General features: G+C 40.6%; 1 protein-coding gene across 4 annotated transcripts; it reads right to left on the reverse strand.

The window, feature by feature from the left end:
* Positions 1-65,953: 65,953 nt before the first annotated feature.
* On the reverse strand, positions 65,954-233,908 carry PIAS2 (protein inhibitor of activated STAT 2). 4 transcript variants are annotated; one of them, XM_053701083.1, is made up of 14 exons: positions 233,820-233,908; positions 217,725-218,196; positions 200,611-200,695; positions 199,581-199,631; positions 199,398-199,488; positions 188,912-189,046; positions 176,710-176,815; positions 147,730-147,803; positions 145,563-145,723; positions 125,078-125,211; positions 108,548-108,719; positions 100,201-100,340; positions 99,996-100,033; positions 65,954-66,412 (listed from the first exon to the last, which is right to left on the reverse strand). In XM_053701083.1, exons 1-14 carry the CDS (start codon positions 233,841-233,843, stop codon positions 66,203-66,205), a joined length of 1,893 nt encoding a protein of 630 aa, XP_053557058.1. In that variant the 5' UTR covers positions 233,844-233,908; the 3' UTR covers positions 65,954-66,202. The 4 variants fall into 4 exon arrangements, with proteins under 4 accessions (XP_053557058.1, XP_053557057.1, XP_053557056.1 ...); XM_053701082.1 differs by having other exon boundaries at positions 65,954-66,415; XM_053701084.1 differs by having other exon boundaries at positions 66,193-66,386.
* Positions 233,909-268,316: the final 34,408 nt, after the last annotated feature.

Below are 268,316 nucleotides of genomic sequence, written 5' to 3' on the forward strand. Positions count from 1 at the left end.
ATAACAGGTTTGATATGAGGCAAAGCCTGTACGAAACCGTGAACATCAGGAAGATTAACAATCTTTCTGTGAAATAAAACAGAAAGAGCAGAGATTTATCATTTCAAAGTATTGGCAGACAAACCTTTATCCAAACCATCCTGAATAAACTGTAGAATCCTAGGAATTCTAAAAGAATGCAAAGAATAATCATGAGTGGAACACCTTTAACTGTAGGTTTTCCCAACCTTGTGATATATTTTCCTTGAAACAGGCCTACAAGCCTGTATCATAGTGTGAATCACAGAGAAACCTCTATGACTAAGGACTAAGCTTTCAATTTCCATGCCTTCAAATTTATAGATTTGAGATCTGGATGGAAAAATAGGCCTTTGAGACAGAAGGTCTGGTCTTAGAGGAAGTGACCAAAATTGGCAACTGTGAGGCCATGCTGGTGCTATCAGAAACACATAAGATTGTTCCATTATGATCTTTGAGATCACTTTTTGAAGAAGAACCAGGTGTGAAAAAATGTAAGCAGGTTGGTAAAACAATGGAACTGCTAAAGCATCCATCAATTCTGCCTGAGGAACCCTGGACCTGGAGAGGTATCTGGGAAATTTCTTGTTTAGACGAGAGGACATCAGATCTATGTCTGGAAGATCCCACATCTGCACAATCTGCTAAAACACATCTGGATGAAGAGACCACTTCCCCCGGATGTAGAGATTGCCGGCTGAGATAATCCGCTTCCCAATTGTCTACACCTGGTATATGAATCGCAGTGGGGTAGACAAGAGTTGGATTCCGCCCATGAAAGTATTAGAGACACTTCTTTCAGTGTTAGGGGACTGCATATCCCCCCTTGATGATTGACATATGCCACTGTTGTGACATTTTCCGTTTCTCTTGAATAGAGGCCAAGCCTGAAGAGCTCTGAAAATAGCACTAAGCTCACCTCTCGAGGATTCCAAACTCCTTGTGCTGTCAGAGACCCCCAGACAGCTCCCCAACCTGTGACCCTTGCATCTATTAAGATCACAGCCCAGGTAGGACGAAAAAAGGAGGCCCCTTGAACAATAAGGTGATTGTTTAGATTTAAGTATGATCACATTAATAATGGGGACCTTAATAAGGGTGTTCTCAAATAATTATATATATTTGGACTCTTTTCCTTTTTGGTAAAAAATTATTGAAGGATAAATCACTCTTTTTTTTATCTTTTATTGAAAAATACACCTTTATGTATTTATTCGTGTTTATTATAAATTTGCATAATGGTTGTTATGTTCTTTATTAGTTTTGAATATATGAAACATTAAAGAGCATCTTGAGAAAGCCCGCAATTAGGGTGAAACCGGCTGAAGCTGTGTTTGGAGAAAACTGTGTTTGGAGCAATACAAGGTGGTTTGACGCTGTGAAAAAAAATCATAGCAGCTAAAGGTTTTTTCCTGAAAGAAAAGGATTGCCGTGAAAAACAAACACCTGAAATCAAAAAGCAAAGACACTTGTTCCCCTGCGTACAATCTGTACTAAAGAGCAGGAAGAATAATTTGGTCTAAGGGATAAGAGATTTGCGCAAGTCTGAAAACATCCACCTGGAATAATTCTGACTGTTACCAACAAACATCAACTCCTGAGGGAAGATTACTCGAAGGAAGGGTAAGACTACCTGCATGGCAGAATTACTACAAAGTCTACCAAAGGTACTAATCATATAAAGATCTTTTAAAAAAAACCCTCCCTAAGGCAAGTCCTAAAAGGCAACTTAAGCATTCAGTAGTTGGCCACTACTAAAGTTTATTGTCAAGGAGAAATATGCATTAGGAGAGACTTTTGTGTAATCGTTACATTTGGAGAGACTTTCCATTTCTAAAATAACACGCAAAGTTACATATGTCAAAATAAGGGGCATTGCAACAAAATTACCATTTGCTAAAAGAGACTATACAGCTTTCTCTTTAAAAATAATACTTTTTTTTTGGTTAATTAAAGGTGGTAACGTTAGACCATCCTTTACCTATCAGTCCAGTAAAAAAACACAGAAGCCATTTTCTTAAAGCAGAAGTATATTGAAAACACTTGCATAACGTTATAAGCTTAGTAATTTATTTTAAATATCTACGCATATCAAAGGTTTTCTTAGAAGAAAGTTTAATTGTTTGTTTTTAAAGGAACAAATTTGTCACAATAGATTTCAGTGTTAAGTAAAAGTTTTTTTTATAAAATTGGCACATATTTTCAAGTTCTCTTCACTATATATTAGTAAAAAAAAAAAACGTACCTGGTTTAACCATATCACAAATATAGAGGCTTTAAACTGAGAGTCCGAAAGTGTTTCAATGTGACATATTTATTTGGGTACAGATAAAATTTATAAACATTAGAATTCACATTTAATGTTTCCTATATTCAAAACTAATAAAGAACATAACAACCATTATGCAAATTTATAATAAACACGAATAAATACATAAAGGTGTATTTTTCAATAAAAGATAAAAAAAGAGTGATTTATCCTTCAATAATTTTTTACCAAAAAGGAAAAGAGTTCAAATATATATAATTATTTGAGAACACCCTTATTAAGGTCCCCATTATTAATGTGATCATACCCATATCTCTAACGTTTTGAGCTTACTGAGCGCCCCCGAAAACCATTCTCTGTTTTATTTACATTTTCTCTGTCCAGGAGGAGGACAGTATTTCGGGAGGCAAAAAAACGTTTTAAGTCCAGCGCTTTATACACTATAAACCCTTTATTTTAGATTTAAGTATATCAGTTGTGATATCCGAGTATAATCCCTGCACAGTTGGTGCAACATGCAAAGCTGTAGAGATCTCATATAAAAACAAGCAAAAGGGATCGCATCTGATGCTGCAAACATGAGACCAAAAACTTCCATGCACATAGCCACTAAAGGAAATGATTCGAGACTGAAGGTTTATACAAGCTGAAAGCAATCTCCAACGTATCTTTTCTGTTAGGGATAGAGTCATAGACACTGAATCTATCTGGAACCCTAAAAGGTGACTTTTGTCTCAGGAATCAAGAAACTCTTTGGCAAATTGATCTTCCAAATCTGTCTTTGTAGAAACAACAGAAATTGTTTTGTGTGAGATTCTGCTAAATGAATAGATTGAGCTAGTATGATACCCGGTGAGGTGAAGATAAGGTAGGAAGATCTTCAGGGGCTTAGTGTTAGGTTTATTTAAGGGGGGTTTGGGTTAGATTAGGGGTATGTGGCTGGTAAGGTAAAAGAGCTTTGAACTTTTTTAATTTAGAATAGGGTAGGGCATTTTTTTTATTTTGGGGGTCTTTGTTATTTTATTAGGGGGCTTAGAGTAGGTGTAATTAGTTTAAAATTGTTGTAATATTTTTCTAATGTTTGTAAATATTTTTTTATTTTTTGTAACTTAGTTCTTTTTTATTATTTGTACTTTAGTTAGTTTATTTAATTGTAGTTATTTGTAGGTATTGTATTTAATTCATTTATTGATAGTGTAGTGTTAGGTTTAATTGTAGGTAATTGTAGGTATTTAATTTAATTTATTTATTGATAGTCTAGTGTTAGGTTTAATTGTAACTTAGGTTAGGATTTATTTTACAGGTAAATTTGTAATTATTTTAACTATTTTAGCTATTAAATAGTTCTTAACTATTTAATAGCTATTGTACCTGGTTAAAATAAATACAAAGTTACCTGTAAAATAAATATAAATCCTAAAATAGCTATACTATAATTATAATTTATATTGTAGCTATATTAGGATTTATTTTACAGGTAAGTATTTAGCTTTAAATAGGAATAATTTATTTAATAAGAGTTAATTTATTTAGTTAGATTTAAATTATATTTAACTTAGGGGGGTGTTAGTGTTAGACTTAGCTTTAGGGGTTAATACATTTATTAGAATAGCGGTGAGCTCCAGTCGGCAGATTAGGGGTTAATGTTTGAAGTTAGGTGTCGGCGATGTTAGGGAGGGCAGATTAGGGGTTAATACTATTTATTATAGGGTTATTGAGGCGGGAGTGAGGCGGATTAGGGGTTAATAACTTTATTATAATAGCGGTGCGGTCCGCTCGGCAGATTAGGGGTTAATAAGTGTAGGCAGGTGGAGGCGACGTTGTGGGGGGCAGATTAGGGGTTAATAAATATAATATAGGGGTCGGCGGTGTTAGGGGCAGCAGATTAGGGGTACATAGGGATAATGTAAGTAGCGGCGGTTTACGGAGCAGCAGATTAGGGGTTAAAAAAATATGCAGGGGTCAGCGATAGCAGGGGCGGCAGAATAGGGGTTAATAAGTGTAAGGTTAGGGGTGTTTAGACTCGGGGTACATGTTAGAGTGTTAGGTGCAGACGTAGGAAGTGTTTCCCCATAGCAAACAATGGGGCTGCGTTAGGAGCTGAACGCGGCTTTTTTGCAGGTGTTAGGTTCTTTTTCAGCTCAAACAGCCCCATGTTTTCTATGGGGGAATCGTGCACGAGCACGTTTTTGAAGCTGGCCGCGTCCGTAAGCACCGCTGGTATTGAGAGTTGAAGTTGCGATAAATATGCTATACGCTCCTTTTTTGGAGCCTAACGCAGCCATTCTGTGAACTCTAAATACCAGCGGTATTTAAAAGGTGCGGCCAGAAAAAAGCACGCGTAGCTAACGCACCCCTTTGGCCGCAGAACTCTAAATCTAGGCGTTAGTCTGAAAGAATTTTCCATTCTTGGTACAATTAATAGATTTGAATAAAAACCCTAATCCTTGCTGTGGAACTCGGATAATTACCCCTGAAAGTTCTAGATCTGAAACATATTTCAGAAAGGCTTGAGCTTTTACTGTTTTTTTTTGTACATGGGTATGAAAGAATCTTCCCAAGGGAGGTCTTATTCTGAATCCTATTTGATACCCCTGAGAAATTATATTCTGAATCCACTGATTTTTGACAGAGTCCGTCCAAACTCTTTGAAATAGCTTTAGTCTGCCCCTTACCAGAAGAACTGACTAGAGGGCCGCTCCTTCATGCAGGTTTAGGGGCAGGATTTGATTTTTTATAAGGCTTAGATTTATTCCGATTTGGAGATGGTCTCCAATTAGAGATAGAGGCCTTAGGGGAAAGAGTGGTTTTCTGTTCTCTATTCTGACGAAAGGAACAAAAATGATTGGGAGCTTTAAATTTACCCTTAGGTTAATTGTCTTGGGGCAGAAAAACTCCCTTACCCCCAGTAACAGTGGAGATAATAGAATCAAATTGTGAACCAAAAAAGGTTTTTACCTTGAAAAGAGAGGGATAATAATCTAGTTTTAGATAGTGATGTTGCAAACTTAAAATTTTCCGTTCGCGAACGGCGGGCTCGAACTTCCACAACTGTTCGCGAACGGGCGAACCGCCATTGACTTCAATAGGCAGGCGAATTTTAAAACCCACAGGGACTCTTTCTGGCCACAATAGTGATGCAAAAGTTGTTTCAAGGGGACTAACACCTGTCGGAGGGGGATGCATGGCAAAACTCCCACGGATTTAAGCCATAAAGGGCATAAATCACCTAACATTCCTAAATTGTTTGGAATAACGTGCTTTAAAACATCAGGTATGATGTTGTATCGATCAGGTAGTGTAAGGGTTACACACGCTCCACAGTGACAGACCAAACTCCCCGTTTAACGCACCGCAAACAACCGCAAACAGTCCATTTGCACAACCAAGAGATAGATAGATTTGATAGATACATAGATACATAGATTAGCCAGATAGATCAATAGATGCAAAATACATTTGATAGATACGATAGATAGAAAGATTTGATAGCTAAATAGATAGATTTGATAGATATATAATTTCCCAGACAGAGAATTACAAGACGTGCGGTCTGGGACCCATGGTAAGGTTCCCAGAGGCAGTTGCAGCACCAGGGGACGTGTATATGGCATGGATTTTAGGAACCGGGAGATGAAAAAAGATGCTTGGTCGGTCCTCCTACTTCAAATTTGGGGCACTGTGCGTGCAATCGTGGCCGGACTTTTAGCCGACGGCCATTTGGCCGACGTACATTTGGCCGAAACACAAGTGGCTGTCGCAAAACAGTCCGGCCACGAGATAGATAGATTTGATAAATAGATACATAGATCAATAGATGCAATATACATTTGATAGATACTATAGATAGTTAGATAGATTTGATAGATAAATAGATAGATTTAATAGATATATAATTTCCCAGACACAGAATTACAAGACGTGCGGTCTGGGACCCATGGTAAGGTTCCCAGAGGCAGTTGCGGCGCCAGGGGACGTGTATATGGCAAGGATTTTAGGAACCGGGAGATGGGAAAAGATGCTTGGTCGGTCCTCCTACTTCAAATTTGGGGCACTGCGCGTGCAATCTACTGTGGCACCAGATATGAGTGGTGTGTTAAGTAGTACTATTCTTTTTTTAAAAAAAAAATTTACACTACTGTTACAACAGATATGAGTGGTGGCACTTAGCAAGTGGGCCTGGCACACACGCTGGCAGGCAGGCAACTGCAGTTAGATTACACTAGCAGACTGATGTTTCACAGTATATAAAGTTTTTTTTTTACAAAATTTACACTACTGTTGCAACAGATATGAGTGGTGGCACTAGTTGGCAAGTGGGCCTGGCACACACGCTGGCAGGCAGGCAACTGCTATTAGATTACACTAGCAGACTGATGTTTCACAGTCAAAAAAGTTTTTTTTTTTTTAAATTACACTACTGTTACAACAGATATGAGTGTTGGCACTAGTTGGCAAGTGGGCCTGGCACACACGCTGGCAGGCAACTGCAATTAGATTACACTAGCATACTGATGTTTCACAGTCAAAAAAGTTTTTTTTTTTTTTTTTTAAATTTACACTATTGTTACAACAGATATGAGTGGTGGCACTAGTTTGCAAGTGGGCCTGGCACACACGCTGGCAGGCAGGCAACTGCAATTAGATTACACTAGCAGACTGATGTTTCACAGTCAAAAAAGTTTTTTTTTTTTAATTTACACTACTGTTACAACAGATATGAGTGGTGGCACTGCAGGCAGGCAACTGCAATTAGATTACACTAGCAGACTGATGTTTCACAGTCAAAATTACACAGGCAAAAAAATAATAAGAAAAGATGTTCTAGCCCTAAAAAGGGCTTTTTTGGGGTGCTGTCCTTACAGTAGAGATCAGATGAGTCCTTCAGGACTGTAGTGGACACTGAATACACTAGCCTAGCTATGAATTTCCCTATAAAATCAGCAGCAGCTACACTATCCCTCCTCTCACTAAGAATGCAGGATCAGAATGAATCTAAAATGGCTGCTGTCCAGGAACTGGGAGGGTCTGGGAGGGAGTGTCTGCTGCTGATTGGCTGAAATGTGTCTGCAGACTGTGAGATACAGGGTCAAAGTTTACTCAATAATGACGAATAGGGGGCGGATCGAACATCGCATATGTTCGCCCGCCGCGGCGAACGCGAACAAGCTATGTTCACCGGGAACTATTCGCCGGTGAACTATTCGCAACATCACTAGTTTTAGACACCATGTCAGCATTCCAAGATTTAGGCCATAAAGCTCTTCTAGTTATAATAGCTAAAGACATGTATTTGATATTGATCTTCATAGCATCAAATATAGCATCACAAATAAAATGATTTGTATGTTGAAGTAAAATAAAAATGTTAGATAATTCAGAATCTGAAGACAACTGATGTGCTAAACTGTCCAACCAAAAAGTAGAAGCAGCAGCAACATCAGCCATAGAAATAACAGCTGTAAGAATATAGCCAGTATGTAATATGCCCTTTTAGATAAGTTTCAAGCTTCCTATCTAAAGGATCCTTAAAAGTAGTGCTGTCTTTCATAGGTATAGTAGTACATTTGGCAAAAGTGGAAATTGCCCCATCAACTTTAGGAACTGTTTCCCAGTTTGAAATTGGCTACAGGCAAAGAATACTATTTCTTAAACCTAGAAGAAGGGTTAAAAGAGGTACCCAGGCTTAGACCATTCTTTAGCAATCACATTAGAGATAGCGTTAGGAATGGGAAATACTTCAGGAGTAATAACAGTAGTCAAATACAGAAATTAGACGATTACTAGCTTTATACTAAGTAAACAAAACTTCCTTTAGGAAAGAACAAATATATTCTATCTTAAATAAAAAATGATTTGTATATATTTGTCTGACGTGGCATCCTCTGAATTCGAGGAAACCCCATCAGTAGAGGATACATCAGTATGATGAAAGTCTGAGCTTAATTCACAAGGTTTAGGAAGATGTTTAACGTTTATTTGAAGTCGGAATAGCAGTCCTTCTCTATAGCTGCAGCAATGCATCTTTAAATTTCTGCAGTAATGCTATGTACATTAAACTGAGATGGAATGACAGTGGATGTATTTGTACTTATAGATATATTATCAGCATTTAACAATTTGTCAAAACCATAGCCACATAATTGTTGTAATTAAGCCGATCTAAATTCTTCAGCTCAAACACAGTTAGCTTTGGTAGATAGGTGTTCAGGCAGCTCAAATCCTATGGTAACATCAGAGGCAGGTTCAGTTTGAGACATAATTGCAAAACAAAAATATATATAAAAAAATTATTCTGCAAATGTAGATCCATGCTCCTATATATGATACATATAACAGGCTTGAGAGAATGGGAAACGGAGCGAAAATTTATAAAAAAAAAGAAAACTGGATCATAAAATGCTGCATGAAAGTGTTTTCTGAGAACATTGAATGAGCTGGGGGCGGAGCTTATAGCAGCAATTTTGGCTGGAAAAATGGCGTACTAGCTCCAAAAAAACTCTGTATGTTTCACAGACTCTACCAACCTTGAGAAATATTTAGCCACAAATAAAGTCGCTAAAAAAGAGCACTGAATTACTGACTCAAGGCATGTATACAAACAATATATAACAACTTTTCTTAACCCTTTGAGTGCTAATGATGGCTCTGAGCCGTCACAGAGTTTCTCACTCTGGTGCTAATGACGGCTCAGAGCCGTCATGAGCACTCTCCCTCCTTGACGGAGATCTGGGGGCTCCTTACTGCTCCTACCCCGGAGATCGTGCCTGTAGAGTGACAGGCATCGCCGGGGCTTCACGTGATGCGCGGTGACGTCACGCTCAATTACGTGATGACGTCACCGTGCAACTTTATTTATACTTAACAATGTTAAGTATAGGAGGAGGGGGCATGCTGCTTAGAAGCCTGTATCTCAGGCATCTAAGCAGCTACAGACCCCCAAGATCCATTGTTGGAAAGGTAACCTTGGGGGTCTGTAAAAAAAAATAAAAAAGTTAAAAACAAAGTTTTCAAAAATTTCAAAAATAATAATAAAAAAAAATATTAGCACCCAGGTGGGAAATAGCTTAGCAGCCAAAGGGTTAAAAAGTGTCCAATCCATAGCGGAGTCTTATATAATAAAAGTATATACTTACAGTGTAAGATACCCATCCACATATAGCAGCCAAATCAGTACTGAAACATATCAGCAGAGGTAATGATACAAGAGTATATTGTCGATCTATAAGGAAGGCAGCAGATGAATCCCTACAACCGATTTACAGAGAGCCTTATGAAAAGCTTTCCCATAGGCAAAAATAAAATTTATGCTTACCTGATAAATTTCTTTCTTTCCGGAAATGGAGAGTCCACAACGCCATTCCAATTACCAGTGGGATATACTCTCCTGGCCAGCAGGAGGAGGCAAAGAGCACCCTAGCAGAGCTGTTAAAAGGGACACTGAACCCAATTTTTTTTCTTTTGTGATTCAGATAGAGCATGCAATTTTAAGCAACTTTCTAATTTACTCCTATTATCAATTTTTCTTCGTTCTCTTGTTATCTTTATTTGAAAAAGAAGGCATCTAAACTAAGGAGCCAGCCAATTGTTGGTTCAGTACACTGGACAGCATTTGTTTATTTGTGGGTGAATTTATCTACCAATCAGCAAGAACAACCCAGGAATCTAAACTTACATTCTTGCTTTTCAAATAAAGATACCAAGAGAATGAAGAAATTTTGATAATAGGAGTAAATTAGAAAGTTGCTTAAAATTGCATGCTTTATCTGAATCACAAAATAAAAAAATTGGGTTCAGTTTCCCTTTAATCGTCACTTCCCTTACCCATAACCCCCAGTCATTTGGCCGAAGGGAAATGGAAAAAGAAGATAACACAAAGGTGTAGAGGTGCCTGAGGTTTAACAAAAAATACTGTCTTATTTAAGGGTGGGGTCGTGGACGCTTCATGTCCGGAAATAAATTTATCAGGCAACCATAAATTTTATTTTCTTTCCTAAGACATGGAGAGTTCACGACATCATTCCAATTACTAGTGGGTGCCAATACCCAAGCTAGAGGACACGGAATGAACAGGTGGGGGGGGCAAGACAGGAAGACCTAAACAGAAGGCACCACTGCTTAAAGAACCTTTCTCCCAAAAGAAGCCTCAGCAAAAATATAACATTTGGAAAATTTGGAAAACGTATGCAGAGAGGACCATGTTGCCGCCTTGCAAATCTGTTCCACAGAAGTTTCATTTTTGAAAGCCCAAGAAGAGGAGACAGCCCTAGTAGAATGAGCTGTAATTCTCTCAAGAGGCTGCTGTCCAGCAGTCTCATAAGCAAAACAAATCATACTTCTTAACCAGAGGGAAAGAGAAGTAGAAGTGGCCTTCTGACCCTTACGCTTTCCTGAGAAAGGCAGAAGACTGACGAAAATTCTTAGTAGGCTGTAGGTAGAATTTTAGAGCGTGCACACCATCTAAGTTATGCAACAGACGTTCCTTATGAAAAGAAGGATTAGGACAGAGAGAAGGAACAACAATTTCTATCCGAGACCACCTTAGGGAAAAAACCCAATTTTGTACGAAGAACCGCCTTATCCGCATGAAAAATAAGGTAAGGTGAATCACACTGCAGAGCCGAGAGTTCCGAAACTCTCTGAGCAGAAGAAATAGCAATAAGAAACTCTAAGAACTAGGTTAAGGCTCCTAGGAGGAGCAACAGGTTTAAACACAGGCCTAACTCTGACCAGGGCCTGACAAAAGTATTAAGCATCTGGCACATCCGCCAGACGCTTATGTAAAAAATTAGATAATGCAGAAATTTGACCTTTCAGAGAACTGTCTGACAACCCTTTCTCCAGACCTGCTTGGAGAAAAGACAAAATTCTAGAAATTCTGACCTTACTCCAGGAGAAGCCCTTCGATTCACACCAATAAAGGCATTTACACCATACCTTATGGTAAATGTTACAAGTAACAGGCTTGTGAGCCTGAAGCATGGTATCAATGACTGATTCAGAAAACCCACGCTTAGCCAGAACTAAGGAGTTCAATCTCCAAGCAGTCAGCTTCAGAGAAACGAGATTTGGATGGAGGAAGGACCCTGAGTTAGAAGGTCCTTCCTCAGAGGTAACCTCCAAGGAGAAAGAGATGCCATCCTCACTAGGTCTACAAACCAGATCCTGAGAGGCCATGCAGGAGCTATTACAATTACAGAAGCTCTCTCCTGTGTGATATGAGCAATGACTCGTGGAAGGAGCGCAAATGGAGGAAACAGGTATGCTAGACTGAAATCCCAAGGAACCACCAGAGCATCTATCAGGGTGGCCTGAGGATCTCTTGACCTTGAATCGTACCTTGAAAGCTTGGCGTTCTGACGAGATGCCATCAGATCCAACGCGAGACTTGAATTCTATTATGTAAGCCTGAGATACTATGTCCACAGCCCACGCTTGTCTAAACAAAAAAAGTCTGGCCCCCACTTGATCACTTAGTCTCAGATGAAGACTTTTTTGATTGCTTCCCCTTATTCCAAGTCTGATTGGATCTCCAAAAGGAGGAGGAAGACTTTTGATCTTTGAAGTTACAAAAGGAACGGAAATTAGAACTTTGACTTCCCTTAGGTCTATTCTTCTTTTCTTGTTGTAGAAAGGACCCCTTTCCACCCGTAATTTCAGAAATTATCTCTGCCAGACCAGGACCAAACAGGGTCTTGCCCATGTAAGGTAGCGACAGGAGCTTGGACTTGGAGGTAACATAAGCAGACCAAGATTTTAACAACAGAGGAGGCCAGGAGAGCATATCCCACTAGTAATTGGAATGACGTCATGGGCTCTCCATGTCTTAGGAAAGAAAACATGGTATTGTCAGACAATACTCCCTTCGCATCCCTCAAACACTGCACTTCCAGAGAGGAACTGGGCTTCAATATGCTTAGAAGCGCCTTTCACATACTTAAAGCTTTGCTGGGGTGTCCTTTGTCTCCTCCTGGTGGCCAGGAGTAATTAGTAACTAGTAACTAGTAATTAGAATGGATTTGTGGACTCTCCATGCCATTGGAAAGAAAAAAGGCTTAAAGGGATACTGAACCCAAATTTTTTCTTTTGTGATTCAGATAAGAGCATGGCATTTTAAGCAACTTTCTAATTTACTCCAATTATCAAATTTTCTTCATTCTCTTGGTATCTTTATTTGAAATGCAAGAATGTAAGTTTAGATGTCGGCCCATTTTTGGTGAACAACCTGGGTTGTTCTTGCCGATTGGTGGATAAATTCATCCATCAATAAAAAAGTGCTGTCCAGAGTTTCTGAACCAAACAAAAAGCTTAGATGCCTTATTTTTCAAATAAAGATAGCAAGAGAATGAAGAAAAACTGATAATAGGAGTAAATTAGAAAGTTGCTTAAAATTGCATGCTCTATCTGAATCGCAAACAAAAAAATTTGGGTTCAGTGTCCCTTTAATACGCACCAAAGCCTGAACAAAACCATGAATACATGAAAATCTGGGTTTCAATCAGATCCTCAGAGAAACCCCTATGCCTAAGAACTAACCATTAAATCTTCATGCCATCAAGTTTAGAGACTTCAGATCCTGATGGAAAAACAGACTTTGACAAAGAAGATCTAATTGAACTCTTCCAGATGAAGAAACGGACGACTGAGAAAATCCACTTCCCAAATAAACACTCCTGTGATGTGAACAGCTGAAATTAGACAGCAATCGGCCTCTGCACAAGAGAACATTCTGAAAACTTCCTTCATGGCTAAATGATGGTTGACAAAAACCAAACTAGAGAAAAGATTCTTTCAGAAGGGGCCAAGTTTGAAGCGCACTGAAAATTGCCAGATTCTAAGATTTTTATAGGAAACCTTACCTACCAAGCCCAAACTCCCTGTGCTGTTAGAGACCCTCAAGCAGACCCCCGTCCTAAAAAATTGCATCTGTAGTGATCACAGACCAAATAGTATAAGCAAAAGAAGCCCTCTGCAAAATAGGCTGGAGATCAAAACAACAAGTCATAGGCTGTATTGTTTTGAAATCTAGAAAAATCCTCAGACAATGTAGGCCATGGTTGTGATGTTGTCCGATTGGAATCGGATATCCGGATGGAACCCTGTTGAAGCCATGCTAGTAGCGCATTGTGTATATAGTTCTCAACTCGAGTATGTTGATCAAAGACACTTCCTCTGGACACCAATTTCCTTGAGCACTCAGGAAACTGTGGTAATAATCACCCAAGAGGGGCAATCGAAACACATCCCTAGAACTGGAGTTCGGGACTGCCATCAAGTGAGACTCTCTTGTCTGGGCATCCAAGCAGATCTGAATAATCTCCATTCCATTGTCTGAGCATACACAACTGTAGTAGTCTCAGATAAAAGCGAGCAAACAGTACAGCATCCTATGCCACAACCATGAGACCTACCACTTGCATGCATTGTGCAACCAAAGGATGAACATTAGACTGTAGCAGGCGGCACGCCATTCTGAAGCTACTCTCTGCGCTCATCTGTGAGTTAAATGCACATACTGACAGAGCCTATGATCGTACCCAGAAAGCTAAGCCTCGTAGCCGGGGCGAGGGAACTCTTTTCTAGACTGACCTTCCAACCGTGAGCCCGAAGACACAAGGGCAACCTCTACGTGTGGTCCTGAGCTAATGATATGGATGGAGCCTTTACCAGAATGTTGTTCAGGTAAGGACCTACTGCGATCCCCTGCAGACGAACCACAGCCAGCAGAGCTCCCAGCACTTTGGTGAACATTGGGGGTGCTGTAGCCAGTCCAAATGGAAGCGCAACAAACTGGCAATGCCTGTCTAGGAAGGTGAACCGCAGTAATCGGTAGTGATCTCTGTATCAGAATGTGAACGTACACATCCTAAAATTTATCAACTGACCTTCCTGAACCAGGGTCAGGATGGATCTTATAGTTTCCATCTTGAAGGTGGGAATTCTTACAAACCTGTTGAGCCCCTTCAGGTCCAATATAGGGTGGAACATGCCCTCTTTATTGGGGTCCGCAAAAAGATTTGAGTAGAATCCCAGTCCCCTCTCTGATAAGGGAACTGGAACCACCACACCCATGGCAACGAGGTTGTTCACGCAGCAGAGTAGTGCGGCTCCCTTTACAAGGTTTCCTGATTCTCTTGACAACAACAAGCGGTCCCTTGGGGGATGGGACTGAAAGCTTATTTTGTAAACCTGGCAAACAATGTCCAGCACCTAAGAGTCCTGGATGGACTGAGACCATTCCTTCTGAAACAGACAGTCTGTCCCCCACATGACCTGGTCCCAGGTCGGGGGAGACCCCATTATGCTCACTTGTTATCTTGGGAAGCCTTTTTTGGGCTGTTCCTTTTCCATCCCTGGGTGGGTTTCCAGGTAAACCGGGGTTGACTCAATCTGAGATGCTTCTGCGCTTCTCTGTCTCTTGTTCGGACGAAATGAACGAAAAAAGACCCGCCCAATGACTCTTAGGTTTAATTTCTTGTCCTTTGGTAGTAAAGCTCCCTTTCCACCTGTGAATGTGGCTATGATAGAGTCCAGACCACGACTGAGCAGGGACTAGTCTAGATTTAGACATGTTATCCACTGACCACAATTTGAGCCACAGCACCCTCCTAGCCAGAACTGCAAAGCTAGAGTTTTTTGCATTAATGCAGATAATTTGCAGAATGACATCCCTGAAAAAGGCAGTTGCCTTAGGGACTGTATACGATCCTGGATCTCCTCATAAGGAGATTCCAAAGTAACCAGATCCACACCAGAACTTGCTGGCCCCCGTGATTGCAGCTATTCCCACTGCTTGTTGAAACAGGGCACCCGACTGGAAAAATACCTTCCTGAGGTAACCCTCAAGTTTCCTGTTGAGAGGGTTCTTAAAGGAAGTACTGTCCTCAAGCGGTATAGTAGAGCGCTTGGCCAACGTGGAGATGGCCTCCCTGACCACACCTGGGCTTTGCACTGGAGAGCAATGTTTAATCTCTTTATCTTTCCTGTGCTTGTGCTCAGGGCAGCAGACACAGCAGCCTATATACGGGCCATGAGATCATAAGGTAAAAGGCCGGGGTCAGCCCAACCTATGCACCACGCTCTGGGGCAACTGAATTCCCATTCATAGGCTGTTGAACTGGGATGTCAGCGTCAGCCAAAGCTTGAGAAGCCGCGGTAGGACCTACCAGAGGGGCACGCGGTAGCTCCTTTGCAGTCTGTCCGCTTGGGCCTCCTGAGGACATAAGTTTGGCAGCAATTACATAGTTGTACCAGAGGGTTTACAGCGATTATTTTGCAAAGCATACATTTACTGTTGTAAGTGGAATTTACCAAGGAAGATTCCTCCAGACTCTAAGAATATAGTTGTCCATTATATGTGTGTAAAAGATTGAAGTAACAATCGTGAACCTCACAGTAGGGTATCTGTGTCCCAATGCACCAAACAACTGTCACCCCTTAAGCCCTGTTTAGGGCGACTTACCACCTCTGGTCTGCCGAGCCGCATGGCAACCACTCTCTCACAGGACTGTTGCACAGTGGATCTGGAGCGGAAATGACGAAAAAACATAATTTATGTAAGAACTTACCTGATAAATTCATTTCTTTCATATTAGCAAGAGTCCATGAGCTAGTGACGTATGGGATATACATTCCTACCAGGAGGGGCAAAGTTTCCCAAACCTCAAAATGCCTATAAATACACCCCTCACCACACCCACAAATCAGTTTAACGCATAGCCAAGAAGTGGGGTGATAAGACAAAAGTGCGAAAGCATAAAAAATAAGGAATTGGAATAATTGTGCTTTATACAAAAAAAAATCATAACCACCACAAAAAAGGGTGGGCCTCATGGACTCTTGCTAATATGAAAAAAATTAATTTATCAGGTAAGTTCTTACATAAATTATGTTTTCTTTCATGTAATTAGCAAGAGTCCATGAGCTAGTGACGTATGGGATAATGAATACACAAGATGTGGATCTTCCACGCAAGAGTCACTAGAGAGGGAGGGATAAAATAAAGACAGCCAATTCCGCTGAAAAATAATCCACACCCAAAACAAAGTTTAAATCTTATAATGAAAAAAAAAACAACTGAAATTATAAGCAGAAGAATCAAACTGAAACAGCTGCCTGAAGTACTTTTCTACCAAAAACTGCTTCAGAAGAAGAAAACACATCAAAATGGTAGAATTTAGTAAAAGTATGCAAAGAAGACCAAGTTGCTGCTTTGCAAATCTGATCAACCGAAGCTTCATTCCTAAACGCCCAGGAAGTAGAAACTGACCTAGTAGAATGAGCTGTAATCCTTTGAGGCGGAGCTTTACCCGACTCGACATAAGCATGATGAATCAAAGACTTAACCAAGACGCCAAAGAAATGGCAGAGGCCTTCTGACCTTTCCTAGAACCGGAAAAGATAACAAATAGACTAGAAGTATTTCGGAAATTTTTAGTAGCTTCAACATAATATTTCAAAGCTCTAACTACATCCAAAGAATGCAACAATCTTTCCTTAGAATTCTTAGGATTAGGACACAATGAAGGAACCACAATTTCTCCACTAATGTTGTTAGAATTCACAACCTTAGGTAAAGATTTAAAAGAAGTTCGCAACACCGCCTTATCCTGATGAAAAATCAGAAAAGGAGACTCACAAGAAAGAGCAGATAATTCAGAAACTCTTCTAGCAGAAGAGATGGCCAAAAGAAACAAAACTTTCCAAGAAAGTAATTTAATGTCCAGCGAATGCATAGGTTCAAACGGAGGAGCTTGAAGAGCCCCCAGAACCAAATTCAAACTCCAAGGAGGAGAAATTGACTGAATAACAGGTTTTATACGAACCAAAGCTTGTACAAAACAATGAATATCAGGAAGACTAGCAATCTTTCTGTGAAAAAGAACAGAAAGAGCAGAGATTTGTCCTTTCAAGGAATTTGCAGACCAACCTTTATCCGAACCATCCTGAAGAAACTGTAAAATTCTAGGAATTCTAAAAGAATACCAAGAAAAATGATGAGAAAGACACCAAGAAATGTAAATCTTCCAGACTCGATAATATATCTTCCTAGATACAGATTTACGAGCCTGTAACATAGTAATAATCACAGAGTCAGAGAAACCTCTTTGACTGAGAATCAAGCGTTCAATCTCCATACCTTCAAAATTAAGTATTTGAGATCCTGATGGAAAAAAGGACCTTGCGATAGAAGGTCTAGTCTTAACGGAAGAGCCCACGGTTGGCAAGTGGCCATCCAGACAAGATCCGCATACCAAAACCTGTGAGGCCATGCTGGAGCCACCAGCAGAACAAACGAGCACTCCTTCAGAATCTTGGAAATTACTCTTGGAAGAAGAACTAGAGGCGGAAAGATATAGGCAGGATGATACTTCCAAGGAAGTGACAATGCATCCACTGCCACCGCCTGAGGATCCCTGGATCTGGACAGATACCTGGGAAGCTTCTTGTTTAGATGAGAAGCCATCAGATCTATTTCTGGAAGTCCCCACATTTGAACAATCTGAAGAAATACCTCTGGGTGAAGAGACCATTCGCCCGGATGTAACGTTTGGCGACTGAGATAATCCGCTTCCCAATTGTCTATACCTGGGATATGAACCGCAGAAATTAGACAGGAGCTGGATTCCGCCCATACCAGTATTCGAGATACTTCTTTCATAGCCAGAGGACTGTGAGTCCCTCCTTGATGATTGACATATGCCACAGTTGTGACATTGTCCGTCTGAAACCAAATGAACGACTCTCTCTTTAGAAGAGGCCATGACTGAAGAGCTCTGAAAATTGCACGGAGTTCCAAAATATTGATTGGTAATCTCACCTCCTGAGATTCCCAAACCCCTTGTGCTGTCAGAGACCCCCAAACAGCTCCCCAACCTGTCAGACTTGCATCTGTTGAAATCACAGTCCAGGTTGGAAGAACAAAAGAAGCCCCCTGAACTAAACGATGGTGATCTGTCCACCACGTCAGAGAGTGTCGTACGATCGGTTTTAAAGATATTAATTGAGATATCTTTGTATAATCCCTGCACCACTGGTTCAGCATACAAAGCTGAAGAGGTCGCATGTAAAAACGAGCAAAGGGGATCGCGTCCGATGCAGTAGTCATAAGACCTAGAATTTCCATGCATAAGGCTACCGAAGGGAATGATTGAGACTGAAGGTTTCGACAAGCTGAAACCAATTTTAGACGTCTCTTGTCAGAGACAGAGTCATGGACACTGAATCTATCTGGAAACCTAAAAAGGTTACCCTTGTCTGAGGAATCAACAAACTTTTTGGTAAATTGATCCTCCAACCATGTTCTTGAAGAAACAACACTCATAAAAGACTGGAAAGGTTCTTTCTATTGAAAATGAGCAAAGGGAATTGAATCCAATGCTGTGGCCATAAGACCTAAAACTTATATGCATATATAGCAACTGAAGGAGACTAAAGGTACCGACAGACAGAACCCAATAAAATTATCCCTTGTCTGATAGAGACAAAGACAGTGACACAAACTATCTGGAAACCTAAAAAAGGTGACCCTTGTGTGAGGAATCAAGAACTTTTGAAAAAAAGATCCTCTAACTATGTCCTGAAGAGCAAGTGAATCATATGAGATTCCGCATCCTCAGAAAATAATCTGAATGAAAACAGAAAAATGAAAATATGCATTTATTGTATCTAATGAAAACAAATAATGCTATCAATGACCATAAAAAGGCAAAATAGTTTGAATAAAACTCCAAAACCCGGTTCCTAAAAAAGGAACTGGAAGAAATACCCCAGAAGATTCCAGGTCTGAGCAGTGCTTGAACCCCATGGGTGCCTAGCCATGCTTCAACAGTACCCAAAATATATAGGACAGAAACACACTTAAAGAAAGTGTTTAGCCTTACTGGAATAAAATCAAAGAAATTTGGACAAAATAGAACCAAATAAATTTCAAAGAAGTCTTAACCTGCCCCTTACCAGCCAAGCTGGAATACGGCACGTACATCGCAATATTAGGGAGCTGATTTCGAACTCCAATTATAAACATGTTACTTGGGAAAGAACTCAGGAATTCGTTCCTTAATAAGAACAACCAAACTAGTATAAGCTTAAAGTTTTAGTCTTAGAACTCAATCTTGAAGCCCAGAGTAACAGTTAAGAATTGAATCCAATTATAAAACAAATAATTGATTATCTTAGAACAAGAAAAATATGGATTTTTTTTTAAAAAAAAAAATCACAAAATTCTTCTAGCTAAAATAGCTAAATACATAGATTAACCCTCATTTGCGAAAATATTCGCAAATGAAGACACAAATGAAATTATTAGCATGATAGTCCAGTTAAAAGGACCAGTCAAAACAGTGGACTTGCATAATCAATAAATGCAAAACAACAAGACAAATGCAACAGCACCAAGTCTAGTAAATGTTGTCCCTTTAACAATGCTAAAATAAATCATAATCTGATACTTGATCTTAAAGTAAACAGAAAAAATGAAGCAATTGCAATATCCAAATAAATCACAGGACCAAGAAAAGTACCTGAAACTAAATAATTTCCATAAGTAAGATACAACTATCTAAAGGAAAATAAATACTATTTTGCTATAGAAACAATAGCATAATTAGTAGAGATAACCTCAATAAATTGGAGAACCCTCCAAATTGAATTTAACTGCTGGCAAAGAATATAGTTTAAAACCTTTGAAGAAGGAATAAAAGAAAATTCTCAGCCTATTCCATTCCCTAGTATGGGGAATTGGAAAGAAAACCTCTGAAAACACAGAAGAATAAAATAGGCAGAAATAGTGTCAGCTAGTCTTAAAGAACTAGTTACCTTAATATCCAAAATAATCAATACCTTTTCAACAAAGAACAAATGTACTTTAATAATAGAAAAATAATAAAAAAGTAGATTTGTTAGTGTCAATATCTGATGAAGAAAATTTCTGAAAGAGAAAAAAACATCATCAGAGAAGGATAAATAAGTATGTTGTTGGTCATTTGAAACTTCAATAATTAAAAAAGAAGTGAAAAAGACCTAAAAATTTTATTAGAAGGCACGAAGTCAGACAAAGCCTTTAAAATAGAATCAGAAAAATGTTTCTTATAAATCTTCTAAATATTTCTTGTACATAAGATGTAAGAATGGAAATATATAAAGCATAAATACTAATGGATTCTGCATGTAAAAGTATATCATAATAACTTATTACAAACCATAGCTAAAGATAAACATTTATAACATTTAAAATAAATGAAATTAGCTTTGGAAGAACTGAAACTCAGTTAAGCGTTTTTCCAGAAGTGGCTTCTGATTCAGGGTCAATCTGAGACATCTTGCAATATGTAATAGAAAAAACAACATATAAAGCAAAATTGATCAAATTCCTTAAATGACAGTTTCAGGAATGGGAAAAAAATGCCAATGAACAAGCTTCTAGCAACCAGAAGCAATAAATAATGAGACTTAAATATTGTGGAGACAACAATGACGCTCAAATTTTTTAGCGCCAAAAAAGCCGCCCACATTATTTGGCGCCTAAATGCTTTTGGCGCCACATCCGGTAACGCCGACATTTTTTGGCGCAAAAACGTCAAAAAAATTATGCAACTTCCGGCGACACGTATGACGCCGGAAATGACAAGAAAATGTTTGCGCCAAGAAAGTCCGCGCCAAGAATGAAGCAATAAAATTAAGCATTTTCAGCCCCCGCGAGCCTAACAGCCCACAGGAAAAATCGAATTTTAAGGTAAGAAAAAATTGATTTATTTATATGCATTATCCCAAATATGAAACTGACTGTCTGAAATAAGGAACGTTGAACATCCTGAATCAAGGTAAATAAATGTTTAAACACATATATTTAGAACTTTATATAAAAGTGCCCAACCATAGCTTAGAGTGTCACAGAAAATAAGACTTACTTAACCCAGGACACTCATCTACATGTAGTAGAAAGCCAAACCAGTACTGAAACGAGAATCAGTAGAGGTAATGGTATATATAAGAGTATATCGTTGATCTGAAAAGGGAGGTAAGAGATGAATCTCTACAACCGATAACAGAGAACCTATGAAATAGACCCCGTAGAAGGAGATAATTGAATTCAAATAGGCAATACTCTCTTCACATCCCTCTGACATTCACTGCACACTGAGAGGAAAACCGGGCTCCAACCTGCTGTGAAGCGCATATCAACGTAGAATCTAGCACAAACTTACTTCACCACCTCCATGGGAGGCAAAGTTTGTAAAACTGATTTGTGGGTGTGGTGAGGGGTGTATTTATAGGCATTTTGAGGTTTGGGAAACTTTGCCCCTCCTGGTAGGAATGTATATCCCATACGTCACTAGCTCATGGACTCTTGCTAATTACATGAAAGAAAGTGATGCTTACAGCTAGAATCTGCGTCTCTGTCCCCACTGCGGCCTGTACCCAGGAAAGGCCTGCGGACTGTAGTAATTACATTAACCCACCATACAGCGGGCAGCCTGCACGATATAAAGCAAGTAACTGCAGGACCAGTAATGAAGCCTGGTGCGGTCGTACCACAAACACCGCAGAGTAACATATCGGTTGGTGTTATAAAGTCCAAACTAGGATAAAATGCTTGTCAGTGTCCTGCATATCAGCGCGCATGAAGAGCACCCCTCTCAGACTTATGTCTGAAGAATGGCTGGAAACCCGTACACCAGTTGCTGATACTGCCTGTCATCAAGGAGTCAAAGTGTGCACAATACACAATTATAGGCACAGGGACAAGACTTAATACCACCTCTTTATTTGCAATTCTGCAATTTAGTGTGAAACACACTGCGTTATTAGACAAGGGATTTATGTTAGACATGGGAATCCCAGCATCGACCAGTATTATATATACCAATACTCTATTGAGATTTATATGGATATATTATCCCCAGCTCTCTTCTGTACAGAGCACCTCTCTCTGCCTACTCCATGACACAAGTCAATGAACTACTGAGAGGGTAGGGGAAGTGGGAGAGAAATTTATAGTCATATTTGGTGTGCCTTTGCCTCCTCCTGGAGGCAAGGTAGAGTAATTCCCATAGGTTAAAGAGACAGTCTACACCAAAATGTTTAATGTTTAAAATCTAAATGCATTCAGATAAGAGGCGGCCTTCAAGGGATGAGAAATTTGCATATGAGCTTCCAAATTTTAGCTTTTAACTAAGAATACCAAGAGAACAAAGCAAAATGGATGATGAAAGTAAATTAGAAAGTTGTTACATGCCCTGTCTTAAAGGCACACTGAACTCAATTTTTTTCTTTCATTATTCAGCTAGAGCATGACATTTTAAGCGACTTTCTAATTTACTCCTATTATAAATTTTTCTTCGTTCTCTTGCTATCTTTATTTTAAAAGCAGGAATGTAAATCTTAGCAGCCAGCCCATTTTAAGTTCAGCACCATGGATAGTGCTTGCTTATTGGAGGCTTACATTTACCCACTAATAAGCAAGCATAACCCCGATTTTCAACTAAAAATGGGCCGGCTCCTATACATCACATTCCTGCTTTTAAAAACATAATTTATGCTTACCTGATAAATTCATTTCTCCTGTAGTGTAGTCAGTCCATGGGTCATCATTACTTCTGGGATATTAACTCCTCCCCAACAGGAAGTGCAAGAGGATCACCCAAGCAGAGCTGCTATATTGCTCCTCCCCTCTACGTCACACCCAGTCATTCGACCGAGAACCAAACGAGAAAGGAGAAACTATAGGGTGCAGTGGTGACTGGAGTATAATTGAAAAATTTAGACCTGCCATAAAAAACAGGGCGGGCCGTGGACTGACTACACTACAGGAGAAAGGAATTTATCAGGTAAGCATAAATTATGTTTTCTCCTGTTAAGTGTAGTCAGTCCACGGGTCATCATTACTTCTGGGATACCAATACCAAAGCTAAAGTACACGGATGACGGGAGGGACAGGCAGGATCTTTATACACAAGGGACCACTGCCTGAAGAACCTTTCTCCCAAAAACAGCCTCTGAAGAAGCAAAAGTGTCAAATTTGTAAAATTTGGAAAAAGTATGAAGAGAAGACCAAGTTGCAGCCTTGCAAATCTGTTCAACAGATGCCTCATTCTTAAAGGCCCAAGTGGAAGCCACAGCTCTAGTAGAATGAGCTGTAATTCTTTCAGGAGGCTGCTGTCCAGCAGTCTCATAGGCTAAACGTATTATGCTACGAAGCCAAAAAGAGAGAGAGGTAGCAGAAGCTTTTTGACCTCTCCTCTGTCCAGAATAAACGACAAACAGGGAAGAAGTTTGGCGAAAATCCTTAGTTGCCTGTAAATAAAATTTCAGGGCACGAACTACATCCAGATTGTGTAGAAGTCGTTCCTTCTTTGAAGAAGGGTTGGGACACAATGATGGGACAACAATCTCCTGATTGATATTCCTATTAGTGACTACCTTAGGTAAGAACCCAGGTTTAGTACGCAGAACTACCTTGTCTGAATGAAAAATCAGATAAGGAGAATCACAATGTAAGGCCGATAACTCAGAGACTCTTCGAGCCGAGGAAATAGCCATTAAAAACAGAACTTTCCAAGATAACAATTTAATATCAATGGAATGAAGGGGTTCAAACGGAACACCCTGTAAAACGTTAAGAACTAAATTTAAGCTCCATGGTGGAGCAACAGTTTTAAACACAGGCTTAATCCTGGCCAAAGCCTGGCAAAAAGCCTGAATGTCTGGAACTTCTGACAGACGTTTGTGTAAAAGAATGGACAGAGCTGAGATCTGTCCCTTTAAGGAACTAGCAGATAAACCCTTTTCTAAACCCTCTTGTAGAAAAGACAATATCCTAGGAATCCTAACCTTACTCCATGAGTAACTCTTGGATTCGCACCAATGTAAGTATTTACGCCATATTTTATGGTAAATCTTTCTGGTAACAGGTTTCCTAGCCTGTATTAAGGTATCAATTACTGACTCCGAAAATCAACGCTTTAATAAAATCAAGCGTTCAATTTTCAAGCAGTCAGCTTCAGAGAAATTAGATTTTGATGTTTGAAAGGACCCTGAATTAGAAGGTCCTGTCTCAGAGGCAGAGACCAAGGTGGACAGGATGACATGTCCACTAGATCTGCATACCAGGTCCTGCATGGCCACGCAGGCGCTATTAGAATCACCGATGCTCTCTCCTGTTTGATCCTGGCAATCAATCGAGGAAGCATCGGGAAGGGTGGAAACACATAGGCCATCCCGAAGGTCCAAGGTGCTGTCAAAGCATCTACCAGGACCGCTCCCGGGTCCCTGGACCTGGACCCGTAACAAGGAAGCTTGGCGTTCTGGCGAGACACCATGAGATCTATCTCTGGTTTGCCCCAAAGTCGAAGTATTTGGGCAAAGACCTCCGGATGAAGTTCCCACTCCCCCGGATGAAAAGTCTGACGACTTAGGAAATCCGCCTCCCAGTTCTCCACTCCAGGAATGTGGATCGCTGACAGGTGGCAAGAGTGAGACTCTGCCCAGCGAATTATCTTTGATATTTCCATCATCGCTAGGGAGCTTCTTGTCCCTCCTTGATGGTTGATGTAAGCTACAGTCGTGATGTTGTCCGACTGAAACCTGATGAACCCCCGAGTTGTTAACTGAGGCCAAGCCAGAAGGGCATTGAGAACTGCTCTCAATTCCAGAATGTTTATTGGAAGGAGACTCTCCTCCTGAGTCCATGATCCCTGAGCCTTCAGGGAATTCCAGACAGCGCCCCAACCTAGAAGGCTGGCGTCTGTTGTTACAATTGTCCAATCTGGTCTGCTGAATGGCATCCCCCTGGACAGATGTGGCCGAGAAAGCCACCATAGAAGAGAATTTCTGGTCTCTTGATCCAGATTCAGAGTAGGGGACAAATCTGAGTAATCCCCATTCCACTGACTTAGCATGCACAATTGCAGCGGTCTGAGATGTAGGCGTGCAAAGGGTACTATGTCCATTGCCGCTACCATTAAGCCGATTACCTCCATGCATTGAGCCACTGACGGGTGTTGAATGGAATGAAGGACACGGCAAGCATTTTGAAGCTTTGTTAACCTGCCTTCTGTCAGGTAGATCTTCATTTCTACAGAATCTATAAGAGTCCCCAAGAAGGGAACTCTTGTGAGTGGAAAGAGAGAACTTTTCTCTTCGTTCACCTTCCACCCATTCGACCTTAGAAATGCCAGTACTAACTCTGTATGAGACTTGGCAGTTTGAAAGCTTGACGCTTGTATCAGAATGTCGTCTAGGTACGGAGCCACCGAAATTCCTCGCGGTCTTAGTACCGCCAGAAGAGCGCCCAGAACCTTTGTGAAGATTCTTGGAGCCGTAGCCAATCCGAATGGAAGAGCTACAAACTGGTAATGCCTGTCTAGGAAGGCAAACCTTAGATACCGGTAATGATCTTTGTGAATCGGTATGTGAAGGTAAGCGTCCTTTAAATCCACTGTGGTCATGTACTGACCCTTTTGGATCATGGGTAAGATTGTCCGAATAGTTTCCATTTTGAACGATGGAACTCTTAGGAATTTGTTTAAGATCTTTAAATCCAAGATTGGTCTGAAGGTTCCTTCTTTCTTGGGAACCACAAACAGATTTGAGTAAAACCCCTGTCCGTGCTCCGACCGCGGAACCGGGTGGATCACTCCCATTAGCAAAAGATCTTGTACACAGCGTAGAAATGCCTCTTTCTTTATTTGGTTTGTTGACAACCTTGAAAGATGAAATCTCCCTTTTGGGGGAGAGATTTTGAAGTCCAGAAGATATCCCTGAGATATGATCTCTAACGCCCAGGGATCCTGGACATCTCTTGCCCAAGCCTGGGCGAAGAGAGAAAGTCTGCCCCCCACTAGATCCGTTCCCGGATCGGGGGCCCTCAATTCATGCTGTCTTAGGGGCAGCAGCAGGTTTTCTGGCCTGCTTGCCCTTGTTCCAGGACTGGCTAGGTTTCCAGCCTTGTCTGTAGCGAGCAACAGCTCCTTCCTGTTTTGGTGCAGAGGAAGTTGATGCTGCTCCTGCCTTGAAGTTACGAAAGGCACGAAAATTAGACTGTCTAGCCCTAGGTTTGGCTCTGTCTTGAGGCAGGGCATGGCCTTTACCTCCTGTAATGTCAGCGATAATTTCTTTCAAACCGGGCCTGAATAAGGTCTGCCCTTTGAAAGGTATGTTAAGTAATTTAGATTTAGAAGTAACATCAGCTGACCAGGATTTTAGCCACAGTGCTCTACGTGCCTGAATGGCGAATCCGGAATTCTTAGCCGTAAGTTTAGTTAAATGTACTACGGCATCTGAAATAAATGAATTAGCTAGCTTAAGGGTTTTAAGCTTATTTGAAATCTCATCTATAGTTATTGAGTCAAGAGTCTCTTCCAGAGACTCGGACCAAAATGCGGCCGCAGCTGTGACAGACGCAATACATGCAAGGGGTTGCAATATAAAACCTTGTTGAACAAACATTTTCTTAAGGTAACCCTCTAATTTTTTATCCATTGGATCTGAAAAGGCACAGCTATCCTCCACCGGGATAGTGGTACGCTTAGCCAGAGTAGAAACCGCTCCCTCCACCTTAGGGACCATCTGCCATAAGTCCCGTGTGGTGGCGTCTATTGGAAACATTTTTCTAAATACAGGAGGGGGGGAAAAGGGTACACCGGGCCTATCCCACTCCTTAGTAATTATCTCTGTAAGCCTCTTAGGTATAGGAAATACGTCAGTACTCGCTGGTACTGCATAGTATCTATCCAGCCTACATAATTTCTCTGGGATTGCAACGGTGTTACAATCATTCAGAGCCGCTAATACCTCCCCTAGCAGTACACGGAGGTTTTCTAGTTTAAACTTAAAATTTGAAATGTCTGAATCCACTCTATTTGGATCAGATCCGTCACCTGCAGATTGAAGCTCTCCGTCCTCATGTTCTGCAAATTGTGACGCAGTATCTGACATGGCCCTAATATTATCAGCGCACTCTGTTCTCACCCCAGAGTGATCTCGCTTACCTCTAAGTTCTGGTAATTTAGACAAAACTTCAGTCATAACATTAGCCATGTCCTGTAGTGTGATTTGTAATGGCCGCCCTGAAGTACTCGGCGTTACAATATCACGCACCTCCCGAGCGGGAGATGCAGGTACTGACACGTGAGGCAAGTTAGTCGGATAATTTAAAGTAGCATCAATGCAATTAGTACATAAATTTCTATTGGGCTCCACCTTGGCTTTTGCACATATAGCACAGAGATATTCCTCTGAGTCAGACATGTTTAACAAACTAGCAATTAAACTAGCAAGCTTGGAAATACTTTTCAACTCAATTTACAAGTAATATGAACCGGAGAAATTATAAAAACCAAATTTTTCCCGGTAAAGGCATAAATTTAGCAAAGGATTGCCCCCATCAGCAATGGATAACTAACCCTTAATAGCAGAAAAAAATGTACAAAATATAAACGTTTTTTATCACAGTCAAAGCACAATCTCACAGGTCTGCTGTGAGTGATTACCTCCCTCAAAATAATTTTTGAAGACCCTTGAGCTCTGTAGAGACGATCCGGATCATGCAGGGAGAGAAACAGACTTGTGACTGAATTTCTGATGCGTAGCAAAAGCGCCAAAATAGGCCCCTCCCCCTCACACACAGCAGTGAGGGAAGTTCAGTAAACTGTCTTAAATTAAAATAAACGACAGCCAAGTGGAAAAACAGTGCCCAAAACAATTTTTCACCCAGTACCTCAGATAATTAAACGATTTAACATGCCAGCAAAAACGTTTAAAATCAAATAACATGAAATGTCATTAAACAGCCTGTTGCTAGACGTCCCCACTGCAAGTTAGGCTAAAAGTTATATGCATATAGTATTATCCCAGTGAAGTGCCATTCCCCAGAATACTGAAGTGTAAACATATATACATAACAGCCTGATACCAGTTGCTACTACTGCATTTAAGGCTGAACTTACATTATATCGGTATTGGCAGTATTTTCTCAGTCAATTCCATTCCTCAGAAAATAATATACTGCAACATACCTCTTTGCAGGTGAACCTGCCCGCTGTCCCCTGATCTGAAGTTTACCTCACTCCTCAGAATGGCCGAGAACAGCAAAATGAATCTTAGCTACGCCGGCTAAAATCATCCAAAAACTCAGGTAGATTCTTCTTCAAATTCTACCTGAGAAGGAACAACACACTCCGGTGCTGTTTTAAAATAACAAACTTTTGATTGAAGATATAAAAACTAAGTATAATCACCACAGTCCTCTCACACATCCTATCTATTAGTTGGGTGCAAGAGAATGACTGGGTGTGACGTAGAGGGGAGGAGCTATATAGCAGCTCTGCTTGGGTGATCCTCTTGCACTTCCTGTTGGGGAGGAGTTAATATCCCAGAAGTAATGATGACCCGTGGACTGACTACACTTAACAGGAGAAATAAAGATATCAAGAGAACGAAGAAAAATTGCTAATAGGAGTAAATTAGAAAGTTGCTTAAGAAAATAATTTGGGTTTAGTGTCCCTTTAATCATGAAAGTTTATTTTTGACTAGACTGTTCCTTTAAGAATGTTCTCGTGGACTCTCACTGCCAGGGCCGGTGCTAGCATTTGTGGCCACACAAGCGAGGATACATTTTGCCCCCCATCCCCAATTACATACTATCCTAGTTAAAGGGATATAAAACCCTCATTTTTAGAGCATGATATTTTAGGCAACTTTCTAATTAACTCCTATTAATTTTTCTTCGTTCTCTTGGTATCTGTATTTAAAAAGCAGAAATATAAGCTTAGGAGCTGGCCCATTTTTGGTTCTGCACCTGGGTAACTCATGCTTATTGGTGGTTTAAATTCAAATCAGACAGTGGTTGTGCTGCATAGCACATTAGAGAAATTTTACATTGAGAAAGTTAATGTCCCAACTAAAGAAGGAAAGTTATGGATTACTGTTGTGGGTGAAAATTCACACAAACATTTACACACACACTGTTACTCCACGCAGGGCAGGTTGCACAGTGCACTGCAGACCATCCGACTGCATTATACTGGGTAACTACAATACTGTACATTACTTACTACAAACAAAGCTAATGTCTTGCCATGAGTTTCTCATACATCAGAAAATTTATGGTAAACTGTTCACATGGCAGAGCACAAAGCAAAAGCCTTTAACAGAATTGCTACTCTGAATCACGCTGCTGGCAGTCAACAACATATCACACATAAACCACAGATAAATAAATATTATATAGAAGCCCCATAGTCCATTTTTTTTTTTTTTTTTTTTTATTGAAGTCATAAACATATACAGAATACAGCGTAGCTGGGAGAGTATTGCATTCTAATATCACAAACATTACCAGAACATGTGGGCTATCATATAGAAAGACTTCAGTTTTGTTTAGAGTGTCAGAAACGTGAAATTAATCAGAAAAGGTCCTTCCCTAGCTATGTGCAGAAAATAGTAAGGTATCTATTCAGCTAAGGATAAGGCTAGGGAGGAGGTAACTCTATATATTTATGGGGGGGATGCAGCGGGCAAGAGCCGCTCAAAATGTAATAGGGGGGAGGGGGGATGGAGGGCGGAGCCAGCTAGAATGTCTGCACCAGAAGCAAGCTTAGTTGGAGTTAAAGGGTTATTGCATAATATAAACATTACCTTACCCATCCAATCCTCTATACTCCTATTGAGGGAGCCTGAAAACATATATACACAGGCTAAAACCATGGGTGTAATTGGAGAGTGGTCAAGTCAAACTCTACAAAGTTATATGCTGTGGGGGGGGGGAATATTAGATTATTTGGGGCCTAGGGGACCGCAGGGTGAGCCCCTCTCCAGGGGAGTGCCACCTATAGGCAGTACGGGAAAAAGGAGGAGGGATATGACCCGCAGGCAACAAGTACCAGCGGGAAAGGGAGGGAAGAGGCTCAACCAGGGCCAATGATGCGCATTAATAATGTGGGAATGACCATAGAGAAACTGGGGATGATATACATGCAGCCCTAAACAATGATTAAAGACATTACACGTGAAGTAAACCTAGGCCCCATAAGTAGCAGCTAGATTAAATAAATGAGTTGACTGAGATCCCATGGAAATTTCTAAATACTCATTAACATAGACTAGGGTGGAAGAGGTAATTAGTGTTATAATCCTTCTATACAACTAATCCAACTTCTGTGAATGAACTAACTGAATGTATTATATAAAATCTTACATTGACAGTGTATGTAGTATTAAGCTATAAAAATTTAACTAATGTTCAATAAGTCGCATCCATGTCAACTCACTTATGATTCTGGAAGTGTTGCAGTAGAAAGATAAAGGTTATGCACATATAGGGCTAAACAAAAAGTGTCAATATTTAATATAACAGCATCGTAGCTTAGGGAGTAAGATATGGAGGTAGTTTTAGATAATGCAATGAATAAATTTTGCTAGAGTAGGGAAATTATCAATTACCATATTCCATATTATGTCGACTGTAGATATCTTGCTTGCACTAGGGGACAAATCTAGTACTCTAGGGCAACAAATCTGCAATATGGCTTTCTAAAATATATGTTTATGGTAGGCTAGGTTAATGTTATGGAATTAGCAAAATCTAAGGGGTAAAACAAGAGATAGCTGTCTATAGAGTGTTGCTAGCAGTTTAAGTAGTCATAATGCTATGTTGAGCCTCAAGTAAGAAGTGTACATATTTCTATCATATAGCTGATAAAGAACAATAGGAGCTGCATCCAACATAACTTAGTACCTCAGATCAAGGATCAGGAATGTGCGTACTCACTAAATGCAAGATATTAAAGTTAAATTTATAAATTAGCAATGACTAGATATTAATATAAGGATTTCAAGTATTGCCAGTGAGAAGTGGCATAAGAGCAAAGTTAAAGTGAAACCACATGTACAAAGCACACATATATAGTGAGCTCAATAGTAAATTGATCCCAAACTCGGCCATGAAACTAGTAAATAGCCACTTTAAATATGTAGCATGGTTAGCTGGTAAGGAAAAGTGGGTTAGCTGTTTGTAGTCTAGAAGAATTTTAGCTAGCTATACAGTTCCACAAGGGATAAATACACAAGTGACCCCTAATGCCACGTAAATGTAAGCTTACACAACACAAGTGAAAACATAAAATATCTAATAATAATTAGGGTGGATTGTAGTAAGTTCAAGCATTAACACACAATAGAACTAGGAGCTAATATAACAGCAATCATAGTGACAAACATAACTTATGCATTGTAAGTCTCATAAGAAATATATAGGAATGCTGAAAACATATTTGCGCATAACATGAGATAAGTTGCAATGATGAGTGGCAGAGCTAGCATGCTCAAACTACATATAATTGTGCTAAAAGCCATGCATCTCATTCCCATATTGTAAACTTTTATATACAATACTATCATGAGAGGTTTCATAGTGTTAACTCCAACTATATAAAGAAGGTATAGGGAATCATGACTTCAAGCTAAGATACATCAGATCTGAACTTAAAATTCTGCCATCAGAGATAACTTTCCACTAACAGCTTAATGACTCAATATGAAAGGGTGTTCAGTCTAAACAGGGACAGACAGATTATGTAGCATCCGAGTCTCAGTTAGTTCCAATAGCTAGACATAGTGGAGAGGCCAACAAAGGGTATATAAATAAATATAAATGCCAATGTGGGAGGATAACAGAATTTCAGCAAATATAAAAGGAACTAGAGGAAGCGTATAAGAGAGATAACATGAGCACTCAGCGATATTAAAGAATAGAATAGACATCATTTTCTGTTAGGCATTAGAACTCAAAAGGGCTATCAGTCTGTACCCGCTTCATCAGCAGTCCTGAATAAAACTTGAGGGGTGAGTGCAGTTAGAGTCTGCGTGTACCCTGCTATAGATAGACGGTCAGTGAAGGAGTCTGAGGGTTGTGAATAGTGGATCTTTAACCTATATCCCAAACGGAACAGTCATTTGTCCACAGACCCCTTCTCCTGATCTGTCCGGGACCTTACATTCCAGCTCGGGCATCAGGACATCCCTCTCTGAAGCGGTATACAAGCCTTTTAGGGAACACAGGCAGGGCATGTCGTTTGGAAGGAGGCTCCAACCGGGTCACGGTCACTGGTATCTCCAACCGGGTCTGAGGTTCTGGCCAAGACAAACTCCATGTTAGCAAAGGGAGCGATAGTAGCAACTTTCAGCTTACGGATCTGATTTGTTTCTTTCCATAGTCTCCGTGTCTCCTCCATAAATTTTAGTTTATTCTTAGCATATGATTGTAATTTAATAAAAACTTTTGATTATACTAAAATGTATTTGAAATTTATATGAATAGAACATTTGTGTTTTTTCTAAATTCATAATCTATCAGAGGTATACGTATTTCTTTAAGGAAATTTGATTTTTTATTAATTTGGGTAAAATATATACAAAAAATCAGTAGGTAACATATTTATTTCATATCCTAGTTTTTAATACTTTTTAGCTTTCAGTAGCGCCACTCTCAACTACAATTCATTTTAATTTCGTGACCAGGAAGGGGGATCATAGAGAGAGGCAAAAGTATTTTAAGTCCAAGCGCTGTTTTATATATATCCTCATCCATCCCATATTATGTGTCCTCTTGCTTTATGCCATGTTACTGGTTAACTATTGAGGTAGAGATAATCCCAATATACTAGGAATATAAGGTTTTTGTAATCAAACATCAGGAGCTCTGATATGGCACGTCTTTCAGTATCGGCTGCTGGCTCCGCCCCCCATAGACCTTCATTTTGAGTTGTGAGTGTCCCTATTATTACCTTAAAGCAATATATTATTCCCCAGTGCGCACAGAAAGTCTGGTATTGCATTATCATTATGCGTAGCTGTGCATGAGCTAATTGTGATTATATTTAGATTTCAGATAAACAAAGCTGCAACAAAAAGTTGAGTTAGAAAAATAAAAGTTGCTCTATTTATGCGGTGAAGCCATGTCTACTGTCACTTTTATGACCATACTATATTTTAAGTCAGACTCATGTGTCTGCAGTATTTGTCAGTTATATACCCATATAAGACAACAGATTAGACTATTTATTCATATGAAGCAGAGACTGCACTTTCTGATATTCAATCAGAACACATTTATTAAATCAAATATAATTAGTGAAAAACAGTGTGCATACCCTGCTTTATGTACAAACACAATTATACTAAAAAAAAATTAAAAAAAATACTTGTTTCAACTCCAAATCCTTAAATTGAATATAAATTTTGATGCTTAAAGTGAAAGTAAAGTTTCCAAGGTTGCTGACCGTAATTACATTTTAGATTGTAAATCAATAGGACTTTCATTAATTCTTTTTTTTTTTTACTTGTGTGCAAGTCAAGTTGTACCTGATATAAACTAATAATATTGCGGTCGATAAAAACACCCCGTTTTTGGCTCTGCTTCTTACTTCCTGATCACGTTTTTGTGTTGCCCAATTGAAATTCTGACAATTAGGCGGCCGTGAAACGTCATCGCCCTATTGTTGGATCTGTGCATGCGTTACATCTACTATGTTTACTTTCTGGTTGAATGCGTATGGCCGATTCGCGCATGCGCAGATAATTTTGGACTGAATGGGCATATGTTGCGAAGTCAGATAGAAGCATATGCTTTGGAGATCGGCTGGAGTGAGAATCACATGCGCATTGGGGTTAGAATAGTTGAATTACGTATGCGCAACAGTAAGGGTCCTTGTGAATGCGCATCTCTGATACGTATAGAGCGGAAGGGACCGCTTTATACGTAAACACACAAAAATAACGGAAGTAGAAGATGGGAGGAATCAGAAGGAAAACGGTACAAGTATGTTATAAAACAAATGCTGAAATCAATAGTTTTATTTGAAAAAAATATAGCGATTTTGTTATTGTACATGGAGATAATGTGGTAGTGTGTTCAAACGGTACCAAATCTACATTCACTTTAAGTGCCCGGTTTTTAAAAGTTCGATTAAAAATAGGGGCACTTTAATTCTTCAAAATTTACATCCCCCCCCCCCCCCTGGGGAATCGGGGGCTGATTCAATACCGTGATTGGAGGAAGCCGGATTCCTCATTTTAGACCCAGGAAGATGGGTGGAGGAAGCTGGTTCGGCTGTTAATATTAAAAGGTAAGTTTTTTTTCACAACAGGAGGGAAATGTAAATTTTGAGGAATTAAAGTGCCCCTGTTTTTAATTGAATTTTTAAAAACCGGGCACTGCAGCATCAAAATTTACATTCACTTTAAGACGAACACAAAAAACAAAATTTATGCTTACCTGATAAATTTCTTTCTTTTGCGATGTACAGAGTCCACAGTTTCATCCTTACTTGTGGGATATTATCCTTCCTAACAGAAAGTGGCAAAGAAAGCACCCACAGCAGAGCTGTCTATATAGCTCCCCCTTAACTCCACCCCCCAGTCATTCGACCGAAGGCCAAGGAAGAAAAAGGAGAAACTATAAGGTGCAGAGGTGACTGAAGTTTTTTTTTTTTTTTTTTAAAAAGCTTTATTTTCATCAAACTGTTACAGTCAAAATAGGAAATATAGACATATATAAACCAATTGCATAGGTAAGACTTTGTATATGTGTCTGTCTATAACAACTATTAAATAGATGACATCATCATAAGTGTCTAAAGGAAAAAAAGAAGAAAACAAACTGTGACTATAATGCTAGTCAAAGCTAAACAAAAATAAAAAGAGAAACATAGTCTATTGCAGATCACCGAACCCTGTGGCAGAAACCGTAGCTATAGTATCAACTCGCCATCGTCTATGAAGATCGGAGCGGTGAGGGTAACAGCAGCAGTCAGATCATAGGGGAGGGAGAGGGGGGATTGGGAGAGGTATGAAGGTAGAAAGCAAGGATGGGATAGTCTCTACATAGTGCTCGGGAGTAAGGTCGCCTGTCGTGTAATTAAGTCATCCCATAAGAATTTAATGTCTGCAAATAGGTTCAATTTTTTCCTCTTAAAGTATCCATATTCTTCAAGAACCAAGATATCTGAGACTCTGCTAACCCATTCCTCCAATGTTGGTGCATATTGTGTTTTCCAATGTCTAGCTATGAGTATTTTAGCGCCATTAATTCCCATTTTTAACAATTTAAGTCTCAATTGGCAGGGGAATGATGGGAGGTCATTAAGTAATGCCATATAAGGGGTCAATGTGAATTCACCTGTCATTAACTGTCGATAAAAAGCTTCTATCTTGCGCCAGAGGCCTAATTTTCCCACAATCCCACCACATGTGAAGATAGTGCCCTTTTGCAGCGCAACCCCTCCAACAGTTATCACCTGCCTCGGGGTAAATTGAGTGGATATGAGAGGGGGTCAGGTACCACCTCATCACGACAAAGTTAAGTTTAAGAAGCTGAGGGGATCCCGAGGATTTCTTAGTGTTACGGAAAATCTTGGACCATTCTTCCCTGCTCAGTACAATGCCCAGTCCCTCATGCCATCTAGCTGCATTTGGGGGGAGTGTATGAGCGTGATCTGACTGGAGAAGTCTTTGTGATAGGGATAGCGTGTCGTAAAGTGTCTTTACTTGTGCACAGGATTTCAAATGGAGTCAGCTCCCTAAGGTAGTCTGTCTGGTATGGGGATGTGCGTATAAAGTGGACTAGCTGGGAATATTTCAGCCAGTTAGAATATCTTCCATTTGCCACCGATATCAGTTCTTCTCTGTCTACCAGTCTCCCTGCTCGTGTGAATTCATTTAGTGGTAATATGTAACCCCACTCCACTGATCTCTGAAGGCCACTATCTAGTCCCCGTCATCTCGGCGTTCATGGGGATGGGGAAAAGAAGTGATCGGGTTCCAGTGTTGCGTGTTCGCTTCAGCTTGATAGTTTCCCATGTGTCAAAAACATGTTTATGGGGGGGAACTTCCGGGTGGCAGCCATGATAGGCTGCTTATTTCCACACTGCTCCTGCATCTCACCTATTTTTACTTGAAATAACCCTTTAAACAGCTCGAATGTTTGCCATCCACATAGAACTACACACCGTTTAAGAACCTGCATCTGACGAGCCTAACGCTGACAAGATATTTGCAGTTTTGAGCGCCCGGAGCACCATAGAAGGTTGAGGCCTTTTTATACTACCCCCCGGCGAGGCACACCACGGCCTTGTCGTTAAGTGGCACGTTGTGCCGAATGTAAGAAGTATCGCATATCACCTGCCTGCCAAAAATCCATCCCTACACATCTAATATGGAGATGACTAGCTATTTTTTTGAGGAGCTACGTATCTTACTTGATGGCCACCACGCTGCTCTGGCGGACGCGCACATAACTCTTTAGGCAATAGCAGCAGTGGCTCGATCCTGCAGTCACCTCAGCCAGAGCCTGTCACTATAGAAGAGGGGGGCGGTGGCGCTTTGGGGCCCCGGTGCTCACCGCCTGTCCCCAGCTCCGTTATTGGAGAAGAGGCTGAGAGGACTGCACAGTCTGCGGGGCACTTGGAGAGAGGAGTGGAGACCCTTGCTGCTCTAGTCGCAGAGGTTGGAACCACAGGGCTTACCCTTACTTCAGCACTGCCGAATGTCTTGAGTTGGAACCCACACGTATCTTCGCTGGGAGGTGAGAGCCGAAATACTTTGCCTATGCTGACGCAGGGCATATGCCCCACGGCTACAACAGAGGCAAGTGACATTTGGTTAGCTCTTGTATCGCCGCCGATCTTTACTATGCATATTCCTAAGGGGTCCCCAGCAGGTGATTATACCCAGACCAAAGAGTCTTTGCATCTAAAAGTAGTACAGACTTTGCAAATATCTTCCTTGCCGGATTCTCATCCTAATACAGTTCTGCTGACCCTGAGTTGGGACCCTGGCGGTCCGCACTGGACTGCTTCTGGAGATTAAGGCTTAGTGAACGGGGGGGACTTAACATTGGTCTCTCCGCAAGCTTGTTAACGCTGAGCTGGAACATTGTTGTTTTTACCACCATGATTAAAGATCTGAGCATTCTTTGCCTATGGAACAGTATTTCTTTTATGCATATAATACCCTTTGCTCTTAGTGGGGTCCTAATTGATCATTCCTGTGCCCATTCAGTCGTAGCCTCTAAGACACCTTCTATATATATATTTGATAATGCCTCAACTCCATTATGTCCTAATTATGCTCCTTTGTGATCAGTTTTCATGGAGGTTTCCTGGGGCTATCCTGTGGTCCTTCACAGTGAACTTGACAAGAGGCTAGAAAGACTTGTAGTGGCCCCTATTATCTCTCACAATCGCCAAGAGTAACTTTAATAACAATCCATAGGACACTACCAAACTATCAGTTGCTTGTTTGTGCTCTTTTATTCTGTGTTATCTATATCTAGTTATTGCATGTTTTTCTTGCTAAGAATGTTATGTGTTATCTTAGCTAGAGTTTACTAGCAGGATTGTTACTTTTTAATGTTTGCCCTTGCCAGGTCTATGAAGCAATTTTTACAGTATTGCAGTATTACAGTAGTGTTATTTTGCTTATATTTAGGGACTCCCTGCAGCCTGATTAATGCTCACCACTTTGCAAATTGAAATGCACCTACAATTCCATATCTAGTCTATATGCAGTTTATATTTATAAATATAGCTCGTAAGACTGCTCCCTTAGTTAGTCCTTGCTTATGCACCTAGAAAGTCAGTCTACAGGGGTGGCTCTTTTCTCTCGCTATCTGTGGCCAGGGTGGCGTGAGGATTTACCCCCCATATTTGTACCTACCTAGGTTATAAATGTCCCCCATATTTTAGAGCCTATAACCTACAGATATTGCTCTTACTCTTAGATAGCGTGGCATTTGGGAACACAGCACTGTATATGTTTCTTACTCTGAATAGAAGAAATATACTTAATACCACCAGCTAAGCCTATTGCTATTAGTCAGACGTAGTATAACTACAAGTATTGTACCAAACGATTGTCACTACCTTTCTTTAGTTATTGTGGTTGGACCTTTCTCCCTCCTATTTGTGTTGTTGGGGTTCAGTTTGACTATAGGAAATTCCCCACATTTCGGCAATTTTATATTTACAATGCGAGTTACGTTCTTTGTATGTATTTGACCCTTGGTCCCATATAGACATAGCTCTAAGACGCTAGTATGGCTCCTTCATACAACAGATCATATCATTAACATCTCCTTTCTTAGTAGCTGGGCAGGCAAAACTCTAGCAATATTTTTTCGCCATTATATTGTACTACCCTGATAAATACACCTTTCTGAAACGTTATTAATATATAAAATTAGGTTCTCATTGGGGATCCAAAAGTGGTCTCTTCCATTAGAAACAACCCCCAGATTATGGTTCCTAGCTTCCAATTGAGGTCCAAAAGTGGCCTCTCCTGTCATATGGGGGGCTCCTAAAGCACTAGGCACCATATTTCCAGATTATGCTTTTGCATCTTTCTTTTTTGTCACTATACTCTGTTTGCATACCTCATTGTATTTTATCATATCTGTACACCATTACCACTGTGTTTTGTTTTTTTTCTGTATGCCTTTCACAGAACCTTAATAAAAATATTAAAAAAACAAACAAACATGTTTATGCATCGCTATCTCATTGCATTGGGGTGGTTGGAGGGTCCTCGGTACCCAGCATAATGCGCCTACTGATGGGACTTTAAGGATGTGTGAATCCAGCGACACCCACGCCTTTGTGTCACCTGCCCTGTGCCAGTCTAGCAGTCTCTGTAGAGTTACTGCATTGTAGTATGTTGTTATTTCTGATAGACCTAGCCCCCCATAAATTGTTGCCCTGTACATATTGATCCTAGGTCTACTCTTCCCCCATATGAATGAATTAATTTGTCTTTGGAGTTGTGATAAATACCATTTTGGGATAGGTATAGGGACAGCCTGGAGTATATACAGTATCCTGGGCAGTGTAGTCATTTTAATGCATTGGGTACGCCCCCATCAGGATATGGGTTTTAAGGCCCATGTATGGAGATCATGTCTAGTTTTTGTTAAACGTTTGGAGTAGTTCTCAGTGAATAGAAGTGGGAGAGTAGGGGATAGGTGGATACCCAAATATTTAATTGACTTATTTCTAGGGATCATTGGGCATATATTTGAAATAGCCTGGAAATCTAATTGGGTCATCGAGACGTTTAAGATCTCCGACTTCTGGGCATTTACCAAGAAATCTGAGAACTGGCCAAAGGTATTTATTTCGTTTAGGATTATGGGTATAGTGTGGAGAGGGTCTGAGACTGTAAAGAGTACGTCATCAGCGTATAATGCAATTTTGAAATCATGTGGGCCTATCCCAATACCTCTTATTTCCTGATTTTGTCTAATGTGTGCCGCGAAAACCTCCATAGTGAGAATAAAGAGTGTAGGGGACAACGGGCATCCCTGACGTGTACCGTTCTGTATTTTAAAATTATTGGACAACATCCCATTAGCCCTAACCTTTGCCGATGGATTTGCATACAAACTAAAAATGCGTGTGATCATAAGTTGGCCAAACCCCATTGCTTTTAAAGTTTCACCTAAGAATACCCAACTGATCCGGTCGAATGCCTTCTCCGCGTCGGTGGTCAGGAGGGCAGCTGGAATCTTATTGTGTTTGGCGTAGGAAATGAGTGTTAATGCTCTAATGGTGTTGTCCCGTGCCTCCCTCCCAGGGACAAAACCCACCTGATCAGTATGTATTAAGGCCTGCAGTACAGCATTGATTCTTTTTGCCAAGATTTTTCCCAAGATCTTAATATCCGTATTCAGTAGGGATATTGGTCTGTAACTACTAGGGTGTGATAGTTTTTTTTGGGGTTTGGGTATGACCGAGATGTGTGCTGTCAGCATATCTTGGGAAAGTGTACCTCCGTCTTCCAATGTGTGGAATTACTTAAGTAAATGCGGGGCCAGTATATTTTTGTAGGATTTATAATATGCATTTGTAAAACCATCCGGTTCTTGGCTTTTGCCAGATGGCAGGTCCTTTATTGCTGTCATGATTTCTAATAAACTTATAGGGTTTTCCAGTGTTGCCCGTTGTTCCGGCTGTAGCATGGGTAGATTAGCCCTATTAATATATTCTCGCATTTGTATTAGATGGTCAGGGGCGTCATTTAACTCTAAATTATATAATTTGGAATAATAGTCTCTAAAATGGTTAGCAATTCCTTCACTATCAACAATTTCTAGGTTGTCTGGGGTCGTTAATTTATGTATCTGTGATTTTATCGTTTGAGCCTTCAACGCCCTAGCCAACAATGGGCCTGCTCTATTACCTTCGAAAAAATAAATTTTCCTAAGGTTGAGTGCCCATCTTTGTGCTTCCTTCGTTAAAATCTTATTAAGTTCTTGTCTGGTCTCAGTTACTCATTGAAGGAGTGTGTTGTCTTTCGGGGAGTTTTTGTGTGTCAGTTCTAGGTGATTCAGTTGTGTAGTAAGTGTGTCTACGGTCTGGTTATATGTTTTCTTTCTGTGAGCTGTATATTTAATGCATTCTCCTCTAATTACTGCCTTGTGGGCCTCCCAAACCGTAAGTGCCGAAGTATTTGGAGTCGCATTTATAAGAAAATATTCTTTTATGGATTTCGCTAACTCTTCAGTTATGTGTGGCTGGTGTAACAAGGAATCAGTCATCTTCCAAATAAATGGTGTAATTGGGTGGTTTGGCCATTGCAATTGAGTGCATGTCAGTGAGTGATCCGACCAAGAAGTCGGTTGGATGTCTGAGTCCTTTATTAGGGAGAGGTGGTTTCTGTCTAATAGAATATAGTCTATCCTAGTGTAGACTAACCAAGGGTGGGAAAAGAAAGTGTAATTTCGCTGAGTCGGGTGTCTTATCCTCCAAGTGTCCAGTAGGCCTAAGTGTGTTAAACACTTGAACACAGTATTGGGAGGTCTTGTTTGAGCAGTAGGTCTGCTAGAGAAAGCATCTAAGGTGGGGTCAAGGGTGACATTGAGATCACCTCCCAATATAAGTGTACCAATTTTGTGTTCAGATACCAGATTTTGTAAGGATTGGAAGAATTGCGCCTTCCTGCTATTGGGGGCATACACATTAACTAAGGTCACCGGTCTATGGAACAGAAGTCCTGTTAAAATTAATATTCTGCCCTCAGTGTCTGTCACTCTTTTTAAGAGTTGGAATTTAATGTTTTTATGTAGTAACGTGCAAACCCCATTTTTTTAACCTTATCTGAGCTGTAGTACCCTGTTGTGTTTTCTTTGGAATATAATTTAGGTTCTGCTTCCCTCACAAAGTGGGTTTCTTGCAAGAATATGATTGAATTATTGTGTTTAGCTAAGCTGCGCAGAGCAATCGCTCTCTTCGTGGGCGAGTTAAGGCCTTTTGTGTTCTGTGATATAATATTCACTAAGGGGGTAGCCATTTGTGTGTGCGGTTAATTAGAATGTTGTGTAGTCTTACCCTCCGTTGTCCCGTCAGTGGTCGGAGTTGGAGTCTCCTACAAGAGGGGAGAGAACAAGTGCAGTAGAGAGCAATAAAGAGATAATCTGGTTTCGGCCATCCAGGGTTGGTGGTTATAGGTATAGCATAAAAGACTGTGGTTTCTGTGCTGCAATAGACAAGTAGCAAAAATAAACATAACATCGGGTTAATAAGCAATAAACAATAACTTTTCAAACAACTTGTTGTGTGATGCATTTGCATCATACTGGTAAGTAATAGGAGCTTGGGAAAGGGGGGGGGGGAGTGGATATTTATTCCCAGTGGATTACAGAAAGAAAAGGGAACAAAATCTATAACACGGGTGGGGGTGTAAGGCAACTAACATGCCTGTTCACTCGTAATGCTACATTGAGTGGTTAGTGTAACTATGTAACTAAATGGTGGAGAGAAATTAGTATATTGTGAGGGGAGGGGTGGAGAGGAGGGGGGGGGGCCCTAAAATGTCTCAGTATTGACTGACATAAATATGAAGCTTGACTCAATAGTTACATCGGGTCAATTGCCCACGGCAGTCTCTGATAGCGTACTGTCCCAAGGTTGTCTCAGGGAAGCATCTTCATGATGGATCTGAGTCTGCTCCGCTGGCAGATTGTGGAGTAGCTGTTGTGTTTCTTTTCTTTTTTGGCATTGTTGTCCATTCAGATTGCTGGTTGTTGTTCGGGAGCTTCCTCTGTGCTGGCTTATCATTTATAAGGTCTTTTATTGAAGGCAGGGAAGGCTGTGGGATGCCTAATTGTTGGCAAAATGGTTCCAGGTCCTCTGGGTCTTTGTATGTAAAAGTCTTGTTGTTCTTGATAACTTTGATTGCGAATGGGAAGCCCCATCTGTAGGGGATGCCCAAATCTGCCAGGTGTAGGGTCAGGTATCTCGCCTCTTTCCGCTTTGCAAAGGTTAGAGGACTAAGATCTGCAAAAATCTGGAGGGAATCTTCGCCAAATCTGATTGGAGATTTCTTCCTTGCTGCGAGCAGTATTTTCTCCTTGTCCGTAAATTTGTGTCAGCACAGGATTATATCCCTGGGCGGGGCTGTTGGTGATGGTTTAGCTCTGAGGGCACGGTGTGCTCTGTCTAAAAGTATATTGTCGGGGCGGAGCCTACAGCAGAGACAACTAGACACATATCTCTCGAGCTCCTAGAGCATGGCTTAATAAAGTATTCTTCTTGGCAAATAAATTAGTTAAATTCATATCTGGAATGTCAACAACTGATCCATAACTAACATTCGACTTGAACATACTGGCTGGCTCAAAGATTGGCGACTTAATCTGGAGAGAGCCTCTCTACTGCGAGTTGCGAGTTATGTGACCATACTCACATTAAGACTGGTTTACTTATCATTGAACGGAACCTGGGACTGCAAAGTTACCTATCTATATTGGTCTGCTTTAGTTGACCATGGAGGTGATACAAGCACTTCTTTATAAGCTCGATCTGCAGATGTGCAATCATTTTCAGGAGCTTACATCTGTAATCAGAAATACGTACATCAACGAAGAAAACGAAGTACCCAAGATGGCAGAGAAAGGCGGTGTTCTGGTGGAGGGCAGGAAACTGCCTCCCTCTGTAAGCATCAACAGTTACACAGCTACTAAGCATGAGCGCTACCCAATGCAGCCCAGAATACTTGAGACTGATCTTACTGCTCCATTGCCTAGGAGGGAACCGAGTATGCTCTCTAATGCGGCTAGCGACATTTCCATACAAGGACGCTACCCTTGCAGTGCCCTAGCCCCTACTGAACCTCTGGATGGTGTGATCAAATGTATTGCACAAAGCGCTATTCACGCTACCAGAAGGAAGACGGGCAGTCAGCTATCAGTAACGCACGGACTACAAGGTCTCCGGCAAGGCTATATTTACCCTGAGTCACCATGGGCTAAAGGGCACAATACTTTAGGGGGGCTGGATCTTCTACAAGGAAGCAGTGCCAGACGATGGTTCAATCACCGGTCATGTCAGACTCTGTACTTGTGTCCATATCCACATCATCGGACTGAACTTGTGGTGGCTGGAGTAGGATAAACATATCTGTCCTCAGACTTCACTCAAATACTTGAGATAGTTCACAGCTCGTTAATAGGGCTGAGTTATAAATGACTCTAGTTACTGCCTATATTATTTTGTGTTTGTGCATAATTGTGGTTACTAATCCATATAGTTCCCTACAATATTGGTTATTATATGAGGGAGTTATGTCTTGGTAGGATCGAGTCTTATGTTGCTGTTTTTTAAGCACACAACAGTTAGGGTTTTTAGTTATGCCGATCACTAATATGACATTATTTAATTTTTTACATTTTCTCTTTACACTAGCACTAGCCCAAATGAGTCTGTAACGTAAACTTTTATATTACATTAACTGTTTAATGCTAACCTATGCTTTTTCACCTAATACACTAATGTTCATGCAGGATATTACTACTCTTTGTACCTAAATAGGGGCAATGCCTAGTGGATACATTTCACCCACGACTGTCATAATTTAGAGCTCTATTTTTCATTACTATGGGGTGCACGTTCTTATTGTGCTCTGTATAGGGTCCTAAGGGGAGTACAGTCAATTTATTAACTGGTTGTCCTACACTTTACCCAGAACATGTGATTAGAAGATTATGTTGTAATGTACCACGCTAGCTCTTATTCCCCCCCCCCTTCATACACATAACACTCTCTCAGGTGGTTATAAGAAAAGTCGAGCAACAGAATCATAGTATGACGAACATATTTGGTGTAGGTTAAGAGATACAACATGAGACTACTCTACAGATCTGGAATATATTTGCTTATCTGATATACTTTATTCATGTTTATTTCTTTTCATATCTACCTTTTGGTAACTGAATAGGGTACCACTATCTACGCAGACTTATACCAGATATGCAGCCTAGTGGTGTTTTTCGCCTCTCTTTCCCATCCCTTAATAAGTTAAATATTTAGATATATCGCATATTTCTATGAAACCACTACTGTACAGATCCCTCATGTTTTTCTTATGATCCAGGCTTATTATTAGACATATGCCTTTTTCCTAACAGTATCTGGTAAATTCCTACTTATTTGCTCTGTACTTTGTGGGCATCCATATTTTTCATTTAAAAAGTAACTACAACCCAAGCTCCCCTGTCAGCGACCGTGACAGGAAGTATACCTTGGTTAATTTAGCTTCTCAAGCATAGGCGTGTGTACAGTCAAGTATAAATTAAACTTTCATTATTCAGATAGGACTTTTAATTTTAATTGACTTTCCAATTTACTTTTATCATCAAATTTGCTTTTTTCTCTTGGTATTCTTAGTTTAAACTAAACATAGGTAGGCTCATATGCTAATTTTTAAGCCTTTGAGAGCTGCCTCTTATCACATGCTTTTTAAATCTCTTTTCAACACAAAGAGACAGAAAGTACACATGGGCTATATAGATAACACTGTGTTCAGGCACAGAAAGTTATTTAAGATCTAGCACAATACAATGCTAAATTTAAGACAATAGATAATAAACAGTCACAGTCATGTGACTAGATACCAGGTAATCACAAAGGTAAAAAGTACATTAATATAACTGTGTTGGTTATGCAAAACTGGGGAATGAGTAATAAAGGGATTATCTATCTTTTAAAACAATAACAATTCTATGGTTGACTGTCCCTTTAATATACCATTGGTCAGTATCATTAACGTGACTCGGCAGAACTTACTGTATTTTATAACATCATACTTAGCACATCTCTCTCCTCATACCCTTACATGAGCTACTAGTAATCTACACATACATTAATGTACAACTGCTGAATCTTGGTATGAATAGTTACCTTGGCCACAAGTTGTATTACTTGCTATTATTTAAAGCTTTTATACATATATGCCGCTGCCTAAGAGAAGGGATGTTCATAATGTTTAGCCTACATCTACTGTGCTTAATGGGAGGTAGTTTTCTTCCAATATCTTATTATTACTGCCATGACTGTGTATTATGTCTTAAGATCGGTATTTAGTGACTCAGTGATATATTTTCCCTTACAGCCATAAACTGACTTTCGCCCTGTTTGAGTACCTAGATTAGGTGAAGTAATCTGCAACACTAAGTTGCACTATAATCAGTATTTACACCTTGTCATAGATGCATGCCATTAAGTATTACTACCCCTTTACTCGCACCTCCAGCTAATTCTTTGTCGAATCATAGAAAGCTCCGTCCACCACCCTTCCATCATTCCCTATATTTTGAGCGGCTCTTGCCCGCTGACTTCTTCCCCTCCCCCCCTTAAACTATGACCTAAGAGAGGCTATTACAAGAGCTAACTCCCCACATCTTGTTAACATTGAAGTGGAAGAATATTGCATACCCCCTGGCAGATGTGGGGACTATTTCCTATTAAATATAATTATACAGCCCAAAAGTGGCTGCTCACCTGGCTACCATTAATCTCCCAGTTTTCGCAATCCTCTGGCCCAAAAGTGGCCTCTTAATTAGTCAGCCAATCACGTTATAATATTAAAAAATGGAGGTATGAGAAGCCTACTTATTGTTATACACTGTTGTAATGTTCTATTTGCCTACTAACATTAATGTATTCTACATATTACTATATATGTCTTTATGCTCATAAGGCGTTCATTGTATGTTGATTGTATCGCAAATACCTCAATAAAAAACTTTAAAAAAAAATAAAAATAAAAGTATATTGTCCTCCTTTTCTAGTCCCAACAGGAACTTGAATAAATAGGATGGTATCTGTGGTGGTAAAATCTGTTCAGGCACTCCCCTAATTCTCAAGTTCTGGCGCCGTCTCCTGTTATCAAGTCTTCGACCTGGGACTGGAGCTGTAATATTGTGGTGTTCTGCTGTTATAAAGCTATGGTCATGTCATCAGATGTCTTTGCGTTCTCATCCGCTTGCTCCTCTAGGTGGAGTACTCTGTGGCCCAATGCATTAATGTCCCTCTTGACATCTGCCAAGCCATCCTTTATTAATCTGCTGACTTGGGTCATAAATGAATTAAGGTCATCTTTAGTGGGTAAGGAGCGCAAATCCGCCCTAGTGATTGGAGCAGGGTCAGTGGGATAATCTGTTGAGTCAAAGCCATCAGCCTGCGTGACTTCAGCCATGGCCGAGCTTCCACTCTCAAACGCTTTAAAGAATGAGTTTAGTTTCCCTCCTCCAGGAGCTGTGTGTTTTTGCACCTTGTTAGCTTTCTGTTTTTTTTGTCCGCCATTTCTGATCAGTGTATTGTGACCGCAGTCTGCTTATCAACAGTATGAGCTCTTTGTGGGAAAGTGCCTTTGTGGGCTATGCTGCAAATCCCTCAGTTATATCTGTGTGACTAGTGCAAGTGTGTTTTATGGAGCCACAGGAAGGAAAGTTTTCTGCTTAAAAGTTCCTCTGCGGTGTATCTGGGAGATTTCTCGTTAATCAAACAAAGTTCCAACACTATATTACTCCCGCTCAATGTAACTCTCTTGATCACTCTGGGCCCCCAATAAAGATGGTATGCACTAACCTTTTGGGTGGTTATCGGAGCTTCCCCAATCAACAGCAGACATGTAACTTGTCTGTCGATCCGTCCTCCACACTGCATATGGCGTGTTTGCTAGGCCTCCGCAATGCTCTGACACTCAGAGCCACTGCTCACCCTTAAATATGACTGTTCTTGCTCCCAACTGTTTTGTGCAGCGTCCGGAACTGCCACGCTTCTGATAATGGCTTGCTCCGACGTCCGACGGGTTACTGCGTTAACTCCCGGTTGGGAACTTTATGTGCAGCCCTGTTCGCCCCCAAACTAGGCCTCCGGTGCAGTCTTGCTTGTGCCAGGTTCTCCTGCCGTCTGGATCGGCTCCCCCAACACTCCAATCACACCCCAGGTGTTAACTTAAAAAATGCAGCTTGGATTAGGGCTACATACGGTGTTATTTCTCCCTTGCTTTAGTAGCATACGGTGAACAATATCGGAGCTTCAGTTCTGTGAGGCCACGCTCTCGTGACTGAAGTTTTGAATAAAAAAAAATACCATCTGTCTTGAATAGACAGGGCGGGCCATGGACTCGGTACATCGCAAAAGAAAGAAATTTATCAGGTAAGCATAAATTTTGTTTTCTTTTGCATGATGTACCGAGTCCACGGTTTCATCCTTACTTGTGGGATACCAATACCAAAGCTTTAGGACACGGATGAAGGGAGGGACAAGACAGGAACCTAAACGGAAGGCACCACTGCTTGCAAAACCTTTCTCCCAAAAATAGCCTCCGAAGAAGCAAAAGTATCAAATTTGTAAAATTTTGAAAAGGTATGGAGCGAAGACCAAGTCGCAGCCTTACAAATCTGTTCAACAGAAGCATAATTTTTAAAAGCCCATGTGGAAGCTAACGCTCTAGTAGAATGAGCTGTAATCCTTTCAGGAGGCTGCTGTCCAGCAGTCTCATAAGCCAAACAGATGATGCTTTTCAGCCAAAAGGAAAGAGAAGTAGCCGTAGCCTTTTGACCCCTACGCTTTCCAGAATAGAAAACAAAGAAGATGTTTGACGAAAATCTTTGGTTGCCTGCAAATAAAATTTCAAAGCACGAACCACGTCCAAGTTGTACAACAGACGTTCCTTCTTAGAAGAAGAATTAGGACACAGAGAAGGAACAACAATTTCCTGATTGATATTCCTGTTAGTAACAACCTTAGGTAGGAACCCAGGCTTGGTACGCAAAACCACCTTATCAGTATGGAAAACAAGATAAGGCGAGTCACATTGTAATGCAGATAGTTCAGAAACTCTTCGAGCTGAAGAGATAGCAACTAGGAACAAAACTTTCCAAGATAAAAGCTTAATATCTATGGAATGCATGGGTTCAAACGGAACCCCCTGAAGAACTTTAAGAACTAAATTTAGACTCCATGGCGGAGCAACAGGTTTAAACACAGGCTTAATTCTAGCTAAAGCCTGACAAAAAGCCCGAATGTCTGGGACATCTGCCAGACACTTGTGCAACAGAATGGACAGAGCAGATATCTGTCCTTTTAGGGAACTAGCTGACAATGCTTTCTCCAATCCCTCTTGGAGAAAAGACAAACTCCTAGGAATCCTGATTTTACTCCAGGAGTAGCCTTTGGATTCGCACCAAAAAAGATATTTACGCCATATCTTATGATAGATTTTCCTGGTAACAGGCTTTCAAGCCTGAATCAAGGTATCTATGACCGACTCAGAGAAACCCCGCTTTGATAGAATCAAGCGTTCAATCTCCAAGCAGTCAGTTGTAGAGAAATTAGATTTGGATGTTTGAATGGACCTTGAACCAAAAGGTCCTGTCTCAGTGGCAGAGTCCATGGTAGCAGAGATGACATGTCCACCAGGTCTGCATACCAAGTACTGCGTGGCAATGCAGGCACTATCAAAATCACCAAAGCTCTCTCCTGTCTGGCAATCAGACGCGGAAGGAGAGGGAAAGGTGGAAACACATAAGCCAGGTTGAACGACCAGGGTACTGCTAGAGCATCTATCAGTACTGCCTGAGGATCCCTTGACCTGGATCCGTAACGAGGAAGTTTGGCGTTCTGACGAGACGCCATCAGATCCAATTCTGGTGTGCTCCATAGCTGAACCAGTTGAGCAAACACCTCCGGATGGAGTTCCCACTCCCCCGGATGAAAAGTCTGACGACTTAGAAAATCTGCCTCCCAGTTCTCTACTCCTGGGATATAGATCGCTGATAGATGGCAAGAGTGAGTCTCTGCCCATCGGATTATTCTTGAATATCATCGCTAAGGAACTCCTTGTTCCCCCCTGATGATTGATATAAGCCACAGTCGTGATGTTGTCCGACTGAAATCTGATGAATCTGGCTGAAGCCAGCTGAGGCCACGCCTGAAGAGCACTGAATATCGCTCTTAATTCCAGAATATTTATCGGTAGGAGGGCCTCCTCTTGAGTCCACAAACCCTGTGCTTTCAGGGAATTCCAGACTGCACCCCAGCCCAGTAGGCTGGCGTCTGTCTTCACTATAACCCATTCTGGTCTGCGGAAACACATTCCCTGGGACAGATGATCCTGTGACAACCACTAAAGAAGAGAGTCTCTGGTCACTTGATCCAGATTTATCCAAGGAGATAAATCCGCATAATCCCCATTCCACTGATTGAGCATGCATAGTTGCAGTGGTCTGAGATGCAAGTGAGCAAACAGAACTATGTCCATTGCCGCTACCATTAGACCGATTACCTCCATACACTGAGCCACTGACGGCCGAGGAATGGAATGAAGAGCTCGGCAGGTGGACAAAATCTTTGATTTCCTGACCTCCGTCAGAAATATTTTCATGTCCATCAGAGTCTCTAGAAATGGTCCTTCCACCCGTGAGATCTTAGAAAGGCCAACACTAAGTGAGACTTGGCTAGTTGGAAAGACGACGCTTGAATTAGAATGTCGTCTAGATAAGGCGCCACTGCTATGCCCCGTGGCTTTAGGACCGCCAGAAGGGACCCTAGCACCTTTGTGAAGATTTGTGGCGCCGTGGCCAACCAGAAGGGAAGAGCCACAAACTGGTAATGTTTGTCCAGAAAGGCAAACCTGAGGAATTGGTGATGATCTTTGTGGATAGGAATGTGTAGATACGCATCCTTTAAGTCCACGGTGGTCATATATTGAGCTGGATAATTGGTAAAATAGTCAGAATGGTCTCCATCTTGAAAGATGGGACTCTTAGGAATTGGTTTAGGATCTTGAGATCTAGAATTGGTCTGAAAGTTCCCTCTTTTTTGGGAACCACAGATTGGAGTAGAACCCCTGCCGCCGTTCTGCTTTCGGAACTGGGCAGATCACTCCCATGGTAAAAATGTCTTCTACACAGCGTAAGAACGCCTCTCTTTTTGTCGGGTTTACAGACAATTGAGAAAGATGGAACCTCCCCTTGGAGGAGAATCCTTGAAATCTAGAAGATATCCCTGGGTTATGATTTCTACTGCCCATGAGTCCTGAACGTCTCTTGCCCGAACACACAAACTTTTGCCTAATATATCATACAAACTGAGTGCCCATAAGATTAGCCCCTTATGCAAGCTAGTAATGCCCTTCTAAGACTAGGATTACTGCTTACCCTTCCCCTAATGGGGATACTGACAGCCTTTCTGAGTTATCACAGTCTGCAGAAAAAAATGACTGAACATACCTCATTGCTGTATAGCAAGAAACCGTTCCTCACACTGAAGTTTTCCTGTACTCCTCAGCTTCTGTGGGAACAGCAGTGGACCTTAGTTACAAATGCTAAGATCATCACCCTCCAGGCAGAAATCTTCATCTATCTCCTGCATGAGAGCAAATAGTACACACCGGTACCATTTAAAAAATAAACTCTTGCTTGAAGACAAATAAAAACTAATACTTAATCACCTCTTTCACTTTACCCTTCCTGCTTAGAGCCGGCAAAGAGAATGACTGGGGGGTGGAGTTAAGGGGGGAGCTATATAGACAGCTCTGCTGTGGGTGCTCTCTTTGCCACTTCCTGTTAGGAAGGATAATATCCCACAAGTAAGGATGAAACCGTGGACTCGGTACATCATGCAAAAGAAATATTTTTTTATATTAAACCAGATAGTGTAAAATATTTGAAAAATATACTTAGGAATTAAACCGCAGACATTAATATTACTACAATTAATAATTTATCAAATTAATCATCTATAAAATATTAGTAATTCAAAAAGACATATTTAACGATCATACAAACACTATACATAGGCAGGCACGCACACACATATATACATACACAACATATTAACAGACACACACACACTACCAGATACAAACACACAGCCATACAACACATACACACAACACATATATACACACACACACAGACACACATTGATAAACACACACTTAAATAAATAATACATTACAATTCAGCAGAATTCATTAATTGAAGATCAACAGAATAATAAAACACAGTCTGTCATGTAAACTTGCATTAAAGTTTATGTTCACAGCTTTCTAATCCTTGACCCCCTTTTGTGTTCTCCCCCACAACTAACTACACAGAGGTTATCAATAACAGTAACAGAGTTAATTCATACACTTACTGGGACTGACAAGAAGGTTCATGACCTGAAAAGCAATCAAAGAGGACAAACTATTTTACATTCCACTGTCCACACGAAGGCGACCTCTGAAAATGAATCTCTGTTGCACACTCGCACTGGAAAGTCATTAAGCTACTCCAGCCTCACGGTGACGTTTCCCGCCCCCCCCCCACACAAAGTAACCTTATCTTAGCAGTGTGCTGCCATTCATACACCGCTCTGCTTTAGCTACTGCAGTGCTCACCAGACACCATCACCTGAGTTCCCGGGCTTTTGAAAAACCGGCATATAAAAAAAAAATATATATGTTAAAAATGAAGGGCAATTTAAAATAATTTTTTTTATAAGTGATCAGTTGTTACCAGCGCGGGGCCCGAGGAAGTGCATAAAAAAAAAGTTTGTTTTTTTCATGTTGCAAATTTGCGCCCCCCTACAGAAGAGAACTAAGGCGGCTGCATATGCTGCCTATATGAAAGCTCCGGCCCTGCTCACTGCCAATAGAAGGAAAAGATCATCAGAACTACAGGATTCACCTCACTCCTTCAAGGAAGCTAAATAATGACTGAGGATTCAGGGTAAGTGGGAGGGATTTATAGCTCTGGTATGTTAGGGTGTCTTGTCTCCTCCTAGTGGTCAACATGGTAATCTCTATGTGATGTCTTGTGGACTATCAGCATCTGATAAAATTTAGCAAAGTGTGTCTGCAGCTCATACGTTTGCAGACTTGGCTACAGAAAACCTTTCCTCTTCTAAGGACAGCATTGTAATACTGTTTTGCAAAATAGCTTTACAGGAACTGCCAATCTGGTAAGGAATAAACTTTCACAGGGGAACATGTGAACATTTGCAGGCACAGTTGATACACATCACACTTGCCTACACAAATAACATGAAGTTTAATCAAATGTATCTGTAATTGTTCAAATGATCCCCTTTGAAGTTGTAGGTCAAGGCTTTTTACTTACTTGCTCGGAAGTTGCTGTAAAGCTATTTTGCAATTAAAGTATTACAATGTTGCCCTCAGAAGAAAAATAGTTATCTGTAGGAAAGCCTGCAAAAAGATAAGATGCATACATGGACCACCTCTTGTAAATATACAGGGGAGGCACGCTATTTGTACTGTGAATGCAGAAAAATGACAGCTCAAGCAAATGTAAGCACAGCAGTCTTCCCTATGCCACTGTTCATTGGGCTGCAGACAATCAGTTTCAGTGGGCAGTGGAAAGCACATAGATTAAACAGGTACATATAATAACTACTTAAAACACAATACTGATACCAACTGAATATTTTTAAATGGAAGCATAATCTTTTGTAGGATTATGTTTTCCAAAAACCATTAGAATGTCCCTTTACAGTTATTTTCAATTCCCTTTTAAAGAGCACTCAAATAAATTACTCCTGTGGTGGTTCTGTTTTAGCTATGGAAATACAGACATTAAACTTGTGGAATTTTATAAGCAGTTGTTATAGAAACTTTTATATCCATTTACTACACTATTTCACTAGTGTTTTTGTCATTGTTTCTTGTTTACATTATGTTGAGGTAAATTATAAGTCATAAAAACCTAGGAATTAACCAGTGTTGATGCCTCAAAATCAGTTTCAAAGTGTGTCTCTGATATTAGTTGCCCAACACTTTACAAATACAAGGAATTCAGTTCAAAGGTTGGTTCTAATACTGTTCAGAGCATTTAAAAGGGACAGTCTACATCTTAGTCATCTTAAAGTCTTACTTTAGATTAAGCTGCAAATATCCTTCTGCACCCCTTTCTATATCATGCAGGAGAAAGGTAAAAAGTTATTTTAAAATGAATATGGTTTCTGGCCACTTTGAAATGGCTACCAAGCCCTACCCATTGAGTGCCTTGATGCAGCCCATATCATGATGTCATCAGTAAGTGGAGCTTGGCAGCCATTTAAAAGTGGTCAGAAGCAATATTAATTTTAAAAACAAAATTTATGCTTATCTGATAAATTCAATTCTTTCCTGGCATGGAGAGTCCACAAATCCATTCTAATTACTAGTGGTAATTCAACTCCTGGCCACCAGGAGGAGGCAAAGAACACCCCAGCAAAGCTTTACGTATCCTCCTACTTCCCACAATCCCCCAGTCATTCAGCCAAAGGAATGTGGAAAGAGAAGAGGACACAAAGGTGCCTGAAGTTTAGAAAATGACAAAAGCTGTTTCAAAATTTAAATAAGGGCAGGTGGTGGACTCTCCATGCCAGGAAAGAAAATAATTTATCAGGTTAGCATAAATTTTGTTTTCTTTAAAATGGCATGGAGAATCCACAAATCCATTATTATTACCAGTGGGAACCAAAACCCAAGCTAGAGGACACAGAATGGAAGGGGGAACAAAACAGGTAGACCTAAACAAAAGGCACCACCGCTTGAAAAACTTTCCTCCCAAAAGAAGCCTCTGCAGAGGCAAAAACATCTAATTTGTAGAATTGCCTTGCAGATCTGTTACACAGAAGCCTAATTTTTAAAGGCCCAGGAAGAAGAGACAGTCCTAGTGGAATGAGCCGTAATCCTCTCAGGAGGCTGTTGTCCAGCTGTCTCATAGGCCAACCGAATGACACTTCTCAACCAAAAAGAAAGAGTAGTAGAAGTGGCCTTCTGGCCCTTACGTTTACCAGAAAACACAACAAAAAGGCACTAGACTGTCGAAAATCCCTAGTAGCCTGCAAATAGAACTTCAAAGCACGCACTACATACGTTCCTTATGAGAAGGATTGGGACAGGACAAAGGAACAACAATTTCATGATTGATATTGCGGTCCAAAACCATTTAGGAAGAAATGTGAATTTGGTACGAAGGACATCCTTACCCACATGGAAAATAAGATAAGGGGGGGGGGGGCACACTGTAGAGCCGAAAGCTCTGAGACTCTACAAGCAGAATGTCAACAGAGTGCATAGGCTCAAACGGAGCCTGCTGCAGAAACCTAAGAAGTAGATTAAGGCTCCACGGAGGAGCAACAGACTTAATTCTGAATTCCTAACTCTGACCAAGGCCTGAACAAAAGATTGAAAATCTGGTAATTCGGCTAAACGTTTAATAGAATCGAAAGGGCAGAAATCTGACCATACAGAGTACTGACAAACCCTTCTCCAGACCCTCCTAAAGAAAGGACAGAATGTGGGGAACCCCTAGATTCGCACCAGAAAAAGGTAAGTGCACCACACCTTATGGTAAATCTTGCTTATTACCAGCCTGAATCAAAGTATCAATAACCTTCTCTGAAAAACCAAGTCTAGACAAGACTAGGCGTTCAATCTCCAAGCAGTTAGCTTCAGAGAATCTAGGTTTGGATGTAGAAAAGGACCCTGAAGTAGACGGCCCTTCCTCAGAGGCAATTTCCACGGGGGAAAGGACGACATCTTCACCAGATCCACAAACCATATTCTGCGAGGCCAAGCTGGAGCAATTAGAATCACTGAAGCCTGCTCCTGTTTGATACGGGCTATCACCCAAGGAAGGAGGGCAAACTGAGGATACAGGTAAATTAGAGAGTCTCATGGAACCACCAGAGTGTCGACCAGAGCCGATTGCGAATCCCTTAATCTTTATTCGTATTTTGGAAGTTTAGCATTTAGACGAGACGCCATCAAATCCAACTCCGGAACGCCCCACCTGAGTGTTATAGAGAATACTTCTGGATGAAGGGCCCACTCCCCTGGATAAAAAAAAAATCTGCCTGTTTCAGATAATCCGCTTCCCAGTTGTCCACCCCTGGAATGTGGATGGCAGAAAAGTGACAATTGTGAGACTCTGCCCACTGAAGAATGCAAGTCACCTCCCTCAAAGCTAAGGAACTCAGTGTTCTTGCCTGGTGGTTGATATACGCCACCGAAGTAATGTTGTACAATCGAAATCTGATAAACCGGACCAAACTCAGCTAAGGCCAAGCTATCAGTGCATTGAAGATTGCTTTCAACTCTAGGATATTTATAGGGAGGGCCGACTCCTCATGAGTCCAAATTCCCTGAGCTCTTAAGGAACCCCAAACTGCTCCCCAGCCCAAAAGGCTGGCATCTGTAGTCGCAATCTCCCAAGATTGTCTCAGGAAGCATGTGCTCTGGGACAAATGGTCCTGAGAGAGCCACCAGGACAGGGAATCTCTTGTCTGGATGTCTAAGACTATACTCTGAGAGAGGTCAGAGTGGTCTCCGTTCCATTTTATGAGCATGCATAACTGTAGAGATCTCAGATGGAAACGAGCAAAAGGAATAATGTCCATGGAAGCCACAGTTAGGCCAATTACTTCCATACACATTGCCACTGACGGATGGGCAGAGGACTGAAAAGAAAGACAGGCAGCAAGAAGTTTGGATTTTCTGACCTCTGTCAAGAAAATCTTTATGGAGATAGAGTCTATGATCGTCCACAAAACACATACTCTGGTATTTGGCACCAAGGAACTCTTTTCTAGATTCACCTTCCACCCGTGAGAGCGGAGAATTAACAACAGAGAATCCGTATGGGATCTTGCTAAAAGAAAAGATGGTGCCTGAACCAAGATATCGTCCAGGTATGGTGCCATCGCAATTCCTTGAGATCTGTTCACTGCCAGAAGAGCCCCTAGAACCTTCGTAAAGTGGCTAGACCCGAAAGGTAGAGCTACAAATTTGAAGTGTTTGTCGAAAAAGGCAAACAGCATGAATTGGAAATGTTCCTTTTGAATAGGAACATGAAGATACGCGTCTTTCCCCTCCTGAATCAAAGGAAGAATAGACCGGATAGTCTCTATTTTATAGGACAAATTTGTTGACACACGAGGTCTAAAATGGGTCGAAAAGTTCCCTCTTCCTTAGGAACCATGAATAGGTTGGAATAAAATCCTTGACCCTGTTCCGCCAGAGGAACTGAGACAATCACTACTAGAGAAGCGAGATTCTTGACGCAATTTAAGAAAGCCTCTATCTGGTCTGCAGATAATCTTGACAGGAGAAATCTTCCTGGGGGGGGGGGGCAAGATTTAAACTCTATCCTATATCCTTGGGAGACTACAGTCACTGCCCAAGGATCGGGGACATCGCAAATCCAAGTCTGCTGAAAGGAGGAAAGCCTGCCCCCTACTTGATCCGAAACTGGATCGAGGGCAGACCCTTCATGCTGATTTATTCTCAGAGGAAGTTTTCTTGGATTGCTTGCCCTTAATCCAAGTCTGGTTAGACCTCCATGAGGTTTTGGCTTGATCAGGTTTGGAAGAAGAGGATGATTTCTGTCCCTTGAAATTGTGAAAGGAACGAAAATTTGAAGTCTGGCGACCCTTAGGTCTACCCTTCTTATCCTGTGGCAGAAACAATCCCTTGCCACCTGCAACCGTGGAAATAAATTCAGCTAGAACAGGACCAAACAAAGTCTTACCCTTAAAGGGAAGAGACAGAAGTTTAGACTTAGACACCACGTCCGCAGACCAAGACTTTAGCCACAGAGTTCTGCGAGATAGAACGGCAAAGCTCGAAATTTTAGCACCCAAACGGACTACTTGCATGCTGGCATCACAGATAAAGCTATTAGCCAGCTTTAAAACCTTCATCCTCTCTTGAAATTCCTCTAATGTAGTTTCCTCCAAAATCAGATCCGATAAGGAGTCACACCAGTAGGAGGCCACACCCGCGACCGTAGCAATACTAGCAACTGGTTGCCATTTTAGACATCGATGAAGAAACATCTTACTTAAGTAACCTTCCAGCTTCCTATCCATAGGATCTTTAAAGGAGGGAAAATCCTCTAGAGGAGTAGTGGTTCTCTTGGCTAATGTGGATATAGCGCCCTCCACTTTAGGAACAGTGCGCCAAAGGTCTCGCACAGTCAGCAACAGGAAACATCTTTTTAAAAAGACAGGAGATGGGGGGAAAAGGGACACCCGGCTTCTCCCATTCCTGAAATATAGTGTTAGACATGCAATCTAGAACAGGAAATACTTCCGCAGATTTGGATTTGACATCAAAGACTCTATTGAGTCTATTAGCCTTTTTAGGAGCTTCTGCAACTGTATCTTCAGAATCTTCTAAAGTAGCTAGAACCTCTTTCAAAAGCAAACAGAGGTGTTCAAGTTTAAATCAGCTCCCCTGAATCAGCTGCACTCACTACAGCAGATTCAGAATCAGAAATCTTGCCCTCAGAAGCAACAGAGGAGTGATCCTCCTCAAATAACTGAGATAAACTGGCTAAAGCAGTCTTGGTGGAGTCAGAAATACCTGACTTAGAAGAAATGTTTTTAGATTTCCTCTTCCTTTTACCTGAAATAGGTAAGGCACTCAGGGCTGCAGAAACTGCAGAAGTCAGTTGTGCAGCAAAATCACCTGGTAAATATATACCTCCAGGAACTGATTGAGAAGAACCGCAGGGTTCTGCTTGTGAAACTGCCAAAGACAGGGACGTCTGAGAAGAAAGATGAGGCATGTCATGGACAACAATATCCTGAATGACAGATGGCTCTGAGAGGGTATCTTTATTTTTAGAGTAACATCTCACAACAAAACTGCACAGGAGGAATAATCTGAGCCTCCAAACAATACAAACATTTCTCAGAAGACATACATTTTTATCAGAATCCATGCTGCTTGTTATTTGTTCCCAGGAGCAATAAAATTATAAGGGCTATGATGCGATAAAAGAAAAGATCCCTTTAAACCACTCTTTTACTTCTTTAAAACAAATATGGGAAGAATAGAGCTTTAAGAGCAGGCACCGTTATAGCCCCAGCCTTGCTGGGGAGACTCACCCCTCCAGTGACATAGAAAAGGGACTAGTGGTTAATTTTGATGTGACACAGCTAGAAAGCGTGCAAGTTACGCTGCGCTTATGTCTATAATTAACAACTATTGCCATAGGGTTTCTAGCCCAAAACATATAAGCATTACAGATAAGGGCATAATAAATGTCAACATAAGCCCAAGTAGTGACATTCACTCTTCTCAAAAGCCAGCCTCAAAATAAAAGGAAGAATTGTAACCCCTTTATCACCTCAATGCAGTATAGTGCCCTGTCAGTGCTGCCCAAAATTGTGTATCTCCAAAACAGAATTTATGTTTACCTGATAAATTACTTTCTCCAACGGTGTGTCCGGTCCACGGCGTCATCCTTACTTGTGGGATATTCTCTTCCCCAACAGGAAATGGCAAAGAGCCCAGCAAAGCTGGTCACATGATCCCTCCTAGGCTCCGCCTACCCCAGTCATTCGACCGACGTTAAGGAGGAATATTTGCATAGGAGAAACCATATGATACCGTGGTGACTGTAGTTAAAGAAAATAAATTATCAGACCTGATTAAAAAACCAGGGCGGGCCGTGGACCGGACACACCGTTGGAGAAAGTAATTTATCAGGTAAACATAAATTCTGTTTTCTCCAACATAGGTGTGTCCGGTCCACGGCGTCATCCTTACTTGTGGGAACCAATACCAAAGCTTTAGGACACGGATGAAGGGAGGGAGCAAATCAGGTCACCTAAATGGAAGGCACCACGGCTTGCAAAACCTTTCTCCCAAAAATAGCCTCAGAAGAAGCAAAAGTATCAAACTTGTAAAATTTGGCAAAAGTGTGCAGTGAAGACCAAGTCGCTGCCCTACATATCTGATCAACAGAAGCCTCGTTCTTGAAGGCCCATGTGGAAGCCACAGCCCTAGTGGAATGAGCTGTGATTCTTTCAGGAGGCTGCCGTCCGGCAGTCTCGTAAGCCAATCTGATGATGCTTTTAATCCAAAAAGAGAGAGAGGTAGAAGTTGCTTTTTGACCTCTCCTTTTACCAGAATAAACAACAAACAAGGAAGATGTTTGTCTAAAATCCTTTGTAGCATCTAAATAGAATTTTAGAGCGCGAACAACATCCAAATTGTGCAACAACCGTTCCTTCTTTGAAACTGGTTTCGGACACAAAGAAGGCACGACTATCTCCTGGTTAATGTTTTTGTTAGAAACAACTTTTGGAAGAAAACCAGGTTTAGTACGTAAAACCACCTTATCTGCATGGAACACCAGATAAGGAGGAGAACACTGCAAAGCAGATAATTCTGAAACTCTTCTAGCAGAAGAAATTGCAACCAAAAACAAAACTTTCCAAGATAATAACTTAATATCAACGGAATGTAAGGGTTCAAACGGAACCCCCTGAAGAACTGAAAGAACTAAGTTGAGACTCCAAGGAGGAGTCAAAGGTTTGTAAACAGGCTTGATTCTAACCAGAGCCTGAACAAAGGCTTGAACATCTGGCACAGCTGCCAGTTTTTTGTGAAGTAACACAGACAAGGCAGAAATCTGTCCCTTCAAGGAACTTGCAGATAATCCTTTCTCCAATCCTTCTTGAAGAAAGGATAGAATCTTAGAAATCTTTACCTTGTCCCAAGGGAATCCTTTAGATTCACACCAACAGATATATTTTTTCCATATTTTGTGGTAAATTTTTCTAGTTACAGGCTTTCTGGCCTGAACAAGAGTATCAATAACAGAATCTGAGAACCCTCGTTTTGATAAGATCAAGCGTTCAATCTCCAAGCAGTCAGCTGGAGTGAGACCAGATTCGGATGTTCGAACGGACCTTGAACAAGAAGGTCTCGTCTCAAAGGTAGCTTCCATTGTGGAGCCGATGACATATTCACCAGATCTGCATACCAAGTCCTGCGTGGCCACGCAGGAGCTATCAAGATCACCGACGCCCTCTCCTGATTGATCCTGGCTACCAGCCTGGGGATGAGAGGAAACGGCGGGAATACATAAGCTAGTTTGAAGGTCCAAGGTGCTACTAGTGCATCTACTAGAGTCGCCTTGGGATCCCTGGATCTGGACCCGTAGCAAGGAACCTTGAAGTTCTGCCGAGAGGCCATCAGATCCATGTCTGGAATGCCCCACAGTTGAGTAATTTGGGCAAAGATTTCCGGATGGAGTTCCCACTCCCCCGGATGTAATGTCTGACGACTCAGAAAATCCGCTTCCCAATTTTCCACTCCTGGGATGTGGATTGCAGACAGGTGGCAGGAGTGAGTCTCCGCCCATTGAATGATTTTGGTCACTTCTTCCATCGCCAGGGAACTCCTTGTTCCCCCCTGATGGTTGATGTACGCAACAGTCGTCATGTTGTCTGATTGAAACCGTATGAACTTGGCCTTTGCTAGCTGAGGCCAAGCCTTGAGAGCATTGAATATCGCTCTCAGTTCCAGAATATTTATCGGTAGAAGAGATTCTTCCCGAGACCAAAGACCCTGAGCTTTCAGGGATCCCCAGACCGCGCCCCAGCCCATCAGACTGGCGTCGGTCGTGACAATGACCCACTCTGGTCTGCGGAAGGTCATCCCTTGTGACAGGTTGTCCAGGGACAGCCACCAACGGAGTGAGTCTCTGGTCCTCTGATTTACTTGTATCTTCGGAGACAAGTCTGTATAGTCCCCATTCCACTGACTGAGCATGCACAGTTGTAATGGTCTTAGATGAATGCGCGCAAAAGGAACTATGTCCATTGCCGCTACCATCAAACCTATTACTTCCATGCACTGCGCTATGGAAGGAAGAGGAACGGAATGAAGTGTTTGACAAGAGTTTAGAAGTTTTGTTTTTCTGGCCTCTGTCAGAAAAATCCTCATTTCTAAGGAGTCTATTATTGTTCCCAAGAAGGGAACCCTTGTCGACGGAGATAGAGAACTCTTTTCCACGTTCACTTTCCATCCGTGAGATCTGAGAAAGGCCAGGACTATGTCCGTGTGAGCCTTTGCTTGAGGAAGGGACGACGCTTGAATCAGAATGTCGTCCAAGTAAGGTACTACTGCAATGCCCCTTGGTCTTAGCACCGCTAGAAGGGACCCCAGTACCTTTGTGAAAATCCTTGGAGCAGTGGCTAATCCGAAAGGAAGCGCCACGAACTGGTAATGCTTGTCCAGGAATGCGAACCTTAGGAACCGATGATGTTCCTTGTGGATAGGAATATGTAGATACGCATCCTTTAAATCCACCGTGATCATGAATTGACCTTCCTGGATGGAAGGAAGAATTGTTCGAATGGTTTCCATTTTGAACGATGGAACCTTGAGAAACTTGTTTAAGATCTTGAGATCTAAGATTGGTCTGAACGTTCCCTCTTTTTTGGGAACTATGAACAGATTGGAGTAGAACCCCATCCCTTGTTCTCCTAATGGAACAGGATGAATCACTCCCATTTTTAACAGGTCTTCTACACAATGTAAGAATGCCTGTCTCTTTATGTGGTCTGAAGACAATTGAGACCTGTGGAACCTCCCCCTTGGGGGAAGCCCCTTGAATTCCAGAAGATAACCTTGGGAGACTATTTCTAGTGCCCAAGGATCCAGAACATCTCTTGCCCAAGCCTGAGCGAAGAGAGAGAGTCTGCCCCCCACCAGATCCGGTCCCGGGGCCAACATTTCATGCTGTCTTGGTAGCAGTGGCAGGTTTCTTGGCCTGCTTTCCCTTGTTCCAGCCTTGCATTGGTCTCCAGGCTGGCTTGGCTTGAGAAGTATTACCCTCTTGCTTAGAGGACGTAGCACTTGGGGCTGGTCCGTTTCTACGAAAGGGACGAAAATTAGGTTTATTTTTGGCCTTGAAAGACCTATCCTGAGGAAGGGCGTGGCCCTTACCCCCAGTGATATCAGAGATAATCTCTTTCAAGTCAGGGCCAAACAGCGTTTTCCCCTTGAAAGGAATGTTAAGGAGTTTGTTCTTGGAAGACGCATCCGCTGACCAAGATTTCAACCAAAGCGCTCAACGTGCCACAATAGCAAACCCAGAATTCTTCGCCGCTAACCTAGCCAATTGCAAAGTGGCGTCTAGGGTGAAAGAATTAGCCAATTTGAGAGCACGGATTCTGTCCATAATCTCCTCATAAGGAGGAGAATCACTATCGATCGCCTTTACTAGCTCATCGAACCAGAAACACGCGGCTGTAGTGACAGGGACAATGCATGAAATTGGTTGTAGAAGGTAACCTTGCTGAACAAACATCTTTTTAAGCAAACCTTCTAATTTTTTATCCATAGGATCTTTGAAAGCACAACTATCTTCTATGGGTATAGTGGTGCGTTTGTTTAAAGTAGAAACCGCTCCCTCGACCTTGGGGACAGTCTGCCATAAGTCCTTTCTAGGGTCGACCATAGGAAACAATTTTTTAAATATGGGGGGAGGGACGAAAGGTATACCGGGCCTTTCCCATTCTTTATTTACAATGTCCGCCACCCGCTTGGGTATAGGAAAAGCTTCTGGGAGCCCCGGGACCTCTAGGAACTTGTCCATTTTACATAGTTTCTCTGGGATGATCAAATTCTCACAATCATCCAGAGTGGATAATACCTCCTTAAGCAGAGCGCGGAGATGTTCCAACTTAAATTTAAATGTAATCACATCGGGTTCAGCTTGTTGAGAAATTTTCCCTGAATCTGAAATTTCTCCCTCAGACAAAACCTCCCTGGCCCCCTCAGACTGGTGTAGGGGCATTTCAGAACCATTATCATCAGCGTCCTCATGCTCTACAGTATCTAAAACAGAGCAGTCGCGCTTACGCTGATAAGTGGGCATTTTGGCTAAAATGTTTTTGATAGAATTATCCATTACAGCCGTTAATTGTTGCATAGTAAGGAGTATTGGCGCGCTAGATGTACTAGGGGCCTCCTGAGTGGGCAAGACTCGTGTAGACGAAGGAGGGAATGATGCAGTACCATGCTTACTCCCCTCACTTGAGGAATCATCTTGGGCATCATTTTCAGTGTCACATAAATCACATTTATTTAAATGAGAAGGAACCTTGGCTTCCCCACATTCAGAACACAGTCTATCTGGTAGTTCAGACATGTTAAACAGGCATAAACTTGATAACAAAGTACAAAAAACGTTTTAAAATAAAACCGTTACTGTCACTTTAAATTTTAAACTGAACACACTTTATTACTGCAATTGCGAAAAAGTATGAAGGAATTGTTCAAAATTCACCAAAATTTCACCACAGTGTCTTAAAGCCTTAAAAGTATTGCACACCAAATTTGGAAGCTTTAACCCTTAAAATAACGGAACCGGAGCCGTTTTTAACTTTAACCCCTTTACAGTCCCTGGTATCTGCTTTGCTGAGACCCAACCAAGCCCAAAGGGGAATACGATACCAAATGACGCCTTCAGAAAGTCTTTTCTATGTATCAGAGCTCCTCACACATGCGACTGCATGTCATGCTGCTCAAAAACAAGTGCGCAATACCGGCGCGAAAATGAGGCTCTGCCTATGATTAGGGAAAGCCCCTAGAGAATAAGGTGTCTAAAACAGTGCCTGCCGATATTATTTAACAAAAATACCCAGATTAAATGATTCCTCAAGGCTAAATATAGGTAATATATGAATCGATTTAGCCCAGAAAATGTCCACAGTCTTAATAAGCCCTTGTGAAGCCCTTATTTACTGTCTGAATAAAAATGGCTTACCGGATCCCATAGGGAAAATGACAGCTTCCAGCATTACATCGTCTTGTTAGAATGTGTCATACCTCAAGCAGCAAAAGACTGCTCACTGTTCCCCCAACTGAAGTTAATTCCTCTCAACAGTCCTGTGTGGAACAGCCATGGATTTTAGTAACGGTTGCTAAAATCATTTTCCTCATACAAACAGAAATCTTCATCTCTTTTCTGTTTCAGAGTAAATAGTACATACCAGCACTATTTTAAAATAACAAACTCTTGATTGAATAATAAAAACTACAGTTAAACACTAAAAAACTCTAAGCCATCTCCGTGGAGATGTTGCCTGTACAACGGCAAAGAGAATGACTGGGGTAGGCGGAGCCTAGGAGGGATCATGTGACCAGCTTTGCTGGGCTCTTTGCCATTTCCTGTTGGGGAAGAGAATATCCCACAAGTAAGGATGACGCCGTGGACCGGACACACCTATGTTGGAGAAATTAAAGAGATATCAAGTCCCCAATATATCCACTGAGGGAATAAACCAGCAAAAGTGCTGAATCTTTCTAACCTAGAAGGCAAAATCACTTACCTGTGGATCCAGCTGCAGGGCAGGAACAGCTTCTCAGGAATGACAGACTCAGCCGACCTGACAGGGGCCTGAAGAAAAAGAAATGCAGAGTAACCAACCCTGACTTTCTATATAGGGGTTAGCCTAAATGTTGGAAGAGAAGCAAGGCCTACCTCGCCGACTTCCAACTGCTAAAAGCCACCACAACTCTTACTAAAGAGGACTACGTTGTTACAGCATATCCCCAATCCTTGCTTGCAGGGAAAATACCCATTAAAGGATTAAATATCTTCAGACACCAACTTCGCACATCCTGATGTACAAGGCAAAAAATTACTTGGGGATTGTGGGAAGTAGGATACTTTAAGCTTTGCTGGGGTGTTCTTTGCCTCCTCCTGGTGGCCAGGAGGTGAATTCCCACTAGTAATTAGAATGGATTTGTGGACTCTGTGCCATTGGAAATAATTTTTACCATTTTTGTTGCATGATATGCAGGAGGCTATTTGCAGCTTAATCTAAGGTAAAACTTTAAAATGACTAAGGTGTAGACTGCCTCTAAGTTCTGAAGAGGAACATTATTTGATATCAAAATGGATGCTAATTTCTTTTCACAGAACTTTAAGTGTCTTCTATTATCTTGTAATGTTAATGTAAAACTGTCAGGTGACTTTTGCAATATAATATGGTAATAATGTGAACAACTGATGCCTGAAACCTGATCATGTTGGAGCACACTCTGTTCAGGATGCAATTGACTATATCTGTCAGCCAGCCTTATAATAATACCGCCCATACTTAGCATAAGGCACAGGCAAAAATCCAAATTTTCAGGCCCTCTACCTCTAAGCTACCATCATACCTGTTTGGTTTCATTAGCTGCAATTGTAACTCTTAAATTATTTTTCTTATTAATTTATTACTATGTTAGCAATTAACGTTATAAATTTTTTAAATGTAAAAAAATAGATAATATCACTTAGAATTTTAAAGAAGTATGATGGGTGCCTGAAAGAAATTTCAGGTGTTATCAACATTTTGGGTACACACTGTTTACAAAGCTCACCGCCGTGTCTAGGACATCCCACCACCAATCAGCACCTACCTTTTATGTTCTCAACAAAACGATGGACGCCAATGTAGACATACAGTGTGATACTTCCTTCTAATAAACTGTTACACAGTATAAATGACTCATGCCGTCCAATGAAATCAGATTCACTAATTCATGTGTATGGTATTTTACCAGTTTATTTAAAAAAATACATATTTACAGTTATTTGCTGTATAGTGCAACATATTTACATAAACTGTGCATGTGCAACTCCCAGAACATTAAACCATGTTGGGAATCTAGTGCTATCTCACTTTTGCGTGCTTGCATCAAAACGTTAAAGAGAATATATAATTGATTAATTTAAAGGCTCTGTTTTTCCTGTACATTTGAAAAAGGAATCCATAAATAGCAACACTGTCACGAGTCTGGAGGCAACTGGATGTGCTGGAACTTTCTGGCCTGTGCAGGGTGTACACTGGTGCTTTTGCCTGTCTGTATAACATTCCTGCTGTTTGTAGCATCTTGTATGCAGTTTTCATGGTGGATGTTGAAGGTTCTGTGTTCGCCAGGTATGTGGTTTGCTGGAAGTACTGAGTTGAGACTATCCAAAAACATAGGGTGATAGTACTGCTTGAAATAAATAGTACTCATAAGAACATAAAAAGAAAAACAAAAACATAAGGCATGACCTGAAATACTAAATAACATTTATAACATATCCAATCACACCTAGAAGGTTCTTCTAAAAGAGTCATGTTAATTTGCAGCTGTCAAATGCTCCCTGGCTTTTATACATCTGCAGTCAGATTCCTGGGCATAGGCAGTAAAATAAAACAACAGAGGGCATTTTTAGCCTCAGTTAAAAGATGAGAATCTCCTTGTTCACCTTAGGGGTCATATCACCCTTTGTCTATCAACCAGTTTAGTCTATAGGAGAGACCTGAAATTCCTCTTTCACCAAACAGGAAATTACACGTAGCACCTAACTAAAATCTGGGGTTACTTGAAAAACTTGAAAATATCAATTACTTAAACCATTTTCAAGTTTAGAGCAATTAAATGCATTAAAGTGGTATGAACACCAGACTTTCTTTCTTGATTCAGATGCAATTTTTAACAAAATTCTAATTAACTTCTAATTTTCTTTTCATTCTCTCTGTATCTTTTGTTGAAAAGCAGAGCCATAACCTCAGGAGCATGCACATGTCTGGAGCAGTTTTGCAAGAATGTTATCCATTTGCAAGAGCACTAGATGGCAGCACTATTTCCTGCCATGTAGTGTTCCAGATCCAGCAAATTTTGACATTTTGAAATTTAATTTTTTTTTTATTGTATGCTCTGAATCACAAAATAAAATATATGTAATTCCCTTTAAGAGCAATGCACGTTATTTCACGGAAGAATAAAGAAAAAATCTACAGGACACCTAAAAAAGAAAGCAGACTCAAACCAAACATGGTTCTTTAGATTTTATAATGAATGGTGAATATTTAATCATATAGACAAGTTTACAGAACATGTAGCAAACCGATTCTAATTATATAAAAAACTAAATTTATGCTTACCTGATAAATTTCTTTCTTTCCGGATATGGTGAGTCCACAACGTCATCAATTACTGTTGGGATCCAATTCCCAAGCTAGAGGACACAGATGATAAGGGAGGGACAAGACAGGAACCTAAACAGAAGGCACAAGACAGGAACCTAAACAGAAGGCACCACCACTTGAAGAACCTTTCTCCCAATAGAAGCCTCAGCCGAGGCAAAAGTATCACATTTGGAAAAAGTATGCAGAGAAGACCAAGTTGCGGCCTTGCAAATCTGTTTCACAAAAGCTTCCATTTTTGAAACCCCAAGACGACGAGACAGCCCTAGTGGAATGAGCTGTTCTTCTCTCAGGAGGCTGCTATTCAGCAGTCTCATAAGCAAAACGGATCATACTTCTCAACCAGAGAGAGAAGTAGCCGTAAATTTCTGACCTTAACGCTTTCCAGAGAAACAAGCACACAGAGCAGAGGATTGACGAAAATCCTTAGTCGCCTGTAGATAGAATTAGAGCACGCACAACATCCAAGTTATGCAACAAACGTTCCTTATGAGAAGGAGGATTAGGACATAGAGAAGGAACAACAATTTACGGGTTAATATTTCTACCAGAAACCACCTTAAGAAGAAAACCCAGCTTAGTACAAAGAACCGCCTTATCAGCATGAAATATAAGGTAAGGTGAATCACACTGCAGGGCTGAGAGCTCTGAGACCCTCCGAGCAGAAGAAATAGCAACAAGAAACAAAACTTTCCAAGATAACAACTTAATATCTATGGAATGTAAAGGTTCAAACGGAGCCTGTTGCAAAACCTTAAGAACTAAGTTAAAGCTCCAAGAAGGAGCAACAGATTTAAAGACAGGCCTAATTCTGACCAGGGCCTGACAAAAGGATTGGACATCTGGCACATCCGCCAGGTGCTTATGTAACAAAACAGATAAAGTCAAAATCTGACCCTTCAGAGAACTGGCTTACAAACCTTTCTCCAGACCTTCCTGGAGAAAAGACAAAATCCTAGGAATCCTGACCCTACTCCAAGAGTAGCACTTAGATTCGCACCAATTAAGATATTTAAGCCATATTTTATGGTAATCCTTCTAGTAACAGGCTTGCAAGCCTAAATCATGGTCTCAGTGACCGACTCGGAAAAACCACGCTTAGACAACACTAAGCGTTCAATCTCCAAGCAGTCAGCTTCAGAGAAACGAGATTCGGATGAAGGAATGGACCCTGAGTTAGAAGGTCCTTCCTCAGGGATAGCCTCCATGGTTGAAAAAATTACATCTTCACTAGTTCTGCATACCAGGTCCACGCAGGAGCTATTAGAATTACCAATGCTTTCTCCTGTTTGATACGAGCAATGACTTGTGGAAGGAGAGCAAACAGAGGAAACCGGTATGCTAGACTGAAAACCCAAGGTACTGCCAGAGCATCTATCAGGACGGCCTGAGGATCTCTTGACCTCAAACCGTACCTCGGAAGATTGGCGTTCTATGGAGACGCCATCAGATCCAGAAGAAGCCTTCTGCCCCTTGCGCTTGCCCGAATAGACAACAAACAAAGCAGAAGTTTGTCTGAAATCCTTCGTAGCCTGAAGATAGAATTTCAAAGCTCGAGCCACATCCAAGTTATGAAGTAACTGTTCTTTCAAAGAAGAGGGTTTAGGACACAAGGAAGAAACCACAATTTCCTGATTAATGTTGCGATTTTGTCTCGGCGGGTTTCTTGCTCTGCTTGATTCCAATAGTGGTCAGTCCTAGAAAACAAAGGAGAAGCACTTCATGGTATAGTAACGTCTAGCAACAGATGTATATAGATAGACAAATGGCAACTCACAATTAGATGGAGCACACCTAGTGCTATACATGACAAACCGAGAACAAAGAGTCGCTCGGGAGACTCATCAGCGGTACAGTTGGGCTAGTGTCCGGGAAAGCAGACCAAACGAACCAACAGGCTCTTCACGAGCTCTAGTGCAAACCCTTGGTGTTGGTGCTCCCGCAACAAGATGGGTAGCAAGCCACGCTTTCAGCATAACCAGATGGCCAAAAAGTCCAGATGTCAAAATGTCCAAGTATAGACAAGAGTAGCAGCGTGTCCGTATAAAACAAATTGTATTAAAATTATAAAAGCAGATAACAGCAACGCGTTTCTCGGCTCAAACGGCCGTTTCATCAGACAGCCTGATGAAACTGCTGTTTGAGCTGAGAAATGCATTGCTGTTATCTTATCTGCTTTTATAATTTTAATAAAATTTGTTTTTTATACGGACATGCTGCTACTCTTGTCTATACTTGGACATCTGAACTTTTTGGCCATCTGGTTATCCTACCCATCCTGTTGTTGGAGGTGTGCTCCATCTAATTTTGAGTTGCCATTTGTATATCCATGTACATCTGTTGCTAGACGTTACTATACCATGAAGCGCCTCTCCTTTGTCTTCTAGGACTATCCACTATCTTCATTATCGGTCAGAGAGTACTGCTATATCACTATACAACGTTGTTTCATATATTGAAGATCACCAAGAAAATCATCGATCACTTTTAAAAACAGTGACCTACCTGTGTATACTACATCAAAGACTTGCTTTAATAAATTTTTGATTAATATTGAATATTATTTACTTTTTTGTTTCATAACAATAGATTTTTCTCTCAACAATAGAGTTTATGTGATAGGGAATATCTAATTTATATCACAATTTCCAATTATTGTCATTTATTGCACTATATTGTGTTCTCTTATATTTAATATTTTTGCGCTCCTCACTGTGGTCTTTTGGCCATATTTGATCACTTTTTTTGGTTTTATTCTAAGACTGAGGATTCCAAGATCCCTTGGATTGCTCGGGTCTCGCGGCAGGCTGCTGTCGTTGGGACTTGTCCTAACGAAAGGAATGACAATTAGGACCCTTAGGTTTATTCTTCTTATCCTGCGGTAGAAAGGCACCCTTGCCCCATGTGTCCGTGGATATGATAGAGTCCAGGCCTGTACCGAAAATAATCTTTCCCTTAAATGGAAGAGAAAGCAATATAGATTTGTACGTCATGTCAGCAGGCCAAGACTTCAACCACAGAGGCCTCCGGGCCAGAACAAAAAAGCCTGATGTCTTGGCATTCAATGGAATAATCTGCATATTAGCATCACAAATAAACGAATTAGCTACCCTCAGGTCCTTAATTCTTTCATGAATCGACCGCGGCTGCAGGTTGAAATACGAACCCTGTGTGCTGAAACATCTTTCTTAACAGGGTCTCTAATTTCTTATCCATGGGTTCCTTAAACGACGAACTATCCTCTAGCAGGATAGTGGTGCGCTTAGCAAGCGTGGAGATAGCTCCATCCACCTTAGGGACAGATCCCTCAAACTTGATCAAGCTTAGGAATAGAAGGTTCCTCTGAAAACTTTGGTTTCCTGTGACGAAAGGCAAAGAATGACTGGGGAATGAGGGGAACAGGGAGGTATTTAAGCCTTTGGCTGGGGTGTCTTTGCCTCCTCCTGGTGGCCAGGTTCTGTATTTCCCACAAGTAATGAATGAAGCTGTGTACTCATCATTTTAGATGGAAAGTTCCCTCTTTCTTGGGAACCACAGATTGGAATAGAATCCCAGACCCTGTTCCCCTTCGGGAACTGGAACTATCATTCCCAGGGAAGAAAGGTCCCGAACACAATTCAAGAATGCCTCTTTATCTGGTCTGCAGATAATCCTGCGAGATGAAACCTGCTCCTGGGAGGAAAAGTCTTGAATTATATTTCATGTCCACAGCGCAAGGATCTGGGACATCTCATGCCCAAGCTGGATAAAACAGAAAAAGCCTGCCCTCCACATGATCCGGTCCCGGACCGGCGCAACCCCTACATGCAGACTTAGACTCAGCTGCAGGTTTCTTAGATTGCTTCCCCTTGTTCCAAGACTGATTGGGTTTCCAAGAAGACTTGGATTGTTCCTGCTTGGAAGAGGGAGAGGAAGACTTTCCTTTGGAGTAACAAAAGGAATGAAAATTACTTTGACGTCCTTTGATCTATTCTTCTTGTCTTGTGGTAGAAAAGAGCCTTTTTCCACCAGTAATGTCAGAGATTATTTCTGCCAAACAATGTTTTACCCTTGTAAGGAAGCGCTAAAAGCTTGGACTTAGAGGTAACATCCGCAGACCATGATTTCAGCCACAAAGCACTGCGAGCTAGCACAACGAAGCCAGATATCTTGGCTCCTAGTTTAATAACTTGCATGGTGGCATCAGAAATAAATGAATTGGCTAGCTTGAGAGCCTTAATCCCATCTTGGATTTCCTCCAAGGGAGTCTCAATTTGAAAAGACTCAGACAGAGCGTCGAACCAATAAGATGCCGCACTGGACACCGTGGCCATACAAACTGCCGGTTGAAGACCTTGATGAACATACATCTTCTTCAAATAAGCCTCCAGCTTTTGTCCATAGGATCTTTAAAGGAGCAGCTATCCTCTATAGCAATAGTAATTCTCTTAGCCAGAGTAGAAATAGCCCCTTCTACTTTAGGCAATGTGCACCATGAATCTTTAATAAAGTCAGCGACAGGAAACATCTTTTTAAAAACAGGAGTCGGAGAAAACGGTATCCTCTGTCTCTCCCATTCCTGCGTAATAGTCTCCGTAGCACGGTCGGGAACAGGAAATACTTCCACAGAGGAAGGAACATCAAAGTACTTATTAAGTTTACTTGATTTTTTGGGGTTGACAACGACAAGCGGGTCAGAGTCGTCAAATGTAGCCAAAACCTACTTAAGCTTTAACACCTCCGTGTATTGTTAAAGGGGACAGTCAAGTCCAAAAAAAAACCTTTCATGATTTAAATAGGGAATGTAATTTTAAACAACTTTTCTAATTTACTTTTTTTTGTTTTGTTAGTTTTTATTGAGAAAAATGGAAAAGATGAACAATAGGCGGACATTGACATTCATCTCAATCTGGTACATAAAGCAGTACTTTCTATTTAAATACATTATCAGAACATTGCTCATTTCCAATTTACTTTTATCACCAATTTTGCTTTGTTCTCTTAGTATTCTTAATTGAAAGCTAATTCTAGGAGGTTCATATGATAATTTCATAGACCTTGAAGACTGCCTATAATCTGAATGCATTTTGACCACTAGAGGGCATTAGTTCATGTGTTTCATATAGATAACATTGAACTCATGCAGGTGAAGTTACCCGGAGTGAGCACTGATTGGCTAAAATGCAAGTCTGTCAAAAGAAATGAATTAAGGGGGCTGTTTGCAGTGGCTTAGCTACAAGGTAATCACAGAAGTAAAAAGTGTATTTCTATAACAGTGTTGGTTATGCAAAACGGGGGAATGGATAATAAAGGGATTATCTTTCTTTTTAAACAACAACATTTCTGGTGTTGACTGTCCCTTTAAATCTGAAGGATACTACTTCAGCATCAGATGAAGGAATTACACTGTCTGAATCTGAGATTTTACCCTCAGAGGCTACTGATGTATCCTCCTCATCAGACTTATGAGAGGGAGCAATCTGAGTAGTAGAGTTTGGGACAGAAACCTTAGCATCTAAATCTTTAACATTCCTCTTGCATTTTCCCTTTAGCATAGGAATGGCAGACAAGGCCGCAGATGATACCTGAGCCACAATTTCTGCAGACATATACAATCCTCCAGGAGCCTGAGAGGAACCGCAGGACACTGTATGTGACACCACTAAGGCTTGGGACGATTGAGGAGAAAGCTGTGGCATTGCCTGAACAGCGTCATCCTGAGAGACAGTTGGCTCAGAAACAAAAAGTTTATCTTTATTTTTCAAAGTCCTTTCTATACATGAGTGTAGCAGAACTCCGCTAGGGGTCTTCCTTCCTCTGTCCAAACCCAGGGATGGCACCCGGATAGTGAGACCAGAGCTATCGTTGCCGAGACCGGGGTCAAGCCAGCGGCTGTATCTGCCCCAGCTGGGTTCGTCTCAGTGGGCTCGCAGGCAGGTAGCGTCCCCTCTGCCCTGCAGCTCTCTCCCGGCAGGTATCATCCCCTTTGCCTGGCTGCTTCTAAGCAGGAATAGATCCTTCTGCCTCACTGCTCCCTTCAGGCAGGTATCATCCCCTCTGCCTGGCTGCTTCTAGGCAGGAATAGATCTCTCTGCCTCGCTGGTCCTTTCAGGCAGGTAACGACCCCTCTACCACACTCCTTGCTTCAGGTAGGTATTTATTCTTTTCCCTGCATTGTCTTTAAAAAGACAATTGGGGCTAACAAGCCCAGCTCTTTGCTTACAGGTCCACAGGACTCTGTAGCAGGTCTCTCTTGCAGGAAAAGGTGCAGCCAGAATGCAGGACCAGAACCTCTGCCATTGGTATTCCGGAAAGAATCAGACAGGACCAATAGTTTCAGAAGGAACGACTCCCAATGCTTTATTTCACCCAGGACTAGCTTCTACAAACACACTAGTAATGCTTATGGTGACACACATTCCTTAAAACAAACATCAAAAAACATAGGAAACAATATAATAAAGGAATATAACTTTGCCAACAGGATGGCGGATTTAGGTAGTTCTAAACAGTAAAAATAATAACCATCTGTTTGTATTTTTGCTCTATGCAAATATATGCAAATGAGTCATTTCTTCTCTTGTACTCATTTAGGTGGTGCAATTGCAACCAATAGAGGGTGCTGTGTTGTTTTTGGTATAATCCTGCTCATTGTCAGAAGGAAAAATTATTTAACCGCTACTTTAAATAATGCCTCTTTGATTGAAGCAAATCACCCAATAATGCAATCTAAAGTTGAGCAGCAAGAAATATACGAATATTAGATCAAAAAATGTTACCACCTCTACACCTCAGCTGTTAGCTGGGGTGCCTACCTGCCAATCCGGGAAGAAAAAAACAGTAAACTGCAAGACGGATTCTTCGACTGCTTCTAAGCAGAGTCGGAGCAAATGGTCACATGACTGGCAAAAGAGACTGCGCCACACATGTAAAGCGCACGTTTCTAGCTGGAAGATAAACACAGCCGCTTACTGACAGAAATCTTGGCAAAGATCTTAATGATATGCGATCTTGCAGTTAAAATTAAAAAACATAATTTATGCTTACCTGATAAATTCCTTTCTCCTGTAGTGTAGTCAGTCCACGGGTCATCATTACTTATGGGATATTAACTCCTCCCCAACAGGAAGTGCAAGAGGATCACCCAAGCAGAGCTGCTATATAGCTCCTCCCCTCTACGTCACACCCAGTCATTCGACCAGGAACCAAACGAGAAAGGAGAAACTATAGGGTGCAGTGGTGACTGGAGTATAATTAAAAAATTTAGACCTGCCTTAAAAAACAGGGCGGGCCGTGGACTGACTACACTACAGGAGAAAGGAATTTATCAGGTAAGCATAAATTATGTTTTCTCCTGTTAAGTGTAGTCAGTCCACGGGTCATCATTACTTATGGGATACCAATACCAAAGCTAAGTACACGGATGACGGGAGGGACAGGCAGGATCTCTATACGGAAGGAACCACTGCCTGAAGAACCTTTCTCCCAAAAACAGCCTCCGAAGAAGCAAAAGTGTCAAATTTGTAAAATTTGGAAAAAGTATGAAGAGAAGACCAAGTTGCAGCCTTGCAAATCTGTTCAACAGAGGCCTCGTTCTTAAAGGCCCAAGTGGAAGCCACAGCTCTAGTAGAATGAGCTGTAATCCTTTCAGGAGGTTGCTGTCCAGCAGTCTCATAGGCTAAACGTATTATGCTACGAAGCCAAAAGGATAGAGAGGTAGCAGATGCTTTTTGACCTCTCCTCTGTCCAGAATAAACGACAAACAGGGAAGAAGTTTGTCGAAAATCTTTAGTTGCCTGTAAATAAAATTTCAGGGCACGGACTACATCTAGATTGTGCAGAAGTCGTTCCTTCTTTGAGGAAGGGTTAGGACACAATGATGGAACAACAATCTCTTGATTGATATTCTTGTTAGTGACTACCTTAGGTAAGAACCCAGGTTTAGTACGCAGAACTACCTTATCTGAATGAAAAATCAGATACGGAGAATCACAATGTAAGGCTGATAATTCAGAGACTCTACGAGCCGAGGAAATAGCCATTAAAAACAGAACTTTCCAAGATAACAGCTTGATATCAATGGAGTGAAGGGGTTCAAACGGAACACCCTGTAAAACGTTAAGAACTAAGTTTAAGCTCCACGGCGGAGCAACAGATTTAAACACAGGCTTAATCCTGGCCAAAGCCTGACAAAAAGCCTGAACGTCTGGAACTTCTGACAGACGCTTGTGTAAAAGGATGGACAGAGCTGAGATCTGTCCCTTTAATGAACTAGCAGATAAACCCTTTTCTAAACCTTCTTGTAGAAAAGACAATATCCTAGGAATCCTAACCTTACTCCATGAGTAACCCTTGGATTCGCACCAGTGTAAATATTTACGCCATATCTTATGGTAAATTTTCCTGGTAACAGGTTTCCTAGCCTGTATTAAGGTATCAATTACTGGCTCTGAAAATCCACGCTTTGATAAAATTAAGCGTTCAATTTCCATGCAGTCAGCTTCAGAGAAATTAGGTTTTGATGTTTGAAAGGACCCTGAATTAGAAGGTCCTGTCTCAGAGGCAGAGACCAAGGTGGACAGGATGACATGTCCACTAGATCTGCATACCAGGTCCTGCGTGGCCACGCAGGCGCTATTAGAATCACTGATGCTTTCTCCTGTTTGATCCTTGCAATCAAACGAGGAAGCATCGGGAATGGTGGAAACACATAAGCCATCCTGAAGGTCCAAGGTGCTGTCAAGGCATCTATCAGGACCGCTCCCGGGTCCCTGGACCTGGACCCGTAACGAGGAAGCTTGGCGTTCTGGCGAGACGCCATGAGATCCATATCTGGTTTGCCCCAACGTCGAAGTATTTGGGCAAAGACCTCCGGATGAAGTTCCCACTCCCCCGGATGAAAAGTCTGGCGACTTAGGAAATCCGCCTCCCAGTTGTCCACTCCTGGGATGTGGATCGCTGACAGGTGGCAAGAGTGAGACTCTGCCCAGCAAATTATCTTTGATACTTCCATCATCGCTAGGGAACTTCTTGTCCCTCCCTGATGGTTGATGTAAGCCACAGTCGTGATGTTGTCCGACTGAAACCTGATAAACCTCAGAGTTGCTAGCTGAGGCCAAGCCAGTAGGGCATTGAGAACTGCTCTCAATTCCAGAATGTTTATTGGAAGGAGACTCTCCTCTTGAGTCCATGATCCCTGAGCCTTCAGGGAATTCCAGACAGCGCCCCAACCTAGAAGGCTGGCGTCTGTAGTTACAATTGTCCAGTCTGGTCTGCTGAAGGGCATCCCCCTGGACAGATGCGGCCGAGAAAGCCACCCTAGAAGAGAATCTCTGGTCTCCTGATCCAGATTCAGCGTAGGGGACAAATCTGAGTAATCCCCATTCCACTGGCTTAGCATGCACAATTGCAGCGGTCTGAGGTGCAGGCGTGCAAAAGGAACTATGTCCATTGCCGCTACCATTAAGCCGATTACCTCCATGCATTGAGCCACTGACGGGTGTTGAATGGAATGAAGGACACGGCAAGCATTTAGAAGCTTTGTTAACCTGTCCTCTGTCAGGTAAATTTTCATTTCTACAGAATCTATAAGAGTCCCCAAGAAGGGAACTCTTGTGAGTGGTAAGAGAGAACTCTTCTCCTCGTTCACTTTCCACCCATGCGACCTTAGAAAAGCCAGTACTAACTCTGTATGAGACTTGGCAGTTTGAAAGCTTGACGCTTGTATCAGAATGTCGTCTAGGTACGGAGCTACCGAAATTCCTCGCGGTCTTAGCACCCCCAGAAGAGAGCCCAGAACCTTTGTAAAGATTCTTGGAGCCGTAGCCAACCCGAAGGGAAGAGCTACAAACTGGTAATGCCTGTCTAGGAAGGCAAACCTTAGATACCGGTAATGTTCTTTGTGAATCGGTATGTGAAGGTAAGCATCCTTTAAATCCACTGTGGTCATGTACTGACCTCTTTGGATCATGGGTAAGATCGTCCGAATAGTTTCCATCTTGAACGATGGAACTCTTAGGAATTTGTTTAGAATCTTTAAATCCAATATTGGTCTGAAGGTTCCCTCTTTTTTGGGAACCACAAACAGATTTGAGTAAAACCCTTGTCCGTGTTCCGACCGCGGAACTGGGTGGATCACTCCCATTAGTAAAAGGTCTTGTACACAGCGTAGAAACGCCTCTTTCTTTATCTGGTTTGTTGACAACCTTGAAAGGTGAAATCTCCCTTGTGGAGGAGAAGCTTTGAAGTCCAGAAGATATCCCTGAGATATGATCTCCAACGCCCAGGGATCCTGGACATCTCTTGCCCAAGCCTGGGCGAAGAGAGAGAGTCTGCCCCCCACTAGATCCGCTTCCGGATCGGGGGCCCTCACTTCATGCTGTCTTAGGGGCAGCAGCAGGTTTTCTGGCCTGCTTGCCCTTGTTCCAGGTCTGGTTAGGTTTCCAGCCTTGTCTGTAGCGAGCAACAGCTCCTTCCTGTTTTGGAGCAGAGGAAGTTGATGCTGCTCCTGCCTTGAAGTTACGAAAGGCACGAAAATTAGACTGTCTAGCCCTAGGTTTGGCTCTGTCTTGAGGCAGGGCATGGCCTTTACCTCCCGTAATATCAGCGATAATTTCTTTCAAACCGGGCCCGAATAAAGTCTGCCCCTTGAAAGGTATGTTAAGTAATTTCGATTTAGAAGTTACATCAGCTGACCAGGATTTTAGCCACAGCGCTCTGCGTGCCTGAATGGCGAATCCGGAATTCTTAGCCGTAAGTTTAGTTAAATGTACTACAGCATCAGAAATAAATGAATTAGCTAGCTTAAGGGTTTTAAGCTTAAGTGAAATCTCATCTAATGTCGCTGAGTCAAGGGTGTCTTCCAGAGACTCAAACCAAAATGCAGCCGCAGCCGTGACAGGCGCAATGCATGCAAGGGGTTGTAATATAAAACCTTGTTGAACAAACATTTTCTTAAGGTAACCCTCTAACTTTTTATCCATTGGATCTGAAAAAGCACAGCTATCCTCCACCGGGATAGTGGTACGCTTAGCTAAAGTAGAAACTGCTCCCTCCACCTTAGGGACCGTTTGCCATAAGTCCCGTGTGGTGGCGTCTATTGGAAACATTTTTCTGAATATAGGAGGGGGTGAGAAAGGCACACCGGGTCTGTCCCACTCCTTAGTAATAATTTCAGTAAGTCTCTTAGGTATAGGAAAAACGTCAGTACTCGTCGGTACCGCAAAATATTTATCCAACCTACACATTTTCTCTGGGATTGCAACTGTGTTACAATCATTCAGAGCCGCTAACACCTCCCCTAGCAACACACGGAGGTTTTCCAGCTTAAACTTAAAATTTGAAATGTCTGAATCCAATTTATTCGGATCAGATCCGTCACCCGCAGAATGAAGCTCTCCGTCCTCATGCTCCGCATATTGTGACGCAGTATCAGACATGGCCCTAGCATTATCAGTATACTCTGTTCTCATCCCAGAGTGATCTCGTTTACCTCTAAGTTCTGGCAATTTAGACAAAACTTCAGTCATAACATTAGCCATGTCTTGTAAAGTGATTTGTAATGGCCGCCCTGATGTACTTGGCGTTACAATATCACGCACCTCCTGAGCGGGAGATGCAGGTACTGACACGTGAGGCAAGTTAGTCGGCATAACTTCCCTCTCGTTGTCTGGTGAATGTTGCTTAACATGTACAGATTGACTTTTATTTAAGGTAGCATCAATGCAATTAGTACATAAATTTCTATTGGGCTCCACCTCGGCTTTTGAACATATTGCACAAAGAGTTTCTTCTGAGTCAGACATGTTTAAACAAACTAGCAATTAGACTAGCAAGCTTGGAAATACTTTTCAACTAAATTTACAAGCAATATGTAAAAAACGTTACTGTGCCTTTAAGAAGCACACAAAAACTGTCACAGTTGAATAACAATGAACCGGATTAGTTATATAAACCAAAATTAGCAAAGGATTGCACACATTAGCAATGGATGATTAACCCTTAATATCAGAAAAAAACGTATAACAATTGACAATATAAACGTTTTTATCACAGTCAAGCACAGTCTCACAGGTCTGCTGTGAGTGATTACCTCCCTCAAAACTAGTTTTGAAGACCCCTGAGCTCTGTGGAGACGTCCTGGATCATGCAGGGAGAAAAAGACAGACTGTGACTGAATTTCTGATGCGTAGTAAAAGCGCCAAAATAGGCCCCTCCCACTCACACTACAACAGTGAGGGAAGCTCAGTAAACTGCTTTAATTTAAAACAACGACAGCCATGTGGAAAATATAGCCCAAAACAATTTTCACCAAGTACCTCAGATAATTAAACGATTTAACATGCCAGCAAACGTTTAAAATCAAATATATGAAATGTCTTTAAAAAGCCTGCTGCTAGTCGCTCCCACTGCAAGTTAGGCTAAAAGATATATGCATACAGTATTTTCCCAGTGAAGTGCCATTCCCCAGAAATACTTAAGTGTTAACAAATATACATGTCAGCCTGATACCAGTTGCTACTACTGCATTTAAGGCTGTACTTACATTATATCGGTATTAGCAGTATTTTCAAAGTCAATTCCATTCCTTAGAAAATAATATACTGCAACATACCTCTTTGCAGGTGAACCTGCCCGCTGTCCCCTGATCTGAAGTTACCTTACTCCTCAGAATGGCCGAGAACAGCAAACGGATCTTAGTTACGTCCGCTAAGATCATATACAAAAACTCAGGTAGATTCTTCTTCAAATTCTGCCTGAGAAGGAAAACAGAATTTATGTTTACCTGATAAATTACTTTCTCCAACGGTGTGTCCGGTCCACGGCGTCATCCTTACTTGTGGGATATTCTCTTCCCCAACAGGAAATGGCAAAGAGCCCAGCAAAGCTGGTCACATGATCCCTCCTAGGCTCTGCCTACCCCAGTCATTCGACCGACGTACAGGAGGAAATATGCATAGGAGAAACCATATGATACCGTGGTGACTGTAGTTAGAAAAAATAATTCAACAGACCTGATTAAAAAAACCAAGGCGGGCCGTGGACCGGACACACCGTTGGAGAAAGTAATTTATCAGGTAAACATAAATTCTGTTTTCTCCAACATAGGTGTGTCCGGTCCACGGCGTCATCCTTACTTGTGGGAACCAATACCAAAGCTTTAGGACATGGATGAAGGGAGGGAGCAAATCAGGTCACCTAAATGGAAGGCACCACGGCTTGCAAAACCTTTCTCCCAAAAATAGCCTCCGAAGAAGCAAAAGTATCAAATTTGTAAAATTTGGCAAAAGTGTGCAGTGAAGACCAAGTCGCTGCCTTACATATCTGATCAACAGAAGCCTCGTTCTTGAAGGCCCATGTGGAAGCCACAGCCCTAGTGGAATGAGCTGTGATTCTTTCAGGAGGCTGCCGTCCGGCAGTCTCATAAGCCAATCGGATAATGCTTTTAAGCCAAAAAGAAAGAGAGGTAGAAGTTGCTTTTTGACCTCTCCTTTTACCAGAATAAACAACAAACAAAGAAGATGTTTGTCTGAAATCTTTAGTGGCCTCTAAATAGAATTTTAGAGCACGGACTATGTCCAAATTGTGTAACAAACGTTCCTTCTTTGAAACTGGATTCGGACACAAAGAAGGTACAACTATCTCCTGGTTAATATTTTTGTTGGAAACAACTTTCGGAAGAAAACCAGGCTTAGTACGCAAAACCACCTTATCTGCATGGAACACCAGATAGGGCGGAGAACACTGCAGAGCAGATAACTCAGAAACTCTTCTAGCAGAAGAAATTGCAACCAAAAACAAAACTTTCCAAGATAATAACTTAATATCTACGGAATGTAAGGGTTCAAACGGAACCCCTTGAAGAACTGAAAGAACTAGATTAAGACTCCAGGGAGGAGTCAAAGGTCTGTAAACAGGCTTGATTCTAACCAGAGCCTGAACAAACGCTTGAACGTCTGGCACAGCTGCCAGCCTTTTGTGAAGTAAAACAGATAACGCAGAGATCTGTCCCTTCAGAGAACTTGCAGATAATCCTTTCTCCAAACCTTCTTGTAGAAAGGATAGAATCTTAGGAATTTTTATCTTGTTCCATGGGAATCCTTTAGATTCACACCAACAGATATATTTTTTCCATATCTTATGGTAAATTTTTCTAGTTACAGGCTTTCTAGCCTGAATCAGAGTATCTATTACAGAATCTGAAAACCCACGCTTTGATAAAATCAAGCGTTCAATCTCCAAGCAGTCAGTTGGAGGGAAACCAGATTTGGATGTTCGAATGGACCTTGAACAAGAAGGTCCTGTCTCAAAGGTAGCTTCCATGGTGGAACCGATGACATATTCACCAGGTCTGCATACCAAGTCCTGCGTGGCCACGCAGGAGCTATCAAGATCACCGAAGCCCTCTCCTGATTGATCCTGGCTACCAGCCTGGGAATGAGAGGAAACGGTGGGAATACATAAGCTAGGTTGAAGGTCCAAGGTGCTACTAGTGCATCTACTAGAGTCGCCTTGGGATCCCTGGATCTGGACCCGTAACAAGGAACCTTGAAGTTCTGACGAGAGGCCATCAGATCCATGTCTGGAATGCCCCATAATCGAGTTATTTGGGCAAAGATTTCCGGATGGAGTTCCCACTCCCCCGGATGGAATGTCTGACGACTCAGAAAATCCGCTTCCCAATTTTCCACTCCTGGGATGTGGATTGCAGACAAGTGGCAGGAGTGATCCTCCGCCCATTGAATTATCTTGGTCACTTCCTCCATCGCCAGGGAACTCCTTGTTCCCCCCTGATGGTTGATATATGCAACTGTCGTCATGTTGTCTGATTGAAACCTTATGAATTTGGCCTTTGCTAGATGAGGCCAAGCTTTGAGAGCATTGAATATTGCTCTCAGTTCCAGAATGTTTATCGGGAGAAGAGATTCTTCCCGAGACCATAGACCCTGAGCTTTCAGGGGTTCCCAGACCGCGCCCCAGCCCACCAGACTGGCGTCGGTCGTGACAATGACCCACTCTGGTCTGCGGAAGCTCATTCCCTGTGACAGGTTGTCCAGGATCAGCCACCAACGGAGTGAATCTCTGGTCCTTTGATCTACTTGAATCGTCGGAGACAAGTCTGTATAATCCCCATTCCACTGTCTGAGCATGCACAGTTGTAATGGTCTTAGATGAATTCGTGCAAAAGGAACTATGTCCATTGCTGCAACCATCAATCCTATTACTTCCATGCACTGCGCTATGGAAGGACGAAGAACAGAATGAAGTACTTGACAAGAGCTTAGAAGTTTTGATTTTCTGACCTCTGTCAGAAAAATCCTCATTTCTAAGGAGTCTATTATTGTTCCCAAGAAGGGAACTCTTGTTGACAGGGAAAGAGAACTTTTTTCTATGTTCACTTTCCATCCGTGAGATCTGAGAAAGGCTAGGACGATGTCCGTATGAGCCTTTGCTTTTGACAGAGACGACGCTTGAATCATGATGTCGTCCAAGTACGGTACTACTGCAATGCCCCTTGGTCTTAGAACCGCTAGAAGGGACCCTAGTACCTTTGTGAAAATTCCCGGAGCAGTGGCTAATCCGAATGGAAGTGCCACAAACTGGTAATGCTTGTCCAGAAAAGCGAACCTTAGGAACTGATGATGTTCCTTGTGGATAGGAATATGTAGGTACGCATCCTTTAAATCCACCGTGGTCATAAATTGACCTTCCTGGATGGTAGGAAGGATCGTTCGAATGGTTTCCATTTTGAACGATGGAACCCTGAGAAATTTGTTTAGGATCTTGAGATCTAAAATTGGTCTGAATGTTCCCTCTTTTTTGGGAACTATGAACAGGTTGGAGTAAAACCCCATCCCTTGTTCTCCTATTGGAACTGGATGAATTACTCCCATCTTTAACAGGTCTTCTACACAATGTAAGAATGCCTGTCTTTTTATTTGGTTTGAAGATAATTGAGACCTGTGGAACCTTCCCCTTGGGGGTAGTTCCTTGAATTCCAGGAGATAACCCTGAGAAACTATTTCTAGTGCCCAAGGATCCTGAACATCTCTTGCCCAGGCCTGAGCAAAGAGAGAAAGTCTGCCCCCCACCAGATCCGGTCCCGGATCGGGGGCCATCCCTTCATGCTGTTTTGGTAGCAGTGGCAGGCTTCTTGGCCTGCTTACCCTTGTTCCAGCCTTGCATCGGTCTCCAGGCTGGTTTGGGTTGAGAAGTATTACCCTCTTGCTTAGAGGATGTAGAAGTAGAGGCTGGTCCGTTTCTGCGAAAGGGACGAAAATTAGGCTTATTTTTAGCCCTAAAAGACCTATCCTGAGGAAGGGCGTGGCCCTTTCCCCCGGTGATGTCTGAAATAATCTCTTTCAAATCAGGACCAAACAGTGTTTTACCCTTGAAAGGGATGTTAAGCAATTTTGTCTTGGAAGACACATCCGCTGACCAAGACTTTAGCCAAAGCGCTCTGCGCGCCACGATAGCAAACCCTGAATTTTTCGCCGCTAATCTAGCTAATTGCAAAGCGGCATCTAGAATAAAAGAGTTAGCCAATTTAAGTGCTTGAACTCTGTCCATAACCTCCTCATACGAAGATTCTTTATTGAGCGACTTTTCTAGTTCTTCGAACCAGAAACACGCTGCCGTAGTGACAGGAACAATGCATGAAATTGGTTGTAGAAGGTAACCTTGCTGAACAAACATCTTTTTAAGCAAACCCTCTAATTTTTTATCCATCGGATCTTTGAAAGCACAACTATCTTCTATGGGAATAGTAGTGCGTTTGTTTAGAGTAGAGACCGCCCCCTCGACCTTAGGGACTGTCTGCCATAAGTCCTTTCTGGGGTCGACTATAGGAAATAATTTCTTAAATATAGGGGGAGGAACAAAAAGGTATGCCGGGCCTTTCCCATTCCTTATTTACTATGTCCGCCACCCGCTTGGGTATAGGAAAAGCATCGGGGGGCACCGGAACCTCTAGGAACTTGTCCATCTTACATAATTTCTCTGGAATGACCAAATTGTCACAATCATCCAGAGTAGATAATACCTCCTTAAGCAGTGCGCGGAGATGTTCTAATTTAAATTTAAATGTTACAACATCAGGTTCAGCTTGTTGAGAAATTTTTCCTGAATCTGAAATTTCTCCCTCAGACAAAACCTCCCTCCTGGCCCCTTCAGATTGGTGTGAGGGTATGTCAGAAACGTTATCATCAGCGTCCTCTTGCTCTTTAGTGCTTAAAACAGAGCAATCGCGCTTTCTCTGATAAGTAGGCATTTTAGATAAAATATTTGCAATAGAATTATCCATAACAGCCGTTAATTGTTGCATGGTAATAAGTATTGGCGCACTAGATGTACTAGGGGCCTCTTGTGTGGGCAAAACTGGTGTAGACACAGAAGGGGATGATGCAGTACCATGCTTACTCCCCTCATTTGAAGAATCATCTTGGGCAATATTATTATCTGTGGCATCATTGTCCCTACTTTGTTTGGACACTATGTCACAATTATCACATATATTTAAATGGGGAGACACATTGGCTTTCATACATATAGAACATCGCTTATCTGATGGTTCAGACATGTTAAACAGGCTTAAACTTGTCAACAAAGCACAAAAAACGTTTTAAAATAAAACCGTTACTGTCACTTTAAATTTTAAACAGAACACACTTTATTACTGAATATGCGAAAAAGCATGAAGGAATTGTTCAAAATTCACCAAAATTTCACCACAGTGTCTTAAAGCCTTAAAAGTATTGCACACCAAATTTGAAAGCTTTAACCCTTAAAATAACGGAACCGGAGCCGTTTTTACATTTAACCCCTATACAGTCCCAGGTATCTGCTTTGCTGAGACCCAACCAAGCCCAGAGGGGAATACGATACCAAATGATGCCTTCTATAAGCTTTTTCAGTGGTTCTTAGCTCCTCACACATGCATCTGCATGCCTTGCTTTCCAAAAACAACTGCGCATTAGTGGCGCGAAAATGAGGCTCTGCCTATGACTAGAGAAGGCCCCCATCTGAAAAAGGTGTCCATACAGTGCCTGCCGTTTTTTAACAACAATCCCCAAGATTATAATAACTATAAAGAGTTATAATCTGCCAAATATGCTTAGCAAAGTAATCGTTTTAGCCCAGAAAAATGTCTACCAGTTTTTTAAGCCCTTATAAAGCCCTTTATTCTTTTACTTAATCTAAGAAAATGGCTTACCGGTCCCCATAGGGAAAATGACAGCCTTCCAGCATTACAAAGTCTTGTTAGAAATGTGGCCAGTCATACCTCAGGCAGAAAAGTCTGCCAACTGCTTCCCCCAACTGAAGTTACTTCATCTCAACAGTCCTGTGTGGAAACAGCAATCGATTTTAGTAACGTTTGCTAAAATCATCTTCCTCTTACAAACAGAAATCTTCATCTCTTTTCTGTTTCAGAGTAAATAGTACATACCAGCACTATTTTAAAATAACAAACACTTGATTGAAGAATAAAAACTACATTTAAACACCAAAAAACTCTTAACCATCTCCGTGGAGATGTTGCCGGTGCAACGGCAAAGAGAATGACTGGGGTAGGCGGAGCCTAGGAGGGATCATGTGACCAGCTTTGCTGGGCTCTTTGCCATTTCCTGTTGGGGAAGAGAATATCCCACAAGTAAGGATGACGCCGTGGACCGGACACACCTATGTTGGAGAAACAACACACTCCGGTGTCGTTTAAAATAAACTTTTGATTGAAGATATAAAAAACTAAGTTTAATCACCACAGTCCTCTCACACATCCTATCTATTAGTTGGGTGCAAGAGAATGACTGGGTGTGACGTAGAGGGGAGGAGCTATATAGCAGCTCTGCTTGGGTGATCCTCTTGCACTTCCTGTTGGGGAGGAGTTAATATCCCATAAGTAATGATGACCCGTGGACTGACTACACTTAACAGGAGAAATACATTTCTTGAGCCACCGGATTGGGGTTAACTCCTTGCTATGGCTATGATTACGGCTTAAAGCCGAAACGTGTAAGCCGGATAGTGCTGCGCCTGTATGTTTTGAACCTTGCTGTATGCATCTCCGTTTTAAAGCTTCTACAATAAAAGTTAATTTTTACAAGACCAGATTCCCTTTTCTTCATTGTTAACTCCTTACTACCCATAAAGGAGATTAACCACTGTCTCTAAGTACATAATAAACGTGCCTGCCCCTGCCATAATCTATCCTGAACTCAGGATTTAAGTCCCACAATAAATGCAGAGTTGGAGTCAAATTAACCCTCACAGTGCCAGCCTCCTATCCCCAGAAGACAAAAGGCACTTACATGTGTCTAGCCGTCCGGCAGGACAGCTCACCCGGCGTGAAAAGAAGCCGCTCCTTACAGAGACCTGTGTAAAAAAGAAATAACAGAGTAAACCTACTCTGGCTGTCTGTACTAGGGCAGCAACATGTTAGGAAAACGCAGCAAGGCCCACCTTACAAGTTCCTAACTGCTTTAAAGCCACCACTACTCTACTGAAGAGATTGACGTGGAGTACAGCTATACCCAAAAACTTGCTTGTAGCAAAAGAAATCCATTTTTCTTCAGACACCAAAACTTCACCACCTCCCTTTAACAGAGTCAAAGGGAATGACTGGGGATTGTGGATAGGGGACGGACGCTTAACAGCTTTGCTGTTGTGCTCTTTGCCTCCTCTTGCTGGCCAGGAGTGATATCCCAACAGTAATTGATGACGTTGTGGACTCACTATATCTTAGGAAAGAAAATAAACCAACACACACTGAGAGCTCGCAAAATAATACAAATTACAGAGTTACAAATCAATCCCTATACACTGTATTTATTTGTATAATATTATTATTGGTGGGGGCACTTTTATGTTTTGCCTGCACAGGAAAAATTCCTGCAGATGTCCATGTTCAGTGAGCATATTGTGTGTGAATGCAATATAAAAGTGTTCGTGATTCTGTACCAGGATATATATATATATATAATAATCATTTGACATTTAAGTGATATTGCACATGTGTGTACTCACTCATGTTGTATACAAGTGTGTGTATATAATATATATATATGTGTAAATACACACACACATGCGCGCACACATACACACATATACAGTATGTATATATATATATATACACACACACATATATATATATATATATATATATATGTGTGTGTGTGTGTGTGTGTGTGTGTGTGTGTGTGTGTGTGTGTGTGTGTGTGTGTGTATATATATATATATATATATATATATATATATACATACACACACACACACTATAACGTACAAGCAACAATAAATATAAGTTGTTTTGATAATATATCTAATTTTTTATGAGGGTCAGATAACAAGAGGTTTCTTTCCTAACTTCCACTTCTTAATTTGAGTTAACATACCATACATACATTTGACTGTTACTCAAGCACGTGCACAATAAGTACAAACAAGTAACAGAATATGCTACACTATCAGCACAGAGGGGACATGTAAAAAGTCCCTTTCTTGGATATGGGGATAAACAAAATTTATGCTTACCTGATAAATGTATTTATTTCTTGACACGGTGAGTCCATGGGATCATCAATTACTGTTGAGAACATCACTCTTGGCCAGCAGAAGGCAAGGAGCACCACAGCAAAGCTGTTAAGTATCACTTCCCTTCCCACAAACCCCAGTAATTCAAACGAAGGAAAAGGAGAGAAAGAAAATAACACAAGGTGCAGAGGTGCCTGAGGTTTACATAAAAAAACCTATCTGAGAAAACAGGGAGGGCCGTTTAACCCCTTAATGACCGAGGACGTGCAGGGTACGTCCTCAAAAAAAAGGCAGTTAACGCCTGAGGACGTACCCTGCACGTCCTCGGTGTGGAAAGCAGCTGGAAGCGATCCTGCTCGCTTCCAGCTGCTTTCCGGTTATTGCAGTGATGCCTCGATATGGAGGCATCCTGCAATAACCTCACATGGCCATCCGATGCAGAGAGAGCCACTCTGTGGCCCTCTCTGCACCGGACATCGATGGCCGGTATCGTTGGTGGGTGGGAGCCGAATTGGGAGGCGGGTGGGCGGCCATCGGTGTTGCGAGTGACGTCACAGGGGGCGGGATCGGGGGCGGGACCGTCGGGGGGCGCGCACGGGCGGGCGCGTGCACGGAGGGTGGCGGGCGGGCGCGTGCACGGGGCGGGAGCGGGTGGGAACCGCTACAATACGGAAAATCTTTTCATAAAATCTGCCTAATCTTGTTTGTGCAAAAGCACAAAAAGCGATCGTGGAGGGGTGGGGGGGTTGGTTTGTGTGTGGGGAAGCTAAACTTTCAACAAATTAAAAAAACAAACAATTTTTTCTTCTAAACTGGGTACTGGCAGACAGCTGCCAGTACCCAAGATGGCGCCCATTAAGTTAGAGTGGGAGGGGATAGAGCTGTTTGGGGGGGGGGGATCAGTGAGGTTGGGGGCTAAGGGGGGATAGTACACAGCAGCATATGTAAATATGCTTAAAAAATCATTAAAAAAAAATATATATAGCTTTTATTTTAGTACTGGCAGACTTTCTGCCAGTACTTAAGATGGCGGGGACAATTGTGGGGTGGGGGAGGGAAGAGAGCTGTTTGGGAGGGATCAGGGGGTCTGATGTTTCAGGTGGGAGGCTGAGCTCTACACTAAATCTAATATTAACCCTGCAAGCTCCCTACAAGCTACCTAATTAACCCCTTCACTGCTAGCCATAATACACGTGTGATGCGCAGCGGCATTTAGCGGCCTTCTAAATACCAAAAAGCAACGCCAAAGCCATATATGTCTGCTATTTCTGAACAAAGGGGATCCCAGAGAAGCATTTACAACCATTTGTGCCATAACTGCACAAGCTGTTTGTAAATGATTTCAGTGAGAAACCTAAAATTGTGAAAAATTTTACGTTTTTTTTTAATTTGATCGCATTTGGCGGTGAAATGGTGGCATGAAATATACCAAAATGGGCCTAGATCAATACTTGGGGTTGTCTACTACACTACACTAAAGCTAAAATTAACCCTACAAGCTCCCTACATGCTGCCTAATTAACCCCTTCACTGCTGGGCATAATACACGTGTGGTGCGCAGTGGCATTTAGTGGCATTCTAATTACCAAAAAGCAACGCCAAAGCCATATAAGTCTGCTATTTCTGAACAAAGGGGATCACAGAGAAGAATTTACAACCATTTGTGCCATAATTGCACAAACTATTTGTAAATAATTTCAGTGAGAAACCTAAAGTTTGTGAAAAAAATTGTGAAAAAGTGAACGATTTTTTTTATTTGATCGCATTTGGCGGTGAAATGGTGGCATGAAATATACCAAAATTGGCCTAGATCAATACTACTAAAAACAAATATATACATGTCAATGGATATTCAGGGATTCCTGAAAGATATTAGTGTTCTAATGTAACAAGCGCTAATTTTGAAAAAAAAAGTGGTTTGCAAATAGCAAAGTGCTACTTGTATTTATGGCCCTATAACTTACAAAAAAAGCAAAGAAGATGTAAACATTGGGTATTTCTAAACTCAGGACAAAATTTAGAAACTATTTAGCATAGGTGTTTTTTGGTGGTTGTAGATGTGTAACAGATTTTGGGGGTCAAAGTTAGAAAAAGTGTTTTTTTTTTTTCAATTTTTCCTCATATTTTATAATTTTTTTATAGTAAATTATAAGATATGATGAAAATAATGGTATCTTTTGAAAGTCCATTTAATGGCGAGAAAAACGGTATATAATATGTGTGGGTACAGTAAATGAGTAAGAGGAAAATTACAGCTAAACACAAACACCGCAAAAATGTAAAAATAGCCTTGGTCCCAAACGGACAGAAAATGGAAAAGTGCTGCGGTCATTAAGGGGTTAAAGAAAGAAAGAAATTTATCAGGTAAGCATACATTTTGTTTTCTCTCTAATGACACAGTGAGTCCATGGGATCATCAATTACTGTTGGGAATCAATACCCAAGCTAGAGGACACAAATGATAAGGGAGGGACAAGACAGGTAACCTAAACAGAAGGAACCACTGCTTGTAGAACCTTTCTCCCAAAAGAAACCACAGCCGAGGCAAAAGTAACAAATATATAGAACTCAGAAAACAAAAAGTGCAAAGCAGAGCAAATCGTAGCTTTGCAATACTGGTCCACAGAGGCCTCCCTCTTGACAGCCCAAAAAGAAGGAACAACCATAGTGGAATGAGCTGTAATTCTCTCAGAAGACAGCTGTCCAGCAGACTCATACGTCAAACTAGTAGCACTTCTCAACCAGAGAGAAAGACAAAAGCTTTCTGTGCCTACGTTTCTCAGAAAGCAAACAAAGTTGGAGACTGACGAAGATCCTTAGTCACCAGCAAAATAGAATTTAAGAGCCCGCACAAGATCTAAATTATGCAACAAAAACATAATTTATGCTTACCTGATAAATTCCTTTCTTCTGTTGTGTGATCAGTCCACGGGTCATCATTACTTCTGGGATATATCTCCTCCCCAACAGGAAATGCAAGAGGATTCACCCAGCAGAGCTGCATATAGCTCCTCCCCTCTACGTCAGTCCCAGTCATTCGACCAAGAAACAACGAGAAAGGAGTAACCAAGGGTGAAGTGGTGACTGGAGTATAATTTAAAAGATATTTACCTGCCTTAAAACAGGGCGGGCCGTGGACTGATCACACAACAGAAGAAAGGAATTTATCAGGTAAGCATAAATTATGTTTTCTTCTGTTATGTGTGATCAGTCCACGGGTCATCATTACTTCTGGGATACCAATACCAAAGCAAAAGTACACGGATGACGGGAGGGATAGGCAGGCTCATTATACAGAAGGAACCACTGCCTGAAGAACCTTTCTCCCAAAAATAGCCTCCGAAGAAGCAAAAGTGTCAAATTTGTAAAATTTGGAAAAAATATGAAGCGAAGACCAAGTTGCAGCCTTGCAAATCTGTTCAACAGAGGCCTCATTCTTAAAGGCCCAAGTGGAAGCCACAGCTCTAGTGGAGTGAGCTGTAATTCTTTCAGGAGGCTGCTGTCCAGCAGTCTCATAGGCTAAACGTATTATGCTACGAAGCCAAAAAGAGAGAGAGGTAGCAGAAGCTTTTTGACCTCTCCTCTGTCCAGAGTAAACGACAAACAAGGAAGAAGTTTGGCGAAAATCTTTAGTTGCCTGCAAGTAGAACTTGAGGGCACGAACTACATCCAGATTGTGTAAAAGACGTTCCTTCTTTGAAGAAGGATTTGGACACAAGGATGGGACAACAATCTCTTGATTGATGTTCCTGTTAGTGACTACCTTAGGTAAGAACCCAGGTTTAGTACGCAGAACTACCTTGTCTGAGTGAAAAATCAGATAAGGGGAATCACAATGTAAGGCTGATAACTCAGAGACTCTTCGAGCCGAGGAAATAGCCATTAAAAACAGAACTTTCCAAGATAACATTTTTATATCAATGGAATGAAGGGGTTCAAACGGAACACCCTGTAAAACGTTAAGAACTAAGTTTAAACTCCATGGTGGAGCAACAGCTTTAAACACAGGCTTGATCCTAGCTAAAGCCTGACAAAAGGACTGGACGTCTGGATTTTCTGACAGACGTCTGTGTAACAAGATGGACAGAGCTGAAATCTGTCCCTTTAATGAACTAGCTGATAAACCCTTTTCTAAACCTTCTTGTAGAAAAGACAATATCCTAGCGATCCTAACCTTACTCCAGGAGTAACCTTTGGATTCGCACCAGTATAGGTATTTCCGCCATATTTTATGGTAAATCCTTCTGGTAACAGGCTTCCTAGCCTGAATCAGGGTATCAATAACCGACTCAGAAAAACCACGTTTTGATAAAATCAAGCGTTCAATTTCCAAGCAGTCAGCTTCAGAGAAGTTAGATTTTGATGTTTGAATGGACCCTGTATCAGAAGGTCCTGTCTCAGAGGTAGAGACCAAGGCGGACAGGATGACATGTCCACTAGATCTGCATACCAAGTCCTGCGTGGCCAAGCAGGTGCTATTAGAATTACTGATGCTCTCTCCTGTTTGATTTTGGCAATCAATCGAGGAAGCAGCGGGAAGGGTGGAAACACATAAGCCATCCTGAAGTTCCAAGGTGCTGTCAAAGCATCTATCAGAACTGCTCCCGGATCCCTGGATCTGGACCCGTAGCGAGGAAGTTTGGCGTTCTGGCGAGACGCCATGAGATCTATCTCTGGTTTGCCCCAACGTCGAAGTATTTGGGCAAAGACCTCCGGATGAAGTTCCCACTCCCCCGGATGAAGAGTCTGGCGACTCAAGAAATCCGCCTCCCAGTTCTCCACTCCCGGGATGTGGATTGCTGACAGGTGGCAAGAGTGAGACTCTGCCCAGCGAATTATCTTTGATACTTCCATCATTGCTAGGGAGCTTCTTGTCCCTCCCTGATGGTTGATGTAAGCTACAGTCGTGATGTTGTCCGACTGAAACCTGATGAACCCCCGAGTTATTAACTGGGGCCAAGCCAGAAGGGCATTGAGAACTGCTCTCAATTCCAGAATGTTTATTGGAAGGAGACTCTCCTCCTGATTCCATAGTCCCTGAGCCTTCAGAGAATTCCAGACAGCGCCCCAACCTAGTAGGCTGGCGTCTGTTGTTACAATTGTCCAGTCTGGCCTGCTGAATGGCATTCCCCTGGACAGGTGTGGCCGATGAAGCCACCATAGAAGAGAATTTCTGGTCTCTTGATTCAGATTCAGAGTAGGGGACAAATCTGAGTAATCCCCATTCCACTGACTTAGCATGCATAGTTGCAGCGGTCTGAGGTGTAGGCGTGCAAAAGGTACTATGTCCATTGCCGCTACCATTAAGCCGATCACCTCCATGCATTGAGCTACTGACGGGCGTTGAATGGAATGAAGGACGCGGCATGCATTTTGAAGTTTTGTTAACCTGTCTTCTGTCAGGTAAATCTTCATTTCTACAGAATCTATAAGAGTCCCCAAGAATGGAACTCTTGTGAGAGGAAAGAGAGAACTCTTCTTTTCGTTCACTTTCCATCCATGCGACCTTAGAAATGCCAGAACTAACTCTGTATGAGACTTGGCAGTTTGAAAGCTTGAAGCTTGTATTAGAATGTCGTCTAGGTACGGAGCTACCGAAATCCCTCGCGGTCTTAGTACCGCTAGAAGGGCACCCAGAACCTTTGTGAAGATTCTTGGAGCCGTAGCCAATCCGAATGGAAGAGCTACAAACTGGTAGTGCCTGTCTAAGAAGGCAAACCTTAGATACCGGTGATGATCTTTGTGGATCGGTATGTGAAGGTAAGCATCCTTTAAATCCACTGTGGTCATGAACTGACCCTCTTGGATCATGGGTAAAATAGTCCGAATAGTTTCCATTTTGAACGATGGAACTCTTAGGAATTTGTTTAGAGTCTTTAAATCTAAGATTGGCCTGAAAGTTCCCTCTTTTTTGGGAACCACAAACAGGTTTGAGTAGAACCCTTGTCCTTGTTCCGACCACGGAACCGGATGGATCACTCCCATTGTTAACAGATCTTGTACGCAGCGTAGAAACGCTTCTTTCTTTATCTGGTTTGTTGACAACCTTGACAGATGAAATCTCCCTCTTGGTGGAGATAATTTGAAGTCTAGAAGGTATCCCTGAGATATGATCTCTAGTGCCCAGGGATCCTGAACATCTCTTGCCCAGGCCTGGGCGAAGAGAGAGAGTCTGCCCCCTACTAGATCCGGTCCCGGATCGGGGGCTCTCGGTTCATGCTGTCTTTGGGGCAGCAGCAGGTTTCCTGGCCTGCTTGCTTTTGTTCCAGGACTGGTTAGGCTTCCAGCCTTGCCTGTAACGAGCAACAGCTCCTTCCTGTTTTGGTGCAGTGGAGGTTGATGCTGCTCCTGTTTTGAAATTCCGAAAGGGACGAAAATTAGACTGTCTAGCCTTAGCTTTGGCCTTGTCTTGAGGTAGGGCGTGGCCCTTACCTCCCGTAATGTCAGCGATAATTTCTTTCAAACCGGGCCCGAATAAGGACTGCCCCTTGAAAGGTATATTAAGTAATTTGGACTTAGAAGTAACATCAGCTGACCAGGATTTTAGCCACAGTGCCCTGCGTGCCTGTATGGCGAATCCTGAGTTCTTAGCCGTAAGTTTGGTTAAATGTACTACGGCCTCCGAAATGAAAGAATTAGCTAGTTTAAGGACTCTAAGCCTGTCCGTAATGTCGTCTAGCGTAGAGGAACTAAGGTTCTCTTCCAGCGACTCAATCCAAAATGCTGCCGCAGCCGTAATCGGCGCGATACATGCAAGGGGTTGTAATATAAAACCTTGTTGAACAAACATTTTCTTAAGGTAACCCTCTAATTTTTTATCCATTGGATCTGAGAAAGCACAGCTATCCTCCACCGGGATAGTGGTACGCTTAGCTAAAGTAGAAACTGCTCCCTCCACCTTGGGGACCGTTTGCCATAAGTCCCGAGTGGTGGCGTCTATTGGAAACATCTTTCTAAATATTGGAGGGGGTGAGAACGGCACACCGGGTCTATCCCACTCCTTAGTAACAATTTCAGTTAGTCTCTTAGGTATAGGAAAAACGTCAGTACTCGCCGGTACCGCAAAGTATTTATCCAACCTACACAGTTTCTCTGGTATTGCAACAGTGTTACAATCGTTGAGAGCTGCTAAGACCTCCCCTAGTAGTACACGGAGGTTCTCCAATTTAAATTTAAAATTTGAAATATCTGAGTCCAATCTGTTTGGATCAGAACCGTCACCCACAGAATGAAGCTCTCCGTCCTCATGCTCTGCGAGCTGTGACGCAGTATCAGACATGGCCCTAGCATTGTCAGCGCACTCTGTTCTCACCCCAGAGTGATCACGCTTGCCTCTTAGTTCAGGTAATTTAGACAAAACTTCAGTCATAACAGTAGCCATATCTTGTAATGTTATCTGTAATGGCCGCCCAGATGTACTAGGCGCCAAAATATCACGCACCTCCCGGGCGGGAGATGCAGGTACTGTCGCGTGAGGCGAGTTAGTCGGCATAACTCTCCCCTCGCTGTTTGGTGAAATTTGTTCACATTGTACAGATTGACTTTTATTTAAAGTAGCATCAATACAGTTAGTACATAAATTTCTATTGGGCTCCACCTTGGCATTGGAACAAATGACACAGATATCTTCCTCTGAGTCAGACATGTTTAACACACTAGCAAAAAACTTACAACTTGGTTATAATCTTTTTTAGCAAAAAACGTACTGTGCCTCAAAGAGGTACTAACGATTAAATGACAGTTGAAATAATGAACTGAAAAACAGTTATTGCATCAAATTTTAAAACAACACAACTTTTAGCAAAGGTTTGTTCCCATTAGTAAAAAACAACACTAATTAAATTTGTACATAAGAAAACAAAACAACGTTTTTTATACACAGTCACTATAAGAATTCTCACAGCTCTGCTGAGAGAATTTACCTCCCTTCAAAGAAGTTTGAAGACCCCTGAGATCTGTCAGAAATGAACCGGATCATGCAGGACATATAAAAGTAGCTGACTGGAATTTTTTGATGCGTAGCAAAGAGCGCCAAAAACGGCCCCTCCCTCTCCCACACAGCAGTGAAGAGAAACGAAACTGTCACAATTAAAGCAAAAAACTGCCAAGTGGAAAATAATGCCCAAACATTTATTCACACAGTACCTCAGCAATGTAAACGATTCTACATTCCAGCAAAAACGTTTAACATGAGAATAGTTATTAAAAGGATTAGTGACCTTAACACAGTAGTTCCGGTGAAATACCATCCCCAGAATACTGAAGTGTATACATACATGTCATTTTAACGGTATGGCAGGCTTTTCTCATCAATTCCATTCAGAAAATAAAAACTGCCACATACCTCAATGCAGATTCATCTGCCCGCTGTCCCCTGATCTGAAGCCTTTACCTCCCTCAGATGGTCGAGAACAGCAATATGATCTTAACGACTCCGGTTAAAATCATAGTAAAAAATCTCTGTCAGATTCTTCCTCAAACTCTGCCAGAGAAGTAATAACACGCTCCGGTGCTATTTTAAAATAACAAACTTTTGATTGAAGTCATAAAAACTAAGTATAATCACCATAGTCCTCTCACACATCCTATCTAGTCGTTGGGTGCAAGAGAATGACTGGGACTGACGTAGAGGGGAGGAGCTATATGCAGCTCTGCTGGGTGAATCCTCTTGCATTTCCTGTTGGGGAGGAGATATATCCCAGAAGTAATGATGACCCGTGGACTGATCACACATAACAGAAGAAAGTTCTTTATGAAAAGGAGGACAGGAAGAAGGAACAACAATTTCCTGATTAATATTTCTGTCCGAAACAAACTTAGAAAAACAAAAACAAACATGGAACGAGGAACTGCCTTATCTGCATGAAATATGAGAGAAGCAGAGTCATACTACAGAATTCAGAAAACCTCAGAGTAGAAGAAATAGCCGTAAGAACAACATCCAGATAACAACTTAATATCTATGGAATGCATAGGCTTAACCAGAGCCTGATGCAAAACTATAAGAAAAAGTTAAGAGGAGCAACAGATATAAACACAGGCCTGGTACTAACTAAAGGCCTGACGAAAAGATTGCACATCTGGCACATCCGCCAGATGCAAGTGACGTAAAATGGATAGGGCAGAGATCTGACCTTTCAGTACAGACAGACAAATTCTTCTCCAGAACCTCCTGGAAAAAAGACAAAATTCTTGGAATCCTAACTCTACTCCAAGAGTATCCCTTGGATTCACATCATAATTATATATTTACACCATAACTTTTGGTAAATCATTCAAGAGACAGACTTACGAGCCTGAAACATGGTCTCAAAACCCGGCTCAGAAACCACGCATGAGAAAAATGAGCGCTCAAAACTCCAAGCAGTCAGCTTCAGAGAAAAAGAGATTTAGATGAAGAAAAGGACCCTGAAGCAACAGGTCCTTCCTCAGAAGAAATCTTTACAGTGGTAGAGACGACATTTCCACGAGGTCTGCATAACAAATCCTGTGAGGCCACCTAGGGTCTCCTATTTCTGGTAAAATATCCAGGGTACGTTATAGAAAATTTCTTATAGAAAAGAACAATCTAGAAGAAAAAGTTCACAAAAAACTTTCAAAGGTTGACAACGACAGAGACATTTATGTTGTCCAAGTAGCCCAAACCTCCTTTAACAGTACACAGGTGAGCAAGCATACATCTGAAAGAGACCAATTCAGCATCAGATGAAGAAATTATACTGTCCAAATCTGAGACTTTACCCATAGAAGCTACCGGTGAATTCACCTCACCAGACTTAGAAGATAGAGTAATCTGTGTAGCAGAATAGGAAGCAGAAACCTTACTATCTGAATTTCCAAATGTCCTCCTGCGTTTTCCCTGTAGGATAGGAAAAAAAAAGATAAAACCACAGATACCGCAGAGGATACCAGGGTTGTAAAATCTGTACACAAATACACTCTTCCAAGAGTTGGAGAGGAACCACAGGGTACTGCATGTGACACCATAAAGGCTTGGGATGTTAAGGAGAAGCTGTGGCATTGCCTACACAGTATCAACCTAAGAGACATAGGGTACAGTGGGCAATAACTCTCTACCTGAAAAAGTTAGCTAGGTAAACAGTACAAAATAGCACTTATCTCTACCTGAGAAAGTTAGATAGAAATAAGCACAAAAAGGCATATAGCCCACAGCTTGTGCCTTTCTAAAGTCATAGCCCAGAAAGTTCTTAATGCAGAATTTATATTCTTTTAAAACATTTGAAAAATCTTGGATCTCTGATAGGATTAACCTCAGATTGGATGAAAAACTTTATTCAAACAGAATCTCTGATAGGGCTTTCCTTAACACTAAGTAGGGGAGTGAAAAACTTTATACATTATAATGCATTAGTATAATACATTATAATACAATATAATACATTATACAATACTTCAGTCTTACTGAAGAAATGACAGATCTTTTTTTAAGTTGCCAAGGCAGGTCTCCTGAGTAGATAACCATTATAGAAGAGACGCCACTCCACCAGCTGACTCCTGAGAAATCAAGGCTAAGGCGGAGAATCGGGGCTGTGACCCGCCAACAAGTAATGCGCCGTTTATTCGGTGCGTGCCTCGAAATTATGATTATTAGAGAAAAGGCCGGAGAAAAGGTCACGTGTCCTGTTAAGGCAAACCGAGCCAAGAGAGAAAGCGCACGCTTCCCTGTGTCCCGCCATGAAAATGAAATGGCGTATCTAGCACAGTTACTAGAGGCTAGAATAAGGCACAATTTACAAGCGCTTATGACCCCTTCCAGTCCCAAAGAGACAGTTGCATAGTATTTTTCCTTTAAACTAATGCTTTTGAAATAAGGGGGCTTCCTGTAATAGGTTCCTTAGCATGAAAAGCACTATGAACAACTCAGCATCTAAAGTCTTTTAAACACTTGAACACTGACAGGTTGTGCCGGGGGGGGGGGGGGGGTGCGGAGTCCGCTGCGGGACTCAGGGGCAGCCCGATTGTGATGCTGATAATTTTTTTTTTTTGTTTAAATAATTTTTATTGAGGTCAAAGAAGATAATGGAACATCTTGTGTAAATACAGACATTAAAAGAACATATCAATCACAAGATAAACAATTCTGTTACATCACAGATATAGTAATGGAAATAAACCCCATATTTTCTAATTTATCATGTGATGCTGATAAATTTATTTCTCCACAAGAGCATAACGTCCAAAAACAGATATGATTATTAACACGTTTATGCTAAGCTACAGTCTATAAAAATAAAATAGGATATACTCTTAAGATTCCATCAAAAGGAAAAATCCTAGTCTCAGAAGTCACAAGATCAGTGCCTGCTCCCTGCCATAAAACATCCTTTATAAAGGATTACTGTCCCAATAAAGTGCATTTTTAGAGCTATTAACCTCTTCAGTGCCAGCCTCCTCCCTAGAGACAAAAAGGCACTTACCTGCATATCCAGCTGTCTGGCAGGAGGACAGTACACCCGGCATGAGAGGATGCCACTCCTCACAGAGACCTGTGGAAAAAAGAATGACAGAGTAAATCTACTCTGGTATTCTGACATAGGGCAGCAATCTGTTTGAAAACACAGTGAGGGCCCCCTCACAAGTTCCCAACTGCTTAAAAGCTACCACAGGCCTCCTGAAGAGACTAAATGTGGAGTACAGCTATACCCAATTGTGATGGAAGATCAGAGCAATCCTGCCCTGGCTTCAAAACAAAATAAATCTTGATAGAAGAATCTTAATCAGGACACCTAATTACTTCACCTCCTCCTTGCACTAGAGGCAAAGAGAATGACTGGGGTTTGTGGGAAGGGAAGTGATACTTAACAGCTTTGCTGTGGTGCTCTTTGCCTCCTCCTGCTGGCCAGGAGTGATATTCCCAACAGTAATTTATGATTCTGTGGACTCACCGTGTCATTAGAAAGAAAAAGGCAAAAGCCTCTTGTATATTATAGAGATTAATGAATAACATGCTGAGAAAATCATCACTAGAACCTCCCATTAATTTACAGTGAAATATACACATCTGAATATTTCATTTGTTAGTAAAATAAAGCTTAGAAAAAAATATTTTGTCTGCAAACAAAACTAGTACTTACCTGAGAATCAACTGATACAAGAGAGAGAAAATCCAGACCTAGAGATAATTACTTAGGATTAGAATTTCAGTGTTATATACTAGAGCTAAGGATTAATTTAATATTCTCATTAAATGCTGACATTTATTTATACAAAAAGGTACAATTCCCTAATATGTTTCAGTGACAAACACATTATGTTAAAGTAGCAAACACATAATTGTACCTGGTAATTCAGCTGACATATTAGCAATGGGTGTGTGGTGAAAAGGATCAGCGTAGTCCACCATTGACTGATGTATTGAATCCGTCTCCAAACCCGACAGCTTTGCTACTCTTATGGTAGAAGGCTGATATGTCAGCACCCTTTAACAAAGAGATAATTAACTTTGTTAAATCTACATGAAATTACATTGCTTTTTTTTTTTTTTTTTTTTAAACAGCATATATAGATTTATTTTCTGCATATTACAGAACTAATGGTACACATGTATATATTAAACATAGAACAATAAATATGCTGTAGCACCATATCCTTAGGAAAATAACAAAAAAAAAAAGCAAAAAACATTATACCACCAATAAAAGGGCATAGGATACAGAGTGTTGTCCTCTAATCCACAGCACAACCACTGTTCTCTTGGTTTGTTCCATAAGGGGCCATAATTAGGTGGGACCTCATTATATTCTTTCAAATAATTGTCCCCTTGTTTGTCAAATACATCATTGGTAGCTATTATCTCTAAAGAAGTCCTTATCATTCTCCTAACTATAGAGATATATCATTCCCTTTATCTATTCTTAGAGTGGAGTGCAACCATTCAAATGGATTTCATGCCCCTACAATAGTTATGTGGTCATCATATTAACACAATGACATAGCTATGCTCTCCATTATAATTGGACAAAAAAATACAGCAAGAAGCAATCCAAAAGAAATATGGAAAACCAGAAGAACTGAAGGAAGGCAAACAATGTCAAGGAATGGGTCTTCTTTAAATGTGTTGCTGTGCAAAAAGAAAAACACCTTGAAGCTTTTGTTAGAGCACAAGACTGAACAAATTCCATTAAATATCTATTTCCAGATGACATTGATCTTCAGGATTTTTGTCTAGCAAGTAGATACTTTTCTAAATTTGAAAATTATAAAACTGAACTTCCATAAACAAAAATACCCAACTCCCATGTCATACAAGTCACTTAACTAATGAATGCTCATACCCACTTAAACATTAAACACCAACCTCAACAATATAAATGAATCACTTATTAGTTGTCTTATAAGCAACATATAGCACATCTCAGTTTCTGCATTCCTTGGTTATAACTGTAGTCAGTCTAAAGTGACAGTACAACAGCTTCTACGTCACCAAATGTCTATTTGTATAAGATTATTTCATCTACTGTATGTTGCACATACTTAATTAGCAAGAAAAAGGCAATGAGGCAACTAAGAACCCGGAACTAAAGATAAAGAGCCTGATAATCAAAAACTTATTGACATGCAAGGAAATCATGTAAAATCTTTGAGGGCTTTTTTGAACATTCTTTTTTAATGCATGTGCCTCTCCTTCACTTTCAGAACCTACATAGCTAGATAAACTCTCATGCAAAAATGTGACTTTCCTAAATGATTAGAGGGATCTCTCAGTACCAACAAGTCTTCATAGATAATCTTCAGATGATTGGGCCCAAAGTCTAATGTATCTCATCCTGGCTGCAGATATATACAAGGTTCAGGACTGTGCATGTGTTGTGCCCACTATATCTATAACATTGTTACAAACACAGCTGCCATGTAGTGCTCAAGACACATGCACACTCCCAAGCCTACGTAGGTATGCCTTCACAGAGAGGAGATATGTTTCAACACAGCATACGAAGAGAAAGAGGGGCATTTGATAATGAAGGTAAAAATTTATATTTTTTAATTGCATGTTCTGAATCAGAGATGGCCAGCTTCATGCAACCCATGGCACTAGTTTTTTCAGCAGAACAAACAGTTCTCTTAAACCTTTTTCTAAATCTAATATATCATTTTATATTATTTGTTTATTTAAAGTGACATGAACCCCAATTTACTTCATTCTCTTGGTGTCTTTGTTCAAAAAGCACTTTTGGGAGCTAGCTGAAAACACCAGGTGAGCCAATGACAAAAGTCAAGTGTGTGTGTGTGTGTGTATATATCTATCTATCTATCTATCTATATATATATATATATATATATATATATATATATAGCCACCATTCAGCAGCTAGCACACAAAAATGCATTGCTGCTCCTGATAGGTATTTTTTTTCAACAAAGGATAACAAGGGAACAAAGCAAATTAAATAAAATAAGAAAATTGGAAAGTTGTTTAAAATTTGCATTCTCTTAATCATTAAGTCATGTCCCTTTAATAGCCATAAGTTTAGATGCGGCCCTTAAAGGCTTTTAAAATATTGCTCTGTGGTCCCCCTGTGCAAGGAAGTGGGCTATCACGGCTCTATATCATGAATGCTTCATTTTGATTTGCATGTCCCTTTAAAAACATAATTTATGCTTACCTGATAAATTTATTTCTCTTGTAATGTATCCAGTCCACGGATCATCCATTACTTATGGGATATTCTCCTTCCCAACAGGAAGTTGCAAGAGGATCACCCACAGCAGAGCTGCTATATAGCTCCTCCCCTAACTGCCATATCCAGTCATTCGACCGAAACAAACAGAGAAAGGAGAAACCATAGGGTGCAGTGGTGACTGTAGTTTAATTAAATTTTAGACCTGCCTTAAAATGACAGGGCGGGCCATGGACTGGATACACTACAAGAGAAATAAATTTATCAGGAAAGCATAAATTATGTTTTCTCTTGTTAAGTGTATCCAGTCCACGGATCATCCATTACTTATGGGATACCAATACCAAAGCTAAAGTACACGGATGATGGGAGGGACAAGGCAGGGATTAAGCGGAAGGAACCACTGCCTGAAGAACCTTTCTCCCAAAAACAGCCTCCGAAGAAGCAAAAGTATCAAATTTGTAAAATTTTGAAAAAGTGTGAAGCGAAGACCAAGTCGCAGCCTTGCAAATCTGTTCAACAGAGGCCTCATTTTTAAAGGCCCAGGTGGAAGCCACAGCTCTAGTAGAATGAGCTGTAATTCTTTCAGGAGGCTGCTGTCCAGCAGTCTCATAGGCTAGGCATATAATACTCCGAAGCCAAAAGGAAAGAGAGGTTGCCGAAGCTTTTTGACCTCTCCTCTGTCCAGAATAAACGACAAACAGGGAAGATGTTTGACGAAAATCTTTAGTAGCTTGTAAGTAAAACTTCAAGGCACTGACTACGTCCAGATTATGTAAAAGACGTTCCTTCTTTGAAGAAGGATTAGGACACAATGATGGAACAACAATCTCTTGATTGATATTCTTGTTAGAAACCATCTTAGGTAAAAACCCAGGTTTGGTACGCAGAACTACCTTATCTGCATGAAAAATCAGATAAGGAGAATCACATTGTAAGGCAGATAGCTCAGAGACTCTCCGAGCCGAGGAAATAGCCATCAAAAACAGAACTTTCCAAGATAAAAGCTTAATATCAATGGAATGAAGGGGTTCAAACGGAACTCCTTGAAGAACTTTAAGAACCAAGTTTAAGCTCCATGGGGGAGCAACAGGTTTAAACACAGGCTTAATTCTAACCAAAGCCTGACAAAATGCCTGGATGTCTGGAACTTCTGCCAGACGCTTGTGCAAAAGAATAGACAGAGCAGAAATCTGTCCCTTTAAGGAACTAGCTGATAATCCTTTGTCCAAACCTTCTTGGAGAAAGGACAATATCCTAGGAATCCTAACCTTACTCCATGAGTAATTCTTGGATTCACACCAGTAGAGATATGTACGCCATATCTTGTGATAGATTTTCCTGGTAACAGGCTTTCGTGCCTGTATTAAGGTATCAATGACTGACTCGGAGAAGCCACGTTTTGATAGAATCAAGCGTTCAATCTCCATGCAGTCAGTCTCAGAGAAATTAGATTTGGATGATTGAAAGGACCTTGTATTAGAAGGTCCTGTCTTAGAGGCAGTGTCCATGGTGGAAAGGATGACATGTCCACTAGGTCTGCATACCAGGTCCTGCGTGGCCACGCAGGCGCTATTAGAATCACCGATGCTCTCTCCTGTTTGATTTTGGCAATCAGTCGAGGGAGCAGAGGAAACGGTGGAAACACATAAGCCAGGTTGAAGAACCAAGGCACTGCTAGAGCATCTATCAGCGTCGCTTCTGGGTCCCTGGACCTGGATCCGTAACAAGGAAGCTTGGCGTTCTGGCGAGACGCCATGAGATCCAACTCTGGTTTGCCCCAACGATGAATTAATTGAGCAAACCCCTCCGGATGGAGTTCCCACTCCCCCGGGTGAAAAGTCTGACGACTTAGAAAATCCGCCTCCCAGTTCTCCACGCCTGGGATATGGATTGCTGACAGGTGGCAAGAGTGAGTCTCTGCCCAGCGAATTATTTTTGAGACTTCTAACATCGCTAGGGAACTCCTGGTTCCCCCTTGATGGTTGATGTAAGCCACAGTCGTGATATTGTCCGACTGAAATCTGATGAACCTCAGTGTTGCTAACTGAGGCCAAGCCAGAAGAGCATTGAATATTGCTCTTAACTCCAGAATATTTATCGGAAGGAGTTTCTCCTCCTGAGTCCACGATCCCTGTGCCTTCAGGGAGTTCCAGACTGCACCCCAACCTAGAAGGCTGGCAGCTGTTGTTACAATTGTCCAATCTGGCCTGCGAAAGGTCATACCCTCGGACAGGTGGACAGAGACAACCACCAGAGAAGAGAATCTCTGGTCTCTTGATCCAGATTTAGCAGAGGGGACAAATCTGTGTAATCCCCATTCCACTGACTTAATATGCATAATTGCAGCGGTCTGAGATGTAGGCGCGCAAATGGCACTATGTCCATTGCCGCTACCATTAAGCCGATCACCTCCATACACTGAGCCACCAAAGGGCGCGGAATGGAATGAAGAATACGGCAAGCATTTAGAAGCTTTGATAACCTGGACTCCGTCAGGTAAATTTTCATCTCTACAGAATCTATAAGAGTCCCTAAGAAGGAGACTCTTGTGAGTGGGGATAGAGAACTCTTTTCCTCGTTCACTTTCCACCCGTGCGATCTCAGAAATGCCAGAACTATCTCTGTATGAGACTTGGCAATTTGAAAGCTTGACGCCTGTATCAGGATGTCGTCTAGATACGGAGCCACCGCTATGCCTCGCGGTCTTAGAACCGCCAGAAGTAAGCCCAGAACCTTCGTAAAGATTCTTGGGGCTGTAGCCGAAGGGAAGAGCTACAAATTGGTAATGTCTGTCTAGAAAGGCAAACCTTAGGAACCGATGATGATCTTTGTGAATCGGTATGTGAAGGTAGGCATCCTTTAAGTCCACTGTGGTCATGTACTGACCCTCTTGGATCATGGGTAGGATGGTCCAAATAGTTTCCATTTTGAAAGATGGAACTCTGAGGAATTTGTTTAAGATCTTTAGATCCAAAATTGGTCTGAAGGTTCCCTCTTTTTTGGGAACCACAAACAGATTTGAATAAAAACCCTGTCCTTGTTCCGTCCACGGAACTGGATGGATCACTCCCATTACTAGGAGGTCTTGCACACAGCGTAGGAATGCCTCTTTCTTTATCCGATTTGCAGATAACCTTGAAAGATGAAATCTCCCTTGTGGAGGGGAAGCTTTGAAGTCCAGAAGATATCCCTGAGATATGATCTCCAACGCCCAGGGATCCTGAACATCTCTTGCTCACGCCTGGGCGAAGAGAAAAAGTCTGCCCCCTACTAGATCCGTCGCCGGATAGGGGGCCGTTCCTTCATGCTGTCTTAGAGGCAGCAGCAGGCTTTCTGGCCTGCTTGCCTTTGTTCCAGGACTGGTTAGGTTTCCAGGCCTGCTTAGATTGAGCAAAAGTTCCCTCTTGTCTTGAAGCGGAGGAAGTTGATGCTGCACCTGCCTTGGAATTTCTAAAGGCACGAAAATTAGACTGTTTGGCCTTTGATTTGGCCCTGTCCTGAGGAAGGGTATGACCCTTACCTCCAGTAATGTCAGCAATAATTTCTTTCAAACCAGGCTGAATAAGGTCTGCCCCTTGAAAGGAATGTTGAGTAATTTAGACTTTGAAGTCACATCAGCTGACCAGGATTTGAGCCATAGCGCCCTACGCGCCTGGATGGCGAATCCGGAATTCTTAGCCGTTAGTTTAGTCAAATGAACAATGGCATCAGAAACAAATGAGTTAGCTAGCTTAAGAGTTCTAAGCTTGTCAACAATTTCAGTCAATGGAGCTGTATGGATGGCCTTTTCCAGGGCCTCAAACCAGAATGCCGCCGCAGCAGTGACAGGCGCAATGCATGCAAGGGGCTGTAAAATAAAACCTTGTTGAATAAACATTTTCTTAAGGTAACCCTCTAATTTTTTATCCATTGGATCTGAAAAAGCACAACTGTCCTCAACCGGGATAGTGGTACGCTTTGCTAAAGTAGAAACTGCTCCCTCCACCTTAGGGACAGTCTGCCATAAGTCCCGTGTAGTGGCATCTATTGGAAACATTTTTCTAAATATAGGAGGTGGGGAAAAGGGCACACCGGGCCTATCCCACTCCTTATTAATAATTTCTGTAAGCCTTTTAGGTATTGGAAAAACATCAGTACTCACCGGCACTGCATAGTATTTATCCAGCCTACACAATTTCTCTGGCACTGCAATTGTGTCACAGTCATTCAGAGCAGCTAATACCTCCCCAAGCAATACACGGAGGTTCTCAAGCTTAAATTTAAAATTAGAAATCTCTGAATCAGGTCTCCCCGAATCAGAGACGTCACCCACAGACTGAAGCTCTCCGTCCTCAGGTTCTGCATATTGTGACGCAGTATCAGACATGGCTCTTACAGCATCTACACGCTCTGTATCTCGTCTAACCCCAGAGCTATCGCGCTTGCCTCTCAATTCAGGCAATCTGGATAATACCTCTGACAGGGTATTATTCATGATTGCAGCCATGTCCTGCAAAGTAATCGCTATGGGCGTCCCTGATGTACTTGGCGCCATATTAGCGTGCGTCCCTTGAGCGGGAGGCGAAGGGTCCGACACGTGGGGAGAGTTAATCGGCATAACTTCCCCCTCGGCAGACCCCTCTGGTGACAATTCTTTTATAGATAAAGACTGATCTTTACTGTTTAAGGTGAAATCAATACATTTAGTACACATTCTCCTATGGGGCTCCACCATGGCTTTTAAACATAATGAACAAGTATCCTCTGTTTCAGACCTGTTTGTACAGACTAGCAATGAGACTAGCAAGCTTGGAAAACACTTTAAAGCAAGTTAACAAGCAATATAAAAAACGTTACTGTGCCTTTAAGAGAACAAATTTTGACAAAATTTGAAATAACAGTGAAAAAAGGCAGTTACACTAACAAAATTTTTACAGTGTATGTAACAAGTCAGCAGAGCATTGCACCCACTTGCAAATGGATTATTAACCCCTAAATAACAAAAACAGAATAATAAATGACAAAAACATTTTTTAAACACAGTCACAACAACTGCTACAGTCTACTGTGATTGTTACCCTCCTCAAACACGACTTTGAAGCCTTTTGAGCCCTTCAGAGATGTCCTGTATCATGCAGAGGGAAGCTGAATGTCTCTGTCAGTATTTTTATCTGCACAGAAAAGCACTAAAATAGGCCCTTCCCACTCATATTGCAACAGTGGAAAGCCTCAGGAACTGTCTCTAGGCAGAAATCAAACCAGCCATGTGGAAAAAAACTAGGCCCCAATAAGTTTTGTCACCAAACATATATAAAAACGATTAACATGCCAGGAAACGTTTTATATTACATTTTTATAAGAGTATGCATCTCTATTAATAAGCCTGATACCAGTAGCTATCAATGCATTTAAGGCTTTACTTACATTAATCCGGTATAAGCAGCATTTTCTAGCAAATTCCATCCCTAGAAAAATATTAACTGCACATACCTTATTGCAGGAAAACCTGCACGCCATTCCCTCTCTGAAGTTACCTCACTCCTCAGAATATGTGAGAACAGCCATGGATCTTAGTTACTTCTGCTAAGATCATAGAAAATGCAGGCAGATTCTTCTTCTAAATACTGCCTGAGATAAACAGCACACTCCGGTACCATTTAAAAATAACAAACTTTTGATTGAAGAAATAAACTAAGTATAAAACACCACTCTCCTCTTACGACCTCCATCTTTGTTGAGGGTTGCAAGAGAATGACTGGATATGGCAGTTAGGGGAGGAGCTATATAGCAGCTCTCCTGTGGGTGATCCTCTTGCAACTTCCTGTTGGGAAGGAGAATATCCCATAAGTAATGGATGATCCGTGGACTGGATACACTTAACAAGAGAAATAACAGTTATAGGACAACCAAACCAGGATTATAAGTAGCAGCAGATCACCAGTAACAATGTAAAACCCTTAAATGCAAAATCTTTGGTGAGCCATACATATTTATTATTACATAATAACAGATATAAAATAGCGAACCCTTTCATTGGGTTTCCTTGTGATTCTGGCATGTTGTATATGCACTTTTTTTTGGCGGGTGGTTCATCATCTTCATCCGACGAGCTTTCAATTGTCAGGTCTATGACATCTGCTTTTTTCTTTTTGTCACTTGCATCAGTTATGGAGCAAATTTTGCTGATAACTCCTGATCCTGGAAAAAACAACACCAGGTTTTACATTAGTGTGGTTGCCATGACATATAACCTTTTATGAAGCCTCATGCTATAAACCCTGCTAAAGTCTAAAAAAACGATAAGGTGTAAATCTGTGATGTAGCACAGGATTAATAACGGATGGAGCTACTTAAATTCATTATGCAGGACTGCATGCACAAACTCATATAAAAGCATTATGAAAATAAGCTCTTATAGAAGAAAAAAAAAATCATCTATCTTTAAGGAGAGCATTTAAAGGGACAGTCTACACCAGAATTTTTATTGTTTTAAAAGATAGATAATCCCTTTATTACCCATTTCCCAGTTTTGCATAACCAACACAGTTATAATAATATACTTTTAACCTCTGTGATTATCTTGTAGCTAAGCCTCTGCAAACTGCCCCCTTTTTCAGTTCTTTTGACAGACTTGCAGTCTAGCCAATCAGTGCCTGCTCCCAGATAACTTCTCGTGCACGAGCACAGTGTTATCTATATGAAATACGTGAACTAATAACACCCTCTAGTGGTAAAAAACTGTTAAAATGCAATCTGAAAGTGGTGGGCTTCAAGGTCTAAGAAATTAGCATATGAACCTCCTAGGTTAAGCTTTCAACTATGAATACCAAGAGAACAAAGCAAAATTGGTGATAAAAGTAAATCGGAAAATTGTTTAAAATTACATGCTCTATCTGAATCATGAAAGTTTATTTTGGCCTAGACTGTCCCTTTAAAGGGATAGGAAAGTCAAAATTAAATTTGCATGATTCAGATAGAGCATGTCATTTTAAGGCACTTTAAACAATCACTTATATTTTCAAATGTACTTTGTTCTCTTGGTATTCCTTGTTGAAAAAGAATACGCACATATCCTACGCTAGTAGGAGCTTGCTGCTGATTGGTGCCTGCACACATTTTTCTCTTGTGATTGGCTAACTAGATGTGTTCAGCTAGCTGCGAGTAGTGCGCTGCTGTTTCTTCAGCAAATGATAACATGAGAATAAAGCAAATTTGATAATAGAAGAAAATTGAAAAGTTGTTTAAAATTGCATGCCTTATCCAAATCATGAAAGAAAATTTTGAGGTTTTCCATCCCTTTAAGTTTCAGAAAGAAAGCAAGATGACCGAACAGGAACTAAGCATACAACTAAGCATAAATGTTCACATCTAAAATTATTACTTGAATAAAAAACAGAATTTATGTTTACCTGATAAATTGCTTTCTCCAACGGTGTGTCCGGTCCACGGCGTCATCCTTACTTGTGGGATATTCTCCTCCCCAACAGGAAATGGCAAAGAGCCCAGCAAAGCTGGTCACATGATCCCTCCTAGGCTCCGCCTACCCCAGTCATTCGACCGACGTTAAGGAGGAATATTTGCATAGGAGAAACCATATGTTACCGTGGTGACTGTAGTTAAAGAAAATAAATTATCAGACCTGATTAAAAAAACCAGGGCGGGCCGTGGACCGGACACACCGTTGGAGAAAGCAATTTATCAGGTAAACATAAATTCTGTTTTCTCCAACATAGGTGTGTCCGGTCCACGGCGTCATCCTTACTTGTGGGAACCAATACCAAAGCTTTAGGACACGGATGAAGGGAGGGAGCAAATCAGGTCACCTAAATGGAAGGCACCACGGCTTGCAAAACCTTTCTCCCAAAAATAGCCTCAGAAGAAGCAAAAGTATCAAATTTGTAAAATTTAGAAAAAGTGTGCAGTGAAGACCAAGTCGCTGCCTTACATATCTGATCAACAGAAGCCTCGTTCTTGAAGGCCCATGTGGAAGCCACAGCCCTAGTGGAGTGAGCTGTGATTCTTTCAGGAGGCTGCCGTCCGGCAGTCTCATAAGCCAATCGGATAATGCTTTTAATCCAGAAGGAGAGAGAGGTAGAAGTTGCTTTTTGACCTCTCCGTTTACCAGAATAAACAACAAACAAAGACAAAGTTTGTCTGAAATCCTTAGTAGCTGCTAAGTAAAATTTGAGAGCACGAACTACATCCAAGTTGTGCAACAAACGTTCCTTCTTTGAAACTGGATTAGGACACAAAGAAGGCACAACTATCTCCTGGTTAATGTTTTTGTTAGAAACAACTTTTGGAAGAAAACCAGGTTTAGTACGCAAAACCACCTTATCTGCATGGAACACCAGATAAGGAGAAGAACACTGCAGAGCAGATAATTCTGAAACTCTTCTAGCAGAAGAAATTGCAACCAAAAACAAACTTTCCAAGATAATAACTTAATATCAACGGAATGTAAGGGTTCAAACGGAACCCCCTGAAGAATTGAAAGAACTAGGTTGAGACTCCAAGGAGGAGTCAAAATTTTGTAAACAGGCTTGATTCTAACCAGAGCCTGAACAAAGGCTAGAACATCTGGCACAGCTGCCAGCTTTTTGTGAAGTAACACAGACAAGGCAGAAATCTGTCCCATCAAGGAACTTGCAGATAATCCTTTTTCCAATCCTTCTCGAAGGAAGGATAGACTCTTAGGAATCTTAACCTTGTCCCAAGGGAATCCTGCAGATTCACACCAACAGATATACCAAATTATGTGGTAATTTTTCTGGTTACAGGCTTTCAGGCCTGAACAAGAGTATTAATAACAGAATCTGAGAACCCTCGCTTTGATAAGATCAAGCGTTCAATCTCCAAGCAGTCAGCTGGAGTGGGTCGAACGGACCTAGAACAAGAAGGTCTCTCAAAGGTAGCTTCCATGGTGGAGCCGATGACATATTCACCAGATCTGCATACCAAGTCCTGCGTGGCCACGCAGGAGCTATCAAAATCACCGACGCCCTCTCCTGATTGATCCTGGCTACCAGCCTGGGGATGAGAGGAAACGGCGGGAACACATAAGCTAGTTTGAAGGTCCAAGGTGCTACTAGTGCATCCACTAGAGCCGCCTTGGGATCCCTGGATCTGTACCCGTAGTAAGGAACTCTGAAGTTCTGACGAGAGGCCATCAGATCCATGTCTGGAATGCCCCACGGTTGAGTGATTTGGGCAAAGATTTCCGGATGGAGTTCCCACTCCCCGGATGCAATGTCTGACGACTCAGAAAATCCGCTTCCCAATTTTCCACTCCTGGGATGTGGATAGCAGACAGGTGGCAGGAGTGAGACTCCGCCCATAGAATGATTCTGGTCACTTCTTCCATCGCTAGGGAACTCCTTGTTCCCCCCTGATGGTTGATGTATGAACTTGGCCCTCGCTAGCTGAGGCCAAGCTTTGAGAGCATTGAATATCGCTCTCAGTTCCAGAATATTTATCGGTAGAAGAGATTCTACCCGAGACCAAAGACCCTGAGCTTTCAGGGATCCCCAGACCGCGCCCCAGCCCATCAGACTGGCGTCGGTCGTGACAATGACCCACTCTGGTCTGCGGAAGGTCATCCCTTGTGACAGGTTGTCCAGGGACAGCCACCAACGGAATGAGTCTCTGGTCCTCTGATTTACTTGTATCTTCGGAGACAAGTCTGAATAGTCCCCATTCCACTGACTGAGCATGAACAGTTGTAATGGTCTTAGATGAATGCGCACAAAAGGAGCTATGTCCATTGCCGCTACCATCAAACCTATCACTTCCATGCACTGCGCTATGGAAGGAAGAGGAACGGAATGAAGTATCTGACAAGAGTCTAGAAGTTTTGTTTTTCTGGCTTCTGTCAGAAAAATCCTCATTTCTAAGGAGTCTATTATAGTTCCCAAGAAGGGAACCCTCGTTGACGGAGATAGAGAACTCTTTTCCACGTTCACTTTCCATCCGTGAGATCTGAGAAAGGCCAGGACAATGTCCGTGTGAGCCTTTACTTGAGGAAGGGACGACGCTCGAATCAGAATGTCGTCCAAGTAAGGTACTACAGCAATGCCCCTTGGTCTTAGCACCGCCAGAAGGGACCCTAGTACCTATGAGAAAATCCTAGGAGCAGTGGCTAATCCGAAAGAAAATGCCACGAACTGGAAATGCTTGTCCAGGAATGCAAACCTTAGGAACCGATGATGTTCCTTGTGGATAGGAATATGTAGATACGCATCCTTGAAATCCACCTTGGTCATGAATTGACCTTCCTGGATGGAAGGAAGAAGTGTTCGAATGGTTTCCATCTTGAATGATGGAACCTTGAGAAACTTGTTCAAGATCTTGAGATCTAAGATTGGTCTGAACGTTCCCTCTTTTTTGGGAACTATGAACAGATTGGAGTAGAACCCCATCCCTTGTTCTCCTAATGGAACAGGATGAATCACTCCCATTTTTAGCAGGTCTTCTACCCAATGTAAGAATGCCTGTCTTCTTATGTGGTCTGAAGACAACTGAGACCTGTGGAACCTCCCCCTTGGAGGAAGCCCCTTGAACTCCAGAGAATAACCTTGGGAGACTATTTCTAGCGCCCAAGGATCCAGAACATCTCTTGCCCAAGCCTGAGCGAAGAGAGAGAGTCTGCCCCCCACCAGATCCGGTCCCGGATCGGGGGCCCGCATTTCATGCTGTCTTGGTAGCAGTGGCAGGTTTCCTGGCCTGCTTTCCTTTGTTCCAGCCTTGCATAGGTCTCCAGGCTGGATTGGCTTGAGAAGTATTACCTTCCTGCTTAGAGGACGTAGCCCTTGGGGCTGATCCGTTTCTGCGAAAGGGACGAAGCTTAGGTTTATTTTTGGTCTTGAAAAGACCTATCCTGAGGAAGGGCGTGGCCCTTGCCCCCAGTGATATCAGAGATAATCTCTTTCAAGTCAGGGCCAAAGAGTGTTTTCCCCTTGAAAGGAATGTCAAGCAATTTGTTCTTGGAAGACGCATCCGCTGCCCAAGATTTTAACCAAAGCGCTCTGCGCCACAATAGCAAACCCAGAATTTTTTCGCCGCTAACCTAGCCAATTGCAAGGTGGCGTCTAGGGTGAAAGAATTAGCCAATTTAAGAGCACGAATTCTGTCCATAATCTCCTCATAAGAAGAAGAATTACTAATAATCGCCTTTCCTAGCTCATCAAACTAGAAACACGCGGCTGCAGTGACAGGGACAATGCATGCAATTGGTTGTAGAAGGGAACCTTGCTGAACAAACATCTTTAGCAGACCTTCTAATTTTTTATCCATAGGATCTTGGAAAGCACAACTATCTTCTATGGGTATAGTGGCGCGCTTGTGTAGAGTAGAAACCGCCCCCTCGACCTTGGGGACTGTCTGCCATCAGTCCTTTCTGGGGTCGACTATAGGAAAACAATTTTATAAATATGGGGGGAGGTACTAAAGGTATACCGGGCCTGTCCCATTCTTTACTAACAATGTACGCCACCCGCTTGGATATAGGAAAAGCTTCGGGGGGCCCCGGGGCCTCTAAGAACTTTTCCATTTTACATAGTGGTTCTGGAATGACCAGATAATCACAATCATCCAAATTGGATAACACCTCCTTAAGCAGAGCGCGGAGATGTTCCAACTTAAATTTAAAAGTAATCACATCAGGTTCAGCTTGTTGAGAAATGTTTCCTGAATCTGAAATTTCTCCCTCAGACAAAACCTCCCTGGCCCCCTCAGACTGGTGTAGGGGCCCTTCAGAAACCATATCATCAGCGTTCTCATGCTCTACAGAATTTTCTAAAACAGAGCAGTCGCGCTTTCGCTGAGAAGTGGGCATATTGGCTAAAATGTTTTTGATAGAATTATCCATTACAGCCGTTAAATGTTGCATAGTAAGGAGTATTGGCGCACTAGATGTACTAGGGGCCTCCTGTATGGGCAAGACTGGTGTAGACGAAGGAGGGGATGATGCAGTACCATGCTTACTCCCCTCACTTGAGGAATCATCTTGGGCATCATTTTTACTAAATTTTTTTATGACATAAAATACATATAGTTAAATGAGAAGGAACCTTGGTTTCCCCACAGTCAGAACACAATCTATCTGGTAGTTCAGACATGTTAAACAGGCATAAACTTGATAACAAAGCACAAAAAACGTTTTAAAATAAAACCGTTACTGTCACTTTAAATTTTAAACTAAACACACTTTATTACTGCAATTGCGAAAAAGTATGAAGGAATTGTTCAAAATTCACCAAAATTTCACCACAGTGTCTTAAAGCCTTAAAAGTATTGCACACCAAATTTGGAAGCTTTAACCCTTAAAATAACGGAACCGGAGCCGTTTTTATATTTAACCCCTTTACAGTCCCTGGAATCTGCTTTGCTGAGACCCAACCAAGCCCAAAGGGGAATACGATACCAAATGATGCCTTCAGAAAGACTTTTCTATGTATCAGAGCTCCACACACATGCAGCTGCATGCCATGCTGTCCTCAAAAACAAGTGCGCCATACCGGCGCGAAAATGAGGCTCTGACTATGATTAGGGAAAGCCCCTAAAGAATAAGGTGTCTAAAACAGTGCCTGCCGATATAATCATATCAAAATACCCAGAATAAATGATTCCTCAAGGCTAAATATGTGTTAATAATGAATCGATTTAGCCCAGAAAAAGTCTACAGTCTTAATAAGCCCTTGTGAAGCCCTTATTTACTATCTTAATAAACATGGCTTACCGGATCCCATAGGGAAAATGACAGCTTCCAGCATTACATCGTCTTGTTAGAATGTGTCATACCTCAAGCAGTAAGAGACTGCACACTGTTCCCCCAACTGAAGTTAATTGCTCTCAACAGTCCTGTGTGGAACAGCCATGGATTTTAGTTACGGTGCTAAAATCATTTTCCTCATACAAACAGAAATCTTCATCTCTTTTCTGTTTCTGAGTAAATAGTACATACCAGCACTATTTTAAAATAACAAACTCTTGATTGAATAATAAAAACTACAGTTAAACACTAAAAAACTCTAAGCCATCTCCGTGGAGATGTTGCCTGTACAACGGCAAAGAGAATGACTGGGGTAGGCGGAGCCTAGGAGGGATCATGTGACCAGCTTTGCTGGGCTCTTTGCCATTTCCTGTTGGGGAGGAGAATATCCCACAAGTAAGGATGACGCCGTGGACCGGACACACCTATGTTGGAGAAAGTAATAGTTTTCTGAAAGTCATTTATAATGTATAGTTTTTTGTAACAGGCTTCTCTTTAAAAATAGTGTGACAATAAGCAAGAACAAATATCTACTCAGTCCGATGAAAGAACTTTCTCAGATTGTGAATATCCTCATTATCTAAAGCTAAGCATCTCCAAAACCCAGCTCCCCTTTCCATACCCCTCAAATGTAAATTACTGTTGACAGCACTGCTATCACTGCAATCCTTTATGCCTGACGCCATGGGTTACATTTGACACATTCTTGGAGTACAGTTATTATTATCAGTTATTTGCGTCAACAGATTCTGCAGCGTTATTAACATAGGCGGTATACAAGGTAACATTTATAGGAATCAAATGGGTAGAGGGCCCTGCCGAGAGTTGCACTGTTGTAGTCGGTGTCACGGATACTGGGCTGCAGGGATTGATCCCTTACCCCCTATGACCTGCTGTCTCTCGGCGGTTTTGGGCTCCTCAGAGCAATTGCGATTCCCCAGACCTTCTGTTCCCGTTGTTTTGTGTATTGAATGTCGTCTTGGAAGAGCTGGTCACTGACCGCCACTTTCCCCTTCGGCCCGGCCGGGACCCTGGAACTACCGGTCGGCCGCATCATCCAGGATTACCGGTGCCCTTTGACCCAGGTCGCTCCAGTGGCCCTTTGTCCCAGAGCTCCGCTCTTCTGGGGTTTGCTGCCTCTCAGGGTGGGCCAGAGGTGGGGTGACTGCCTGAAGGGAGCTCCCTTGGGAACCGGGGTTCCGGTTCCCCCTATAACCCCTATTCTCCCTGGACTTCCAGGTGGACGTTTAAACCAGCATAATTCCGGTCCCCAGCCACGGATCACGCTTTTTGGACTGTAGATTCTGGGGACCGAGAGCTTTAAAATGACACCCTGGAAGTGCCGCCGCTCCCCCGGGATCACCCCGAAAACCGCCACCCCTGGGTACTGGGAATCTGTAGGACCATGGTTGCTAAGGCCGGCACCAGCCTGTCTGGAGGGGCGGGAATGGCGGGAAAACTGTGGCATTGTCTCATGTCTTATCAAGATGAGTTGTATGTATAAAAGATGTGTATTTGTCCCAATAAAGTCAGTACTTATTTCACCTGAATGCTAGTCTGTCTAGTAATTTAGGTGGGCTCCTGCTAGAATTACTTTCCTGGGCTACATAGCAGCTTCTTCCAGGCAGCTGAAGGACCCCTTTGGCAGAGCTACCAAGTCGGGGTAGCCGGGGATCCGTCACATTGGTGGGCAGCAGTGGGATGCTTGCATCTACCTGTAACGTCCAAACCACCAACTGAAGATCTTGCCGGATGGAGTAGTACCATGGGCTCCGGAAGGAAGAATTGAGAATGTTGCTGTAGGCTTGAAGGAAAGTCGCTGGCAACAAGACAAAGGAAGTGCTCGTAGCCGAACTGATGGAGGACGATCGGGCTAGCTTACAGGCTGGTGGGTCGGACAGCGACCAAAGCGGGTGACGGCCCAGTACAGCCTCCACTCAAGGGACTACAATGTCTGACCTGCAGCGGCAGATACAGTGGCAACTGGCTCTCTATGGACCTAACCCCCCCGAGGAGATTGTTACTCGGATAGTGACTGATGCCACCAAGGTACATATGTTGGAGCTTCAGAAGTCTATGGGGGGGGGGGTCATGCCGGATCCCCTGGACCCCCCCCTTCCCGGCCCAAGAAACTACCTTATGGGGCTTCCGAGCATTCCAGGATGATGAGAGTGAGGATATCGACCGCTACCTAAAGCTGTTCGAGACCCAGTGCCGGATGCATGGGGTCACTGATGCCGATAGGGTTACTATTCTAATTGAGAAACTGTCCGGTAGAGCCCTGGAGCCTTTCCACACTGTTTCCTCCGGAGATCAAGACAACTATGACCGGGTGAAGGAGCGCATCCTTGCCCGGGTATGGACTCACACCGGAGGCTCACCGGCTAAGATTCAGGGGACTACAAAGACAACTGGAGCAGCCTTATACCGAGTTTGCCCACCGCTTAGCTCGGTCCTAGAACTCCTGGGTTACTGGGTGCCACATCACCACCCTAGACGAAGCTGTTCAACTCATGCTCCTGGAACAGTTCTACAACCGCACCCCAGCGGAGATAAGGGACTGGGTAAAGGACAAGGGACCCAGAACAGCGGACCAAGCCGCCACCCTGGCCGATCAGTATGTGGATGCCAGGCGCCAGGTGGCCACAGACCTCCGGCCAGCAACCTACTACGCTCCAGCCCCAGCTCGACCCCCAACAGCTTTGCGGCAGCTCCAGACCCGGTTGTCATCTGTTCAAGTCTACCCGGCCGGAGGCAGCAATCCCCGGGGGTGTTATGGGTGTGGACACCCTGACCATATGATAAGGAACTGCCCAACAAGACAAAGAAACCCCCCAGCCCAGTCGCCAAAGAACCCCGTCCCAACTCAGTGGGGAGCTCCTCCAGCCCGCACCTACCAGGCTGCTGCCCATTGTAACTATACAGCGAACTCCGACCCGTATGCTGAGTGGCCAGAAGAAGTGGGAGTCTTGCACCACGTCAACTCAGTGGACCAAGACAACCGACAACAACATCAGCAAGAGGTATGGGTCAACGGGCAGGCGGCTCAAGGAATGAGGGATACCGGGGCCACGGTTTCTTTGATTCAGCCCCACCTCGTTCCCCTCTCAGGTCAAACTGGACGGACCCTTGCTGTAGGGGTAGCGGGAGGTGCTGTTCTGAGGGTTCTTACAGCCTGGATCTATTTGGACTGGAAAACCGACGCCGCAATGTAGAAGTGGGGGTTATGCAAAACATCCCTGCTGAGGTCCTGTTGGGAAACGACCTCAGCCATCTTGTCTCCGCCTTTTTGGGGAATACCTCTCCGGACACCTGCCCTGTGACTACCCGCCAGCAGGCCAGATGCCAAGCCAGCTCACCAACTCTGGGGACCCAGGTAAGACCTACTGCCCCGACTCCTACCTTACCGCGACTGCCCGTCCCCACTAAACACGAACTTGCCGACACCCCCTCCTGGGCAACCCCTTCCGACTTTGCCAAAGAGACCTTGAGCGACCCAACCCTGGCCCCTTACCAAGACCGAGTAGGTGCTGACGCCCAGGGCCCCGGAGACTAACGGTTCCAGTGGGAGGGCAAGCTCCTGTACCGGATCTCCAAGAGGAGAAAAGGACCGGTGCCCAAACGCCAGCTGGTCGTACCGGAGAAGTTTCGTCCAACCTGCTGAAAATAGGGCATGGCATTCCCTCAGCCGGCCACTTAGGAAAGCAAAGGACCCACCACCGCTTGACTCAAACCTTCTTCTGGCCAGGCATTACAACCAACATTAAGGAATACTGTAACTCCTGTGAGGTTTGCCAGAAGGTAGGAAAGACGGGAGACCATACGAAAGGACCCCTCCATCCCCTGCCCATTATTGATGAACCTTTTAGCCAAGTAGCAGTAGACATTGTGGGGCCATTAGCTCGGCCCAGCCCCTCAGGAAAGAAATACATCCTTACAGTGGTAGACTATGCCACCCGATACCCAGAGGCAATCCCCTTGGCCAATATCTAGGCGGAGACCATAGCAGATGCGATGCTCCTAATATTCACTAGGGTAGGCTTCCCTCGGGAAGTGGTTTCCGATCAGGGAACACAGTTCACTGCGGAAATCACTCAACAACTCTGGAAATTGTGCAGGATTAAACCCCTGCACAGCGCCCCTTACCATTCCCAGACGAATGGGCTGTATGAGAGGTTTAACGGGACCCTAAAGCAACTGCTTCCAACATTTTCGGCCACTCACAAGGACTGGGAAAAATTCCTGCCACACCTCCTCTTTGCATATCGAGAGGTGCCTCAGGAATCCACAGGCTTTTCCCCCTTTAAACTACTGTATGGTCGAAAGGTCAGGGGCCCGCTAGATTTGGTACAAGCCCACTGGGAGGGAGCCACAGGAGGAGAAGAGCACTCTGTCGTGGGGTACGTACTCCAGCTCAGGGACCGGTTGCAGGACCTGGCTGCCCAGGTCCGTGAGAACCTTCAGGCCTCTCAACACAAACAGAAGCGATGGTACGATCGCAATGCCCGTACCCGAACCCTGATAGTGGGACAGAAGGTCCTCGTACTGAAGCCTGTCGAAACAGACAAGCTACAGGCCTCTTGGCAAGGACCCTACCAGGTTGTGGAACAACTGAACACCACCACATACCTGGTAGCGAAGTGTTCAGATGAAAGGATCCATCGGACCTTTCATATGAACATGTTGAAGGCATACATAGAAAGACCCAGAGATGTGGCCGCTATCTGTGCGCCGGTAGTGGACCTACTGACGCCCCCAGGGGGTGGATGACATATCCTTAGACGTCAGGTTAGAGCCCGGACAGAAAAGGCAGGTCCGGCGACTCCTGGAACAGAGAAGTGACATGTTCTCTACTGTATACAGAGAGAGAAGCGCTCTACCAGGAACGAACAACAGCTCAGTGGCTTGTTCTATGGCGATTTACCACCCGGAAGCAGCCTCTTTTAGACCAGTGTGCTTTTCACAGAAGAAAACTTTCCTGAAGTATATCAGTCTGATCCCGCCAAGTAAGGTCAGTCCAGCCCCGAAATACCAGGCAATTCTCCTCTGAACAAGGAACATGACAACCCCAGACGATCGTTTCCTAGAGGGATATGGCTGCACCTCACTGACTAGGCCCACAATAGGCCGAAACGTACGTCTGGGGTTTTGCTGTTTCTCTTGTTCAGAGAGGGATTGCCTGGTATTTCGGGGCTGGACTGCACTGTTAAGTCAGGATCAGACTGATATGCTACAGGAAAGTTCTTCTCTGTGAAAGGCACATATTGAGCAAAAAGAGGCTGCTTCTAGGGTGGCAACTAGCCATAGAACAAGCTATTATGCTATTGTTCGTTCCCAGGTTGAGCGCTTCTCTCTTTTTATTTATGCAAATTATGACACTTGGGGAAGTCTCCCTAAGTGTGATGCGGTAATCCAGACGTGGACCCGTTGCTCAGTGTGCCTAGAGGGATATGGCTGCACCTCACTGACGAGGCCCACAATAGGCCGAAACGTACGTCTGGGGTTTTGCTGTTTCTCTTGTTCAGAGAGGGATTGCCTGGTATTTCGGGGCTGGACTGCACTGTTAAGTCAGGATCAGACTGATATGCTACAGGAAAGTTCTTCTCTGTGAAAGGCACATATTGAGCAAAAAGAGGCTGCTTCTAGGGTGGCAACTAGCCATAGAACAAGCTATTATGCTATTGTTCGTTCCCAGGTTGAGCGCTTCTCTCTTTTTATTTATGCAAATTATGACACTTGGGGAAGTCTCCCTAAGTGTGATGCGGTAATCCAGACGTGGACCCGTTGCTCAGTGTGCCTAGAGGGATATGGCTGCACCTCACTGACGAGGCCCACAATAGGCCGAAACGTACGTCTGGGGTTTTGCTGTTTCTCTTGTTCAGAGAGGGATTGCCTGGTATTTCGGGGCTGGACTGCACTGTTAAGTCAGGATCAGACTGATATGCTACAGGAAAGTTCTTCTCTGTGAAAGGCACATATTGAGCAAAAAGAGGCTGCTTCTAGGGTGGCAACTAGCCATAGAACAAGCTATTATGCTATTGTTCGTTCCCAGGTTGAGCGCTTCTCTCTTTTTATTTATGCAAATTATGACACTTGGGGAAGTCTCCCTAAGTGTGATGCGGTAATCCAGACGTGGACCCGTTGCTCAGTGTGCCTAGAGGGATATGGCTGCACCTCACTGACGAGGCCCACAATAGGCCGAAACGTACGTCTGGGGTTTTGCTGTTTCTCTTGTTCAGAGAGGGATTGCCTGGTATTCGGGGCTGGACTGCACTGTTAAGTCAGGATCAGACTGATATGCTACAGGAAAGTTCTTCTCTGTGAAAGGCACATATTGAGCAAAAAGAGGCTGCTTCTAGGGTGGCAACTAGCCATAGAACAAGCTATTATGCTATTGTTCGTTCCAAGGTTGAGCGCTTCTCTCTTTTTATTTATGCAAATTATGACACTTGGGGAAGTCTCCCTAAGTGTGATGCGGTAATCCAGACGTGGACCCGTTGCTCAGTGTGCCTAGAGGGATATGGCTGCACCTCACTGACGAGGCCCACAATAGGCCGAAACGTACGTCTGGGGTTTTGCTGTTTCTCTTGTTCAGAGAGGGATTGCCTGGTATTTCGGGGCTGGACTGCACTGTTAAGTCAGGATCAGACTGATATGCTACAGGAAAGTTCTTCTCTGTGAAAGGCACATATTGAGCAAAAAGAGGCTGCTTCTAGGGTGGCAACTAGCCATAGAACAAGCTATTATGCTATTGTTCGTTCCCAGGTTGAGCGCTTCTCTCTTTTTATTTATGCAAATTATGACACTTGGGGAAGTCTCCCTAAGTGTGATGCGGTAATCCAGACATGGACCCGTTGCTCAGTGTGCCTAGAGGGATATGGCTGCACCTCACTGACGAGGCCCACAATAGGCCGAAACGTACGTCTGGGGTTTTGCTGTTTCTCTTGTTCAGAGAGGGATTGCCTGGTATTTCGGGGCTGGACTGCACTGTTAAGTCAGGATCAGACTGATATGCTACAGGAAAGTTCTTCTCTGTGAAAGGCACATATTGAGCAAAAAGAGGCTGCTTCTAGGGTGGCAACTAGCCATAGAACAAGCTATTATGCTATTGTTCGTTCCCAGGTTGAGCGCTTCTCTCTTTTTATTTATGTTCTCTACTGTCCCTGGGTTTAACACCACAGCCATCCATCGGGTGGAGAACCCAGGACAGACCCCCCTGCGACAGGTTGCCTACAGGGTCCCAGAGGCTGTCAAGGAAAGTATGCACCGGGAGCTCCGGGGAATGTTGGACCTCGGTGTCATTCCCCAGTAGTGTTAGTACCCAAGGACGGAACTACCCGGTTCTGCGTTGACTACCGTAGACTCAATGACAGAACCACCACTGACGCTTATCCCATGCCCCGAGTAGATGAACTTTTAGATCGAATCGCTCGGGGCCACTTCCTGACCACCCTCAACCCCGAGTCCATCCCCAAGTCTGCCTTCATCACTCCCTTCGGCTTATACCAGTTTAAGGTCATGCCGTTTGGAATGAAGAACGCCCCAGACACTTTTCAAAGAATGGTAGACCGCCTGTTAGATGGCCTCCAGGACTATGCCTGTGCATACCTGGATGACATCGCCATCTATAGCGAGACCTGGGAGGATCATCTGGTCCACCTAGGCGTCATCTTAGATCATCTTCGAGCCGCCGGCCTAACCTTGATGCCAGATAAGTGTATTATTGAGCGCTCGGCGGTTCAATACTTAGGCAGCGACCTGGCCAACGTCGAGGAAGTGGCTAACTGGCCCACCCCCAAAACCCAAGTCCTTGCCTTTCTGGGTACTGCAGGCTACTACCGGAGGTTTGTCCCCAATTACAGCACCCTTGCCAAACCCCTGACTGACCTGACCCGTAAACGACTTCCCCGACATGTCCTGTGGTCCCCCGAGTGTGAAAAAGCCTTCCAGTGCCTTAAGTCTGCCTTAATCTCTGCTGCAGTACTGGCCGCTCCTAACCCAGCCAAACGCTTTTCTGTCCACACAGATACCTCTATGTTCGGGTTGGGGGCCATACTGATCCAGGCAGACGAGGAAGGAAAGGACCTCCCTGTTGCCTACCTCAGTCGAAAACTACAGGCTTCGCGGCGTTCAAGAAAGAGTGTCTGGCTCTGGTATGGGCTTTGAAGACGTTACAGCCCTACCTATATGGGAGACCCTTCACCGTCCTTACTGACCATAATCCCCTTGTATGGCTCAACCGAGTTTCCAGGGACAACGGGAGACTATTGAGGTGGAGCCTAGCCCTGCAGCTATTTAACTTTGACATTCAGTACCGACCAGGAAAAAGCAATGGGAATGCCAACGCACTTTCCTGGCGGATTGAAGTGGCATCTAGCTGAGTCTGCCGAACTGGAAGGGGGGAGTTGTCACGGATACTGGGCTGCAGGAATTGATCCCTTACCCCCTATAACCTCACCCCTGCTGTCTCTCGGCGGTTTTTGGCTCCTCAGAGCAAAGCGATTCCCCAGACCTTCTGTTCCCGTTTTATGTATTGAATGTCATCTTGGAAGAGCTGGTCACTGACCGCAACTTTTCCCTTCGGCCGGGACCCTGGAACTACCGGTCGGCCGCATTATCCAGGATTACCGGTGCCCTATGACCCAGGCCGCTCCAGTGGCCCTTTGTCCCAGAGCTCCGCTCTTCTGGCGTTTGCTGCCTCTCAGGGTGGGCCAGAGGTGGGGTGATTGCCTGAAGGGAGCTCCCTTGGGAACCGGGGGTTCCGGTTCCCCCTATAACCCCTATTCTCCCTGGACTTCCAGGTGGATGTTTAAACCAGCATAACTCCGGTCCCCAGCCACGGATCACTTTGCTTTCTGGACTGTAGATTCTGGGGACCGAGAGCTTTAAAATGACACTAGAAGTGCCGCCGCTTCCCCGGGATCACCCCGAAAACCGCCACCCCTGGGTACTGGGAATCTGTAGGACCATGGCTGCTATGGCCGGCGCCAGCCTGTCTGGAGGGGCGGGAATGGCAGGAAAACTGTGGCATTGTCTCATGTCTTATCAAGATGAGTTGTATGTATAAAAGATGTGTGTTTGTCCCAATAAAGCCAGTTCTTATGTCACCTGAATGCTAGTCTATCTAGTCATTTAGGTGGGCTCCTGCTAGAATCACTTTCCTGGGCTAGATAGCAGCTTGTTCCAGGCAGCGGAAGGACCTCTTTGGCGGAGCTACCCAGTCGGGGTAGCCGGGGATCCGTCACAGTCGGCTCTTATGAAGGTAAGCTACAAACAGCTGGGCACATAGGCTTACATAATAAGGGGGTTCAAGGGGATAGCAATGGAGGAGAAGAACTGGGGTTAGGAAAGGTTAGTGCAGGTTGTAAGTCTTTAAGGAGCGCTTGAAGATTTCAAAACTAGGGGAGAGTCTTGTGAAACAAGGCAGAGAGTTCCACAAGATGGGAGCCAGTCTGGAGAAGTCCTGTAAACGCAAACGTGAGGTGGTAATGAGAGGAGGAAATTAGGAGGTCATGCACAGAGCGAAGAGGGGGGGGGGGCAGTATCTGGAGACAAGGTCTGAGATATAGGGGGAAGCAGTGCAGTTCCCCAGATAATACTGCATCTTCCTAAATCTCTGAACTGAAATAACTGCCACATCACTGTATAATATGGGTACTAACAGGCAATATTATACTGGACATGTACACTCTTGCCTTTCCACAAATAGGTGCCCCTTCCAAAAAATTTATATAATATGCCAGGATTCAGAACCATTTTAGAATTGGAACACTTGAGTTGGTTTTACCTTCAATGTTAGCATACTGTGCATTTGGCTTTGCCACGTGTTCCTTTTTTGGTCTCATGGGACACCAAGATCCATCTTCTTGAAACTGAATTTCATCTACATCTGAGCAATGGTTTAAGATTTCCATGAAGAGTCTATGAAAACAAAAGGCTGTCTGAAAATTATGTCACAAAAACATATATTTTTTTAAATGTCACAATACTGTGGTGACAGCCAAGGAAGGTCATCTGTACTGTACATGAACACTTCATAGTTAAAGGGACAGTGTACTGTGAACTTTTCTCCCCTTTAATGTGTTCCCAATGATCCATTTTCACTGCTGAAGTGTATTAAATTGTTTACAAATAGCAATTTAACCTTTATTTTGTCAAATGAAATACCTTTTGAATCCACTACCTATACTAAACATTTATATAATTAAAGGACCAGTTCACTTAATGTAGCATAAAAGTAGTTTGGATGGCTCTGTAAAACTACAATAAATATAGAAATTATAAACAAGTTTTTAATTAATTCTTACTTTCTTTCTTAAGACACACAGTGAGTCCACAGATCATCAATTAATTTTGGGAATATCACTCCTGGCCAGCAGGTGGCGGTAAAGAGCACCACAGCAAAGCTGTTAAGTATCACTTCCCTTGCCACAACCCCCAGTCATTCTCTTAGCCTCTAGTGCAAGGAGGAGGTGAAGTAATTAGGTGTCTGATTAAGATTCTTCTATCAAGATTTTTTATTTTTTTTGGAAGTCTGAGCAGGCTTGCTCTGATCTTCCTAACACTTGGGTTTAGCTGTACTCCACGTTAGTCTCTTCAGCAGGGCTGTGGTCGCTTTTAAGCAGTTAGGAACTTGTGGGGTGGGCTCCACTGTGTTTTCCTAACCGGTTGCTGCCCTCATTTAGAATGCCAGAGTAGGCTTACACTGTTTACAGGTCCCTGTGAGGAGCGGCTTCCTCTCATATCAGTGATTTGTGCTCCTGCCGGACAATCAGTAGTGCAGGTAAGCGTCATGTTATTTCTCATAGAATTTATTTTGGCACTACATAATTAATAAACTGCACCATTTTGGGACACTTATTCCTGCGGTCAAGAATTTTTTCAGGCAGGTTGCAGGGTCCTGTGTGGCAGCAGATTTCTCTGAAATTAATTAATTTTCAGTTAAATTTTTTATTGGTGGCTCAGTCAGCGTAACTGCTTGTTCATGCAGTCACTACTTTGGGGGCTTGTGAATATTTTTTACTTTAGACGTTAGCCGTTTTCGACAGTGTGAGGAGAGTGTGACGTCACTTGGAGATGTGTCTCCTCGGCGCCGTTTTCACAGAGAAGTCTCACAGCGTATGTTACTCAGACTTCTTTCTGTCTAAGGTTCTCCTGCTGTCTGGAAGGCCTCAAAAGTGATTGTTCCGTGTCAGGAGCAGCAGGTAGAGTGTGCCTGAGGTTTTTTTCCAAATTATTTATATTTAACCTCTATTTTTTATCCTTAGAATAAGGGATTTGAGCAATAAATAGCGCTTTTGAGAGTGTATTTTTCTTAGAGACAATACTTTTTAGTCTATTTTAAAAGTTAAATATTTTTTCTTTATTCTGGGTGTTTAACATTCTGGTGCAAGATGGACCTAAAGTAAATAAGTAGAGCCCCCTTTGCCATTTTGCAGTTCTTGTATTGAGAGAACTATTATGTACAAGGACAATTTTTTTGTTACTGAGCCACAATTCCCTCAGGATGATGCTGTTTAGGCACTGCCACAGCCTCTTTCCTGTATGTCCCAATCTGTAGTTATGTCACATGCAGTGCTCTGCGGTTCCTCTCTGGCTCCAGGTGGAGTGTTTTTAATGGCTGAGATTGCGGCCCAGGTATCCTCAGCGGCATCTGAGGCGCTGGCAGCCATCCCCATGCTGCAGGGGAAGCGTAAGAGGAAATCTAAAGAATCAGATAAGATATATGTTCCTGTTAAGGCTGACTGGATTCCTCTCTTACATAGATCGGAGGAGGAAGATACTTTGGTAGCTTCTGAGGGTGAAAGCTCAGATTCGGAAAGTGTAATTCCTTCTTCTAATGCTGAATGGCTTATGAGACTGCTGGACAGCAGCCTCCTGAGAGTATTAATGCTCACTCCACTAGGGCGGTGACTTCTTCTTGGGGCTTCAAGAATGAGGCCTCTATAGAACAGATTTGTAAGGCTGCGACTAAATTCTATAAATTTGATACTTTTGCCTCGCCTGAGGCTTCCTTTGGGAGAAAGGTTCTGCATGCAGTGGTGCCTTCTGTTTAGGTTACCTGTCTTGCCGTACCTTATCTGTGTCCTCTAGCTTGGGTATTGATTCCCAACAGTATGCTTTCCTGATAAATGTATTTCTTGACACGGTGAGTCCACGGCCCTCCCTGATTTCAGACAGTTTTTTTTATTTAAACCTCAGGCACCTCTGCACCTTGTTTTATTTCCTCCCTCTCCTTTTCCTTTGGTCAAATGACTGGGGGTTGTGAGAAGGGAAGTGATACTTAACAGCTTTGCTTTGGTGCTCTTTGCCTCCTCCTGCTGGCCAGGAGTTATATTCCCAACAGTAATTGATGAACCGTGGACTCACCGTGTCAAGAAATAAATACATTTATCAGGTAAGCATAAATTTTGCTTTACCTTTAAAAGTTCAATTGCTGAAATTATGCAGCACTATGCAGGACCACACTAATAGAAGGGCAAAGCAAACACTAGATGAGTTCATGCCCCTCCACCAATCGAAATAGCTTATTCTAAGTAGGTAATGACGTTGGAATGAAGGACATTGCCCCCACATGATTGTTCTTTCATGGGGAGCGAGCTAATTCCCTGGCAACATATATCAAATAGTTTGAGTGCTCTCTCAAGCATGCTGAAGATTAAAACGTACAGTACTAATACATTTTACAACTCCTTTTGCACAATAGAAGGATCCCAAATTAATCGATATACATTTTGACCATGAAGAAAATATAAAGAACCTATACATGTACAACCTAAGTAATGTAATATGCAGTCGGCGCACGCAGCAGCATTCACAGGCACCAGCACAGCTGACAGACCAATCCAGCCAACAACGTGAACATGAGCACGAGCTCAGCTCCATGTTCACACTTCAGCTAATGTCACCAGCAAGGCATACAAGGGACCGCGACGCTGACTGTATAGACAAAAAAAGCCCTTTACATGCATATAGAAATTTCAACATTTTGAAGGGGCAAGCTGTTGAAAACATGCTGCATAAAATTAAAAAAACTCACATAAATAAAACGGATTATAAGGAGAAATACACACTCACATACATAACAGATTACAACCTTACTATTAAAAATACTTTTTTTGGGTAAACTGTCCCTTTAAGTATTGTCTAAAGAAAAGCTATGTAAACAAGTCAGAAGAAATTACACTCCAAGTGGGGATTAGGATAGATATGTACTAAAATGTTCATTTTATATTGTCCTCTAAGATAAAGAAGCATTTCCGTGAGTATAAAAGGAACATGCAGCAGGAACAGTAACAATTTTTATTTTAAAATGAATATTGTTTCTGGCAAATGGTTTCCAAGCTCCGCCCACTGATGAGATCATGATCTGGGGCTGCATATGACGTACAATCACAAAAGGCTCTCTAGTTTGATTCAACAGACCGAGATGCAGCCCAGATCGTGATGCGGCCAGAAACCATATTAATTTTAAAATATATGTATTTCTAATGAAACAGTGAGTCCACTACTCAATCATACTATTGGGAATATCACTCCTGGCCAGCAGGAGGAGGCAAAGTGCACCACAGCAAAGCTGTTAAGTATCACTTCCCTTCCCACAAACCCCAGTCATTCTCTTTGCCTCCAGTGAAAGGAGGAGGTGAAGGTGTCTGATAAAGATTCTTCTATCAAGATTTTTTGGTTTTTAAGTTGGAGCAGGCTTGCTCTGATCTTCCATCACAGTCTATAGCCGTACTCCACATTACTCTCTTCAGTAAGGCAGTGGTGGCTTTAAAGCAGTTAGGAACTTGTAAAGTGGGCCTTTACTGAGTTTTTCTGACATGTTGCTGCCCTGGTATAGAAAGCCTGAGTAAGTTTATTCTGTCTTTCTTTGTTTCACAGGTCTCTGTAAAGAGCGGCATCCTCCCGAGTCGGGTAAGCTGTCCTGCTGGATTGCTAGATTAAGGTAAGTGCTGGTCTTCTATGTTTGGGGGACATGCACTTCTGATGTTAGCTTATAATGCATATTTTCTGGGACACATATTTATCCTGAGGCAGGATCTCATAGGCAGGACGCAGGCACTCATGATAATTAAGAGACTAAGGAACTTAGTTCAGAGGTTTATGGTTTCTAATAATCCTTGTGGTGATTTAACTCTGTGTGCATAGGAATTTTAAGGATTATTCCTTTTGGCATCCGGCTCCTAGCTTACGCATCGGATATATAAGGGTGGAGAGTAATGTTCAAAATCGCCCTTAATATGTGTTACGGCACTTTGTGATTTTTACTGTCCTAGAGGTTCAAGAAACACTTAGGTTTCTTATGTGATCAGCGGGTGATGCTGAATTTTCTATTAGACAAGAGACGCGCAGCTGAGTTGATTGAGCGCTATTTCTATGGAGTATGTTTGTTCCAACCCTCATCATCTTCTCTCTGCATGGCGGATAAGCACCATTTTTATTTCCGAACGGAACAATGTGTCTGAACAGGAACACGGCTTCCTCTTGGTTCTCCGTCAGAACGGAGTTTACTTGCCGAAGATGCGATGCTCGTTTTACTAGGAGCTGGGCTTTTTATTATGTTAAAAGGGACATTGAACACAAATTTTTTCTTTCGTGATTCAGATAGAGCATGCGATTTTAAGCAACTTTCTAATTTACTCCTATTAGCAAATTTTCTTTATTCTCTTGGTATGTTTATTTGAAAATCAAGAATGTAAGTTTAGATGCTGGCCCATTTTTGGTGAACAACCTGGGTTGTCCTTGCTGATTGGACAGCACCAATAAAAAAGTGCTGTCCATGGTTCTAAACCAAAAATATTCTGGCTCCTTAGCTTAGATGCCTTCGTTTTCAAATAAAGATAGCAATAGAACAAAGAAAAATTGATAATAGGATTAAATTAGAAAGTTGCTTAAAACTGCATGCTCTATCTGAATCACAAAAGAAAAAATTTGGGTGCAGTGTCTCTTTAAGCTACATTACCGTAGAAACGCCACTAGGCAAAATGTTAAAAATGAAATTTTGCAGGCTGTAAAGCGGGCTAATAGTCTAAGAAGACACGGTCTGGGGTACCTTACAATAATCTGGTGGTCTGTATAAGGTGCTACAAATTTTGACATCTGATGTTTTTCATTCCCTAAATGTTGCAATAAAAATTCTGCAGTTTATAAGTTTGTTTTTTTGCAAACTTAGTATTGTATTTGCAGTAGAGTTTTTGCCCAATTATGTTTGTGAGGCTTCTCTCTTAATTATAGGTTGTTTCAACTTTTATGCAGCAGTACACACCCTTTTTTAGGTATATAAGTATCTACATCTTAAAGTGACAATGTCATTTTAAAATGTTTTGGTGATATTTTTTACATAATTAGTTTCCCAAAATTTTTTTTTTAAAAAAAAGGTTTCCTTATGTATCTCTGAATGATACTGTTTAGGCTGTGCCAGTTTTCCCCTCAGACGTCCCAAACCTTGGTATGGTGTCACATGCAGTGCCCTGCGGTCCCTCTCAATCTCCTGGAGGAGTAATTTGCTTGCAGATTTGCTGCCCAGGTATCTTCGGGCATCTGTGGTATTTTCTGCTTTTCCTATTTTAAAGGAAAATGGCAAGAGAAAAATTAACAAATCAGATAGTAAGGTTTCTGCTCCGTTATCTGCTACACATATTGTCCCTCATAGTGAGGAGGAGGATAGTCGATAGCATCTGAGGGTTAAAGCTCCGATTCGGACAGTATAATTCCTTCATTTGGTGCTGAAGTAGTTCTCTTCAGATTCACGCCTAGATACCTGTGTGTATTATTAAGAGGTTGGCTTCTGGATAGACCTCGGCTCTCCTGTCGTTATTAATCCTCAGAATCTAGTACATTTAATATATACTAGGATTCATCTGTGAAGATTTTTCCTTTTCACGATCGTGCTAGGAGAATTTTCTCAGGTATGGGAAAAGTCTAGGATTCCTTCTCCCCATCTCCTGTCAGTAATAAGTTGTCTCCTTTAAATTTCATGGCACATGATGCTTAAAGTAGTAGGAGTCATTGCTATTCTGGCTTAGAGATCTTCAACACATATAAAGGGTAGATGCTCTTTTTAAGGATAGAAGCCTTTATGGACAATGTCGGCAATCTTTTTGGTGCAAAGCTTTGTCCGATTCCATTTGGAGGACTCCATGTGGAGATACAGGTCAGAAAGGCTGTTAGGCTACGCTTATTTCTGTTGCTTCCTTTGTAACTTCAGGAACTCTTCCCCTTTGTGCCTTCTTAGCGCAGTAGGTAGCACTTCAGTCTCATAATCCAAAGGTCGTGAGTTCAGGCCTCACACAAGGCACGTGTACTTCCAAGCAAGAGCAGTTCAAGTTCTCTGGGATACCAAGTCAGTCTTGGAGCAGGGGGAAGTAGTTAAGGAAACCCGCAGATAACTCCATCAGCATGTCGGGTTTGCCCCGAACCGGGATCGGATCCTGTGGGGGGCAGTTTATCTCAGTTTTTTCTCATGCCTGGATATGAGATGTCCTAGATCCCTAAGGGGCTGTAGATATAGTATTCCAGGGTTACAAATTGGCATTCTACTCCTTCCTCACAGGAGCAGGTGCCATCTCCCAAGATTATCTGTAGACCAGATAAGAAGAATGGCGCTCTTGAAATGTTTTCAGGATTTGCCACCCTGGGAATAATGTTCCAGTTTCAGTTTTAAAACAGGGGTTAGTTTCTTTTCCATACTATTTCTGGAAAAGGAGGGAACTTTTCGTCCTAATTTAGACAGTAGATGTCTGACCAAGTTTTTCAGAGTGCCATCCTTTAAGATGGAGACTATTCACTCCATTCTTTTTGGTGCAAGAGGGTCAGTTTATAGCAACCTTAGACTTTAAGGACGTGTACTATCAGGTTCCCTTTTCATTATCTCAGATTTCTGAGTTTTGCTTTTCCGGACAAAGTCTTTCTGTTTGTCCAACAATGGCTTTGCCACAGTTCCCAGTGTTTTCTCTTTTTGGGCCATCTTTCTACAAGCAAGATCTCATTCGGAGGTTTTTTGTGGTCTTCCTTAGCTACACAAATGGAGGTGGAGCTGGAAAGGAGCTTCCTTGTCTCAGCTACATGGGTAGTGTGCTTAGGGACTATAATTGATTCCCTATCATTGAAATCTGTCTGACGGAGGTAAAAACACAATTTATGCTTACCTGATAAATTTATTTCTCTTGTGGTGTATCCAGTCCACGGATCATCCATTACTTGGGGGATATTCTCCTTCCCAACAGGAAGTTGCAAGAGGACACCCACAGCAGAGCTGCTATATAGCTCCTCCCCTAACTGCCATATCCAGTCATTCGACCGAAACAAGCCGAGAAACCATAGGGTGCAGTGGTGACTGTAGTTTAATCTAAAATTTTAGACCTGCCTTAAAATGACAGGGCGGGCCGTGGACTGGATACACCACAAGAGAAATAAATTTATCAGGTAAGCATAAATTGTGTTTTCTCTTGTAAGGTGTATCCAGTCCACGGATCATCCATTACTTGTGGGATACCAATACCAAAGCTAAAGTACACGGATGAAGGGAGGGACAAGGCAGGTACTTAAACCAAAAATAGCCTCCGAAGAAGCAAAAGTATCAAATTTGTAGAATTTGGAAAAAGTATGAAGCGAAGACCAAGTCGCCGCCTTGCAAATCTGTTCAATAGAAGCCTCATTTTCAAAGGCCCAAGTGGAAGCCACAGCTCTAGTAGAATGAGCTGTAATCCTTTCAGGAGGCTGCTGTCCAGCAGTCTCATAGGCTAAGCGGATTATGCTTCTTAGCCAAAAAGAAAGAGAGGTTGCCGAAGCCTTTTGACCTCTTCTCTGTCCAGAGTAAACGACAAACAAAGCAGATGTTTGACGAAAATCCTTAGTAGCTTTTAAGTAAAACTTTAAAGCACGAACTACGTCCAGATTATGTAAAAGACGTTCCTTCTTTGAAGAAGGATTAGGACACAATGACGGTCTTGATTGATTTTCTTAGTGGATACCACCTTAGGCAAAAACCCAGGTTTTGTACGCAGAACTACCTTATCTGCATGGAAGATCAGATAAGGAGAATCACATTGTAAAGCAGATAACTTGGAGACTCTACGAGCCAAGGAAATAGCCATCAAAAAGAGAACTTTCCAAGATAAAAGCTTGATATCTATGGAATGAAGAGGTTCAAACGGAAACCCTTGAAGAACTTTAAGAACCAAATTTAAGCTCCATGGGGGAGCAACAGGTTTAAACACAGGCTTGATTCTAACCAACGCCTGAACGTCTGGAACATCCGCCAGACGCTTGTGCAAAAGAATAGACAGTGCAGATATCTGTCCCTTCAAAGAACTAGCTGATAATCCTTTCTCCAAACCCTCTTGGAGAAAAGATAATATCCTGGGAATCCTAATCTTACTCCATGAGTAACTCTTGGATTCACACCAATAAAGATATTTACGCCATATCTTATGGTAGATTTTCCTGGTAACAGGCTTTCGTGCCTGTATTAAGGTATCAATGACAGACTCGGAGAAGCCACGCTTTGATAAAATCAAGCGTTCAATCTCCATGCAGTCAATCTCAGAGAAATTAGATTTGGATGATTGAAAGGACCTTGAAGTAGAAGGTCTCGTCTCAAAGGCAGAGTCCAAGGTGGAAAGGATGACATGTCCACTAGGTCTGCATACCAGGTCCTGCGTGGCCACGCAGGCGCTATCAAAATCACAGATGCTCTCTCCTGCTTGATTCTGGCAATCAGTCGAGGGAGCAGAGGAAACGGTGGAAGCTTGGCGTTCTGGCGAGACGCCATGAGATTCAGTTCTGGTTTGCCCCAACGATGAATCAATTGAGCAAACACCTCCGGATGGAGTTCCCACTCCCCCGGATGAAAAATCTGACGACTTAGAAATTCCGCCTCCCAGTTCTCTACACCTGGGATATGGATCGCTGATAGGTAGCAAGAGTGTTTCTCTGCCCAGCGAATTATTTTGGAGACTTCTAACATCGCTAAAGAACTCCTTGTTCCCCCTTGATGGTTGATGTAAGCCACAGTCGTGATGTTGTCCGACTGAAATCTGATGAACCTCAGGGTTGTTAACTGAGGCCAAGCCTGAAGAGCATTGAATATTGCCCTCAATTCCAGAATATTTATTGGGAGGAGTTTCTCCTCATGAGTCCACGATCCCTGAGCCTTCAGGGAGTTCCAGACTGCACCCTAACCTAGAAGGCTGGTATTTGTCGTTACAATTGTCCAATCTGGCCTGCGAAAGGTCATACCTTTGGACAGATGAACCCGAGATAGCCACCAGAGAAGAGAATCTCTGGTCTTTGATCCAGATTTAGTAGAGGGGACAAATATGTGTAATCCCCATTCCACTGACTGAGCATGCATAGTTGCAGCGGTCTGAGATGTAGGTGCGCAAACGGAATAGAATGGAGAACACGGCAAGAATTTAGAAGTTTTGATAACCTGGACTCCGTCAGGTAAATTTTTATTTCTACAGAATCTATCAGAGTCCCTAGGAAGGAGACTCTTGTGAGTGGGGACAGAGAACTCTTTTCCTCGTTCACTTTCCACCCGTGCGACCTCAGAAATGCCAGAACTATGTCCGTATGGGACTTGGCAATTTGGAAATTTGACGCCTGTAACAGGATGTCGTCTAGATAAGGGGCCACTACTATGCCCCACGGCCTTAGGACCGCCAGAAGCGACCCCAGAACCTTTGTAAAAATTCTTGGGGCTGTAGCTAACCCGAAGGGAAGAGCCACAAACTGGTAATGCCTGTCCAGAAAGGCAAACCTTAGGAACCGATGATGATCTTTGTGTATCGGAATGTGAAGGTAAGCATCCTTTAGATCCACTGTAGTCATATATTGACCCTCCTGGATCATAGATAGGATGGTCCGAATAGTTTCCATTTTGAATGATGGAACTCTGAGGAATTTGTTTAAGATCTTTAGATCCAAGATTGGTCTGAAGGTTCCCTTTTTTTTGGGAACCACAAACAGATTTGAGTAAAATCCCTGTTCCTCCTTTAGAACTGGATGGATCACTCCCATAACTAGGAGGTCTTGCACACAGTGTAAGAATGCATCTTTCTTTATCTGGTTGACAGAAAATCGAGAAAGGTGAAATCTCCCTTGTGGAGGAGAAGCCTTGAAGTCCAGAAGATACCCCTGAGATATAATCTCCAACGCCCAGGGATCCTGAACATCTCTTGCCCACGCCTGGGCGAAGAGAGAAAGTCTGCCCCCTACTAGATCCGTTACCGGATAGGGGGCCATTCCTTCATGCTGTCTTAGAGGCAGCAGCAGGCTTTTTGGCCTGCTTGCCTTTGTTCCAGGACTGGTTAGGTTTCCAGGCCGTCTTGGACTGAGCAAAAGTTCCCTCTTGTTTTGTAGCAGAGAAAGTTGATGCTGCACTTGCCTTGAAGTTTCGAAAGGCACGAAAATTAGACTGTTTGGCCCTTGATTTGGACCTGTCCTGAGGAAGGGCATGACCTTTACCTCCAGTAATGTCAGCAATAATTTCCTTCAAACCAGGCCCGAATAGGGTCTGCCCCTTGAAGGGAATGTTAAGTAGTTTAGACTTTGAAGTCACGTCAGCTGACCAAGATTTGAGCCATAGCGCCCTACGCGCCTGGATGGCAAATCCAGAATTCTTAGCCGTTAGTTTAGTCAAATGAACAATGGCATAAGAAACAAAAGAATTAGCTAGCTTAAGTGCTCTAAGCTTGTTAAGTATGTCCTCCAAAGGAGTCGTTGTCTGTAAAGCCTCTTCTAGAGACTCAAACCAGAACGCCGCAGCAGCAGTGACAGGCGCAATGCATGCAAGGGGCTGCAGGATAAAACCTTGTTGAATAAACATTTTCTTAAGGTAAACCTCTAATTTTTTATCCATAGGATCTGAAAAAGCACAAATGTCCTCGACAGGGATAGTAGTACGCTTTGCTAAAGTAGAAACTGCTCCCTCCACCTTAGGGACCGTTTGCCATAAGTCCCGTGTGGTGGCGTCTATGGGAAACATTTTTCTAAAAATAGGAAGGGGGGAACACGGCACACCGGGTCTATCCCACTCTTTATTAATAATTTCTGTAAACCTTTTAGGTATTGGAAAAACCTCAGTACACACCGGCACTGCAAAGTATTTATCCAGTCTACACAATTTCTCTGGCACTGCAATTGTGTCACAGTCATTCAGAGCAGCTAACACCTCCCTAAACAAAACACGGAGGTTCTCAAGCTTAAATTTAAAAGTAGAAATATCAGAATCAGGTTTCCCTGTCAGAGATATCACCCAAAGACTGAAGCTCTCCTTCCACAGCTTCTGCATATTGTGAGGCAGTATCAGACATGGCTCTTAAAGCGTCTGTATGCTCTGTAATACGCCTAACACCAGAGCTATCACGCTTTCCTCTAAATTCAGGTAGTCTGGCTAATACCGCTGACAGTGTATTATCCATGACTGCCGCCACGTCTTGTAAAGTAATCGCTATGGGGGTCCTTGATGTACTTGGCGCCATTTGAGCGTGAGTCCCTTGAGCGGGAGTCAAAGGGTCTGACACGTGGGGAGAGTTAGTCGGCATAACTTCCCCCTGGTCAGAATCCTCTGGTGATACATTTTTTAAAGATAAAAACTGATCTTTATCGTTTAAAGTGAAATCAATACATTTAGTACACATTCTCATATGGGGTTCCACCATGGTTTTTAAACATAATGAACAAGGAGTTCCCTCTATGTCAGACATGTTTATACAGACTAGCAATGAGACTAGCAAGCTTGGAAAACACTTTAAATAAAGTTAACAATCAAATATAAAAAACAGAACTGTTCCTTTAAGAGAAACAAATTTTGTCAAAATTTTAAAAACAGTGAAAAAAGGCAGTAAATCAAACGAAATTTTTACAGTGTATGTAATAGGTTAGCAGAGCATTGCACCCACTTGCAAATGGATGATTAACCCCTTAATGCAAAAAACGGATCAAAAAAACGAATTAAACGTTTTTTAAACAGTCACAACAAAAGCCACAGCTCAGCTGTGGTCCTACATTCCTCAATAAACGACTTTTGAAGCCTTTAGAGCCCTTCAGAGATGTCATATAGCATGCAGGGGACTGCTGAGGGAAGCTGAATGTCTCTGTCTGTAATTTTAACTGCGCAAAAAAGTGCAAAAATAGGCCCCTCCCACTCATACTATAACAGTGGAAAGCCTCAGGAAACTGTTTCTAGGCAAAAATCAAGCCAGCCATGTGAAAAAACTAGGCCCCAATAAGTTTTATCACCAAAGCATATATAAAAACGATTAAACATGCCAGCAAACGTTTTATATTGCACATTTATAAGAGTATATATCTCTAATAATAAGCCTGATACTAGTCGCTATTAAATCACTGTATTTAGGCTTAACTTACATTAATCCGGTATCAGCAGCATTTTCTAGCAATTCCATCCCTAGAAAAACTTAAAACTGCACATACCTCATTGCAGGATAACCTGCACGCCATTCTCCCTCTGAAGTTACCTCACTCCTCAGACATATGTGAGAACAGCAGTGGATCTTAGTTACTTCTGCTAAGATCATAGAAAACGCAGGCAGATTCTTCTTCTAAATGCTGCCTGAGATAAAATAGTACAACTCCGGTACCATTTAAAAACAATAAACTTTTGATTGAAGACAAAAACTAACTATATTTCACCACTTTCCTCTTACTACCTCCATCTTTGTTGAGAGTTGCAAGAGAATGACTGGATATGGCAGTTAGGGGAGGAGCTATATAGCAGCTCTGCTGTGGGTGTCCTCTTGCAACTTCCTGTTGGGAAGGAGAATATCCCACAAGTAATGGATGATCCGTGGACTGGATACACCTTACAAGAGAAAAAAGCCACATTTCTAACTCTTGCCTCTCGCTTCAGTCTTATGTTCGGCAATCAGTGGCTCAGTGTATGGAGGTGCTTGGTCTGATGGTGGTTTCCATGGACATCATTCTTTTGTTCGATTCCGTATGAGAGCTCTGCAGTGTTGCACTCTCAGACAGTGGAATGGGCTTTGCCCGGATTGTCTCGGAGAACATAGTTCAGCGACAAGGGTCTCTTCCCGTGGTGGTTTTCTCGGGATCTTCGGTCTCGGGACACATGCTTCGGAGCCCTTCCTGGGCGTTTGGGACCGCGGCCACCAGTCTGCTGGACTGGGGAGGAGTCTGGGACTCGTTGAAGGTGCAGGGACTTTGGTCCTGGGAGAAGTCTGCTCTCCCCCTCATCATTTGGAGTTGAGTGCGAGTTTCAATACTCTAAGGTTTTGTCTTTCACCCAATTTTTCGGGTTCCAGTCAGACAACATAGCCTCTGTGGCTTACATCAACCTCCAGGGAGGAGCTCTGAGTCCCTTAGTCATGTAGTCATGAAGGAAGGGTTCAGATTTTTTTCTGTTGGCGGGTGCTCACAGTTACTGTCTGCCATCCACATTTCTGGGGTGGACATCTGGGAAGCGGATTCTGAGCAAACTGACTTCCTGATGGAGTTCCCACTCCCTGGGATGGGAAGTGTTCTCCAGGTTATCTACCAAGTAGGGACTCTCTTTCTCTCTGGTTTAGAAGTGTTATTTGTAGGGATTTTGATTCTGCTAGACAACAGCCTCCTGAGATGATTACAGCTCACACTACTAGGGTGTTGTTTTCTCCTTGGGCCTTCAAGTAAGAGGCCTCTGTAGCATGGATTTGTATGGCGGCGACTTGGCCTTCTTTGCTCACTTTTTCCAAGGTCTATAAAATTGCTTCTTTTACCTCGGCTGAGGTTCTTTTGGGAGAAAGGGTTTTCTAGCAGTGGTACTTTCTGTTTAAGGTTACCTGTCTTGTCCCTCCCATATCATTTGCGTCCTCTAGCTTGGGTATTGATTCCCAACAGTAAATAATGATGATCCGTGGACTCACCGTGTCATTAGAAAGAAAACAAATGTATGCTTACCTGATAAATTTATTTCTTGACACTGTGAGTCCACGGCCCTCCCCTGTTTTTCAGACAGGTTTTATTTCTTTTATATAAACTCGAGGCAGTTCTGCACCTTGTGTTATTTCCTTTCTCTCCTTTTCCTTCGGTCGAATGACTGGGGTTTGTGGAAGGAAAGTGATACTTAACAGCTCTGCTGTGGTGCTCTTTGCCTCCGCCTGCTGGCCAGGAGTGATATTCCCAACAGTAATTAATGATGATCCGTGGACTCACCGTGTCAAGAAATAAATAAATTTATCCGGTAAGCATAAATTTAGTTTTTTTACCATTCCTGTTGCATGATATAGAAAGGGGTGCAGGAGGCTATTTGCAACTTAATCTAAAGTAAGACTTTGTTGAAGCACATTCAAGGGATGCAGCATAGCTGTAAAAAGCAGACTAGAAAATATTACCTGAACATCTCATAATCGCAAAATGTGTATTCACACCCCACTGTAAAGAGACTTTAAGTAGCCAATCAGAATGATAGTCCCAGGTCTTGCAAATAATGTACATATGGCATGTACAGGCACAGTCATGTCATTTTCCTATTCAGTTTAAGGAAGTTTACAATGAAATCTTGTGAGATTTCAATGAAATCACAGCAAAGTAATGCATGACATCAGCATTGCTGATTTACAATTTTTTTTTCAACTTGCAGCTGGACAGCAGCTTAAGTATAACTGTTCACAGAGCACTTACTCTGGTGATTTGAAGATATTGGGCGCCATGTACTAAGGTGTCAAATTGTTCGCACAGACCGTATTGAATTAACCCGCCGGCATTCGCACCATGCGAATAGAACTTTGTTGAATGAATGTACTAAAAACCAAGCCGTAAAATTTTGTGTCTATTGTGTCTCGAAGACAATCGGATTATTGATAACTCGTTCGGCGGCGAAAGAGCAAAGTTACGAAGCAGTCTGCGACCTAATTGGTTTAGTTCTTCACCCACGTGACCATCTAGGTGTCATAATCGTCAGACAAGCGGCAACGTCTGGCTGCTGACATGTATAAGAATGTGCATTTTCCCAGAAATCTTACATATATCATCAAACTCAATAACATTAACGAAATTTGACAATTAAAATAATACTCTATTTTACATAACAACAAAAAAATACTGATTATTTTCATGTTATGGTCACACACCATCTGAACATTGAGAGAATGGTACTGTTTTCGGATCCTGAAAACTTCCTCACGTTCTCGTGATGGTTTGATTGCAACATGGGTGCAATCGATGGCTCCAAGGACATTGGGCATTCCGGACATTCTATAAAAATTAGACTTTACAGATTGCCAATCTTCAGGAGTCGATGGAAGGCACACGTACCTTGGAAAGATGACCATCAATGCATCAATTACTTGCATCAATTACTTTGGTTAAGTGCCTCGAAAAAGCAGACTGGCTGATGCCAATTATAACGCTAGACACTTGGAATGAACCGCAAAAAAGTGTAAGGCTGCCAACAGTTTTAATATTCCGGGTATGGCTTGTGAACGCGCTGTCATAGGCTCAAGGTATTCTGCTATTTCATTATAAAGTTCCATAATAGTTTCTCTATCCAAACGGAATCTCTGGATAATCTCCCAATCAGAAATGCCTTCCAAACCCATACGTGGAAGGAAAACTCTAGGGACTCTGATTCTTCTAACTCTCCTTCTTTGCAATCCATTGTTGTCAACCGGTGCCTGTATAGCCCCTCTTCCTCGTAATTGAATCAATCGGAAAAGAAACGTGTAAAAGTGTCTCCATCTTCATTCAGTGATCCAAAAACCAATAATGATACAGTTGTAGTCTAGTCCTTTCACTTAAAGGGACAGTCAAGTCCAAAAATACTTTCATTTTTCAAATAGGGCATGTAATTTTAAACAACTTTCCAATTTACTTTTATCAACATTTTTGCTTTGTTCTCTTGGTATTCTAGTTGAAAGCAAACCTAGGAAGGCACATATGATAATGTATAAGCCCTTGAAGGCCGCCTCTATTTTATTTACTTTTCACAGCAGGGGAGAGCTAGCTCATGTAGGCCATATAGATAGCATTGTGATCACGCCCGTGGCTAGTGGCAGACACTGCACTAATAGGCTAAAATGCAAGTCAATAGATAATAACTAAAAGACATGTGATTAGGGGCGGTCAGAAGATGCTTAGATACAAGGTAGTCACAGAAGTAAAAAGTGTATTAATATAACAGTGTTGGTTTTGCAAAAATTGGGAAATGGGTAATAAAGGGATTATCTATATTTTTAAACAACAAGAATTTTGGTGTTGACTGTCCCTTTAAGTACTTCAACCTGGCGTCAGGTTGATACCCCCTATAGTTTTCTATTGTATTCGCTACCTAAATGGTCGCAAAGCAAATCACACTAAGTTACAGTGAAAGTTGGAGCGGGCGGATTACTTGTAACATTCATAATTTCCGATTAACCCCTTAATGACCGCAGCACTTTTCCATTTTCTGTCCGTTTGGGACCAAGGCTATTTTTACATTTTTGCGGTGTTTGTGTTTAGCTGTAATTTTCCTCTTACTCATTTACTGTACCCACACATATTATATACCGTTTTTCTCGCCATTAAATGGGCTTTCTAAAGATACCATTATTTTTATCATATCTTATAATTTACTCTAATTTTTTTTATAAAATATGAGGAAAAAATGGAAGAAAACACACTTTTTCTAACTTTGACCCCCAAAATCTGTTACACATCTACAACCACCAAAAAAACCCCATGCTAAATAGTTTCTAAATTTTGTTCTGAGTTTAGAAATACCCAATGTTTACATGTTCTTTGCTTTTTTTGCAAGTTATAGGTCCATAAATACAAGTAGCACTTTGCTATTTCCAAACCACTTTTTTTCAAAATGAGTGCTAGTTACATTGGGACACTGATATCTTTCAGGAATCCCTGAATATCCATTGACATGTATATATTTTTTTTTAGAAGATATCCCAAAGTATTGATCTAGGCCCATTTTGGTATATTTCATGCCACCATTTCACCGCCAAATGCGATCAAATAAAAAAAATTGTTCACTTTTTCACAAATTTTTTCACAAACTTTAGGTTTCTCACTGAAATTATTTACAAACAACTTGTGCAATTATGGCATAAATGGTTGTAAATTCTTCTCTGGGATCCCCTTTGTTCATAAATAGCAGACATATATGGCTTTGGTGTTGCTTTTTGGTAATTAGAAGGCTGCTAAATGCCACTGCGCACCACACGTGTTTTATGCCCAGCAGTGAAGGGGTTAATTAGGGAGCATGTAGGGAGCTTGTATGGTTAATTTTAGCTTTAGTGTAGTGTAGTAGACAACCCCAAGTATTGATCTAGGCCCATTTTGGTATATTTCATGCCACCATTTCACCACCATATGCGATCAAATTTAAAAAAACGTTAAATTTTTCAAAATTTTAGGTTTCTCACTGAAATTATTTACAAACAGCTTATGCAATTATGGCACAAATGGTTGTAAATGCTTTTCTGGGATCCCCTTTGTTCAGAAATAGCAGACATATATGACTTCGGCGTTGCTTTTTGGTAATTAGAAGGCCGCTAAATGCTGCTGCGCATCACACGTATATTATGGCTAGCAGTGAAGGGGTTAATTAGGTAGTTTGTAGGGAGCTTGCAGGGTTAATTTTAGCTTTAGTGTAGAGATCAGCCTCCCACCTGACACATCAGACCCCCTGATCCCTCCCAAACAGCTCCCTTCCCTCCCCCACCCCACAATTGTCCCCGCCATCTTAAGTACTGGCAGAAACTCTGCCAGTACTAAAATAAAAGGTTTTTTTAATTTGTTCTTTTTTTTTTTTAGCATATTTACATATGCTACTTTGTAGAATCCCCCCTTAGCCCCCAACCTCCCTGATCCACCCCCAAAACAGCTCTCTTACCCTCCCCCTCTGCATTATTGGGGGCCATCTTGGGTACTGGCAGCTGTCTGCCAGTACCCAGTTTCAAGAAAAAAACGTGTTTTTTAAAACAAAAATATAAATTCTGCAGTGTAGATTCACCCCCCCTAACAGACAAACCCCAACACCTTAATTGATTTATAATTAAAAAAACTTTTATTCCCTTTTGTATGCTTTTTTTTTTTACTTTATTCTGTAGTGTAGCGGTTCCCACCCGCTCCCTCCCCGTGCACGCGCCCGCCCCCGCCCTTCCGTGCACGCGCGCGCGCCAGTGCGCGCCCCCGACCGCCCACGCCCACGATCCCGCCCCTCCTGCAAGTCGCCAAGGCCATCGATGGCCACCACCCGCCTCCCACCAGCCTCCCACCCACCAACGCCGGTAAGCCAACAATCTCCGGTGCAGAGAGGGCCACAGAGTGGCTCTCTCTGCACCGGATGGCTTAAAAATGTTATTGCAGGATGCCTCGATATCGAGGCATCACTGCAATAACCGGAAAGCAGCTGGAAGCGAGCAGGATCGCTTCCAGCTGCTTTCCAGACTGAGGACGTGCAGGGTACGTTCTCAGGCATTAACTGCCTTTTTTCTGAGGACGTACCCTGCACGTCCTCAGTCATTAAGGGGTTAAAGATAATTTACGTGCGATCAAACATGTAGTAAGTGGAAAAAGGCTTAGGAACGATCAGTTGCGTAAAATTACGATAGCTGATGAAAAATAGTGGTTTTTCTATTCGATCGCAGATTGGTAACTACGAGATGCAGATCGTGAGCGAATTTTGACGCAGAAATACAGACGGTCACTTCGATGCTTAGTACATGGCGCCCATTGTGAGGTAAAATATCTTTCCTTTTTATATGTTCAGGTAATATTTTCATGTCATCTGTTTACAGTTATGCTGCATCACTTTTAAAGGGACAGTACACTGTAAAATTGTTTTTATATGAATGTATTTTCAATGACTTGTTATATCAGCTGCAGAGTATAACATTTATGAGAAATTGTATTTTTTGGTTTATTTGTGTATATGAAGTAGATGGTTTTGTGCTTTTAAACCACAGCCTATTACAATGGGTTGAGCTTCAGGTTATCACTTTATGTACACACACTTGCTTCCTTATCTTATATTGTCTGGAAAACTAAAGCTCAATACTTAGAGAGAACAATGGAAAATTATCATTTTATTACTTAACTATCATGCCCCCCACTGAGAGTGTAATCTATTCTGCTGGTTGTGTTTACTTAGGCTTTTAAATAGAATATACTCCAGTATAGAAACTTTCAGTATAGGGTTGGAAACCATAGGCTAAATTAGCTATTTCAAATGCCAAAATAGGGATAAAGGAGCTACTTGTAAACAATTTAAAACACTCCAGCAGGTAAAATGAATCATTGGGAGAACAATAAGGGGAGAACATTTTTGGGTGCACTGTCCCTTTAAGTGATTTAGCATATAAGTATTATGTCCCTTTAAGGGGAAACAAGTTTTACAGTGCACTGCCTCTTTAAAGAGACTATTTACTCAGGCAAGCAGCTGATAAGAGTTCACTGTATTCAATGCAGCTGCAGGAACACACGTTGAAATTGGGAGGAAAGTTCTCCCTCACCCCCCACTGGGATGTTGATTTCTGCTGCTGTTAACTCTTCTTTACATACAGGCATAATTTCAAATAAATTAAGGTAAATTAGTTATTTGTAAATAATTTAATACAAGCTAGCATAGCACAGTTTCAAGCTGAAACTAGTAATTCACATAATACAATTTAACAGGTAAACAGAGGGGAACAGTGCTTTCCTGTTGTCCCAAGAGTATAACCACTAGAAGAGTATTTAGTATACCAACAGGAGTTGATACCCCCAAACACTGAGGTGGTCACTACCAGTTAGCATATAATAATGATCATCAGTTTAATTTGGTGTTAAAGGGTTTAGGTTATATTAACCCATCCCATTTAATATAGAATGAGAGGAGATAGTTTTCTATTGAGAGGATAAGAGTTACTAGAGACAATAGCCGTGAAAAATTAGCAGTGTGATATCAATATATAAAAGAGTATGATTATTTTTAGTTGCATTTTAAGAAACTGAATTATATTTGTGTTAGGACTATTTTTAGATCTAAAAAATAGGCTATTTTGCATTTCATTTTCTCATACATTTATTAAAAAGAAAAAGTAAAAAAAGAAATGGAAATGAATTGCAGATGTGTATTTGTGCTATAGTGAGCGGAATATTGCTTTTACCCATGGAATAAAAAAAAAACCTATCCTAAATGAAAATTCTGAAGTATCACCAGAATTAACAGCTTTCTCAATAGGTTTTTCATCCATGCCAAAATAAATAACTAAAAATTGATTACACTTTTTGAAATAAATTAAATCTTAAAAGTTGACAAATTTCCCACATACCCATCTATAATGAGACTTTCATATCCAGCCTTTTTATCGCACACAGGACAAATCCATGTGGGTTTCTTTTCATTCATTTGTAGGTAAAGAGCAGCATCGAAGCACTGCAGGTGTGTGCAGGTCATAGCTCGACAAGGAATGGTCAGTCTCATTTTTCCAAGCTAAAGGGAGAAATCATTTCAATCTTACATCATTTAAATGCAAATACTCTGTAATACACTTATATAGGGACTATATACTCATTTGTGTCAGTAATCCTTATAAAAAGGGCAGCATCTAAACATGTTATTTTTTGCATGAAAAAAGTGAAGCTACAACTTTTTAAACAAAAGATAATACAGCTGTGTACTTCCTCCTAATGTTTACTGGCTAATAGGCACTTCCTCCCCTGATCATTAGTAGGAAGTACCTATCAGCCAATGAGCATTAGTAGGAAGTACCTATCAGCCAATCAGCATTAGTAGGAAGTACCTATCAGCCAATCAGCATTAGTAGGAAGTACCTATCAGCCAATGTATATAAGTTAGCTTGACGTGCACAACTAATACTAGTATAGAAAACTACATTTTAAAAGCTTTTATTTATATTTTTCAGGCAGCAAAATACCTACATGTTTAAAAGATCTTCATATGGATGATACAACATTTTCAAAAAATGTTTACAAATAAAATAAATACATTTATAAATAATTAAATAATTTGGATCACATTGGGAAGGGAGGTATTATTGAATGACTAGATGATTACTCCTGCAAGCAAATACAGATTGCTCATTAAAGTGCTGTCACAAAATAATGTTACCAGGCATCTGACTCAAGCTATGGAACTTGTTAATCTAGAAGTGTCTCAATACGTGATTTTGGCAATTCCATTACACCAACTATCCAAACTCTCTTGGATAACAAAACTTTTGGCCTATGGCAAAATGAGGAAATGATAGTGACATCTTTATATATTGTAAAATAGCTAAAGCAAAATATCCTCTGTTTTGTGTGGTTATAGTAAACATCAAGCTTATGTGACCTGCTGAAATTGGTCCGGATGCCAGGGATTGGGTGTGATAGCTTAGTAATACTCATGACAATTTGCACCTTTGTCATTTATTTAAGACTGCATTCATGTTGTCATTCCTTCTGAATGTTTCTTTTTTTTTTTTTTTTTACAAAATTTTGACTAGCGATTGTAAAAAAAACTTCTTATCAACAAAAGGTTATCTTATTAGCTTTCCTACACACTGTTCATCGTAGCAGCTTTTACAAAATTTCACTAAAAGGGACATTGAACAGTAAAATAGTTTTTCCATTAATGTGTTTCAAATGACCTGTTAAACCAGCTGCTGAGTATAAAATGTATGAGAAATTGCTTAAAGGGACACTGAACCCAAATTTATTTTCTTTCATGATTCAGATAGAGCATACAATTTTAAGCAAGAATGTAAGTTTAGATGCCGGCCCATTTTTGGTGAACAACCTGGGTTGTTCTTGCTGATTGGTGGTTAAATTCATCCACCAATAAAAAAGTGCTGTCCAGAGTTCTCAACCAAAAAAAAAAAAGCAAGCAAACGAAGAAAAATTGACAATAGGAGTAAATTAGAAAGTTGCTTAAAATTGCATGCTCTATCTGAAGCACGAAAGAAAAAAAATTGGGTTCAGTGTCCCTTTAAGTTTATTTTTGTATTTTGAAACCACAACCCATTAAAATGGGTTGAGCTTGAAGGAAAATATGATCTCTTATTTTATCACGCCTTATCTTAGTTTTGTCTGTAAACCAAAGCCAGATACAATTTAAAAGTAATATTTTATTATTTCTCTTTCCATACCCCCACTCGGAGGGTAATTTCTTCTGCTGGCTATGTTTACACAACTTTTCTAAAGCCAATACTTAAGTATAGAAACTTTCAGTATAGGTAGAGATGCCACGGGCAAAAATTGGCTATTTCAAATGCCAAAATAAAGGTAAGTGAGCTATTTGTACAGAATTTAATACACTCCAGCAGCTAAATGATTAATTGGGAACAAATTAAAGGGGATAACAATTTAGGTTACACTGTTCCTTTCATTTTACAGACTTCATAAATGTCTTGCAGTACAGTTAGAGATATTCAGATAAAGATATTAAGCAGAGCTCACGGACAAAACAAAGTCTATGTAATATATGGTTTTACTTACAGGGCACATAAGCGACACCCGCAGACTGGTGGTTGCAATTTCACTGTCAGGATCTGCAGTTAACTTCTCCTTAACTAATAGCACAAACATTAAGCAGAATTACAAAAGATATAAAAAAGACAAATCTAACATAACAGATATACATCAGGATTTTGAAACCGATAGCGGACTGATTTTAACTAATGCCGGTGGGTACAATAAATATATGCAGAGACCGCAGACAAAAGCTCATGTAAGTAATCTGTTCAGTTGAAGTCCATAACTAGAAGAATTAGTGGAAGCCCTTCTGTACACAAAGTGTGATTGATTCATGAATAAACTTCCAGAAGAGGCGCTAACAACAAACACTGTGGGGGACTTTAAAAATACCTGAGATAAGCATAAATCTATTCAACAAACTAGATAAGCATAAATCTATTCTACAAACTAGATAAGCATACATCTATTCTACAAACTAGATAAGCATACATCTATTCTACAAACTAGATAAGCATACATCTATTCTACAAACCAGATAAGCATACATCTATTCTACAAACTAGATAAGCATACGTCTATTCTACAAACTAGATAAGCATACGTCTAGTCTACAAACTAGATAAGCATACATCTATTCTACAAACTAGATAAGCATACATCTATTCTACAAACTAGATAAGCATACATCTACTCTACAAACTAGAAAAGCATAAATCTATTCTACAAACTAGATAAGCATAAGTCTATTCTACAAACTAGATAAGTTTATACTTTTATTGGGAAGACTTGCAGGGTCTATGCTTCTTATCTGCCGTCAAATTCTATGTTTTTAAGTAAAGCCTAACCATAATCGGTCATTCGATTTGAAACATTATGATAACATAATTTATGCTTACCTGATAAATTCCTTTCTTCTGTAGTGTGATCAGTCCACGAGTCATCATTACTTCTGGGATATTACTCCTCCCCAACAGGAAGTGCAAGAGGATTCACCCAGCAGAGCTGCATATAGCTCCTCCCCTCTACGTCACTCCCAGTCATTCGACCAAGGACCAACGAGAAAGGAAAAGCCAAGGGTGAAGTGGTGACTGGAGTAGAAATTAAAAAATATTTACCTGCCTTAAAAACGGGGCGGGCCGTGGACTGATCACACTACAGAAGAAAGGAATTTATCAGGTAAGCATAAATTATGTTTTCTTCTGTTAAGTGTGATCAGTCCACGGGTCATCATTACTTCTGGGATACCAATACCAAAGCAAAAGTACACGGATGACGGGAGGGATAGGCAGGCTCTTTATACAGAAGGAACCACTGCCTGAAGAACCTTTCTCCCAAAAATAGCCTCCGATGAAGCAAAAGTGTCAAATTTGTAAAATTTGGAAAAAGTATGAAGCGAAGACCAAGTTGCAGCCTTGCAAATCTGTTCGACAGAGGCCTCATTCTTGAAGGCCCAAGTGGAAGCCACAGCTCTAGTAGAATGAGCTGTAATTCTTTCAGGAGGCTGCTGTCCAGCAGTCTCATAAGCTAAACGAATTATGCTACGAAGCCAAAAAGAAAGAGAGGTAGCGGAAGCTTTTTGACCTCTCCTCTGCCCAGAGTAAATGACAAACAGAGAAGATGTTTGTCGAAATTCCTTAGTTGCCTGTAAGTAAAATTTTAGAGCACGGACTACATCCAGGTTGTGCAGTAGACGTTCCTTCTTTGAAGAAGGATTTGGGCATAAAGAAGGAACAACAATCTCTTGATTGATATTCCTGTTAGTAACTACCTTAGGTAAGAACCCAGGTTTAGTACGCAGGACTACCTTAACCGAATGAAAAATCAAATAAGGAGAATCACAATGTAAGGCTGATAATTCAGAGACTCTTCGAGCCGAGGAAATAGCCATTAAAAATAGAACTTTCCAAGATAACAACTTTATATCAATGGAATGAAGGGGTTCAAACGGAACGCCCTGTAAAACATTAAGAACAAGGTTTAAACGCCATGGTGGAGCAACAGTTTTAAACACAGGCTTAATTCTGGCCAAAGCCTGACAAAAAGCCTGGACGTCAGGAACTTCTGACAGACGTTTGTGTAACAGAATGGACAGAGCTGAGATCTGTCCCTTTAATGAACTAGCAGATAAACCCTTTTCTAAACCTTCTTGTAGAAAAGACAATATCCTAGGAATCCTAACCTTACTCCAAGAGTAACCTTTGGATTCACACCAATATAGGTATTTACGCCATATCTTATGGTAAATCTTTCTGGTAACAGGTTTCCTAGCCTGTATTAAGGTATCAATAACTGACTCAGAAAATCCACGTCTTGATAAAATCAAGCGTTCAATTTCCAAGCAGTCAGCTTCAGAGAAGTTAGATTTTGATGTTTGAAGGGACCCTGTATCAGAAGGTCCTGTTTCAGAGGTAGAGACCAAGGTGGACAGGATGACATGTCCACCAGGTCTGCATACCAAGTCCTGCGTGGCCACGCAGGTGCTATTAGAATCACTGATGCTCTCTCTTGTTTGATTCTGGCAATCAATCGAGGAAGCAACGGGAAGGGTGGAAACACGTAAGCCATCCTGAAGTCCCAAGGTGCTGTCAGAGCATCTATCAGGACTGCTCCTGGATCCCTGGATCTGGACCCGTAACGAGGAAGCTTGGCGTTCTGTCGAGACGCCATGAGATCTATCTCTGGTTTGCCCCAACGTCAAAGTATTTGGGCAAAGACCTCCGGATGAAGTTCCCACTCCCCCGGATGAAAAGTCTGACGACTTAAGAAATCCGCCTCCCAGTTCTCCACTCCCGGGATGTGGATTGCTGACAGGTGGCAAGAGTGAGACTCTGCCCAGCAAATTATCTTTGATACTTCCATCATAGCTAGGGAGCTTCTTGTCCCTCCCTGATGGTTGATGTAAGCTACAGTCGTGATGTTGTCCGACTGAAACCTGATGAACCCCCGAGTTGTCAACTGGGGCCAAGCCAGGAGGGCATTGAGAACTGCTCTCAATTCCAGAATGTTTATTGGCAGGAGACTCTCCTCCTGACTCCATTGTCCCTGAGCCTTCAGAGAATTCCAGACGGCACCCCAACCTAGAAGGCTGGCGTCTGTTGTTACAATTGTCCAGTCTGGTCTGCTGAATGGCATCCCCCTGGACAGATGTGGCCGAGAAAGCCACCATAGAAGAGAATTTCTGGTCTCTTGATCCAGATTCAGAGAAGGGGATAAGTCTGAGTAATCCCCATTCCACTGACTTAGCATGCACAGTTGCAGTGGTCTGAGGTGTAAGCGTGCAAAGGGTACTATGTCCATTGCCGCTACCATTAAGCCGATTACCTTCATGCATTGAGCCACTGACGGGTGTTGAATGGAATGAAGGGTGCGGCAAGCACTTTGAAGTCTTGTTAGCCTGTCCTCTGTCAGGTAAATCTTCATTTCTACAGAATCTATAAGAGTCCCCAGGAAGGGAACTCTTGTGAGTGGAACGAGTGAACTTTTCTTTTCGTTCACCTTCCATCCATGTGACCTTAGAAATGCCAGCACTAACTCTGTATGAGACTTGGCAGTTTGAAAGCTTGAAGCTTGTATCAGAATGTCGTCTAGGTATGGAGCTACCGAGATTCCCCGCGGTCTTAGTACCGCCAGAAGAGCACCCAGAACCTTTGTGAAGATTCTTGGAGCTGTAGCCAATCCGAATGGAAGAGCCACAAACTGGTAATGCCTGTCTAGGAAGGCAAACCTTAGGTACCGATAATGATCTTTGTGAATCGGTATGTGAAGGTAAGCATCTTTTAAATCTACAGTGGTCATGTATTGACCCTCTTGGATCATAGGTAAAATTGTCCGAATAGTCTCCATCTTGAACGATGGAACTCTTAGGAATTTGTTTAGGATCTTTAAGTCCAGGATTGGTCTGAAAGTTCCCTCTTTTTTGGGAACCACAAACAGATTTGAGTAAAACCCCTGTCCCTGTTCCGATCGTGGAACTGGATGGATTACTCCCATTAACAAGAGCTCTTGTACGCAGCGTAGAAACGCCTCTTTCTTTGTCTGGATTGTTGACAATCTTGACAGATGAAATCTCTCTCTTGGAGGAGAGTATTTGAAGTCCAGAAGGAATCCCTGAGATATTATCTCTAGCGCCCAGGGATCCTGAACATCTCTTGCCCAAGCCTGGGCGAAAAGAGAAAGTCTGCCCCCCACTAGATCCGATCCCGGATCGGGGGCCCTCAATTCATGCTGTTTTAGGGGCAGCAGCAGGTTTCCTAGTCTGCTTGCCCTTGTTCCAGGACTGGTTAGGTTTCCAGCCTTGTCTGTAGCGAGCAACAGCTCCTTCCTGTTTTGGTGCAGAGGAAGTTGATGCTGCTCCTGCTTTGAAATTACGAAAGGAACGAAAATTAGACTGTCTAGTCTTGGCTTTGGCTTTGTCCTGAGGCAGGGCATGGCCTTTACCTCCTGTAATGTCAGCGATAATCTCTTTCAACCCGGGCCCGAATAAGGTCTGCCCTTTGAAAGGTATATTAAGCAATTTAGACTTAGAAGTAACATCAGCTGACCAGGATTTTAGCCACAGCGCCCTGCGTGCCTGAATGGCGAATCCTGAATTCTTCGCCGTAAGTTTAGTAAGATGTACTACGGCCTCCGAAATGAATGAATTAGCTAGTTTAAGGACTCTAAGCCTGTCCGTAATGTCGTCCAGAGTAGCTGAACCAATGTTCTCTTCCAGAGACTCAATCCAGAATGCCGCTGCAGCCGTGATCGGCGCAATGCATGCAAGGGGTTGCAATATAAAACCTTGTTGAACAAACATTTTCTTAAGGTAACCCTCTAACTTTTTATCCATTGGATCTGAAAAAGCACAGCTATCCTCCACCGGGATAGTGGTACGCTTAGCTAAGGTAGAAACTGCTCCCTCCACCTTAGGGACCGTTTGCCATAAGTCCCTTGTGGTGGCGTCTATTGGAAACATTTTTCTAAATATCGGAGGGGTTGAGAACGGCACACCGGGTCTATCCCACTCCTTAGTAACAATTTCAGTAAGTCTCTTAGGTATAGGAAAAACCTCAGTACTCGTCGGTACCGCAAAATATTTATCCAACCTACACATTTTCTCTGGTATTGCAACTGTGTTACAATCATTCAGAGCCGCTAACACCTCCCCTAGTAATACACGGAGGTTTTCCAGTTTAAATTTAAAATTTGAAATATCTGAATCCAGTCTGTTTGGATCAGAACCGTCACCCACAGAATGAAGTTCTCCGTCCTCATGTTCTGCCACCTGTGACGCAGTGTCTGACATGGCCCTAATATTATCAGCGCACTCTGTTCTCACCCCAGAGTGATCACGCTTACCTCTTAGTTCTGGTAATTTAGCCAAAACCTCAGTCATAACAGTAGCCATATCCTGTAATGTGATTTGTAATGGCCTGGATTGGATGAGACTCTTAAGCGCTTGTGCTTAATTACCCAATAAGGAAAGATAGTCTTACTATGTAGTTGGATTCAATGAGATCTATTTATTTTTAGAATTATAAATACATACAATAAAATTTAAAACAATAGAAATTGATTCTTAAAACAAATCTAACTGGTTGGCCAACCATACAGTGTGAATAAAATGTTATAATATGTTTTCCAATCCCTGTTACTTAGTGTGTTATACAAACATATCTGTATATTTGAATTTTTGAATTTTGGTTTAATTGCAGATATTTTTTATGGATTTGATATAGTGGACTTGTGAAGAAGTATGGTATCCACAAAGAATATTCGCAATATTAATTCTTAATTACCATATTTACCATATTCGTTTGTTTAAAGCTGAACATACATAATTAAAATAGCGTCAATGGTATCAACAATATAATTAAAATAGCGTCAATGGTATCAACAATAGTAACAAATAATAAAAGTGAAACAAAAATAAAGTGATACAGTAAAAATCGTATAAGTTATGAAAGATAAAGTCTTTCTGCCGTGATCGTTAGAGTAATTGTTAATTGCTTTTTGTTAAAAGCGCTGTTGTTAAGTCCTCCGTGGGGATAGTATGTGCGGGCGTGCTGCAACACGTTTTTATCTAATTGCTATATATATTGCGATTATAAGTCACTGTTAAGTAGTTTTGGTTATCTGTCCTTCACATTAACTTCCTTAGTTGGTGTAGGTATAATAAATCTTACCCGTTGTTTCTTTTGGGATACTTTGTTTCTGGTCTAGTTTCTTTTTGTACCCAATTCAATCTTTACTGTGATGAATGTGGATCGGAAGCCGGGATAGCCACTGCCGGTGTTGTAGTGGTTTCAGTATGTCGAGTTGGTTTGTCTCTGCGATTACACACACTTGAAGAAGTAGATGCTGGGGTATTGTGGTAGTGTGCTTTAACCGTTAATCCTTTTGTCAGATGGCTGGGCTTTTTGCCTGGTTCAGGTTTTCAAAACCTCTTGAATTGTTGCGAATGTGTTCTGTTTAGATCCGTACTCTATTTGTTTCAGAGTATCCGATCTGCAGGTGTCCACAGGTTTCTTTAGGCCCAATTATTAGGTAAGGTATTTCAGTTGTTCTTGGCGGTCCTTTGAAAGGAGGACTAGGTGCTTTGAAGGTTGTTCTTGAACGCTTCAGAATATCTTTCAAGCGTATTTGTTGGTCCGTGGTTTGATGTAGTCTTGGCGGTCCACTTCGAAAGTGGACTATGAAAATGTTCAGTGTAGCAAGGAGTAGGCAACGCGTTTCAGCTGATTAATACAGCCTTTATCAAGCATATCCTTGCAGTTGTAAACAGTGGGTTTTTGTATTCTGTGATTTGATTCTATTGGATCCCCTAGGTAGTTGTATCTTTACAATCTGGTGATCCTATTGGTTGTTGTGTCGGTGCTTTTGATTGGTCATTCCTTAGCATGTGACCTATTAATGGTTCAGTTTATCACGGTGATGGGGGAATTTTCACTTATTTGTATCAGATGACCAAGTAAATGCATAAAACGTTATGAAAACTTGTTCCAGTAGTAAACACAAATACGAATGTATTGTTATAATAAAAACATAAATAACTTTTTGTACGTCAGAGAATCTGTCCTTACAGGGTTTGTGAGTCAGTATAAGGTTTTTGGTATATGCCAATTTGAATATTTATTATGTTCTATTTAGTCCTTTAGTGCAAGAATTCATATTTTATTGTTGGTTCAATTCTAGGGTTGGTAAATTAGAGGTTTAGTCATTTGTTTTGATGATGCAATTTAATATAACAGTGGAATGGGAAATTTCAATTTTGCGTGTTCTTGTTTGATCTTTAGTAATCGTTTGTTAAAAAGCAGTTTTTTTATTAATAATCGTTATTTCCATTATTATTGCTTTGGTGCAAGTATATGAAACATGCATTATTGGTTCTGGAATTTTTATTCCTATTTTTGTAATTTATTTATTTTTAGTGTTCGTTCTTTTATAATCTTTTGTTGAAGAGCAGGTTAATCTTTTGGTATTCATCATTTCAATTGTATTGGTTCAAGGATATAAAACATCCATTATTAATAGTTGTGTATCAATCTGTTGGGTTTCTCTTCCGAATTTGGAGTGTTTGTTCTCTTTTAGCCTTTGTTGAAAGAGGGTATCATAAAACGATTTCTTAAAATTTGGTGAAATTTTGAATTGTTTATGAAGTGTTGTTATCAGATGCATTATTATTGGTTCTGGAATTTTTATTCCTATTTTTGTAATTTATTTATTTTTAGTGTTCGTTCTTTTATAATCTTTTGTTGAAGAGCAGGTTAATCTTTTGGTATTCATCATTTCAATTGTGTTGGTTCAAGGATATAGAACATCCATTATTATTAGTTGTGTATCAACCTGTTGGGTTTCTCTTCCGAATTTGGAGTGTTTGTTCTTTTTTAGCCTTTGTTGAAGGAGTGTGTCATAAAACGATTTTTTAAAATTTTTGGTGAAATTTTGAATTGTTTATGAAGTATTGTTATCAGATTGGGTTTTTGGTAAAACATGCATTATTATTGGTTCTGGAATTTTTATTCCTATTTTTGTAATTTATTTATTTTTAGTGTTTGTTCTTTTATAATCTTTTGTTGAAGAGCAGGTTAATCTTTTGGTATTCATCATTACAATTGTATTGGTTCAAGGATATAGAACATCCATTATTATTAGTTGTGTATCAACCTGTTGGGTTTCTCTTCCGAATTTGGAGTGGTTGTTCTCTTTTAGCCTTTGTTGAAGGATTGTATTATAAAACGATTTTTTTAAATTTTTGGTGAAATTTTGAATTGTTTATGAAGTGTTGTTATCAGATTGGGTTTTTGGTGTTGGCATGCAGGATTTTTTGTGGTTCAAGTATTCAAGAAACAGTTTAGACTGAAGTCTATATTCAGACCTTTTGGTCTTAAGGTTTGCATTTCGAAGATCCATTTTGCTTCTTTTTTAAGTAGGTTGTTTGCCTGGTTACCACCTCTTATATTTTGTTTAATTTTTTGTATAGCTGTGTAGTTGAAATATTTTAGATTGCTGTTATTGCAAGTTCTGAAGTGTTTGGGAACTGGCAGGTCTTTATTTCTTTCTAGTTCCGATTTTTCTATTGATAATATGTGTTCCCTTATTCGTTCTTTTATCATCCTTTCCGTTTCACCTATATATTGTTTGTCACATTTTGTGCATGTTATAAGATATATTATGTTTGTGTCTGTACATCTTATAGTCTCTTTTATTTTATATTCCTTGTTTGTGATGCTGGATTTGAATGATTTAGCTTTTTTTGCATGTCTGCATGCTTTGCAGAAACCGCAGGGATAAAATCCCTGTAATGTTTCACCTTGAACTCCTTTTTGGATTTTCGGTTTGTTATGTTTTATGGTTGGAGCTAGTGAACTTTTTAGGTTTTTGGCCTTTTTGTAAATGAATTTTGGGTTTTGTGGTAATTTCTCTCCTAAGTGTGGATCTTGTTGTAGTATTTTCCAGTGTGATTTGATAATTTTTTCTATTTCACCTCTATCCTCACTGTACTCTGTGATGAAAGGGATGAACCATTCTTTAGATTCTTCTATAGTGTTAGTTTTATCTTTGGGTTTATATTTGAGTATGTCCTTTCTGTTGGTTTTTTGTACTTGAAGTCTTTCCACTTCTATTTCTTCCTCTGTGTATCCTCTTTCTATGAATTTCTCTTTAAGTCTCTTTGATTGGATTTCAAAATCTGTGTCTTTTTTACAGTTTCTTTTGAGTCTAAGGAACTGACCCTTTGGTATATTTTGTTTCCACCGCTTGAGGTGACCACTTGTTTCGTGTATGAAGTTGTTTGCATCGACCTCTTTGAAATAGGTTTTTGTGAGAAGCTCGTTATTTTCTATGCTAATTTCTAGGTCTAGATAATGTATTTTCTCTGTACTGTAGTCTGCAGTGAATTTTAGATTAAGTTGATTGTTGTTCATATGTTCTAAGCAGGTATTTAAATCTTGTGTTGTGCCTTTCCAGACAAAGAAGAGATCATCAATAAATCTTTTATACATGATGAAATTATTTTTGAAGGGGCTCTCTTGTAGGAATTGTGTTTCCCATATTCCCATGAACAGATTTGCGTAACTAGGGGCAAATTTAGTGCCCATAGCTGTTCCGCAAATCTGTTCATAGTATGTGTTTTCGTACATAAAAAAGTTATGGGTTAGAATAAATTCTATACAATCTATTATGAATTCTCGTTGTTCTTTTAACATAGTTGGGTCATTTCTTAAATATTTATTGATGGCATGGAGGCCATCTTCGTGTCTAATGGAGGTATACAGTGCCTGAACATCGCATGTCACTAGTATATATTCATCAGTCCATTTGAAATTATCTAACATTATTAATAGGTTTGTTGAGTCTCTTAAATATGAGTCTAAGTTTATGACGTATTTTTGAAGATATTTGTCGATATAGGCTGATAAATTTGACGTTAGTGAGTCAATCCCTGAAATAATTGGTCTGCCTGGTGGGTTAGTAAGTGATTTGTGGATTTTTGGAAGGACGTATATGACTGGAATAATAGGGTGGTTAGGGAGAAGGTAGTTGTGTTCTTTCTCATTAAGAATACCTATATTAGATGCTTTATCCAGAAGGTGTTTTAGAAATACTTTGTAAATGATGGTTGGATTACACCGTAATTTTTTGTAGGTGTTCACATCTTGTATAAGTGAATGTACCATTTCTTTGTATTTGTTTGTATCTAAGATGACTATCCCTCCTCCCTTATCCGCTGGCTTTATTGTGATTTCGTTGTTTTCTTCTAGTTCTTTTATAAGGTTTTTTTGTTTTAGTGTGATGTTATGTTTTATTTTCTTTTGTGCGATGTTGCTTATATCTTCTAAAATCAGTTTCTCAAAGGTTTCTATGTAGTTGCCTTTTTCATGTTTAGGATAAAAGTTTGATTTTTCTTTTAGCCCTGAGTGTATGAAGTTGTCTGTTTGGGTGTTTGTGATGTCATTAGTTATTTCTCTTTCGAGAGAGGTCTTCTGGAAATATTTTTTGAGGGTTAATTTCCTAATAAATTTGCTGGCGTCTATATATGTTTCAAATTTATTTAGTTTTCTTGTTGGTGCAAAAGAGAGGCCTTTATTCAAGATTTCTATTTGGGATGTATTTAGAGTGACTTTGCTAAGATTAAAGATGCCATTTTGCTTTATCTCATTCTTTTCGCTTGTTGGTTTTGGTATTGGGGCTCTCCTCTTTCTCCTCTCTGTTCCCCTCCCTCTGTTACCTCTTCTTCTGAATGGTTTCTTTTTCTTCTGGTATTTGGGTGTGGTCCTACCTCTAAAAAATGTTGTTCAGTAGTTACAGCGGAGTGTTCACCTTTTGTGATAGTATTTCCATTTTCTAAAGGGACATATCTGTTGTATGTGGGCACTGTCCAATTCTCTTTTTCAGTCCTGTTATTTTTATTTTTGTTGTTCCAACCATGGTTGTGAGTTGTGTTGGTTGTATACTCTTGGTTTCTATTGTAGTAATTGTGGTTTTTGTATTGTTCTCTGTAATAAGTAGGTTGGTGTAAATATTCTGTTCTATTTTCTCTGGAGTAGTCTGTTTCTTTCTTATTTCTCTGGTAGTAATTTTGGTGGTTGTGCTGTTTATGGTTGTATCCTGTTGTTTGCCAAGCGGGTCTGAAATTTTGTTCTCTTGTAGAGAAAGTTTCTTGGTTCCTTTTAAAAGTGTTATATGAGTTGTGGTTATATGGTTTATAGTTGATCTCTCTTTCATTGTAATTTTGATATCTGTTGTTTTGTGTCCTGTAGTCTCTGTAATCGCTATTATTATTGGTGGGATATTCATTTTTAGATGTATCACTATGTTGAGTGTCCTTAAATCTGTATTGTTGTTTTTCTGTAAGGGGCGGTTTATTTATCCCTGATGGGAGGTCAGTTTTGTGTTCTACTGTGGTTTTCATAGTGTCTCTTCTCCAACTGTGGCTTGTGTATTTATTTGAATCAGGGTTTTTTAGATGTGTGTCATAGTCCTCTCTGTCTCTTTCAAATTTATTTAGTTTGATTTTAATCAGTTCATCCTTGGTTTCCCTCATTAATTTCTTAAGTTGTTCTTCCTTTCTTTTGTATTCGTCTAGATCTTTAAATATTTGGAGTTTACTCTCTATTTCATTGATTTCATTTCCTAACTTTATTAGAATCTCTTCTCTATGTTCTTTAATTAATTGCATTAGTTTAGCAGATGCCTCATCTAGGATCTCAGCCCATTTCTTTTTAAATTCTTCAGATTCTGTTTTGAATGTGCATTCCTTTTTTATACGTAGTCCCCTAGGTATTCTTTTAGCGCTTAAATACTCATTAAGAAAGATGCACTCAGTTTTGTGTCTAATTTCCAGAATAAGCTTTTTTTCTAATAAATTCATAAATTCTCTAATTTTTTCTTTATCGCTGTTATTGACTATAGTTGGTATTGTATGATTTGTTTTGTCAAAGATGTTGTGTATATTGTCATATATAGTTGATCTGAGTTCAAAGATATCGGTTCTGTCTGTTTTATCATTTTCTTTTCTAAGAGATATAGGGTTTTCAGGTATTTCTGTTGTGTGTAACATTGTGCTGTTATTTTCCATCACTGCTGCAAGGTTTATTATAGAGATTATTTAAGGTGTATTGGTGTGTTGGGTTAATAAACTATGCGCTGTGGGGGTAAAAGCTAGGGAGTCTCGAAGAAGTAATCTCACAAACTTCAAAGTGGGGGTAAAATCTGGATTGGATGAGACTCTTAAGCGCTTGTGCTTAATTACCCAATAAGGAAAGATAGTCTTACTATGTAGTTGGATTCAATGAGATCTATTTATTTTTAGAATTATAAATACATACAATAAAATTTAAAACAATAGAAATTGATTCTTAAAACAAATCTAACTGGTTGGCCAACCATACAGTGTGAATAAAATGTTATAATATGTTTTCCAATCCCTGTTACTTAGTGTGTTATACAAACATATCTGTATATTTGAATTTTTGAATTTTGGTTTAATTGAAGATATTTTTTATGGATTTGATATAGTGGACTTGTGAAGAAGTATGGTATCCACAAAGAATATTCGCAATATTAATTCTTAATTACCATATTTACCATATTCGTTTGTTTAAAGCTGAACATACATAATTAAAATAGCGTCAATGGTATCAACAATATAATTAAAATAGCGTCAATGGTATCAACAATAGTAACAAATAATAAAAGTGAAACAAAAATAAAGTGATACAGTAAAAATCGTATAAGTTATGAAAGATAAAGTCTTTCTGCCGTGATCGTTAGAGTAATTGTTAATTGCTTTTTGTTAAAAGCGCTGTTGTTAAGTCCTCCGTGGGGATAGTATGTGCGGGCGTGCTGCAACACGTTTTTATCTAATTGCTATATATATTGCGATTATAAGTCACTGTTAAGTAGTTTTGGTTATCTGTCCTTCACATTAACTTCCTTAGTTGGTGTAGGTATAATAAATCTTACCCGTTGTTTCTTTTGGGATACTTTGTTTCTGGTCTAGTTTCTTTTTGTACCCAATTCAATCTTTACTGTGATGAATGTGGATCGGAAGCCGGGATAGCCACTGCCGGTGTTGTAGTGGTTTCAGTATGTCGAGTTGGTTTGTCTCTGCGATTACACACACTTGAAGAAGTAGATGCTGGGGTATTGTGGTAGTGTGCTTTAACCGTTAATCCTTTTGTCAGATGGCTGGGCTTTTTGCCTGGTTCAGGTTTTCAAAACCTCTTGAATTGTTGCGAATGTGTTCTGTTTAGATCCGTACTCTATTTGTTTCAGAGTATCCGATCTGCAGGTGTCCACAGGTTTCTTTAGGCCCAATTATTAGGTAAGGTATTTCAGTTGTTCTTGGCGGTCCTTTGAAAGGAGGACTAGGTGCTTTGAAGGTTGTTCTTGAACGCTTCAGAATATCTTTCAAGCGTATTTGTTGGTCCGTGGTTTGATGTAGTCTTGGCGGTCCACTTCGAAAGTGGACTATGAAAATGTTCAGTGTAGCAAGGAGTAGGCAACGCGTTTCAGCTGATTAATACAGCCTTTATCAAGCATATCCTTGCAGTTGTAAACAGTGGGTTTTTGTATTCTGTGATTTGATTCTATTGGATCCCCTAGGTAGTTGTATCTTTACAATCTGGTGATCCTATTGGTTGTTGTGTCGGTGCTTTTGATTGGTCATTCCTTAGCATGTGACCTATTAATGGTTCAGTTTATCACGGTGATGGGGGAATTTTCACTTATTTGTATCAGATGACCAAGTAAATGCATAAAACGTTATGAAAACTTGTTCCAGTAGTAAACACAAATACGAATGTATTGTTATAATAAAAACATAAATAACTTTTTGTACGTCAGAGAATCTGTCCTTACAGGGTTTGTGAGTCAGTATAAGGTTTTTGGTATATGCCAATTTGAATATTTATTATGTTCTATTTAGTCCTTTAGTGCAAGAATTCATATTTTATTGTTGGTTCAATTCTAGGGTTGGTAAATTAGAGGTTTAGTCATTTGTTTTGATGATGCAATTTAATATAACAGTGGAATGGGAAATTTCAATTTTGCGTGTTCTTGTTTGATCTTTAGTAATCGTTTGTTAAAAAGCAGTTTTTTTATTAATAATCGTTATTTCCATTATTATTGCTTTGGTGCAAGTATATGAAACATGCATTATTGGTTCTGGAATTTTTATTCCTATTTTTGTAATTTATTTATTTTTAGTGTTCGTTCTTTTATAATCTTTTGTTGAAGAGCAGGTTAATCTTTTGGTATTCATCATTTCAATTGTATTGGTTCAAGGATATAAAACATCCATTATTAATAGTTGTGTATCAATCTGTTGGGTTTCTCTTCCGAATTTGGAGTGTTTGTTCTCTTTTAGCCTTTGTTGAAAGAGGGTATCATAAAACGATTTCTTAAAATTTGGTGAAATTTTGAATTGTTTATGAAGTGTTGTTATCAGATGCATTATTATTGGTTCTGGAATTTTTATTCCTATTTTTGTAATTTATTTATTTTTAGTGTTCGTTCTTTTATAATCTTTTGTTGAAGAGCAGGTTAATCTTTTGGTATTCATCATTTCAATTGTGTTGGTTCAAGGATATAGAACATCCATTATTATTAGTTGTGTATCAACCTGTTGGGTTTCTCTTCCGAATTTGGAGTGTTTGTTCTTTTTTAGCCTTTGTTGAAGGAGTGTGTCATAAAACGATTTTTTAAAATTTTTGGTGAAATTTTGAATTGTTTATGAAGTATTGTTATCAGATTGGGTTTTTGGTAAAACATGCATTATTATTGGTTCTGGAATTTTTATTCCTATTTTTGTAATTTATTTATTTTTAGTGTTTGTTCTTTTATAATCTTTTGTTGAAGAGCAGGTTAATCTTTTGGTATTCATCATTACAATTGTATTGGTTCAAGGATATAGAACATCCATTATTATTAGTTGTGTATCAACCTGTTGGGTTTCTCTTCCGAATTTGGAGTGGTTGTTCTCTTTTAGCCTTTGTTGAAGGATTGTATTATAAAACGATTTTTTTAAATTTTTGGTGAAATTTTGAATTGTTTATGAAGTGTTGTTATCAGATTGGGTTTTTGGTGTTGGCATGCAGGATTTTTTGTGGTTCAAGTATTCAAGAAACAGTTTAGACTGAAGTCTATATTCAGACCTTTTGGTCTTAAGGTTTGCATTTCGAAGATCCATTTTGCTTCTTTTTTAAGTAGGTTGTTTGCCTGGTTACCACCTCTTATATTTTGTTTAATTTTTTGTATAGCTGTGTAGTTGAAATATTTTAGATTGCTGTTATTGCAAGTTCTGAAGTGTTTGGGAACTGGCAGGTCTTTATTTCTTTCTAGTTCCGATTTTTCTATTGATAATATGTGTTCCCTTATTCGTTCTTTTATCATCCTTTCCGTTTCACCTATATATTGTTTGTCACATTTTGTGCATGTTATAAGATATATTATGTTTGTGTCTGTACATCTTATAGTCTCTTTTATTTTATATTCCTTGTTTGTGATGCTGGATTTGAATGATTTAGCTTTTTTTGCATGTCTGCATGCTTTGCAGAAACCGCAGGGATAAAATCCCTGTAATGTTTCACCTTGAACTCCTTTTTGGATTTTCGGTTTGTTATGTTTTATGGTTGGAGCTAGTGAACTTTTTAGGTTTTTGGCCTTTTTGTAAATGAATTTTGGGTTTTGTGGTAATTTCTCTCCTAAGTGTGGATCTTGTTGTAGTATTTTCCAGTGTGATTTGATAATTTTTTCTATTTCACCTCTATCCTCACTGTACTCTGTGATGAAAGGGATGAACCATTCTTTAGATTCTTCTATAGTGTTAGTTTTATCTTTGGGTTTATATTTGAGTATGTCCTTTCTGTTGGTTTTTTGTACTTGAAGTCTTTCCACTTCTATTTCTTCCTCTGTGTATCCTCTTTCTATGAATTTCTCTTTAAGTCTCTTTGATTGGATTTCAAAATCTGTGTCTTTTTTACAGTTTCTTTTGAGTCTAAGGAACTGACCCTTTGGTATATTTTGTTTCCACCGCTTGAGGTGACCACTTGTTTCGTGTATGAAGTTGTTTGCATCGACCTCTTTGAAATAGGTTTTTGTGAGAAGCTCGTTATTTTCTATGCTAATTTCTAGGTCTAGATAATGTATTTTCTCTGTACTGTAGTCTGCAGTGAATTTTAGATTAAGTTGATTGTTGTTCATATGTTCTAAGCAGGTATTTAAATCTTGTGTTGTGCCTTTCCAGACAAAGAAGAGATCATCAATAAATCTTTTATACATGATGAAATTATTTTTGAAGGGGCTCTCTTGTAGGAATTGTGTTTCCCATATTCCCATGAACAGATTTGCGTAACTAGGGGCAAATTTAGTGCCCATAGCTGTTCCGCAAATCTGTTCATAGTATGTGTTTTCGTACATAAAAAAGTTATGGGTTAGAATAAATTCTATACAATCTATTATGAATTCTCGTTGTTCTTTTAACATAGTTGGGTCATTTCTTAAATATTTATTGATGGCATGGAGGCCATCTTCGTGTCTAATGGAGGTATACAGTGCCTGAACATCGCATGTCACTAGTATATATTCATCAGTCCATTTGAAATTATCTAACATTATTAATAGGTTTGTTGAGTCTCTTAAATATGAGTCTAAGTTTATGACGTATTTTTGAAGATATTTGTCGATATAGGCTGATAAATTTGACGTTAGTGAGTCAATCCCTGAAATAATTGGTCTGCCTGGTGGGTTAGTAAGTGATTTGTGGATTTTTGGAAGGACGTATATGACTGGAATAATAGGGTGGTTAGGGAGAAGGTAGTTGTGTTCTTTCTCATTAAGAATACCTATATTAGATGCTTTATCCAGAAGGTGTTTTAGAAATACTTTGTAAATGATGGTTGGATTACACCGTAATTTTTTGTAGGTGTTCACATCTTGTATAAGTGAATGTACCATTTCTTTGTATTTGTTTGTATCTAAGATCCACACTTAGGAGAGAAATTACCACAAAACCCAAAATTCATTTACAAAAAGGCCAAAAACCTAAAAAGTTCACTAGCTCCAACCATAAAACATAACAAACCGAAAATCCAAAAAGGAGTTCAAGGTGAAACATTACAGGGATTTTATCCCTGCGGTTTCTGCAAAGCATGCAGACATGCAAAAAAAGCTAAATCATTCAAATCCAGCATCACAAACAAGGAATATAAAATAAAAGAGACTATAAGATGTACAGACACAAACATAATATATCTTATAACATGCACAAAATGTGACAAACAATATATAGGTGAAACGGAAAGGATGATAAAAGAACGAATAAGGGAACACATATTATCAATAGAAAAATCGGAACTAGAAAGAAATAAAGACCTGCCAGTTCCCAAACACTTCAGAACTTGCAATAACAGCAATCTAAAATATTTCAACTACACAGCTATACAAAAAATTAAACAAAATATAAGAGGTGGTAACCAGGCAAACAACCTACTTAAAAAAGAAGCAAAATGGATCTTCGAAATGCAAACCTTAAGACCAAAAGGTCTGAATATAGACTTCAGTCTAAACTGTTTCTTGAATACTTGAACCACAAAAAATCCTGCATGCCAACACCAAAAACCCAATCTGATAACAACACTTCATAAACAATTCAAAATTTCACCAAAAATTTAAAAAAATCGTTTTATAATACAATCCTTCAACAAAGGCTAAAAGAGAACAACCACTCCAAATTCGGAAGAGAAACCCAACAGGTTGATACACAACTAATAATAATGGATGTTCTATATCCTTGAACCAATACAATTGTAATGATGAATACCAAAAGATTAACCTGCTCTTCAACAAAAGATTATAAAAGAACAAACACTAAAAATAAATAAATTACAAAAATAGGAATAAAAATTCCAGAACCAATAATAATGCATGTTTTACCAAAAACCCAATCTGATAACAATACTTCATAAACAATTCAAAATTTCACCAAAAATTTTAAAAAATCGTTTTATGACACACTCCTTCAACAAAGGCTAAAAAAGAACAAACACTCCAAATTCGGAAGAGAAACCCAACAGGTTGATACACAACTAATAATAATGGATGTTCTATATCCTTGAACCAACACAATTGAAATGATGAATACCAAAAGATTAACCTGCTCTTCAACAAAAGATTATAAAAGAACGAACACTAAAAATAAATAAATTACAAAAATAGGAATAAAAATTCCAGAACCAATAATAATGCATCTGATAACAACACTTCATAAACAATTCAAAATTTCACCAAATTTTAAGAAATCGTTTTATGATACCCTCTTTCAACAAAGGCTAAAAGAGAACAAACACTCCAAATTCGGAAGAGAAACCCAACAGATTGATACACAACTATTAATAATGGATGTTTTATATCCTTGAACCAATACAATTGAAATGATGAATACCAAAAGATTAACCTGCTCTTCAACAAAAGATTATAAAAGAACGAACACTAAAAATAAATAAATTACAAAAATAGGAATAAAAATTCCAGAACCAATAATGCATGTTTCATATACTTGCACCAAAGCAATAATAATGGAAATAACGATTATTAATAAAAAAACTGCTTTTTAACAAACGATTACTAAAGATCAAACAAGAACACGCAAAATTGAAATTTCCCATTCCACTGTTATATTAAATTGCATCATCAAAACAAATGACTAAACCTCTAATTTACCAACCCTAGAATTGAACCAACAATAAAATATGAATTCTTGCACTAAAGGACTAAATAGAACATAATAAATATTCAAATTGGCATATACCAAAAACCTTATACTGACTCACAAACCCTGTAAGGACAGATTCTCTGACGTACAAAAAGTTATTTATGTTTTTATTATAACAATACATTCGTATTTGTGTTTACTACTGGAACAAGTTTTCATAACGTTTTATGCATTTACTTGGTCATCTGATACAAATAAGTGAAAATTCCCCCATCACCGTGATAAACTGAACCATTAATAGGTCACATGCTAAGGAATGACCAATCAAAAGCACCGACACGACAACCAATAGGATCACCAGATTGTAAAGATACAACTACCTAGGGGATCCAATAGAATCAAATCACAGAATACAAAAACCCACTGTTTACAACTGCAAGGATATGCTTGATAAAGGCTGTATTAATCAGCTGAAACGCGTTGCCTACTCCTTGCTACACTGAACATTTTCATAGTCCACTTTCGAAGTGGACCGCCAAGACTACATCAAACCACGGACCAACAAATACGCTTGAAAGATATTCTGAAGCGTTCAAGAACAACCTTCAAAGCACCTAGTCCTCCTTTCAAAGGACCGCCAAGAACAACTGAAATACCTTACCTAATAATTGGGCCTAAAGAAACCTGTGGACACCTGCAGATCGGATACTCTGAAACAAATAGAGTACGGATCTAAACAGAACACATTCGCAACAATTCAAGAGGTTTTGAAAACCTGAACCAGGCAAAAAGCCCAGCCATCTGACAAAAGGATTAACGGTTAAAGCACACTACCACAATACCCCAGCATCTACTTCTTCAAGTGTGTGTAATCGCAGAGACAAACCAACTCGACATACTGAAACCACTACAACACCGGCAGTGGCTATCCCGGCTTCCGATCCACATTCATCACAGTAAAGATTGAATTGGGTACAAAAAGAAACTAGACCAGAAACAAAGTATCCCAAAAGAAACAACGGGTAAGATTTATTATACCTACACCAACTAAGGAAGTTAATGTGAAGGACAGATAACCAAAACTACTTAACAGTGACTTATAATCGCAATATATATAGCAATTAGATAAAAACGTGTTGCAGCACGCCCGCACATACTATCCCCACGGAGGACTTAACAACAGCGCTTTTAACAAAAAGCAATTAACAATTACTCTAACGATCACGGCAGAAAGACTTTATCTTTCATAACTTATACGATTTTTACTGTATCACTTTATTTTTGTTTCACTTTTATTATTTGTTACTATTGTTGATACCATTGACGCTATTTTAATTATATTGTTGATACCATTGACGCTATTTTAATTATGTATGTTCAGCTTTAAACAAACGAATATGGTAAATATGGTAATTAAGAATTAATATTGCGAATATTCTTTGTGGATACCATACTTCTTCACAAGTCCACTATATCAAATCCATAAAAAATATCTGCAATTAAACCAAAATTCAAAAATTCAAATATACAGATATGTTTGTATAACACACTAAGTAACAGGGATTGGAAAACATATTATAACATTTTATTCACACTGTATGGTTGGCCAACCAGTTAGATTTGTTTTAAGAATCAATTTCTATTGTTTTAAATTTTATTGTATGTATTTATAATTCTAAAAATAAATAGATCTCATTGAATCCAACTACATAGTAAGACTATCTTTCCTTATTGGGTAATTAAGCACAAGCGCTTAAGAGTCTCATCCAATCCAGATTTTACCCCCACTTTGAAGTTTGTGAGATTACTTCTTCGAGACTCCCTAGCTTTTACCCCCACAGCGCATAGTTTATTAACCCAACACACCAATACACCTTAAATAATCTCTATAATAAACCTTGCAGCAGTGATGGAAAATAACAGCACAATGTTACACACAACAGAAATACCTGAAAACCCTATATCTCTTAGAAAAGAAAATGATAAAACAGACAGAACCGATATCTTTGAACTCAGATCAACTATATATGACAATATACACAACATCTTTGACAAAACAAATCATACAATACCAACTATAGTCAATAACAGCGATAAAGAAAAAATTAGAGAATTTATGAATTTATTAGAAAAAAAGCTTATTCTGGAAATTAGACACAAAACTGAGTGCATCTTTCTTAATGAGTATTTAAGCGCTAAAAGAATACCTAGGGGACTACGTATAAAAAAGGAATGCACATTCAAAACAGAATCTGAAGAATTTAAAAAGAAATGGGCTGAGATCCTAGATGAGGCATCTGCTAAACTAATGCAATTAATTAAAGAACATAGAGAAGAGATTCTAATAAAGTTAGGAAATGAAATCAATGAAATAGAGAGTAAACTCCAAATATTTAAAGATCTAGACGAATACAAAAGAAAGGAAGAACAACTTAAGAAATTAATGAGGGAAACCAAGGATGAACTGATTAAAATCAAACTAAATAAATTTGAAAGAGACAGAGAGGACTATGACACACATCTAAAAAACCCTGATTCAAATAAATACACAAGCCACAGTTGGAGAAGAGACACTATGAAAACCACAGTAGAACACAAAACTGACCTCCCATCAGGGATAAATAAACCGCCCCTTACAGAAAAACAACAATACAGATTTAAGGACACTCAACATAGTGATACATCTAAAAATGAATATCCCACCAATAATAATAGCGATTACAGAGACTACAGGACACAAAACAACAGATATCAAAATTACAATGAAAGAGAGATCAACTATAAACCATATAACCACAACTCATATAACACTTTTAAAAGGAACCAAGAAACTTTCTCTACAAGAGAACAAAATTTCAGACCCGCTTGGCAAACAACAGGATACAACCATAAACAGCACAACCACCAAAATTACTACCAGAGAAATAAGAAAGAAACAGACTACTCCAGAGAAAATAGAACAGAATATTTACACCAACCTACTTATTACAGAGAACAATACAAAAACCACAATTACTACAATAGAAACCAAGAGTATACAACCAACACAACTCACAACCATGGTTGGAACAACAAAAATAAAAATAACAGGACTGAAAAAGAGAATTGGACAGTGCCCACATACAACAGATATGTCCCTTTAGAAAATGGAAATACTATCACAAAAGGTGAACACTCCGCTGTAACTACTGAACAACATTTTTTAGAGGTAGGACCACACCCAAATACCAGAAGAAAAAGAAACCATTCAGAAGAAGAGGTAACAGAGGGAGGGGAACAGAGAGGAGAAAGAGGAGAGCCCCAATACCAAAACCAACAAGCGAAAAGAATGAGATAAAGCAAAATGGCATCTTTAATCTTAGCAAAGTCACTCTAAATACATCCCAAATAGAAATCTTGAATAAAGGCCTCTCTTTTGCACCAACAAGAAAACTAAATAAATTTGAAACATATATAGACGCCAGCAAATTTATTAGGAAATTAACCCTCAAAAAATATTTCCAGAAGACCTCTCTCGAAAGAGAAATAACTAATGACATCACAAACACCCAAACAGACAACTTCATACACTCAGGGCTAAAAGAAAAATCAAACTTTTATCCTAAACATGAAAAAGGCAACTACATAGAAACCTTTGAGAAACTGATTTTAGAAGATATAAGCAACATCGCACAAAAGAAAATAAAACATAACATCACACTAAAACAAAAAAACCTTATAAAAGAACTAGAAGAAAACAACGAAATCACAATAAAGCCAGCGGATAAGGGAGGAGGGATAGTCATCTTAGATACAAACAAATACAAAGAAATGGTACATTCACTTATACAAGATGTGAACACCTACAAAAAATTACGGTGTAATCCAACCATCATTTACAAAGTATTTCTAAAACACCTTCTGGATAAAGCATCTAATATAGGTATTCTTAATGAGAAAGAACACAACTACCTTCTCCCTAACCACCCTATTATTCCAGTCATATACGTCCTTCCAAAAATCCACAAATCACTTACTAACCCACCAGGCAGACCAATTATTTCAGGGATTGACTCACTAACGTCAAATTTATCAGCCTATATCGACAAATATCTTCAAAAATACGTCATAAACTTAGACTCATATTTAAGAGACTCAACAAACCTATTAATAATGTTAGATAATTTCAAATGGACTGATGAATATATACTAGTGACATGCGATGTTCAGGCACTGTATACCTCCATTAGACACGAAGATGGCCTCCATGCCATCAATAAATATTTAAGAAATGACCCAACTATGTTAAAAGAACAACGAGAATTCATAATAGATTGTATAGAATTTATTCTAACCCATAACTTTTTTATGTACGAAAACACATACTATGAACAGATTTGCGGAACAGCTATGGGCACTAAATTTGCCCCTAGTTACGCAAATCTGTTCATGGGAATATGGGAAACACAATTCCTACAAGAGAGCCCCTTCAAAAATAATTTCATCATGTATAAAAGATTTATTGATGATCTCTTCTTTGTCTGGAAAGGCACAACACAAGATTTAAATACCTGCTTAGAACATATGAACAACAATCAACTTAATCTAAAATTCACTGCAGACTACAGTACAGAGAAAATACATTATCTAGACCTAGAAATTAGCATAGAAAATAACGAGCTTCTCACAAAAACCTATTTCAAAGAGGTCGATGCAAACAACTTCATACACGAAACAAGTGGTCACCTCAAGCGGTGGAAACAAAATATACCAAAGGGTCAGTTCCTTAGACTCAAAAGAAACTGTAAAAAAGACACAGATTTTGAAATCCAATCAAAGAGACTTAAAGAGAAATTCATAGAAAGAGGATACACAGAGGAAGAAATAGAAGTGGAAAGACTTCAAGTACAAAAAACCAACAGAAAGGACATACTCAAATATAAACCCAAAGATAAAACTAACACTATAGAAGAATCTAAAGAATGGTTCATCCCTTTCATCACAGAGTACAGTGAGGATAGAGGTGAAATAGAAAAAATTATCAAATCACACTGGAAAATACTACAACAAGATCCACACTTAGGAGAGAAATTACCACAAAACCCAAAATTCATTTACAAAAAGGCCAAAAACCTAAAAAGTTCACTAGCTCCAACCATAAAACATAACAAACCGAAAATCCAAAAAGGAGTTCAAGGTGAAACATTACAGGGATTTTATCCCTGCGGTTTCTGCAAAGCATGCAGACATGCAAAAAAAGCTAAATCATTCAAATCCAGCATCACAAACAAGGAATATAAAATAAAAGAGACTATAAGATGTACAGACACAAACATAATATATCTTATAACATGCACAAAATGTGACAAACAATATATAGGTGAAACGGAAAGGATGATAAAAGAACGAATAAGGGAACACATATTATCAATAGAAAAATCGGAACTAGAAAGAAATAAAGACCTGCCAGTTCCCAAACACTTCAGAACTTGCAATAACAGCAATCTAAAATATTTCAACTACACAGCTATACAAAAAATTAAACAAAATATAAGAGGTGGTAACCAGGCAAACAACCTACTTAAAAAAGAAGCAAAATGGATCTTCGAAATGCAAACCTTAAGACCAAAAGGTCTGAATATAGACTTCAGTCTAAACTGTTTCTTGAATACTTGAACCACAAAAAATCCTGCATGCCAACACCAAAAACCCAATCTGATAACAACACTTCATAAACAATTCAAAATTTCACCAAAAATTTAAAAAAATCGTTTTATAATACAATCCTTCAACAAAGGCTAAAAGAGAACAACCACTCCAAATTCGGAAGAGAAACCCAACAGGTTGATACACAACTAATAATAATGGATGTTCTATATCCTTGAACCAATACAATTGTAATGATGAATACCAAAAGATTAACCTGCTCTTCAACAAAAGATTATAAAAGAACAAACACTAAAAATAAATAAATTACAAAAATAGGAATAAAAATTCCAGAACCAATAATAATGCATGTTTTACCAAAAACCCAATCTGATAACAATACTTCATAAACAATTCAAAATTTCACCAAAAATTTTAAAAAATCGTTTTATGACACACTCCTTCAACAAAGGCTAAAAAAGAACAAACACTCCAAATTCGGAAGAGAAACCCAACAGGTTGATACACAACTAATAATAATGGATGTTCTATATCCTTGAACCAACACAATTGAAATGATGAATACCAAAAGATTAACCTGCTCTTCAACAAAAGATTATAAAAGAACGAACACTAAAAATAAATAAATTACAAAAATAGGAATAAAAATTCCAGAACCAATAATAATGCATCTGATAACAACACTTCATAAACAACTCAAAATTTCACCAAATTTTAAGAAATCGTTTTATGATACCCTCTTTCAACAAAGGCTAAAAGAGAACAAACACTCCAAATTCGGAAGAGAAACCCAACAGATTGATACACAACTATTAATAATGGATGTTTTATATCCTTGAACCAATACAATTGAAATGATGAATACCAAAAGATTAACCTGCTCTTCAACAAAAGATTATAAAAGAACGAACACTAAAAATAAATAAATTACAAAAATAGGAATAAAAATTCCAGAACCAATAATGCATGTTTCATATACTTGCACCAAAGCAATAATAATGGAAATAACGATTATTAATAAAAAAACTGCTTTTTAACAAACGATTACTAAAGATCAAACAAGAACACGCAAAATTGAAATTTCCCATTCCACTGTTATATTAAATTGCATCATCAAAACAAATGACTAAACCTCTAATTTACCAACCCTAGAATTGAACCAACAATAAAATATGAATTCTTGCACTAAAGGACTAAATAGAACATAATAAATATTCAAATTGGCATATACCAAAAACCTTATACTGACTCACAAACCCTGTAAGGACAGATTCTCTGACGTACAAAAAGTTATTTATGTTTTTATTATAACAATACATTCGTATTTGTGTTTACTACTGGAACAAGTTTTCATAACGTTTTATGCATTTACTTGGTCATCTGATACAAATAAGTGAAAATTCCCCCATCACCGTGATAAACTGAACCATTAATAGGTCACATGCTAAGGAATGACCAATCAAAAGCACCGACACAACAACCAATAGGATCACCAGATTGTAAAGATACAACTACCTAGGGGATCCAATAGAATCAAATCACAGAATACAAAAACCCACTGTTTACAACTGCAAGGATATGCTTGATAAAGGCTGTATTAATCAGCTGAAACGCGTTGCCTACTCCTTGCTACACTGAACATTTTCATAGTCCACTTTCGAAGTGGACCGCCAAGACTACATCAAACCACGGACCAACAAATACGCTTGAAAGATATTCTGAAGCGTTCAAGAACAACCTTCAAAGCACCTAGTCCTCCTTTCAAAGGACCGCCAAGAACAACTGAAATACCTTACCTAATAATTGGGCCTAAAGAAACCTGTGGACACCTGCAGATCGGATACTCTGAAACAAATAGAGTACGGATCTAAACAGAACACATTCGCAACAATTCAAGAGGTTTTGAAAACCTGAACCAGGCAAAAAGCCCAGCCATCTGACAAAAGGATTAACGGTTAAAGCACACTACCACAATACCCCAGCATCTACTTCTTCAAGTGTGTGTAATCGCAGAGACAAACCAACTCGACATACTGAAACCACTACAACACCGGCAGTGGCTATCCCGGCTTCCGATCCACATTCATCACAGTAAAGATTGAATTGGGTACAAAAAGAAACTAGACCAGAAACAAAGTATCCCAAAAGAAACAACGGGTAAGATTTATTATACCTACACCAACTAAGGAAGTTAATGTGAAGGACAGATAACCAAAACTACTTAACAGTGACTTATAATCGCAATATATATAGCAATTAGATAAAAACGTGTTGCAGCACGCCCGCACATACTATCCCCACGGAGGACTTAACAACAGCGCTTTTAACAAAAAGCAATTAACAATTACTCTAACGATCACGGCAGAAAGACTTTATCTTTCATAACTTATACGATTTTTACTGTATCACTTTATTTTTGTTTCACTTTTATTATTTGTTACTATTGTTGATACCATTGACGCTATTTTAATTATATTGTTGATACCATTGACGCTATTTTAATTATGTATGTTCAGCTTTAAACAAACGAATATGGTAAATATGGTAATTAAGAATTAATATTGCGAATATTCTTTGTGGATACCATACTTCTTCACAAGTCCACTATATCAAATCCATAAAAAATATCTGCAATTAAACCAAAATTCAAAAATTCAAATATACAGATATGTTTGTATAACACACTAAGTAACAGGGATTGGAAAACATATTATAACATTTTATTCACACTGTATGGTTGGCCAACCAGTTAGATTTGTTTTAAGAATCAATTTCTATTGTTTTAAATTTTATTGTATGTATTTATAATTCTAAAAATAAATAGATCTCATTGAATCCAACTACATAGTAAGACTATCTTTCCTTATTGGGTAATTAAGCACAAGCGCTTAAGAGTCTCATCCAATCCAGATTTTACCCCCACTTTGAAGTTTGTGAGATTACTTCTTCGAGACTCCCTAGCTTTTACCCCCACAGCGCATAGTTTATTAACCCAACACACCGATTTGTAATGGCCGCCCAGATGTACTCGGCGCTACAATATCACGTACCTCCCTCTGAGCGGGAGATGTAGGTACTGACACGTGAGGCGAGTTAGTCGGCATAACTCTCCCCTCGTTGTTTGGTGAAATTTGTTCAATTTGTACAGATTGACTTTTATTTAAAGTAGCATCAATACAGTTAGTACATAAATTTCTATTGGGCTCCACTTTGGCATTGCAACAAATGACACAGGTATCATCCTCTGAATCAGACATGTTTAACACACTAGCAAATAAACTTGCAACTTGGAAATACCATTCAATTAGAATAATATTAAAACGTACTGTGCCTTTAAGAAGCACAGAAGATCTATGACAGTTGAAAATTAATAAATTGAAACAGTTATAGCCTCAATCCTTGTAAACAATACAACTTTAGCAAAGGTTTAATCCCATTAGCAAAGATAACAAATTCTGAAAGCAGGAAACAAATTACAGAATAAACGTTTTTTATCTCAGTCAAACTATAATTCTCACAGCTCTGCTGAGAGAAATTACCTCCCTCAAAATAAGTTTTGAAGACCCCTGAGCTCTGTAGAGATGAACCGGATCATGCAGGGAATACAATGAGTTGCTGACTGAAATATTTGATGCATAGTAAAAGCGCCAAAAAACGGCCCCTCCCCCTCACACACAGCAGTGAGGGAGAACAGAAACTGTCAGAAAAACAGATTAAGCAACTGCCAAGTGGAAAAATAGTGCCCAAACATTTATTCACACAGTACCTCAGCAAATGAAAACGATTTTACATTCCAGCAAAAACGTTAAACATAATCTCTAGTTATTAAACAGCTTTATGTATTTCTTACAGTGTAATTCTAGTGAAGTACCATTCCCCAGAATACTGAAGTGTAAAGTATACATACATGACATTATATCGGTATGGCAGGATTTTCTCATCAATTCCATTGTCAGAAAATAAAAACTGCTACATACCTCTATGCAGATTCATCTGCCCGCTGTCCCCTGATCTGAAGTTTACCTCACTCCTCAGATGGCCGAGAACAGCAATATGATCTTAACTACTCCGGCTAAAATCATAGCAAAACTCTGGTAGATTCTTCTTCAAACTCTGCCAGAGAGGTAATAACACACTCCGGTGCTATTTTAAAATAACAAACTTTTGATTGAAGATATAAAACTAAGTATAATCACCATAGTCCTCTCACACATCCTATCTAGTCGTTGGGTGCAAGAGAATGACTGGGAGTGACGTAGAGGGGAGGAGCTATATGCAGCTCTGCTGGGTGAATCCTCTTGCACTTCCTGTTGGGGAGGAGTAATATCCCAGAAGTAATGATGACCCGTGGACTGATCACACTTAACAGAAGAAAGCTCTTTTTTTTTAATTGTATTTACAAATAACAATAAACGTAAAGAATTATAAAAGGAGAATGAATAACTATAAAAGTATAACATTGTTTACAATTTTTTTTTCTTTCTATTTTAGTAAGCATTAACTGTGAAAACAATCAAATTATATATATATTAGATTGGTGCAAATATACTCAAAGTGGAACAAATTGGCATTTTAAAATTCAGCAAATGATAGTGTATGTACCTGCTTATAACCCTAGGGTGAAGAATGAGGGTGAGCAGCGTAATATGCTGTGTACTTACTCAGTGCTCTGGAATGGTCAGCATTCCTAATGCCTTTCATCTTTAGCTTCTGTAACAGCATTGCTGAGGTCAGCTGTCGCACCAGGTACACTGACATGGAGTAGTTCTAAACGGCAAAACAAACAGCCAACTGAAATAAATCTTCTGCCTAGCTTTAAAGTGGTATGTTGAAGAATTATTTTAAAATCACTGCCTAGAACATGTGATATCATAAAACACTAAAAGGTATTAAAGGGACAAACTTTTATGATTCCAATATAGAATGCAGTTTTCAACAAATTTCCAATTTACTTCTAATTTGCTTTTTTCTTTTAGTATCATTTGTTGAAACAGAATTTATGTTTACCTGATAAATTTCTTTCTCCTACGGTGTATCCGGTCCACGGCTTCATCCTTACTTGTGGGATATTCTCAATCCCTACAGGAAGTGGCAAAGAGAGCACACAGCAGAGCTGTCCATATAGCTCACCTCAGGCTCCGCCCCCCCAGTCATTCGACCGACGGTTAGGAGAAAAAGGAGAACCATAGGGTGCAGTGGTTACTGTAGTTTACAAAAAATAAATTTAAACCTGACCAAAATGCCAGGGCGGGCCGTGGACCGGATACACCGTAGGAGAAAGAAATTTATCAGGTAAACATAAATTCTGTTTTCTCCTACATTGGTGTATCCGGTCCACGGCTTCATCCTTACTTGTGGGAACCAATACCAAAGCTTTAGGACACGGATGAAGGGAGGGAACAAGTCAGGTAACCTAAACAGAAGGCACCACTTCTTGCAAAACCTTTCTCCCAAAAATAGCCTCCGAAGAAGCAAAAGTATCGAATTTGTAAAATTTGGCAAACGTATGCAGTGAAGACCAAGTCGCTGCCTTACAAATCTGTTCAACAGAAGCCTCATTCTTGAAAGCCCATGTGGAAGCCACAGCTCTAGTAGAGTGAGCTGTAATTCGTTCAGGAGGCTGCCTTCCAGCAGTCTCATAAGCCAACCGGATGATGCTTTTCAGCCAGAAAGACAGAGAGGTCGCAATCGCCTTTTGACCTCTCCTCTTGCCAGAATAGACGACAAACAAGGACGATGTTTGTCTGAAGTCTTTAGTTGCTTTTAGATAAAACTTTAAAGCACGAACCACATCAAGATTGTGTAACAGACGTTCCTTGTTAGAAACTGGATTAGGACACAGAGAAGGAACAACTATTTCCTGGTTGATATTCTTATTGGAAACCACTTTTGGAAGAAAACCAGGTTTGGTACGTAAAACGACCTTATCTGTATGAAACACAAGATAGGGTGAATTACACTGCAAAGCAGACAATTCGGAAACTCTTCTAGCAGAAGAAATAGCTACTAAAAACAAAACTTTCCAAGATAGTAACTTAATATCTATGGAATGTAGAGGTTCAAACGGAACCCCTTGAAGAACTGAAAGAACTAAATTTAGACTCCATGGAGGAGCCACAGGTCTGTAGACAGGCTTGATTCTGACTAAAGCCTGTACAAACGCCTGAATATCTGGCATGGCTGCCAGACGCTTGTGTAACAAAACAGACAGAGCAGATATCTGTCCCTTTAAAGAACTAGCTGACAGACCTTTCTCCAATCCTTCTTGGAGAAAAGATAGTATCCTTGGAATCCTAATCTTACTCCATGAGTAACCCTTGGATTCGCACCAGCAAAGATATTTCCGCCATATCTTATGGTAAATTTTCCTGGTGACAGGCTTTCTAGCTTGGATCAGAGTATCTATAACTGATTCCGAAAATCCACGCTTAGCTAGAATCAAGCGTTCAATCTCCAAACAGTCAGTTGCAGAGAAACTAGGTTTGGATGTTCGAATGGACCTTGAATTAGAAGGTCCTGCCTCAAAGGCAGCTTCCATGGTGGAACCGATGACATATTCACCAGGTCTGCATACCAAGTCCTGCGTGGCCACGCAGGAGCAATCAGAATTACCGAAGCCTTCTCCTGTTTGATCCTGGCTACTAGCTTTCTAGCCTGGATCAGAGTATCTATAACTGATTCCGAAAATCCACGCTTAGCTAGAATCAAGCGTTCAATCTCCAAGCAGTCAGTTACAGAGAAACTAGGTTTGGATGTTCGAATGGACCTTGAATTAGAAGGTCCTGCCTCAAAGGCAGCTTCCATGGTGGAACCGATGACATATTCACCAGGTCTGCATACCAAGTCCTGCGTGGCCACGCAGGAGCTATCAGAATTACCGAAGCCTTCTCCTGTTTGATCCTGGCTACTAGCCGGGGGAGAAGGGGAAACGGTGGAAGACATAAGCTAGATTGAACGACCAAGGCGCTACTAAGGCATCTACCAATGTCGCCTTGGGATCCCTGAACCTGGACCCGTAACGTGTAACTTTGGAGTTCTGACGTGACGCCATCAGATCCAGATCTGGAATGCCCCATAGCTGGGTCAGCTGAGCAAAAACCTCCGGGTGGAATTCCCACTCCCCCGGATGGAAAGTCTGACGACTCAGATAATCCGCTTCCCAGTTGTCCACTCCTGGGATGTGAATTGCTGATAGATGGCAGGAGTGATCCTCTGCCCATTTGATGATCTTGGATACCTCCCTCATCGCCAGGGAACTCTTTGTTCCCCCCTGATGATTGATTGTACGCTACAGTCGTCATGTTGTCCGACTGAAATCTGATGAATTTGGCCTCCGCTAGTTGAGGCCATGCCTGGAGCGCATTGAATATCGCTCTCAATTCCAAAATGTTTATCGGGAGAAGAGATTCTTCTCGAGACCATAGACACTGAGCCTACAGGGACTTCCAGACCGCGCCCCAGCCTAAGAGGCTGGCGTCGGTCGTGACAATGATCCACTCCGGTCTTCGGAAACTCATTCCCTGAGACAGGTGATCCTGAGACAACCACCAGAGGAGTGAGTCTCTGGTTTGCTGGTCCATCTGAATCTGGGGAGACAAATCTGCATAATCCCCATTCCATTGTATGAGCATGCACAGTTGCAATGGTCTTAAATGAATTTGAGCAAAAGGAACCACGTCCATTGCCGCAACCATTAGTCCTATTACCTCCATGCACTGAGCTATGGAGGGTTGAGGAATGGATTGAAGAACTCGACAAGTGTTCAAAAGTTTTAATTTCCTGACCTCTGTCAGAAAGATTTTCATTTCTACAGAGTCTATTATTGTTCCCAGGAAGGGAACCCTTGTGAACGGGGACAGAGAACTTTTTTCTATGTTCACCTTCCACCCGTGAGACCTTAGAAAGGTTAGAACAATGTCCGTATGAGCCCTTGCTTTGTGAAAGGACGACGCCTGTATTAAAATGTCGTCTAGGTAAGGTGCTACTGCAATGCCCCTTGGCCTTAGCACCGGTAGAAGGGACCCTAGCACCCTTGTGAAAATTCTGGGAGCAGTGGCTCTGCTGTGTGCTCTCTTTGGGTGCTAGGGTCCCTTCTACCGGTGCTAAGGCCAAGGGGCATTGCAGTAGCACCTTACCTAGACGACATTTTAATACTTGTGGGAACCAATACCAAAGCTTTAGGACACAGATGAAGGGAGGGAACAAGTCAGGTTACCTAAACGGAAGGCACCACGGCTTGCAAAACCTTTCTCCCAAAAATAGCCTCCGAAGAAGCATAAGTATCGAATTTGTAAAATTTGGCAAAAGTGTGCAGAGAAGACCAAGTCGCTGCCTTACATAGCTGATCAACAGAAGCCTCGTTCTTGAAGGCCCATGTGGAAGCCACAGCTCTAGTAGAATGAGCTGTAATTCGTTCAGGAGGCTGCCGTCCGGCAGTCTCATAAGCCAATCGGATGATGCTTTTCAGCCAAAAGGAAAGAGAGGTAGCAGTAGCTTTCTGTCCTCTCCTCTTACCAGAATAAACGACAAACAAAGATGAAGTCTGTCTGAAATCCTTTGTTGCATCTAAATAGAATTTTAAAGCACGGACCACATCTAAATTGTGTAACAAACGTTCCTTCTTCGAAACTGGATTCGGACACAGAGAAGGAACAACTATTTCCTGGTTAATATTCCTGTTGAAAACCACTTTTGGAAGAAAACCAGGTTTGGTACGCAAAACAACCTTATCTGCATGGAATACCAGATAGGGTGGATCACACTGCAAAGCAGACAATTCAGAAACTCTTCTAGCAGAAGAAATAGCAACCAAAAACAGAACTTTCCAAGATAGTAACTTAATATCAATGGAATGTAAAGGTTCAAACGGAACCCCTTGAAGAACTGAAAGAACTAAATTTAGACTCCATGGAGGAGTCATGGGTCTGTAAACAGGCTTGATTCTGACTAAGGCCTGTACAAAAGCTTGTACATCTGGCACTGCTGCCAGGCGTCTGTGTAACAAAACAGACAAAGCAGATATCTGTCCTTTTAGAGAACTCGCTGACAACCCTTTATCCAAACCCTCTTGGAGAAAGGAAAGAATCTTAGGAATTTTAATTTTACTCCAAGAGAATCCCTTGGATTCACACCAACAGATATATTTTTTCCATATTTTATGGTAAATTTTCCTAGTCACAGGTTTTCTGGCTTGGACCAGAGTATCTATAACTGAGTCTGAAAACCCACGCTTAGATAAAATCAAGCGTTCAATTTCCAAGCAGTCAGCTGCAGAGAGACTAGATTTGGATGTTCGAATGGACCTTGTACTAGAAGATCCTGTCTCAAAGGTAGCTTCCATGGTGGAGCCGATGACATATTCACCAGGTCTGCATACCAAGTCCTGCGTGGCCACGCAGGAGCTATCAGAATCACTGAGGCCTTCTCCTGTTTGATCCTGGCTACGAGCCTGGGAAGGAGAGGAAACGGTGGAAACACATAAGCTAGGTTGAACGACCAAGGCGCCACTAATGCATCCACTAGAGTCGCCTTGGGATCCCTGGATCTGGACCCGTAGCGAGGAACCTTGAAGTTCTGACGAGACGCCATCAGATCCATGTCTGGAATGCCCCATAATTGAGTTAACTGGGCAAAGACCTCCGGGTGAAGTTCCCACTCCCCTGGATGGATAGTCTGACGACTCAAATAATCAGCCTCCCAGTTGTCTACTCCTGGGATGTGAATTGCAGATAGATGGCAGGAGTGATCCTCCGCCCATATGATGATCTTGGATACCTCTCTCATCACCAAGGAACTCTTTGTTCCTCCCTGATGATTGATGTAAGCTACAGTCGTCATGTTGTCCGACTGGAATTTTATGAATCCGGCCTTCGCTAGTTGAGGCCAAGCCCGGAGTGCATTGAATATCGCTCTCAGTTCCAAGATGTTTATCGGGAGAAGAGACTCTTCCCGAGACCATAGACCCTGAGCTTTCAGGGAGTCCCAGACCGCGACCCAGCCTAATAGACTGGCGTCGGTCGTGACAATGACCCACTCTGGTCTGCGGAAACTCATTCCCTGAGACAGGTGATCCTGAGTCAACCACCAACGGAGTGAGTCTCTGGTTAACTGGTCTACTTGAATCTGGGGAGACAAGTCTGCATAATCCCCATTCCACTGTCTGAGCATGCACAGTTGCAATGGTCTTAGATGAATTTGAGCAAAAGGAACCACGTCCATTGCTGCAACCATTAGACCTATTACTTCCATGCACTGAGCTATGGAAGGCTGAGGAATAGATTGAAGAACTTGACAAGTCTTTAGAAGCTTTGATTTTCTGACCTCTGTCAGAAAAATCTTCATTTCTACAGAATCTATAATTGTTCCCAGAAAAGGAACTCTTGTAGACGGGGACAGGGAACTCTTTTCCACGTTCACCTTCCACCCGTGAGACCTGAGAAAAGCTAATACACCACATACTCTTTACCATCCCCGTGGAGATGCTACTTGTTCAGAGCGGCAAAGAGAATGACTGGGGGGCGGAGCCAGAGGGGGGGCTATATGGGCAGCTTTTGCTGTGCTCTCTTTGCCATTTCCTGTTAGGGAAGAGAATATTCCCACAAGTAAGGATGAAGCCGTGGACCGGACACACCAATGTAGGAGAAACAAGGAAGAAGTCTACCTAAAATCCTTCGTAGCTTGAAGATAAAATTTCAACGCCTGAACCATATCCAAATTATGAAGTAACCTTCCTTCAGCGAAGAAGGATTAGGACACAAGGAAGGAAGGAACCACAATCTCCTAAATGATGCAAAAATCAGACACCACCTTAGGAAGAAACCCCAACCCAGTACGAAGAACAGCCTTATCAGCATGAAAAACTAGGTAAGGGGGCTCACACTGCAAGACCGCCCATCTCAGAGACTCTGCGTGCCGAAGCAATAGCCAGTAGAAAAAGAACCTTCCAAGACAGTAACTTAATGTCAACCGCATGCATAGGCTCAAACGGAGGCCTCTGCAAAACTTTAAGAACTAGATTCAAACTCCAAGGAGTGGTAGGTCTAAAATCAGGCCTGATTCTAGACAGAGCCTGAAAAAAAGACTGTATATCAGGAAGCTCAGCAAGCCTCTTGTGCAATAACACAGATAGAGCCGAAATCTGTCCCTTTAGGGAACTCGCAGAAAGGCCCTTCTCCATACCATCCTGGAGAAAGGAAAGAATCCTGGAAACCTTGACCTTTTGCCAGGGGAATCCACACTCTTCACACCAGAATAAGTAGGTCCTCCACACCTTATGATAGATGCGATGAGTGACCGGCTTTCAAGCTTGAATGAGAGTATCAATCACTCTCTCAGAAAAACCCCCCTTGGCTAGGACTAGGCGTTCAATCTCCACGCAGTCAGCCTCCGAGAATCTAGATTTTGATGAACAAAAGGACCCTGATCCAGCAGATCCCTGCGACAAGGTAACCTCCATGGAGGAGATGAATACATCCCCACCGGGTCCGCAAACCACATCCTTCGCGGCCACAATGGAGCAATTCGTATTGCCGAAGCTTGCTCCTGCTTGATGCGGGCCACTACACGAGGGAGCAGTGGTAACGGTGGAAAGATGTAAACTAGCCTGAACCTCCAAGGCACTGCTAATGCATCTATCAGCTCTGCCTGAGGATCCCTGGACCCGTATCTGGGTAGCTTGGAATTGAGTTGGGACGCCATAAGATCTATCTCCGGCGTCCCCCATCTGTTGCAAATCTCCACAAACACCTATGGATGGAGAGACCATTCCCCCGGATGAAAGGATTGTCTGCTGAAAAAATCCGCTTCCCAGTTGTCCACACCAGGAATGTGGATTGCTGAGAGCGAGCAGTTGTGGGCCTCCACCCATTCCAGAATCCGAGATACTTCCCTCATTGCTAGGGAGCTCCTCGTTCCCCCTGATGGTTGATGTAAGCCACCAAGGTTATGTTGTCTGATTGGAATCTGATAAACTGGGACAAACCCAGAAGAGGCCAAGCCTTCAGATCATTGAAGATCGCTTGAAGTTCCATGATGTTGATCGGGAGGAGAGATTCCTCTTGAGTCCACAGGCCCTGTGCCTTCCTGATAGACTTGCGTCCGTAGTCACAATCTTCCAGAATGGTCTCAAGTAGGATGTCCCCTGGGACAGGTGATCTGGACAGAGCCACAAAAAGAGCGATTTTCTCGACTGGTTGTCCAGAGAAATTTGTTGTGACAGATCCGAGTGGTTGGCATTCCACTGGCTCAGCTTGCACAGCGGAAGAGGCCTGAGATGAAACCTGGCAAATGGAACTATGTCTATGCTGGACACCATGAGTCCAATTACCTCCATACACCAGGCCACAGAGGGCCTTAAGGAGGTATGTAGTACAAGACAATTGGAAGTTAGCTTGTAACGTCTCTGGTCTGTAAGAAATATCCTCATGGATATGGAATCTATTATCGTACCCAAGAATTCCACCCTGGTACTGGGAACAAGAGAACTCTTTTCTAAGTTTATCTTCCATCCATGAGATCAAAGGAGAAATAGAAGAGCAGCTTTTGAATGGTCCTCTGCCAGCAGACAGGATGGTGCCTGAACCAGGATGTCGTCTAAATATGGCGCCACTGCTATCCCTCTGGTTCTTGTCACTGCAAGTAAAGCCCCCAGAACCTTCGTAAAGACTCTTGGGGCAGTAGCTAGACCAAATGGAAGTGCAACAAACTGGAAGTGCTGGTCCAGGAACGTGAATCTCAGGAACTTGAAGTGTTCCTTGTAGATTGGAACGTGAAGGTAAGCATCCTTCAAAACTATCATAGTCATTAACTGTCCTTCCTAAACAAAGAGCAGAATGGACCTTATCGTCCCCATCTTGAACGATGGGACCGACAGGAACTTGTTTAAGCACTTTAGGTCCAGAATCGGACAAAAAGTATGGAGTAGTACCCCAGACCTCTTTCTGCTAGAGGTACTGGTACAATTACTCACAGGGAGGCGAGAACCCCTACACACACCCTAGAAAGGCCTCTCATTTTTCTGGCCTTGAAGACAGGTTTGACAAGAGGAATCTGCCTTTGGGTGGATGAGATCTGAAACCTATCCTGTACCCTAAGCGATGACCTCCAGGACCCAAGAGTCTTGCATGTCCCCCAGCCAAGCCTCCAAAAAGAGAGAGAGAGTCTGCCCCCCACACAGTCCCAAAGATGGATCGGGGCCTCCACATCATGCCAACTTTGACTCAGCGGACTTCTTGTTCTGCTTGAATTTATTCCAAGACTGAGTCGGTCTCCAAGTTCCCTTGGGCTGATCAGGCTTCACAGAGGGTTGCTGCCGTTGTGGTTTATACGAACAAAAGGGACAAAAATTAGGACCTTGTCCCTTAGGTTGTTCTTCTTATCCTGCGTTAAAAAGGCACCCTTGCCTCCAGTGACCGTCGATATGATTGAGTCCAGGCCTGGACCAAAAAGAATCTTCCCCTTTAATGGCAGGGAAAGAAGTCCGCAGACCAAGACTTCAGCCAGAGTGCCCTACGTGCTAGTATTGAAAAACTTGACGCCTTGGCATTCAAGCGAATAATCTGTATATTTGCATCACAAATAAAAGAATTAACCACTCTCAAGGCCTAAATTATTTCCTGGATCGTATCAAGGTGACCTTCCACCTCGATCAATTCAGATAAAGAGTCCCACCAATAGGTGGCGGCTCCAGCCACCGCAGCAACCGCTGCTGCCGGTTGAAATAAATATCCCGCTGAAACATCTTTCTCAGCAGAGTTTCTAGCTTCTTATCCATGGGTTCTTCGAACGAGGAACTATCCTTAAGTGGGATAGTAGTGCGTTTAGCAAGCATAGAGATAGCGCCATCCACCTTAGGGACGGAACCCCACAACTCTAATTGACAGTCCGGAACCGGAAATAATTTCTTAAAGGAAGAAGGGGAAAAGGACAAACCGAGTCTTTCCCATTCATTCTTAATAATATTTGCCAGCTTTACGGGAACCGGGAAAGTCTGTGGTACAACCCTGTCCTTGTAGACCTTATTTAGGAATACAAGGTTCCTCAGGTAATTTTGGTTCCCGGAAACCTCTAAAGTAGCCAAAACTTCCTTTAATAGAAAGCGTAAATGTTCAATCCTAAATCTAAAGTCGGCAGCTGGAAGCTTAGGGGCAGCAGATTCCGACCCAGAAAGAGCATCCTCTGAAGTATCAGAGGCGTCATCATCGGATAGTCTGGTATCAGATAAGTCAAATAAGTTAGTAGATGACCCCTGGGAAGGATAGCAGTATTTGACCTTTCACTTGCACTTAGCTGGGCGAGGTAAAGCACTGAAGGCCACAGACACTGCCTTTGTAGCTGTTCGGTAAAGTCTAGCTGTAAAAGGGCCCCTCCAGGAGGAGGATTAGCAGTGCAATGGGAAGCTGCATGTGTAATAGGCGATGACAGCAGGGAGCGCACCTCACGGGACGGAGACTCCTCAGAGGTGGACGGCTCAGTGGTACTAAACGTATTTGTTTTCTTAGATATAATTACTTTATCTAGGCATGTGGAACATAATTGAGCAGGCGGATATACCGTAGACTACTCACAATATAGACAGGTATTAGATTTAGGTAAAGAGGGAGTACCCTCCAACGTATCAGAGTTCTCCATAGCTTGCGCTTGAAAGATGGACTATAGAAAAAGATGAATGGCACCTTTATACCCCCAATGGCCCAGATCTCACAGAGAAACCGCTTCGTCTCCGGTAAACCGTATGGTCAGGAAAGAGGAAATCAGTGTGACCACACCCGGTCACGTGGTGTGCCATGCAGGACTGCCCCTGCTACAGGTAAAAGCACGACAAACCTAACAGATTGCGCAATTAACCAAAAACTAAAGTTAAAACCTGTACGTTCCAACAGCTGCCTGAGCCTCATCTCACACATGTCACAGCATAAAACAAAGTAAATTATGTGATAAATCCCCCTTGTTCAATAATCCCCTTCCGGAGATATTAACCCTTTATTCCATACAGATAAAAGGAGTCACACTGTGACCCTGTCTTCTTGCGTTATCATATGTGTATAAAAATGAAACGATCTTACCGGAATCTCTGCCGTGGAACAGGCACACAGCCTCTCAAGTTTGACAGATTGTAGCATCGCTCCTGACATAGACTTGAGTGATAGAAGCAGACAGTGAAACTCTTCAACACTGATTTGCTTAGGAGCTGTTATTACGAGTCTGGATGAGTTCGCAGAAAGACTCCCTGCGTCTCCAGACCCTAACATTTGTCAATGCTCTCACTGAGAGGCTGACAAGACTACTTAAAACTCCAGTCCTATTCCGAAGGGTACTACCCTCCATAAGGAAATACTCCATATCTTCTGACACTTCTCTGCCAACCTCCTGTGTCGAAAGGCAAAGAATGACTGGGATATGAGGGAAGTGGGGGAGGTATTTAAGCCTTTGGCTGGGGTATCTTTGCCTCTTCCTGGTTGCCAGGCTTTGTATTCCCACAAGTAATGAATGAAGCCATGGACTCTCCTCATATTAAGAAGGAAAACAAGCAGCAACTGGAACTCTGGTTCATCCTGGCATGTCTACTTCTTTAGGGAATAGCTCAATTTTTTTAATCATTTTAAAGTAGGGCTTTATCAACTCATGGAATCTGAGAATGTTTAAAAATATTAGGAGCAAAAACTTACCATTACACACGTTTCTATATTCATTTACACACATGCATGTATAAGAGATACAATATCATGATTATACACAAACACAAACCTCATTCTAATGAGTTTAACACTGAGAGAACTACTATCTTTTCTCTACTGATTAGTTTACTATAGTCATAAATTGCCAAATAGTCTAGCTTCACAGTGCCTGACTCATGCGATTAACTAAATTGCTTAGCCACTGTTTTAGTTTTGGATTTTTGGCAAATGTTCAAGGCAATGTTCTGCAATAAGAAGATTTATGTCCACACTGAAAAAAAAAAAGATAAAGAAAATCAGCAGTCGCTTATTTTAAATGATGCTACTTGTAACCTTCCACTGATCAGAAAAAAGCACTATTATATTTTATTTTAAAAAAAAAATCGTTATAAAAACAAACAAAACTGAAATACTGAACTTCACAATATCATATATATATATATATATATATATATATATATATATATATATATATATATATATATATATATATATATATATATATATATATATAAATAATGTAATCCAGTTTTCTCTATGTAGAACAATGAAAAACAGTCCCTTACTACTAATCATAGATTAAACCAATATAGCACAGAATCTAGAAGCTTCAAAATAATTTAGATGTAAAATTTCACAAACACATTGCTATGAGTTTGTTTACTTTTTTATAAAATTATTTTTAAGGTGACATTTCCATCAGACATCACAGTTGGCATTCTGAGCACCAATCTGTTATTATTCCTTTGACAACTATTTGTTGTTATTGTAAATAGAGGGTGCTGTATACTTTTGATTGTATCTGACATTTGATTGATTCCTGACCTTGAACCTGATTCTGCTTTGTGAGATCAGTCTGACCAGGCTCCTGTCTGCCAACTTTGCTTGTACTGGACACTCTGACCCCTGGCTTCTGATTAAAGTTCTTATTCGGCTTATCTTACTATCTAGATTTGATGCTGCTTTCTTCCTCAAGTATCACCAGTCCAAGTCTTTGCTGAAGGATTCTATCTCCTGTTAAAAGGTACCACTGCATTACTGTGCTTTATGCATAGGTTTGGCGAGTTATGGTATTGGTTTGTTCTCACTCATACACCAATCTTAGCCACAGGGTTCTCTCAGACTATTACTACAAACTTTATCTTAAAACAAACAATGGTGAAGGAAATGAGATTACAAACTCACCCACCTTCCCGATTTCAGAAGACCATGAGATTGAAATCTGATTAGGCACAGCAGATGACAATCTGACTAATGATGTGATGTTGAGAGGGCGCCCTGGTCGTTTCTGTTCAATGCCATTTTTTGGTGGTGGAGCCACACCCTGCAAGAGGAGAGTATTTCGGTACTTTTTTAGGCAAGATATTTTAACGCATGATGCTTTCACTAATAAAAAGGAACTAGGTGATGCTGGGTTTTATACTCACAAGTAGAATTCCCATAACAAAAAATACTTGAATACAGATTGAATTTAAATATCTACTGTGAATAATAAAATTAAAAACCACTGAAGCAACTGTGAAAACTATTTATTTCTTAAACCTAAAAATGTATTTTATGTTATGAGGTATGTATAATTTCACGTTCCTTTAAAAAAAGAAAATGTATGTTTACCTGATAAATTTCTTTATTTCCGTATATAGAGAGTCCACGACGTCATCAATTACTAGTGGGAATATCACTCCTGGCCAGCAGGAGGAGGCAAAGAGAACCAAAGCAAAGCTGTTAAGTGTCACTCCCCTACCCATAATCCCCAGTCATTCGACCGAAGGGAAATGGAAAAAGGAATAACACAAAGGTGTAGAGGTGCCTGAGGTTTCTCCATATCCGGAAAGAAAGAAATTTATCAGGTAAGCATACATTTTGTTTTCTTTCCTAAGATATGGAGAGTCCACAATGTCATCAATTACTAGTGGGAACCAATACCCAAGCTAGAGGACACGGGATGATTAGGGAGGGAAAACAAGACAGGCAGACCTAAACAGAAGGCACCACCGCTTGAAGAACCTTTCTCCCAAATGAGGCCTCAGCCGAGGCAAAAGTATCAAATTTGTAGAATTTGGAAAAAGTATGCAGAGAGGACCAAGTTGCAGCCTTGCAAATCTGTTCCACAGAAGCTTAATTTTTTCATTTTTGAAAGAGGAAAACAGCCCTCGTGGAATGAGCTGTAATACTCTCAGGAACAAATAGAATGATAAATCACTCTATAGAGGTGCGCTATAACAATCACAGTCCTTTAACTCGACGGCAGTCAGAAATCCAAGGCTGCTCTCTCAAGGAAAACAATATCAGACGGAAAATCCTATAGCAGGAAAGAAGAGGCGCCAATACTCTCAGGAGGCTGCTGAGTAGCAGTCTCATACGCAAAACGAATAATACTTCTCAACCAGAAAGAAAGAGAAGTAGCAGTAGCTTTCTGACCCTTACACTTTCCTGAGAAACAAACAAACAGGGCAGAAGACTGGCGAAAAACCCTTAGTCGCCTGAAAGTAGAATTTTAGAGCACTCACAACATCCAAGTTGTGCAACAGACGTTCTTTATGAAAAGAAGGATTAGGACAGAGAGAAGGAGCAACAATTTCCTGATTAATATTTCAATCCGAAAACATGTTAGGGAGAAATCCCAACCTAGTACGCAGGACCGTCTTATCCGCATGAAAGATAAGGCAAGGCGAATCACACTGCATATCCGAGAGCTCTGAGACTCTTCAAGCAGAAGGGACAGCCTGATCAGGCCCTGGTCAGAATTAGGCCTGTGTTTAAAGGGACACTGAACCCACATTTTTTCTTTTGTGATTCAGATAGAGCATGACATTTTAAGCAACTTTCTAATTTACTCCTATTATCAAATTTTCTTCATTCTCTTGGTATCTTTATTTGAAATGCACGAATGTAAGTTTAGATGTCGGCCTATTTTTTGTGAAAAACCTCAGTTTTTCTTCCTGATTGGTGGATAAATTCATCCACCAATAAAAAAGTTCTTTTTCAAATAAAGATAGCAAGAGAACAAAGAAAAATTGATAATAGGAGTAAATTAGAAAGTTGCTTAAAATTGCATGCTCTATCTAAATCACAAAATAAAAAAAATGGGTTCAGTGTCCCTTTAAACACAGGCCTAATTCTGACCAGGGCCTGACAAAAAGATTGAACATCTGGAACGTCCGACAGTCGCTAATGAAACAAAATAGATAATGCAGAAATCTGGCCTTTCAGAGAACTGACTGACAATCATTTCTCCAGACCTTCCTGGAGAAAAGACAAAATTCTAGGAATCCGGACTCTATTCCAAGATTAGCCCTTAGATTCACACCAAGAAAGGTATTTACACTATACCTTATGGTGAATTGTTTGAGTAACAGGCTTGCGAGCCTAGATTATTGTCTCAATGACCTCAGAAAATCCACGCTTAGCCAGAACTAAGCATTCAATCTCCAAGTAGTCAGCTTCAGAGAAACGAGATTTGGATTGAGGAATGGACCCTGAGTTAGAAGGTCCTTCCTCAGAGGAAACCTCCAACGTGGCCGAGATGACATCTTCACTAGGTCTGCATACCAGATCCTGCGAGGCCATGCAGGAGCTATTAGAATTACCAATGCTCTCTCCTGTTCGATACGAGCAATAACTCGTGGAAGGAGCGCAAACGGAGGAAACAGGTATGCTAGACTGAAATCCCAAGGAACCGCCATAGCATCTATGACCTTGAACCAAACCTTGGAAGTTTGGCGTTCTGCCGAGACGCCATCAGATCCATCTCCGGCACCCTCCATTTGAGGGTTAACCTGGAGAACACCTCCGGATGGAGAGCCCACTCCCCGGGATGAAATGTCTGTCTGTTCAGGAAATCCACATCCCAGTAGTCCACTCCTGGAATGTGGATGGCAGATAGACAACAATTGTGAGCTTCCGCCCACTGAATAATCCGTGCCACCTCCTTCACAGCTAAGGAACTCAGAGTTCCTCCCTGGTGGTTGATGTAAGCCACTGAGTTGATGTTGTCCGAATGGAACCTGATAAACCGGGCTAAGGACAACTGAGGCCAAGCTAGCAGAGCACTGAAAATCGCTCTCATCTCCAAGATGTTTATGGGGAGAGCAGACTCCTCCCAAGTTTATAGTCCTGTGCCTTTAACAAATCGCAGACTGCTCCCCAGCCAATCAGGCTAGCGTCCGTGGTCACAAACACCCAGCAGACGCCGCTCGAATGAACTCCTCAGAGCGGAAGGGTGTAGATCATGTGATCGGCTGAGCTGAAAGTGTGCAATAATGCTAAAGCGTGTGAATCAAGTTGAGTATATCCCACAGCCGTTAAAAGAATACTGCTTCACATGACATCAATACACAATCTACTGCACTAAAAACCGCACCTCTGGTTTACCAAACTCCATTCCAGCACTCAAATACAAAACAGAATTGAAAAAAATGACCCCCAGGGAATATAAAGTTTAAATACCTCAACGTGTATAGATAACCAAGATAAATCCATGTGTTAATAATGCTGGCATTGCTCATTCACACAGAATAACAGTTTATGCAATTATAAAATAAATAATGAGCCACAACTATAAAGTTAATTCCTTCATGTCCATAAGAAGGATTAACCCAGTCTCTAGTCACATACACAATTGCTCCTGCACACTGCCAAAATTAACCTAAGGATTATAAATGTCCCAAATAAAATACAGAGAATTTTCTTAAGTGCAACGTCTCCCAGACCTAGAAGACAAAAACATAATTTATGCTTACCTGATAAATTCCTTTCTTCTGTTGTGTGATCAGTCCACGGGTCATCATTACTTCTGGGATATAACTCCTCCCCAACAGGAAATGCAAGAGGATTCACCCAGCAGAGCTGCACATAGCTCCCCCCCCTCTACGCCAGTCCCAGTCATTCGACCAAGAATCAACGAGAAAGGAGTAACCAAGGGTGAAGTGGTGACTGGAGTATAATTTAAAAGATATTTACCTGCCTTAAAACAGGGCGGGCCGTGGACTGATCACACAACAGAAGAAAGGAATTTATCAGGTAAGCATAAATTATGTTTTCTTCTGTTATGTGTGATCAGTCCACGGGTCATCATTACTTCTGGGATACCAATACCAAAGCAAAAGTACACGGATGACGGGAGGGATAGGCAGGCTCATTATACAGAAGGAACCACTGCCTGAAGAACCTTTCTCCCAAAAATAGCCTCCGAAGAAGCAAAAGTGTCAAATTTGTAAAATTTGGAAAAAGTATGAAGCGAAGACCAAGTTGCAGCCTTGCAAATCTGTTCAACCGAGGCCTCATTCTTAAAGGCCCAAGTGGAAGCCACAGCTCTAGTGGAGTGAGCTGTAATTCTTTCAGGAGGCTGCTGTCCAGCAGTCTCATAGGCTAAACGTATTATGCTACGAAGCCAAAAAGAGAGAGAGGTAGCAGAAGCTTTTTGACCTCTCCTCTGTCCAGAATAAACGACAAACAGGGAAGAAGTTTGGCGAAATTCTTTAGTTGCCTGCAAGTAGAACTTGAGGGCACGAACTACATCCAAATTGTGTAGAAGACGTTCCTTCTTTGAAGAAGGATTTGGACACAAGGATGGAACAACAATCTCTTGATTGATATTCCTGTTAGTGACTACCTTAGGTAAGAACCCAGGTTTAGTACGCAGAACTACCTTGTCTGAGTGAAAAATCAGATAAGGAGAATCACAATGTAAGGCTGATAACTCAGAGACTCTTCGAGCCGAGGAAATAGCCATTAAAAACAGAACTTTCCAAGATAACAACCTTATATCAATGGAATGAAGGGGTTCAAACGGAACACCCTGTAAAACGTTAAGAACTAAGTTTAAACTCCATGGCGGAGCAACAGCTTTAAACACAGGCTTGATCCTAGCTAAAGCCTGACAAAAGGTCTGGACGTCTGGATTTTCTGACAGACGCCTGTGTAACAAGATGGACAGAGCTGAAATCTGTCCCTTTAATGAACTAGCTGATAAACCCTTTTCTAAACCTTCTTGTAGAAAGGACAATATCCTAGCGATCCTAACCTTACTCCAGGAGTAACCTTTGGATTCGCACCAGTATAGGTATTTACGCCATATTTTATGGTAAATCCTTCTGGTAACAGGCTTCCTAGCCTGTATCAGGGTATCAATAACCGACTCAGAAAAACCACGTTTTGATAAAATCAAGCGTTCAATTTCCAAGCAGTCAGCTTCAGAGAAGTTAGATTTTGATGTTTGAATGGACCCTGTATCAGAAGGTCCTGTCTTAGAGGTAGAGACCAAGGCGGACAGGATGACATGTCCACTAGATCTGCAAACCAAGTCCTGCGTGGCCATGCAGGCGCTATTAGAATCACTGATGCTCTCTCCTGTTTGATTTTGGCAATCAATCGAGGAAGCAGCGGGAAGGGTGGAAACACATAAGCCATCCCGAAGTTCCAAGGTGCTGTCAAAGCATCTATCAGAACCGCTCCCGGATCCCTGGATCTGGACCCGTAGTGAGGAAGTTTGGCGTTCTGGCGAGACGCCATGAGATCTATCTCTGGTTTGCCCCAACGTCGAAGTATTTGGGCAAAGACCTCCGGATGAAGTTCCCACTCCCCCGGATGAAAAGTCTGGCGACTCAAGAAATCCGCCTCCCAGTTCTCCACTCCCGGGATGTGGATTGCTGACAGGTGGCAAGAGTGAGACTCTGCCCAGCGAATTATCTTTGATACTTCCATCATTGCTAGGGAGCTTCTTGTCCCTCCCTGATGGTTGATGTAAGCTACAGTCGTGATGTTGTCCGACTGAAACCTGATGAACCCCCGAGTTGTTAATTGGGGCCAAGCCAGAAGGGCATTGAGAACTGCTCTCAATTCCAGAATGTTTATTGGAAGGAGACTCTCCTCCTGATTCCATAGTCCCTGAGCCTTCAGAGAATTCCAGACAGCGCCCCAACCTAGTAGGCTGGCGTCTGTTGTTACAATTGTCCAGTCTGGTCTGCTGAATGGCATCCCCCTGGACAGGTGTGGCCGATAAAGCCACCATAGAAGAGAATTTCTGGTCTCTTGATTCAGATTCAGAGTAGGGGACAAATCTGAGTAATCCCCATTCCACTGACTTAGCATGCACAATTGCAGCGGTCTGAGGTGTAGGCGTGCAAAAGGTACTATGTCCATTGCCGCTACCATTAAGCCGATCACCTCCATGCATTGAGCTACTGACGGGTGTTGAATGGAATGAAGGACACGGCATGCATTTTGAAGCTTTGTTAACCTGTCTTCTGTCAGGTAAATCTTCATTTCTACAGAATCTATAAGAGTCCCCAAGAATGGAACTCTTGTGAGAGGAAAAAGAGAACTCTTCTTTTCGTTCACTTTCCATCCATGCGACCTTAGAAATGCCAGAACTAACTCTGTATGAGACTTGGCAGTTTGAAAGCTTGAAGCTTGTATTAGAATGTCGTCTAGGTACGGAGCTACCGAAATCCCTCGCGGTCTTAGTACCGCCAGAAGGGCACCCAGAACCTTTGTGAAGATTCTTGGAGCCGTAGCCAATCCGAATGGAAGAGCTACAAACTGGTAGTGCCTGTCTAAGAAGGCAAACCTTAGATACCGGTGATGATCTTTGTGAATCGGTATGTGAAGGTAAGCATCTTTTAAATCCACTGTGGTCATGTACTGACCCTTTTGGATCATGGGTAAGATTGTCCGAATAGTTTCCATTTTGAACGATGGAACTCTTAGGAATTTGTTTAGAATCTTTAAATCTAAGATTGGCCTGAAAGTTCCCTCTTTTTTGGGAACCACAAACAGGTTTGAGTAGAACCCTTGTCCTTGTTCCGACCGCGGAACCGGATGGATCACTCCCATTAATAACAGATCTTGTACACAGCGTAGAAACGCTTCTTTCTTTATCTGGTTTGTTGACAACCTTGACAGATGAAATCTCCCTCTTGGGGGAGATAATTTGAAGTCTAGAAGGTATCCCTGAGATATGATCTCTAGCGCCCAGGGATCCTGAACATCTCTTGCCCAGGCCTGGGCGAAGAGAGAAAGTCTGCCCCCCACTAGATCCGATCCCGGATCGGGGGCTCTCGGTTCATGCTGTCTTTGGGGCAGCAGCAGGTTTCCTGGCCTGCTTGCTCTTGTTCCAGGACTGGTTAGGCTTCCAGCCTTGCCTGTAACGAGCCACAGCTCCCTCCTGTTTTGGTGCAGTGGAGGTTGATGCTGCTCCTGTTTTGAAATTCCGAAAGGGACGAAAATTAGACTGTCTAGCCTTAGTTTTGGCTTTGTCTTGAGGTAGGGCGTGGCCCTTACCTCCTGTAATGTCAGCGATAATTTCTTTCAAACCGGGCCCAAATAAAGACTGCCCCTTGAAAGGTATATTAAGTAATTTGGACTTAGAAGTAACATCAGCTGACCAGGATTTTAGCCACAGCGCCCTACGTGCCTGTATGGCGAATCCTGAGTTCTTAGCCGTAAGTTTGGTTAAATGTACTACGGCCTCCGAAATGAATGAATTAGCTAGTTTAAGGACTCTAAGCCTGTCCGTAATGTCGTCTAGCGTAGATGAACTAAGGTTCTCTTCCAGAGACTCAATCCAAAATGCTGCCGCAGCCGTAATCGGCGCGATACATGCAAGGGGTTGCAATATAAAACCTTGTTGAACAAACATTTTCTTAAGGTAACCCTCTAATTTTTTATCCATTGGATCTGAAAAGGCACAGCTATCCTCCACCGGGATAGTGGTACGCTTAGCTAAAGTAGAAACTGCTCCCTCCACCTTAGGGACCGTTTGCCATAAGTCCCGAGTGGTGGCGTCTATTGGAAACATCTTTCTAAATATTGGAGGGGGTGAGAACGGCACACCGGGTCTATCCCACTCCTTAGTAACAATTTCAGTTAGTCTCTTAGGTATAGGAAAAACGTCAGTACTCGCCGGTACCGCAAAGTATTTATCCAACCTACACAGTTTCTCTGGTATTGCAACGGTGTTACAATCATTGAGAGCTGCTAAGACCTCCCCTAGTAATACACGGAGGTTCTCCAATTTAAATTTAAAATTTGAAATATCTGAATCCAATCTGTTTGGATCAGAACCGTCACCCACAGAATGAAGCTCTCCGTCCTCATGCTCTGCAAGCTGTGACGCAGTATCAGACATGGCCCTAGTATTGTCAGCGCACTCTGTTCTCACCCCAGAGTGATCACGCTTGCCTCTTAGTTCTGGTAATTTAGACAAAACTTCAGTCATAACAGTAGCCATATCTTGTAATGTTATCTGTAATGGCCGCCCAGATGTACTAGGCGCCATAATATCACGCACCTCCCGGGCGGGAGATGCAGGTACTGCCGCGTGAGGCGAGTTAGTCGGCATAACTCTCCCCTCGCTGTTTGGTGAAATTTGTTCACATTGTACAGATTGACTTTTATTTAAAGTAGCATCAATACAGTTAGTACATAAATTTCTATTGGGCTCCACCTTGGCATTGGAACAAATGACACAGATATCTTCCTCTGAGTCAGACATGTTTAACACACTAGCAATAAACTTGCAACTTGGTTATAATCTTTTTTAGCAAAAACGTACTGTGCCTCAAAGAGGTACTAAACGATTAAATGACAGTTGAAATAATGAACTGAAAAACAGTTATAGCATCAAACTTTAAAACAACACAACTTTTAGCAAAGGTTTGTTCCCATTAGTAAAATAACAATAATTAAATTTGACATAAAAATTACAGAGCAACGTTTTTATTCACAGTCAATATAAAATTCTCACAGCTCTGCTGAGAGAATCTACCTCCCTCCAAAGAAGTTTGAAGACCCCTGAGATCTGTCAGAGATGAACCGGATCATGCAGGAAATATAAGAGTAACTGACTTGAATTTTTTGATGCGTAGCAAAGAGCGCCAAAAACGGCCCTCCCCCTCACACACAGCAGTGAAGAGAAACGAAACTGTCACAATTAAAACCAAACAACTGCCAAGTGGAAAATAATGCCCAAATATTTATTCACTCAGTACCTCAGAAATGTAAACGATTCTACATTCCAGCAAAAACGTTTAACATGATAAATACTTATTAAAAGGATTAGTGACTTTTAACAGAGTAGTTCCGGTGAAATACCATCCCCAGAATACTGAAGTGTATACATACATGTCATTATAACGGTATGGCAGGATTTTCTCATCAATTCCATTCAGAAAATAAAAACTGCAACATACCTCAATGCAGATTCATCTGCCCGCTGTCCCCTGATCTGAAGCTTTTACCTCCCTCAGATGGCCGAGAACAGCAATATGATCTTAACTACTCCGGTTAAAATCATAGTAAAAAACTCTGGTAGATTCTTCCTCAAACTCTGCCAGAGAAGTAATAACACGCTCCGGTGCTATTGTAAAATAACAAACTTTTGATTGAAGTCATAAAAACTAAGTATAATCACCATAGTCCTCTCACACATCCTATCTAGTCGTTGGGTGCAAGAGAATGACTGGGACTGGCGTAGAGGTGGGGAGCTATGTGCAGCTCTGCTGGGTGAATCCTCTTGCATTTCCTGTTGGGGAGGAGTTATATCCCAGAAGTAATGATGACCCGTGGACTGATCACACATAACAGAAGAAAAGCACTTACCTGCAAATCCAGCTGTCTGGCAGGTAGACAGCTCACAAGGCGCGAAAGGACACATACTTCTTACAAAGACCTGTGGAAAAAGAAAGAACAGAGTAAACCTACTCTGGCTTTCTATACCATGGGCAGCAAATATGTTTGAAAACCCAGTAAGGACTACCTCACAACTTTCTAACTGCTTTAAAGCCACCACTACTCTACTGCAGAGATTGACGTGGACTACAGCTATACCCAAAAATCTTGCTTGTACCGAAAGGAATCAAATTTTCTTCAAACACTAAACTTCACCTCCTCCATTGACAGAGGTAAAGAGATTGACTGGGGATTATGGGTAGGGGAGCTTTGCTGTGGTACTCTTTGCCTCCTCCTGCTGGCCAGGAGTGATATTCCCACTAATAATTGATGATGTTGTGGACTCTCCATATCTTAGGAAAGAAATGCAAAGGTGAGTTTACATCTATAAATAAATATACAAGATCAAGGCTCTATTTCAGCTGTAAATTCCAGGCAGTAACAAGACAAGGTCTTTATTAGTTCACTATAGACATTTGTTACATATAGGAAGTAATTGCAACTGCATTAAAATCTAGAACATGATCGTTTAGAACACATATCCTGGAAAAAAAAGAAAGACAAGCAGAATGTGTAGAAAATAATACAGTAATTATAACAAATTATTTTTAGTATTACTTGTATATAATTGGACTATATAATCCATATACCCACCGAGTTTGTATCAGTTCAAAATTAACATAACTACACTTTGATTAAAACATATTTCTGTAATTAAATACCAAAAAAAAAAGGCCATAGGTGGCAGGTTGATAAGATCTAAGAAATAAGAGTAAAAAATATCCTTTAATAAACTTGGTGTTACCGCTTTAACATGTACTTGATAATTATAAAAAAACAAATATAAATAAGTAACCTGGTCAGTACAATTCTTCAGTATATCCCTAAATAATTCAAACATTTGCTTGGGAAAGATGGTTGCTCGTCATTTCTCTATAGAAGGTTTATATATTTGGGAGGGGGGAAATGCAACACACTTTTTTATTTAGCATATAATGACTCACCGGCAAAGGAAACAGCTTGCCATTCACTTTAATGCATAGACTGCTAGGATAGTTGTCCTCCTGAGGGCAACTAGTTTCTGCTAAACATAACCTATTGCCAATGGAGAAAACAATTATACATCCACAAGAAATGCAAATAGGTTATTGATAGAATACACCAACAGAAAACAGATGAAATAGTACCTTAACTGGACTTGAACTGAATAATCCCTTCTCCCTCCTGGCATATAATCTCTGTTGATAGAAGTTTGAGTGTAAAACATTGCAAATGGACAGCTATACAAATATGACAGTAGCTAAACTGACAAAGAAAGAAAGCTCTATGCATAGGGTGCACTAGAGAAAGTGTCATCTCTTACATAACTCTCTAAACAATCCTGATTTTGATTTCTTAAAATAAGCACATAGGCTCCAGCAAACATCCACCAATCAGATTGTAGTATGCACTGCACTGTGCAGGCAGATACATCAGAAACCAATATAAATTAGAGATGTGCTTTCGGTTGTTTTGTTCTGCACAGATCTTAGTATGTTTCACTTGCACAAGAGGATATTCGGCTCCAAAAAGAGCCAAATACTGAAATTTAGCCTCCTATATCCGCATTCGGCAGTGAACAAAACTGCTGAATGCCCATCTCTAATATGAATGACTGTTGGTATACTTGTGCACATGGATGTATTAGTCCTTTAGCTTTTACACCAGCCACTCAAATAGTAAGGGAAGGGGGGGGGGGCGACTAGATAGATAAAGATACACACACACACAACACCTATATGTTAAATGGACAATAAAGTCAAAATTAAACTTTCATGATTTAGATAGATCATGCAATTTTAAGCAACTTTCCAATTTACTCCTATTGCCAATGTTTCTTCCTTCTCTTGGTATCTTTATTTGAAAAGCAGGAATATATGCTCAAGAGCCAGCCCATTTTGGTTCATAACCTGGGTTGCACTTGCTTATTGGTGGCTAAATGAAGCCACCAATCAGCAAGCGCTAGCCAGGATGCTGAACCAAAAATGGGCCGGCGCCTTAGCTTAAATCCCTACTTTTTCAAATAAAGATAGCAAGAGAATGAAGAAAAATTGATAATAGGAGTAAATTAGAAAGTTGCTTAAAATCACATGATCTATCTGAATCATGAAAGAAAAAAATTTGGGTTTACTATTCCTTTAATTAAAAAATAATCTAAATGTTTTTTGACTTACTTACCGGGAGATGCAGATTTCTCGAACTTGCTGAGGGGTCAGTGCGAAAATAAAACATTTCTCTTGGAATCTTTGGATATTAGTCTGCACTGGTAAGGAAAACATCAAACACTATCAGCATATAAATCACTGAAACATTGCAAACTATAAACTTAATAACATAGCTGTACTAACACAAGCAATCTCTATTGTAGCCATTAAGAATTTAGACTGCATATTAAATGGAATTTTTCGTGCAAAATAAAAAAAATAAATGACTAAGATATCTAAATTATGTTTTATTAAACACAGAAAATAGCATAACTTTTTGTCTCTTTAAAAAAAGATTACAACAAGGAAAATTGTATTTAATATGCACCAATACCATTATGCATATATGAATTTAAAAAATAAACTGACATTGACTGCAATGAACAAATAAATTGTGTTCATTGTAACTGGGCCCTAAACATTCTGTACAATTATAATATACAAAGCGCAGAACCGCACGTAACTAAAATAAAAAAATATTACCTTTTATTAAAACACAGGCTATAGTATAACATTGTGAGGCTCCTGGCCTATTATCTGCATGTGTTGCTTGCCTTGGGCTTCAATAAAATCTCAGATTACTAAAACAGATTTCTGAAACCCCTCCCTGAAAGTACTCAAATGAATCTCTTCATTTTTTCTAAAGTTTAATTTTGTGTTGGATTCCTGTATTTGATTTCTGTTTCTCCATTGTGTGCCTTTCTCTGCCACGCTTTCACCTTCTACATAACCCTAAATGTCTCTTAAACCGCTGCCTGCCACAATCTAGCCTATCATTATACCATGAGATCAGCCCAGGTCAAGGCTATGTGTATATTCTAATCTATGCCTCTTGATGATCTCCTTTCAGCTAGCTCAAACCTTGATATATTTAGCCACCAATCAGCAAGCGCTACCCAGGTGCTGAAGCAAAAATTGGCCAGCTCTTAAGCTTACATTCCTCCTTTTTCAAATAAAGATAGCAAGAGAACGGAGAAAAAGTGATAATAGGAAAAAGGAGTAGATTCGAAAGTTTCTTAAAATTGCATGTTCTGTCTGAATCATGAAAGAAAAAAACAAAATTTATGCTTACCTGATAAATTTCTCTCTTACCGGATATGGAGAGTCCACAACATCATTTAATTACTAGAGGAATATCACTCCTGGCCAGCAGGAGGAGGCAAAGATCACCACAGCAAAGCTGTTAAGTGTCACACCCCTACCCATTATCCCCAGTCATTCGACCGAAAGGAAATAGAAAAGGAATAAACACAAAGGTGTAGAGGTGCCTGAGGTTTAGTAAAAAATAACTGTCTTAATTAAGGGTGGGGTGGTGAACTCTCCATATCCGGAAAGAAAGAAATATATCAGGTAAGCAACAATTTTGCTTTCTTTCCTAAGATATGGAGAGTCCACAACGTCATTCAATTACTAGTGGTAAGAACTTTTCTCCCAAAAGAGGCCTCAGCCAAGGCAAAAGGCAGAAGCTTCATTTTTGAAAGCCTAAGAAGAGGATACAGCCCTAGTGGAATGAGCTGTAATTCTCTCAGGAGGCTGCTGACCAGCAGTCTCATATGTAAAACGAATCATACTTCTCAACCAGAGGGAAAGAGAAGTAGTAGTAGCCTTCTGACCCTTACGCTTTCCTGAGAAACAAACAAACAGGACGGAAGATTGGCGAAAATCCTTAGCCGTCTGTAAATAGAATTTTAGAGCACGCACAACATCCAAGTTGTACAACAGACACATTCCTTATGAGAAGGATTAGAACAGAAAGAAGGAACAACAATTTACTGAGTAATATTTCTATCCGAAACCATTTTAGGAAGAAACCCCAATTTAGTACGAAGAACCGCCTTATCCGCATGAAAGATAAGGTAAGGCGAATAACACTGCAAAGCCAAGAGTTCCGAGACTCTCCGAGCAGAAGAGATAGCAATAAGAAACAAAAAACATTCCAAGATAACTTAATATCTATGGAATGCATTGGCTCAAACGGAGCCTGCTGCAAAACTTTAAGAACAAGATTAAGGCTCCAAGGATGAGCAACAGGGTTAAACACTGGCCTGATTCTGACCAGGGCCTGACAAAAAAGATTGACCATCTGGCACATCCGTCAGACGCTTGTGTAACAAAATAGATCATGCAGAAATCTGACATTTCAGAGAACTGACAACCCTTTCTCCAGACCTTCCTGGAGAAAAGACAAAATTCTAGGAATTCTGACCCTACTCCAAGAGTAGCACTTGGATTCACACCAATAAAGGTATTTACGCCATACATTATGGTAAATTTTTCGAGTAACAGGCTTGCGAGCCTGGATCATGGTCTCAATAACCGACTCAGAAAATCCACGCTTAGACAGAACTAAGCATTCAATCTCCAAGCAGTCAGCTTCAGAGAAACGAGATTTGGATGGAAGAATGGACCCTGAGTTAGAAGGTCCTAACCACCAAGGCGGCAGAGATGACATCTTCACTAAGTCTGCATACCAGATCCTGCAAGGCCATGCCGGAGCTATTAGAATTACCAACGCTCTCTCGTGTTTGATACGAGCAATGACTCGTGGAAGGAGCGCAAACAGAGGAAACAGGTATGCTAGACCGAAATCCCAAGGAAACGCCAGAGCATCTATCAGGATGGCCTGCAGATCTCTTGACCTTGAACCATACCTTGGAAGCTTGGCGTTCTGCCGAGACGCCATCAGATCCAACTCCGGCACTCCCCATTTGAGGATTAACCTGGAGAACACCTCTGGATGGAGAGTCCAGTCCCTGGGATGAAGTGTCTGTCTGCTCAGGAAATCTGCTTCCTAGTTGTCCACTCCTGGAATGTGGATGGCAGATAGACAACAATTGTGAGCTTCTAACCACTGAATAATCCGTGCCTCCTCCTTCATGGCTAAGGAACTCACCGAGTTCCTCCCTGGTGGTTGATGTAAGCCACTGAGGTGATGTTGTCCGACTGGAACCTGATAAACCGGGCTAAGGACAACTGAGGACAAGCCAACAGAGCATTGTAAATTGCTCTCAACTTCAAGATGTTTATGGGGAGAGCAGACTCCTTCTGAGTCCATAGTCCCTGCGCCTTTAACGAGTCCCAGACTGCTCCCCAGCTTAGCAGGCTGGCGTCCGTGGTCACAATTACCCAGGAAAGTCTCCGAAAACATGTGCCCTGAGACAGATGCTCCTGAGAAAACCACCATGGAAGAGAGTCTCTTGTCGACTGGTCTAGATCTATCCTCTGTGACAGAGCAGAATGGACTCTGTTCCATTGTCTGAGCATGCATAATTGCAGAGCTCTCAAATGGAATCTAGCAAAGGGAATGATGTCCATGGAAGCGATCAGACCAATTACCTCCATACATTGAGCCACTGATGGCTGAACAGTAGACTGTAGAGAGAGGCAAGGAGAGAATTTTGGATTTTCTGACCTCTGTCAGAAAAAATTTCATAAATAGGGAATCTATCATGGTCCCTAAGAAAACTACCCTTGTAGCTGGAACAAGGGAACTCTTTCCCAGATTCACTTTCTATTTGTGGGAACGTAGAAAAAACAACAAGATCTCTGTCACACCGTCTGGAACAGAAAACACTTCCACAGAGGAAGGAACATCATAGTATTTATTAAGTTTACTAGACTTCTTAGGGTTGACAATGACAGAAGTATCGGACTCGTCTAAAGTAGCCAATACCTCCTTTAACAGTAAACGAAGGTTCAAACTTAAATCTGAAGTTTACCTCTTCAGTATCAGATAAAGGAATTATACTGTCCGAATCTGAGATTTCACCCTCAGAAGCTACCAACGTATCCTCCTCATCAGACTTATGAGGGAGGGAAACCTGGAACAGAAACCTTACTATCTGAATGTCTAATTTTCCTCTTGCGTTTTCCCAGCAAAGGAAAAGCAGATAATGTCGCAGATACAGCAGAAGATACATGAGTAGCAAAATCTGCAGGCAAATAAACTCCTCCAGGAGGCTGAGAGGAACTGCAGGGCACTGTATGTGACGCCATTGAGGCTTGGGACGTTTAAGGAGGAAACTGTGGCATAGCCTGAACAGCATCATCCTGAGAGACATTAGGCTCAGAAAAAAAAAGTTTATCTTTATATTTTAAAGTTCTACCTAGACATGATGTACAAAATGACATAGGTAACACAATTTGGTTCTCCATGCATAGCAAACATTTGTCCATAGGAACAGACTCCTGCTCCATGACCTTCACAGGCTCAAACTCTAAGCAGCCAATACCGCTCCGATAACTTCTAAAAACGGAAGAGGAAAGTCACATGACCGGGTAAATGAAACTGCGCAAAGTAAAGCGCGCACTTCAAAACCGGCAAAAAAAAAGAAATCTGACAACTTCAGTTTAAACAAGCCGTTCCTCTGAAAATAATTCCACTGAGATTGGGTTTACAAAATAACATAGATCTTTTCCTACCCGAGTCAATAAACACATTTACAGCCAGGAATGGGTTTTGAAAGCATGGTCACTGGGGAAAAATTAAAAAAAAATTCATGTTTAATTGCAGAACGATTTATGCTGTATATCTGCTCACGTGCGTTGATTGTGGTATCCAGTATACAGGTCTCACGACGAGGGAGACCAGAGACAGAATAAGAGAGCATTTATCCAACATAAAGGCTGGAAAGTTAACCACCCTACTGGTACAGCACTTTAAACAGTTACACAACAAAAGAGTTGACTCTCTGAGGTGGACAATCATTAAAATGGTAAAATGTAAAGAGAGAGGAGGGAATAGAGGCAGATTATTAGCCAAGAGAGAGGTCTATTGGATACATAGACTCAGGACCAGAGAGCCAGATGGGCTGAACTCGGAATATGATCTTATTAACTTCTGGGAATAAGGTAATTGATTTATGTATCCCATAGAAATGTCCTCTCCACATCATGGAAATACTTAGCCATAGCACTGATTTATATATTGAGGCAAGGTAATAGGATATTGCTGTTAGTTGTTGCATATGGGATGTTGCTGGGAGGGTGTATATTGGATAATATACACGAGTGAAAGATTGAATGTGCCTTTAAGAAAGCAGACATACAAAGAGTATTTGTATTCATTAATGTATATATGTTTGGAGAGAGTATTATCAGTGTTAAATGATATCAGTGAATGTTAGCACTATAAGTCTATCGTTATTACTCTGTACGGTTATACAACTTATATTTGCAAACATATATGTATTTACTGACTACTTAAACGGACACTGAACCCAAAATTTTTCTTTTGTAATTCAGAAAGAGCATGCAATTTTAAGCAACTTTCTAATTTACTCCTATTATCAATTTTTCTTCGTTCTCTTGCTATCATTATTTGAAAAAGAAGGCATCTAAGCTTTTTTTTTGGTTTCAGTACTCTGGACAGCACTTTTTTATTGGTGGATGAATTTATCCACCAATCAGCAAGGACAACCCAGGTTGTTCACCAAAAATGGGCCAGCATCTAAACTTACATTCTTGCATTTCAAATAAAGATACCAAGAGAATGAAGAAAATTTGATAATAGGAGTAAATTAGAAAGTTGCTTGAAATGTCATGCTCAATCTGAATCACGAAAGAAAATTTTTGGGTACAGTGTCCCTTTAAATAGAGGCCATATTGGGGGCATTTCAATTTTTAGGGATACTCAGTAAGTATCTAATATGTGTGTAGGTTATATAATTGCTTTATCAAGAACCGTTTCTCTTTGTGAGATAGGTGTATGCTGAAAGACAGCGGTGTTAATCAGTTTAACCGCTGTTTATTTAGTTTTGTTTTGTTTAATATCATACAGCTGTAGGTAATGATATGTTTCACAAGTCTAAAAATGAATGACATTAATGACTGTTACAAGATAAACTGTTGTAACAAGTGAATATATGGGTGTGTTTGGGACTCCACTCCGGGTAATAGTTTTACCCAATCACTATGCACTATTGTGCATATAAGGTCAATGAGGCTCACAGACTGTAGCTACGATTACGGCCTTTTGAGACGAAATGCGTCAGAAGACAGTTCTTGGAGTGGATTCCTACCACCCGTATTGCCACTTGCTAACCTGTTGATACCCTGGTATTAAGGATATTTTATGAACTCTAATAAAAGTTTTTACTGCATCCTTGACTGCGAGTGCACCTCATTGCTTGGATCTTGAGAAACAGAGGATTGCACAGCAAATCAGTGGATGTTTAGTCCTTGCATCTACTACGCCCACCTCACAAAGCGGTCATCAGCATTGGCAGGTAAAGGAGGACGAGAACCGGAACCAAGTGATGACGTCACACGCCAATTAAGAGTGAGCCTAAGAGGGGAACGGAGTCGACCAGAGGTCAGTCACTGAAAGGGTTTTTTGGTTAACCTGACTGACCACAAGTGCTTGAGAAGCGGCATTAAGGGTCATTATCGTTTCCTGTGGACAGGCTACTCATCAGAACGGAGGAAAATTCCTTTTGTGACCGGAAAAACGGAGGTGAGGAAGGGGGGGAAAGGAAAGCCTATAGGAGTGCTTATGCTTACAGGTTATTTTGTTAGCACATTCGACAAAGCGCATTGAAATACAGAGCATGAAATTGGCCAATGACTTATTGAACGACAGGTGCCGACACACTCAGTGATTTTGTAATAAACACTCTGAGACAGATTCTAATGCCACAGAGTTTAAAAAAATGACCACTAGGGAACTATAATAATAAAGAAGACAAAAGCATTTACCTGCAAATCCAGCTGTCCGGCAGGTAGACAGCTCACAAGGCGTGAAAGGACACATACTCCTTATGTAACCAACTCTGGCTTTCTATACCTAGGGCAGCAACATGTTAGAAAACCAAGCAAGGACTACCTCACAACATTTTCTAACTGCTTAAAAACCACCACTACTCTACTGAAGAGATTGACGTGGACACAGCTAAACCTAAAAAACATTTCTTCAGACACCAAACTTCACCTCCTCCATTGACAGAGGCAAAGAGAATGACTGGAGATTATGGGTAGGGGAGTGACACTTAATAGCTTTGCTGTGGTGCTCTTTGCCTCCTCCTGCTGGCCAGAAGTTATATTCCAACTAGTAATTGAATTGTGGACTCTCCATATCTTAGGAAAGAAATTTGGGTTTAGTATCCCTTTAAAACTTCATATAGACACCATAACATGTTTGTATGAAGTTTAATGCATTTTTTTCAATACATATTTTTCTATTTTTATTCTAGCACACCTTGTAGTGCCAGCTCCTTTTTGTGCCTTGCTATGTAAAATGCGGCTTGATCTGCCGCTGTTACTGCACTCCGGGCCTGAGAGAGAAGAAAGAGGAGAGTTTTGATAGGATCCATTCACACTTCCGGGATTTGGATGACGCCTTGAGCCGCGGTTTCTACATTGTATAACTTGGTTTACTATTCAGATAATCCTTGAAAGACAGTAAGTCTGATTTGCTCATACTCAGAAGAGACAGAAGGCAACTTAAAGTGCCATAAGACATTTGAGAACTGTGCATATCCTAAAAGGGCTAATTAAGTAAAAACAGTTTGCATAAAAAAAATGTTTAAAAATTGCTGCCAAGTATTTTAAAATAATTTTCAAAACCAAGTAAAAATTAGTTACATAGCCATGATGTTTGGAAAAGTCTGATCCACCTCGCCTTATCAGCGTTTAGCATCAGAAACAAAGGCATTGTATTTCAACTGAGTTCACAGCAGCTTATTTGCTTCTAGGCATGCTCCAGCAGATGAGTGTTAAAGTCTTGTAGATAGATACAGCCATATAAGGAATAGAGCTGTACAATTCAGAAACTTAAAAGAAAGGATTAATGAGGAGGCACTGCAGTATAAATTTGCAGGTTAAGTAATTAAAATGCATATTAAATTTTGTATCTATCCCAACTTGTTTTATGTCCCTTTAAGTTCAAAAGATGTCACCTCTTATCTCCCTGAGGCAGTGGCTACAATTATATATTCTAAGTGCTCATTTTGCAAGAAAATGAGCAAGATTTGTGCTGTTTTTACACAATCTATTTGATTTAACATATTTGTTTTGGCTAATGGAGTTGTTTTGCCTAGAGAGTTACCAATATTGTCAGAGGTTTAATGCTCATAGAAGTTAAGTTAATGAAAAGTTAAAACAAAAAAAAAATATAAAATGCACAATGCAAATTACTTTGACAAGACCTAAACAATTACAGAATATGGATAACTACACTTTTAATGTCAGTCTACAAAAAAAAAATATGTTTCAGATAAAAGGACAGTGAACACTTTGTTGTGTTCCTATAGAGTAATGTATCAGCCAAGTCTAGAGACATAAAATTTCCGGAAATTATGAAGCCATGGAAAAAAAACGTTTTTTCCCCCGTTTTTTTTCCAGGAAAAAATTGAATTTTTTGGAAAAATTTTAAAAAAAAATGCAGCATGGAGTAGTTTTACAAATAGAAAGTCATTTTGTTACAGTGGGAACATGAAATGCAGTGTATATAAAAATATTATGCTTAATTTAAAAGTAAAGTTTATTCAGTATATAAACAAAACTTGCTTTTTAAAACTTTATTTTTTGTTACTAATGGAATAACAAGGTCTATTATATATGTTAAGAACATTTCAACTATAAATGAGAACAAGTAACCACACCTTTCTTTCCCTCAAAGGGAAAAAAAAAAAAACATGAAACCATCAACATAAAAAAAAAAAACACAGATTTGCCCCTTAGCACCAATTGCAAATAAAAAGGTAAGCAACTGGCATTATTTGTGCAAATAGGATATGGTAATTGGGGATGTAAGGACCACCTCAATATTTAAGCTCCATAGCAAGGTTTAACTTAAAAAAAAAAATTGAGAAAAGAAAACAAAGACAACATATACATGCAATTTAATCTATCTCATTTTCTGAACTACTGCTATTTTCCATTTCTTCTTCCTCTCCATATTTGTCATTTTTCACATGGACTACTAAAAACAAAGTTTGCACGGAATGAAACAAACCTACAACTGCTGAAGAAAGTAAAGTGAAAGATTGTATTAAGAGCTTGATCTTGATCAGGTGTTATTCTATCTACAGTATAAATTAAGGTATTGTGTATTTTTGTTAGGCAGTGGTTTGCAACACTTCTTTACTTAAAGTTACAGTAAAGTAAAAAAAATATTTCATGATTTAAATAGGGCATGTAATTTTAAAAAAACTTTCCAATTTACTTTTATTACCAATTTTGCTTTGTTCTCTTGGTATTCTTAGTTGAAAGCTAAATCTAGGAGGTTAATGTGCTAATTTCTTAGACCTCAAAGACTGCCTCTAATCGGAAAGCATTTTGACAGTTTTTCACCACTAGAGGGCGTTAGTTCATGTGTTTCATATAGATAACATTGAGCTCCGGCACGTGAAGCTCCTAAGAGCAAGCACTGATTGGCTAAAAATGCAAGTGTCAAAAGAACTGAAATAAGGGGGCAGTTTGCAGAGGCATAGATACAAGGTAATCACAGAGGTAAAAACATAATTTATGTAAGAACTTACCTGATAAATTCATTTCTTTCATATTAGCAAGAGTCCATGAGCTAGTGACGTATGGGATATACATTCCTACCAGGAGGGGCAAAGTTTCCCAAACCTCAAAAGGCCTATAAATACACCCCTCACCACACCCACAAATCAGTTTAACGAATAGCCAAGAAGTGGGGTGATAAGAAAAAAGAGCGAAAGCATAAAAAATAAGGAATTGGAATAATTGTGCTTTATACAAAAAAATCATAACCACCACAAAAAAGGGTGGGCCTCATGGACTCTTGCTAATATGAAAGAAATGAATTTATCAGGTAAGTTCTTACATAAATTATGTTTTCTTTCATGTAATTAGCAAGAGTCCATGAGCTAGTGACGTATGGGATAATAAATACCCAAGATGTGGAACTTCCACGCAAGAGTCACTAGAGAGGGAGGGATAAAATAAAGACAGCCAATTCCGCTGAAAAATAATCCACACTCCAAAATAAAGTTTTAATCTTATAATGAAAAAAACTGAAATTATAAGCAGAAGAATCAAACTGAAACAGCTGCCTGAAGTACTTTTCTATCAAAAACTGCTTCAGAAGAAGAAAACACATCAAAATGGTAGAATTTAGTAAAAGTATGCAAAGAAGACCAAGTTGCTGCTTTGCAAATCTGATCAACCGAAGCTTCATTCCTAAACGCCCAGGAAGTAGAAACTGACCTAGTAGAATGAGCTGTAATCCTTTGAGGCGGAGTTTTACCCGACTCGACATAAGCATGATGAATCAAAGACTTTAACCAAGACGCCAAAGAAAAGGCAGAGGCCCTCTGACCTTTCCTGGAACCGGAAAAGATAACAAATAGACTAGAAGTATTTAGGAAATCTTTAGTAGCTTCAACATAATATTTCAAAGCTCTAACTATATCCAAAGAATGTAACGACCTTTCCTTAGAATTCTTAGGATTAGGACACAATGAAGGAACCACAATTTCTCTACTAATGTTGTTAGAATTCACAACTTTAGGTAAAAATTTAAATGAAGTCCGCAACACCGCCTTATCCTGATGAAAAATCAGAAAAAGAGATTCACAAGAAAGAGCAGATAACTCAGAAACTCTTCTAGCAGAAGGAACAACACTTTCCAAGAAAGTAATTTAATATCCAGAGAATGCATAGGTTCAAACGGAGGAGCTTGTAAAGCCCCCAGAACCAAATTCAAACTCCAAGGAGGAGAGATTGACTTAATGACAGGTTTTATATGAACCAAAGCCTGTACAAAACAATGAATATCAGGAAGATTAGCAATCCTTCTGTGAAACAGCACAGAAAGAGCAGAAATTTGTCCTTTCAAGGAACTTGCAGACAAACCTTTATCAAGACCATCCTGAAGAAACTGTAAAATTCTAGGAATTCTAAAAGAATGCCAGGAAAATTGATGAGAAGAACACCAAGAAATGTAAGTCTTCCAGACTCGATAATATATCTTCCTAGACACAGATTTACGAGCCTGTAACATAGTATTAATTACGGAGTCAGAGAAACCTCTATGACTGAGAATCAAGCGTTCAATCTCCATACCTTCAAATTTAATGATTTGAGATCCTGATGGAAAAAAGGACATTGAGATAGAAGGTCTGGTCTTAATGGAAGAGTCCAAGGTTGGCAAGTAGCCATCTGAACAAGATCCGCATACCAAAACCTGTGAGGCCATGCTGGAGCCACCAGCAGAACAAACGAACGCTCTTTTAGAATCTTGGAGATCACTCTTGGAAGAAGAACTAGAGGCGGAAAGATATAGGCAGGATGATACTTCCAAGGAAGCGACAATGCATTCACTGCCTCCGCCTGAGGATCCCTGGATCTGGACAGATACCTGGGAAGTTTCTTGTTTAGATGAGAGGCCATCAGATCTATTTCTGGAATTCCCCAGATTTGAACAATCTGAAGAAATACCTCTGGGTGAAGAGACCATTCGCCCGGATGTAAAGTCTGGCAACTGAGATAATCCGCTTCCCAATTGTCTATACCTGGGATATGAACCGCAGAAATTAGACAGGAGCTGGATTCCGCCCATACAAGTATCCGAGATACTTCTTTCATAGCCAGAGGACTGTGAGTCCCCCCTTGATGATTGACATATGCCACGGTTGTGACATTGTCCGTCTGAAAACAAATGAACGATTCTCTCTTCAGAAGAGGCCACGACTGAAGAGCTCTGAAAATCGCACGGAGTTCCAATATGTTGATTGGTAATCTCGCCTCCTGAGATTCCCAAACCCCCTGCGCTGTCAGAGACCCCCATACAGCTCCCCAACCTGTCAGACTCGCATCTGTTGAGATCACAGTCCAGGTTGGAAGAACAAAAGAAGCCCCTTGAACTAAACGATGGTGATCTGTCCACCACATCAGAGAGTGTCGTACAATCGGATTTAAAGATATTAACTGTGATATCTTTGTATAATCCCTACACCACTGGTTCAGCATACAAAGCTGAAGAGGTCGCATGTGAAAACGAACAAAGGGGATCGCGTCCGATGCAGCAGTCATAAGACCTAGAATTTCCATGCATAAGGCTACCGAAGGGAATGATTGAGACTGAAGGTTTCGACAAGCTGAAACCAATTTCAGATGTCTCTTGTCCGTCAGAGACAAAGTCATGGACACTGAATCTATTTGGAAACCTAAAAAGGTTACCCTTGACTGAGGAATCAATGAACTCTTTGGTAAATTGATCCTCCAACCATGTTCTTGAAGAAACGACACAAGTCTATTCATATGAAATTCTGCTAAATGTGAAGACTGAGCAAGTACCAAGATATCGTCCAAATAAGGAAATACCACAATACCCTGTTCTCTGATTACAGATAGAAGGGCACCCAGAACCGTTGAAAAAATCCTTGGAGCTGTTGCTAGGCTGAACGGCAGAGCCACAAACTGGTAATGCTTGTCTAGAAAAGAGAATCTCAGAAACTGAAAGTGATCTGGATGAATCGGAATATGCAGATATGCATCTTGTAAATCTATTGTGGACATATAATGCCCTTGCTGAACGAAAGGCAGAATAGTCCTTATAGTTACCATTTTGAATGTTGGTATCCTTACATAACGATTCAATATTTTTAAATCCAGAACTGGTCTGAAGGAATTCTCCTTCTTTGGTACAATGAATAGATTTGAGTAAAACCCCAGACCCTGTTCCAGAACTGGAACTGGCACAATTACTCCAGCCAACTCTAGATCTGAAACACATTTCCGAAATGCTTGAGCCTTCACTGGGTTTATTGGAATGCGAGAAAGAAAAAATCTTCTTGCAGGAGGCCTTACCTTGAAACCTATTCTGTACCCTTGTGAAACAATGTTCTGAATCCAAAGACTGTGAAACGAATTGATCCAAATTTCTTTGAAAAATCGTAATCTGCCCCCTACCAGCTGTGCTGGAATGAGGGCCGCACCTTCATGTGGACTTGGGAGCTGGCTTTGGCTTTCTGAAAGGCTTGGATTTATTCCAGACTGGAGATGGTTTCCAAACAGAAACCGTTCCTTTAGGGGAAGGATCAGGCTTCTGTTCCTTATTCTGACGAAAGGAACGAAAACGATTAGCAGCCCTATATTTAGATTTTTTATCCTGAGGTAAAAAAGTTCCTTTCCCCCCAATAACAGTTGAAATAATAGAATCCAACTGGGAACCAAACAATTTATTACCTTGGAAAGAAAGGGAAAGCAAAGTTGACTTAGAAGACATATCTGCATTCCAAGTTTTAAGCCATAAAGCTCTTCTAGCTAAAATAGCTAAAGACATATACCTGACATCAACTCTAATGATATCAAAGATGGCATCACAAATAAAGTTATTAGCATGTTGAAGAAGTTTAACAATGCTATGAGTATTATGATCTGACACTTGTTGTGCCAAAGCCTCCAACCAAAAAGTGGAAGCTGCCGCAACATCAGCCAAAGAAATAGCAGGCCTAAGAAGATTACCTGAACATAAATAAGCTTTCCTTAGAAAGGATTCAATTTTCCTATCTAAAGGATCCTTAAAGGAAGTACTATCTGCCGTAGGAATAGTAGTACGTTTAGCGAGAGTAGAGATAGCCCCATCAACTTTAGGGATTTTGTCCCAAAACTCTAATCTGTCAGATGGCACAGGATACAATTTCTTAAACCTTTTAGAAGGAGTAAATGAATTACCCAGATTATTCCATTCCCTAGAAATTACTTCAGAAATAGCATCAGGGACAGGAAAAACTTCCGGAATAACTAAAGGAGGTTTAAAAACCGAATTTAAACGCTTAGTAGATTTAGTATCAAGAGGACTAGATTCCTCCATCTCTAATGCGATTAAAATTTCTTTAAGTAAAGAACAAATAAATTCCATTTTAAATAAATATGAAGATTTATCAGTGTCAATATCTGAGACAGAATCCTCTGAACCAGAAAAATCATCATCAGAAACAGACAAATCAGAATGATGATGTTCATTTAAAAATTCATCTGAAAAATGTGAAGTTTTAAAAGACCTTTTACGTTTACTGGAAGGAGGAATAACAGACATAGCCTTCCTAATAGATTTAGAAACAAAATCTCTTATATTAACAGGAACATCCTGAGTATTAGATGTTGATGGAACAGCAACAGGTAATGGAATATTACTAATGGAAATACTATCTGCATTAGCAAGCTTATCATGACATTCATCACAAACTACAGCCGGAGGAACAGTTACCACAAGTTTACAGTTTTTCCAGAAGTAGCTTCTGATCCAGGGTCAATCTGAGACAACATATAAAGCAAAATCTATCAAATTCCTTAAAAGACATTTTCAGGAATGGGAAAAAATGCCAATGAACAAGCCTCTAGCAACCAGAAGCAATGAAAAAAAGAGACTTAAATAATGTGAAAAAAAGGTGGAGACAATAATGACGCCCACATTTTTTAGCGCCAAAAAAAACGCCCACATTATTGGCGCCTAAATGCTTTTGGCGCCAAGAATGACGCCACATCCGGTGACACCGACATTTTTGGCGCGAAACGTCAAAAAATGACGCAAACACGAACAACTTCCGGCGACAAGTATGACGCCGGAAATGACAAAGAAATTTTTTGCGCCAAAAAAGTCCGCGCCAAGAATGACACAATAAAATGAAGCATTTTCAGCCCCCGCGAGCCTAACAGCCCACAGGGAAAAAAGTCAATTTTAAGGTAAGAAAAAATGATTTATTCATATGCATTATCCCAAATAATGAAACTGACTGTCTGAAATAAGGAATATTGATCATCCTGAATCAAGGCAAATAAATGTTTAAACACATATATTTAGAACTTTATATAAAAGTGCCCAACCATAGCTTAGAGTGTCACAAAAAATAAGACTTACTTACCCCAGGACACTCATCTACATGTAGTAGAAAGCCAAACCAGTACTGAAATGAGAATCAGCAGAGGTAATGGTATATAAGAGTATATCGTCGATCTGAAAAGGGAGGTAAGAGATGAATCTCTACGACCGATAACAGAGAACCTATGAAATAGATCCCGTAGAAGGAGACCATTGAATTCAAATAGGTAATACTCTCTTCACATCCCTCTGACATTCACTGCACACAGAGAGGAAAACCGGGCTCCAGCCTGCTGCGAAGCGCATATCAACGTAGAATCTAGCACAAACTTACTTCACCACCTCCACGGGAGGCAAAGTTTGTAAAACTGATTTGTGGGTGTGGTGAGGGGTGTATTTATAGGCATTTTGAGGTTTGGGAAACTTTGCCCCTCCTGTTAGGAATGTATATCCCATACGTCACTAGCTCATGGACTCTTGCTAATTACATGAAAGAATAGTATATTATTATAAATGTGTTGGTTATGCAAAACTGGGGAATGGGTAATAAAGGGATTATCTACCTTTTTAAACAACAAAAATTCTGGTGTTTACTGTCCCTTTAAAGTGAAAGTCAATGCTAGTGCTTGTGAAACGCTAGGATTGAACATGGAAACAAATAAAGGAGACTTTCATACATGAAGTATAAAATACTTCATGCAGAAAGCTCCTTTATTTGTTTCAAGCGTTCGCCATTCTGAGAGGTGATGTTTTGACCTCTTAGCCAATAGCCGTGTAGGAAATCTGGCTTGGCGCCCTTAGGAGCCGGGATTTCCGCACGGCTATTTGCTAAGAGGTGGAAATGTCACCTCTCTAGCAAAACAGTGTTCTGCAATCGGCTGCTTGAGAAGCTCAGAACGACGAACGCTTGAAACAAACAAAGGAGCTTTCTGCATGAAGTATTTTATACTTCATGAATTAAAGTCCCCTTTATTTGTTTCTATGATCAATCCTAGCGTTTTACAAACGCTAGGATTGACTTTCACTTTAAAGATGCTGCTAGTGAAGAAACACTTTGTAATGATACAGAAGCAGCAGAAAGAGTGCTTCTGGAATGAGAACTTCGGAGGGAAAAGCTACTTGCACTTTAATTATGGCCATCATCATTTAATTCCATAAAGTATTTTTTTTTAATGTCTTAAGGGCACCTCTGGCATGCGAGGATGTGTTTTGTCATCCTTATAGCATATGGAAAACAACATTTCTTCTCACAGTATTTGCAAATTGCAGCTTTGCTCTCAGCAGCAATTGCACTTTGGAAATGTTTCCAAACTCTAGATGTTGGTCTCACCATTTTACTGAAAAGAGAAAAAGAAACTAACAATTTACTGGAAAGACTTTAGGTAAACATTATGCTGTGATGGGGAGAACATTCATAGGAATCATTTAGCTAAAGGTTATAAAGATAAACTAATTTGTCAGACAAATGTAACCTCCTCTATCAATTAAGGCCTGAGAGGACAGAAACTATCATCTACTGTACACCAACAATCACCCACTGTACAAGATGGAGCCCACAAGCAAACTAAACTGAAGCCTTTCCTCTGCAGTGCCCCCTAGAGGCAGAAATGTTTATTTCTCTTATTTGAGAATTGCATTGAGAAGTACAGTGTATTTGCATTGTATTGCAGGATTTGCTTGTCTTCAGCTGAGAAAACATGCAAAGATTTGAGACTTTACACATTCTCTCAGAAGCCTTTCATTAGTTTGAATACCATATCATAGACATATTATTTATCATTGTAAAATAACATATTCCACACCCCATATTATTTTTTTAAATTTATCTGGAAAAAAAACAGCTTGGGAAAAAAACTGTTTTTCCCCCAATTTTTCCGGGGTTTTTTCAGGCCTTACCATCTCTAGCCAAGTCTAAAGAGTGAACAGCTTGTTTACTGTAAATGTCTTTGAAAAGGCAAACGCCACACACCACTTGCCTCATTTGCAGAAACAAATATGGGCTTTAGTCCGCAGCTGACAAAGCTAGCCACAATCATATTTGTTTTGCAGTTCTTTTCTGTTAAAGCCAATTAGGGAAATATTTGTAGCAGGCTTGGCCTTAAGACACTGTGGTGTGCACTTCGAGAAAATTAGGAAAGTCACAATTTGCATAGTAAAATTGCATGAAAAGGGGCAAAATAAATAATGGACGTACATTGCAAAGGTGTTTTACTATGCATAATTAAACCTTTCATATTAAAATCACAAGGTGTCCACTGTCCCTTTAAAGATCTGATGATTGATGAATATGTTCTTACCTAGACTGGTTGGTTTAATGAGAACATCGAGTACATCATAAAAAGGAAGACTTTTGAGGTGAACATCTGGATGTACAGGTGGAATTGGAGGTGACAACTGCTGAATGTCAAACTGAGGTTTGGTGTCCTGCAGTAAGACAGAGCCCAGAGGTGAGGCAGGAGAGTGAGGAGTAACAGAGGTTGATGGTAAGGTATGGACGCCGGCCACAGCTAAGTCTGAATCCACAGAAGAATTACTGTCCAAGTTGAAAACATTGGACCTGATAGACGATAAGCCTGGTACTCCATCCAATGTCCTAGGAAATCTCCTTCTGTAGAGTTCTTTGATTTTAATTTGTACAGCAGGACTGCAGCCATTTTTTAACAAATGGAGGGCTCTCATAAGAAGATCATGTTTGCGACCACTTTTATTTCGACCTGCAAACCCCAACAACACTTGAAGTTCTGAAACTCGAAAACTGGACACCATGTTCTGAAAAGAAACAAGATTTTTTTTTTCAAGGTACTAACAAGCACATTAAATATTTAAAAAAACAATCAAGAACCATATTTTGTGAAATAAAAATGATAATATATGATGATCTATGCTTAAAGAAACAATGAAAGGTAATGTTAAACAATATGTGAAATGTATTTACATGGTATTTCGGGGCTGGACTGACCTTACTTGGCGGGATCAGACTGATATACTTCAGGAAAGTTTTCTTCTGTGAAAAGCACACTGGTCTAAAAGAGGCTGCTTCCGGGTGGTAAATCGCCATAGAACAAGCCACTGAGCTGTTGTTCGTTCCTGGTAGAGCGCTTCTCTCTTTGTATGCAAATGTATTTATTTACCATTTAGGGTTACTACCATAGAGTCTCCAATATGATGATTTTTGGTGTGGTGGGTACTGCATAGCTTGATATAGACAACTAGTGTTGCACTGTCACAGTCAACATTCCTCATAACCAGACATCGTCAAACGTGGCCCTCCAGAGGGTTTGGAACTACATTTCCCGTGATGCTCAGCCAGCATATCAGCTGGCTGAACATCATGGGAAATGTAGTTCCAAAACCTCTGGAGGGCCAAGTTTGAGGATGTCTGCTCATAACTATCAGATTAAAAATTTTCTCTCTTGTCAAAGTTTCAATGTTTTGCAATCCCAGATGCAGAACTTTGTTTCACTTTCTGAGACAAAATTTTTTAAGTGAAAATTTTTGTTGGTGTACTGGAGAATAACGCAATTTTAAAAGTTTTATAATATATTGCAGCAGTTGAATATTGCATTGCAAATTAGCTGCAGACAAAACAAATAAATTGTAAAATGTCTCTTGAATAAATTTGTTTCCTTTTTTCTTAGTCTAACATAGAAATGAAGTAATACAAAAAGATGCATTGCTCATAAGAATGTCTTACATTCAGAAAAAAATGCATTTTCATCTTTTAAAGCCCAAGAAGAGGAGACAGCACTACTGGAATGAGCTGTAGTTCTCTCAGGAGGCTGCTGTCCAGCAGTCTCATAAGCAAAACGAATCATACTTCTCAACCAGAGGGAAAGAGAAGAAGTAGTAGTAGTCTTCTGACCCTTACGCTTTCCTGAGAAACAAACAGGTCTGAAGATATGCGAAAATCCTTAGTCGCCTGTAGGTAGAATTTTAAAGCACCCACAACATCCAAGTTGTGCAACAACTTTATAAGAAGAAGGAACAACAATTTCCGGATTAATATTTCTATCTGAAACCACTTAAGGAAGAAACCACAATTTAGTACGAAGAACCGCCTTATCCACATGAAAGATAAGGTAAGGCGAATCACACTGCAAAGCCGAGAGTTCCAAAACTCTCCGAGCAGAAGAGATAGCAATAAGAAACAAAACCTTTCAAGATAGCAACTTAATATCTATGGAATGCATAAGTTCAAACAGAGCCTGCTGCAAAACGTTAAGAACAAGATTAAGACTCCAAGGAGGAGAAACAGGGTTAAAAACAGGCCGGATTATGATCAAGGTCTGACAAAAAGATTGAACATCTGGCACATCCGCCAGACGCTTGTGTAACAAAATAGATAAAGCAGAAATCTGACCTTTCAGAGAACTGACTGACAACCCTTTTTACAGACCTTCCTAGAGAAAAGACAAAATTCTAGGAATCCTGACCATACTCCAAGAGTAGCCCTTAGATTCACAGCAATAAAGATATTTACGCCATACCCTATGGTAAATTTTTTCGAGTAACAGGCTTGCGAGCCAGGATCATGGTCTCAATGACCGACTCAAAAAATCCACGCTTAGACAGAACTAAGCGTTCAATCTCCAAGCAGTCAGCTTCAGAGAAACGAGATTTGGATGGAGGAACGGAACCTGGGTTAGAAGGTCCTTCCTCAGAGGCAACCTCCAAGGCGGCTGAGAAGACATCTTCACTAGGTCTGCATACCAGATCCGGTGAGACCCCAGAGGCAGAACTTTGTTTCATTTTCTGCAATGAGATTTTTTTAGTGAAAATTTTTCTGCAGGTTATTTTTAAATATAATTCAATTTTAAATTAGGCATTTACACTAAAGCACCAGTTCAATTGCAGTGTGTTGGTCAACTGGAGAATAATGTGATTTTAAAAGTTTTATAATATATTACAGCAGTTGAATATTAGATTGCAAATTAGCTGCAGACAAACATATCAATTGTAAAATGTATCTTGAATAAAAAAGATGCATTGCTCATAAGAATGTCTTACCTTCAGAAAAAACAGCTTTGCAGACTGGGAAAGACTAGGGGCAGGTTTGAAAAAAATCTGAGAACCATTCAACAATCTACTGCTATGCAGCTCTTCTGCATATTTGACTGTTCACTTCAAACAGCACTTTGCTGTGGATGCTCTGTGTTAAGGAAAACTTACACAGTGCAGCCAGAGCAAAGCTCTGTTTGAAGAGAACAGCCTGATGTGGAGCAGCGCTGCAAAGTTAAAGCAGTAACAGTTCCTGCATGTGTTCTGTTCTTTCTGCAGACATGCTGCATTTTCTGCGATTACATCTCAGTTCACTGCATGTTCTGCCTTGGGGTGTGAGACCATGCAGGAGCTATTAGAATTACTGATGCTCTCTCTTGTTTGATATGAGCAATAACTCGTGGAAGGAGCGCAAACGGAGGAAACAGGTATGCTAGACCGAAATCCCAAGGAACCGCCAGAGCATCTATCAGAGCAGCCTGAGGATCTCTTGACCTTGAACCGTACCTTGGAAGCTTGGTGTTGTGCCGAGACGCCATCAGATCCAACTCCGGCACCCCCCATTTGAGGGTTAACCTGGAGAACACCTCCGGATGGCTAAGGACAATTGAGGCCAAGCCATCAGAGCATTGTAAATCACTCTCAACTCCAAGATGTTTATGGGGAGAGCAGACTCCTCCCAAGTCAATAGTCCCTGCGCCTTTAACGAGTCCCAGACTGCTCCCCAGCCTAGCAGGCTGGCGTCCGTGGTCACAATCACCCAGTTAGGTCTCCCGGAAGCATGTGCCCTGAGACAGATGGTCCTGAGAAAGCCACCACGGGAGAGAGTCTCTTGTCGGCTGATCTAGATCTATCCTCTGAGACAGATCTGAATTGTTTCCGTTCTATTGTCTGAGCATGCATAATTGCAGAGCTCTCAAATGGAATTGAGCAAAGGGAATGATGTCCATTGAAGCGACCATCAGACCAATTACCTACATACATTGAGCCACTAATGGCCGAACAGTAGACTGAAGAGAGAGGCAAGAGGAGAAGATTTTGAATTTTCTGACCTCTGTCAGAAAAATTTTCATAGATAGGGATCATAATAGATAGTACCTAAGAAAACCACCCTTGTAGCTAGAACAAGGGAACCCTTTTCCAGATTCACTTTTCAACAGTGGGAACGTAGAAAAGACAACAAAATCACTGTATGAGATTGTTGGAAAGATGGCGCCTGAACCAATATGTCGTCCAGGTATGGCGCCACTGCAATGCCCCAAGACCTGATCACTGCCAAGAGAGCCCTCAGAACCGTCGAGAAAATTCTGGGAGCAGTGGCAAGGCAAAACGGAAGAGCCAGAGTGTTGGTCTAGAAAGGCAAATCCCTGGAATTTATGATGATCCCTGTGGATGGGAACATGAAGATACGCATCCTTCAGGTCTATGGTCATCATGAACTGACCCTCTTTGATTAAAGGAAGGTCTAAAATGGGTCGAAAAGTTCCCTCTTTTTCGGGAACGAAGGACAGATTTGAATAGAATCCTAGACCCTGTTGCCTTACTGAAACAATCACTCCCAGGGAGGAAAGGTCCTGAACGCAGTTCAAGAATGCCTCTCTTTACCTGGTCTGCAGATAATCTTGAGAGGTGAAATCTGCCCCTGGGAGGGAAAGTTTTGAATTCTATTTTGTAACCCTGAGATACCATGTCCACAGCCCAAGGATCTGGGACATATCGTTTACACGCTTGACAAAACAGGGAAAGTCTAGCCCCCACTTGATCCGAACCCGGACCGGGTTGATTGTTTCCCCTAATTCCAAGACTGACTGGGCTTCCAAGAAGACTTAGACTGCTCCTGCTTGGAAGAGGGAGAGGAAGACTTTTGATCTTTGAAGTTACGAAAGACCCTATTCTGAGGGTACCACAGTCTGCAAACTTTTCTCCCAAAAGCTGCTTCAGCCGAAGCAAAAACATCAAACTTGTAAAATTTTGAAAAAGTATGTAAGGAGGACCAGGTAGCCGCCTTACGAATCTGATCCATAGAGGCCTTGTTCTTAAAGGCACAAGAGTAAGCCACTGCTCTAGTGGAATGAGCCGTTATCCTCTCAGGAGGATGATGTCCCGCTGTCTTGTAAGCTAAGCAGATGACACTCCTTAACCAATAAGATAGGAAAGTTGAAGTAGCCTTCTGTCCCTTACGCTTCCCCGAATAGACAACAAAGAGGAAGATTGTCTAAACTCCTTAGTAGCCTGAAGATAGAACTTCAAGGCGCGATCCATATCCAAATTGTGAAGTAAGCGTTCCTTCAATGAAGAAGGATTAGGACACAAGGAAGGAACCCCAATCTCCTGATTGATGCTGCGATCTGACACAACCTTAGGATGAAAACCTAATTTAGTACGTAAAACTGCCTTATCTGCATGAAAAATCAGTTAAGGGGGCTCACATTGCAAAGCAGAGATCTCAGGAACTCTGCACACAGAGGCAATAGTCAATAAAAAGAGAACCTTCCAAGATAACAATTTAAATGTCAACTGAATGCAGCGGCTCAAACGGAAACTGTTGCAAAACCCGAAGAACAAGATTTAGGCTCTCAGAGAAACCTCTCTTGGTTAAGACTAAGCGTTCAATCTCCACGCAGTCAGCCTAAGAGAATCCAGATTTTGATGAACAAATGGACCTTGTATCAGCAGGTCTCTGCAACAAAGTAACTTCCACGGAGGAGATCCCCACTAGATCCGCGAACTACGTCCTTCGCGGCCACAATGGAGCACTCAGGATTACTGATACCCGCTCCTACTTGATGCGGGCCACCACTCGAGAAAGAAGCGGTAATGGAGGAAAAAGATACATGAGTTTGAACATCCAGGGCACTGCTAGTGCATCTATTAGATCTGCTTGAAGATCCCTCGACCCATACCTGGGTAGCTTGGTATTGAGACGGGACACTATGAGATCTATCTCCGGCGTCCCCCACTTGCTGCATATCTCTGCAAGCACCTCGGGATGGAGAGACTATTCCCCTCGATGGAAGGATTGCCTGCTGGGAAAATCCGCCTCCCAGTAGTCCACACCCAGAATGTGGATCGCTGACAGCGAACAGCTTTGGGCCTCCGCCCACTCCAGAATCTGAGATACTTCCTTCATCGCCAAGGAACTTTTTGTTCCCCCTGATGGTTGATGTAAACCACCAAGGGTATATTGTCTGATTGGAATTTTATAAACTGGGACGAACCCAGAATTCGCCATGCCTTCTGTAGGCCATTAAGTTTGCCCATAGTTCCAAAATATTGATCAGGAGGGAGGACTCCTCCTGAGTCCACAACCGCTGTGCCTTCCTGACACCCCAAAAAGCTCCCCATCAGGATAGACTTGCGTCCGTAGTCACAATCTCCCAGAATTGTCTTAAGAAGCATGTCTCTCGGGACAGATGATCTGGATAGAGCCACCAAGAGAGCGATTCTCTCGACCAGCTGTCTAATACAATCTGTTGAGACAGATCTGAATGATCGCCGTTCCACTGGCTTAGCATGCACAGTTGTAAAGGTTTGAGACGGAACCTGGCAAAAGAAATTATGTCCATGAGACCAATCAACTTAATACACTGAGCCACAGAGGGACTCAAGTAGGTCCGGAGGGCAAAACATACCGAAGTTAGCTTGCAACATCTCTTATATCTATATACATCTTGTATCCCTGAGATACCACCTCCAGGACTCACGGATCCTGTACGTCCTAGAACCAGGTGTCTGAAAAAAGAGACAGTCTGCCCCCTACACGATCCAATCCCGGAACGGGGGCCACCCCTTCATACCGATTTGTTCTCAGCTGGCTTCTTATTCTGCTTGGATTTATTCGAGGACTGAGCCTGCTCCCAAGTACTCTTGGGTTGCTCGGGCTTGGAGGAAGATTGTTGTCGTTGGGATTTGTCAGAACGAAAATTAGAAGAAGATTGTCGTCTCTTAGACTTGTTCTTCTTATCTTGCGGTAGGAAGGCACCCTTGCCTCCGGTAACCGTAGAAATAATGGAGTCCAGGCCTGGACCAAATAAAATCTTTCCCTTGAAGGGAAGAGAAAGGAGTCTGTACTTAGAAGTCATATCCGCAGACCAAGACTTCAACCAGAGCGCCCAGCGGGCTAGGACCGCAAAACCAGAGGCCTTTGAATTTAAGCGAATAATTTGCATGTTCCCATCACAGATAAAATAATTAGCAATTCTCAGAGCTTTAATTCTGTCTTGAATATCGAGGGGAGACTCCACCTCAATGAGCTCTGACAAAGAGTCACACCAGTAGGTAGCCGCTCCGGCAACAGCGGCAACTGGAGCCACCAGTTGAAACAAAAATCCCGTATGTAGAAACATCTTTCTCAGAAAGGTTTCCATTTTCTTATCCATCGGCTCTCTGAACGAAGAACTATCCTCAAGAGGTATAATAGTACGTTTAGCAAGCGAAGAGATAGCACCATCCACCTTAGGAATTGAGCCCCACAAATCCAGTTGAGAGTCCGGGACCAGGAACAACTTTTTATAAGTAGACGAGGGGAAAAAGGAAGAACCAACTCTTTTCCATTCATTCTTAAAAATGTTTGCCATCTTAACCGGTACAGGAAAAGTCAAGGGAACTTTCCTGTCTTCATAAACTCTGTCTAATTTAGGTATCATAGGTTGTTCAGGCAGGGCGGCCTCTGGAACCTCTAACGTAGACAGAGCCTCCTTTAATAAAAAATGCAAGTGCTCAATTTTAAATCTAAAGGACGGTTCCTCCACAGCAGAAGGCTTAGACGCTAAGGACTCCGACCCAGAAAGTTCACCCTCTGAAGCTACAGAGGTTAACTCAACGGATAACTTGGACATAATAGCTAAATCCAATTAAATATTTAGATGACTCCGGGTCAGGAGAGCTATGTTTAACCTTTCTCTTGCGTTTGTTAGAGCGAGGTAATGCACTGAGGGCCGCAGACACCGCTGTTTGTAACTGTGCGGCAAAGTCTGCAGGAAGAAGGCCCCCTCCGGATGGAGGATTAGATGTGCTACAGGGAACTGCATGAGGAGTGGACCTAATATGTCTTTCCACCACTCCCTTTTATTTCTCATCTACTCAGAAGGATTCAGAGGGAAACAGCAACATTTGTGGCAGTTAATCCATTTTGGCCTTGCAGACCATGGTTCCCCCTGCTACTGGATCTTTCAGTGGAACCTCCATGGCTCCTTCCACAATCTCCGGACATGTTGTTCCAGGGTCCAATTCTACATCCGGCACCTCAACGCTTATACCTGACGGTATGGTTGCTGAGATCACAAGATATAGACAACTGAATATGTCAGATTCAGTTATTCAAACTTTACTACAGGCTAGAAAGAAGGTTACCTCTTCAGCCTATTACAGAGTATGGAATACATTTTCAGCATGGATGATTCAGCACAATGCTTCTACTGCCAATACAAAATTACATCACTTATTGGATTTTCTACAAGGAGGATTCTTAAAGGGTCTTTACGCTAGGACATTGAAGGTTCAGGTGTATGCTATCTCGGCCACAGAGACCATTGGTCCATCAATTCTTTCAGGCCTTGGCTCATATACAACCTTCTACAAAATCTATCATTCCAACATGGGACCTTCCTTTGGTCTTGGAAGCTTTAATAGAAATACCTTTGAACCCATTAGAGAGATCTCTCTCTGGTTTCTCAGATTAAAGATCATCTTTCTGATTGCAGTTACATCTGCAAGAAGAGTCTCTGAATTACAAGCCTTATCTGTCAAGGAACCTTTTCTGGCTTTTCATAAAGACAAAGTTGTTTTGCGCACAGTTCCTGAGTTTTTAATAAAGGTAGTCTCTGCTTTTCATAAATCACAGGACACTGTGTTACCATATTTTTGTCCAGAGATGCAAGACTCTGCAGGGAAGCCATTATACCGACTTGATGTGGTACGTTGTCTTCACGCATATGTTTCTAGGACAAAGTCTATTCGGAAAACAGATTGTTTGTTTGTGGTACCAAGGGGTCTACGACAAGGTCAAGCGCCTGCAAAATCCACTTTGGCAAGTTGGATAGTTCAAACCATCTCTCGAGTCTATAAACAAAAGAATCAACCAGTTCCAGTTGGGTTTAAGGCACATTCTACACTGGCAGTGTCAAAATCATGGGCTTTGCAAACAGATGCTTCACCTATGGAGATATGTCAAGCGGCAGTCTGGAGTTCTTCACATCCTTTTGTTTCACATTACAAGTTGGATGTGCGACAGTCTTCTACAACAAAATTTGGACAAAAAGTCTTATCGTCTGTGGTTTCCTAATAAACTTCTTATGCAGCAATTTTATTTGTTTGGCTTATTTTTATATCCCACCTATTTATATTGCTTTATTTTCTTCTCACTGGTAAGCATTACCAAGGAGGGCCAATATAACTAGAAATGAACAAACAAATATAAGCAATTTTTATATCTTGGCTCATATCCCTAGGTAATGCTTACCAGGTTTGTTATATTTACACTTTTTTGAGTCACTAGCTCCTACTGAGCATGTGCAAGAATTCACAGACTATACGTATATGCATTTGTGATTGGCTGATTGCTATCACATGGTACAGGGGGAGTGGAAATATACATAACTTTAAATTTTGTTAGAAAGAAATCTACTAATTTGAAATTCAGAGTAAATGCTATTGTATTGTCTTGTTATTGTGCATTTGTTGATTATGCAAATCTACTGTGTTTACTGGTCCTTTAATTAAAGTTTTAAACATGAAAAAAGTAGTGACTGCATTTATATAGGCTTTTAATAGCAGATAAGGTAATTAGTTGATAATTGCATAGTGAGATGAAGATATACCAACCCACACTCCTGAATTGTCTATAGTTAATTTATTTCCTTTTTCGTTATGCCTACCAATTTTGGATCAGTTTTAAGACAAGCCAATAACAATATAAGATATATGATACTTCATACCATATACTATTGTATACAAGACATTTGTATCCCCTTTCTGTTATTTACTGCTTGATAGCAGCACTGTAGAAATAGTGGACAGTACCCATTTATAAACTGCCTTAAAAGGCACCTTGGTCATCTTGAAGTCTTACCTTAGATTAAGCTGCAAATAGCCAACTGCACCCCTTTCTATATCCCACAGCAAGAATGGTAAAAAAAAGTTATATTGTTTCTGGCCATTTTGAAATGGCTGCCAAACTCCGCCCACTGATAACATCACAATCTGGGCTGCATCTAGGCACTTTGCTGAACAGCATTGACCGTCTGTTGAATCCAACTAGTGAGCCTTTTGTGATTGGAAGCCATGTGCAGACCAGACTGTGATGTCATCAGTGGATGGAGCTTGACAGGCATTTCAATCAAAGTGGCCAGAAACAATATTCAATTCAACATAACTTTTTTACCGTTCCTGCTGCATGATATAGAAAGGAGGTGCAGGAGGCTATTTACAGCTTAATCTAAGGTAAATACTTTTAAGATGACTTATTTTTTCAAATGTGCTTTGTTCTCCTGATATCCCTTGTTAAAAAAAAAAGAATATGCACATATCCTACACTAGAGGTAGCTAGTTGCTGATTGGTGCCTGCACACATTTGTCTGTTGTGATTGGCTAACTAGGCGTGTTCAGCTAGCTGCCAGCAGTACAATGGTGTTCCTTCAGCAAAGGATAACAAGATCATGAAGCAAATTAAATAATAGAAATGTTCTATCCAAATCATGAAATAAAATTTTGGGGATTCCAGTCCCTTTAAGCTCAAATCTTTTTTTTTTCTTTTTAAATCATTACTTGAATTCATGAGGAAGGGAAAATGCTGGAAAAATAAACAAAAATGTTCTAGATGAAAAATTCATGGATAGTTTTGGCCTTCACTTGCTTTAAATAAAAGTTATTGAAATTAGCCTATTTGACTGTAGTTTAAAAAAAACTGACCGCAGTATAAAACTGATGTATAAAATAAATATTATAGGGACATGTATTTTTAACACTATAATGGCCCTTTAAACTGCCGGGCACAACCACAATAGCATGTTCCTGCAGCTATTTTAAAAAAACATTGCCCTATTTTAATCCTTTAAAGAGACATGAAACCTATTTTTCTTTTTTCATTATTCAGATACAAAACACAATTTAAAAAGTTTCCAATTTACTTCTATATCAAATTTACTTTGTTTTCATGTTATTCTTTTTTGAAGACATATCTAGATAGGTAGTGTGCACATGACTGAAAGCACTACATGACAGGAAATAGTGCTGCCATCTAGTGCTCTTGCTAATGTATAACATTAGTACTACATGACAGGAAATAGTGCTGCCATCTAGTGCTCTTGCTAATGTATAACATTAGTACTACATAACAGGAAAAAGTGCTGCCATCTAGTGCTCTTGCTAATATAACATTAGTACTACATGACAGGAAATAGTGCTGCCATCTAGTGCTCTTGCTAATATAACATTAGTACTACATGACAGGAAATAGTGCTGCCCTCTAGTGCTCTTGCTAATGTATAACATTAGTACTACATGACAGGAAACAGTGCTGCCCTCTAGTGCTCTTGCTAATGTATAACATTAGTACTACATGACAGGAAATAGTGCTGCCATCTAGTGCTCTTGATAATGTATAACATTAGCACTACATGAGAGGAAATAGTGCTGCCATGTAGTGCTCTTGCTAATGTATAACATTAGTACTACATGACAGGAAATAGTGCTGCCATCTAGTGCTCTTGCTAATGTATAACATTAGCACTGCATGACAGGAAATAGTGCTGCCATCTAGTGCTCTTGCTAATGTATAAAATTAGTACTGAATGACAGGAAATAGTGCTGCCATCTAGTGCTCTTGCTAATGTATAACATTAGTACTACATAACAGGAAAAAGTGCTGCCATCTAGTGCTCTTGCTAATATAACATTAGTACTACATGACAGGAAATAGTGCTGCCATCTAGTGCTCTTGCTAATATAAAATTAGTACTACATGACAGGAAATAGTGCTGCCCTCTAGTGCTCTTGCTAATGTATAACATTAGTACTACATGACAGGAAACAGTGCTGCCCTCTAGTGCTCTTGCTAATGTATAACATTAGTACTACATGACAGGAAATAGTGCTGCCATCTAGTGCTCTTGATAATGTATAACATTAGCACTACATGAGAGGAAATAGTGCTGCCATGTAGTGCTCTTGCTAATGTATAACATTAGTACTACATGACAGGAAATAGTGCTGCCATCTAGTGCTCTTGCTAATGTATAACATTAGCACTGCATGACAGGAAATAGTGCTGCCATCTAGTGCTCTTGCTAATGTATAAAATTAGTACTGAATGACAGGAAATAGTGCTGCCATCTAGTGCTCTTGCTAGTGTATAACATTAATACTACATGACAGGAAATAGTGCTGCCATCTAGTTCTCCTGCTAATGTATAACATTAATACTACATGACAGGAAATAGTGCTGCCATCTAGTGCTCTTGCTAATGTATAACATTAGTACTACATAACAGGAAATAGTGCTGCCATCTAGTGCTCTTGCTAATGTATAACATTAGTACTACATGACAGGAAATAGTGCTGCCATCTAGTGCTCTCGCTAATGTATAACATTAGCACTACATGACAGGAAATAGTGCTGCCATCTAGTGCTCTCGCTAATGTATAACATTAGCACTACATGACAGTAAATAGTGCTGCCATCTAGTGCTCTCGCTAATGTATAACATTAGCACTACATGACAGTAAATAGTGCTGCCATCTAGTGCTCTTGCTAATGTATAAGATTAGCACTACATGACAGGAAATAGTGCTGCCCTCTAGTGCTCTTGCTAATGTATAACATTAGTACTACATGACCGGAAATAGTGCTGCCATCTAGTGCTCTTGCTAATGTATAACGTTAGTACTACATTACAGGAAATAGTGCTGCCATCTAGTGCTCTTGCTAATGTATAACATTAGTACTGCATGACAGGAAATAGTGCTGCCATCTAGTGATCTTGCTAATGTATGATATTAGTACTACATGACAGGAAATAGTGCTGCCATCTAGTGTTCTTGCTAATGTATAACATTAGTACTACATGACAGGAAATAGTGCTGCCATCTAGTGCTCTTGCTAATGTATAACATTAGTACTATATGACAGGAAATAGTGCTGACATCTAGTGCTCTTGCTAATGTATAACATTGCTGCAAATAGTCCTCTTTGGTCGAAAAGCAGTAAGGTAAGTTCAGTAGTGTGCACGTGTCTGCAGCACTATGTGGCAGCAGTTTTGTAAAAATATTATACATTAGCAAGAGCACTAGATGGCAGCGCTATTTCCTGTCATGTAATGATCCAGACATGTGCACGCTACCTATCTAGATATCTCTTCAACAAAGATTAAAGAAAAATTTTGGGTGTCATGTCCATTTAAATCAGCAGGCCAGATAGCAATGATTGTCATTGGCTGACTACCAAATCCATCACCAGGGGAACAGGCAGAATGTGATGTATGTAAGAAAAAATATAAAAAAATAATAAGCATTTTCTAAAACAGAAAAAAATATATTTATTTCAAAAGTACCAACTATCGTAAAGGTTCACAAGTAGTGAACCTGTCCACCTGCCATGCCTGTTTAATGCCACCTGCCGCTCTGGCGCAATCAATTGCACTAGAGCAGGGTATGTCAATCACCCCGAACAAGCGAGTGCCACGGTAACTGATCTCGCCACTTCTGAGGTGCCAGAGAGGAAAAAAGAAGAAGAAGCAGTTTTTGCTTCTTAAATATGTGGCAACAGGCTCACTTATGCAAAGCTGCTCCACATAGCCGGCAAAGCTGAGAATTTATACCACAGTATGCTTTACACGCCTGGGAGGAAGAGTGGTTGATGTTGACAATGCAGAGAGCTGAGCTTTCAGTAAACATCATCACATGTTAAGTAAAATGTAATGCAATACTCGCAGAGGTTCATAGTAACATCCAGATAAAATCTAAGAAAGTTGTTTAACCCAGCACTTCTTTCAAACTGAGATCTTAGGCATATCCCATGAGATCTGCTTCAGATCAGCTGATCAATAAGTTCCCTGACCCACTAACACTCAAAAGAGATATTTATATTCTCGCACCTTGCAAACTGAATTTTCTGATTAAAAAAACTTTTTTAAATTTCTGCTAGACAAAAAGAATGTCTGTCCCCTTGTTATGTTTATTATTAAGTGTATTATGTAAAGAGCTTTGTGATGATTATGAAGACTACAGTAATTTTACCCAATCAGCTCCAAGTACTGAAGTACTGTTTGATTGATAACTCGTAGGACCCCTGCTCTGAATACAGCATAACATATTGGACACAGTTAAATACTATTTTTATTAAATTATTTAGACCTATTTTTCCCCAAACAACTATATTAATATATATGTATAGTAATCAACTTAAAACTGTTCCACATATATAAATAATTTACATAATTAAAGGAAAATTATAGTAAAACAATGACTTGCTCTAATATGTTAGGAGCATGCAATTTTTTAGACTAGCGACCCTTTAAAGGGACATTATGCACTCATTTTTTCTTTGCATAAATGTTTTGTAGATGATCTATTTATATAGCCCATAAAGTTTTTTTTTTTTAAATAAATGTATAGTTTTGCTTATTTTTAAATAACATTGCTCTGATTTTCAGACTCCTAACCAAGCCCCAAAGTTTTATGTGAATACAGTCAGCTACCTTCTCCAGCTTGCTCCTGTTTGTGTAAAGGGTCTTTTCATATGCAAAAGAAGGGGGAGGGGGGAGTGTCTTATTTGCCACTTGCAGTGGGCTTTCCAGCTACCTTTTCAACAGAGCCAAACTGACAGCTTCTAAGTAAGTTTTTAAACAGTTTTATACTGGATTTTTATATCAGTATCTGTGCATCTTATTCTTTATAGTAGTGTCTATTACATGCAGTTATATGAAAATGAGTGTATACTGTCCCTTTAATGTTCCCACAAAGTTATTAAATACATAGTAGAAATACTGCTCTGGATCTGCAGGACCCTGCTGGTTCCGAACGAAAACTGATGCTGATCCAATCAATGGGCACTAGTCATGAGACTCAGCTGTGTAACTAGCTAAGCTGATTGGATTCAAAGCAGTACTTTTACTATGTGTTTGATACCTTTTGCAGGTATTAAAGGGTCATTAAAAGTAAAAAATGACATGCTCTAATCTGTTAGAGCGTGTAATTTTAAGACTATCGAACCTAGATTATTGTAGGTTTAACCCCCACAAATGGGATAAACAGACAGAAGTACTGCTTGTGACTCACAAAGAACTGCCGGCCCTGATCAGTATTTCTACTGGGTGTTTGAATTAATTAGAGCATGTCATTTTTTGACTATAATGGTCCTCTAAGCATGTAACGTTCCAGGTGGCACACAAGGCCAAAACATTACCAATCAATTCTGTTGCAATAAATGTCAATCTCACAATGAAAAAACTTTGCAAAATAGCCAGTGACAATTTAGCACCTGAATGCCAGTGGTGTATCAATGATAGAAGGGCATCTACCAACTCTGCCACAGATTTCTCTTATGCTGCCAAGGTTATTTATTATTATAAAGTCCTTATTTCTAACAATACTTCATATAAGCCCAATATATATATATTTTTTTTTAATCTAGTTTTTGTTTATGCCAACATAATTTTTGGGACGGGGGGGGGGGGGCTGGGCTTTTAAAATTCTTATTAACTGACAATTCTTCAATATGAGCAGGGTAATATTCCAAGACATCCACTGTAGCTCATATATTTGGCTGTAATTGCTGTAACGGGTTACAGAGGTTTAGACTGAGACAGGTTAACAGAAAAGACACAAGATCATATCTGGAACCACAGTCAGGCTCTGGTATATAACAAAATTAATTTACATATTTATAATTTAATTATAAAAGTACAGTCAGCCCCAATGCTGTTAGTCTGTTACTATTCTAGAACGATCTATGACACTAGACAACATTCAGACAGTCTAGCTGGTCATTTTAAATTGTACTTATAATGAAATACAGAACATTTCATTGCTGCTATTACTAAATTTTTAAAATCTACAGTAACAGTTCTAGTTCTTCTGTTATTGGACAAGTTACATAATGATATCAATTTAACTAGTATTCTCATAATTACAATAAAATCACATTGATTTGTGGGCTACCATTTACAGAATTATGTGTGTATTGTCTACAGTTCTTTAAAATATTTACGTTTTGCATTATTTGGGGATTAAATGTGACACTAACTCTCAGGGATGACAGGTCTCATAATAAACACCTGCGTGTTAGGGTGTGTTAGTGTCACTGCCCTGAGGGGCCCAGCCACCACCATGACTTCTCATATCTAGCCCCACTCTGCCTGTCACACCACCCCCCCTTCCTCTTTCCCCCCCACTCTCACCCGCAGCTCCTCGGTATCCGCCATCTTGTCGAGGCACCATTCTGCACCCGGTGGGGGGAGTGTCACGTGACGGGGCGCCAGTGAGTGGGGGTGGGGAATTGGAGGAGGGGCAAATAAAAATGCACGCGCAGCGCGTTCACTGAGTCAGATCACCTGGTGAAGTGGGCGGTGCACATCGAAAGAGGAGGCGGGGACAGCGAACCTGAACGCGCAGCGCGTACACACGCACACCTTGGAGGAGGAGTGATGAACGTAAATGGAAGAGGGCTCTATGCCAAATGATGCGCGCATTGCGCGTTCGCGACTCAGAAAAACAGACGAAGACCGATTGCGAATGCGAACTTGTTCTCACAACACATGCAGTGAAAATCCGCGTACTGCAATATGAATGACGTTATTGAAAAAACACGATGATAACCTACTTTTTTCGTAAAGATATTTATGTTTGTAATTGCAGTTTTATTCATTGAGTTTGTAGTTTTAGTTGCAGAACATATTTAAAGGAAACAAATTATGAAACACGTAAGAGAAACCGAGGCCAACGCCAGACATGTCTGAAGCGACGACGCAACGTCATATATAAGTCTTCCCAAATGTTCTTCTTTTTTTGTGGAGTAGAATGTCCGTTTTCTGTCATATATTAATATTTAGTACAAAATCTAGAATCTAAGTCGATGCTAAAGGATCATTATTATTTTTTTCAAATTTGTTTCAGTGGTTACTTTTTACTTTAAAGGTAAGGAGCATATATACATGTGCCCTATGCACCCTCGTTCAAACACTGCTTATTTAGAGTGCCAGCCATGAAATTAATATGATGGGGCACATTTATCATTCTCTGGAGAGGCAAGCTGCAAGTAGTGAACCTGTCCCCATGGTATCGTACCTAGTGGGCGGAGTTTACGCTCTGTATTTATACCAGTACAAGAGAGGACTGCAGACTGAATGGTCAATGACTCCAGAAACCGCAATCTCCCATTGCTGGTCACAAAATACAAAAAGGATACTACATGTAACAGTTACCTCCTTGTGTGTGTATCCTTATTTTTACATGTTTGTGGTATAAATATTTTGTTTTTAAAGCGCATAAGTGCGGCAGTATCCTTTTTGTATATTGCCTGTATTTATAGCCAAGAACAGGCCTTCTAAATCATCCCATTCGGATCAGTCCACAGTGATTTTAATCTGCAACCTCTGATGGGCCAGAGAGGTTTTAGGAAGCAGCAGTTTAATTTGTTGCTTCACAAATAGCGGCTGTAGGTTGGCATGAGCCAATAATTCCATTTGCATTGTAATAAATCTGCCTGTTTGTGGGTGCACAAGGCATCCAGACTTATTGTCGGAATGCCCTATACACAATACAAGGTGTCACCAAAGCATAAACAATTTCAATTTGGACTATATTGTCTTGTTAAGGACTTTGAAAGTGTTGTTTAAATATCTTTAGAGAGTGTACAAACATACCTGACATCAGGGAATAAGGGCCTTAAGGCACATTATAAAATGCCCAGTTTAACTGATTTATGACATTTTTGGTAAAAACAAAATATTTTTTTTTATATTTACTTATACAGTACAGACAAAAAGTTTATAGTATTATTGTATGTGTCCATGGGTGTGTTCTGTAACTCTCATCCTGGGCATTTTAAGCAAAATGAAAAAAAATACCAGTTTACCAAGTAGAACTAACCAGTGATGAGTTTCACTCTTTCAGGGGTAACAGACAAAAGCCCCAAAGTTCCAGATGTTCAATTAGGTATGACTCCCTCTTTCTGGCAGATACCGTTTTCTCATAAAAACAAAAAAAAAGAAGAGATCAAGGGTTAGTGACGGCTACTTACGGCATCGAGCTAAGATATGAAAATTTCAAAATGTATGATTTAATTTAGTTTTTTCTTGGCTCACCCTATTAGTGTTCACTATGGAAGGACTACCAGCAGTAAATATAAAAACAACCAGAACATGAAAAATTTCATATGTAGCTCCTCAGACGAAATATATCCAGCTATTGTAGAAAAAAACTGTAGCACAGCTGAATATGTGTCTTTATTGCCCAATAAGCTGAGATGAAACAAGCAACTCATTGTGAAATCGTAACATTAATTGATGTATATTCTGTAAATGCCCTTTGGGGATACCAAATTATCAGTCTGCCTGAAGTCTTTAGTTCTGACAAGACAAATACAAAGTATATAATTGCATCCACTTTGTTAGCTTCTTTTCAGAACAAACCAAAGGGAAGGCAAATGTATTTAGGGACATGAAGCATCAGCCTCCAGTCTAGCCAAGATAATAGGTGGAAGGAAAAGATAATCAGAGCTTCTAAGTCCAAAGGTAGGTCCCGTGAAGGCATTACAGGGACAGTAATTACCTTGAGATATGAGAATGTTTAGTTATACATAATTAAACTTCGCAATATATTTTCATTATTTTGCCCCTTTTCATGTAATTTTGTTCTGAACATTGAGCAATTTCTAATTCTCAGCGTTTGAAATTATCATTTGTATTAAGCTGCAAAATTCTGTAGCACTGGGGAAAAATGTAACGGTGTGCAATGACAAATATTTTTAGTAAGATACAAATGCATAACAGACTAGACAAAAGTAGTACAGGAGGGGGATCCTGCTCCAAATAGCTTACTGCCTGATGGAGCTGGGTAAAGAGTTGCAGAGGTCGGGAACAGCACATGAGAAGTCTTGTAGAAGAAAGGGAAGTAGAAATAATAGCAGTGGAGAGACGTAAGAGGTTGATTGAAGAGGGAGGGTCGGAGAGTATGTGGATATGAGTGAGGAAATATAGTTAGGAGTGAGTACTGTATAGGTTAGGGTTAATAACTTGAATAGGGGTTGCCAGTGTAGGGACTGGCAGAGCTGGACATCTGATGTAGATCAGCGACCTTAGGTGGATGAGTCTAGCTAAGGCATTGATAATAGTTTGTAGGGGAATGCCATTTAGGAGTAGATTGCAGTAGTCAATATGTGACAAAATTAGTATTTTTTGTAGTTTCTTGACTAAGGAAAGGAATAATTCTGGAAATGTTGCAAAGGTGCACACGGCAGGATTAAATAAAGCACTTGTATATGTAAAGTGAATATAAATTCAATCAATTGGAATACCAAGACAGCAGACATGGCATGAGGTGTTGAGAATAGAGTCTACAACGATACATGATTTCAGGTGTGGGATTTCTAGGAGAGGGGGAATACGAAGCAGCTCAGTTATAGACAGATTGAGTTGGAGGTAGTGTGGAAACATCCAAGAGGAAAATGCAGGAGACAGTTGGTAATCTGGTTGAATAAAGTATAGATATCAGAGAAGAAAGATAGATTTGGATATCATCAGCAAATAAGTGATACTGGAACACAAAGGAGGATATACATTTTCCAAGGGATGATTTATAGATAGAAAAGGTAAGGGACCCCAGACAGAGCTGTGTTGTACTCCTACTGAGAGAGGCAAAGAACGAATCAGAGGATATGCTGTTAAAGGAAACTGTAAACAAGTGGTGTAAGAGAGAGAAATTAAACCAGAAGAGGGCTGTGTCTAAGAAGCCAAAATAATGTAGAATTTGCAAAAGGAGAGAATGGTCAACTGTGCTGAAAGCAGCAGATTGATCTAGAATAATTATTACGGAGTTGTGGCCCTTTAGCTGATAGAAGATAATTTGTTTCTTTAATAAAAGCATTTTCTATTGAGTGTTTGGAGAAAATCAAGTAAGGAATTGGTTAAGATAAATTGAGTTAGGCTATTGCAGACTAATCATTCCAGTTTGGAGACAAAGGGAAGTAAGGAGACTGGCTGATAGTAACAAAGGGGTGGGTGAGGTCAGGCAAGGATATCTTTTTTGGTTGGTGTGATTAATGCATGCTTAAATGTATCAGGAAATATGGCAGTGGTAACAGACTGGTTAAATAGATATATTAGGGGAGAGGTTAAAGAAGCAGAAAGGAAAGAAGTTGTGAAGGAATGGGGTTGAGTTGATAGGTTGTGAGATGAGGAGAATAAGATAGGAATGTTAAGACTTCTTCCTTACAGGAGTGAAATAACAGTTTAATAGAAGTGGTGAGTAGAAGAGTAGTCTTTGATGAGTGTGAGGAAGATATATATTTTCTAATTGAAAAACAAAAATCCAACAGTGGAAGCACTTCAATAAAGTTCTTTGATTTTGAAAAGTTATATAAGGACATAGTATAACATCAGCAATGTTTCTGGATCTTTTCCTTATGCTAAGTAGACAAATACATATTACTTATATGTATGCCAGTAGATGGACAACTATCCTATTTTCACAGTTAACTCTTTAGATGCTTCTATCACAAATGCCTCTAGTGGTAAAAACTTCATATTACATAAAGATATATGCACAAACCTCCACCACAATCTAAAACATTTTACTCCTAAATCATACATACTGGCATTAGATGTAATATTAATGATTCAAACACTGACAAATCAAGGTTTCTATTCATACCCTTAGGCTTCATTGTCCAATTTAAAGATCCAGAAACCCTCCCCTTGTGTTTAAAGGGACAGTCAACACCAGATTTTTTGTTGTTTAAAAATAAAGATAATCCCTTTATTACTCATTCCCCAGTTTTGCATAAGCAACACTGTGATAGAAATACACTTTTTACCTCTGTGATTACCTTGTATCTAAGCCTCTGCAAACTGCCCCCTTATTTCAGTTCTTTTGACAGACATCCATTTTAGCCAATCAGTGCTCACTCCTGGGTAACTTCACGTGCATGAGCTAAATGTTATCTATATGAAACTCATGAACTAATGCCCTCTAGTGGTCAAAATGCATTTAGATTAGAGGCAGTCTTCAAGGTCTAAGAAATTAGCATATGAACCTCCTAGTTTTAGCTTTCAACTAAGAATACCAAGAGAACAAAGCAAAATTGGTGATAAAAGTAAATTGGAAAGTTGTTTAAAATTACATTCTCTATGTAAATCATGAAAGTTTTTTTGGACTTGACTGTCCCTTTAAGGAGTCATCTACATATGTTATCGATAACTTGATATCTTAGCTGACTAAACTACTGTAAAAAAAAATGTGCCACATTTACTTCTAATATGACTCATGTTCAATCTAACGCTAGCACTTCTAATCCTTTTGCTCCAATGTATGCCAACCCACAGGGGCATTTTATCATATATATTGTCAGGTTAGGTAATGTCCAGAAGAAAACCCAAATGCTAGGGCGAACTTAAACAACACCCTTGCACTCTGAGTTTAATCCAGGACGTGACCCCACGACAACTTCTATAAAACAAGGTACTCACAATATGGAGCAGTGTTGGTCTGAGTCCTCTGGGAAGAGTAATGGAATTCTAGATATCAGCCGGATAGACTTCTGAATAGGGAACTGTATTCAGGCAGTTCAGGAATAGTCCTCCACAGTACCAGGGTTGCAGGGAAAGACAACTTATTCTCAGACAGAATGAGGGTTAAACAATAAACAGTTAATAATGCAGGAGTTGGTAACTTGAAATCAGGCAATTAGAGGGTTAAGCACAGCAAAGTCAGTAATGCAAAGTCTAGCAACAGGTAACCAGACAGTTTGAGGGTTAATCACCAGCATGGTCAATAATGCAGAGTTTGGCAACTTATCAGGCAGTCTGAGGGTTAAACACAGCAAAGTCAGTAATGCAGAGTTTGGGAACGGGTTATCAGGCAGTTTGAGGGTTAAACAGCGCAGTCAGTACTTGCAGAGTTTGGCAACAGGTTATCAGGTAGTTTAATGGTTAACACAGCGTAGTCAGTACTTGCAGAGTTAGACAACAGGTTATCAGGCAGTTTGAGGGTTAACACAGCGTAGTCAGTACTTGCAGAGTTTGGCAACAGGTTATCAGGCAGTTTGAGGGTTAACACAGTGTAGTCAGTACTTGCAGAGTTTGGCAACAGGTTATCAGGCAGTTTGAGGGTTAAGGAGCAAAACAGTACTCACAGGAGCCACGAAGAGGAACAAACAAACGGGCACCGAAGGAACAGGAAGCCCGGAATAAGAAGCCAAGTCCTGACGTCAGCAGGAGGGGACGGCTCAGCCGAGAAGACAACCTGTCAAGCACACAAGGAGGACCGCCGGAGCTTCCTGGCAGCCGAGCGTGACAGTGCCCCCTCTTTAAGGACCCCTCCGGGGGGCCGACCAGGCCTGGCAGGGTATTTCATGTGAAAAGACTTGACAAGAGCAGGAGCATGAACATGAGTTGCTGGTTCCCAAGATCGTTCAGTGATAGGGTAACCCTTCCAATGGACCAGGTAGTACAACCGATTGCCCCGTAGCTTGGAATCCAGAATCTGACTGACCTCAAACTCTGAAGTACCCCCTACGGAAAGTGGAGGAGGTGGTTTACTCTTGATGGAGTACCGGTTGTAGATGACTGGCTTGAGTAGGGATACATGAAAGTAACAGAAAGGAATGCTAAGGAGCGTCTATATAGTGTCGAGGCAAGGTGGATATTTAATAAAACATATGATAAAATTGTGACACGTAAGATAAAAAATATATATATAACAGTGTATATCTAGTTAAAACATCATATGTATAGTTAAAACATCATGGATCCATGTGAAAACGTACAAGAATAATAACAATATAGTATGGCACAAGTGCGTAAAATGGTTGGTAGATCTGTGTGGCACTGGCTAGTGATACCATATAAAAATGATTGTTGAAAAATAAGAATATAATACAAAAGAATATGATATGAGAAAAAGTCCAAAGTCATAAGTGAAAGTTCATCAAATATGGGTACTTCTGTGGAAGGAGTGATGCAAAATGTGTTATACACGTGAATAACAATAATAAAAAAAAAAACTCCAAAAATAAAAATAAAATTGTGGAAATCCAAAAAAAGTGGGTGATAAAAAAGGTGAATAGTAATCCTGATTGAGGAAGTGATTCTTCAATTAAATCCTCAGTGATAACAGGTAAAAAGTAAAAACCAATTGAATGGTGTTTAGAATCCGGATTTTAACCAAGGATCCTTAAAAGAGTGAATCTTGATAACCTAAAAGTGGAAAAACAATAACATAGTGCAATAAAGTTTTGAATACACAATAAATAACTGAAATGAAGCTCACCATAAGATGTCAATGCGTTTCGGCCCCTTACAAGGGCCTTTCTCAAGACTATGCTATGGTATGGTGTATAAGCTCCTTAAATACCTAAAGAAAACCAATCAATTTGGCGCCAAAAAAAGAGGTACAACCTATGAACCCGAAGTGGTTTAGGGTGAACCGGAACTGTAAAGTAATTTGTTTAAAAGCTTTATATCGTTAAAATATTATAAGTGTATATTTGCTTAGCTCAAGTATCGAAATTGTCTTATACCCTGTACTTAAATGTATGTAGATAAATGTAAATATACTCTCACCAAGTGAATTTAAAAGGGGCAAACAAGCACATGATAGAGATCTTTTAGGTAAAGAATTAAGCGGATATTACCCTTGCATATCTTGTAAATCTTGTCAATACAGCACCAAACTCAAAGAACTAAAATCCCCCACTACCAAATATTCAACTAAAATCAAAGAAGTCATTAGATGTACAGATAGAAACATTGTATATTGTATACAATGTTCCTGTTCACTTTTCTACTTCGGACAAACAAGTAGAATGCTCAAAGATAGAATACGTGAACATCTTCTAAAAAAATTGAACATGGAGCCTCAGACACCAAACTATATTCACATTTTAAAGAGATACATCAGGGAAACCTTAAACATTTTAAATTCTGGGGCATAAAAAAGCTGACCATTAATAAGAGGGGCGGCAACATGAACAAACTACTTATGAGAAAAGAAGCAGAACTAATATTCCACTATAATACCTTACACCCTCACGGTTTAAATTCAGAGCTGGACCTAAATTCACTTATATAAAAACTCATAAACAAAAACTCAAGGAGTAATTTCCAACATCTTGGCACCGTATATTAAGTTTAAAAATTCCTTCTAACTAATTCACTTCCATTTTTAAATATATGATTACACAAAAAAATTCTCTTCTATGCACAAAATAATTTCCCTTTAAGATCATAAAACTTCACATAACACTAATATGTACACTCTATCCAAGTATATTAGCATATGTTTCATTAAAAACAATATTGAATACCTTTTAAAAGCTTTCAGAGAATTCTTTAGAGTTTTTTGAAAAAAACGCTATGAGCTCGCCTTTTTTCCATATTCACACTTTTTTGTGACTGATATATATCTTCAAAGTAAGTTAAAGTAGTAATAGGTAACTTAGAATAGTCACTACATATAATGCTGATAAGCCTTCTAAATATTGCATCTAACCTCACATTTACTTATTATTTATTCCCACATTCCTTCGTAACATATACAAGTCAGTTAAGCTAATGCAATTAACATCTAGTACAAAAAAATCCATTTGATTAATATCAAAGTACTTGATGTTTATATGAGCTACTACATAGTCCAATATCATCTAAATAAACATCATACAAATTTAAACTAATATTTCAATTTAACGTAGCATTCTATATTATTATTATTAACTTTTTTCCTTATATTATTAACTCCTTTAAATTCATTTATTCAACAAAAGTACTCCCATACCAAAAAATTGTTCTGCATTCACACATTTCGAAACATTGTTTCTCATTCGATATGTCAAAGTGAACTCTTCATTTTCTCTTAAATTTCTGCTGTCACTTTCCTAGGTTATATATTAAGATCACGATTACACGCAACATAGCAAAAATACGACATCACATAGATCGTTTTTTTCTAAGAACGATTTTCTAAGTTCATACATATTACACCTATGAGAGATAGATATGGAATATCTGTACACTTTACATTTATGCTTCGTATTTAATTGTGACTCCCTGTACATATGTACATACAATTTATTGCAAGGTTTGTAACGAATGTGTCTAAAAAGAGAAAAAGTTTTTTTCCCATACAAATTGGAAAACAAGCTCCCAAATCTTGAATGACATCAAACACACCTGTTAATTCAATTGGAAACACACCCACCAAGGAGGGTACTTCCCAACCAATAAGGAGGATCCTATAGTCATTTAAACCTGGATTAACACAGAACGAGCATCTTGATAAAGGCCTATCAGGCTGAAACGCGTAGATTTGCTCGTCTGCACATAACTTCTACTCTGATTCAAGTGGTTACAGTAGGTACGGTGCAATATCCCTCTCACAATACACAGAGGCTGATATATGCTTAATTAACCGGCCCATGATCTGCCTACCGCTTGTGTCCACCTTATGATTACCGCAATACATCTGGGGTTTGAAGCACACTCCCGACTCTGATACTGTAAGGGTAATAGGACTCGTTTGGTACAGCTGTCAAACAAAGCATCAGAAACCAGCTAATACCTTCGGTCCCAGGACCTACCCTTACATCTGCCACTGTGGCCATTACCCTAGGACGCTACAGGATCACTCACAGCAAGCACTGAAGGATTACAATTACCAGCGTGCTCTCTACATTAATACTTGCTCTACTTACACCAGGAGAATCACTCTGCACAAAGTCACGGGACTTAATAAAAACAACGGACAACTCCACACATAGCAAAGACGGTAATTTAATGTGCCCTATATGAGAACATTTGTGAATTATCCAATACGGACACATTTGAAGTTTAGGCTGCCAAAATACTTAGCAAGCTAACTTTTTTTCTCTTGCCATTTTTATCTTTTGCCAATATCTCTTGCCATTTTTATCTTTTGCCAATATCTCTTGCCATTTTTATCTTTTGCCAATATTACTTGAAATCAACACCCATTGTTTATGTATTTTATGTTTATGTCCTTTTATTATACTGTTTTAATCAGTGCCGGCACTATTGTTATATGATTATACGATTATATGATTATACGATTATTGTATAATAAATTTTTAAAGATTCACATAGTTACTATCTTTTTTAGACATATATTTTTTATACATCACCATATTAGTATAGATATACCATATACAAATTGAGCTCTGTGCTTTTCATTAGCGCTACCCTGCACCTCTTTTCCATGTTTTGCGTACTAAGCCTGGTTTTCTTCCAAAAGTTGTTTCCAGCAAGAATATTAACCAGGAAATAGTTGTTCCTTCTCTGTGTCCGAATCCAGTTTCAAAGAAGGAACGTTTATTACACAATTTAGATGTTGTTCGTGCTTTAAAGTTCTACTTAGAAGCAACAAAAGATTTTAGACAAACCTCATCTTTGTTTGTCATTTACTCTGGTAAGAGGAGAGGTCAAAAAGCTACTGCTACCTCTCTCTCTTTCTGGCTGAAAAGCATTATCCAATTGGCTTATGAAACTGCCGGACGGCAACCTCCTGACCGAATCACAGCTCACTCTACTAGGGCTGTGGCTTCCACTTGGGCCGAAAAGAACGAGGCTTCTGTTGATCAGATATGTAAGGCAGCGACTTGGTCCTCTCTGCACACTTTTGCCAAATTCTACAAATTTGATACTTATGCTTCTTCGGAGGCTATTTTTGGGAGAAAGGTTTTGCAAGCCGTGGTGCCTTCCATTTAGGTAACCTGATTTGCTCCCTCCATCCGTGTCCTAAAGCTTTGGTATTGGTTCCCACAAGTAATGGATGACGCCGTGGACCGGACACACCAATGTTGGAGAAAACAGAATTTATGCTTACCTGATAAATTACTTTCTCCAACGGTGTGTCCGGTCCACGGCCCGCCCTGGTTTCCTAATCAGGTTGAAAAATGTTTTCTTTATACACTACAGTCACCACGGCACCCTATAGTTTCTCCTTTTTCTCCTAACCGTCGGTCGAATGACTGGGGGGCGGAGCCAGAGGGGGAGCCATATGGACAGCTCTTGCGGTGTGCTCTCCTTGCCTTTCCCTATGGGGGAGAATATTTCCCACAAGTAATGGATGACGCCGTGGACCGGACACACCGTTGGAGAAAGTAATTTATCAGGTAAGCATAAATTCTGTTTTTATTTGGTATCACTAGCCAGTGCCACACAGATCTACCAACCATTTTACGCACTTGTGCCATACTATATTGTTATTATTCTTGTATGTTTTCACATGGATCCATGATGTTTTAACTATATATATGATGTTTTAACTAGATATACACTGTTATATATATATTTTTTAGCTTACGTGTCACAATTTTATCATATGTTTTATTAAATATCCACCTTGCCTTGACACTATATAGGCGCTCCTTAGCATTCCTTTCTGTTACTACATCTCTCTCAGGGTCAGCTGGGGACCCCTACTTTTGCTTTTAGGAGCCATAGGTTGTTTTTATCCTAGCGCTGATCGATACACTACATCCCTAGGGATAAATGAAACACAGGATGGATCGTGAGGGTCTTGGGTAAGGCCAGGTGGTATGCTGAAGAACAAACTTTGGTAACAATTCGAAAAGGTCCTATGTACTTAGGACCCAACTTTGTACAAGGTTGTTTTAGACGTATGAATCTAGGGGATAAAAAATACCCTGTCTCCAGTACGAAGTAAAGGAGCCTTACACCTTCTGCGATCAGCATATTTCTTATGTCTTAAGGAAGAAGAAAGTAGATTTTGACGAATAAGTTGCCAATGGTTACTGAGATTTTTCACAATGTGATCTGCTCCAGGAACATCAGTAGAACTGGTAATCATAGGAAAAGTTCTAGGTTCAAAACCATAAGCCGCCTTGAAGGGTGAGGTCTGTAAGGAGGAATTGTAGCGTGAGTTGTGAGCTAATTCCGCTAAAGGCAATAACTGAGACCAGTTGGAGTGGTGATGGTTTACATATTATCACAACACAGTTAATGCAGCACCTGTTGACACATCACTTTGGTTAAGTAATACAAACTCACATAAACCCCTTATTAAAGGTGCCTTGAAGCTCCTCTCAAACCCCAAATAAGATCCGTGTGATAGGAAAACCTCTGGTGTGCACGCTACTGACAACTGCTGATTCTGAGGACCCACCTTCAGTATCCTGCTCTAGATCCTCTCTCGAAGATGTCTGTGTGTTCACACTATCATGGAGGTCGAGTCGCCGTGTGGATCCCTACAGCGTGTCGGCGTGTTTGCGACTGATCCAGGGAAGCGTGACGTCACGATGTGGGGTAGGTGAGCCAGAGAGAAACGGGGAGAGTCCACAGCTTCAAGGAAAGGAGAATTCACTGTAATGTTGCACCTTGTAGGGGAAATGCAGGCTGCCAAATGGTTATCCGTGCCTTAAACATATCCACAAGACATCAATGTAGAGGCAAAAATGAGGCACCGGATGGTTTTCAAAATGCAAAATGTCCTTTATTCAAAGTATATAAAAGAATCACAACCAGAGTTGCATGGGAAAAGTGTAAACCTCAGGGCTAGGTGGAGTAGTGGTCACCCACGTACCCTAACGCTGACATGTTTCGGCGAAAGCCGTAATCATAGCTGTAGGGTAAAAGCCAGGCCTTCCTTTTAAAAGAACAGTTCACTGTGATAGGTTAAAAAACAACATTACGTGGTTGATGCACACCTCCACCTATGGGTCAACATGTATACATATACCGCCCTGATTGGAAGTTAACTCTTCATTATCCAATACATACAATACATGTTAGAGACAACTTGGTAATTTTACCCATATCAAATAGAGCTAAATTAAACTAAGCTCATTACATATCTTACTGTGAATCTCTACACAGAATGATGGAAACAAAGTTAATAAGAGTCACATACGTCTGCTTACTTTAAACAGCATTGTGTACAATTGTACTATTACAATGGTGGATAGCTCTATTTATTGATTTATCATTCTGTGTCAGTTATGTATTAAGATTATGGAGGATTGGGATACCCAGTTAGATAGGTTAGATAAATATCAAATAAAAAGAAAAAGATATGAAAGCTAAAAAATAATAAATAATAATAACTAATAATTATATTATTCACCTTTTTATAATGAACTTGATTGAGGACTATGTGTAAGGGAATATTTGTGTATATCATGTGTAGTGATATGGTATAGGTAATCCACTATCACTATTTATACACTGTCCATTGTGAAGTAATGTATCGTACATACAGAAACACAGGCTAACACCAGAAGTTAATAAGGTCATATTCAGAGTTGAGCCCATTGGGCATTCTGGTGTGTAGCCTGTGTATCCAGAATACCTCCCTTTTAAGAAGCAAGGTGTCCCTGTCACCTCCTCTGTTGTTTGTACCAACAACTTCAACAATCGTCCATGACAATGTCCCTGGATCTTTGTTGTGTTTAACCTTAAAATGGTTCACCAGGGGGGTGGTTAGTTTACCCCTTTTAATGTCATTTATATGTTCCCTTATCCTGGTCCTTACTTGTCTGGACGTTTGTCCTGTATATTGAATGTCACAAGAGTCACAACTAAGGAGATATACTGCATATGTTGACCTACAATTAAAGAGCGCTCTGTGTGCAAATGTCTCTCCAGAATAGGCGCTTCTGAATATATTACCCAATTTGACATGACTACATGCAATGCAGTTTGTAAAACTACATTTGTAAACTCCTTTGCAACTTAGCCAGGAGGATGCACTAGTCTCATCCAGTTTAAATTGTGTAGGTGCCACATAATTTCTTATAGTTTTGCCTCTCTTGAAAGCAAATCTCAATTTGTGTGATGCAATCTGTGTAAGGTCATCATCTGACCTCAAAAGTGACAAGTGTCTACGTATAATATTACATATCTGGTAATATTGTTTGCTGAACTGAGTCACAAACGTTAATTGTTCAGACTTCGCATCACATTCTGTGAATTTGTCTTTAAGTAAGTTGGCCCTCTCAATGGCCCTTACTTCATCCCGGGCCCTAATAATATCCTGTTTAGGGTACCCCCTCTCAAGGAATTTTTCACATAGTTCCATCTCATGTTTAGAGTGTTCACTTGCTTTGGTACAATTTCTTTTTACCCTAGTGAATTGTCCTTTCAATACCGACTTAAATACCTGCTTAGGGTGACTACTATGGGCGTGCAATAGGGTGTTCCTGGTTATGGGTTTTCTGTAGAGCTCCACCTTTATATGATCAGTTCCCTCACCATGGAGGGTGACATCCAAAAAGTTTATTTTGGAGTGCCCAAAATCATGGGTAAATTGTAGACTTGCATCATTAATATTTAGATGCCCTACAAACTCTTGAGCTTCATTCTGACTACCATCCCATATAAACAACAGGTCGTCTATATATCGACGATAATAGACGATTTTGCCCCTATAGTTATTTGTGTCTCCAAAGATGTGGCACAGCTTCCACCAACCCATATAAAGGTTGGCGTAAGAGGGAGCAAATTTAGCTCCCATGGCTGTGCCACATCTTTGGAGATAAAAAACACGCTCAAATACAAAAAAGTTGTGAGTCAATAAGAACTCAGTGACTCTGAGAATAAACCTGATAAATTTCTCACTATACCCAGTGGATCTCCTTGATGTGGCACAGCCATGGGAGCTAAATTTAGCTCCCTCTTACGCCAACCTTTATATGGGTTGGTGGGAGCTGTGCCACATCTTTGGAGACACAAATAACTATAGGGGCAAAATCGTCTATTATCGTCGATATATAGACGACCTGTTGTTTATATGGGATGGTAGTCAGAATGAAGCTCAAGAGTTTGTAGGGCATCTAAATATTAATGATGCAAGTCTACAATTTACCCATGATTTTGGGCACTCCAAAAGAAACTTTTTGGATGTCACCCTCCATGGTGAGGGAACTGATCATATAAAGGTGGAGCTCTACAGAAAACCCATAACCAGGAACACCCTATTGCACGCCCATAGTAGTCACCCTAAGCAGGTATTTAAGTCGGTATTGAAAGGACAATTCACTAGGTTAAAAAGAAATTGTACCAAAGCAAGTGTACACTCTAAACATGAGATGGAACTATGTGAAAAATTCCTTGAGAGGGGGTACCCTAAACAGGATATTATTAGGGCCCGGGATGAAGTAAGGGCCATTGAGAGGGCCAACTTACTTAAAGACAAATTCACAGAATGTGATGCGAAGTCTGAACAATTAACGTTTGTGACTCAGTTCAGCAAACAATATTACCAGATATGTAATATTATACGTAGACACTTGTCACTTTTGAGGTCAGATGATGACCTTACACAGATTGCATCACACAAATTGAGATTTGCTTTCAAGAGAGGCAAAACTATAGGAAATTATGTGGCACCTACACAATTGAAACTGGATGAGACTAGTGCATCCTCCTGGCTAAGTTGCAAAGGAGTTTACAAATGTAGTTTTACAAACTGCATAGCATGTAGTCATGTCAAATTGGGTAATATATTCAGAAGCGCCTATTCTGGAGAGACATTTGCACACAGAGCGCTCTTTAATTGTAGGTCAACATATGCAGTATATCTCCTTAGTTGTGACTCTTGTGACATTCAATATACAGGACAAACGTCCAGACAAGTAAGGACCAGGATAAGGGAACATATAAATGACATTAAAAGGGGTAAACTAACCACCCCCCTGGTGAACCATTTTAAGGTTAAACACAACAAAGATCCAGGGACATTGTCATGGACTATTGTTGAAGTTGTTGGTACAAACAACAGAGGAGGTGACAGGGACACCTTGCTTCTTAAAAGGGAGGTATTCTGGATACACAGGCTACACACCAGAATGCCCAATGGGCTCAACTCTGAATATGACCTTATTAACTTCTGGTGTTAGCCTGTGTTTCTGTATGTACGATACATTACTTCACAATGGACAGTGTATAAATAGTGATAGTGGATTACCTATACCATATCACTACACATGATATACACAAATATTCCCTTACACATAGTCCTCAATCAAGTTCATTATAAAAAGGTGAATAATATTATTATTAGTTATTATTATTTATTATTTTTTAGCTTTCATATCTTTTTCTTTTTATTTGATATTTATCTAACCTATCTAACTGGGTATCCCAATCCTCCATAATCTTAATACATAACTGACACAGAATGATAAATCAATACATAGAGCTATCCACCATTGTAATAGTACAATTGTACACAATGCTGTTTAAAGTAAGCAGACATATGCGACTCTTATTAACTTTGTTTCCATCATTCTGTGTAGAGATTCACAGTAAGATATGTAATGAGCTTAGTTTAATTTAGCTCTATTTGATATGGGTAAAATTACCAAGTTGTCTCTAACATGTATTGTATGTAGTGGATAATGAAGAGTTAACTTTCAATCAGGGCGGTATATGTATACATGTTGACCCATAGGTGGAGGTGTGCATCAACCACGTAATGTTGTTTTTTAACCTATCACAGGTGAACTGTTCTTTTAAAAGGAAGGCCTGGCTTTTACCCTACAGCTACGATTATGGCTTTCGCCGAAACATGTCAGCGTTAGGGTACGTGGGTGACCACTACTCCACCTAGCCCTGAGGTTTACGCTTTTCCCATGCAACTCTGGTTGTGATTCTTTTATATACTTTGAATAAAGGACATTTTGCATTTTGAAAACCATCCGGTGCCTCATTTTTGCCTCTACATTGATGGTTTACATATTGTCTAAGAAAAGATTCCAAGGATTGATTTACACGCTCAGTCTGTCCGTTGGATTGAGGATGATGTGCAGTAGAAAGAGATATGTTGATTCCGAAGTGCTTACAAAAAGACCTCCAAAATTTGGAAACAAATTGAACTCCACGATCAGAGACTATGTCAGAGGGAAATCCATGTAAACGAGATATGCAGAACAAAAAGTTCAGAAAGTTTTCGAGCCAAAGGCAAACCTGGAAGAGGTATGAAATGAGCAGACTTGGAGAACCGATCCACCACTACCCAAATGGTCGTATTTCTAGCAGAAACAGGAAGATCCGTAACAAAGTCCATGGATAAGTGGGACCAAGGGTAATGAGGAACAGGAAGAGGGTGTAACAAACTAAACGGTCGATGAGAAGATAGTTTGTTTGAAGCACAAGAGCTACAAGCAGCAATGTAATCCTTAACATCCCTCCTCATGGTGGACCACCAAACATGCTGCTTCAGTTTCCACAATGTATTGGTTACTCCAGGATGACCTACTAATATGTTGTCGTGAGCCCAACATAAAAGCTTAAGACGTAATCCTCTGGGTACATACAGGATACCAGAAGGTAGTTTGTAAGAAGATGGTACCCGGTCTTGAGCAGAACATAAAGCCTGTACTGGAAAAGAGGATACTTGAGCCAAAACTCTGACTGGACGTAGTATGGGTTCAGAATCCAATGGAGAAGACTCAGAAGATTGAAATTGCCTGGATAACGCATCTGCCTTGGAATATTTGGAACCAGGAACATAGGAAAGTACGAAATTAAACCTGGAGAAGAACAAGGCCCACCGAGCCTGACGAGGATTGAGGCGTTTAGCTGTATGGAGGTATAGGAGATTCTTGTGGTCTGTCAGAATGAAAAAAGGTTGACTAGTGCCCTCCAACCAATGCCTCCACTCATCCAAAGCTAATTTTATAGCCAAAGTTCCTTATTGCCCACATCATAGTTTAACTCGGCAGGATTGAATTTTTTAGAAAAGAACGCCACTGGATGTATCTTGCTGGTAGATGGATCTTGTTGGGAGAGAACAGTTCCAGCAGCTATAGAGGAAGCGTCTACCTCCAAAATAAACTGGAGATCAGAAATTGGATGACTGAGGAGAGGTGCAGAAGAAAATGCTGATTTCAGCGTTTCAAAAGCCTGTACTGCCAAAGTAGACCAGTTCTTACAATCTTGCCCTTTCTTAGTAAGAGAAGTGAGAGGCGACTTGAAGTCAGCGAAGTTCTTTATAAACTTTCTAAAGTAGTTGGCAAAGCCAAGAAACCTCTGCAAGGATTTGAGAGTGGTTGGTCTGGGCCAGTCCTTGACAGCCGAAAGTTTAGCAGGATCCATTTCAAAACTAGATTCTGAAATAATATAACCCAAAAAGGGAATAGAACTCTGATGGAAAGAGCATTTCTATAATTTAGCAAAAGGGAGTTATCACGTAATCTTTGAAGCCCAAGTTTTACATGGTGTACATGTTCCTGTAATATTTTGGAATAGATCAGAATGTCATCGAGATAAATGATAAATTGATTTAGATAATCTCTGAAGATTTCGTTAACAAAGTGCTGAAATACTGCTGGTGCAATCCAAAAGGCATTACAAGATACTTGTAGTGACCAAATCTAGTGTTAAATGCCGTCTTCCATTCGTCTCCTTTACGAATTCTGACCAAATTGTAGGCCCCACGGAGATCCAGCTTGGAGAAAATAGAAGCACCTTGAAGACGATGAAATAGCTCAGGGATAAGCGGAAGAGGGTAACTGTTTTTGACAGTAATCTGATTCAAAGCCCGATAATCAATACAGGGACGAAGACCTCCATCTTTTTTCCCAATGAAGAAAAACCCCGCACCCACAGGTGAAGAGAGACATTTTCTTGACGAGAGAGAGGATAGGTCCTTCCCTTAGGTAGAGGAGCCCCTGAATACAATTCGATAGAACAGTCAAATATCCGGTGCGGAGGTAACGTCTCAGCCTCCTTTTTAGAAAACACATCACAAAAGGAATGATAGTAATTAGGCAATGAATCAGGAACTTCCACCATAGCTACAACAGGACAGGATGGTTTAGAGGGATTTTGCAGGCAATGCTTAAAACAGGAAGTTCCCCAGGAAATAAGTTCTCCTTTCGACCATGAGAATACCGGATCATGAAGCTGCAACCAAGGTAACTCCAGAATCCAGAATCAACGTTATGTGGGAGGAAGAGATGACATCAAAACGAATAATTTCAGAGTGGAGTATGCCCACAGACAAAAGAAGAGGAATAGTAGAATGTTGAATGATTCCAGAACCCAGAGGCTGTCCACTAACAGTAGTTACCTTGATTAACTGTTTCTTGGCTAGAAGAGGAATCCTGAGAGAGTCAAACAAAACTTGAATCAATGAAAACTCTAGCAGCTCCAGAGTCGATGAGAGCTTGAGCTTGAAACTTGGTGTTTCCAAAAGTGATAGTTACAGGAACAAAGAGTTTAGAATTGAGGGATGACATGGGATTCTGGCTTAACTCTGTCCCTCTATCAATAGTTAAGCCTTGGCTTTTCCTGGGCGGATTGGACAGTCCTTCAGTAAATGTCCTTTGGTGCCACAATACAGACATAACCCAAGAGTACGCCTTCTATGGCGTTCAGCTTCTGTTAATTATTATTAGAAAGACTTGGGGTTCGAATAGGAGGACGATAAGTAGATCTAGAAAAGGATCTCTGATTCCTATCTCTCACTTGAAGACGTTCAGAATGCCGGGCGTCAAAATGAATACACAAATTGATAAGATCCTCCAACGAGTCGGGAAGCTCCCGAAATACTAGTTCATCCTTAAGGCGTTTGCAAAGTCCTTTGCAAAAGGCTGCCCGTAAGGCTCCATGGTTCCAATCAGTTTCTGCGGCTAAAGTCCTGAATTCAATAGCATATTGAGCTACAGAAAGGGATCCCTGTCTTAAATCCAACAATCCTGCCTCAGCAGCTGCAGACCTCCCAGGCTTGTCAAAAACAGAAGAAAAAATAGAAATGAATAATTCCACATCCTGAAGTAGAGGATCGTCTTTCTCTAAAAGAGGAGACACCCAGGCTAGAGCCTTTATATATAATAAAGGAGATCTTGGAAGAAGAATTGACAAATACTTGAGGATTGTTTCTGAAGTGTAAACGACACTGATTTAGGAATCCACGGCATTCTTCCGGATTTCCGTCATATTTATCTGGAAGAGGGATTCTAGGTATATACTGTCCGATTGGCTGAGGCGGGTTATAAACGGCATTGGAACTAGCAGCAGCTGCAGCAGGAGTAGCCGTAGCTTGAGAAAGAGCGGAGAGGTTATGTAGCAGAGCAGTAATCTGGTCAAGCTTGGAATCCAAAGATTTCCTAGAAGTGGCCCTTGTAGAGCCACAGCCCTGGATAACTCATCGGGGTCCATAATATGGCCCGTTTGTAATGTCAGGTTAGGTAATGTCCAGAAGAAGACCCAAATGCTAAGGCGAACTTAAACAACACCCTTGCACTCTGAGTTTAATCCAGGACGTGACCCCACGACAACTTCTATAAAACAAGGTACTCACGATATGGAGCAGTGTTGGTCTGAGTCCTCTGGGAAGAGTAATGGAATTCTAGATATCAGCCGGATAGACTTCTGAATAGGGAACTGTATTCAGACAGTTCAGGAATAGTCCTCCACAGTACCAGGGTTGCAGGGAAAGACAACTTATTCTCAGACAGAAGGAGGGTTAAACAGTCAGTACTTGCAGAGTTTGGCAACAGGTTATCAGGTAGTTTAAGGGTTAACACAGTGTAGTCAGTACTTGCAGAGTTAGACAACAGGTTATCAGGCAGTTTGAGGGTTAACACAGCGTAGTCAGTACTTGCAGAGTTTGGCAACAGGTTATCAGGCAGTTTGAGGGTTAAGGAGCAAAACAGAGTACTCACAGGAGCCACGAAGAGGAACAAACAAACGGGCACCGAAGGAACAGGAAGCCCGGAATAAGAAGCCAAGTCCTGACGTCAGCAGGAGGGAATGGCTCAGCCGAGCAAACAACCTGTCAATCAAGCACGCAAGGAGGACCTCCGGCGGCCGAGCGTGACATATATCACATAGTCTTAAAGGTATATTAACCAGATGGTTGAAATATTTATTTTTATTATATTATTACAGCAGGAATAGCTTAAACAGGAAACGCCCCTTGTTAATATTTGTAATATATTCTTGTCTTTCTTTGTTGATTCTGCTCTTAATAGTTTATCATCAATATTTTAACTTTGTCTATATGCTGGTATTGGAGGTACTTGCAACTATGTGGGAGTGTTTTTAACAATGTAGGAAGATGGTAGCTATCATAATAAGATCCGTATTTTCCCTAAATAAATATGAATTTAGACCATAATTATCCTTATAAATAGTAGCGTCTAGAAAATCAATTTTATCTTTACTCCGAGTCAACTTAAACTTAATACAAGTTGAAGAAGAATTAAAATCATTTACAAAAGTTTGCCAGGTTCCAAAGTTGCCCAAATTATGCCAATATTTTTATTTGGTTGGGTGACATAAGACCCATAAAATAACACACCTGTGCTGATTTTGCTACACAGAAGACAAGTCCTACCCATTACGAAATCACTGCTCAGATTATTGCTGATCACTTAAAAAATAAAACTCAAGAAATTAGAAAACACATAAAAAGTAGCAGTCCAATACATAGGAACCCATAGCTGAACCCCGTTTTTGCAAAAAATAATTGTTTTTAAAGAGCAAATAATTGAAATATTATTATTCTTATTCTTTATTTATAAAGTGCCAACAGGTTATGCAGCGCTGTCCATGAGTACAAAAAAGTACAACGGTGAAACAATACAATAAAAGACAAAATTTTACAGACAAATACAGGGGGAATTAAGGGCCCTGTGCCCATGGGAACTTACAATCTAGATCAAGATATAAAATAATCTTTAATAGCTAAAGTATAAAAGCCGTTTGCCCTTGATTGTATAATCTAGCAGAGATAAAAACATATTTTACTGCACTTATACCACTTTCATGTACAGTAGATGTATAAAGACTTTCTGTGTCTAAGTTGAACAGGATAAATTTATAAGTATCAGAATTCAATGTTTCAATTTTCTGCAAAAATTCACAAGTATTTTTAACAAATTAATTGGATTGGTTCACAAAAAGACGTAAAATTTTAACTAAATATATAGAACACGTTAGAAACAATTGACTCTGTACTTGCTACAATTGGGCACCCTGGAGGGCGTTCTAAATTTCTTTCATGTAATTGGCAAGAGTCCATGAGTTAGTGACGTATGGGATATACAATCCTACCAGGAGGGGCAAAGTTTCCCAAACCTCAAAATGCCTATAAATACACCCCTCACCACACCCACAATTCAGTTTTACAAACTTTGCCTCCTATGGAGGTGGTGAAGTAAGTTTGTGCATGATTTTTTTTTTGTTTTCTTCGAATGATAAGCGCTTCTAAGCATTCTGAAGCCCAATTCCTCTAAGAGTGCACTGTTTGTCAGAGGGATGTGAAGAGAGTATCGCCTATTGATTTTTTTATTGTTTCACTCGCGGGAAATCTTTTAAAGGGTTCTCTGTTATCGGTCGTAGGGATTCATCTCCTACCTCCCTTTTCAGATCGACGATATACTCTTATATACCATTACCTCTGCTGATACTTTTTCAGTACTGGTTAAGCTATCTGCTATATGTGGATGGGTGTCTTTCGGTAAGTATGTATCATTATGTATGACCCTCTCAGCTATGGTTTGGCGCTTTATGTATTAATATAAAGTTTTAAATATATGTATTTTACTTATATTTGCCATGAGTCAGGTCTATGTGTATTTACCTTTGCAGTCTGGTAGTTTTGTTATAAGAATCATGTTTTAGGAAGTTTGTCTTACCTGGGGTATAGTCTTTTCCAATTTGACTTGTTTTTTCTTTAAAAACTTGCGGGCAAATTAGGCTCTTGAGGGTGCAAAATGCTGTAGAATTTTTTTGCCGCGAATATGCATGTGTAATGACGCAAGTTTGTCATTTCCTGCATCTTAGTTGACGATCGGTTGTTTGGTGCGAAATTGTGTTATGATGCGAGTTGCATCATTTCCGGATGTTTGTTGGCGCAAAAAAATTCTCAACTTCCTTTTGCGTTGTGCGTCATACTTGGCGCCAAAAAAAATTGTTTTATTTTACCTCATTACCTATATGCTCCTTGCCTTCTTTATGCTCAGAGGGCTATGCTATTTGCTTTTTTGCCAATTTTAGCATTTGCATTTTTTCCCATTCCTGAAACTGCTATATGTGGAAATAAGATATTTCTGTTTAAATTTTATTTTTTCTTTTACATTTTACAAGATGTCTCAATCTGATCCTGTCTCAGAAGCTGCTGTAGGAACCATGCTGCCTGAACACAGTTCTACCAAAGCTAAGTGTATCTGTTGTAAGCTAGTAGAGATCATATCTCCAGCTGTAGTATGTAACAGTTGTCATGATAAGCTTTTGAATGCAGAAAAGGTTACTATTATTGCTAGTACAGTATCTGTTGTTCCTTCAACATCTAAAGTACATGATATACCTGTTGATATGAAACATTATATTGCTGATGTGATACAGAAGGCAATGGCTGCTATACCGCCTTCAAATAAACGTAAAAGGTCTTTTAAAACTTCTCATAATACTGATGAAATTTGTAATGACCGGCAACATACTGATATATCCTCTGATGAGGATCTCTCTGACTCAGAAGATCCTACTTCAGACATTGACACCGATAAATCATCTTATCTTTTTAAGATTGAGTATATTCGTTCTTTGTTAAAAGAAGTGTTAATAACTTTGGATATCGAGGAGTCTGGTCCTCTTGATAATAAATCCAGTAAACGTTTAAATTCTGTCTATAAACCTCCTGTGACTACTCCTGAGGTTTTTCCTGTTCCTGATGCTATTTCTGATGTGATTGCTAAGGAATGGTCTAAGCCTGGTGGTACTTTTGTTCCTTCTTCAAGGTTTAAAAAGTTGTATCCTTTGCCAGTGGCTAAATTAGAGTTTTGGGAAAAAGTCCCTAAGGTTGATGGGGCTATTTCTACTCTTGCTAAACGTACTACTATTCCTATGGAAGATAGTACCTCATTTAAGAATCCTTTAAATAGGAAGATTGAATCTTATCTAAGGAAAGCTTATTTGCATTCTGGCTATATGCTCAGACCTGCCATTTCTATGGCCGATATTGCAGCTGCATCAACTTTTTGGTTGGATAGCTTAGCACAACAGGAAAAAGACTCTGATTTGCATAGCATTGTTCCTTTGCTTCAACATGCTAATCATTTTATCTGTGATGCTATTTTCGATATAATCAAGATTAATGTTAAATCTATGTCTTTGGATATTTTAGCTAGAAGAGCTTTATGGCTCAAATCATGGAATACTGACATATATCAGCATTATCTATCAGGTATCTAAATCTAGGTTACTATCTCTTTCATTCCAGGGTAATAATTTGTTTGGTCCCAGTTGGATTCAATTATTCCCACTATTACTGGGGGGAAGGGAGTTTTTATTTTGCCTCAAGATAAAAAGTCTAAAAGCAAATCTAAAGCTTCTAATCGGTTTTGTTCCTTTCGTCAGAATAGAGAACAGAAAACCACTCCTTCCCCTAAAGACTCTGGAATAAAGCCAAGCCTTACAAAAAACCAAAGCCAGCCCCCAAGACTGCATGAAGGTGTGGCCATTGATCCACTTCTGCTGGTGGGGGGCAGATTGAAATTATTTCAAGATGCTTGGGCAGGTTCCATTCAGAATCATTGGATTCAGAATATTGTCTCCCAGGGGTATTGAATAAGTTTCAGAATAAGACCTACTATGAGATTTTTTTCTCTCTCATGTTCCAACAAATCCTGTGAAAACTCAGGCTTTTCTGAAATGTGTTTCAGATCTAGAGCTTTCATGAGTGATTGTACCAGTTCCAATTCTGGAACAGGGTCTGGGTTTTTATTCAAATCTACTCATTGCCCCGAAGAAGGAAAATTCTTTCAGACCAGTTCTGGATCTGAAGTTTTTGATTCATTTTGTAAGAGTCCCAACTTTCAAGATGGTGACTATAAGGACTATTCTGCTTGTTCAGCAAGGTCATTACATGTCCTCAATAGACTTACAGGATGCGTATCTTCATATTCGATTCGTCCAGACCACTATCGGTTTCTGAGATTCTCTTTTCTAGACAAGCATTACCAGTTTGTTGCTCTTCCATTTGGCCTAGCAACAGCTCCAAGAATATTTTCGAAGGTTCTCAGTGCCCTTCTATCTGTAATCAGAGAGCAGAGTATTGCAGTGTTTCCTTATTTAGACGACATCTTGGTACTGGCTCAATCTTTTCATTTAGCATAATCTCACATGAATCAACTTGTGTTGTTTCTTCAAAGACATGGTTGGAGGATCAATTTACCAAAGAGTTCCTTGATTCCTCACACAAGGGTCAACTTTTTAGGTTTCTAGATAGATTCAGTGTCCATGACTTTGTCTTTAACAGACAAGAAACTAATGAAATTGGTTTCTGCCTGTCGAAACCTTCAGTCCCTTCAGTGGCTATGTGCATGGAAGTTTTAGGTCTCATGACTACCTAATCGGACGCGATCCCCTTTTCTCGTTTTCATATGAGACCTCTGCAGCTTTGCCTGCTGAATCAATGGTGCAGGGATTATACTCGGATATCACAGCTGATATACTTAAATCCCAACATTCAACTCTCTCTGTCCTGGTGGTTAGTCCATCATCGGATTATTCAAGGGGCCTCTTTTGTTTGTCCTGCCTGGACTGTGATTTCAACAGATGCAAGTCTCACAGGCTGGGGAGCTGTCTGGGGGTCTCTGACAGCACAAGGAGTTTGGAATCCTCAAGAGGCGAGAATTACCAATCAATATTTTAGAACTCCCTGCTATTTTCAGGGCTCTTCAGGCTTGGCCGCTATTAAAGAGAGAATTATTCATTCATTTTCAGACAATGTCACAACTGTGGCATATGTCAATCATCAAGGGGGGACTGGCAGTCCTTTAGCAATGAAAGAAGTATCTTCGATACTTTCTTGGGCGGAATCCAACTCCTGTCTAATTTCTGCAATACATATTCCAGGTGTAGACAATTGGGAAGAGGATTATCTCAGTCATAAGTCTTTACATCCAGGGAAGTGGTCTCTCCATCCAGATGTATTTTGTCAGATTGTACAGATGTGGGGTCTCCCTGAAATAGATCTGATGGCTTCCTATCTAAACAAGAAGCTTCCCAGGTACCTTTCCAGGTCCAGGGATCCTCAGGCGGAGATGGTGGATGCGTTAGCGGTTCCTTGGTTTTACCAACCTGCTTACATTTTTCCGCCTCTAGTTCTTCTTCCAAGGGTGATCTCCAAGATCATATTAGAACAATCGCATGTGTTTCTGATAGCACCAGCATGGCCTCACAGGTTTTGGTATGCAGCTCTTGTCCGGATGTCCAGTTGCCAGCCATGGCCACTTCCTTTAAGGCCGGACCTTCTGTCTCAAGGGCCGTTTTTCCATCAGGATCTCAAATCGCTAAATTTGAAGGTATGGAAATTGAACGCTTAATACTTAGTCATAGAGTGATTAACACTATGTTACAGGCTCGTAAGTCTGTTTCAAGGAAGATTTATTATCGGGTTTGGAAAACCTATATTTCATGGTGTTTCTCTCATAAATTCTCTTGGCATTCTTTTAGGATTCCTAGAATTTTACAGTTTCTTCAGGATAGTTTGGATAAAGGTTTGTCTGCAAGTAACTTGAAGGGACAAATCTCTGCTCTTTTTGTTTTATTTAATAGAAAGATTGCTAAACTTCCTGATATTCACTGTTTTGTTCAGGCTTTGGTTCGTATCAAGCCTATTGTTAAATCAATTTCTCCTCCTTGAAGTCTTAATTTGGTTTTGAAGGCTTTGCAGGCTCCACCTTTTGAGCCTATGCATTCTTTGGATATTAAACTACTTTCTTGGAAAGTGTTGTTCCTTTTGGCTATCTCTTCAGCTAGAAGAGTTTCTGAATTGTCTGCTCTCTCTTGTGAGTTTCCTTTTCTGATTTTCCATCAGGATAAGGCTGTTTTGCGGACTTTGTTTAAATTTCTCCCTAAGGTTGTGAATTCGAACATTAATAGGGAAATTGTTGTTCCTTCCTTGTGTCCTAATCCTAAGAATACTCTTAGATGTTGTAAGAGCTTTGAAATATTATGTCGAAGCTACTAAAGATTTCAGGAAGACTTCTAGTCTGTTGTTTTTTTCTAGTCCTAGTAAAGGTCAGAAAGCCTCTGCCATCTCTTTGGCATATTGGTTAAAGCTTTTGATTCACAAGGCTTATTTGGAGGTGGGACAGTCTCCGCCTCGGAGAATTACTGCTCATTCTACTAGATTAGTTGCCACTTTTTGGGCTTTTAAGAAAGAAGCTTCAGTTGATCAGATTTGCGAAGCAGCAACTTGTCTTCTTTGCATACATTTACTAATTTTTACCATTTTTATGTATTTGCTTCTTCTGAAGCAGTCTTTGGTAGAAAAGTTCTTCAGGCAGCTGTCTCAGTTTGATTCTTCTGCTTATGATTTAAAAAAAATTCTTGAAATTTATGAGAAAGACTTATTTTTTTGTGGATTTAATTTTTTCAGCGAAAATAGCTGTTTTTATTTTATCCCTCCCTCTTTACTGACTCTTCTGTGGACTTCAACATCTTGGTAATTTCTATCCCATACATTACTAGCTCATGGACTCTTGCCAATTACATGAAAAAAAACATAATTTATGTAAGAACTTACCTGATAAATTCATTTATTTCATATTGGCAAGAGTCCATGAGGCCCAACCTTTTTATGGTGGTTATGATTTTTGTATAAAATCACAATTATTTTTCCAGTTCCTCTTTTTGTATGCTTTTTTACTCCTTATTTTATCACCCCACTACTTGGCTATTTGTTAAACTGAATTGTGGGTGTGGTGAGGGGTGTATTTATAGGCATTTTGAGGTTTGGGAAACTTTGCCCCTCCTGGTAGGATTGTATATCCCATACGTCACTAGCTCATGGACTCTTGCCAATATGAAATAAATTAATTTATCAGGTAAGTTCTTACATAAATTATGTTTTTCTGGACTTTGGGAAAAGTATAAAAAACGAATATCATCCTTTATCAAAAATGCAACTATTTCCTTATCAGTAATTCTATTGTTAAAGACATTTCTTAACTACTGACTTTATCTCTCTCTGTATATTATAAACAGGATTCCCCATTAGTGCCTTTTTATCACTCAATTATCCAGAATAAGTAAAGCCCCATCTTTTTCAGATCTTTTAAGAATAATGCTCAAATTATAAAGTGATTCAATAGCTTTATGTTCTTTGTTTGAAAAGTTATTATTTCTTTACCACAATTTACTTTTCCCATTGAGGGCCAGATTACGAGTGGCGCACTAACAATTACGCACCAGTGAAAAGGGGTTTTGCGGAAGTTTGTGTGTGTCAGATTTATTGCTTGTATTACAAGATGAAAGTAAACGCAATCGCTTGAGTGCAATTAAAGTTTATGCGCGTTGGGATAGCGCATCCTCTGTTTAACTGTTTTGAAAAAAAAAAAAAGTGTCACAAAACACATCAAAAATACATATACCAGTACTATTACACTCCTAATAACTGATAAAAATTATTTTTAAAAATGCACAAAAAGGGCTCAAAGATATGAGGTAGACAAAAGACTTTAGAGGGACACTATACACTCGTTTTTTCTTTGCATAAATGTTTTGTAGAGTTTTTATTTATATAGCCCATAAAGTTTTTTTAGTTTTTTTTAAATGGATAGTTTTGCTTATTTTTAAATAACATTGCTCTGATTTTCAGACTCCTAACCAAGCCCCAAGGACGTATACCAAACTCCAGCTTGCTTCTGTTTGTGTAAAGGGTCTATTCATATGCAAAGGAAGGGGGAGGGGGGAGTGTCTGATATTTCCGACTTGCAGTGTGTGTTCTAGTAAGCTTTTAAACAGAGCTAAACTGGAAGCTTCTAAGTGAGTTTTAAATGGTTTTATACTGGATTTTTATATCAGTATCTGTGCATATTTTTCTTTATAGTAGTGTCTATTACATGCAGTTATATGAAAATTGGTGTATACTGTCCCTTTAACACTGATATTCATACATATACATGTCTAAATATGTATGTGTGTGTATATATATATATATATATATATATATATATATATATATATATATGTTTGTGCATTTTTATTTATGTATTTAAATGTGTATATATGTATTCACAGACATATATACACATATAAACACATAATTACATATGTATATGTATGCAGTAAAAATACAAATTTATTTCTTCAGTTTAAAAAACAAACGTTTCGGCACTGCATTGTGCCTTTGTCAATGTTACACAACAAGAATATACAAAAGCAGAGTGCAACTAAGCACCCGAAATCAGATAATATACATTTAAAACCAAACCCCTTAAATAGAGAAAATACCCCTTCAACTTTACCGCCATTCCTGTACCACGCTCATACGATTCCAAACATTCTGACGTCACGCTGACACGTTAGCCGTGCCTAGCGTGATGACGCATAGCACGGCATTGTCCTGACAACGTCAAAAGCATCACGTCGGCGTGCTAGCCAAATACCAGGATATCACCAGGGCATATTCTGCGCATGTTCAGAAAGCTGTAGTTTCATGAAGCGCAGCGGTTGCTATAGGCAACCAACGTAAGCAAGCAAACTGCTATAGCAAGAGCCGCTCCGGGTGTTTCCTAGTATGTGGCTGAGATGGAGGCAATTTAAATGTGTAAATTATCAGATGTTTGAACCCTATGTTCACATATACAAACTACTAAGTATGTACTTAAATAGTAAACAAAGAGTGCATATTCAAATATACAACTCATATGTATACTGTGTAGTAGGGTAGACGCATCTTGAAAATGAATCACATCCACAGAGATGATATAGAGATGGACCAGTATGACATGACAAATATATGTACAGAAGAAATTCTTAATCACATTATTAATGATAGGACCTGACTCAATTAATTAATACAAATTAATGAAAATTAATAAAAACTAATAGTCAATCTTGTGTACCCATCACACCCATAGGAGTATGGTAGTTATCCAAACAGTGGACACCCAAGGACCCTCAGTTTCAAGTGGGCATTAGATTAGCCTTTAATAAAAAGTCCAATGTGGTATTGAGTCCTCTTGGGGCCATAGTTCCCAATTTGTATATCCACCTGCTCTCGCATTAGAGTAATTTCTTTCCTCTATCACCACCCCTTGGATTGGGTGGGATATGGTCAATTAGCATTGATCTGATACTAGACACCGGATGTTTAAAGTGTGCACAGTGGCGTGCCACCGGCTGGTCTGAATCACCATTCTTCAAGGCTTCACGAATAGCGTGGCGATGATTTGCCATCCTGTCACGGAAGGAAGTTATCGTTTTTCCTATGTACACATGTGAACACGGGCAAGTCAGCATGTAGATCACAAAGGTGCTGATGCAACTAAGATGGTAATTTATTTTAAACAGTTGATTTTTGTGGGGATGTTGAAAAGTGTCTCCCTTACACATACTGTTGCATGTAGTACAACTCCCGCAGGGGAAGCAGCCCTTCTTTGATGACTTGAGCCATGTTTCCTTTTTGTAATGGTCTACAGGGTCCGATTTGACAAGGATATCCCTCAGATTCCTTGCCCTCCGGTAGACCAACCTTGGAGCAGTCATCTTCTGAAAGGGTAACATGGGATCAGTACCCACTACCGGCCAATGGCAACGTACAGCATTGGATAGACGTTCACATCCAGGTTGTTCAGACGTGTCCTTGATAGGAGCCCTGGTGTCTTGTAAGGTATCAGAGTTCAACAATTTCTCCTGTATTTTGCAGATGTCTGTCATGGGATTGCCCCTTTTGTTTAATTTCACGCCCATTTCCTTTACTTGGGTCACTTGCGAGTGTGTCTCACTGTTATTTCTCAGTGCTCTAGTGAGTTGGGAGGTGAGAACACCCTTTTTCTGGTGTCCAGGGTGAAAACTACTGGCGTGCAGCAAAGAATTGCGATCCGTGGGCTTAGTGTACAATTTAGTACAAAACGCCAGCCACCAGAGTCATTCACCTTGAACACATTGAGGTCCAAAAAGTTGACACTATCAGTGCTAAATTCAAGTTTAAATCGAATGGGGCTAGTCATGATGTTCAAATGTGACACCCACTCACGCAAAGACAATCCATCACCCCTCCATATGAGGAAGACATCATCGATGTAGCGGGTGTAAAAAGTCACCTGTGGATGTTCAAACGGTTTCATGAGCTCCTGCTCATACCATTGGACTTTAGCCCTTTTTATTAAAGGCTAATCTAATGCCCACTTGAAACTGAGGGTCCTTGGGTTTCCACTGTTTGGATAACTACCATACTCCTATGGGTGTGATGGGTACACAAGATTGACTATTAGTTTTTATTAATTTTCATTAATTTGTATTAATTAATTGAGTCAGGTCCTATCATTAATAATGTGATTAAGAATTTCTTCTGTACATATATTTGTCATGTCATACTGGTCCATCTCTATATCATCTCTGTGGATGTGATTCATTTTCAAGATGCGTCTACCCTACTACACAGTATACATATGAGTTGTATATTTGAATATGCACTCTTTGTTTACTATTTAAGTACATACTTAGTAGTTTGTATATGTGAACATAGGGTTCAAACATCTGATAATTTACACATTTAAATTGCCTCCATCTCAGCCACATACTAGGAAACACCTGGAGCGGCTCTTGCTATAGCAGTTTGCTTGCTTACGTTGGTTGCCTATAGCAACTGCTGCGCTTCATGCAACTACAGCTTTCTGAACATGCGCAGAATATGCCCTGGTGATTTCCTGGTATTCGGCTAGCACGCCGACGTGATGCTTTTGACGTTGTCAGGACAACGCCGTGCTATGCGTCATCACGCTAGGCACGGCTAATGTGTCAGCGTGACGTCAGAATGTTTGGAATCGTATGAGCGTGGTACAGGAATGGCGGTAAAGTTGAAGGGGTATTTTCTCTATTTAAGGGGTTTGTTTTTAAATGTATATTATCTGATTTCGGGTGCTTAGTTGCACTCTGCTTTTGTATATTCTTGTTGTGTAACATTGACAAAGGCACAATGCAGAGCCGAAACGTTTGTTTTCTAAACTGAAGAAATAAATTTGTATTTTTACTGCAAAGACCAGTGAGCTGCCTGCTTTTTGGAGGAACTAATTTTTGTATTAGCAATGCACCGTGGCATTACCTATGGTATGATTGTGCAATCCCATCCATGAAATTATATATATATATATATATATATATATATATATATACAGGGAGTGCAGAATTATTAGGCAAGTTGTATTTTTGAGGATTAATTTTATTATTGAACAACAACCATGTTATCAATGAACCCAAAAAACTCATTAATATCAAAGCTGAATAGTTTTGGAAGTAGTTTTTAGTTTGTTTTTAGTTATAGCTATTTTAGGGGGATATCTGTGTGTGCAGGTGACTATTACTGTGCATAATTATTAGGCAACTTAACAAAAAACAAATATATACCCATTTCAATTATTTATTTTTACCAGTGAAACCAATATAACATCTCAACATTCACAAATATACATTTCTGACATTCAAAAACAAAACAAAAACAAATCAGTGACCAATATAGCCACCTTTTTTTGCAAGGACACTCAAAAGCCTGCCATCCATGGATTCTGTCAGTGTTTTGATCTGTTCACCATCAACATTGCGTGCAGCAGCAACCACAGCCTCCCAGACACTATTCAGAGAGGTGTACTGTTTTCCCTCCTTGTAAATCTCACATTTGATGATGGACCACAGGTTCTCAATGGGGTTCAGATCAGGTGAACAAGGAGGCCATGTCATTAGATTTTCTTCTTTTATACCCTTTCTTTCCAGCCACTTCTTCCTGTACCACTGCTTGAAGAAGGTGTCTTCCAGAAACTGGCAGTAGGACTGGGAGTTGAGCTTGACTCCATCCTCAACCCGAAAAGGCCCCACAAGCTCATCTTTGATGATACCAGCCCAAACCAGTACTCCACCTCCACTTTGCTGGCGTCTGAGTCGGACTGGAGCTCTCTGCCCTTTACCAATCCAGCCACGGGCCCATCCATCTGGCCCATCAAGACTCACTCTCATTTCATCAGTCCATAAAACCTTAGAAAAATCAGTCTTGAGATATTTCTTGGCCCAGTCTTGACGTTTCAGATTGTGTGTCTTGTTCAGTGGTGGTCGTCTTTCAGCCTTTCTTACCTTGGCCATGTCTCTGAGTATTGCACACCTTGTGCTTTTGGGCACTCCAGTTATGTTGCAGCTCTGAAATATGGCCAAACTGGTGGCAAGTGGCATCTTGGCAGCTGCACGCTTGACTTTTCTCAGTTCATGGGCAGTTATTTTGCGCCTTGGTTTTTCCACACGCTTCTTGCGACCCTGTTGACTATTTTGAATGAAACGCTTGATTGTTCGATGATCACGCTTCAGAAGCTTTGCAATTTTAAGAGTGCTGCATCCCTCTGCAAGATATCTCACTATTTTTGACTTTTCTGAGCCTGTCAAGTCCTTCTTTTGACCCATTTTGCCAAAGGAAAGGAAGTTGCCTAATAATTATGCACACCTGATATAGGGTGTTGATGTCATTAGACCACACCCCTTCTCATTACAGAGATGCACATAACCTAATATGCTTAATTGGTAGTAGGCTTTCGAGCCTATACAGCTTGGAGTAAGACAACATGCATAAAGAGGATGATGTGGTCAAAATACTCTTTTGCCTAATAATTCTGCACTCCCTGTATATATAAGTGCATTGCAGCCCTTTGCATATTTATATTTAATAATGTGTTTAACTGTGTATTTACTATAAATATTTCACATTCCAATGTTCTATAAATAGATGTTCCTATATATATATATATATATATATATATATATACCTATATATAATCATCTATATATAATATATATATACATATAGAGAGAGAGAGAGAGCAAACTAGGGCAGACATTAGGCCTGAAACATGTTTGGTGGTTGCTGTTTGTACTTGGTTACAGGCTTTTAACTGAATTTTCATGTTTTTACATGCAAAATATTTTAATATTTTTTTCATAATAAAGTTGGAATAATTTTTTACAGAGTGTGTGTGTATATATAAACTCAGTATCAGAATCCGCCCTCCCGGGCCAACCACCTGTACTTGCACTCCAATATTATACCAAATAAACCAACAGTGAAGTCTCAGGATTTTTCAATAAGGATATATTTAATTGACGTTTCGGGGATGTACTCTCCCCTTCTTCAGAACTGAAGAAGGGTAGATTACATCCCTGAAACGTCAATTAAATTGATCCTTGTTGAAAAATCCTGAGACTTCACTGTTGGCATATACACAAGTCCAGTGAGTACGGATACTTTGCTGGATGAATTATTTTTTCCTGGCAGTTGATATTGGCAGTGGCGTCACTAGGGTTGGTGTCACCCGGTGCGGTAAGTTATGGTGTCACCCCCCCCCCCCCAGAAAGCAGACACACACAAAAACACAGGCAAACACACATACAAACACTCAGACACACTTAAAACATACTCAGATGCACACACAAACACTCGGAAACACACTCAGACACACACACAAAAACACACACACACACACACACAAAAACTCAGACACACACATACAAAATATGTAAACTGCACTGCATTAATTATAAAGCTCATGCCTAGAGCTGCTCCCTGGCTCAGCAGAGCATCAAATGAAAGATAAACAGAGCACTCTAAAAATAAATCACTAAAGAAAAGTTTTAGGTGCAAACTATGAAAATTCTGCTCTCTGACTCTGTTCCAAGTCTTGTCAGTGCACAGCTCCGGGCCGCGTGCCTACC

This window comes from Bombina bombina, chromosome 2 (assembly GCF_027579735.1).
Source record: "Bombina bombina isolate aBomBom1 chromosome 2, aBomBom1.pri, whole genome shotgun sequence".
Classification (NCBI taxonomy): Eukaryota; Metazoa; Chordata; class Amphibia; order Anura; family Bombinatoridae; genus Bombina; species Bombina bombina.

Coding starts and splice junctions, on each gene's coding strand:
- PIAS2 (XM_053701081.1), bottom strand. CDS start 233,843: ATGGCGGATACCGAGGAGCTGCGG. Junction 200,696..217,724: donor CATTAAACCAACCAGTCTAG/GTAAGAACATAT, acceptor TTTCCTTACCAG/TGCAGACTAATATCCAAAGA. Junction 125,212..145,562: donor GAAAGTCTCATTATAGATGG/GTATGTGGGAAA, acceptor TTGTTTTCATAG/ACTCTTCATGGAAATCTTAA.